A 283,374-nucleotide genomic window follows, 5' to 3' on the forward strand; every position below is an offset into this window, starting at 1 on the left:
TTGGATGATAATATGTCAGAGTAGGTTCATCGATTGTAAGAAATGTACCACTGGGGCTTCCCTGGTGGCGCAGTGGTTGAGAGTCTGCCTGCCGATGCAGGGGACACAGGTTCGTGCCCCGGTCCGGGAGGATCCCACATGCCGCGGAGCAGCTAGGCCCGTGAGCCATGGTCGCTGATTCTGCGCGTCTGGAGCCTGTGCTCTGCAACGGGAGAGGCACACGTACCACAAAAAAAAAAAAAAAAAAAGAAGTGTACCACTGTGGTGCAGAAAATCCATAGTGGGAAGAGGTTGTATGTGTGTGGTGACAGGACATACTCTCTGTATTTTCTGCTCAATTTTGTTATGAATTTAAAACTGCTGTAAAAAATAAGGTGTGTTCATTTAAAAATAAATAAGATAAAAGTGAGGCACATATGAAAAAATAATGATAATGAAACTGACTTTACCTAAAAAATGCACTTGCTTTGTGTGCTCTACCCGGTAAAGGTCAAAAAACCACCTCGGTGGTACAGTGCTCCATGGCAGAACTTCCTTTCGTTGACGAAGGTGCTAAATGTATTACAGTCTTCTGACCTGATATCTTCATTCATTCTGGTATCTTTAAGGTCTTTATGAATCACCTGGGGATCTTGTTAGACCTGCACGTTCTGACTCAGTAGTTTTGGAATTGGGCCTGAGAGTCTGCATTTCTGACAAGCTCCAAAGTGAGGCCTGGAGAATTTAGAGGACATTGGGCAAACATGCATCCTCTTCCTTGCCTAGACTACTGCCTTTGCTGCATGCTTTTGCTGCATGCCCAGAGATTCACCATTAAAGAAGAGTTGTTTTAGATCTTGAACTCATTTCTCTGTTCAGTATGTTTCTCCTTTCTCTAAATCTCATTAGTGCTTTGCTTGAGGTTCTGATGGAACTTACCTCATGCGGGATCTTCCGTTGCAGCGTGCAAGCTCTTCCTTGTGGCACAGGCTTCAGGGCGCGTGGGCTCTGTAGCTGTGGAGCACGGGTTCCAGAGCACGTGGGCTCTGTAGTTTGCAACATGCAGGCTCTCTAGTTGAGGCACGCAAGCTCAGTAGTTTTAGTGCGTGGTCTTAGTTGCCAGACCAGCTATCGAACCCGCGTCCCCTACATTGTAAGGCGGATTCTTTACCACTGGACCACCAGGGAAGTCCCTCAGTATATATGTCTTATTCCCCCACCCTGCCCCTCTCCACATATACCATCCCTAACCCTAGATTAGGACCCTCTATAAAACGTTCTCATAGATTCCTGTGCTTTTCATTAATAACCCATATAAAAACTAATTAAATATTTATGTAATTGTTTTCATGGGTATCTTCCCTACTAAACCAAAAGCTCCATGAGGCCAGGTACTGTGTCTATATTGTACAACACTGTATCCCCGTCATTGCCACAGTATCTGCCACATAGTAGGTTCTCAATAAATATTTAGTGAATAAATGAACGAATTGTAAGGTTCATGGAAAGAGAAACTTTGTATCCCCTGAGGAAGACAGCATAGAGCCCTACACATTATGATTTAGTAAATAATTGTTGACTTAGTGACAATAATCTTAGAAATGTTCAAGAACCATTTTCTCATTCACTCACTTCATTCAACAGCAATCTATTGAATAGCTACTATATGCCAAGCCTGATTGTCATCAAAGATCTAACAGTATTCAGAGAACACAAAGGTAAAAACGATTCACTTCTTCAAGATGGATTTCTCTATCCTTGATTTAAGATCCATTGTTTTTCAGACCAACAGGTTCCCAAAGCCATAGGTTATGCCTCTATGAAGGGTTTTAGGTAAGGAAGAGACATGTTCCAACCTACACTTTAAAGTGTCATATTATTAACACAGGGTGGAGGGAAGATGTGGGGAAGGAAAACTAAAAGCAAAGGAGGATCATTGCAGCCATACAGTTGAGAGATGGTGGTCTAAACTAGACTAGTGGCAGTGGAGAAGAAGACACTTGAGCACATCTGGGAGATATTTAGGGGATAAAACGAATAGGACAGCAACAACAACAAAAAATAGACAAATGGGACTATATCAAACTTTAAAACTTCTGTGTATCAAAGGACACAATCAACAGAGTGAAAAGACAACATACAGACTGGGAGAAAATGTTTGCAAATCATATATCTGGTAAGGGGTTAATATCCAGAATATATAGAGAACTTCAACAACTTAAAAAAATCAGATAACCTGATTCAGAATGGACAAAGGACTTGAATGGACATTTCTCCAAAGATGATATACAAATGGCCAACAAGTGTATTAGAAGATGTTCCATATCACTAACCATCAGAGCATCAGAGAAATGCAAATCAAAACCACAATGCGGTACTTTCTCACACCCATTAGGATGATACTATCAGAAAAAAAACAAAACAAAATAACTAGTGTTGATGAGGATGCAGAGAAATTGGAACCCTTCTGCATTGTTTGTGACATGGTAAAATGGTACAGTCCTATGAAAAAGAGTATAAAGGTTCCTCAAAAAGTTAAAACCATCGTGTGATCCAGTAATCCCATTTCTAGGTATATACCCAAAAGAATTGAAAACAAGATCTTGAAGAGGTATTTACATACTCATGTTCATAGCAGCACTGTTTACGATAGCTGGGAGGTAGAAGTGGACACCCAAGTGTCCATCAACAGATGAATGAATAAACAAAATGTGGTAAATACATACAGTGGAATATTATTCAGCTTTAAAAATCCTGTCACATGCTCCAACATGATGAACCTTGATGACATTATGCTAAGTGAAATAAGCCAATCACAAAAAGACAAATACTGTATGATTCCACTTATACGAGGTACCTGGAGTAGCCAAATTCCGAGAGACAGAAATAGAATAGTGGCTGCCAGGGGTTAGGGAAGGGAGGAATGAGGAGTAGTTGCTTAATGGGTATAGAGTTTCAGTTCTACAAAATGAAAAAGCTGTGGTCTATTTCACAACAATGTGAATATACGTAACACTACTGAACTGTACAGTTTAAAACAGTAAATTTTATGTGTTTTTATTTTTAACACAGTTTAAAAAATGAACAAGACACTGTGAGAGTTATATCAAGGAAGCCCAGGGATGGGGGTGTTTCAAGGTGGGGTGTCAAGTGCCTGGTAAGGAGCACAGCAATGTAATGACACTGGTAAACTGTATAGAGAAAACTGTACATCATCAGTGACCTTGAAGAGGCTGGTTCAGAAGAAGGTAGTGGGTGTCAGGATATCACGGTGGGTAAATTCTCAGAGTCTGTAGGTAAGTGAAGGCCAGAGCATTCACAATCACACACACCTGTCTAACAGAATTCCCCTTTGTGAAAAGTTATATTTGTGACCATCTTGTGTACTAAAGGATGCTTGAAGATTATTTAGAAAACGTCCCATTAAAACACACACACACACACACACACACACACACACACACACACACACACACACACACACACACACACACACACTAGGGGATTCCCTGGCGGTCCAGTGGTTGGGACTGGGCACTTTCACTTCCGAGGGCCAGGGTTCAATCCCTGATTGGGAACTAGGATCCCGCAAGCCGTCTGGCGCGGCCAAATAAAAAAAGTGTAGTGGAGCTACTAGGGGAAAAACAAGTCCCATTTGAAACATCTAGCCTTCAAAGCATTAAAGTTTTTTCCCATGTATTGGAACCTTTACTTTAAACAGATTTCATGTTAGTTCATTGGTAAAGTAACTATATTCAAACTGGAAGCTCTCTTCCATGCATAAAAGGTCTTGAGTCTTGTTTGTCAAAGGAATGTCAGCAGACTATATCACCATCTCTTATCCCTTTAGGCTTAAAGAAACATTAATAATTTGCTGATAGGTGACATTTTTTCTAAAAATAAAGAGAGATTTTGTTTCATCAAAGTATAAACCAAGAAATTTGAAAAACTAAATGGATTGGAGAGATTTTTAAAGCACATACAGGGAAACTCCGGTGCCCCAAGCATTGCCCTGGCCCTGTTTCCACACTATACTTCTGCAAGCAGCTCAATGCAGGAAACAAGGATCTACCCCTAGGGAAAAGAAAAACAAAACAAAACAAAAACCAAAAAAAACCTGGATACACATGAAGGGAGAGTCTGGGAGTGAACCTAGAGAGGCCCCAGTCAGGATCCCAGGGCACAGGGCTCAGGGGGCATATCCTCATGTCCTGAGGATACAAAATTGATGTTAATTGATAGTATACTTAATGTATTAGATTAACAGCAACAACAAAAAGTTTCCTTGTATGAGGCAGAGAATTTGGAGATAAATTAGTTAGATAAATATAAAATTAAACAAAAAGTAAGATGATTATAAATCCTGAGCAAAGCAGGAAATTGTGCAAGAGATGAAATGCACACATAGTGTATTGCCTAGCACAATTGTGAAAAGTCATAATAAGGTATACACTGAATATTTTTCTAACCCAAAATGCTGATATAAGCATATTGGCAGGATATGGGGAGGGGAGGATAGGGAGGGAGTGTAATTGAACTAAATCTTCAGGAAGTAAATAGATAACACCCATTTGAAACCCAAAACTGCACTTACAGAAAGGTATATCCAAAAGAAACATAAAAGGGATTGTTTCTGGGGAGCAGGAAGAGGGGTGGGACAGGAGACTGCTGATTTTATAATAAGCCTTGTAGAACTATTTGATTTTCAATACCATGTACTTGTGCAACTTTGATTTTTTAATTTTATAAAAATTCTTATAATAATCTGGAAGGTAGTAGACAATGTGTGTGTCTCCTATTTCGGAGCTTTTTCCCCCATATAACCTGAGTCTCTGATACAATCTGTTTTATAGTCCCAGATTCTTGGCACTCTTGTGAATGTAAAACACCGCAGGATCTACAGTCAAATAATAATAAAAATCCCATCCTGACCTCTCCCTGCACATTCTAACTTTTGAGTTTTGGGGATCTCGCATTCGTTTTCTCCAAAGCAACTAGTGAAACTGCAGTGCTTGGCTCTGAAAATTACAGACCTGGGTGGGGAAAAAAAAAATCAGCAAGATAAGCAGATAATGTCTTCCCGTCCCTTAAGAGCTGCAAAAAAAGCAGATAACACTCAGCTTGGGAAAGCTCTTCTGACAAAGGAGAATTGTATAATTCTGACAAAGGAGAATTGTATAAACACCTGGAATTGAGAGACTGTTGGTGTGTCCTATGAAAGTGATCACTAACTGCTAAAAAGTCTGTTATCCTGATGGGTTAACTAAATGATCTACAGCTCTGATAACATTTAAATTGACACCTTGGGGGCTTCCCTGGTGGCACAGTGGTTAAGAATCTGCCTGCCAATGTAGGGGACACAGGTTCGAGCCCTGGCCCAGGAAGATACCACAAGCTGTGGAGCAACTAAGCCCATGTGCCACAACTACTGAGCCTGAGCTCTAGAGCCCGCGAGCTACAACTACTGAGCCCACGTGCCTAGAGCCCGTGCTCCGCAACAAGAGAAGCCACGACAATGAGAAACCTGCACACCGCAACGAAGAGTAGCCCCCGCTCACTGCAACTAGAGGAAGCCTGCACCCAGCAACAAAGACCCAACACAGCCATAAACAAATATTTTTAAAATAATAAATAAATAGATAAATTGACACCTTTTTCCTGGAAGGGATGGATATACACTTATCCATCCATTTGTGCTCGAAAAGCACAAATTTGCTTTTTCGAGCCAGAAGGAAGAAGAGTTCTTTCCTGTCTCCCACATGCATGGAGATAATAAAACTTATGCTTCTGCTCAATTTCTTAAGAGTTTGAGAGTTATGTTTCATTTAAATGAACATTTCTTACCCAGGAAGCGCTGGTGACCTACCCTACTGGTGTGACACCCAGAACTCACCCATCCCCAAGAAACTATGGGGACTCAGTTCCCCTTGTGCCAGCCAGCATGCACCCTGCACTGCCACCTGCAGGTGACAGCAGTAGCTCCTTCATTCTTTCCCATGACCTCTATTACCTTTTTTTTTTAAAGAGTATGTTTACAAAACTTCTTTTTTGTGCAGAAAGCAGAATGGGGTTACAACCTCAGTGTAACTCGTAACCACGGATAGTTATGAGTCATCCATCAGTCACAGCTATTCACACTACAGCAAGACTCTTGCATGAAAACCTGACAACCCTTACAGTTTCGCTGGGGTGAAGTCCCCAAGCTTAGTGGTGGATTTCCAAGAGGGACTAAATGGAAGAAAGCAGAGTGTCATGGGAACTATGCTTTTTGGGTGGGTGGGTAGGTGTTCTGGGGTTTGTATCATAGGCACTTTTTAAAAAAGCAACTACCAACTCCGTAGGAGCAGTCCAATAAATCCTGAACTGAGTCCTAACACTTTACCTTCCCAGACCCCAGGGAACATCCTCAGCTCACCTTTCAGCACCCCCTGGCTCCCTGGCTCAGGCTCTGTCTTAGAGCAGGGGTCCCCAACCCGGTCCAGGGCCTGTTAGGAACCTGGCCGCAGGACTGGAAGTGAGCAGCGGGCTAGCCAGAAAAGGAATTCATCTGCCGCTCCCCATCGCTCGCATTACTGCCTGAACCATTCCCCACCCCCGCCCCCTCCCCCCATCTTTGGAAAAATTGTCTTCCAAGAAACCGGTCCCTGGTGCCAAAAAGGTTGGGGGCCACTGCCCTAGAGGATTCATTTTCTAGCCCCCAAACCCACCATAAGCAGATGGGAGAAGAAATCTCCACCTTCCCACCCCATCCAAAGCTGGTATCTACAAAGACTTCAAAGACAGCAACTCACAGGCAATCATTTGGAACACAACCCATGGTAAAATGATCTCAGGGACCTAGTCATACCCAAGACCCAAAACTCACCTGCCTAGCTTGGGTCCCAGAACCTTGGTTCATGGTGTGGCTGTTTCCTTGAAAATCTTTCATGTTTTGTGAAAATCTTTCATAAAATGTTTTATGAAAGATTTTATGAACCACGAGGAAGTCTGTTACCTTGGTGTTTCGATGGATTGGGTTTTCAACTTCAACACTAAGAGGGAAACCCGCAGACCCCAGAACCTCAAAGGTCAGTGCCAAAGTGTCATTTTGGCAGAACCAAATAGAAGGAGGTGACAAATGTATCCCCCTGCCGGTGGCACTTGGTATTTTACTGTATTGAGGTCATTTTCATTATCCCTTTCCTCCTTACAGATTATGAAATCCTACCTGAAGGTACGGTGTAAATTGTCCGTACATCTATAGCGCAGCAAGTGCCTCTGCAGCTCCTATTACCCGCCTATGCTTACTCTCAGAACCTGGAGCAGGAGGGACGTCCAGGAACTTGGGAGATCTGCGCCTGACTGAGGGCCCTTGGACCTGTCTGTCCAAAGTGCTCTTTGCTTCTCCCGCCAGGCTGCCGCAGCCCCACCTCCATCACTCAGATGCCCCTCCTTTCTGAGTATTCAGTGCTTCCCGGTGCAGGCAAGTGGTGACATCTGATCTGGATCCCTCCGGTCGGGTCCCAACCCGTCCTCTGCCCGGGTCGCCCCGCCCTTAGAGCCGCCACGCTGGCCTTTCTGGGAAAGTCTCTGCGGAGTCTGGAGCTAGGAAGCGGCCACGCGAAGGGCAGGAGAGGGGCGAGCGGGGCAGCGCCCGACGCACCCCGTCCACGTCCTCCTAGATCTGGGGTGGATGAGACCTCGGAGGTCTGGGGAGAGGCGAGTCTTTGAGGACTTAGGAGGTGGCAGAGCCTTCCTACCAGCTCCGCGCGTCCTCCATGCGGGTGTCTTGGTAGAGGCACCAGCGCGCTCCAGCCTCCCGCCCGTGTCTGCTCCGTGTGTCCGGCTGGGGGACGCCGCCCGGCCGCGTCGCCACGGAGGTGGGGGCATCGAGCGACAGCAGCAACTACTCAGCCCGGGGACCCACGCCCAGAAGGACGACAGCGATGGTTCTCGCGGGTGGACCCCGATGCCTCCCCACATCCCCGCACCCTCCCACCTCCGGCTTTTGCGCCCACGGGACGACACCTCAATCCTTGCGCTGTCCGGGGGGCGGGGTGCTTCCAGCCGGTGGATGCCTGTTTGATTTGCCAGATGCGCCCAGGTTCCCCGCCGGGAGAAGGAGGTGAGTGTGAGCGATGGGGCGAGAAGGAGGTAGGAAATCGAGCCTCCGCTTCTGCAAAGTACACTTTTCCGCTCTTTTTTTTTTTAATTTATTTTATTTATTTTTGGTTGCATGTGGTCTTTGTTGCTGCCCAGGGGCTTTCTCTTTCTCTAGTTGCGACGAGCAGGGACTACTCTTCGTTTCAGGGCGCGGGCTTCTCTTTGGGGTGGCTTCCCTTGTTGCGGAGCACGGGCTCGAGACGCGCGGGCTTCAGTAGTTGTGGCTCGCGGGCTCTAGAGCGCAGGCTCAGGAGTGGTGCCACAGGAGCTTAGTTGCTCCCCGGCATATGGAATTTTCCAGGAACAGGGATCGAACCCGCGTCCACTGCATCGGCAGGCAGATTCTTAAAGACCACGCCCTTCCCTTCCTTCCTTCCTAATTCCTTCCTTCCTCCCTCCCTGCCTCCCTCCCTTCCTTCTCTCCTTTCTTATTGATGAAATTCTTAAAGCGTATGTGTTGTCTAAGGCAGACTTTCTTAGCTCCCCCAAGGCGCTGGAATTTGACTGCAGATGGTGACAGGTGCAGGTGTTTTTGCGGTTCAGAGGAAACAAAATTAAGCACTATTTTCTGGGCGCTGGCGATGTGCCAGACTCACGCGCCACGGCCCGGCCCAGACACTCCAACAGGCCCAAGAAGGCGAAGAGAGAGGGAAGCATGCTGCAAAGAGAGGTAATGGGGAGACTTACTTGGCGGTCCAGTCGTTAAGACTCTGCTCTTCCAGTGCAGGGAACGAGGATTCCACCCCTGGCTGGGGAACTAAGAGAGATGTAATGGGAGCCCACACTTCCCTGGGAGAGTAAGCAGCACCGTGGGGGCTCCTGGGTGGTTTAGTACAATCCCAGCTCCAACCTGGGCTCTCACCTGGCGCCCTGCGGCCACTCTGTCTTGGAATCTCGGAGAACAGATGTTATTGCATTTCATCACTGCGAGCTCCCGTCCAAGAACCCTTGTTTCCTAAACACACTGAGGCCAGGTGTCCGCCATTCCTTGGGTGAATTTGCAAATGTTAACTGGCTTACTCACCAGTCCCCTGTTCCCCTAAGTGACCTGTTGAAGTACAGATCCATCAGTTGGGACAGGGAATATTAATCAGATGAAAGGAAAGGAACTAATTGATTATTCATATGCTACGAACCAGGTACTTAAGATCCATTCTTTTATGTAATCCTCATACTCTTAAGAGAAAAACATTTACTTTCTATATTAAGTCTCTAAAAATGAAACATACAGAAAAGTGCATAAATCGTAAGTTTGATGAAAGTGAACACATCCAGACCAAAAATTAGATGCTCTCTTAGGGTCCCTCCTCATCACTATCCACTCCCTTCTCCCTACAAGTACTATAAATAGTATCCCGACTCTGAATACCATAGGCAAGTTTGCCTGGTTTTGAACCTATACAAATGGAATCATTCACTATACAGTACATGGTGTTAGGTCCAGCTCCTTTCACTGAATGTTATGTAAGTTGCCTCCATATTGTTGTATGTAGCAGTAGTTTATTCACTTTCATTGGTGTATCATCATCTCCTGTATGAGGATGGAACAATTTATCCAGTTTCTATGGACATTGGGGTTATTTGTACTTGGGAGCTGTGATTGAAAATGTTTTCTTTCATTGTATAGTACATGGGTTTTGGCACACATAAGTATGTATTTCTGTTGACTCTGTACCTAGGAGTTGCTGGCTATTTTAGTGGGTACTGCTTAACACTTTTAGGGATACTGCCAAATACATTTTCTTAGGTGGTTGTAGTAATTTACATTCCCATCTGCAATGTATAAGAGTTCCAGGGCTTCCCTGGTGGCGCAGTGGTTGAGAGTCCGCCTGCCGATGCAGGGGACATGGGTTCGTGCCCCGGACCGGGAAGATCCCACATGCCACGGAGCGGCTGGGCCCGTGAGCCATGACCACTGAGCCTGCGTGTCCAGAGCCTGTGCTCCGCAATGGGAGAGGCCACAACAGTGAGAGGCCCGCGTACCGCAAAAAAAAAAAAAAAAAAGAGTTCCAGTTACTCCACATTCTCACCAACACTTGATTTTTGTCAGTGTTTTTAATATTAGCCATTCTAATGTCTATAGTGGCATCTCATAATACTTTTATTTTCCATTTTCCTGATGACTAGTGAGGTTGAGCATCTTTTCATGTACTTATTGGCCTCTTTTATGACATGCCTGTTCAAGTAGTTTGCTCAGGTATTCTGGATTATTTGCATTTTCATATACACTTTAGAAATAACTTATCAGTCTGTCCCCCAAAAGGCTCAGGTTTGATTAGCATTTCATGGAACCTATATGGCAGTTTGGAGAGAATGTACATCCCCAATTTAATATTGAGTCATCCAATCCATGACATGGTAATATCTCTCATTTATGTAGGTTTTCTTTTATTCCTCTCAATAATATTTTATAGTTTTCTATGTAGAATCCTTCAATATCTTTCACATGATTTGTTCCTAAGTATTTGATGTAGTTTTTGTTATTGTAAACGGCATCATCTTTTACATTTTAATTTCCTAATTGTTACAGGTATACAGAAATACAATTAATTTTTGTAAATTGACCTTGTATCTAAATTCACTTATTATTTCTAAGAGTTTATCTGTAAATGTTTTCTGTACACATGTACATGTATACGTGTACAGTACTGTTGTGTGAATAATTTGAAAGTTTTATTTCTTGATTTTCAATCTTTCTGCTTTTCATTTCCTTTTCTTGCCTTATTGTACTAGCTTGAACCTCTAGTACAAAACCAAATAGAATTGGTAATAGCAAGTATTGTTTTACTGTTTTTTTTTTTTTTTGGCTGTGCTGGGTCTTTGTTGCTGCATGCAGGCTTTCTCTAGTTGGGGGCTACTCTTCGTTGTGGTGCACGGGCTTCTCATTGAGGTGGCTTCTCTTGTTGTGGAGCACGGGCTCTAGGCGCGCGGGCTTCAGTAGTTGTGGGACACAGGCTCAGTAGTTGTGGCTCACGGGCTCTAGAGCACAGGCTCAGTAGTTGTAGTGCACGGGCTTAGTTGCTCCATGGTATGTGGGATCTTCCTGGACCAGGGATTGAACCTGTGTCCCCTGCATTGGCAGGAGGATTCTTAACCACTGCGCCACCAGGGACGTCCCGTGTCTCATTCTTAATCTCAGGGGGATCATTAGATATCATTTAGGCTGTAGCCTTTATGTAGATAATCTTTATCAGACTAATGAAGTCTCCTAATTTTAGTTTACTGGAATTTTTTATCATGAGTTGTTTAATTTTATCAAATGTCTTCCCTGCATCTATTGAAATAATCATATTATTTTTCTTCTTCATGCTGTTGATGTGATATATGGAAATGTGATACAAGCTACACATATCAGAGTTATCTCTGGGAATTTTGATGGGTTATTAAGAATGGTCCTCTCTCTTCTCTTCCATGATTATGAGCTATAACAACTATGTGGGAATTCCCTGGCGGTCCAGTGGTTAGGACACCTTACTTTCACTGCTGAGGGCCAGGGTTCGATCCCTGGTCGGGGAACTAAAATCCCACAAACCACGGGCAAAAAAACAAACAAACATGGAAGTCTGGAGCTTCTGGGCACTATCTTTCCCACCACATGAAAAGAGCTTGCCAGAAATTAAGCCCAGCCCAGAGGAAATTAAAACCAAGATATGACACGGGGGATGACAGAGAGATAAAAGTCCTCACACGGAAAAGAATATTGATGACAACATTTGAGCCCTGGTTCTAACAATGTCAGACCTTTCCCTGCATTGACAAGATATATGAACCAATGAATTCTTTTTTTTTTTGCTTAAAGTACTATGAGTCAATCTTATTTATATTCATCACATACATCTTGCTTAGAAGATTGCCCCAAGCAGATTGCAAAAATCATGTCATACTCTTGAACATAAACTGTACTTCCAGTGATGGGAATGGACATGGGGCTGGGACAGGGCACTACAGCTGAAACATGCAGTTCTAGGCAGCCTTATTCAAACAGCATGGGAGAGACGATATAAAAAACAGCACAGATCAGCATCCAGATACACCAGCACTAACGTTTATATTCACACACCTGTTAGTTCCTACTTTACCACACAATCCATTTTCCAAAACATAAAGAACTTCAGCCCATTATCCTGGACTTTGGAATGGGTACAGAGAGAATTATCCAACCTGTCTTCCTAATCACAGATGAAAATTATTCTAGGAATTTTGGGAACATGACAGATGTAAGGAACAAGAGAGCTAATGAAACATGCAAACTTTCCTAGAGCAAAGGGGGAGATTCACAACTCAGGGGACAATCAAGTCCTTCTTTTATATGGAGACTTCGTTGTCGCTGCTATGATCCCTAGCTGAACTGACACCCCAGGAGTGAGTTCTTAGCTCAGAACTCTGCACAGAACAGGAGCAGCCCCAGCATCCCTCTGGGCCCTGTCTAAGACACTGGTTTAATGAAGCCATAATCCATGCATTTGATGAGACATTCCCGAGCTGTCTGAACCACTGCTGCCCTCTTCTCATCCGGCTCTTGTTTGCCCACCACAGTCAGGATCTCCAGCAACTCACTCTCCACCAGCTTCTTGGCCAGCTCAGCATCAGCCGCCAGCAGGTTGTAGGCAATGACCAGGCCCCGGTGTTGAACTGACAGCCGGTCGTGCAAGCAAAGCCGCTGTAGTATCTCCAACCACTGAGTCGTCTGAAGGTGGGGAAGAGGATAAGGAAGGATTGGAGGAATCAGTGGGGGGGACGGAGAAAGTAGATTTTGGACAAGATAAAAAGAAGGCCTTGGCCAGGCCCAGATTCTGAGCTCTGAAAGGGGAAGCACACATCTGGTTATCTGTATGGGGCTCAGCATATGCCCACTTGAACCCCTTGGGACTAGCTGGGTGATGCCCATCTCCTTACCAGGACCAGGGCAGGAATTGAAGAACTAGAAGGAACTTGATATAATCCAATCCTTTTCATTTTATAAGTGGAGGAATTGGGGTTCAGGGAGAGGAAGTAACTTAGCTATAGTCACACATCTGGAAATAGTAGAGAATAAACATCCACACATCCATTTAAATTTTAAGCATCTTGAGAAGCAAAGGGACCTGCCCACTGCATGCCTGAGTGGAGTGGGAATGGAGGATGTTCAGAAAGGAGGATTCTAACCCTGGACGCATGCACAACGCCTGCTTCTGCCAACCCAGGTGCCCTTAGAGACATGCTCTAGGCATGCACTCCACCAGCCCTGACTTCAACTGGAATTAACACTGGAGTCTGGAGTGTATCCTCTCCTCCACCCCTCCTCCATCTCTCTCCTCCATTTCCAGATGTGAAGCAGCCCAACTACTGTACATGGGGGAGACAGGACTCTAGACCACTCTGATCACCCCCAGGAGACAGAAATGGAGCTGAGAATAGAACCAGGAGGCTTGACACTTACAACATTCAACAGACACAGAATAGAATAGTCATCAGTATGGGTTTTGGAGTCAGAGAGACTAGTGTTCAGGTCCCAACTCAGCCACTTACCAACTGTATGACCTTAGCTAAATTATTTAACCTCTCCAAGCCTCAGGAGCCTCATCTGTTATCTTACCTCATAATATTGTGATGATCTAATGATATGACACATGAAAAGAGCTTAGCATGATGGCTAGAGCATAGTAAGAGCCCATCACATAGAAGTGGACAGGAATGATGATTTTAGGCACTAATCCAACGATTTCCCCTTTGCTTCCTCAGACCTATTACCTTCCACTAGTTAGCAGAGATACCTTTCTACATACATTGCTATCAGATGGGGCGACAGATACAGAGAGGAAGAAAAGGCAAATTATTCTTCTGAGCTTCTCAGCAGACTTTTGTAAACTCTGCACTGTATCCTACCACAAGGAAAGGAAAGGAAAGTTCAGCTAGCTGTGGTAGGGTTCAGGGAAAGATTTTATGCTGATGCGTAATTGATCATGGGTCTAGTGCCTATCACTCCCTGGGACAGGAATGCAGCCAGGATTTCTGAGCCCCTTGGGAAGATGGAAGAAGTGGCCAGGAGTGGGTTGCAATCCTGAAGGATCCCAGTCCCCTCCTATCTAACTGGCTATGTGGTGTTGGGCTATTACTTTTCTGAGCTCGGTTTCACCATTGGTGAGTGAGGATAATAATAACCATGCCCACTGCACAGGGTTGTTGGGAGGATGGAATGACATAATAGGTGCAAGCACTTAGAGCAGCGCCTGGAGCACAGTAAGTGGAGGAGTCACAGAGCACCCTGCGGGGCCTGGTGACAGAAATGTGTGACCAGTAACTTCAGCAGAAGCTGCTCTAGGATAGCAGCCTGTGGTCCCCAGGCCGGAGGCACCCCACCTCCGATCTACTCAGTCAGAATATCTGGGGAAAGTGTTTTAACCAGCCCTCCGTGTGACTCTTACACACCTTACAATTTTGAAAAACTTGCGTTAGGGAAAGTGCTGAAGGCCAGGGACCAAGCAGGATGAGCTACATCTAGGAGAGAGACCCCTCCCCTGGTGCCAGGACAGCATAAGCCCCCATGGAATTTAGAGAACACACACACACACACACACACACACCCCTGCCTTAAGCTGGCTATCTAAAAGAGCCTGCCTGTAAAGCAGACTTGCTTTAATACATTTGAATTGAGATGTTTACATTTTTTTTGAGATGTTTACATTTTTCACCATCAGTGAATATGATGCCCACAAACTAAGTTCAGTTTGGTGAAATAAGGAAAATTTCATTTTGCATCCCCTTGTTTGCGGCTATGTCAATATCACTCTCATTACACCTGCTGAGATGGCCACAGTCCCACAAAGGGTCTGGTCACCACGTGAACTTAAGAGAATCTGCTGCCTCTTCGTCAAACTGTGGATGGTAACCCAACCACATCCATTCTTCTCTTGGGGAGCTCAGGGGCTCCACAGCAATAGTTAGTGCTATTGTTATTATTGTCATTATTCTTAAGTAATGACTTATAAGCACCACCAAAGTGAGTTAGCACACTTAAGGAGTCCAAATAGTGAGTGTAGGGGGTCGAATCATATAGATTCTCCTCTCTTTAGGTGGTAGGAACAGATACAGGGGCTGGCCTCCCCCAAGAAGATCATACAGGGCAGTGTGGTCTGGGGGTGGGGGGACTCCCCAGAGTCCCTAGGGCCCACTCTCACCACTTGAGTCATCTTGAAGCACAGTTTCTTATGTGCTGCTGTCAGCATGGCCAGGGCCCCCGCAGCCGCATTCTGCACCTTGTCATCATCCTCTCCGCAGAGCAGCACCACCAGCTTCAGCCGGTCATTCCCATCAGCCAGGAACCTCTCCTGTACCTATGGGAGGCGGGTACACGGCTCAGAGAAAAATGCCCCCATCTGCCCAGCCTGGAGAGGGAAAGATGCATCTGGAGCCAAATTCTCTGACCCAAGATCCCTCAGAGCTTTTCTTTGAGCATCTCACCCATGACACCTCCTCCTCCAGGAAGTCTTCTCTGACTAGTTAGATGAAAGTGCTACAGACTCCTCCAGCTAAAAGGTTAAAGAGAATAAGGGGTTCCTTGTATAGCATTCGCTGTTGCCTCTGTTTGCGTTCAGCTCTCCACCCCTGGGGAAAGGGCAGGCACAGACTCCTGAAGGGTAGATGTTGCCTGAAGAGCCATGTTTCACTTCCCTTTGGGGAAGCCTGGACTGTTTCTTCCACAACAGATGGGCCTTCAGGGTCTGCCATTAAATGACTTTGCAGTCCCTGAAGGCACAGAGGCTTGGCAAGAGCAGCAGACAGTTGGGTAGTTTACATGGTACTCAGGAGCTGCTGTACCATTCACCAGGTGAGGGATGAGGCTTCCCAAGCACCCAAAAGCCAGGAGAAGAGCCTCCTGGGGCCCAGGGCCCTGACATGCCTGAAAGCACACTGACCCCCCCCTTCCCCCCGCACCCCTCTGCTCTATAGTAAAATCTGACTGATTAAATTTAAGGGCATTTTGTTGGGTGAGGTGTCCTAGAAGGGGAACGCCAAGAGGGGTCAAAGGTCACAGCTGCCCAGGTTATAAACCTCTACCTACAACTCCCTGAAGCTGGAGCAGTGGTCCTCAGAGGTAAGAGTATAGTGATAGCGCAGTCCCCTCATGGGGCACAGGTGTGACTGGAAAGCAGCTGCCCCAAAAGGACTGCATTCCCCACCTCTTGCACTAAATATGGCCATGACCTCATTCTCATTACAGAACATGAATGGATGTAGTGTGTGTCACTTCCAGGCCACCATGGCGGAGCGCTACAGGGGTCTCTCCTGTGGTCTGTCTCCCCATTCCCCATCTGAATGGAGACCACTCTCAAGGTGGCAGAGGGAGAGACAGTTCTTTTTTTTGGGGGGGGGGTATAGTTATTGATGATTGAAGATGCCTGCATCCCTAAGTCATTGCTTGGAAATGAGCCACCTGATCCTAATGTGAGCAAGAAATGATGTGAGCGAGAAATGAACTTCTGTCCTGTTGGGACCACTGTTCATTTTGATTCGGGTTGTTGTGGCCGCTGGTGCTCCCCATCCCCTCCACTGTCTTTGGATACACTCTCTTCTCCCACGTGGCTGCCAGGCCCCCAGCCCAGCCTCAGGCCAGCTCCCTGGTGGACTGTGGTAGCTTTATTTCTTTTGATTTTAAAAGACTTTCATGGATCAGGTTTTCCTGCTATAACAGTGAGAACATCCAAGACTTGAGTTAAGAACTGAGGGGCAACGGAGTGGGTCTCACACTCGGCCACTAGCCCTGGTTGTCATGTTAACAAAGGGCCTCAGATTTCAACCCTGTTGTTACCTCTGATGAGGTTCTACCTACAGGCACAGCAGTGCTCTGCCAGGATGGAAAGAAGGAAACATTCATTCATCATATGGTGATAATTTATCCCAGTACCAGACCATGAAGCCATTGATGTGTTCTGAATTCATTTTATTTTTACAAATCCTATAATTATTCTGTGATGAACACAGTTATAGTGCATTGCGGTTTCTGTGGAAACAGCGATCGTTCATTAAATGTTAACATTTAACATATTCTAAAATCGTTTGTAACTGTTTTTGCATTTCTTCATTTTTTTATATATGTGGAGCTTCAACAGATGCAAGTGGTCTAGCCTCTCTTGACCTCTAAGAGGCCCTGGCCTCCTATATTTTTTGCTATGAGATTATTTAGTAAATAACTTGGGGAAATGGGACTTCTACACCATCCAGCCCAAGCTTTGGGGTCAAAGCCACAGCTAGGGATGATATTACTTTGTGTATTCTCCTTTGTCTCCTTTGTGCATTATATTCCTCTCGGGGTCCTTATAGGGAGGGAGGCTGTCATCTAGGAAAGATTGAGGGATTCCTGGGTTCTTTGACAAAATGTTGCCTTAAGGGCTTCCCTGGTGGCGCAGTGGTTGAGAGTCTGCCTGCCGATGCGGGCGACATGGGTTCGTGCCCTGGACCGGGAAGATCCCACATGCCACGGAGCAGCTGGGCCCGTGAGCCATGGCCGCTGAGCCTGTGCGTCCAGAGCCTGTGCTCCGCAACGGGAGAGGCCACAACAGTGAGAGGCCCGCGTACCGCAAAAAAAAAAAAAATGTTGCCTTAATACCACTGTAACAGCCCCCAATCTAGCGCCAGGCCCTGACCTGTGGCCCGACTCTCCATGCCTTGATCACTCCCATCCGGAGCCCCCTCACCTCCTTGTTCACCACCATGTTGCACATGCACTCTGTGGCTGCCTGCCGCAGCTGGTCATGGTTCTCAAACATGTAGTTCTCAATATCTGGCAAGGCCTTCTCCTTAAAGATCTTCTGCCTAGGGTTTGAGGGGTGGAAGAAGAGAGGCTGCTGAGTCCTCTGTAATGAGCATTTGGGGTTTTGGCCACCCAAGGGCCATTCCACATCCTCAGCCAGCATGGTTTAGATGGCAGTAATCCCACCCCCGGCTCCAGGAGGGGTATCCAATGACATAGCACAGCATCCTGGCCATAGAAACAGGGTCTGGGATGAACATGTCACCCAGCCAGAGATTCTCTTGTATTATTGCTGGGGAATGTCTTTCTCTCTCCTGCTGGAGATGAAGCCAAGAAGATGTGAAGTCTGGAGCAACCCTCATGTGATCATGAGAGAGGGAAGAGCCCGTCTGAAAATTAAGACAATACAGACAGAAGAGGTGGAGAGGTGTAGGATCTAGGACAGCTTTGTAACGCCTGCATCAAGCCGCACCTGAATCTGGTTTATCCCAGATGAGTCATTAATGACCTGAGTCATTAAATTCCCTTTATGCTTAAACCAATTGGAGTTGAGTTTTCTGCCACTTGCAATCAAAAGAATTTCAACCCAATCCCACCATCCCCCTGCTTCTGGGGATGTGTGGGGACACTTTATCCCCACCCATCCACCTGATATCTTTTCTACTACTTCAGAAGGAAATGCCTTTCCAGTCTCCTTTGGCTTTGCACATTCACTGTAGTCTTTCCAAGTGCTAGTTCAAATCTTTCCCACGGTCGTTTCTACCCACTGCCTTCGAGCCTGTCCTCAGAGAAGAGCACACACGGTACCTGTGACATTTCCACCAACACTTCATGGGACACCTCTCTCCACCCCTGCTCCCTCTACGCCCCACTCACCGGAGTTTGTCACTCCGCTCAGACAGGTTGGTGAGGCCTAGGAGAGCCTCATAGTTCTGGAGCCCATCCCTCTGTGTGTTGAGGAGACTCACAAGGGGCCGCACTACTTCGTACACCTGTGGAGGGAGGCGTCAAGGAGTGGTCAGGTGGAGACCATGTCCCCCCAGTCATTTACAGGTGCCCAGCTCTAGAATTTCCAATGCACGTGCCCACCCATTGTCTGATTCAATCTTCACAATGATCCTGAGGGGCGGGATTATTTCCTTTACTTCGTAGGTGAGATAACTGAGTTTCCAAGGGGACGGCCTTATTCGTCAGAGGTAGAGCCAGACCTGGGATCCACGCACCTCCAATTCATGGCCCTCTTTGTGACAGCACCACGCCCTCTCCCAGGCCAGGGGTAGGGTGGCAAGGGGAAAGGCCCCTGGGAGCAGACTCCTCCCATCACTGCCACCCTACTGCCCCCATCACCCACCCGCTCCCCAGGGAAGGCGATGTCCGGATTGGAGACTGCAGCGATCTTCGCTAGAGCATGGGCTGCCTTCACCTTGCCCACGTCTGTGCCCTCCAAAGCCAGGGGAATCAGGGCCTGCAAGAAAGGGCACAGTCACCCCTCGGTCACAAATATACAGAGGCCTCTCTCCCTAGCGTCCCTCTCCAACTGCTGTCCCATCAGAAGTTCAGGAAGACTGTAATAGAGTCAACTCTTGAGCATCATGGAAAACAGTTAAATTCTTAATCACGGATTCACTCCCCTTGGTTCCCAGCACACATGGAGATCTTCGCCCGCCCTCTTCCCCACCCATCCATACGTTCATGTGGCTTTTGGAAAAATAAATCAATCATTTTTTACTTTCTGACTGAGTCAAACCTAATCATAATAGCAGCCATTCACTGAGCACCTCCTATGAGCCAACACTTAAGTGTATTTTCTCTAATCCTTGTGACATTCTGCAAAGTGAGTGTGTGATGTTCTCCCTTGTTTTACAGACGAGGAAACTGTGACTCAGGGAGATTAAGTAATTTGCCTGAAGTTGCACAGCTAAAAAGGGGACAAGCAAGGACTCGATGACAAGCCTTCTATAGCAAAGCCCAAGGTCTCTATCTGCACCAGGGTTCCTTCCAGTAACAAGGAGGATAAATGGGATCCCACAGTAAATCCCATGACACTTCATAGACTTAGGCACTGACAGCACAGATACCTTAATGACTGTATTCCAGAGGTCGGGTTGGGGCAGGGGGTGCATTATTCTTGGGCCAGGCAAAGAACGTGCACACACAAATACATACAAAGAGACACACACATACACAAATGAAGAGACACAGAGACACACACAGACACACAATTACACACAGACACACATAGACACATATACACATACATACACACAGAGAGATACACACACAGACCTACACACACGTACACAAGTGTGCTTCACCCTGGTGAAGCACCTTCTAGGATGGCAAGGACCCCTTAGCCCGCTCAATGTACCTTGCCACCACCTTGAGCCACGATGGTACCTCGGTCCTTTGGGTTGTCACACAGTGCCAGGAATACCCTGGAGAGCAAGGATAAAGGACATTCAGTGCATGAGCACACGCTTCCCAGGCATCAGCAGGCCCAGTGAAACTCTGGGAAGTGCTGCCAGTGAGCACGTGCCCCAGAACTAACCTTGGGAAGATACTGCCATGGACATAAGTGGCTGAGGAGGAAGTGAGGCCAGATGTAGCTGCAAACAGCGGCCCCATCCCTGTTTAGGGAGATACCAAATGGCTCCCTGCTGCCCACCATCCAGGAGAAACTCTTCCACATGGAAGCACCCCAGGACCACCATGTTCTGGCCCTTGCCGTCCTCTCTGGTCTTATCTAGCACCACTCTCTACTGTGCACTCCATGCTCCAGACATATCCCTGGAGAACCCCGTCCTCATTCACTCATTCTCCCTCCATCCTCAGGGTCTTTGCATACGCTGTTCCCTCTGCCGGGAACCCTTCCTTCTGCTGCATTTGAGTGGCTCCTTTTTTTCCTTCAGGGTTCCCCTGAGTTGTGACATCTTCCAGGAGGCCTTTCTAGCTGCCTACCCACCTACCCTCCAGTCTGGCCAGTTGGGTGCCACTGCTCGTGCTCCAGCCAGCCCTCTGTATGTCCCCCATCGTGGCATCTGCCGTGTCGTGTGGTAACTGAGCCTGTGTGCCTCCCGTCAGGCTGCACAGAAACTGTGCCTTTCATCTTTGGCATTTCAGGGCCTGGGAACCAGGTCACCAGAATGGACAGTTACCTCTTTCCTCACAATGCAAAGTTGCCCCTGTGATGACCTGCCCGCCATGTCACTTTTCGGTGTTGATCCCCATCAGCCTCCTCTTCAGGCCCCTAATGGCTCATTCCCTCACTTACTCCCCACCCCCACCATCTCTATCTCCCCACCCAGCCTCCTGCCTCCAGGCCCCTCAGACCCCAGCCCTGAACTGCTGCAGCCGTACCTGGCCAGCAACTCTTTGGTCTGGTCAGTGAGGATGGCATTGTCGGCTTTCACCATGCAGGCCAGCACTGAGATGACACCGGCCTTCAGAAGCCGCTTCACCCGCATGTCCACAAAGTCCTTCTTGTCCTGGGGAGATGAAAAGATGGCAAGGAAATCAATCCCAAAAGAGAAGGAAGATCATCCAAAACCCTAGATGACCTAGGTGTTACTTTCTTGCAGAAGGCTGGCTTTCCATTAGGCTATGCATGGGGGTGGGGTGGGTAAACAGAGGTGGGAGGGGAGAGAGAACAGATAAAGCTGACCTAACAGTGGATTGGGTCAGCCCCAGGGTTGAATAGTCTCTACAGATAATCCTCAGGGTGGCTGGGAAGAGGCAATCTCTAGAAGCCACATTAGAACTTCATGGCGGCAGAACATGCTCTACACCCTTGCCTGCGTGAAATCCTATGCAGCTTTAAAAAATGATTCAGAGAACGACATAGCAGTGTGGAAAACATCTAAAGTATTTTCCCCAAATTGGGTACAAAATAATAACTACATTCTGATTATAACTATTTTTATTATTTTTTCTTTTTTAAGTAATTATTTATTTATTTGGCTGCGCTGGGTCTTAGTTGAGCCACGTAGGATCTCTAGTTTTGACATGCGAACTCTTAGTTGCAACATGTGGGATCTAGTTCCAGGACCAGGGGTCGGACCCGGGTCCCCTGCATTGGGAGCACAGAGTCTTAGCCACTGGACCACCAGGGAGGTTCCCTGATTATAACTATTTTTTTTAAAACGCACAGAAATAAAGAGTCTCTGGTAGGTGATATAATACACCAAAATAGTTCTCAGAGGGAGATGATGTAATTGCAAGTAGCTGTTTTCTTTTCTCTACTGTCACATTTGTGTTTGTTTTGCAACATGGTTATATTACTTTGGTCATTTTTTTAAAAATCTAAATGTTTTATTGGCTGGAAATACAATGCATATATATTCATATACAAACCACATACAAAGTATGCCGTTGCGTGCAGTGAATCATTGTGGGAAGGGTCCCAAGGGGATTTGTGACACCTGGGCTGCCCCTGATCCCCCGTTCCTCCGCTTCTCATTATTCGTACTTAGCACCCATATCCCCAAATCCAGATATCCCAGAAAATAAAATTTGTATAAATGTGGAAGACATGAAATACAACTAACTGTCAGATGTCCATGAAATCAACAACATAAATTGGAAGACGTTCATCCTGGCTCCATTTGGTTTCTCCGACTTTAAATCGTCGATTCCTCCTCCCCCTCCACAGAACATTAACACTAAGAAAAACACAAGTGCCACCTAGTGGGAGAAACTGACCATGATCCTTTTCAATTTCTCTGCCTCTTCCACCGAATCCTCCCAGACACACAGGCACGGCGCCTGAACATCATTAACTGTCCTTCCCACCTCTCTGGCGGTCCGGTGGTACAGCTCCCCTCCAGGCCATCCCCTTCCCCACCTTGGGGTGCTCCTCGGGCACGTGCTGCTTGGAGAACTTGGCCAGCTGCACCAGCTCTGGGATGACCTCATTGACGTCGTAGCTGTTGGTACAGTTCACCAGGGTGGTGGCCACCGAGTACAGGATGGTCTTGTCAGGGGTCTGGAGACAGGAGGTGGGGGATAGGAGGGGACAGGCAGCAAGGAAACCTGAGAACAAACCACTGCCTCCAAGAGGCTCCCTCACAGGCAGACTGGTTTGGGAGGAGCGTGGCTGGCGTGGCCCCGAGGGAGAGGAACCAGCTCTGCTCACACAGGCTCTGCTCCCCTCAGCAGCACCTCAGAGCACCAACGGGAGTCCTCTCAGTGCACTTTTTGCTTTGTGCCCCTTTCAAAAGCCCAGCCCCATAGGCTTTCCATCAGACTGCGGTGGGATAGGGTGGGAGCTGGACACCCTTTGGTGGAAACTCCCTCCCACACTTTCACCCTTTAGTGGCGGCAAAGAGCGGGGGAAGGGGGGCGCGGGGGGAGGTGGCCCAGCAGAGGAGGAAGGACATCTGGGAGGGACTGGGAAGGAGGGAGGGGCCCAGAAGAGGCCAGGTACTGCCCCTCGGTCCCTCAAAAACCTCAACTCCCTGGGGGGGGAGGGGGGATCTCAGGAAAAAAATACCCTCATCTTATTCATCCTCCCACTGCCTGGAAGGCATGAAGAGTTGTGAGCCCATATTACAGTCATGAAAGATGAGGGCCAGACAGAGGGAAATGACCAACCCAGGTTTACAGGAAGAGTAGGGGGTAGAGTCAGGATGAGGACTGTGTGTCTAATTTCCCACGCTCAGCGGACAGCCCCGTGAGCCTGAATCCAGCAGATCCTGAGGCCAGAGGCCAGGGCCACACTCGCCTTGGCCAGCTCCAACATGGCCTGCAGGGCAGGGATGTCCTGAACAAAGTCATCCTTCACGTCGGCGTCCAGCGTGAGGTAGGCCAGGCCCTCCGCTGCCCATCGCCGGGTCCGGGTATCTGTGGACGTGTTGCACAGCCACCTGGGGGAGGGGAGGCAAGGGTGCTGGGACTGGGGCAAGAGTGAAACAATTCAGGGCAGCAGGTGGGCGGCTTTTTAGGATCTGGCATCCACTAGGGCACATCCCTGAGAGGAGATGGTGGGCTTGAGGAAATAGGACCCCCTTACTTGCGGCACTGTTTGGCCAGCTTCTCTGTCGACCCTTCTGCAAACTGCCTGAGACCATAGTCTGTGCCGCCAGCAGAGCCAAGTTTACAGAGTCCCTGGGGAGAAGGGGAGATGTGTAGGATCAGAGACACCAAGGCCTGGGGACGAGGCCTTGCTCACACAGGTCCCTGTGGCTGGAACACTTTGCCCCTTTTCTTTGCCTGGATAAACCTGTCTGCATCCTACAGAACTAAGGGCAGGCGTCACCTTTCTGAGATGCCTTCCCTGAGGCTTCCAGGTTAGGGTAGATGCCCACAAAGCTGGAGGTTTTCAACTTACCCTTTTCCCCCACCATTTTGCCCACGTAGATGTTTTGTGTTTGTCATTTTGAAAAATCAGCACAGGATAATACTAACCATATCTGTAACCACAACGATAAAACTTATGGCACAAAAACTGGCTGTGAAATCATATTTTTGTTGGGGGGCAGATTCAGCTGTGCAGATTTTTACCCAGGAAAAATTGGACTCTGCAGAAGCTAAAATTAGTTTTTTTTTAATTGATATGAACCAAAAAAAAAACCCCACAAACAAACAGATCAGTGACTCAAATCTTCACTGTAATTGCTGTCAAGAAAAAGGAAGTTACTTCTATAAAATGAAAATGGAAACAAGGTGCTATATAGAAACCGATTAAGGAAACAAACTGAGTTTTTGGAGTTTGCACTGAAACTACTTGGTGGACAAAAGCTCATCAGTGTTTGTCGTTCAAAAGCATCGAGGAGATCATTGTTAGGGTTACATGGCAGGGTCCCGCATCCTGAATCCACGTTCTCACAGCCTCCTGCTTATCACCCCGATCTGCAGAGGCCTGTGGGTGGATCTGGGTGCTTAGGGCGTGGTCTCCTCAAGGACAGGGACCACGTCTCATTCATTCTGGTGTCCCTGATGCCCGGCACAGTGTCTGGTACCCAGCGCACTCACCACCAGTGTGCGGATCTTGATCTTCTCGTTTTTGGTGGTCTTGTAGATCTCTTTGAGCAGTGACACGCCGTTGGTGATGATGAATGTGGCACGGCTGAGCTTGGTGGAGGCATGGATGAGGGCCTCCACGGCCACCAGCTGGTCTGCTTCACGCTCTGAGCCGCACAGAGCCACCATCATCTCCATAACTCCTTTCAGTCCCAGCAGCTGATTGCCCAGGTCAAAGGGGCCCTGCAGGATCCCTGACACCGTCTGGATGGCAATCACATTCTTGTCCATGTCCTGGGGGTCAAACTTGCCCCTAAAACAGAGGGCCAGCGTGGTCAAGAGAACTGGCCAAGGGGAATGGGAGGAGTGTGAGATTTGGGGACAGACAGATTTGTTTTTGCATCCTAGATACACCACTCATGTGCTGTGTAACCTGGGGCAATTCACTGAACCTCTCTGAGCCTCAGCTTCTTGATCTGGAAACTGAGGATAGCACTACTACTTCTCAGAGTTACGATGGGGATAAATGAAGTAATAGATGTGTTCCTCAAGAAGCACACTCAGATGGGGACTGACACTCGGGAAGTTTATTTGGGAGAGCTCTTGGGATCAACACCTGTTGGGAAAGGGAAGAAATCAGGCCTGGATGGAGGGAGGCACTGGACTGAGATGCGGTTGTGACAAAGCCTCAGCTTGCAAAGAGTTCCAGAGCCAAGACACCCTTCAAAGTTGTTCCAAGTTGGGGTGAGGGACAAGTCATTGGATGCTGGCTTCCCTGAGAAGGGTGAACAGCTGTCCTCAGCCAAGGCAAGTCCCCAAAAAGAGGTGACAGGTGAGAGCTGTCAGCCAACAGGCTTCCCAGAAGCTGGGGTGTCTGGTGGGACAGGACAGCAGCCACCACAGCACAATAGGGCTACCAGGATGCCTGCCGCACGACCTGACTCTGCCATGTAGCTGAGTCATCATGTAGCCTGAGCCAGTCAATCCCCTGTCTGGTCCAGTCCCTTCCCCTAACGAGTCGGGGGTGAGGGGTAGACTAGAAGAGCCAGAAGTTTCTGCCTTCCTTTCAAAGTCTACTATCATCTACTCTACAGAAGGATCTCTGTATGAGGACGTCAGAGGTGACACACCTTCTGCTCCTTCCGTGATCTGCCCAGGTTGATTTGATGTGGGGAATCAGGGCAGATGTGCACAGTGCAAATGCAGATGTGTATAAATGAAAGAAGAGAGCAGGGCTTCCCTGGTGGTGCAGTGGTTACAAATCCGCCTGCCAGTGCAGGGGACAGGGGTTCGAGCCCTGGCCCGAGAAGATCCCACATGCCGCAGAGCAATTAAGCCCGTGCATCACAGCTGCTGAGCCTGTGCTCTAGAGCCCACGAGCCACAGCTACTGAGCCCGCGTGCCACAACTACTGCAGCCCGCGTGCCTAGAGCCCAACTACTGAAGCCCGCGTGCCTAGAGCCCGTGCTCCGCAACAAGAGAAGCCACCACAATGAGAAGCCCACACACTGCAACACACTGCCCGCACACCGCAATGAGAAGCCCGCACACTGCTCGCCTCAACTAGAGAAAGCCCATGTGCAGCAACGAAGACCCAATGCAGCCAAAAATAAAATAAATTTAAAAAAAAAAAGCTAAGGAAAATATCATAAAAAAAAAAAAAGAAAGAAGAGAGCATGGAGCAAGAGTCAGAGACCTGGGCTCTGGTCCCACATCTGCCTCTGGCTGGGTAACTGGGCAAGTCCCTCTGGGGGAGAGGGATCAGCCTTGGGAGCTCCGGGCACCCCTCCAGCTCTGAGAATCCGTGTCCTGTGCCTCATCGTCTTCCCACTCGGTGCCGGGGAACCAGCCTTGCATAATTAGTTGGGGTCTGCCCTTTAAACTGGTTCCTTATGCCAGCTGGTGCCTGAACCTCCACCCAGCCCCTGGCCCCTAATGAAGCACCTCCCTGGAGGGGGGAGGGGAGTGGCAGCCTCAGGCACCATTTGTTGAAGGCGGTGACCCTACCCACTCAGTGTCAGGTGACCTCAGAGGCAGCATGTACAGGCTGACCAGGAGGGGGCCTCGTTCAAACGGGGACTGGCTGGGAGATAGTTACCGGATGCTGAAGCTGAGGTCGAAAAAAACTGGAGAAGCCCTGAGGAGCTTTAAGTGACACAAAGTCGGGATCAGGAGAAGCTACAGGATGGAGCCAACTTCGCTGGGACCCAAATCCAGGAAGCTGAGAACAGTTTTTACATTTTAAAGGTTTTTAAAAAAAAAAAATTGTGATAGAGACCTACGTGTCCCACAAAACCTAAACGTACTCTCTGGCCCTTTACAGGAAAAGTTTGCCAACCCGTGGAATAGAGAAAGGAAAGCAGAGTGAAGGCAGGGTCTTCACCTTCCCAAGACTCACCTGGTGATTTTTAAACATGCAGCTTCCTGAGCCACAGCCCAGACTACTGGGTCATGGGGTGGGGTGGGGGCGGTCCCAGAAATCTGAATAGTTTCCAAGTATGAGGATCATTGGAATAAAGGAGGGGGAAAGCCAGCTACCATGAGGAGAGATCCACATGGGGAGGAACCGTGGCCTCCCACCAAGAGCCAGCACCAACGTGCCAGCCACTTGAGCACGCCATCTTGGAAGCAGATCTTCCAGCCCCAGTCCAGCCTTTGGATGACGGCAGCCCAGGCCAACATGCGACTGTCATTTGTAAGCCCCAAAGCCAGAACTACCCAGCTGACTCTCGGCCACACTGCTGTCCTATTGTGAGATAACACATGATACTTCTTGTTTTAAGCTGCTAAATTTGGGGGTAATGTGTTACACAGCCATCAATGACTAATACAGAGCCCGACGGAAACGGAGCAGGACCCTATGGTCCTTCCCCCACCATGTCTTCCGCCTGCCTTTTGTCTGTGGAAAACGTTTAGCCAAACAAGTTTAATCAGAGAAGTGAGAAAAGGCAGAAACAGAGGAAAGCAGTCAAAGGAGACCAAATAAAAATAGTCATTAGGCAAAGTCCAGGGCCTTTGGTTCCCCTCAAGGGCTATAGATAATATTCTGAGCCGTATCCTGTTAGCTGTCTTATAGAGACTGAAACCTTCACCAGGTGGAAGAAGTTAACTACATGATGACCAGGCTGTAGCCGTGACATACGCTGCCACAGTTCTGAGAACGGGCCTCAAAGAAATGGGAACAAACTGACCCTGGAACTAAAGACTAACTGTACCTAAAACAATCAAGATGACACTGATCCGACCACTGCATGACTAATTTCAGGATGACTGTCAGAGCTGACTGTGCTGTTTCTGCCTGTAGCCCCTCCCTCTGTCTATGAAAGTTCTTGCCCCCTGATTGTCTGGTGGGGCGGTGGGGGGAGTCAGCCTTTGGACAGGCGTATGCCCTCCTCCCACCCCCAGGTTTCCAGCCTCCGAAATAAAGCAAACTTTTCCTTTCCACCAGCCTTGCCTCTTTACCGGCTTTAGAGCAACCAGTCCTACACTTGCAGTTACTCGACCCTCCAGGAAACTCACGTGATGTACTCCTCGCAGATCTTGCGGAAGTGATCACGCTCCGGGTCACAGCGCAGATCGTCATAGAGCTTGTTGATGAGGATAGAGGCCAGCATTCGGGTGTTGTCAGTCAGGGGCAAGCAGGACGGCAGATCTGGAACCTGCCCCACTACCTTCAGGATCTTCCTCAGGCCTGCAAGACAGACAGCAGCAAGTGTAAGATGCTTGCCGGGCTCTGTCCTCACAAACGCTCCTTCTCGCTCAGTCCTGTTTTATCACCAGAGCTCTTTAGGCAGCATGTAGCTTATCCAACGTGAAGGGCACTGGGATGGGGCCAAGAGAGCCAGGTTCTACCCCTGACTCTGCCCCTACCTGAGCAATTAGCCTCCTGCTATGGGCTTCTGTTTTCAGCATTTACAAAGTCAGGACTATTTGATCTCAGAGGACTCTACCAGTGCTAACATTCTGTGGGTTGATGTATAATCTTCCTCAAATGCTATTTTATGCTCTCTTTTCCCCAGACTTCAGTTTCTTTTTTGGTAAAATGGGAACAATACTGCCTTCCTCATAGAGTTTGAGGATTCAGTGAGATAATGTATGGAAACTGCCTAGTGCCATTCCAGGCACATCATGACACTCAATAAATATTTATTATTTGTTTAGTAAATATAACATTTACTATTTATGGTTATTATCCCTTCTCTTCTCTTCTGTTGAAGAAACCTCAGTGGCTTCCTATTACCCACCAGGCTAATTCGACCATTAAGTATTTGTTGAATAAATGAATGAATAAGTGAACGAATAAACAACCACCTTTTAGGTACTGGCTACCAAAATAAAAGACAATCCTGACATCAAAAAGCTCACAATACAGGGAAGGGAAGACAGATGTATAAAGATTACAACAAGGTGTAAATAAGGACAGAACAGTGACACCGCAAATGGTGTGATTCACTCCAACAAGGCAAGAGTTTCAAGTTATTTGGAGCACTTACTATGTGCCAAGAGCTTTCTATACATTATCTCATTTAATCCTAACATTGACCCTACTGGTTAGTATGAATCATTATCGCCATCGATCAGAGCAGAAAACCAAGACATGGAGAAGCCAAGTAACTTGCCCAGGATCACATAACTGGCAAGTGACATAGCAGCAACCCTCTCCCAGCAATGTCTGATTTCAAAGCCCACGATGTTAACTGTTACACTACACTGCTGTGGGGACAATAGCTTGATTTCAGAGCCAGGTTGTAGAGGTTGGCTAGGAGCTGGTCAGACCTTGGGTGGGACAGGTAAACGGGAGGGGAAACATCCTAGGTAAACATTGGGAGGCATGAAACTCTGGATGTAGCAGGGAATCAAAAGTGCTTGGCATGTATATGCATAGCCGATTCATTTTGCTGTACAGAAACTAACACAACATTGTAAAGCAACTATATTCCAATAAAAATTAATTTTAAAAATGTAAAGATCGGGCTTCCCCGGTGGCGAAGTGGTTGAGAGTCCGCCTGCCGATGCAGGGGACACGGGTTCGTGCCCCAGTCCAGGAAGATCCCACACGCCGCGGAGCAGCTGGGCCCGTAAGCCATGGCCGCTGGGCCTGCGCGTCCAGAGCCTGTGCTCCGCAACGGAAGAGGCCACAACAGTGAGAGACCCGTGTACCGCAAAAAAACAACAACAAAAAAAAAAAAACTAAAGATCGAAAATAAAAGTGCCTGGCAGTAAATTTTGTGCTGTGTATTTTAACACACACACAAAAGCACTGGGAGGGCTGGAGAGTCATTGGAAGGGGCCTGATGAACAACGCAAAGCCCCCAGCCTGGCTGTCAAAGGCCTTCATCAAATGCACCTGCTTTACCTCCCCAGCCTCACCCCCTACCCTTCCCTTCCACTCTGCCCTTGCCTTGAGCATCTCATCCTCTTTTGCTAGAACACTCTGGACCTCCTCCTTGTCCATGTCTGCCCCTCCCTGAACCCAAAAACTTACTTCAGGCTTGACATCCTGGTGGTTCCCCTACCCTGCCTGGTGGCTCCCCTACCCAAGTCTTCAGCCCAGTTTTCAGATACTGCTCCCCATCCCACCCCCATCCTATAAACCATGTGGTTGGGCCTAAATCCTAGCGCAGAGAAAAGTCAATTGTCAATGCCCAGGCTTTGTAATACATGAGAGAAGACCAAACTGGGATGGGGGGGAGGGTGTTGAGAGGGGGAGGGTTAAAGCACTAGAGTAATTTGTTCAAGTCTAAGCACTTACACGTGAACTTTGCTGAGATCTGTGAAAACCAAACAGGGGAAGTGCTGTATCAAAAGAGAATAAAGGTAAAGCTGCTATAAGCTGACTTGAACCTTTTAGAACAAGGTCTGGTCTATATGTCATTATACCTGTGGGAGAATTTATCACAGCAGATCATAAAGCCACAGGTATGATTCTTGAACAGTTGAACAAGGTGATTTAGGAGAGGGGTGATGCCCTGGAGCTGACAAATTTAGTGACTATCTCCTGGCACATTGTTACTGGACTTTGTATAACGTACACAGGTGCCATTTCTCCCTCTGGAAGGCCTGTATTTTGCCATCCTGAGACTTCAGGAACGTTACCCCTTGTTGGTGGAGTCTTGTTTGGGTTTTTTTGGCACTTGCCTCGCTTGTCAGGAAACTCCACCCAGATGTTTTTGAGTGTGTTCTGGGTGTGTTCAGGTCCTGAATTCAGAGCCTGGACCTATGCCTTCACCAGCCCACTGGTGGATCCTAATATGCTAATGACTTTTCCTGGCTTTTCAGTTGGAAATGAAGACTTCTCCCAGACAAGAGCTGCACCCCTTCCACCTTCTGCTGGTTGCCTGGTACCCTGGTGCCCACTGGAAAGGCTGGCATGAGCCCCAGACCCTCCCACCTCCTCACCGTTATCCACCACATAGATGGTACGTGAGTTGTCGTGAATGGCGAGGTCCTTCCTGGGGACGTTCTTATTGAGCAGGTTCAGGGCCTGATCCCTGCCCTGGCCAGACACCTTCTTACTGACCAGCATGTCAAGCAGGTGGTTGGTGATCTGCTTCAGGTCCTTCTTAGTGTCTGAGGAAGGAGAGGACAGGGGTAAATAGAGAGGACCAGGGTGTCTCAGGTATATAGGACCAGGGATGGCAGAGGCTTCTGGAAGGACTCTGGAAATATTGAATCCACTGCTTCCCAGATTTTGGAATTTCCTAGGAGAGTATAGTATCTCACTCCAAAAAAGGGGGGGAGATCTCTAGACAACACCCCCAAGGGGTCCTCCAGCCGCTCTGAACACCGACTTCTATGGCAGCCCATTCCATTCTTGAACAGTCTGGTTCTTAGAAAGTTCTTCACTCCCAGGCAACGATGGGCAGGGATCCAAAGGTGCTTCGTGCAGTTTTTAATACACTGATTTAATAAACTGTTTTCCAGAAAGGAAATTGACACTCCTTTATAGACATTTTACTCCCCGCAGATTCAGACATGCTGGGAGCCTGAAATTCAAGCATTTGCCTGGGATGCCAGGTCTTCCCTGCCCACTGGGGATCTTAAAGGCAAATGCCTCCTCCTGCTTTTGCGGTCTGAACTCTCTGGAACTTGGAGATTTTTATCCTCATTCTAGATTGTAGCCCAAAGGCAAGCAGGCAGGCAAGTAGAAAAGGAAAGATCTCCAAGCCATGTCATATAAATAAATGATGAAGGAATGGGGCTATCTAACTGGTGAAGGAAAGCCACAAATGTACATGATAGCTTGTCTTCAGATAAAAGTATGTGAGATAACAGACTTATTCTGTGAGGTTCCACAGGGCAGAACAGGGACCAGAAGTGAGTGGGATTACAAGGGGACAGATTTGAAATCAATATATGGAAGAATTATTCAGCAGAGATGTCCAACAGCTCACTCCCTCCGGAGGAAGTCATGGCCCCCAATGAACCACACCTCTCAGTATTCATTCTCTTGGGGAGTCCCCTCCCACACTGGCCCTGGATTGCTCATGTGACCTTACGGCACACTCAGAGGCTTAAAAAGCACTTACACATTGGGGCTTGTCCATTCAAAATGCAGCCACCATGTTACATAGACACCCAAGCTGCCCACCAGAGAGGCTACAAGGAGTAAAACCAAGATACCCTGGCCAGCATCTCCAGTTAACCACCAGCCATCCGAGTGAAGCCATGTTGGACCCTCCAATAATTCTAGTGCAGAAAAGGATCCTTACCATAGTAAGTCAGAACCACATCAAGAATTCAAGACTCCAAGCGGGTTAATTACTAATACACAAAGAGCTCTTAGGAATCAATAAGAAAAACACTGATACTCCAACAGAGGAAATAGATAACAACATGAACAAACCATTTGAAGACAAAGAAATCCAAATGGCTAATAAGGATAAGGAAAACTAATGTCTAATTCGTAAATTTTAAAAATTCAAACAGATAATTATTACCTACTGAATAGGAAAATATCTTTAAGAATGATAGTATTTGAATCTGGTGAGAATGATTTGAGGCTGGAACTCTTATCATCACTTGGTGAGAGTAAAAACTGATGCACCCTCTCAAAAGGAGTTCGAAAGTAAGGTAGTGAAAGACCTTTAGTTATGTTCATAGCATTTAACTTAGTACTCCCATTTCTAGGAATTTGTTCCAAGAAAATAATTACAAATGTAAATATAGGTTTATGTTAAGAATAGCTACCGAAGTGTTTTTTATAAGTATGAAATTAAAGGCAATCTAAATCTCCAACAATATAGAGCTGATTGATGAGTTATGATATATCCATACAATGGCATGTAATGAAATTATTTAAGATCAAGCTTTCTATGAGTGAACCTGCCTCTGTGACCTTCCCAGCCAGAACAGGAAGTTGTAAAATGATGTCTAGGACCTGGATATACAGGAAGAAGCCTGAGTTTGTATGTGCATATATGCAGGAATGAGACAAATGTTAAATTAATAATTATTCAAGTAAAAAGGAATCCTCTTTAAGAATATTAAACGGTATGCAATAGTAATATAATGCTCAGAAAGGAGAAAAACACAAAAATATCCATAGCTGAATCCCAACTTTGTTAAATAGATATTTATATGGAGGGATAGAAGAAAGACTGGAAGGGGGACTTCCCTGGTGGCGCAGTGGTTAAGAATCTGCCTGCCAATACAGGGCATGCGGGTTCGATCCCTGGTCCGGGCAGATCCCACATGCCGCGGAGCAACCAAGCCCGTGCACCACAACTATTGAGCCTGTGCTCTAGAGCCCGTGAAACACAACTACTGAAGCCCGCGCGCCTAGAGCCCGTGCTCCGCAACAAGAGAAGCCACCGCACTGAGAAGCCCACGCACCGCAATGAAGAGTAGCCCCCGCTCGCAGCAACTAGAGAAAGCCCTTGCGCAGCAATGAAGACCCAATGCAGGCCCAGAAAATAATTAATTAATTTAAAAATAAATAAAATACTTTATAGAAAAAAGACTGGAAGGATACACATGGCAGTGATAGTAGTGGTTATCTGGAGGGGTGATTACAGGTTGTTGGGATTTTTTTCATCTTTACATATTTCTAAAATTTTCCACATTTCTCCATAAGCCCCTGTTACTTATAAAAATTGTTGTAAAACATGCATAAAATAAAATTTACCATTTTAACTGTTTTAAAGTATGCAGTTCAGTGGCATTAAGCACATAAACACCGTTGTGCAACCAGCACCACAATCCATCCACAGAACTTTTTTCACCTTGCAAAACTGAAACTCTATCCCATCAAACAATTCCTTATTTCCTCCTCCCCCGCCCCTGGCAACCATCATTCTACTTTCTGTTTCTATGAGTTTGACTGTTTTCGAAATCACATATACATGGAATCATACAGTATTTGTCTTGTTGTGACCAGCTTATTTCACTTAACATAGTGTCCTCGAGGTTTCTCCATGTTGTAGCATGTGTCAGAATTTCCTGCCTTTTTAAGGCCAAACAATACTCCACTGTATAGATGGACACCACATTTTGTTTCTCCATTCATCCGTCGATAGACACTTGGGATGCTTCCACCTTTTAGCTGTTGTAAATTATGCGGCTGTGCCTCTGTTACTTTTATCATCAGAAAATAAATGTAAAAATATAACCAGGCCACCTCCACATGCACGGAACGCCCAGTCTAAGGTGGTAACTGACACTTCCTTACCTCCACCCCCTTGAACCAAGGCTGAAAACTGTTTCCTACCCAGAACCAGGGCCTCTTCCTTCCCTCGATGCTCTCGCTTGTCCTCCCCTGACAGAGCGTCGATGATGGCCTGGAGCAGGTTGCAGACGGTCAGAGGCAGCTCTTCATTCTCCACGGCCATGAGGCTGCAGATTCGGTCTATCCGGACTGCATGGAGAATCGCTGTGGCCTAGACGCCCCCAGCAAGGAGCACAGTCAGCTGTCTGCCCTCCCCTTCCAGCTGCCATGCAGGTTAGGGAGTGGGTGATAGCTGCCCTGTGCAGGAGGGACAGAAGATCAGGCAGCCAATGCCTCATGGGACCCGTGGCCTGGGAAGGCCCTTGACACAAGCCATGCCCCTTTCCAGAGGTGTAGAGCTGCTCCATCCAATACAGTAGCCACTCGCCACAGGGGAGGCATTGAACACGTGTAATGCAGCGAGTTCACATTGAGATGTGCTTGTGAGGTAAAATGCACACTGGATTTTGAAGAGTTAATATGAAAAACTGTAAACTATCATAACCTTTGCATTCAGCTCTTCCGCATAAACCACTTTCAAGAAACTTATCTTTGTTTAGTCAGACCCATTCCCAGCTCAAAGAAAAAATAAAAGGATCAATCTCTGTTGAATCTGGGGCCATACAACCAAGGTTGAGGGGAGACACTTTAGACGTTGTATCAGGGTCTATCCATGCCAGCCACGCCCTGCCCACAGGTCAATGCCAGGTCCTCAGACTGGCAGCCCTCCATGCCATGAACCCTGGCCCTGCCCTCACCCTAGCTCGGTGGCCACTACACATGCCCGACAGGGTCCGTACTGCAGCCAACATCAGCTCAGGCCTCTTAGTGTCCAAAAGCTGCCGCAACAGGGCCACACCGTTGTTCTGGAAGATCCTCTCGGCCCCTGCTTCCTCACGGCTGAGAACAATGAGGTTGTTGGCCGCCTGAAGGAGGGAAGAAACAATGAAGGTCATGAGGGAAGTCTGGCTGCAGAGGCCTTGGCCATGAGCCAAGTGCAGGGGCTGGTGCAAGGACTAGGTCTTCAAAACATCTTTATATTCTTTTGCCCTATAATCCTACTCATGGGAACATAGCCCAAGAATATAATTCAAAACAAGAAACAGAGTAACTTGCAATAAAGACCAACTGCATGAAATATATTGCAGCCATTAAAGTCATGAATGAAAAGACTCAGAAGAAGCTTGGAAAAAACATTGGTAAGCAGAAACAGAATCACAGGTTCACTCTGATTGCACTTATGGTGAAATAAACCTGTGTATATATGCTTGTGGATAAGGACTTTAAAAAGGTAGGGAAATGTTAAATTAATTAAACAAGGAGGTGGCTTCAATGCCTAAGCAACTAAGTAAGCAAACCCAAACCACAATTGGCTGTACAGCAGAAATTAACACATTGCAAATCAACTATAATTCAATTTAAAAAAACACAAAACAAAGCAAAACCTAACCCTGTATTGCCTCAAGTTTAAGAAATCGAACCTTGAGGATGACCAGTCACAAACAGCTAACGAGCCTTTCCCAAATAATGCAACTGCTTCAGCTATAGCCAGTCAAATAATTCCCTTGTTTTGCTTCCACCTGTTTTCTATAAACGTCTTTTTCCTAGCTCCTGTCGGTGGAGTACCCCCACCACTTCTGTTTTCGCGCTGCCCAATTCAAACAGATTTTGCTCAAATAAATTCTTAGAATTTTTATATGTCTCAGTTTATCTTCTAACAGAAGTGAAGTGATTTCACATGGGAAATTATTTTTCCATGAAAAATGTTCTTCGGGGCTTCCCTGGTGGCGCAGTGGTTGAGAATCCGCCTGCCAATGCAGGGGACACGGGTTCATGCCCCAGCCCAGGAGGATCCCACATGCTGCGAGAGGCCACAGCAGTGAGAGGCCCGCGTACTGAAAAAAAAAAAAAAAAAAAATGTTCTTCGAATATGGTTTTGGCATTGTTTGTTCGTTTATCTGTTTAGGGAGATCTGAAGTTGCAGGGGGTTCTCAGGAAGGTTGAAGGTTGTGGGCAGACAGAGCACAAGATGGGATTTGAAAGCCCTGGGTTTGAGTGCTGATTCTGCCACATGCTAGCTGTGTGACCTTGGGCTAGTCATAGCACCTCTCTGGGCCCCAGATTCCTGTCTGTAAAAATAGACAGTTGAGCTGGGTTTTCAAGTGTCTTCCTACCCTAAAGCCTTCCTCCTTGAGGATGTATATACAGTCATCCCTCAGTATCCGCAGGGGATTTTTTCCAGGACCCCCACGGATAACAAAATCCACGTATGCTCAAGTCCCTTATATAAAATGGCATAGTACATTCGGCCCTCCTTAACCACAGGCAACCAACTGAGGATCGAAATTCCTTAAAAGGCCCCAGATCTAGAGAGGAGGCCTTGAACAGGCCCTGAGACCCTGGGGTTGGGCAAAGAACTCATGAGGCAGGAAAAGGAGGAGGTAGACAAATAGGTAGGGAGGCTGATTAGAGAATCCCAGGCAAGCATGAGCTGAACCATCATCGCTCTGTCAGTCAAGGACTTTGTACTTCTCGAACTACTTTCATCTATAACAACTTAAGTCCTCATAAGAGTTTGCTATAAAAGATAGCTGCATATTATATGGACTTATTGACCATTAAACTAACAAAAATTCCCCAGGCGTTGTCTGCCAAGTTCTTATACATATTCAGATATTCTTTTTTTTTTTCTCTGAAGGACTAGAAACGTTTTATTTTTTAAAATTTATTTAATTAATTAATTTATTTGGTTGCACCGGGTCTTAGTTGAGGCACATGGGCTCCTTAGTTGTGGCATGCGAACTCTTTTAGTTGTGGCACGCATGTGGGATCTAGTTCCCTGTCCAGGGATTGAACCCGGGCACCTTGCATTGGGAGCACAGTCTTAACTACTGGACCACTAGGGAAGTCCCTAGGAACATTTTAAAAATGCAGCAAATTTGGCTAAGAGGATGGTATTCTGAATAAAGATCTTCATATTTCAGAATGACTTGTTGCAATGATTTGAAATGGAATAAAACATTATTTTAATGTGTCATTGTTTCTCAGGGCCAAAAGTAGGGTGAGGCAAGAAAGACACCTTGGGTGCAAAATTTACGGGGCACCAAAAACCTCTGTAATCAAGATAAATGCAATGCATTTAATAAATTTGTATGTAATATGTAAATAAGTTTAATAAATTTGTAAATGCAATGCATTTAATAAATTTGTATTTAATGCAATGTTTTAAAATATCAAAATCAATTTTGTTTAGTTTTTCCAAGGAGCCTCCTCCCTGGCCTGCAACCTGTCGGCGATGTTACCGCCCAGACACAGGAGCAGAGTCTGCAGTGGAAGTGCAGTTACCTGGCAGGTCCCAAGACCACCCGCTGCCGGCCCAGCACCCACCTTCTCCAGCTTATCAGCTTTACTGTTTCCATCCAGGAGAATCTCAAACATCTTCTGTACCCTCGAGTCTGTGGAGAACTGCACACGGAGCTGAGGAGAGAGGAGGGAGTGGGGAAGAAGGCAGGCAGGGGTCCCCGTCATTCCAGTTGGCTCCACATAAAGTTCATCTCAATTAATAGCTTCCTGTCTCCCTCCATCATTCATTCATTCAACAAACATTTACTGAACAACTACTATGAGTCAGACACTGTATAGAATGGAGAACAAAGTCAAGTCCTTGCCCCACAAAGCTGACAGTCTGGTTATATTCGCCATCCCATTTGGTCTTCACAAGTCTTGGAAGGCAAAGGGTCATCACCCAGTTTTGAAGTCTAGTAAACAATTAGCTATTAGACATTTTAATATGGGCTAAAGGGCTTCCCTGGTGGCGCAATGGTTGAGAATCTGCCTGCCAATGCAGGGGACACGGGGGTCAAGCCCTGGTCCGGGAAGATCCCACATGGCGCGGATCAACTAAGCCCGTGCGCCACAACTACTGAGCCTGCGCTCTAGAGCCCGTGAGCCACAACTGCTGAAGCCCGTGCACCTAGAGCCCATGCTCCGCAACAAGAGAAGCCACCGCAGTGAGAAGCCTGCGCACTGCAATGAAGAATAGCCCCTGCTCACCGCAACAAGAGAAAGCCCGCGTGCAGCAACAAAGACCCAACGCAGCCAAAAATAAATAAATAAAATAAAATTTTAAAAATATATACGGGCTAAAACAGAAATATATCTCCAGGATCGGAAACCTGAAGCCGTTTCTAAGTACCTTTTCAAGCAAATTAAAACCATTATTTTTGAATGTCTCATCCCTCACTCTCCCAACCCCAGTGCTCTGAAGCTTTCATAAAGCGACCTAACAGATCCATCATCCCCCATCTTGCCAGCTCCATCTGCACCTCCCACTGCTTTTTTCTGCTGGTCTACAGTGCCACCTATTTCCATCACTCCTTAGTCTGTATTTTCTCAGCCCTTGAGTCTGCACTCTGGACAGTACGACATGGTCCCACCATGGGACTGCCCCAGGCACAAAGAAGTTACTGTGTCTTGGAGCAAGGAGCTGCGTGATCAGTTACCTTCCCGCTCTTACAGTGGGGAAAGCAACACCCCAAGGGGTCCCTCAGAAAATCGGTAGCTAAGCCAGTATTAGGGTGCAGGATTCCTCATCTCTGGTCCAAGTTCTCCCGACCCCACTCCACTTTCCTAGAAAAGATTCCCTGTTCCTACTGGTTCCTGGCTGTCCTCCATTCCCCAGCAATGCCCTTCCCCCAGGTCCTAGGTTTCTCCTGGCTGCCTTTGTCCCCCCAGAGAGGAAGATCATGGTGCAGACATACTGAGTTGCAGTTTTTTAAAAAGCCTCCATCTGGAATTTAAAAGACTGATGTTCTAGTCCTGGCTGGCTTGCACCCTCGAACAAGCATCACAGCATCTCTGATCACTCATCCAAGGATGTGGAGGTAGGCCAGCCCTGCCTGATGTCCCGCTCCCCTAACTGGTCCCTACTAGGAATGGGGAGAGGCAGCCAAGGATTATGCGCAGGGGTCCGGCTCACCTTCTCCTGGATGCTGGTGTTGAGCCTCCTCAGCGTCTCCTGGAAGTTTTGGTTCCGTGGCTCCAGGGTGGCACAGCATTGCACATCCTTGAAGGCCTGGGCCAACTTCCCCAGGTGCTCCAGTGCCTGGCATCGCCGATACAGAGCCTTGATGTCCGAGGAGTTGATGTCGATGGCTAGCAAGGGGGACAGGCAAGGCCTCAGGGGGCCGGGCTACAGACCACCTTCCCCTCCCCCACCGCTGCCCCCAACTGCAGGGCTTCTGTGCCTTCCTTGGAGAGTATGCATCCATGTAGACTATCTGGTCCAAGCCTCCCCTTTGTTAGGGAGGCAGTAAGAATTACAGTCTCAGGGTTGGGAGGGAGCTTAAGGGTCATCTTGTCTAATTCCTGACTCTCCAGTCTCGGCTCAGTGATCCCTGCCAAAGGCTCATCCAGCTGGTGCTTGCATACCTCCAGCAGTCCGGGAGCTCCTTCCTTCTCAAAGCAGACAGCTCCTTCGGAGAGCCCTTCCCTCCTCCCACCTGAAACATATCTTCCTGTAACTTTGCCCTTTTGTCTTGAGTCTAGCCCTGGAACACGTGAGATGAAATCCAATCCTTCTTCCGTGTGACAGCCTTTTAGGTATTTGAAGGCAGCTCCCTGTCCTACCTGGGAGTTCCTTCTCTGAGCTAAATATTGCCACTTCCCTGCTCTTCACAGGACGTGTTTCCATTCCCCTTTCCAGCTGGGTCCCTCCCTTCTGAACTCACTCAGACTATCTCTGTTTCTCCTAAAAAAAAGTGACCAAATCAAACCCCAACACGGACCTATGCAGAGGAGAATCCCCTTCATTCTGCATATTATAGCCCTAAAAATGCAGCCAGGAGAAGTGTTCCCATTTTGATCGTGCTCTTAAGCCTAAGTTCTCTCAGAAGTTGAGGCACTCCATGGCCAGCGTTGACGTATGTTTATTCCTCCTAGTGTCTGTGGAATGAAATAGTGCCTCCGTCTTCCCCTCAGGAAGCCCGGTCCCCACAGAGTGGACCAGGCTGATGCCCTGGTTATGGGAACCAGCCCTCTCCCCCCGCCATCCCATATGAACATATCCAAACTTCCAACAAACTGGCTGTGTCCTTACCGTGACAAAAGGATTTCTGGAAGCAACCTTCTAAGCAAAGAAGCTGCCCCAGCATATTTAACATGTAAAAACGTGACTTAGGGATGGCTTTTCTGGAGCTCTCCTTTCACATAAGGATGGTACATCTGAAGCCCCACCTACAATGCCCAGGATGGCGTTTATACAATTGGTCATCCCTGCGAGTGTCGAGAGCATCTTAGACTAAACAGGGATGCAGAAGGGGAGGGAAGGAGGGCAAGGCCCGAGTGAGGGGGGCTCACCTCTTGAGGCATCTGAAGCCGCCTGAACATAGCTCTCCTGAGAAACGGGGAAGGAGGAAACTTGGTTAATGTGGGCCCGACACAGTGACAGCCAGAGAGGGTCCCCGAGGCGAGAAGAGAGGGCTCGCTGGCAGCTGCCACTGTCAGAGGCCAGGGGAGCGCCCCTCACTGGGTATGGAAAAGTGGACGAGCTTTGGCATCAGGCAAACTCGGGTTTGAACCCAGCTCTGCTACTAACTACCTGGAGATCTTGGGGAAGTTACTGAGCCCTCCTCTGAGTCTTGAGTTTGTTATCTGTGATATGGGCATGGAAGCAGCAGCGACCTCATGGTCTGCAGTTGAAATGCCACGAAATAACCTATGAAAGGCCCCTGTCATGATGCCACTTCCCATGAGGCTGCTTCCCGCGGGATGAGAACTATCTCCATGGATGAATTTCTGTCTTCCAGAGGACTGGGTCAGGCAATGGGTACCAGAAAGCAGTGGGAGGCACCCTTCTCCAACCTGAGGGGTCCAGTGAGAGGGCTGGGTTGATAGGCGTGCCCGTCAGGATGAGGGGGCTGCCTCCATACCCCTGCATCCTAGCCCTGGCCCTCAGCTCCCTGCCCCTCTTCATCCCAGACCGTTTTCAGGCCACAGGCTGCCCGGTTCCGATAGAGCGTGGCCAGGAGGGCCTTATCCTTGGTCAGCTTCAGGGCTTGGCTATAGCTCTTTGCTGCGGCCTTGTAGTCCTGGCGCTGGAAATGCCGGTTGCCCTCCTCCTTCAGCTGCACTGCTTCTGCCTCGGCCATCTGCGGGGACAGGATGAGCTCCGTCTGGCCATCCCCTCCCTCCAGACCCGGGGCTGGGCTCCTGGCCTGAGGTCTGGAGCACCAGGTGCCCCATCGACCAGGATGGGAGGTGAGGATGCTGCCTGCAACAGACCCACCCGGAGCACCCGCGAATCCTTTGCCCAGAAGGACATCACAGCATTTGCTCGGAGTGTGGCCCGAGTTGAGAGGGGTCTCAGAGACCCTGTTCCTAGGGAACTCTGCTCAATATTATGTAACAACCTAAATGGGAAAAGAATCTGAAAAAGAATAGATACATGTATATGCAGAACTGAATCACTTTGCTGTACACCTGAAGCTAAGGCAACATTGTTAACCAACTCTACTCCAATATAAAATTAAAAAAAAAAATCCCTGCTCCCCCCTCTCTCTCCCTCCCAGCTAGACACACCAAGGGCCTGAATTCTCACTGCAGGCCTTAAAATTTCTGGGTCCCCCTTCTCCCTCCCCAGTCCAAGGAACCCTCCAGGCCAGCTCACTTTCTCACAAGGACAGTGTTCTCGGTCTGGCCTCCCCAGGGTGCTGCTCTGGTGCGTGTGAACCCCCAGCCAGCGTCAGTCTGCCCCTCCTAGCCCCCACCCAGGAGACTTTATCAGCCCTGCTAGTGGCTCCAGACCATATTTGGCCACAGGGGCAGGTGCCCCTGGAGTCTGTCACTGATACTCAGGGCCCTCCCCCTCCCCAGACTGGACAGTCATTACCACGTGGAGGGTCTGACTAACCTCTGCCCCAGCACCCCACTCAGGGGCAGTCCTGGGGGCACAGGCACTCATACCCCAAAGAGTGAGAGAAAGATCCAGAGGGACGGGAACCCCCCCAGCACACCCTCCCTCCCTCGGCATGGCTCTAATGCCGCTTACCCACCTCCATCTCAGATAAACAACCTCCTCTCCCCTCCCCCCCACCACTGCTATTTTGGGAGCAGAGTGACAGCTGAGGGGCTGGCAGACTTGGACACACAGAGCAGCTGCCCAGGTCCCAGACCAACTGGAGACATCCAGAAATGCCCTTCTGGAGGGAGGAGGGAAGAAGAAGGAGGAATGTTCCTTCCCCTCTTCCCCTTGGCCACAACTCCCCTACCCCTTCCATCTGTTGAAAATGTCCTTGCTTTACAGAAAGACCCATGGACTTGCTATCTCACTTTGGTGGAAGTGGATTGTTTCTTTGTTCCACTCTGCACATATTCTGTGGTTCCTCCCCGTCTGTATGGAGTGGCTATATTCAGCCTCTCTCTCCCATCAGACTGGGAGCTCCCAGAGGACGGGCTCTGTTCATCCCCCACCAGACTGAAATCTTCTCCCACAGCAAGAGCTGGGGCAACCTGGGAATTCCCTGAAACCAAGAACTGTGCCCCCTAACTGACTGGGACTTGCGGAGTCCCCCTCAGCAGAAGGGGGTCTTCCTGGGACAAAAGCTATGTATTCACTAAAAACTGAATCAGGGACTTCCCTGGCAGTCCAGTGGTTAAGACCCCATGCTCCCACTGCAGGGGTCATGGGTTTGATCCTTGTTCGGGGAACTAAGGTCCTGCATGTTGCTCCACGCGGCCAAAAAACAAAAACAAAAACAAAAACCCAAAACTGTGAATCACTATGTCGTGCACCTGAAACTTATGTAATATTGTAAATCAACTATACCTCAATGTTAACATTTTAATTAAATTAAAATTTTTTAATTAAAAAAAGAACAACAATGTATTCATCACCAGAAAGGGTCTCCCCTGGGGCAGGAATTGTTTCTCCTCATCCAACTGAGGGTTCCTAAGAGAAATTTATGAGGTTGTCCCTACTTGGATTTAGAATTCTCCCGCATTTCTGTGTCTCTGAGCCTGGGCTGTGGGCACCCTCCCAGAGGGCAAGGATAGCATCTCATGCAGTTTGTTTTCCCCTGGCACAGAGCCTGGAAGAATGAGTGCCCAATGCATGTTCCTAAATGGATGAATGCATGAAGTCTTTGTGCTGATGCTTTGCTTCACTTCCTCATTCTGTCAACTTCTCCCCTATACTTTCAAACTGAGAAAGATACTGCAGGAAAAAAAGCATAGGTGGGATCACTCACACTAGATTCTGCTCTTAGCTCTGTGACCTTGAAAACACAGCTCTGTGACTTTGGACAAGTTCTACTGCTCTGCTGGACACAAGATCCAGCCCTGATATATGTTTGTTGACTGAATAAATGAATGAATGGATGGGTGAATTCCCTGCCTTCATGGTGTCCCCAACCCCGGGTCCCTTTGTGGGCGGCTCTCTGTAGCAGTGACATAATATGGTAAAGGATCCTGCCATTGGCAGAGAGAGATCCAAGAGACCCTAGATTCAAATCCTGATTCAGTAATTCATTCCACAAGTTGCTTTTTTTTTTTTTTTTTTTTGTACGCGGGCCTCTCACCGCTGTGGCCTCTCCTGTTGTGGAGCACAGGCTCCGGATGCACAAGCTCAGCGGCCATGGCTCACGGGCCCAGCCGCTCCGCGGTATGTGGGATCCTCCCAGACTGGGGCACAAATCCGTGTCCCCTGCATCGGCAGGCGGAGTCTCAACCACTGCGCCACCAGGGAAGCCCCCCACAAGCATTTCTTAAGCATTTGCTATGTGCCAGAAACTGTGAATGATTATGGAAGCAGAGAACATTCATGGGGATAAGGATTTGTGTCTATTTTGTTCACTTACATATCCCAAGGGTCTGCAACAGTGCATGGTATGTAATAGGTGCTCAATAATATTTGTTGAATGAATGGATGAAAGACTTCCATGGATCTGTGATTTCTGAAGAATACCAAGGTGTTTTGAAATCAGGAAACATGACATTGTTTCAGAGGTTTCCCTGAGTAAATGATTGAATGAGTTACTGTACATAGAGCTCCTAGAACAGTGTCTGACAAAGACCTTTGTTAAATGATTGAATGGATATTTAAAGCAAGACCTGAAGAATGAGGAACTGTTCCTGTATGTATTCATCAGCTCAGGCTGCCATAGCAAAATACCACAACTTGGTGGCTTAAACAACAAAAAATTTTTATTCTCACAGTGCTGGAGGCTAGAAGCCTCAAGGTGTCATCATTAGGGTTGGTTTCTGGTGAAACTTCACTTCCTGGCTTGTAGACAGCCACCTTCTGCGGTGTATTCACACAGCCTGCTCTCTGTGTGAGAGCAAAGAGAGGTGTGGGGCAGCGGAGGGAGAGCACGCGAGAGCTGTTGTTTCTCCTCTTCTTCTTATAAGGACACCAGTCCTATCAAATTTGGATGCCATCTTTTTGACCTCACGTAACCTTTATTACATCCTCATAGAGTCTATCTCCAAATACAGTCACACTAGGGGTTAGGGCTTCAACATATGAATTGGGGCGGGGGGGTGTGCACAGGTCTGTACCAGTTCCAGAAAACAGCATGGGCAAAAGCACTTGGAAGAACTAAGAAATAGCCAGGAAGATTTGATCTTAAAGTGAGAGGAGTGGCTGGAGAGGTAAGGCTGAGTGCACCATTATAAGGAGTCTGATTTTTTCCTGCCTGTAATGGGAGCCATTGTAGGGTTTTAGGACAGAAAGTAACAGACCAGAGTTTTGGTTTGAAACGTCACTCTGGTTGCTGTGTGGAGAACGCACAGGAGGAGGCAGGGTAGAGACAGGGAGGAAAGTGAAGAGGCTATTGTAGGGACCACGGTTGACTCAGAGCAGAGTGTGGCAGTGGAGATGGAGAGAACAGATTCTAGATAGGTTCATGAGGCAGCATTGGCAGAGCTTGAGACTCCCTGGATGCAGGGGGGAGAGACAGCGAGAAAGAGAGAGAGAGAGAGATAAGAGAGAGAGAGGAACTGACAGGAAGATCCCCGGTTTCCGGTAAGAGCGCTCCTGGTCCGACTCTGCTTTAGTTCCTCATCTGTAACATGGGGTGAAAAGAGTTGTGAGAATTAAATGAGTTACATATGTAAAGCACTTAGAACAATGCCTGATACATTGCTCTACACTGTTGAAAACTGTAGGAATTTTTTGCTTCTGTACGCATCAAGTTGTTTTTTTTGTTTGTTTTTTGTTTTTTTTGCGGTACGCGGGCCTCTCACTCTTGTGGTCTCTCCCGTTGCGGAGCACAGGTTCCAGACGCACAGGCTCAGCGGCCATTGGCTCACGAGCCCAACCGCTCCGCGGCATGTGGGATCTACCTGGACCGAGACACGAACCCGTGTCCCCTGCCTCGGCAGGCGGACTCTCAACCACTGCGCCACCAGGGAAACCTCGCATCAAGTATGATTAATTTATTTGATCCATTTATTTGAGGCCAGGCGCGGAGCGACACTTCCCCTCCTCAACACCAGAGGGCGATGTGGCGGATTGCAGCACCGCTGGACCACGGGGGCGGCGCTCCGTCCCGCCGGAGTTTTCCCTTCCACGTGGGGACACAGGATGGCGGCGGTGGTGGCGGTGGGTGGGCCTGACTGGGGGCGGGGGCGCCGCGGCTGGGCGCTCGGGCCGGGGTCCCCGAGGCCGGAGGGAGGCGGAAGTTAGGGCCCTTCGGTCCGGGCGGCGTGCATGACGCCCGCCGCGCTTGTCCACACAGGACGAGGCGGCGACGCGCGACGTGCAGCGACTGCTAGTGCAGTTCCAGGATGAGGGCGGGCAGCTGCTGGGCTCCCCATTCGACGTGCCCGTGGACATCACCCCGGACAAGCTGCAGCTCGTGTGCAACGCGCTGCTGGCCCAGGTGAGCGGCGGGCCCGGCGGAGGGCGGGCGGCGCTGCCCTGGTCGGGGACGCAGGGAATCAGGAGACCGAAGGTCTCGGGTACATCCCCACTACTCTCCCACAGGGGTGATAACAACCCGGCGGTGCCGTCTGCCTTGGGGAGGGTCGGAAGATGTGATCAGTGTGAGAGCGCTTTACGCGCCCACCATCGCGAGTTCACCCGCGGAGAGAGACCGCGTTTTGAACGCATTGGGTGCATCGTAACAGTGATTCCTTGTCACAGCTCCTCATTATATTCCCATTGTCATTAATATCCCCATTTTACAGTGCTGCCTGAGTCCATTCAGTTATTTGTCTGGCACTGCGCAGTAGGTGGTAGATTGGGAGTTGGAAGCCAAGTGTCAGATTTAAAACTCATGCTCTCCTAAGCCGGTGTTGATCAGAATGCTGCCCTCTATTGAGGGGTGGGAGGCTGTTTAAAAATGCAATACCTGGACCCCACCCAAGACTTACTACACAGACTCTGGGGTGAAGCAGAGGGTCTACCTTTTTCAGTCAGCTTTTTGGATACTTCTTACACATTATGCAGCATGGTCTGGTGGTTTAGAAAACGCTGCATAATGCTATATACTAACCCTAATCCTGGACTTTAGTTTTCTTTCTGAAGAACCTGAATTAGGCATTAGCAATAGAACGTTGCGTTAATCACTTAGTTGCTCTGAGCCTCAGTTTTTTTCATCTATCAATATTAATGCCTCCTTCCCAGGGTGGTTGTGAGATTCAGATACAGGATTTTGAAGTGGTGTGTGTCTTGCAGTCGCTCTTCAAGGATTAAAAAGGTCTTGCTGAATGGGGAATGATGGGGGTAACCCAAGCAGGGTGGCTTGAAAAGTAGGAAGCGTTGCCTGCCCACAGCTCACAGAGGGTGGGGGTCCCTGGTGGAGATGGCCTTGCCCATCCTTTGATGGGGGGGTTCTCTTTTCTGTTGTCCTCCAGGAGGATCCCCTGCCACTGGCTTTCTATGTCCATGATGCCGAGATCATCTCGTCTCTGGGGAGGACACTGGAGTCACAGGCGGTGGAGACAGAGAAGGTCCTTGACATCGTCTACCAGCCACAGGCTATCTTCAGGGTTCGTGCTGTGACCCGCTGCACCAGCTCCTTGGAGGGTCACAGCGAGGCAGTCATTTCTGTGGCCTTCAGCCCTACAGGAAAGTAAGGACAGCTGCAGAGTCATGGAGGAGAGTGTGGGTGCAGCTGCTGGCGGGGGTGGGGGGACCCCCAAGTTATGCTCAATGGGGCCTCCGGCTGCCCACCATAGACCCAAGCTTTGGGCTCAGGTTGCAAGTAAGGGACTTCCCCGGTGGAGTTTGGTCCCCAAAGGTCAAGGATGCCTGCCTTGGAAGAGCCCTTCCTGGACTTGACCTCAGGAGATCTGAGCTGCAAGCTCACCTCTGTCCCTTCCTAGCCATGTGACCTGGTCAAGTCATTTAACCTCTCTCTGAGTTAGTTGTTCACCTGAGAAATAGGGTTTATTTGCTTCTCACAATCCTATGAGGATAGTAAGAAGCTTTAAATCTGGTTTTGACTGTGGCCATTCCATTTAGGAAGGACAAGGAGAGAAATGGCTTCCTGGGGTCTTCTCCCAGATGGCACCCGTGTTATATTTGTCCTTCTCATAAGAGAAAATTCCAGTCCCAGATTCTGTTCCCAGAAGATGATTTACTGGGCAGCAGGAATGTACATGTGCAGTGTTTCCGGTGTGCCCCACCCCTTGTCCTCACTGCAGAGGTCAGGTGGCCTCTCTTCTTCCCCAGGTACCTGGCCAGTGGCTCTGGAGACACTACTGTGCGCTTCTGGGATATCAGCACTGAGACACCACATTTCACATGCCAGGGTCAGTACCCAGTTACCCACTTACGGGGTTTTAACGCAGTGGCGGGTGGCTGATTCACTCAGCTCTTTAGTTCCTGAGGAGGAGAGGAGGCCCAGAGCACATTCCAGCCCCTTGACATCCAGTTAGTGGCTGCCTGTTCCTAGGTAGAGACCTTACCCTTGAGCCCTGCCAGCCACTTACAAACAAGCAGAGACTGGACGGAAGAGTCAGCGTGGGGTTGTGGGCAGGGGCTAACTGCCTGGTAGCAAGGAGAACCAGGCTTAAATCCAGTCTCTGCCATAGTGGTTCTCAAACTAGAACGTGCATCAGAATCACCTGGAGGGCTTGTTAAAATATAGATTTCTGGGTCCCACCCCCAGAATTTTGTCTCCTTAGGTCTGGGGTGTGACCTGAAATTTGCGTTTCAAGTTCCCAGGCATTGCTGATGCTGCTGGCCTGGGGACCTCACACTAGCTGGGTGATCTTGTAGGTAGGCCTTGCTTCCTTTGTAAGCTTTAGTTTTCTCATCTGGAGAATGGGGTGATACTTCTTGCTTTGCCCCATACTCTAGAGCTGTCATGAGAATTGTAGGACTGATGTGTGTGGAAGAACTTTATATCACGTAGCACATAAGGAACTACTAGAAAGTGGCAGTGTTATCTGTGCGGCGATGCATGGCCCTAGCACTTGGGAAGGATTCTCCCTTTGCCTAGGAAGCCTCATCTCTTCTGTTCGATCGTTCAATTATTCAGCAGCTAGCTAAGGAGTTTCTGCAGGGTGCCAGGCGTTGCTAGGCAACAGGGATAAAGAAAGGTGTGGTCCCCCTTTCTCCCCCACTGCTTTCTTAGGACACAGACACTGGGTCCTTAGCATATCCTGGTCCCCAGACGGCAAGAAGCTGGCTTCAGGCTGCAAGAATGGCCAGGTAGATGGTCAGGGTAATTAGGCAGGGATTCTGGGGCTCCCTTCCTGCGAGATGGGTCAGAATCAGGTTCTGGGGTCTTCGGGGAGGGGTGAGCAGGGGCGATGGGCGGGGGACCCTTGGTGGGACCAGGGGAAGGGTGGGGAGGGTTATTTTCAATGAGCTGCTGTCCTTCAGATTCTCCTGTGGGACCCAAGCACAGGGAAGCAAGTGGGCAGGACCCTTGCCGGCCACAGCAAGTGGATCACAGCCCTGAGCTGGGAGCCCCTCCATGCGTGAGTGACACTGACAGCTGGGTGATTGAGGAGCCAGGGCTTCAAAGCCGTAGCTCTCCCCTGCTTGGTGCAGAGGAGTCTTATGTGAGGGGACAGGGTAGGCAGTCTGACTGGCAGTGACAGCGTGGCAGGCAGTGGGGAAGGTCTTCTGCACCTGTGTTGCGCGGGCGGGGCGGGGGGAGGGCGGTGGTGCTCATCACGGGGCCTGAGAGCCACCTTGCAGCGCAGCCAGATCTTGGGGTCAGGAAGCTGTCGAGACATTATCCCTGGTCTTCACGCTGGGGATCGGGAGGCAGTGTTGGAAGACAGACGTTGCCAGGTCAGAAGTGAGGGCATGTCCCCCTTTCTTTCCAGCAACCCCGAGTGCCGCTACGTGGCCAGCAGCTCCAAGGACGGCAGCGTGCGGGTCTGGGACACGGCTGCGGGCCGCTGTGAGCGCATCCTCACTGGGCACACACAGTCAGTCACCTGTCTCCGGTGGGGAGGGGACGGGCTTCTCTACTCCGCCTCCCAGGACCGCACCATCAAAGTCTGGAGGGCTCATGATGTAAGAGCTGGGAGAGGCCCGAAACCAGCCTGGGGAAATCTTGGGCCAGGGAGGTTGACCACTGTTTCCTGGGTGGTTGGGGAAGTGCTTCGGGAACGGGGGTCCTATGGTTTGGTGCTGCATTATAGCGGAGGTTCCAGGACCCCTTAGCATGGCCAGGCTCTGGAAATTTCCTGCTGTAGGAAGCCTATTTAGGTTTATCGAACCTGCCGTATCCCAAACTTATTTGACTAGATCCCTTTTTTGTGACATTTCCCTTCTGTGAAACATATTTCCAGAAACAGTGCTCTGGGCTGGTACCCTTATTTTACAAATGAGGAGAGACTTGAGCCTAGAGGGGTGATTTGATTCAGATCACAGTGAATGAGGACCCTGCTTCTGAGTCCCACAGTGCCCATCTTCTGGGGCTGATCTGGGGGTGCATGTTCCCAGGGGTGGAGACTGCTCTGTGTGTGTCTGACCTGTCTCCCTTCGCCCTAGGGCGTGCTGTGCCGGACTCTGCAAGGCCATGGCCACTGGGTGAACACCATGGCCCTCAGCACCGACTACGCCCTGCGCACGGGGGCCTTTGACCCAGCCGAGGCCTCAGTTAATGCCCAAGACCTCCGAGGGTCCTGTGAGTGAGTGGGAGGTGGGGCGGGGGGAAGGAGCCAATTCTCAAGCTTAACATGCGAGAGGCGGACCTAGGCTGGGGGGGCGGGTACTTGCACTTTGTGTTGGATTTTCTCATCAGCCTTGTTCCTTCTCTCCTTCGATACCTGGACACAGTGCAGGAGTTAAAGGAGAGAGCTCTGAGCCGCTACAGCCTCGTGCGGGTGAGTATCTGCCAGCGCCGCCAGCTCTATGCGCTTCTTCTCCTCGTCCCCAAAACACTGCAGACACTCAGGCCCTTCTCCCTTCTAGCCCCAGCTCAGAACGTACCTTTTCCGGAAAGTTGTTCTGATAATCCTAGTTTACAATCCTAAAAACCATAATGTGCTGGGGATCATTTTATTTCATTTTGTTTTGTTTGCTTATCTGTTTATTTGCAATCCTCAGGTACCTCTCTTTTTTATTTTATTTAGTTTCAGTAACACATTCACATGGTCTAAGGTTCAAGGAAAACAAAAAGGAGAATTCCCTGGTGGTCCAGTGGTTAGGACTCGGCGCTCTCACTGCCAAGGGCCCGGGATTCGATCCCTGGTCGGGAACTAAGATCCTGCATGCTGCACGGCATGGCCAAAAGAAAAAAAGAAATTTTTTTAAATGCAGAGAACACAAAGCAGTAGGGGCCATTTTAGATGGTGGAAAGTCTCTCATCTCTGTTGCACCTTCATCCGTGCCTTCTGGAAGCATCCAGTGCTACCAGTGTCTTGTGTCTCCTGCCAGAGACGTCATGTATATACATACACATATATGTGTACACTACACACAGTACAGATACACACGCGTATACAAGCCCACATGTAAAATCCTTCCCTTTTTTTTTTTTTTTTTGCGGTACGCGGGCCTCTCACTGTTGTGGCCTCTTCCGTTGCGCAGCACAGGCTCCGGACACAGGCTCAGTGGCCATGGCTCACGGGCCCAGCCGCTCCATGGCATGTGGGATCTTCCCGGACCGGGGCACGAACCCGTGTCCCCTGCATTGGCAGGCGGACTCTCAACCACTGCGCCACCAGGGAAGCCCTCCTTCCCCTTTTTAACACACCACTCTGTACCTTGCTTCTTCTTGTAATTATACGTCATAGAAATGGTCCTGTCCCATGTTCATGAAGTCTCCCTTTGGGGGGAGTAACCAGCCTCCTTTCTGCAGTCCTGGACTCCGTGCTGGTATTGAGCAGTCAGTGGTGTGTTCGCTGCCGAGGTCGGGCTGTCCTCTCTGAGACCATGTGCGCTTTGTGCCTCCCCAGGGCCGGGGCCCAGAGAGGCTGGTATCTGGCTCAGATGACTTCACCCTGTTCCTGTGGTCCCCAGCGGAGAACAAGAAGCCCCTGGCACGGATGACGGGGCACCAGGCCCTCATCAACCAGGTGCTCTTCTCCGCGGACTCACGCGTCATCGCCAGCGCCTCCTTTGACAAGTCTATCAAGCTGTGGGATGGCAGGACGGGCAAGTGAGTGGCGGGTGTGGGGAGGGTAGGAGCGACGCTCTTCCTCCGGAAGGGCTTGGCTCTGCCGCTTCCTAGCTGTGTGGCCCTGGCAAGTGTTTGGGTTTTCTGAGCCTCTTGTTTCCTCTTCTGAATGTGCAGACCCCCTACCTCTCTGTTTTGTTACAAGGATTAAATGAAGTGGTCTGTTTAGCATCATCACTAAGTGGGCGCTGAAAATGCTAGTTTCTTTCATATCTAGGGAGAGAAATGATGTTAAAGCTGGCCAAGGGAATTGCCTGGCGGTCCAGTGGTTAGGAGTCTGTGCTCTCACTGCCAGGGATGCGATCCCTGGTCGGGGAGCTAAGATCCTGGAAGCCGCACAGCATGGCCAAAAAAAAAAAAAAAGCTGGCCAAGGGCTGAGGATGCAACACAAGTGTAGGTTTGTGGTCCAGTCTTTATCTGGCCCTCCTCAAAGTGAGCCAGTGCATCACCTGGGAGCTTGATGGAAATGCAGAACCTTGGGCCCCATCCCAGACCTTGGGGATCAGATGACCTGCATTTTAAGGTCACCTTTCAAGTCTGAGAAGCACTGCTATGACGAGGCACAGTGCCCTTGCAGTTAGTTAGGAGGAGAGGCAGAGGCATGGGCGAGAAAAGGAGCAAGGAAACCGTTGTTGAGGCCGAAGGGGCACCTATGTGTCAGTCTCCGTGTATTTTCACAACACAGCCCTGTGAAATAGATCATTCAGTTTCTTTTGTTTCTTTTTTTTTTTTTTTTTTTTTTTTTGGCTGCGTTGGGTCTTCGTTGCTGCATGTGGGCTTTCTCTAGTTGTGGCGAGTGGGGGCTACTCTTGGTTGCGGTGCGCGGGCTTCTCGTGTTGCGGAGCATGGGCTCTAGGCGCGCGGGCTTCAGTAGTTGTGGCTCGCAGGCTGTAGAGCGCAGTCTCAGTAGTTGTGGCGCACGAGCTTAGTTGCTCCGCAGCATGTGGGATCTTCCCGGACCAGGGCTCAAACCTGTGTCCCCTGCATTGGCAGGTGGATTCTTAACCACTGCACCACCAGGGAAGCCCTGGTTTCTTTTTAGGATAAGGAAACTGAGTCTCAGAGAGGCCCAACGACTTGCACCAGCAGACACAGCCAGTTTGTCCCGACCAGGTTCCAGGTGGGCCTGGCCCACTGTTTCTCCATGCCACCTGTCAGCAGGCACCTGTCATGGTGGTTGGGGGAGGGTGGTGTCGTGCAGATGGGCTAAGCAGACGGCTGCATTGGATTCTGAGGCTTGCAAAGTTGAGCAGGTATGGAGGCCCGGCAAGAAGCATTCCAGAAGCAACTCATTTGGAGAAGTTTTACAGCATCGTAATGACCGATAAAGATTAAATTGGTCTGGGGTGGGGACCAGACAGTGAGATTTTGTAAAAGTTCCCAGGTAAACCTGACACACAGCCAAGGTTGAGAACCACCGCTGTGGGCATAGAGGACCCTTCAGGCGTGTTTGAAGATCTCATATCCATCCTCATCTTCCTTCCCCTGGCCCAGGTACCTGGCCTCCCTGCGTGGCCATGTGGCTGCCGTGTACCAGATTGCATGGTCGGCCGACAGCCGGCTCTTGGTCAGTGGCAGCAGTGACAGCACACTGAAGGTGTGGGATGTGAAGGCCCAGAAGCTGGCCACAGACCTGCCAGGCCATGCGGATGAGGTGCGGCCGACCCTCGTGGGCAAGTGGTTGAGAGGGAATTGAAGCCTGGCCCTCCTCCCCACCCTCCTCACTGTGCCACCGTCCCCCTCCCCCTCCTCCCTTCAGGTATACGCTGTCGACTGGAGTCCAGATGGCCAGAGAGTGGCAAGTGGTGGAAAGGACAAATGCCTCCGGATGTGAGTTTGGGGGAGGTGGCGGCTCTCCTGCCCTTTGTGACCGTCCCCTGTGGTGTAGAGTTCCAAGGGCTCTCCAGGTGCCCACACTGTCCCGAGACAGTAGCCTCCAGCGTGAGACGGTAGTTCTTAGCACACTGGATTTTGGAGTCCTGTGACCTAGGTCAAATCCTTGTTCTGCCTTTCAGTGTGCAGTCGTGGAGAGCTTGGTCCACGTGTCTCCTGGGACTTACCAGGAGACAGGAGGATCAAAGATAGGTGAATACACTTTGGAACCTGAGGGTTGTGTACTTGTAAAGGATTGCCACTGTTTGTCATTGGACAGCCTTGGTGGGCATCGCAGGGGCCAGGCCCCTGGATGAGGTCCTGGCCGAGGCAGTGGTGGGCGCCTGGCCTAAGTTCGGGTGGCTGGAGCAGGGACAGTAGCCGGGGCAGGGGGAGTAGACCGAGGGGGGACCACAAGCTCTCCCCTTAGTGGGCTTCTGGGATTGTATGGTGCCTCCCTTTCCCGAGGTGGCATCCCCATCCTGTTCCGTCCCTCTCTCCACAGATGGAGGAGATGAGAAATCCCAAGGATCCCCACCTGGACTCAGCCTCTGCCAGCTGTCTGCCCTGATGGAGACCAAAGGCCGGGGTGATGACCTTGAGAATGAGCGTGGCCTGCCGTCCTTGGACAGACCCCAGTAGCGTCCCTCCCCAGAGCAGGAGGTCGAAGGTCGTGGGAGGTTCTCACTGAGCTCAGCCCTTGGCCATCACTTGATAGCTCGCTGATGCCAGCACAGGGGAGGCCGAGCGATGACTGGCCCTTACTGCTGCCCCTGCCTCCTTTCCTAAATGCCGTCTATTTAGGGTCAGACCCCAGATTCTGTGACCAAATAAATAACTTATAGTTTGTGTGTTTGGGTTATGATTTCTTGTCCCAGGTTCTCAGGGCTTTACTGAGGACTATGCTAAGTCAGCTTGTCTAGCCCCTCCCTCTGGGCTGCACCAAAACCATGCTGATCAGGAAGTCGCCTTTCCCTTCTTCCCACCGTGCCTACAAGGGAGAGGCCAGCTGAGGCTGGGGAGATGGGCTGAAGCCAGTATGTTAGTGGCCAGAGGATGATGTAAGGCTGTGTTGTCCATTCTGCTGGCACCAGCCACATGAAGATGTTTGCATTAACTAGAATTCGGTCCAGTTAGAAATGCAGTTGTCACACTAGCTCAGGGCTACTTACTGATTTGGACAGCACAGATAGAGGACACTTTGACCATCACAAGGACTTGTGCTGGTCAGTGCTGCTCTGGGGTGCTTTCCTTGGCCTCAGACAGCCCTGCTGGGCTCTCGCAGCACAGAGAGGAAGGCAGCGGCTGTCCCGGAGGGTTCCCTCTAACAGGCCGTGCAGTGGTGGGAGCTCTGGAGGAAGTGGGGGTGGTGTAATGGGGAGGATGGTTCTCTGCCCCGTGAAGACTCACATAGTGAAGGGAATCCCCACCAGGACATCCTCAAACCTTTGGTGGAGATCTTGCCCTCCGTGCGTCTTGCGTCCACTTCCTCTCCCAATACCAAGGTGCATCTACTCAGGTTGGCTTCCAAACCATCCTTGTATGGACCGCTCGGGGCCACAGCACTTCTGACATCTTGCTTCTTCTCACCCTCCCCCGCCCCATCTGTGTTGTTAAATCGTTGCCTGGCTGTGGTTCTTGGCTTCCACCTGGCCGGTCTCTGCAGGGGGGCTGCGTGAGGGGCTGAGGGAGACAGTGGGTTCTGAGGTCCTACTCGGTGCCAGGCACTGTTCTGTGCTCTCACGTGACCCTCACAGTAACCCTGCAGCCGAACCTGGAAGGGTCAGACCACGTCCCCATGTTTTTGATGAGGAAATTGAGCCCAAGAAGCTTAAGTGGTTTGCCTGTACCCTCACATCCAGGAAGAGACAGAATTAAGTCAGACCCTCCCCCCAAAGCTTGTGCACTTTGCATCATGTCCCCCAGAGCTCAAGTCTGAGGCTGACAGTGTGCGGGCTGTCGCTACCTCTGTCCAACATTGCTCTTTTTCCTGGTGTGTGTTTTAATCTTTGAGGACCATCTCCTCCTCCCATGGGGAAAGGGTGATGTCATCTCATTGCCCCATCCCCTGATCCACCTGGACTCTTGGTCCTGGCAGAAGCCAGGAGGGTGGGTGGCAGCAGCCCAACTGAGGCTGTTGGTGACATGAAACAGAATTCCAAGGTGCTGGGTGACCTGCAGGTTTTAATGAGGGACCTGGACCGGCCCAGATCTGGGGAAGGAAGCCTAGCAGCTATGGGCAGTGGAGGCTGATCTGACCTGGCCTGGCCTGTGGTGTCTCCAGGTGAATGGAGCTCCCACTTGGCCTCAGCCCCAGGCCCGGGACCAGCAGGGTGGTCAGCGGTTCCCTGGCTTGATGCTGCTGGTACATTCCATGGTTCCGGTTCCTAAGGGCCCTGGGCCGAAGCTGAAAGTAGTTAAGGGGCTTCCTGGGGTCCTCCCCCTTAGTAGGGAAAGAGGTATTCCAGATCTTCTAGCCTCCGCATGTCCTCCAACCCCATGGATATGGTTTTCCGCTGGGGTTTCTTGCGCTGCACGGTGATCTGGATAGGATTGTTCTCGGGGAAGCTGGTCAAGTCTGTATCAACGGTTGCAAACTGAAATAAACCAAAGTCCTCAGAACTCCTGACCCTGAGCTCACCTCTTCGACTCTGCCACCCCCTCGTTTGTCTGCTAAATGGGGTGTCCGACAGCCTTACCAACCTATTCATTGACACCAGGAACAGGAAGAGGCATGATTCAAACCTGTGCCTTGCCAGTTGTGTGCTGTCTTTACTGGGGCCTTTCCTGCCCACCCCCAGGCTGTTCCTTCTTTGTCCCGCTTTAGACTCTTCCCTCTCTTACCCTCAATGCCCTTGACTTCCTGACCCACTCACAATTATTGATACTAAGTTGAAGAATCCAGAAACCAATGGCTTTGGGAGACTTTCGTTAGAGATGAATGAAAAGATCAATTTGCATTCCCAGTGGACCCCAAAGTGGCTGAACCCTGAACCCTCCCAGAGGAGAGTGGCCTGGAATTGAGGCTTATTTGCCCAGGGAGAAGAAGAGCCAGCAGGAGGACGAGTCGTGGGGGTATAGGGGTGTTTCCAACCTCCAAAACCCCTGGTCCACACCCCTCGGGCCTGCCTTCTCCCAGGGCTCACTTTGTAGGGCTTGCACCACTTCCCCACCCCAGCGGTGTTGGCTGCGCGAACAGTCAGGCAGTAACTCGTGTTAGTCTTCAGATTCATCAGCTTGACGGTGGTGCTCATGATCTTATCGAAGATCCATGGGTGATTCTTTGCCTTGGGCATCTCACTATCATTTTTCCTGACCATCTCCTGCAACAGGACCTGGTAGAAATTGACCCGCTGCTTGCCTGGGGCGTAGGTCCAGGAAATCTAGGGGAAGAGAACCCCCGAGGCTTCCTCAGACCTGGCCTGGCCTGGCCTCCCCTCACCACCCCGCCATCCCTCACAATGTGGGTCAGAAGACCCCACTCCCATCCCTGCTCCTGCTGGAGCTGAGGTAGAGCTGATGGAAAGTGTTAGGCACTCCCAACACTAAATATGGCCCCACCAGCCCAAAGCATGAGCAACTCTCCCTGGGCAACCTCACCAACCTCAGAGTGTACCCTCACTCCATATTCTAGACTGTGTGTCAGTTGAAAGGGACCTTAGCCATCATCTCATCCACCTCACTCATTGCAGATGGGATTACAGGTTCAGAGAGAGCAAGTAGCTGGCCCATGTTCACACAGCAGTTAAGTGGCAGAGCCAAGGTTCAAACCAATAGCTCCAGAGTCCATACACTTTGTACTACAACAGTGGTTGCCAAGCCAGGATCTCAGAGAGTTTTTATAACACTGCAGATTCCTGGCCCTACTGTCACCTGTCTTTTCTCCCATTTCCAGTTTCTCCTCTAACTAGGCTAGTGGTTCTCAAACTCTGGTGTGCATCAGAATACCCCGGAGGACCTGTTCAAACAAAGACCGCTGGGGACTCCCCTGGTGGCACAGTGGTTAAGAATCCGCCTGCCAATGCAGGGGACACGGGTTCGATCCTTGATCTGGGAAGATCCCACATGCTGCAGAGCAACTAAGCCCGTGCGCCACAACTACTGAAACTCACGCTCTGCAACAAGAGAAGCCACCACAATGAGAAGCCCGTGCACCACAATGAAGAGTAGCCCCCGCTCGCTGCAACTAGAGAATGCCTGCGCACAGCAACGAAGACCCAACGCAGCCAAAAATAAAATAAATAAATAAATTTATAAAAAAAAAAGAAACAAAAACACAGACCGCTGGCCCCTGCCCCCAGTTTCCGATTCAGGAGGCCCAAGTGGGGGGTAGGGAAAGCGAGAATTTAAATTTCTAATAAGTTGCCATATGATGCTGATGCTACTGGCGGTCTAGGGACCACACTGAGAAACACTGCTCTAGGCCATCCAACAATGGGACTTCCAGATTCATCTTCCAAAATATAGCTCAAATTGCATCTATCACCTGATATAAAGCTTTGCAAAAAGCTAATCGTTACTGCTTACTGAAAAATCTATAACGTAGTGTAATGTTAAAGGACCTCTGGAAAGTGACCCCAGACTAACTCCTGCTCTCTTCCCTCCCTGTATCTAGAACAGTGCTACTCGACATGTGGTCCATGGGCCATCAACACCACCTGGGAATGTTAGCAGTGCAGAGTCTCAGGCCCCACCCTAGACCTACTGAATCAGAACCTCTAGGGTTGAAGCCCAGGAATCTTATCGGTTTGATGATCAGATCCGCAGGCACAGGAAAGTATGAGAAGCCCTGGATTGGACCTAGGTGTTTCCTTCCATACTTTCTCACCTGTGAGCCTCTGCTAGTGTCAGCCCTCCACGGAATGCCTTTCCCCATGTCTAGATGTTTAAATCCGACCTCTGTGTCCCAGCTCAAATGTTACTAAATGCCACCAAAGCTTATTTCTGCACCTGGAAATAATATTTCTTTCCCTCTGAATCCCTATTGGCACTTGATCTGAACTTTTCCTACAGCATTGAGCCCTCTCTAGCTTGTGCTGGAGTTCTTGAGGTCGGGATGCAGGCATCTTCACACTCAGTGAGCTCAGCTCAGTGCCTGGCACATTGGGGGCAGCCATTAAGCCTTTACCAAATGCACAAGGAGGGGAAAACGCACCACAGCCATGGAATCGCTGACCGTGTGTTCATAGATGAAGGGCGCCTCCGGCACATCCAGGACCACAGAGGACTCTGAGGGCGTTGAGGAGGTGTCTGTGTCCACCTCAGGGTTGTCAAGGTCCAGCAGGCCACAAGGGGCTATTTGGGACTTAGACTGGGGGCAGAGGGCCAGGTCCCCCTTTTCTATACTCTTGTCCATTGAGGAGAAGCTGAGTTTGTTCAGCTCGCCCTCCAGCATCCCTGCAAAGAAGCTGCTACTGGGCTGGGTCACGGCCAATTTGATGGGATTCAACAAAGTGGATGACATGGGGGAGATGCTGGTGTCATCAGAGCTGCATTCAGAATCCTCCATTGGCATCTGCTTCCTGGAGTGGGAGGGGAGACAGGTGAGACAGACGAAGGAGGCCACCCCGGCCCCTGCTGCCTGGAAGCTCCTGGCGGGCAGGCCTTGGGCACAACTTACCCAGCGCCCCCAGGTGCTTCTGAGCAGCTCAGAACATTCTTGCTCTGCAGCAGTGCATCAAACTTACGAGGACACTTACTAGTGAAAAATGCATATTCCTGGTCCCTGGTCCCCAGATGGAATGGGACTGGGGAAGCTGCTAAAGCATCTTTAATAAGATCCTCAGATGATTCTGATGCAAGCGTTCTGAGAACCACATTTTTAGAAACACTGCTGAAACTTTAAGTCCTTCCTCCAAAGTGGGGTGCAAACACCCCAGGGAATGACCATAATGATCTACCGGGATATGGAAAAATATCTAAAAGTATCTAAAAGAAAAATAATAAATTAAGTTTTATTAATATTTATTCACTATTGTTTATTATGTAATTACTAATTTATTTACTTAGGTTTTATAACATTTAACAATATGTATTAATATATAGCATGTAAAAATTAACAGTACAGATAAATATATATATATTGGGATGAATTCTCAAAAACTTTTTTCTTCCATTCTAAATTTTTTAAATTATGAAAGCTTTCAGACACACTCCAAGATATCAAGAGTAATATATTAATGGGGATGTAATGTACAAAATGGTGGCTATAATTAACAATATTGTATTGTATATTTGAAAGTTGCTAAGAGATTAGATCTTAAGAGTTCTCATCACACACACAAAAAATTTGTAACTGTGGTGATGGATGTTAACTAGGCTTACTAAGGTAATGATTTAACAATATATACAATTATCAAATCATGTTGTACACCTTAAACTAATGCATTGTTAAAATTCAATTGTGTCTCAATAAAACTGGAAATGAACATACTATAATATATTAAACTTCCATTTAGCCACCATCCAGCCCAGGTCAGAACTAAATCTTTTTTTTTTTTTTTGCGGTCCTCAGGCCTCTCACTGTTGTGGCCTCTCCCGTTGCAGAGCACAGGCTCCAGACACGCAGGCTCAGCGGCCATGAGCTCACGGGCCCAGCCGCTCTGCGGCATGTGGGATCCTCCTGGACCAGGGCACGAACCCGTATCCCCAGCATTGGCAGGCAGACTCTCAACTGCTGCGCCACCAGGGAAGCCCAGAACTAAATCTTTATCAGTGCAGTTAAAGGCCCCTGTATACTTCACTCCTCCACCTCTCTCCTCATCCTCCCACTCAGAGGTAGCTTGTGCAGTAAATTTAAAATTTTGTATTTATTATTCCCCATGTGTTTTTATAGGTTTGTTACATTCATATGTTATTAGTTTGCATATTTTTAAACTTTATATAAATAAATGTTATCATTCAGTACATACCCATTTGTAGCTTGCTGTTTTTTACTTAAAACATTGTATATTTTAGATTAATCTGCTCTGGTTCAATCATTTTAACTGCTGTATGTTTTCTATTACATGGATATGTGTATTCTAACCAATTCTTTGCTATTACAAAGAAAAACCTTGTACATATTTCCCTGCTCTTTAAAAGGTTTTGCTGTTGAAGTACAGAATCCAAAACATTTGGCTTTCAAATCTTTTTTTTCTCTTAAGCCAAAGTAGGAAATACATATTTCTTGGCAAGCTAGTATACTCATACATACACATGTAACTAAAATGTTTCACAAACCAATCCTTACTCTATGTGTGATGTGCTTTGAAATTTTCAATTCTATTTTATTTCATTTTTGTAATACTGGTCTCCACCAACCAGAATGAGTTCCTGACCCACTCATGGGTCACAACTCTCAGTCTGAAGAACCCTGTCTGGAGAGAGTGGTCACAAGGCCTTTGGGGACCAAGCACCTTGACCAAGGTCACACGATAAGTCCATGGCAGAGCTGGAACCAGAACCCAGATCTCCTGGGCCCCACGCTACACAGCTCCCATCTGCCCCGTGTGCTTTCTGGCTCCCCTCCACTGCTTCGTCCCCCTTCTCCCCGGGCTGCTCTAGCCAGATCCAGCAACCTACACACACCCTTACATCCCTTATGCCAGGACAGCCCCCAGCTTCATGATTGGTTGATCAAGGCCAAATTTTTCCTCCTTGAGTTCCAGCCCCATCAACCTCGCCCTGAGAAATCCTGATCAGCCCAAACCTCCTATGTTAGCCCTCGGTGGATGCTTGGAATAGATGATTCCCCCACCAAGGCCCTTTATAGGCTGAAGAGTCTGGGTATGGATGTCAGTTTTACTATAGATTGTCTTAACGCATCTCTATTTTAGACTTACTGACTGGAAACACCAGTGCTGAAGGGGCGTGGAAGGCAGCCTTAGTGATCTTCACAGTAGCCCTGCTGGATGGTGTTTGCCCCATTTTACAAATGAGGGACCGAGGGTCCCTGATCTTATTTAACTTGTCTATGGCCCTATATCTAAATGGTAGAACTTGGATTTAAACTTGGGCTCCTAGCCCAAGACTTTCACCCCATACCAGGAAGTTTCCTACAAGCATCCATCACTTTAGCCATATCTGCTTACTTACAGGTCCCTTAGGGAGTGGACACCATATCCCTTTCATATAATCAGGACCCCTTCTTCAGAAACTATTAAGAATTTCAGGACAGTGACATCTGAGCATTAAACTAAGCACAGGGCACTTCTAAGTGTCGGGCTGTGTGTGACTGCCCAGGTCACACACCCATGAAACTTCCCGGCAGACAGTTCCCTCAGTCCACATCAACCCACACCACCATCCCTCCACTGGCTAATTCCTTCCCTTCCTATGAGAGTCACCTCCTCCATGAAGCCTCCCTTAACTTCACCTCCTCCCAAGCTAAACTAAGCCTCCTCTGGTTCCTCCAGTTGTCCCGTCATAGCGCAGACCATGCTGTAATATTCTCAGTTCTTGCCTGATAGCCCCCCAACACACAAACACATGCACACACACATACACGCACACACACACACACCCCAGGCTGGGAGCTCCTTGAAGGCAGAGACTGTGCTTTCTGGCTCTGCATTCTCAGAACTTAACCTTGGGCCAGATACCTTGTAAGTGCTCAAAGAGTTTTGTGAAATGAAGTAAAAGAAACCCAGAATCACTGAGGAGGAACAGCAAACCTCAATCTGAAGGCAGGCAGGCTACTGGGGGCACATAACCAGGCAGGTGAAGGTACAATAGGGAGGATGAGGCAAAGGAGCCGTGGGGAGTGGAGGGGGCAGGGGGTCTGTGTGGGGGTGATGAGGACAAAGCAGGATGACAAGGACAAAGCAGGATGACAAGCACCGCCAGGAAATCTCTGACTAATCCTGAAAGGCCTCCCAGAGGCGGAGGACGGCATGCCTCCAAGAACCTGATCAGAGGTCAGGACTCCATAGGCAACCTGCACACATGCTCTTCCCTGGGAGTCGTGACTGTGATAAGTCAAGGAAGTACTGCCTCTTCAAGCCCCTCTTCCCACCCCCACCCCCCAGGTCTGGTTTTAGAAAGGAGAAAAGGACCAGACTTGTGTCTTACAGTAGATGGATGGCACCTTCCTCCAAGAAGTTAACCAAACTGCCCCCTGAGGAAAATGGGAGTCCTTTGGTAGTGACGGTCCTGTTCATAGACTTGGGGTTTGGAAAGGGCTTCAACATTTGATTGAGTGCGTTCAAAATGTTGAGGGTTTCCTTCTTCAGTGTGGTCTCCTCCCCATCTCCCAGTTTATAGAGTGTCTCTGATGCCATCTACCTTGTTTGGGACCACAGCCGTCACCATGCAGGACTACCAAGCTGACAGGAAGCAGAGAGAAACTGGAGGCAGAGGACACACCCTTAGTTTGGGTGGGATGGGAGTGCAATGAGCTGACTTCATAATCGTCAGAGAGTGTAACAATTAGGGGCCAGCCTCCCCCTTGATCTGAGGCTGCTGCTGCCCAGGGCCAATGTCAGGAGTGGATAGAGTCAAGGAAGAGACTACAACACCCCTTGGGCTAAGGCTCTGTGGTTACAGCAGCCCTGCCCTTCTCTGAAAATCTCAGAATGCTCACCACCGGTGCCCTTCGGACCTGCCCTAGGAAGGAGGAGATTGATGGTGATACAAAGGCACCTGGGCATGGAGGGAGGCAGGCAGTACTGGACTGGGCCTCTGGGAGTGGGGAACTTTGTCTATAGAATCCTGAGACTCTATACCCAGAAATCCTAGGCAGCAAACCCACTTCGTCCAGTTGTGTAGGCACAGGGAAATCCCAGATGGTTCATGAGGTTCATAGCTCACATACACCCAGGTTTTACTGCTGGAATTCTAAATTCTGCCACACCCTCACCCCAAGCGTCATCATGTGTTGAGTGACAACGGTGGGTGCTGCAGAGTCATACAGAAATGGGCCAGACGTTGTGTTGTTTCTTTTTCTCAAGGAAACCATGTCACAGTAGGGGGACTTCCCTGGTGGTCCAGTGGCTAAGACTCTATGTTCCCAATGCAGGGGGCCCAGGTTCAATCCCTGATCAGGGAACTAGATCCCACATGCCTCAATGAAGATCCTGCGTGCAGCAACTAAGACCCGGTGCAGCCTAAATATAAAATAAATAAATAAATAATTTAAAAAAATTTTAAAAAAACATGTCATAGTAGGAAAAGCTGTTAAAACAGCACTAGCTTTGACCTACATGTGGTTTTGTCTACTCTAAGTCCAGCTCTGCCCTTACAGGCTGTGAAACCTTTGGCAAATGACTTCACCTCTTTGCACCTCAGTTTCCTCATCTGTAAAACAGGAATAAACATAGCACCTACCTTACTGGATTGTGAGGAGATAACCCTGTAAAGTTGTTTTCTTTCTTCCAGAGGATGAGGTCAAGCAAAGGACATTTAAAAATACCAAATTGTGTGTGTGTGTGTGTGTGTGTGTGTGTGTGTGTGTTCTATATACTCAGGGTTTTTGTTGTCTTTCATTTACAAATTCTTTTATTTGGAAAATAGAGAAGCAGATGCCCTCTCTGTACTCTGCTGCTTTTTAGCACCCATCAAATGATCGGTAATTATCTGATTTATTTGATTTCCTCTTTCCTGTCTTCCCTAACAAGTACGTCCCTGAGCGTAGGGATGGTCCGTCCGATCGAACGTTCTGGCCCAGTGTTCAGAACAGAAGGCTGCACCTGGGAGGTCTGCAGGGAGGCGAGATCGGGTAGAAGGCAGAGACGCATGCGGGCGCAGGGTGGCAGATCTGGGCGCGGTGGCCTCGGCGCAGGGGAGCCAGCTCCGTGCCGCCCGCGCAGTCTCCGCCCCAACCGCCCGGCTCGCGCATCCGGCCCGTGGCCAGCAGGTGGCGCCGCAGGCCGGGCCCTGGAGCCTGGAAGCCGGAAGCTGCGGCGCGGTCCGAGCGAGAGGACTGTGGGTGCCGGCGTCCCCGCAGGCTCCGCACCCTCCGCGCCGCCTCCGCCTCCCGCCTCTTTCTCGCCTCCCGCGCTGGTCCAGAAAGGGCCCCACGGATGTCCCCGGGACGAGCGGCCCCGGGCCCCCAGGGAACATGGGCCTGCTCCGGGCCGGACTGTGCCCGGGTCTCACCCAGGACATGGTCCAGCTTCTGCGGAGCCGCGGGATCAAGACAGGTGATCGCAGGCGTGCGCCAGTGCGGGCCACGCGGCCGGGCCCAGCGCGGAGGCCGGCCCCGGCCCTGGCACCCCCGGGAGTGGGGGGCCCCTCCCCCCCTCCTCTGCCCACAGCCTCCTTGAGAGCCCGGGAAGGTGGGAGCGAGCTAGCCACGCCCCAGGAAGGGTAGAACCCCCACTGTGTGCCAGGCACCACGCCAGGTCCTGCGGCTCAGCTAGTCGACGTAGGCGAGGAAAAGTCAAGTGAGCGACGCCCCCGAGCCTCCTTCCTGCCCACCAACCCCACGTGTTTTGTTTTCAGTGGTGGACCTGGTTTCAGCAGACCTGGAGGAAGTAGCCCAGAAATGTGGCTTGTCTTATAAGGTGAGCTGACAATCTCCGCTCCAAACCTGGATGTCTCTAAATGCCCATCCCTGAGCAGAGGGTTCCCAGAGATTGATAAGGGGGCCGTATGAGACCCTGGGGGCCTCCTCCGTTGGCGGGTCACTGCCGAGTACTCTGGGCTGCTTCGGGTCGGAGCGCCCCGGCCCTCTCCTGAGTTTCCCCGCCCCTTCCGCAGGCCCTGGTTGCCCTGAGGCGGGTGCTGCTGGCTCAGTTCTCAGCTTTCCCCTTCAATGGCGCTGATCTCTACGAGGAGCTGAAGACCTCCACTGCCATCCTGTCCACCGGCATTGCAAGGTTTGTGTGGGTACTTGGGGGAAAAGGTGAGAGGCGGGCTTTTGATACTTGTGTCTAGGGAGAGCAGGCTTTTTCAAACAGTGGTGAGGATGTTCAGGACTTCGAGTTCTCTTAAGCTATAACAGGGTTTCTCCAACTCTTAACTTTTGGGAATGCAGAATTATTTGGGGGGGGGCTGTCTTGCACTTACAGCAGGATGTTTGGCAGCATCCCTGGCCTCTAGCCACTAGAAGCCGGGTAGCACCTCCCTTCCCATGTCTGACAATCAAAAATGTCTCCAGCTGTGACCAAATGACCCCCCCCACCCCAGGGTGGCAAAATTACCGCTGGTTGAGAACCACTGTCCTATAACACAAGATGTCAGTATTTCATTATTATTTAGCAGATCAGAGCAACTCTTCTCTGCCCCTACCCCCTCTTTCCCTTATGGATGGGGCAAGAGAGAGCATGGCAGGACTAACATTGACTGAGTGCCTACTACATACCAGCCACTGACACATAGTAGGTTATATAATAGGTTGTATAATCTCTTCAGTGACCCTGTGAGTTAGTGATTTTTTTTTTCTTTTTTTAAAATTTATTTATTTTTGGCTGTGTTGGGCCTTCGTTGCTGGGCGTGGGCTTTCTCTAGTTGTGGAGAGTGGGCGCTACTCTTTGTTACGGTGCGCGGGCTTCTCATTGCGGTGGCTTCTCTTGTTGCAGAGCACGGGCTCTAGGCGCGCGGGCTTCAGTAATTGTGGCACGTGGGCTCAGTAGTTGTGGCTCGTGGGTTGTAGAGCGCAGGCTCAGTAGTTGTGGCACATGGGCTTAGTTGCTGCATGGCATGTGGGATCTTCCTGGACCAGGGCTCAAACCTGTGTCCCCTGCATTGGCAGGCGGAATCTTAACCACTGTGCCACCAGGGAAGCCCGAGTTAGTGATTATTAACCCCACTTGAGTTTAGCCCAAGAGGAGTAAGGGGCAGAGGTGGGGCTCCAGCCCTGGGGCACTTGATCCAGAACTTGGTTCATTCCCCGTACTCTGCAGCAGGAGGGAATGAGAGTAGTTATCTTCTGCCATGTTGTGTGGAGAGAGAAAGAGTTGGAAGAAAACAGGCGGCTTCTGGACAAGGAAGTCTGACCTCATTCTTGGCCTGTTTGTGCAGAATTTGATAAAGAACTCTGCCACCACAAAGGTCTTTGGATTGGTTTGGCCCTCCCTGTTTCCATAACACATTCTCTTGGCAAGGTTCATAGAACACAGTGCTTGTTTTCCCCAGGTTGGGGGTTCAGTTCTGTCATTCATCAAGAACTGGCCGAGTGCCTACGGGTTCCAGGTAAGTGCAGATGATACGGGTACGGGTGAGGCGAGGCACTTAAGAACCCATTGGGTAGAGAAGGCAGGTAAACACAAGAGAGAGGTGTGAGCATGCGGGGAGGCAGCATAAGGAGGGGGTGATTGGAAATTCCCTGGCTCTCACTGCCAGGGGCCCGGGTTTGATCCCTGGTTGGGGAGCTAAGATCCCGCAAGCTGCATGGTGTGGCAAAAAAAAAAAAAAGAAAAAAGAAAAATGAGGGGGTGATTAACAAGGAGCAGCCTTGGCCTTTGGGAGCTTATAAAACCAGCATTATACAGAGGAAGCAGTCAGGTGATAAACTGGCAAGATGGCAGCCACGGTGAGTCACTGCAGGGGAGATCAGAGAGATTCAGGAAGGCTCTATGCAGGAGGCGGGCCTTGGGCAGTGAGGAACGGATGGGCCTTCTCTGAGTATTCCGGCACCGTTACTCCAGGTATGTCGTTTCATTTATCTTCACAATCACAATGAGTGCGTTGCAATGAAAATCATCATCCTGTAGATGAAGAAACTGGGACTCAGGTTAAGTGACTTGCTCAAGATCCCACAGCTAGGGAATTCCCTGGGGGTCCAGTGGTTAGGACTCTGCACTTCCACTGCAGGGGGCACAGGTTTGATCCCTGGTTAGGGAACCAAGATCCTGCAAGTTGTATGGCGAGGCCCCAAAAAAAAAAGATACCTCAGCTAGTAAGTGGCAGACCAGACCCTTGACGTCACACCTGTCAGGCTCCTAAGCATAAGAACCCACCTCTAACGCATCTGCCCTATTGCCTCCTCCAGGCAGGAGGCTGTATTGTGAAAGTAGAGTTACAGGCATAGGGTGGAGGTGGGCAGGGTGGATGGGGCTGGGGAGCCTGGCAGGAGAGAGGCCCAGGAGGATATGGCAGGGGAGGGTGTGTGAGCCAATGTAGGGCAGGGGATGGCAGGAGGCACGCTGAAGAAATGTGATAAGCCTTCCTGCCAGGGGGAATATAGATGTGAAGAATCAAAGACGACCCAGTAGGTTTCTAGCCATCCTCACAGTGTTCTTTGGACCCTTGATGGATGTAACTCTAACACGGGAGGGGAGGGGAGTTCTGTAGTCAACAACTCGGGAAATGCTGGTTAACCCAAATGAAGCAGGTTTCCCTGCTGTAGGCTTTCTCACAGCTTGTAATGCTGGCGGACACCGTGGATCTTTACGAGGGCAAGAAAGCATGTAGCGTGCCTTGGAAGAAGCCATACTATCTGGGGAGATGGGTGGTTCCCTGAAGGCCAGAGCTGTGTCTTGTTCATCTCTGCCTCTTCCTCGTTTTAGAAAAAGGCCTTCAGGAAATGTGACACATACAGGCGATGTTTGAATGAATGGCTGAAAGAATGACTAAAAGCCAGTTCAGAGGGAAAGGTGGAGGATAAATCCCAGAAATCATTTGTGTTCAAAACATGTGGTAAGACCCAGTTGTACTTCTGCTCCACAAGGCAGGCGGAGGAAGAGGGGTGGTCTGTCCATGTTGATGAGCAGAGATGATTGGTAGGGAGGTCCATCAGGAGACATGGAATGGAAACAGGTGAGAAGTCTGCTGGGAGGTGGATCTGGGAATTCCTTATGGAGACTGATCCTCACAGCCAAGAATGAGGTTGATTCTTTTTTTTTTTTTTTTTATAAATTTATTTATTTATTTATTTGTGGCTGCATTGGGTCTTCGTTGCTGCGCATGGGCTTTCTCTAGTAGCGGCGAGCAGGGGCTACTCTTCATTGCAGTGTGCAGGCTTCTCATTGCGGTGGCTTCTCTTGTTGCAAAGCACAGGCTCTAGGCGCGCAGGCTTCAGTAGTTGTGGCACGTGGGCTCAGTAGTTGTGGCTCGCAGGCTCTAGAGCACAGGCTCAGTAGTTGTGGTACACAGGCTTGGTTGCTCCGCGGCATGTAGGATCTTCCCGGACCAGGGCTCGAACCCGTGTCCCCTGCATTGGCAGGCGGATTCTCAACCACTGCACCACCAGGGAAGTCCCAGGGTTGATTCTTGACTGGAGAGTTAAGACCAGTGGTTTCACCCAGGCTGCATGTTAGAATCATTTGGGAAGCTTAAGAAATATTCATGCCTGGGTCTCACCTTTAGAAATTCTGACTTCATTGCTCTAGGCCAGTGGTTCCCAAACTTTTCTGCCCGGTAGAATTACCTGGGAATTTTTTTTTTAATTCCAAAGCCCTATTCTGCGCCCCTAAACACACACACCAATTGAATCACATTCTCCGGGGCTGGAACACAAGCATCAGTGTTTTTTGAAGTTCCCAGGTGACTCCAGTGTGCAGACAAGTTTGGGAATCACTGATACAGGTCTCTTTTTTTAAAACTCCTGTGGTTATTTTAACATGCAGGCAGGACTGGGAAACACTAGTCCAGCCTAATGGTGTTCAGATTTCAACATGTATCCTTGTTGAGACTCAGATGTGGTCCTCGCCCTAAGAGTTTCTGATTCAGTAGGTCTGGGGTGGGGCCTGAGAATTTGCATTTCTAATCAATTCCCAGGTGATGCTGATGCTGCAGGTCTGGGGACCACTCTGGGAGAACCACTGCTATAATGGGACTGGGGGTTCTCTGATCTCAGTGGGAGGAACGGGATCCAGCAGTGGCAGAGGCTGGATGCTCTTTAACAAGGTGCTTATTACACAGAGACAAGGTGAGCACAGTTATCCCAAGAAGCTGCAGGGCCGGAATGGTAACCAGAGCGTTTTGACCAGCAGGGCCCTGTGGTTATAATCATGGGAGCCTTGGAATTGAAAGAGATGGGGTGCTTAAGTGCTGCTTGGCGTATACAGAGGGGTCATGGGAGGTCTTCAAGGACCATCACAAAGGGCTGGAGCCCATGGGTGATTACAGGGTTGGGACAGGGTTGCACGTGGCCGGGACATGGAGGTGTTAGTGTAGGCTGTGATGAGAAGGAGGTGAAATTTCAGCCCATAGGTTGGGCAGGATATGTTGTTTTTCCCTTGCTGCTTTCAATAATTTTTCTTTGTCTTTAATTTTTGCCAATTTGATTACGATATGTCTCAGCGTGTTTCTCCTTGGGTTTATCCTGTATGGGACTCGCTGCGCTTCCTGGACTTGGGTGGCTATTTCCTTTCCCATGTTAGGAAAGTTTTCGACTATAATCTCTTCAGATATTTTCTCGGGTCCTTTCTCTCTCTCTTCTCCTTCTGGGACCCCTATAATGCGAATGTTGTTGCGTTTAATGTTTTCCCAGATGTCTCTTAGGCTGTCTTCATTTCTTTTCATTCTTTTTTCTTTAGTCTGTTCCGCAGCAGTGAATTCCACCATTCTGTCTTTCAGGTCACTTATCTGTTCTTCTGCCTCAGTTATTCTGCTATTGATTCCTTCTAGTGTAGTTTTCATTTCAGTTATTGTATTGTTCATCTGTTTGTTTGTTCTTTAATTCTTCTAGGTCTTTGTTAAACATTTCTTGCATCTTCTCGATCTTTGCCTCCATTCTTTTTCCGAGGTCCTGGATCATCTTCACTGTCATTATTCTGAATTCTTTTTCTGGAAGGTTGCCTATCTCCACTTCATTTAATTGTTTTTCTGAGGTTTTATCTTGTTTCTTCATCTGGTACATAGCCCTCTGCCTTTTCATCTTGTCTATCTTTCTGTGAATGTGGTTTTTGTTCCACAGGCTGCAGGATTGTAGTTCTTCTTGCTTCTGCTGTCTGCTCTCTCGGTTGGGCAGGATATGGGGTGTGGGTAGTGACCTGTTTCCTGGTGGTTTAGGGACAGAAACTGGATTAGGATTGGCCATGACTTGAATTTATCTCAAGGCTTCCACAGCCAGAGTGTTGATAACATAGAAACCTTCTATCACTCATTTCTCTGGAAACATTTATTGTGCATCTCCTGTGTTTCAGCCACTGTGCCAGTTCTGGGGTGAACAAGGCCCAGTCCTTGCCCCAGGGTGCTCTGGGCCAAAAACTTTTGCTCTGCAAGAGGATGAAAAGACAAGCGATAGAATGGGGAAAATAGGGCTTCCCTGATGGTGCAGTGGTTGAGAGTCCGCCTGCCGATGCAGGGTACACAGTATCGTGCCCCAGTCCGGGAAGATCCCACATGCCGCGAAGCGGCTGGGCCTGTGAGCCATGGCCTCTGAGCCTGCGCGTCCGGAGCCTGTGCTCCGCAACGGGAGAGGCCACAACAGTGAGAGGCCCGCGTACCACACACACACAAAAAAAGAATGGTGATAACTCCAAATGCTAGTAGGGTGTGGAGAAACTGGATTACCTCATACATTGCTGGTGGGAAAGTAAAATAGCATAGGCACTCTGGAAAACAAGTTAGTAGTTTCTTGTGAAATTAATATGCACTTACTGTACAACCCAACAGTTGTATTCTGGGGCATCTATTCCAGAGAAATAAAAACTTAGGTTTACAGAAAAACCTGTTTTCAAATGTTCATAGCCGTTTTATTTATAATTTCCTCCAACTGGAAACAGCTAAAATGTCCTTCAATAGGTGAATGGTTAAACAAACTTGGTCCATCCATACCATGGAATACTACTCTGCAGTAAAAAAGAACAAACTATCAACACATGTGACAACTTGGATCTCAAGGGAATGATGCTGAGTGAGAAAAGCCAATCACAAAGGTTACATATTGTGTGATTCTGTGTACATAATATTCTTGAAATAACATAACAATAGAGATGGAGAACAGATTAATCGGTTGCCAGGGGCTAGGGATTAGGGTTGGATGGAAGGGGAGTGGCTATAAAAGGGTGGCACAAGGGAGCCTTGCAGCAATGGAAATGTTCTGTATCTTGATTGTGGTGGTTACATAAACCCATGCATGTGATGAAATGGCATAGACTTATACACACAGACACACACGGAAATAATGGTGGTGAATCTGAATAAGCTCTGTGGATTGCACCAGTGTCAATTTGCAATGTTATAGTGTAGTACAATACATCTTATAGTGAAAGATGCTACCATTAGGGGAAACTAGGTAAAGGGTACATGGGACCTCCCTGTACATTGTTTTTTGCAACTTCCTGTGAATCTATAATTATTTCAAAGTTTTAGAAAATGACAAATTATGGGAAATGCTATCAAGGAAACCCAGAAGGGGCTGAGATGGAGAATGAGAGGACCATTGGATGGGGTGGCAAAGAGACCTCTGTGGAGAAGTGATCACCCAGAGTGATCTATAAGCTGAGAGTGAAAGGATGAGGGGCCAGAGGAGGAACATTTAGCCGTGCCAGCTTTCCCCAAAGGAAACTACCAGGAGAAGCCTCCTGGCCAGAGATGTTAGAGTGTCTCTGGACAGAACAGTGCCTGGAAGGGATGTCTTGCTTTTTTTCCTGGTTCCTACTCCCCTCCCTTCCCTCGAATCCCCTCAGTTGATTCTCTTGCCTCCTCTTCTGCCATCAGCCTGGACAAACTGCTGGACGCTGGTCTCTATACTGGAGAAGTGACTGAAATCGTAGGAGGCCCAGGTAGCGGCAAAACCCAGGTACACGTGCGTCCAGCAGCCAGGACGGTTGGGGGAGGTGGGTGCATAGCCCAGGATCCCTGAGGAAGTTTCTGCCAGTGTGCTTGTGATTCAGAGATTAGAAGAGAGAAGATAGGTGGTGAGGAGTGGGGCTTGGACTGGGCCCATTTGTGTCTCTGGGATCTGGACAAGATTTGGTGGGAGCACCCATGCTGGGCCCTCCTTGAGGGCTCAAGTTCACCCAGTGCCCCATCTCTACTCAGGTATGTCTTCGTGTGGCTGCAAACGTGGCCCATGGCCTGCAGCAGAACGTCCTATACATCGATTCCACTGGAGGGCTCACAGCTTCCCGCATTCTCCAGCTACTTCAGGCCAGAACCCCAGAGGAGGAGGAGCAGGTAAAGAGCAGGAGGGTTGGGTTCCTTTGAGGTTCCGACACTGTAAGTAAGACCCCGTTATCCAATGTGGCAAGAATTTTGGTCATTTGTGTGAATAGATACTTCTGGCTTTGAAACTTGCTGTTCTACTAATACTTTCTGTTCTGCAAGCCTCCCCATTATGACATCATCCCACCCCTGCCATACCCTAACTCAGGGCTGCCATACACCCAGTATCTGTGTTTCTCTCCCATTTCTTGCCCACAGAAGACACACTAATCAGTCCTATCCCTCCTTCCCACGGAGCTCTGACTTGGCTTTGCAGCTCAGCACCAGGCAGCCACCTTGGTGAGAACTGGCCCATCATACAAAGCCCATTTGCCATCCTGGACCTGAGTCCTTCTGTCTAAGTGCCTCTTCCTGCTCAGCCTCAAAATCCCTCTTCATCTTGTGCGACCCCCTGCTCCTCTTCTCCAAAGCTCTCCCTTCTATCTCCTACCTCTTCAGGCGGGAGCTCTCCAGAGGATCCAGGTGGTGCGTGCGTTTGACATCTTCCAGATGTTGGATGTGCTGCAGGACCTGCGAGGCGCTGTGTCCCAGCAGGTGAGCCTGCTCTTCCGTCCCTCCCTGCTCCCCCCAGCTGGCCAGTGCTGTCTGCATGTGGGCAGGTGTCCTACTACGGACTCTGCTTGGAAACGCAGATGTGCAATCTGGTGACTCTAGCTGTGTCTGCCGCTCCCAGGATGGGATTTCTGGATGCTTAGTTCATTCCTGAGTGCCTCCTCGTTTACATGCCCATCTTCCCCAGTAAACCGTAAGCCCCTTCCTTGAGTGCAAGGATCATGTCATATTCATCTCTGCATTCCAACGCCGGATCCGTTAAGATTACTTTCAGAGGCAAGTAGTAGAATCTATCTGACAGACACTTGAACCTTGAGGACTTTTAATTATCTCACATGAGTCTGGAGGTTGGCAAGTCCATAATGTCAGGGCTGTAGGTTGGTGTGCCTGGTTCTCTTGCTCTTCCCCCTCATGATTGCAAAGTGGCTGCTATGGCTCAAAGCATCATGTCTTCACACATCCATATTACATCCATATTCAGGTCAGTGAGAGATAGATGCCTCTTTTCTGTACCTCTTCCCTTTTATAAGGGAAGAGAAATCTTCCTCTGGAACCCCCCAGTATGCTTCCCTGTTCCCATTACATCTAATTGACCAAAACTGAGCTATGTGTTTGTCCTAGACCAGGGGTTGGGCCCACCTTCCCTGATGTCAGGAGATTTCTTCCCAGTACTTGAACACATTCAGAGTCCTGTTAACAAGGAAGAGGGGTTTGGAATGGCATTCGGGTTGGTACCCTGCTACACCTGATAGGTGCTTAGACAGGATTTGGTGCACTGATTTATACACTCTTAGATTTGGGAGACACCTTACAGAGGATAGTTTAATTCATCTTAAACTTTATCTCTCACCCCAAAGCATAACATGTTCCCATGGGCATACCCAGGGTTGTATATAAAGTAAAGCATTTTTACAAACTTTAGAACATACAATAGTTGAACAAATACTTGTCATAGGAATCGTAGCAGGCTATGACACCCCCATGTGTTGAGACATGAAGTCATGTAGTTCTGACCTAATCCAACCCTCTTGTTTCTAGAGATGAGGAGAGTGACGGCCAGAGACATTCAGTCAGTTGCCCAAAGTCACTGCATATTTAGGATAAGAACAAAGCTTATAACCCAAATCTCTCAATTCTCAGGTCAAAAGACGATATTTTTTACTGTAGGGCCATTAGCTGGTATATATTTCTATTATTGCACAGCAAGTTACTACAAACTTAGTGACTTAAAACAACACATATTTATTGCCTCACAGTTTCTGTAGGTCAGGAGTCTGGGCACAGCTTAGCCTGGTCCCCTACTTAGGGTCTCTTTAGGCCGTGATCAAGGTGGCAGCTGGGCTGTGTTCTTATCTGGAGGCTCAACTGGGGAAGAACCACTTACAAGTTCATTCAGGTTTTTGGCAGAATTCATTTCCTAGAAGCTTCAGTTCCTTGCTGGCAGCTGGTTGCTGGCAGAAGCCACAAGAGTAAGAGCAAAACGCAACATGCCATCTTACATAACATAATGTAATCATGGGGTGGCAGCCCATTCCCTTTGCCGTATAATGTAGCCTAATCAAGAGAGTGACATCCAGGGAATTCCCTGACGGTCCAGTGGTTAGGACTTTGCACTTTCACTTCCAAGGGCCTGGGTTCAATCCCTGGTCGGGGACTAAGATCCCACAAGCCACGCAGTGCGGCCAAAAAAAGAGTGACATCCTAACACCTTTGACATTTGACTAGTAAGAAAGCAAGTCATGGGACTCCCCCAGGGTCAAGGGGAAGGGATCATAGAGGACTCAAACACCTAGAGGTGGGGATCGTGAGGTCTGTCTGCCACAGATACCTGATAGCCCCATTGTTAAAAGCGGCAAACGGCTTATTGTCCCATTTTGGCCAGAGATTTCAACCTGCTCTCCCAGAGAGTAAGGAAGGGCTAAGCTGATCTCTCTCTTTTCTGCCAGCGTCCCTTAGACAGCCAGTGACTGGCCAAGAGTCAATAACTGGGATGTGAAGGGGGAGACATGCAAAAGACAGACAAGATAAGCTGAATATCCAGGACTTGGCCAACATGAGATGAAAAAAACCAGTTATGGAAACAGAATTGGCAAATGGGTTCGATATAAGGAATAAGGGAGAAGAGAAGGGAAGCTTCAAGGACAAGAAACATTTTAGGTCCAAGAAACTAGGAGGATGTTTCCTAGTTTCCTGGTTTTAGCAGGTGGCTGTCTATATAGTCTATATTTGGAAACTTTTTTTTTTTTTGGCTGTGTTGGGTCTTTGTTTCTGTGCATGGGCTTTCTCTAGTTGTGGTGAGAGGGGGCTACTCTTCATGTGCATTCAGGTGCACAGGCTTCTCATTGCGGTGGCTTCTCTTGTCATGGAGAACGGGCTCTAGGCACGTGGGCTTCAGTAGTTGTGGCACGTGGTCTCAGTAGTTGTGGCTCGCAGGCTCAGTAGTTGTGGCACACGGGCTTATTTGCTCTGCGGCATGTGGGATTTTTCCGGACCAGGGCTCAAACCCATGTCCCCTGCATCAGCAGGCAGATTCCTAACCCCTGCGCCGTGAAGGAAGCCCCAGGAACCTTTTTAGATATGGAAGATTAGGCCCTAGAGGCACAATCTGGAAAGAGACTGAAGTAAAGAGAAGGCTGACCTCTTCAGCAAAGGAAGTTAGGAACTTGGGGCGTAAGCAGGAGAAGGAAAAGAGAGCCTGACAAGATGATGGGGGACTGGCCACAAGGAGAAAGATTCTACTAAGAAAATTCCTGACCAGGGGACCACAGGATCTGAGCAGGGATTTCTCAAATTTAATTATTTTAGGGTATCTGTGATGTGCTGTGATTTAAACTCTCTCTTTCCACCCAATTCTTCAGTAAAATCTGTTATACATACAAATGGGGGTGGGAAAAAAAAGACATTTCTGAAATTCCATCATACATGCCCAGCTGTATTTGGGGTGGGGGAGGTTATTTCTTACCAGTTTCTGGAAGAGGAGCAGACTTATCTGGTAGTGGTCGCCCCCTAGAGGCCACCTGGTTCATGGCGCCTCCTTCCCATCAACCCCACAGGTGAGCAGTTCTTCAGGGACTCTGAAGGTGGTGGTTGTGGACTCGGTCACTGCGGTGGTCGCCCCACTTCTGGGTGGTCAGCAGAGGGAAGGTGAGTGGTGTGGCAGAGCCCAGGGTTGGGGTCTTGATCTTGCCTCCCGGTTCTGGAGTCCTGTCTCCGGCCAGCCTGGTCCCCGATGCCCTGCTGCCCACCCTCTCTGCTTTTTCTTCCCCAGGCTTGGCCTTGATGATGCAGCTGGCCCGAGAGCTGAAGACTCTGGCCCGGGACCTCAGCGTGGCACTGGTGGTGAGGAAGTGGACTTGGCTAGCCATCCTTGCCTTACCTCTGGTCCCTGGGCTTCACCAAGTGGGGAGATATTCTTTCTAGTTACAGTTCTTTATTTCCCTTAAAGAGCAGCTTCTGAACCCCCAAAGTGGCCCTTTGGGAAAGGACCATAGCCCAACTTCCCTGGGTCATCTAGAGCACCAGACTGGGAGGGGATCGGACCTTAAATAGCCAAGGGATCAGGGACAGTCTTGTTTTTCTTTTTACTTTCTTTAAGTCAGTTTTATTGAGGTATAATTCATACAGAGTAACCTTCTCCTTGTTTGAAGTTTGATACAGTCATCTCCAGCCTTGTTACCCCACCGCAATCAAGATACAGAATATTTCTGTCACCCCAGAAAGATCCTCCGGCCCCAGACAACCACTGATCTGGTTTCTGTCCCAATAGTTTTGCCTTTTCCAGAGCTTCATAGAAAGGGATCTTTTGGCTTTTAAAGTAACTTTTTCTGCTTATGGAGTAGGTTTTTAAAAGTCTGCATGCTTCTCATGAAAGAGGGTAAAAAATAGTTAAATATGAGTCAAATTTGTAATCGATCTCCACATCCACAGAAACCATATTAATATTTTTATATACCTCCGTAGAATCTTTTTTCTCTGCATATATATACATATACTTTTAACCAACTTTCCAACTAAACTGTAATCTTGTTAAAAAAAAAAAACACACACACCACCATTTCCCATGTCTTTTAATAGATTCTTTAAGAATGCCAGTTTTAGCAGCTATGTATTATTTTGTTTAATACCTATGTTACAGGGGTGAGGAAACCTTTCCTCTAAAGGACCAGGCAGTAAATACAGTTTGCCTTCCCTATCCGTGGGTTCTGCATCCGTGGATTCAACCAACTGTGGATTTGAGCTGTAGTTGGTTGAATCTGTGGATGCAGAACCCGCAGATACAAAGGGCCAACTATACTACACCATCTTATTTTATTTATTTATTTATTGGGCTGTGCTTCGAGGCATGTGGGATCTTAGTTCCTTGACCAGGAATCGAACCTGTACCCCCTGTAGTGGAAGGGCAGAGTCTTAACCACTGGACCACCAAGAAGTCCCTACTCTATTTTAACTAAAACTACAGTGAACCTGGAATGGAGAGAAATATCCTTGAAATGATCACTCCTCCTGAAGTAGTCACCTTGCTATGAGTTAGGCAGATTAAATTCAGTTGAAATTTTGAAATCTAAAACAAAAAAAACAGAAAAAACACTACAGTGAACATCCTTATACCTAAATCGCTTTACATATCTCATATTTCCTCAGACTCCTAAAAGTATAATCAGTGAGTCAGGGACAAACATATTTTTAAATGTCTACATATGACATTGCCAAGTTGCCGGGAAGGTTATAGTTTTTGTGCACCTACCAGCAGCATAAGGGGCTTTGTTCTTCTATTCTTTTGTTCTTTTTTTTTTGGCTGTGTTGGGTCTTGGTTCCTGCACATGAGCTTTCTCTAGTTGCAGCAAGCAGGGGCTGCTCTTTTATGTGGTGTGTGGGCTTCTCTTGCTGTGGAGCATGGGCTCTAGGCACGTGGGCTTCAGTAGTTGCAGCACGCAGGCTCAGTAGTTGTGGCCTATGGGCCCTAGAGCGCAGGCTCAGTAGTTGTGGCGCTTGGGCTTAGTTGCTCCACGGCATGTGGGATCTTCCCGGACCAGGGAGTGAACCCATGTCCCCCTGCATTGGCAGGCGGATTCCTAACCGCTGCGCCGCCAGGGAAGTCCCTTCTTCTGTTCTTATACTGCGTCCCAAGGCCTCCCTCTCCAGACTGTAGGATGTATGTGAGCACCTGCTGTGTGCCAGGCTCTGGCTTAGGCAGCAGGGATTCAATGATGAACAAGCCACACCTCTGCCCAGGGGTGGGGTGGGGAGCAGGGGTTAACGTCAAGAGGATGCACTGAGGTTGGCGTTGCTTACCTGAGACTAGCCTGGGCAGAGTAGAGCTGACCGGCCTTCCAAAACCCCTCCCACGTATACACACAGATGCACACCCTGACACAAAGGGGTGGGTGCACGTGGTCTCAGGATGCCCGATTGCTGCGTTGGGGTTGTAGTGGGCCTAAGCGGACAGCACTGCTTTTCCCAGACACATGCCCCGTTACCTTTTATTGGAATCAAGCCTGGAACGTTGTGGTTTAGTGGCAAGAGCTCTGCACAAGTCAGGAGTCCAGGGTTCTGATTCCAGACCGTTGATAAATTATGGAAGCTTGGGGAAGTTGTTTCCTTGTACTAGGCCTCAGCTTTCCCATCTATAAAATGAAGCCATAGGAGCAGATGTCGTCTGTACCAGCATTACAGATCTATAAGCCTTTGATTCTTTTTGCCGCAGGTGACCAATCACATGACCCGAGACAGGGACAGCGGGCAGCTCAAACCTGCCCTGGGACGCTCCTGGAGCTTTGTGCCCAGCACCCGGCTTCTCCTGGACACCGGCCAAGGTGCAGGAGCATCAGGCAGCTGGCGCATGGCATGTCTGACCAAATCTCCCCGTCTGGTGAGCCAACCCCAGGGGAAAGCCAGGAATCTGGGCCCTTGAGGGTGGCTTCTGTGCCCACAGATAGTTCCTCATCGAGGAACTTCTGGATACTGAGACCCAGCAGCCAAAGAGGCTACCCACTTGGGCTGCTCAACTGAAAAACTCACCTTCCCCTCCTGTCTTGTTCCAGCCAACAGGTTTCCAGGAGATGGTGGACATTGGGACCTGGGGGACTCCAGTGCAGAGCCCAACATTACAGGGAGATCACATGTGACTTGCTGTTGATTGGGACAAACCCTCCCACCATGGGAAATGGTGGCTGCATAGAAGCTCTTGGGCTGGGCAGACATCTTAGTCCTTAGCTCCTCTCTCTGGAAACACAGTGTTACTGGCTAGAGAGGATGCTACTGTGGAAGGACCCAGAAATTCATGCCGGTACCAGGTTTTCCTCCCTTGTGTCTACCACGTATGTTTCCAGCAGGTGTCGAGTTCAGTGTCTTGGGCATCTCTGAAGAGGCATGCTGGTGCCTGGACAGATAACCCTGTGCATCGCCGTACTGCACTCCATCCTAACACAGTGACCGAGTCTGAGGCCTCTAGCTTGACTTTGCTTCCCTTCTTCTTCTTTTTGTTTTTCCATCTGTAAGATGGGGCTCCCTTTCTTTTAACTCTCTCTTTGAGTTACCGGGTGGAATTAACCTTGTAAGTGCAAAACTCTTCTTTATCTAGGTCCTGATATTAAAAACATACAAAGGAAATTCTCTGAGCCCCAGAGCCATCCATTTTCCCCCCAGAAGGTGGTTTTTCAGTTTCCCCTAGTGAGGCCTCAAAGAATGGTTATTCCTCTTTCCCTCTTGCCCATTTGGTTTCACAAACCTGCATGCATCACCATGACCAGGTGAGACCGGGAGCTCACTGCAGTCCCAGGAATATAATTTAACAGGAAGGGAAGATGTGACCTGGTCCCCGTGAATCCAGCCACTTGTTTAACGTGCGTGGTGCCCTGTGGGGCCCCTCCATAGTGTCGAGTAACCAGAGGTGCTGAACCATGGCCTTGCCCATAAACAGACAGAGGAGAATTTGCACAGTAAGTAGAGCCAGCTGGGAAAATTGATGCTGGCATAAATAATACATGGTAAATCTAGTCCTTTATGTAGAAATTCATTGCCAGTGGCTCCAACATGCAATATAATTACCCCTCTCTTCCTGCCAGCTGTACCACAGCCTAGTGCCCTAGTGTATGAAATAACCCCCCTGTCTGTTATGGGCACTGTGGCCATCCCTCTTCAAGCTATAACTCTGGCTGGGCGGGGAGGAGGACACCAGGGAAGAGGAAATAAAAGACAAAGGAGAGAAATGATCAGGATTGTTCACTGACCACAATTTTTTTTTTTTTTTTTTTGCGGTACGTGGGCCTCTCACTGTTGTGGCCTCTCCCGTTGCAGAGCACAGGCTCGGGACGCGCAGGCTCAGTGGCCATGGCTCACAGGCCTAGCCTCTCTGCGGCATGTGGGATCTTCCCAGACCAGGGCACAAACCCGTGTCCCCGGCATCGGCAGGCGGACTCTGAACCACTGCGCCACCAGGGAAGCCCCACTGACCACAATTTTTAAAGGAAGGTTGCCTTTCTCAGTTTGAGAGCCTGTCATGTAATTAATTAGTTGCTTGGCTGCAGGAAGAGAGGTCAGAGTTACAGGCCGAAGACAAGACATTTAGAGGTGATGAACACAGCAGGGATAAAAGCAAGAAGCCTGGAGGACTGGGAACAAGTGGCAGCCCAGCCCGAGGGTATCTGCCTGAGTAAGGACAGGCTTGGTAAGCTGCAGACTGGAGGAGGAACCCTGGCGCTGCTGCTTTCACAGGCTCCCAGGAGAAACGAATCTTCAGCATCCTTACACCAGGAGCGTTTGGCGCATAATTGCAACCGTAGTAGGAAACAAAACGTTAAGCTGGGACTGGCACCTCCCTGTCACTTGTACCATTTGGGCATCCTGAGCCCACGCAGACATCACCAATCAATCAAGCATTCTTTTTGGCAGAGCTCAGAGTCCTTTGCAGTTTTAGTTTTTCTCCACACAGCACTCCAGGTATCCACAAGCAGTCAGTTGGAACTGGCGTTCAAGGTGGAGGCTGGTTACCACCTCTGCCCCAGGCAGATCTTCCATATGTCCCATATATGGTGTTGCGTGCTTGGTCCTTGACTCAGGACCCTACAATAGTGTGGTTTGAGAGGGCTGTAAAGATCATAGGCCCCATCTTGTCATTTAACAGAGAAGGAAACTGAGGCCCAAAGAGGAGAAATGACAGTCCCAGTGGCAGAACAGGGGCTGGAACCCAGGACTCTCGATTCCTCAGCCAGGACTCTGTGTCCATGTTGCCTTTAGTTTCCAATCGGCACAGTTCTGTCCTCAGTGGGGACTTCTTCCAGCCACAGAGCCTCACCGAGGTAGCCTCTCTGGCCACAGGAAGGCGCTCCATTCATTGCTGCTGCAGACCACCCCGTGACATTTCTGCAGGACTTTGCCCCTCACAGCTCGCTTCCTCCTTGGCCTTGCTCTCAGACGGGGGCTTCACCTCATCCTCACGCTGAGCCCACACACTCCGCTCCAGGCCAGCCACCCTGCGAGGCTCCCCTAACAGGCCTGGGGCCAGGCTGGCCCTCCTGCCCATGTGCCTTTTGCTCCCTTTGCTTACGTGTCTGCCTCCGCCCAGCCCTGACTGCGTCGGTGTACACCCACCCAGACATCCTCCCTTTTTTATGCCTCAGCTGGGGTCTAGATAGACATCACAATCCTCCTGTACCACTCAGACTTGTCTTATTGTCTGCCCATGAGCCCAAGATCCCCTTGAAGGGCTCCCACGTTCATTTTTCTTTTGCTCTTTCCACAGTATGGGAGCTCGGTAATTGTTAGATATACAAATGGGTGGGGTTTAAAGCATTTTAAAGATGGCAGAGGAGAAACGCAGGAATGTTTTTCATATGATCTAGTCATTGAGGTCCCCCCAGAGTGTCTTTTTACATATCCTTCTACAGAGGACTGTTGAATGTCGTTGGTCTGATATTACACAACGTTGATGTTGAGTCCCTACTATGTATGTGCTAGCACTTCATGGCTTTTGTTAGGCACGTGAACTCCCAAAGACTCTCAGGCTCAAGGTCCATGTATCACTGTGGCTGCTGTCCACTGCAAGTAATGAAACCTGGCTGAAAGAGGCTTAAACAATAACATTTGTTATCTCTAGTAACACGACGTCCAAGGTTGGCTCATTTGGCAGCTCATCAAGTGGCGTAGGCCCTTTCCATATTTCTGCTCTGCTCTCCTTTTGTGTTGGTTTTGTCTTTAAGCTCGTTCTCATCAAAGCAGTCATTCTGGGCTTCCCTGATGACACAGTGGTTAAGAATCCGCCTGCCAATGCAGGGGACACGGGTTCAAGCCCTGGTCCGGGAAGATCCCACATGCCGCTGAGCAACAAAGCCTGTGCACCACAACGACTGAGCCTGTGCTCTAGGGCCCACGAGCCACAACTACTGAGCCTGTGCGCCTAGAGCCCGTGCTCCGTGACAAGAGAAGCCACCGCAGTGAGAAGCCTGCTCACCGCAACGAAGAGTAGCCCCTGCTTGCTGCAGCTAGAGAAAGCCTGCGCACAGCAATGAAGACCCAACGCAGCCAAAAATAAAAATGAATAAATTTATTTAAAAAAAAAAAGAAAATGGGGATGCTACTAGAAAGGAGGGAGTGTGTGTGGAGGAGTTGGACGTTGGGTGGGCAACCACTAGTATCTGCCAAAGTCCAGGAGGCAAGTGTATCAAGGCTCACATGTGCTTAGGCCCTTTGTCCCCATCTCGTTTAGACCTTCAGAAAGCCTTCCATCTTCCAGACAGTAAATGGGAGTTCAGTGAGGTTATGGACATAAAGCTAATAAGTGAGCAGCACCAGAATGCAAACTTGAATCTGTCTGATTCCAAACCCTACTTCTTTCCATCCTTATGCTGCCTTCGGCTGTGACTATGTGAATGTTTCAATTAAATTTCTCTTTGTATTTTGCCCCGATAGCAACCAAGGCTACCCATCCCAACCTCTTTTTATCTTTGTTCACCGTAAAAGCTGGATCAGAGATCTACTTTCTCAGCTCTTTCCGATTTCCCGTAGGGAAGTTAGGAGAGAATGACAAACACTCAAAGAAGGGAGATATTGTTGGTAATAAGGTGAACCGAGGTTTGGGGGAAAATAAAGCTGAATCAAAAACAACAGGGTCTATGTGTGCCTGAGATGGGAGCCAGCAGGAGGTAAGTGATTTATTTTATTTTATTTTTTGGCACGGCATGCAACATCTTAGTTCCCCGACCAGGGATCAAACCTGCGTCCCCCTGCAGGGGAAGTGCGGAGTCTTAACCACTGGACCGGGGTGGGGTGGGGGGGATGTCCCAGGAGGTAAGGGATTTAGATGCACATCCCAACTAGGTTTTACTGTGCTCTGGCATGGAGTTGCACTGGGGAGAGTTAAAACTGTCCAGTTGCTGGGGATGGGCATTGGAGAAGGCTCTGTGATGCTTGGAGCTTAAATTAGAGCTAGGTAGATTATTCATCCAAGCTTACCCTCAAAAAGATGTTTCTCTCATGTTTTCCTCTCTTATTTCACTGGCTAGAGTAACTTCCGGTGCTAAGTTGAATAGAAGCAACAATAGCCATCCTCCTTGTCTTGTTCCTGATTTTAGTGAGCTGTTTCCAGTATATATATATATATATATATATATATATATATTTTTATTTTTTTTTTTTTTTTTTTTTTGCGGTACGCGGGCCTCTCACTGCTGCGGCCTCTCCCGTTGCGGAGCACAGGCTCCGGACGCGCAGGCTCAGCGGCCATGGTTCACGGGCCCAGCTGCTCTGCGGCATGTGGGATCTTCCCGGACCGGGACACGAACCCGTGCCCCCTGTATCGGCAGGCGGACTCTCAACCACTGTGCCACCAGGGAAGCCCTGTTTCCAGTATTTTATCATTAAGTAAGATGCTGTAGGTTCCCTGTAGTTACCTTTTATGAAGGTAAGGACCTCAGTGTGTTTCCTATCTATCCTGGAGAGGGAGGCCAGGTACTGGCCATTCCATTTGACATGTGTAGAATTCTCTCTCCCAGCCAGTGGAAGGTCCATGCATCCCAGAGCTGTACAAGTGCACTTCAGCTGCTGCACAAGCTTGAATCCATGAGTAGGCTTTCAATCCTAGCTCTTTGCTGCCTCTTTAGTTTCTGGCTGTAATAGTCTCAATATGAGCCTGGGTTTTTCCAGAAGACAATGGGCGTATGCTGAAAAGTGTACAAAGTCAAGGAGCAAGATTTTCATCTCATCTAACTTGGTCTTAGCTCTGACACTTACTGTATGTCATTGGATGAATTAGCTTCTTTAAGCCTTAGTTTCAGCCACTGGGAAATGGGGAAAATAATACCTATTGCATAGAATTGCTTTAGGGTCATATAGCTTATGTAAAACACCAAATACTTCCCCAGCCATGTATTGAAACACCCTACCACTGATTTCTTAGGGAATAATTCCCTCAGAGAATAACCTCCGATAGAAAAATTGGGGTTAGCACCCTGTGTCCGTTTATCACTTCCTGTTCCATTCTGGGTTAACCTATACAACCTCTCTCCGAAAGGAATACTTTATATTTTGCAAAATTTATTAGGTCCGGAGAATTTAAGAGCTGGTGAAGTAGAATGATGATTTGGGATTTTGGAATCGGGAAAATCTAGGTTCAAAGCCCTGATGGGTCCTTTCTGGCTGAATTACTTGGACAAGGTAATGTCTTTGTCTTGTTGGTAAAATGTATGTTGCAGGGGAATTACCTTTTCCTTATTGGTAAAATATATGCCTCAGGGGAATTAAACAGATAATTTATGTAAAGTGCCTTTCACAGAGTCTGACACATAGTAGGTACTCAGTCACCATTAATTTTTCATGCTCTTGCCAAAAGTAACAAAAATCAGGGCTCTAGGACTTACAAGCCACGCTGCTACTAATAAAAGAAATAATATGATTTATTTTTTCACTGCTGTTTGGGGAAAGGCATGTGCTTCATAAATATGTATTGGAAAGTACTTAGCAAATGAGTAGAAATAATAAAAATACATCAACGTAAACAGCTCCTATAAATACGTCACTTGGTAGACAAACTAGTGTTTTATTAGTACTAAATACTATTGCTTGTGGAAAAGGATTTCAGATTACTTGCACAATGGGTACATTATTGAGTGCCTCTGTGGAAGGGCACGATAAAGGTGAAAAACAGTGATCGTGATAATACTAAAGGTGGAGAAAGGAGGAGTGTGGGTAAATGCAGCTCTGAGCCCTCCTCGCTTTAGCGACATGCACATTATTTAGCAGCGTTCCAATGATTTAGCTGTAATATATACCAGAGGGCCCAGAAAAAATCCACAAGGATATCATGAATTCTGACACCAATTATTAGGCCAATCAGTGGCTTAAGTGCACTCCCTTTCAGAACTGAGCACTCAGCTTAAGAACTAAGCTTACAAAAAGACATCTCTGGGCCTCCCCCCATCCCTTGCTCTGGACCTATTAACTTTCTATGATAATAATTAACATCAAGAGAAGAAGAGACTGGGTGGGGAATGATGTGCCTTGATCACAGGTCACAAAGACCTTTCAGAAATAAGATACACAGCTAGCTGAAAGGTACACAGCTAGCTGATGAATGGCTGGGTGGGCTCCTCCACACAATCATCTTCATTCTACCAGGGCCTTCCTCTTAGCAGTTTCCTCACTTTCTTAAGGTGAAACTAGCTAACTCTGGGGGCTTAGACTGGGAAATGCTGGAGAGGGAGGTGCCATTGAGTGAATGGGACAAACGTGGGTTTTGATGTCCTCCAGATCTGGCTTCTAATACTTTCTAACTATGGGACTTTGAATAAGCTAGTGAACTCTGGTGGGCCTGGGCTTCTTTCATGGTAATTTTGGGGACCATCACCTGCTGAGAGCCACTGTTGTGAGGAACAATGGGATATGAAAGTGAGGCAACTTTTAAACTTTTATTTTGAAACGAGTTCTGAGATGTTATGGGACTCGCTCAGTGTCACCAATCTGCACCACGGATCTGGACCCTTCAGCACCTCGTGCAGAGTTCGGTAACCAAGGCAACGAGGAGCCGCGGACGCCCTCACACCAGGGTACCGACGCCTGGCCCGGTCTCAGACTCGGAGGTCTCCGCCTCCCGCGGCTGGGCTCCGCCAGGGGACGCGCGCGGCGGCCGCGCTCTAGCCCGCCGCGCGGCTCCCCCGTCTCTATGGTGGCTCGGGAGCGGCAGGAGCGGAGGCGCGCTCCCGAGGGGGGGCGGGGCCGCGCCGGGAGCGGGGCCGCGCGAGGGGCGGGAGCGACCGGGCCGGGAGGCCGGGGATGGGTAGGGGGGGCCTACTTCCTGGGGCCGGCTGTGAGGATGTCGCGACCGCCCCCGGGTGCCCCTCAGCCCCGGAGACGCCGGCGCGGCTCAGCCCGCAGCCCCCCTGCCTGAGGCGTCCGCGGCCCGGATCCGGCCCCTCCCCACCCCTCCCCTCTCAGGTGCGGGCGGGGCAGGCGGCCGCGGCAGGTGAGGAGGAGGCGGCGGCGGCGGCGCTTGGCTCCGCGAGCGCCGGGCCTGGGGTGGGGTCCCGGGGGAGGCCGGAGTCGGGGGCGCTGCTCGGCCTCGGGTCTCGCCAGGCTGTTGTCCGGGGGCGCCTCCTCTGTGCGGGGCGCGGCCTGAGACTCTCCCTGCCTACAGGGGATGGGGGACGCCCTGCCTCGCTGGAAGTCTGCGCATTCAAGGTAGCTCGCACCTGTCCCATTAAAAGTCCCCTCAAAGGAAGCATTTCACCTGTGGGGGCAGTAACGGGAGACGTGTGTTCTCAAATATTTCCAAACGCCCTACAGATCGGCACGTTCAGTTGGCTCGTGGGGGGAAAGATACCGCTTTACAGCATAGGAAACCGAGTCAGGTACGCGGCGGCCTGCGTCTGCATTTTAAGGAACTAGCTTGACCCAGCTTCCTAGTGCAGGAGCCCTGCGGGCGTGCTGGAGGAAGGTGGAGGCTGGAGTTTGGAGGCTTGATGGAGAAGTTTGGGGATGTGGTTTTCCTTTCCCCCCCACCTCCGCCCCGCCCAGGGTCCACTGTTCTCTCTTTTGGGAGTTGTCCTCTGTTCATTTGAGGTGATGTGTGTGAGGTCGCCAGTGGCTAAGACGGAGAGGGACATGGGGCCTCTGTGCAGCTGGCTGCCCATGAAACATTTGACTAGGCTTGGGGAAGTATGCTAGACCTGGGGAACCAGAGCGTCGCAGCCGTCTGCTCAGAGCTTGATTTCAGGCTGGCAGAAGATAGAAACAGCAGCATATTTTCTCCTTTTTTGTTGGTCTGTCATTTGTTCTAGGAGAAAAAGCTGCTTGTGTAATCAAGGAAGAGTGTACCATGCTCCTCCCTGTCTACCCCAGGGAAGAATTATTGTTAGCTTGGAAATAGGGCTTTACCCACAACTGCCACTTTGCACCCTGGCTAAAGGCCACTGTTAACGTAATGAACAAACATCCCCAGGTGCATGTGGCCTTCTCAGAAAGTAAGTTCCTTGCCCATCCCTGTTACAGGTGGTTTGGAGGACAGAGACTTCCTGTCACCCCTGTTGGTGCAACTGTTTGGGGAGCAGTTGTGGTTTTCCTGGTAACAGTTCAAGTTACTGAAGTGTGGCCAAGGCTGCCACTTATTGGAACCTTTTTCTAGGAATGGGAGTAGGCAGGGGACATGGTGCTGGGCTGAGTTTGTGTACAGAATTCTAGGGTTGGGAGCTAGTTCACGGGATTTCAGGTTTGACAACGTCTTTATCGTTTTTTCCTGATTGCATTCTTTTTCACGTTCAAGGAAATAGATGATGGCAAGCATTTCTGAAACATCATGGCATATTTCCTAATAATTCTGGACTTCAGAGTACAAGTCATAAATTACAGTTTATTTAGAAGTGTTATTTTCTTAAGTTTGAAAATTGTATATGACAGTTGCAGCTTGATGTGGCAGGGCTAACAGATAACTTGATTGTGCATGAAGCAAATTTCCATGTAATCTAGGACACACACACACATTTTAATGTCTATTTAGTTTGGAAGATCAGCCCACTAAAAACTTTCATATTGATCAGGAAGACAGCTGTTATCCCAACTGTTTACATTGGGATCGGGGATTGTAAATCTTCTAAATTGACTTAATTTAACCAATTGCTAAAATGACCTGCATTAAAAGAGAGCTGTTCTCAAAGAGGTTAGAAATTAATTTGTTTTCAAAACTTTCTCATGGCCAAGCCAGTTGATAATAACTCTGCTTAGCACCCTCTAATAAGAATGCCTCTTTAAGGCCTCTTAAAATAGCAGTGGGAAAAGCATATTCAGTAACCAGCATTTTAAAAGACAAAACAAATGGCAACAATAACAGAAAAGGGCACAGTTTCTTCCCTAATTACATGTCCATTGTGATGTTTAATACAGTCACACCCATCTGTAAGAGTGTTGTGCCTAGAACTTTCTGAAAACACCTACATAAACCTAAGGAGTGTTAACGGGACTAATTCCACCTTAATTTTTTATTCTTAAAATAGTTTTTTATTCTTTATTACTGCTGTTGTTTTAAAGGTAGATTAGAGACTTTTATATTAAACTTGTACTGGCTATAGTGTTTATGTTTTGGGAGGAAAGATTTAACGTCTGCACCTTGAATCTCATAACCCTTGCAATACAGAGCTGAGTTATAATTTAGAGTTTAATGAGAATGCATAGTTTAAATTGCTGCTGCTGAGGTCTCACGGGGCGAGCTGCCTCATCATTATTGTGTGGTAATGTTACTGGTTATTATTTTTGTTTGGTTACTGTTTATTGGTAGTAGTGACTGATGTTTATGTAAGAAAGATTCTGGCTATTTGAAGGGCAGTCTTTTCATATCCAAACACACAACTTCCCATTGCTTCAATAGGGAGGTGGTGTGGTCACTTTCTTGTTTTGTGACTATATTATTTGGAGTTTTAAAATCCTAAAACTAGTTGGGCTCTTAATAGGATATCCTGTTATATCTCACATGAAAGCCATCCTAGATAGGTAGGAATCATCGGCCTTATGTGTTGAAAGACCTCAGCTCTCCCAGTTTCCAGGATTTATCAGTTGCCATGGTCAGGACAGTGGTTTTATCTAATCCTATGATGCCATTCTTAGCTTAAACCCATTATCCTCATTTATCTTCGTTAAGACTGTCATGAAGTTTCTCTGCTTTATGTAGTTCAGGTTGAATATTCCACATTTTTGACACATTGGGGCCTGTTAACGTTCTGAATTGGAGCAGTTAAGAGAATCTGCCTGTTTTTAAACATTTTCCTTTTTCGAGGCAAGCATAAAATCTGAGTTTCTTCTGGGGGAAACCAGCTCTTTAAAAATCTGATAGGAAAACAAAAGCTGGTTTTTCCAGCTTTTTACCAATATGAAGTCTTCTTAACCTTTCCTTCCTTTCTGGTTTTGCCAGTACAGTGATTAGTGACTAGTAGTGAATGATGAACCAGAGGCATTGGGAGATCCTGAAGTCTCCTGAATCATAAAAAGAAGGTCACATTGTATTCAGTGCAGCTTTAGTCTTTTTAGTGAGTTTTATTGCAAGGAGTTCTCCAAAGCCAGCCACTCCTTAAAAGATTAGGTACCTAGCAGTTTCCAACTGAGTCACTGAGGTTCTTTAAAAATACAGATTTCCCAGTTCCACCTCCTGGAGATTTTTTTTTTTTTTGAGTGGGTAAGTGATGACTGAGAATCCACATTTTATTTTATTTTAGTTAATTAATTTATTTTTGGCTGCATTGGGTCTTCGTTGCTGCGTGCGGGCTTTCTCTAGTTGCGGTAAGCGGGGGCTACTCTTCGTCGCGGTGCACGGTCTTCTCATTTCGGTGGCTTCTCTTGTTGCCGAGCACGGGCTCTAGGCATGCGGGCGCAGTAGTTGTGGCTTGCGGGCCCTAGAGCACAGGCTCAGTAGTTGCGGCTCACGGGCTTAGTTGCTGCACGGCATGTGGGGTCTTCCCGGACCAGGGATCGAACCCATGTTCCCTGCATTGGCAGGCGGATTCTTAACCACTTGGCCACCAGGGAAATGCCGAGAATCTACATTTTAAAAACCACTCTGGGCATCTACTTCCAAAAAGCTCCCCAAGTGATTTTGATCAGCAGCCAGGTTTAGGAGCCACTGTTGCATTGCTTTGAAATTATTTATAAATTGGTAGTCCCTTTAAAAGCATCATTATGTTATTCAGGATGTTTGATTTGCTAGAATAGCCCATTTCCTAGTCATGACAGATAGCAAAGAGCTTTTATAACTTTTATGTAAATTACTTTACAGAGAGGCCCCCTCTGCTGTATTATCTGCCTGGAGTCATGAGGGAGGGTTGGCGAAAGTAGCTTCCTTTATTTCCTGAGTGGACAAATGAATGATAATGTGGAAACCACTGGAGGTCTGAATGGGTAGTCAAGTCTAGTTCGGATCAGTGTTGGATAGGAGAGCTGCCTGGGAATTCTCTGTATGTAGGATTTTAAAATAAAGCCAACCTGCCAGATGTTTCATTTCTACACAGCTGAAACGCTTATTGGAAATAATGGATGCTTAATAGGCAATAAAATTTAGTCACAGGTCTTTTGCTGAGTTCATGGATGGAAAAAAATTGCTGAAATACAGAACCCTCTGAGTTAAAGCAGAATCAGGGCATTGAATATGTTAGTTAACGAATTAAACTTGGGAAAAGTGTAACAATTTAGGAAATAGACAAACCTGGTTTTGAGTCCCAGCTCCTCCACCACCTGGCTGTGCTACTTTAGACATGTTACTTAACCTCTGTGGGCTTCATTTTCTTCATCTGCAAGATGAAAATCATACCTGGTAGCATTGTTCTGTGGACGAAAAGAGAGAAAATCTCTTCTTTGTACATTGTACGGAACTCAGTGAACGTTCTCTTCTCCCACTTTCTCATAGGATTTTTATTCTGTAGGCTTAAGATGTCTTTCTAAATCTGGCCTTCTCTCTATCTCTTTCCAGGAATATCTACTCGGTCAGCTCTTTTAGAAAATGCATGAAAGAGTGAGGACTGAAGTTAAGAACTAGAGAATATGGGAAAGAGGAATGAGTCATAGACACTGGAAAAAATATTTTTTTAGAATGAGTGGAGTGTAGGCATATATCCAGAATTACTGTCTGCGGGAATAATGACATTATCCAAATTCTGCCTCAAGTATCTGCGCGGTAGCCTGGGAGCTCAGCTCAGGCTACCAGGCTTGGAGGGTGGCCCCACTAAGTAGCACCTGACGGCCCTTTCTTTCCTCATCTTCCTTTCCCCCCTCTCGGGCTCTTTTGTTTCTCTTTCCCTCTCTCCTCCCTTTCCCTCTTTTAAACTGCCCTTCCTTTCGACTTGCCAATCAGGACCGTAGTAATTTGCAGACCAGGCCCCTGGAACTCGAGGCTAAAAGAGGTTGCTGGTTGCTAACACCTGTCTCCCAGCTAAATGAATAGGCTCTTTTGTGGGCAGGATGCTAAAAAAGCTGATTAGTACAATACTGGCTTAAAGGACCTATTAATGATCCAACATATGTAAATCATGGAGTGATTTAAAGCCATTTTAGAGATTTGTTTCTTATACTATGCGTTAATTTTTTATATTGAATTAGGATGTTGGCTGAATTTTTCCATGTAAACCGTGAATCTGTTTATTGCCCAAATGGACTAATTTTTGTCATATTGATTGGGAATCATTTATATTCTAAAGAAGTTTCTACCCTTAAGGGCCTTTGTATTGTTCTGCAAATGTCTAGTGTGAAATACAATTAAAGTTTTGTTCACTGTGCTGCTGACATAATTAGTTTAATTTCTGCTCCTTATATATTTCTCTTGGAAGCTGGGAAATTAAAATACTAGATTTTGCATAAAACTGCTTTTTTGAGGGGGTGATTTTACTGTCAGTTGAACAGACTTAGGCCCAAGGGTACATTTTTTAACATGTCTTACTTAACTTTCCTGTAATAGTCTCTTTCTCTCTATAGAATCAATGTATAATTGGCTGTTGAAGCATTCAGAAGAGACAGTGTTTGGCCTTTACCCTGTGATTATATTTTTTCCTATATCTCTTTTGAGGAAATGTGTGTAATTTTTGGAAACTCCTAAGTATATTACCATTACGAGAGCATGAGAACTTTTGCAAAGGCTAGAGAATGGAGTGGTTTTCTGAAATAAGCTGTATTATTTAATTCCCTCCCCAAATCACTGCTGTGTTCTTCTTTAGATCATAGTGCTTGCAGACCTTGATGTGAAAGTGGAAAGGCTGTGATGCCTGGCAAATCCTCTTCACAATTTTTCTATGATGCGTTTCACAGAAATGGCTCTAGTCTTCAGGAACAGAAGTCACTCTCAAGGAGACTTTACACTTAATTACTCTAATCCACACTTAATTTCTTACAGGATTCTTGGAGAGATTCTCACCAGGCTGCTGATTTCATGGAGTTATGACCTATGAAGGTTTTTTTTTTTTATCTCCGTTAAGCCTGCTAACCTTTTTTTTTTTTTTTTTTAAGGGAAAGTGACCTTGGTCTGGTAATTTCTCCATTGTCCTCTCCTGTAAAAAGATAAGCAAAACCTTCTGGCTCTCTCAGCAGCCTTTTTCAGCAGCTACCACCCATGTGCTGAATTTGAACTTTACACAATTTTTGTTGAGCTAGTGTCACTTGACTTTTGAAAGCTGCCCCCTCCAATGCTATAGGTTTAGCCTGCATCTCCTAGTTTAACATTCACACGCCTTTTCTAGAATTGCATATAATTATTATATGCAATTATATTATAATTATTATATGCAATTTTAATGTTTCATTATCTCTGGGTTGTGGAGTGGTCAGGTCTCCTAGGGACAGCCGATCCAATCAGACTGCTTGGAGCCAGAGTCTGATTTGCTGAAACATTTTAACTGCCTTGATCCACTTTGAAGAAATGCTGCCTAGTCATCCTGAAATTTACAGGAAGTTAGGCCAACTGGAGCCTCTGCTGGCCTCTGAGTGGTAATGTAATTCGTTAGTAATCAGCACCATTGTTTATTTGAAACTGCTGGGTTATGTTAAAAGACTTGGAAAAAAAGCTTTTCTTAAGTAAATAGAGCAGCCTCCTCTCCCACCCCGCCCCTTCTTGTTTTACCCTTTTCATTTACTTGGAAAAATCTTTCCACTCTTATTTCTGATCACATGCATGGAATGTGATGGAATCAATATCTTTTATGCTATAGGAAAGCTTGTTTTCCCTCCAGCAATTTCTGTGAATTCCCCCTACCCCCTTTCAACTTTCATAATGATTAAGATATCTGCTTGAGAAATAACCATGCCTCATCTTCTTCTGTTGACTTTACAACCTTTTCCTAAGTCTTGAGTCAGTGGGTCCATAGCCAATGAATTATACCTCCTCTTGATCATGCTCAATTATTATCTTCATGGCGTGGAAGAAGATCCACTAGAGCATGAGCCTTTATTCCAAAATCCTAGACAAAAGGAGCGTTCTGATTTGGGGAAAGAGGGTGGAGTGTTTTCCAGGACTTTAGAGGGAGTGGGTCAGCCGAAGTTCAGCCGGTTTGAGGAATCCTTAGTAAAGGATGGTTCTCAGGAAGAGGGCGGAATTGTCTTGGAATTGATTTTGCAGACCAGTAGCCATGGTTTGGGCAATTTGGATTTTATGGAGGTGAAGAGGAGCAGTTTGGTGTTAAAGTTTTGTGCCAGGGTGTGGGGTAGGAAGGAATAGCTGCAGGGCCTAGGACTTGCCCAGTCCGCAGTGGAAAATTCTTAGGCCTTCCGGTTCTCTCACTTCTGTCTACCTCTCTTTTTACCTTTTGGGCATGACTAGATTCAGGTGCCATTCTTGGTCATTTGTCATATGCTGATGGAAGTACCTGCATAGTCATTCTGTGTCAGAGCTGAAGTTTACCTTAGCCAGTGTTTGCTGCAGAGCTGGTGGGGAAAGGGGTCAAATGTTCCCAGAGAGCTTGACAGAGGGCACTCCACCTTCCCTACCACCCTCACCATATGGTTGGACGCAGCACTCCAGGTGATTCTGAGTCATCACCCCCACGCCCATTGATCTAGTTCAGTGTTTCCCAACTGTTTGGACTGTTGACATAGTTGCAGACCGGCTGCTTGAGGAATAGTGACAGTGAACCAACCAATTAATGGGGGACATACATATGATAGTTTTGCAGTTTCACCTCCAGATGATCTTCGTCAGATTCCTAAATTTTATTTATTTGATTAACCTTTTTAATGTAGCATATCACCATGTCTTCTGTACTACCAAAACTAATATTAAAAGTGAAAATATGTTGACAGTTACATCTAATTTGGTGTTTGAGATATTGGCTATCCACACCTGCACTGTTATTTGTGGAAACGCTCACAAATAGCCGCTTGAAATCTTTCTCCTCAACTCTTTTCAGAAACAGTACAAACATAAAAATAAGCCACTAGTTTTCTTTGGGAGGGACTGGTACAAAATTCAAGAGTTCTGAATATCATGTCAAGAAAGCAGTTCTTGGACTTCCCTGGTGGCGCAGTGGTTAAGAATCCGCCTGTCAATGCAGGGGACATGGGTTCAAGCCCTGGTCCAGGAAGATCCCACATGCTGCAAAGCAACAAAGCCCGTGCACCGCAACTACTGAGCCTGCGATCTAGAGCCCGCGAGCCCCAACTACTGAGCCTGTGTGCCACAACTACTGAAGCCCACGTGCCTAGAGCCGGTGCTCCGCAACAAGAGAAGCCACCGCAATGAGAAGCCCGTGCACTGCAACAAAGAGTAGCCCCCGCTGGCCGCAACTAGGGAAAGCCCACGCGCAGCAATGAAAACCCAATGCAGCCAAAAATAAATAAAGTAATTAAAAAAAAAAAAAAAGCAGTTCTTGATGCCATAGCATGTAAATGTTTACATGTATTTTAATACACATTTGGTCTTCCCAACCAAACATCATTTTTTTAAATGGGGAAAATTGAAATTTGTTGTTACATATTACTAATATTATAAAAGCATATTGAAATGTTTTCTTTAAGTTTTAATATACTGATTTAATATACTGATTTAAAAATACTGATTTAAAAATACTAAGTATTTTAAAAATACTTTAAAAAATTTAAAAATGTGACTTTTTACCTAAAATAATTTCTTTATTGGGGTTTACACACAAATTGTGACCTTTTCTTTAATCCCTAGAGGCATTACTAAGATTATTATTGCAGTAGATCTCAAATTTTCATGTGTATCAGAGTCTCCCGGGTGCTTGTAAAAAACTGCAGTTTCCTGGTTGCTAGCCCAGACCTATAGAATCTGGGTGTTTGGGAATGAAGCTGGGGATTCTGATGTAGCTTATCTGCAGACCACACTTGGAGAAAGTAATACTGTCAGAAGGAACCACACATTAAAAAAAAATGATAATATTGAGAAATGCTGATGTTAGGGGGCTGCTTTTATTCTGCAGAGGAGGAATTCAAGGCACAGGGAAGTAAAAAGTCTCCAGTTCACCCAGCGTCTCCAAGATAGTTGGATCTTGCAGACCAGCAGTGAGGTCTTTTGAGTCTAATTGGGTACTCTTTCCATGAGGTTACACCGTGGTGTACCTCCTTATTGGTTTCTCTGATTGCCCTCAAATCAGAAGCTGTAGGATAGGGCAAGGGTGCTTTGATTCCTTCAGAACAATAAGTGACACAATTGGCATTCAACTGTACAAAAAGTTAGTGTTTCTGAAACTGGTGAAGGACCAGCTTTGTAAAGTGCTTTTTCAGTCTATTGCCAACTAATATTTTTGTAAAGTACAAGAAAAATGAATTACCAGGAAGTCATGCACTTGGATGCACAGTTCATACCTACTATGAATTTTTTTTTACCTTGACATGGATGTCCATGGAGGGTGTGCGACTGCACACTTTGAATAGCATTGTTCTATTATAGGTGGTTCTGAGGACGTCTTAGGAACTTGATATCAAAGGTCCTTGATTTTCTTCCTTAGGCTACCTGTAATTGAGGCAACCAACTGAGAACTCCCTACTTGGAGAGAGAAGTTCTGTCAGTTGGTGATTTGCTAGATCAGAACCACGATTTTAATACTTGAGGATGAGGTGAGGATACTTACCTTTAATATATTTAAGAATATATTGATAGACCTTGCATTTTGTGCCTGTATCAGGAGGGTATTTACCTCCTTTGACTAAATATTAGAAGGGAGTTTCCAACTACTTGGTCTGTAACTTTACTTACAGTTAATAAAGATGCTTAAAGGTGGGAGACAAAATAAAATTTGACGGTGTGCCGTTTCTTTGAGACACTTCAGCGTGTTTGGTTTTTAGAAGCCTTTTGTAAGTAATCTAGGAACAAGCATTACTAGTTTGTGTGGCTATAATGTCAAAATGAGTGTTGATTTGGAGCAGGGGAAAACAAATCTCTCCATGCATGCATTGTGTCCTGGTTTAATTGCTTGGTTGGATGAAATGTCAAACTTGATAGATTATTGGAGCTGTTATTTTTATTTTGGTGGTTAAACAATAATGAAACTGTTTGGATGTTTGCGGGGAACACTGCTTCCTGTGTCTGGACTTTGCTCTGGAGAAAGTTTCAATTGTTCAGAAGCAATACTAGTTAGAAAATGCAGCTTCTATGGCTCCTAGCACAGCTGTCTAAACTATTAGCTGTATTGGGGCCTTTGGACAAGCATTGTTTAACACTTTTGGACACAATTTATGTTTCTGATTCCAAAATGTCTATGGTTGTTGCTGAATAGTTGGGAAACCTAGAAATGGGAGAGAGGTGTCTAGGTAAAGTCAAGCCTTTTTTCTTTAAGCATCTCTAGAACAAACTCCATCTTTCTTTCTTTCTTTTTTTTTTTTTAAAATTAATTATTTATTTATGGCTGCGTTGGGTGTTTGTTGCTGCATGTGGGCCCTCTCTAGTTGAGGCGAGCAGGGGCTACTCTTCGTTGCGGTGCGCGGGCTTCCTATTGCGGTGGCCTCTCTCGCCGCGGAGCACGGGCTTCAGTAGTTGTGGCTCGCGGCTCCAGAGCACAGGCTCAGTAGTTGTGGTGCACAGGCCCAGTTGCTCCGCGGGCATGCGGGATCCTCCCAGACCAGGGAAGCCCCCAAACTCCATCTGTCTAACTGGGGTAGGGAGGGGTGGGGAGGCTGTGTGATGAGACTGGGCCTTGCTTTCTTAGGTACTGTTCAGTAGAATAGCATGTGTGCCAGGCTACAGAGGACTTTGGTCATTATAACCTTATGGTACTTCTCTTTATACCCTATTTTACCTGTATAAAAATTATCAGTAGTTATTGTGTGCTTTTTGTGTGCCAAGGATTTTGTTATATGAACTCATTTAACCCCTCCCAACAATTCTGCGAAATGTAGGCACCAGTATCTGTGTTCCGCAGATCAGGAAATGCGGCACAGAGAAGTTGAAAATGTGCCTAAGGCCACACAGTGTTTGAACCCAAGTAGTCTGGCTGGAAAGACCCGCTCCCAACCACCAGACCCCAGCTGCCTCTCACTCCATCAGCTCATCTAATTATGATTACTTATCAGAGTAAGTCTTTAGAAATAGGTTCTATTTCATAGAACGTGGGCTTAAAATTATCCTTTTATACATGGGCCTCCTTGTGTGGAAGGTGATTTTAGAATGTTATTAGCAGTCTTTGTTATTCCTTTACTAGTTTTAATTCCATTAGCACTGAAGGATTTTTTTTTTTTTTTGTCTTTTAAATTTTTGGCTGCATTAGGTCTTTGTTGCTGCGTGTGGGCTTTCTCTAGTTGTGGCAAGGGGGGTCTACTCTTCCTTACAGTGCGCGGGCTTCTCATTGTGGTGGCTTCTCTTGTTGCGGAGTATGGGCTGTAGGTGCATGGGCTCAGTAGTTGCAGCACACGGGCTTAGCTGCTTCGCAGCATATGGGATCTTCCCAGACCAGGGATGGAACCTGTGTCCCCTGCCTTGGCAGGCGGATTCTTAACCACTGCGCCACCAGGGAAGTCCTGAAGGATTGTATTATAGTTTATTCCATGTTTTAAAATTGTAATTGTGTTTGATATATCAACCAGTCACCCTCAAAAGCACATTTGGCTAAACAGCTGAAGCATTGGGTTAGAGGAGAATTTATTGGTGGGTTTTCTGTTAAAAAAAAAATTTTTTTTTTCGAGTGTCTTTCTGTTTTTCAATAGGCCTTACCAGTAAATTGACCCTTGTGTAGGATACTGTAGATGTTGGTGGCCCGAGGGTCCTCGTGTTGTAAGTGATACTGGAATAAATGGTGGTAGACCACTTTCAGTAAGAAGCCCGGATGAGTATAGAAACTAAAACTTTGTGCCTGAGACATGTGACCTGCTTTCAGTACATGTGAGCCCTGGCTGGGAGAATCACAGAGGAAGCATCATTTAAATTTTTTCCACTAACCTTTCCCTCACATTTGGAGACTGCTACTGAGACTTTTGTAGGAAAAACTGTTTGTAGTAGGAAACCTGTCACATGTGAGGTGCCCCACGCCAGTAACCACATCTTTCACAATTTATGTGTCTGATCGCTGCAGTTTTCAGATGCTTTTGATTTCAAGCAGGACACTTTGGGCTGAATGCTGAGCTTAAATTGCAGTGAGAGTTCACTCTGCATGGGTTACTTCTGCTGCCTCCTGGCTCATTGCTCGCAGCCCTGGGGAAGCTCAGATAAAAACACCGGTAGAGATGGGGCACAGGTAATGCCTGAAATGTATTTTAGGTGGTTGAGCCAGCAACGGACTCATGCTTAAACAATCTTTTTTTTTTTTTTCTGGCATAGTAGGGATGGCAGAATAATATGAAATGTGCTTTGCCTTACAAACAATTCACCTTCCTTAATTCTCCATAGTGGTTGGACAGTTGAATGAGTAATTGTAATTGCACATTTATTGTCACATACATCCCTTTCCCCCCAACCAATCCTTGTCAACCAGTAATCTGTTCTCTATCTGTATAATTTTGTCCTTTTTGAAATGTTATGGAAATAGAATCATAACAACATGTGGCCTTCTGAGGTTGGCATTTTTCACTTAGCATGATGCCCTCCATCCAAGATGTATTTAGTAATGTATTTAATAATGCTTTTTATTACTAAATAGAATAAATAGTATGGATGGATGTATCACAGTTGTTTTTTTAATTGAAGTATAGTTGATTTACAATGTTGTATTAGTTCCTAGTGTACAGTAAAGTGATTCGTATATATACTTTTTCATAGTCTTTTCCATTATTGTTCATGGCAAGATATTGAATATAGTTTCTTTTTTTCAAAATTAATTAATTAATTAATTTTTGGCTGCATTGGGTGTTCATTGCTGCGGGCAGGCTTTCTCTAGTTGCAGCAAGCAGGGGCTACTCTTCGTTGCGGTGCGCAGGCTTCTCATTGCAGTGGCTTCTCTTGTTGCAAAGCACGGGCTCTAGGTGCGTGGGCTTCAGTAGTTGTGGCACGCGGGCTCAGTAGTTGTGGCTCGAGGGCTCTAGAGCACAGGCTCAGTAGTTGTGGCACACGCGCTTAGTTGCTCCACGGCATGTGGGATCTTCCCGGACCAGGGCTTGAACCTGTGCCCCCTGCATTGGCAGGCGGATTCTTAACCACTATGCCACCAAGGAAGTCTTTAGTATAGTTTCTTGTACTATACAGTAGGACCTGTTGTTTATCTATTTTATATTTTGTAGTTTGTATCTGCTAATCCCGAACTCCTAATTTATCTCTCCCCCATCCCCTTTCCCCTTTGTTAACTATAAGTTTGTTTTCTATGCCTTGGATGTATCACAGGTTTTTAAATTTAATTAATTATTTAATTTATTAATTAGGTTGTGCTGGGTCTTTGTTGAGACAGGCAGGCTCCTTAGTTGCAGCTCACGGGCTCCTTAGTTGTGGCATGCAAACTCTTAGTTGTTGCATGCATGTGGGATCTAGTTCCCTGACCAGGGATCGAACCCAGGCCCCCTGCATTGGTAGTGCAGAGTCTTAACCACTGTGGCACCAGGGAAGTGTCTGTATCACAGTTTTTTAACCATTTACCTATTGTAGGGCATTTTGGTTGTTTTCAGTTTGGGGCTGTTACAGATAAAGCCATTATGAACATTTATGTACAGGTATTTGTGTAGATACAAGTTTTAATTTCTCTGGGTTAAGTGCCCAGGAATGCAATTGCTCAGTCTTACAGTATGTGTATCTTTAGTTTCTTAAAGAAACCACCAAACTATTTTCCCAAGCCCTGTACCATTTTACAGTCTGTCCCACCAGCAGTGTATGAGATCCAGTTTCTCTGCATCCTCATCAGCATTTGGTATTGTCCCCCTTTTTTAACTTTTCTAATAAGTAGCATATCTGTTTTTTAAGTTCATCAGACTACTTGTAAAACTGACTTGACTGACAAAGAGCAAGATTTTTGAGTCGTGGTTAGCCCTTCATGTGGCTCTTTCTCTCTACAGTGTTCAGTGGTCTGTTGACCTGCTTTTTAATCCCCTGCCCTGGTGTCCCTGAGAGAGAGAAGACTAACCAGGACTAACCAGGGGGAAGTGAGGACATGAGCACGAGACTCAGTCTCCCCCTAACCTGGCAGGACATAGCACAGTACCGCTTCTGGCTCAGAATGACGAAAAACGAACCAACAATGCTGTCCCAACACTGAATTCTGGTTGATTCTTATGTTTGCCTCAGTGAATATAGCCTTAAATATGCTGAAAATTTGGCTCAGAATGGCCCTAAGAACTTGTTCAAATTGTTCTGTTTCATTTTCTTTGTCAGGTGATCTTAGGTACTTTATTTCTGGTAATGTTAATTAGCTTATACTCCTCATTTAAATACTAAAATAGCACAAAGGTGTATATATAAAGCAGAAAGTAAACCTCCACCCGTACCAAAAGTAACACTGTTAAGTGGTTCTAGACTTTTTGACTGTATGTTTTGTATCTCTCTCTCTGTATATATACATATGTATGTATATGTTCTGTGTGTGCTATGTGTGTGTGTGTGTGTGTGTGTGTGTTCTCCACCTGCTATTCTGTATTCTCCACCTGCTGTTCTGTACTGCTTTTTTTTTTTTTTTAATGGATAATATATTGTGGGCATTTTTCCCTGTGATTCTTTTTTAAGTGTTTAATGCCTGCAACAAAACTTTGGGTTCGTTTCTCTAACCCTTTTTTGTTCTATTGTAAAAGGGATGAGAGAGATACCATTGAAAGACCCAAACAATATGTATTTTATTCCTAGTTACATGCGTTTGGGTTGAAATAAGGTTATGCCTTTATTTGCAGGTAAATCCTTAGAATTCTGGGTGTTGGGATCTATCTATCCACTCTATTATGAATAATGCAAGTCTAACTTTATGATGTGATCTCTTGCAAGCCTTGAGGGAAGCAAGAACTGTGAGCACAGTAATCTTTAGAGAATGTATAGTCCTTTGGGTATTTGTCTACTCATTGGCTGCTTAGTCAGATGGAGTGTTTTCTTAAGTGCTCCTTAAATGCACAGCGCAGTTTTTATTTTGATATCTCTCCTTCTGTCTTCTCTGCCTCTTCCACTACTTTGATTACCTTGATGGGACATTCAAGCTGTGCAGTCTTACCCTTTTATTTCCATAGCCTACAAAAGCCAGTTTGAAGATTAACTGTAGGTGAAAAGGTAATTTATCTGCATGGCTAGAAATCACCCATCAAGATGAAACGTGTGTCAACAAAGGCCCCCTAGACTTGGGGACCTGAAGGAAGGTAACTTAATCTTGTGGCATTTTTAGTGGAAACCAGGGTGAAAATTTAGGAAGTTTGACTTATTGGAGGCAGAGCATGAGTATGAGGGTGGAGAGACAGAGAAAGAGAAGGGGGCAGGGAGGGGGGAGAGAGAGGGAGAGAGAGAGAATGTGTGTGTATATTTGGGGAAGAGAAAAATCTAGAGCTATAGAGTAAATAAGAATTATGAATTAAGGTAATCTTCAAAGTTGAATTACAGAATCTTTGTTCTGAGAGGGTGGCTACTGGGGAATAGAACATGAGCTTACCAGTTACTTCATTATGAAGCTCTTGGAGTTGTTTAGGTGATGGAGTTTGATGACAAGGGCCTTTTCCCTGCCCTTCTTCTGTATTAGCAGCACAGGGGGAAAAATGAAGAAATAGTTTTGTATAGAAAATCACACCCGTCGAATGGTTCCAAGATTTCCGTTGCCAGGTTTCTAAAGTGAACTGCCCAAGATAGCAGTTTAGTCACGTCGCTGACTTCTTTTCTCCCAATCTTGTCATCAGGTCATCAGGCTGTGTCCTGTCAGCTTTGGAGTCTTCCTTTTCCTTCAAAGTGGGCTTGTTACTTTTTCAGTTCCTGACATTTACTAATCTAGTATTTCATTGTGCCTGAGGTAGGCAGTACCCTTGATGTTGGCTACCTTTCTTCTTTTTTTTTGGTTTGTTTTTGTTTTGTTTTTTTAATTAATTTTATTTTTTATTTTTTGGCTGCTTTGGGTCTTCGTTGCTGCACGCGGGATTTCTCTAGTTGCAGCGAGCGGGGGCTACTCTTCGTTGCAGTACGTGGGCTTCTCACTGCGGTGGCTTCTCTTGTTGCGGAGCATGGGCTCTAGGCGCGTGGGCTTCAGTAGTTGCAGCACGCGGACTCTAGAGCGCAGGCTCAGTAGTTGTGGCGCACGGGCTTAGTTGCTCCGCGGCATGTGGGATCTTCCCGGACCAGGGCTCAAACCCAAGTCCCCTGCATTGGCAGGCGGATTCTTAACCATCTGCACCACCAGGGAAGTCCGCTATTGGATACCTTTGTGCACTATGAAGTATTATGCCACAGTGGATAATAAAGTGCCCAAATTATATTATAGAACAGATTCTGGTAACTGCAGCTCCGGGGACCGGCTTGGCTGGTGTGCCCTCCTGCAGCTCGGGGGTGGTTTTGCCACAAAGTGCTGTGAAGCAGGTTGAGCTTCATTCAGTGCCGGTTCCTATATCTGAACACTAAAGTGGCTCGTTAAAGATTAAAGGGACTGCTGGGTTCTTCTGGCCCCAAGATGGAATGATCCCCGCCATGGCAACAGCCGCTGTCTCCCAGGAGAGGCCATCTTATCCAGCAGGGTTGTGCTTCCAAATGTTACAGTAAGCCTGCGGTGGATGATGCTGTGGTGATAAGTTGCCATTTAGGCACTCTTGACATATGAGCTATATAGCATCCCATGGTTTGAATTTCTGGGCAAAACTGCCTCATCAGGAAGTCAGAAGCCTCTACTTTCAAGCTGTGCCTTTGCGGAGGTTTTCTCCTTTGTTCTATTTGACTGTTCTGTTGAGTCAAATGAACTTCAATTTTCACAGTCATAAAAATTCTGTTAAGCCCGTTCTACTGCATCCCAGGTGTGAAAATGTCTCAGTCTAACAGGACTGTGGGTGGCAGCGAAAATCCTTAAGATAAGTAGTTAGGATAATTGCCTCTGGAGGCTTGAAGAAAATAATGGTCCAGTCAACAGAATAAATATAGTTCAATTGTTATATTCTTGATGGTTCTTGTGGGTGAGGGGACTAATGTCTAACACCTGCTCTGTGAGACTACTGTTCAGTTTGATGGTCTTCGGGGAAAAAAACCCCAACTTTTCATTTTGGACTTCCCTGGTGGCACAGTGATTAAGAATCCACCTACCAATTCAGGGGACACGGGTTTGATCCCTGGTCTGGGAAGATCCCACATGCCGCGGAGCAACTAAGCCCCCGCCACAACTACTGAGCCTGCGCTCTAGAGCCCGCAAGCCACAAGTACTGAGCCCATGCACTACAACTACTAAAGCCCGCGTGCCTAGAGCCCGTGCTCTGCAACAAGAGAAGCCACCACAATGAGAAGCCCGCGCACCGCAACGAAGAGTAGCCCCCACTTGACCCAACTAGAGAAACTCCGCCCGCAGCAACACAGACCCAACACAGCCAAAAAACAAACAAACAAAAACTTTTCATTTTACAGTGCTTAGAGATCAGAGCTATGACCTGTCTCCCAAAACATGATCCAAGGCCTCTCTGTATCAGAATCACTTGGGAGAGGGAGATGCTTATTAAAAATTCCGATTCTAGGGGCTTCCCTGGTTGCGCAGTGGTTGAGAGTCCGCCTGACGATGCAGGGGACATGGGTTACTGCCCTGGTCCGGGAAGATCCCACATGCCGCGGAGCGGCTGGGCCAGTGAGCCACGGCCGCTGAGCCTGCGCGTCTGGAGCCTGTGCTCTGCAACGGGAGAGGCCACAGCAGTGAGAGGCCCGCGTACGGCAAAAAAAAAAAATTTCCAATTCTGGGGGCTCCTTCCACTTCTGCTAATTCAGAGTGTCTGAGAGACTGGGTTGGGAAGTGATCCTTTTCAATAAGCACCACTGTTGATTCTTAAGTACCTCTAGAGTTGATTCTCGAGTATCCTAAAGTTCACTTCATTTTTCATGCCTAATTTCTGTGATTTATTAGGTGATAGCTACTTGGTTGACATTCATTGTCTTTTTTGAAGAGTAGGTACTCTAGTTTAAAAAAAAAAAAATTATAAGATCCCTGAACATCCAAGATTAGAATTTAGCAGTGTCTCTAATTATCAACAAAGTGAGAAAGCCACTGGTTCTTGGAAATTTGGATTTATCAGTTCACTGTCTTCTCAATCATAAAAAGGACGTGGGGGGAAAGAAAAAGGATATGGACATAAGTAAGATTAATTTTGTTAAAAAGAGGAAATGTGCAGTATTATTTAGGTTGCTAGGAATGGGGAAGCAGGTAAAAGGAGGCTGTTGAGAGGAAAGAGTGAGATGGGGAAAAGGTTAAAGTAGTTTATAAACAGTAGAACATTTAAAACTTTAACTGAATTTTAAATTACCAAGTAATATTTGAATATATGCTTGTTGTAAAATGTATTCAAATACTGGTAAAGCTAAAATACCTCCTTGATCTGCTCCCATTGTGCTTCCCTCCCATATCTTTTTCTATGGATTTGGTAATTTTCTATGGATTTGGAAGACTACAGAATCCTAAGAAATGACTATTTTAATTTCTTTTGACACCTGCTTGTTGTTTAAAATGTTAAGAAATATCAGAAAACAAACCAAATATGGGCTATAAACGGCATTGCATATTTCTGTGCAAGTAAAACAGTGGGTATGGTGTTTGCAAGATGTGTGTGTATATATACATACACACATACATACTCGTACACAAAAGCATACATGCACACATACACATGTTAAATATCTCTTGTGACCACACATAAAAAGTAAGTCTATATAGCTATGGGTGTGAATTAACTTTGTCTGAGTTTTAAAATAATATATTAAAAAATATATATATTGAAGGAACTTAAGCACAAAGCCACAATTATTTTGTTTATTTCTCATACAGTCTCATATTCTTGGAGTTTTCATATAACCTTATAAAAGCTCAAGTGCCTGAAGCCATTAGTTCAAGTTTAGCATCTTTTTAGAGCTCTACACGTGTAATCCTCAGCCTTTCCTGGCTAAAAGAAGGAACTCAGATGGAGTATGGTTATATTCAGGGGAAACTGATCGGAACTGTACAGAATCCCACAGAGGGAGACGATAATCTGAGCCTGCCCTCCTCACCTGCTGAGTGGTGCTTGTCTTAGCAGAATTAGGAAGTTCTGACGCTTCTGTTGCGCTTTGCATCATTTACATTTACTTCCTGGGCACAGTACCATCTGGATTTTCTCTTCCTCATTTAAAGTTTACTAATATAGAATGAGTCAGAAGCTTTTAACAGTATTCTATTTTTGTTTCCGTATTTGTCTCTACTGTATGTACCTTGAGAGTTGCTCTATATTAGGATGTTTGTGACTTATCATCAACTACAGAAATATTTTTTAAAGTGTGGTCTGTGAGATAATGGTTATCAACTGCTTTAAAGATGCTTTTATCATTTGAAAAAGACTAATTAACACATACTGTAGGAAAACTTCTTTAAACACAGCTATTTTCTGGAAAGGAAAACACTGAAGGGGAGGAAGTAAAAGAGGGAACATTTTATAAAACCTTCTAAAAGGCCAGTGTGGTTATCCTGTTGGAATAATGTAATTAAGGGGCATTGAATTGGATAAAATAACTTTTTTTTTAAACTAGCCCCGTGAAAAGGAATAGAATTAAATAGCATAGTTTTTAAACCCGCATTCTGACAATCTGCATGTACATTTTAACGAATCCTAACATTTATTGAATGACAGGCTGGATTGGCAGCTACATCCAGAGTTGATGCCTTGAGAGACCTACCTGACAGGATGAACAAGGCTAGGTGTGGTGGCCTTGAATGCCCATGCTAAGGAATAGCTGATAACCATGGGAAATTTTGAGCAGGGAACAGAAGGATCTGATATGAACTGTAGTTTCATTCTTGTAGAATGAAAACACGGAGGAAGCAAGGACTTAATCTTTTGTTTTCTTTGTCTAGCACCATTGTCAGTTCTAGCCTGTCAGGGCAAATTCAATAATAATTAATAGCTGTTGATGAGCCAGTCATTCTAGAATCGATTTTTTTTTTTTAAAGACACCAATTGTACTTGAACATTTGTTACTTTTTTTAAAAAATTAATTCTTTTTTTTTTTTTGGCTGTGTTGGGTCTTCGTTTCTGTGCGAGGGCTTTCTCCAGTTGCGGCAAGCGGGGGCCACTCTTCATCGCGGTGCGCGGGCCTCTCACTATTGTGGCCTCTCTTGTTGCGGAGCACAGGCTCCAGACACGCAGGCTCAGGAGTTGTGGCCCACGGGCCTAGTTGCTCCGCGGCATGTGGGATCTTCCCAGACCAGGGCTCGAACCCGTGTCCCCTGCATTAGCAGGCAGATTCTCAACCACTGCGCCACCAGGGAAGCCCTAGAATCAATTTTTTAATAAGCTGGCCAATAAATGAGAATTGACATAAATTTAAGGATTTTTCAAAAGTAAGTGTTAATGTGATTTTCACAGACTCCTATGTTCCTTAAACATCTAGTAGGTGTGATGGTGGATAACTTAGCTTTAGCATAGAGAATGTGGCAGCTGATTAAACAAAGAAAACCCTCCTATGTATCTGTGTTAATTAGAGAGCATGAGTTGTCTAAGGAAACAGAAAGGTCAGAGAAAGCCTGGTGGGGAAAAAGAACAGTGAGCCTGGTCAGAGCTGACAGAATTCACCCTAATGATTTGACCAGCTAGCCATGACTGGGCAGGTCCCCCCATGACTGGGCATCCTCTCACCCAGATGTTCTAATTTGTAAATGCAAAGTGACTTCTTTATCAGCCTCTTGGGGAAATCTCCAGAGCTCGTGGACCTGCTACCTTCAGTAATCGTGCTGTCCTGAGCCCCAGGCTGTTTTCAGGTGATATTTCAGAAGGTGACTGACCACTGGAACTTTTCTGGGTGACCAGCAGCCGGGGAACGAGGTTCACCTGCCCCCAGTAATCAGCTTTCCATTTGAAAGAAAAATCAGTGGGGTGCCTCTTGTTTTCTAGGTTGCAGTTGATTGCGGTTGGCTCAGGCTGAGTTGTTTGGGAAATGAGTTTTGCCTGGCGTGAGTCAGCACTGCCCTGGGTAAACCGCCTGCTCTGTTGCAATCTTGCTTACCAAAGATACGTCCCCAGGCAGCACCATTCACTGCCTGAAAGCCGCTGCTGTTGGTTCCTGAGATGATCTCATCTGAACCCGGCTCCAAGGACCTCAGCAGCGGCAGGAACCGGAGGCAGCTTGCTTTCTGCCCTGGCCATGTTTTGAAACAGGCAAAATCAGGTAACCCCAGACTGTTTTTTCTTAGTGTCTTGAGCTAGACTGAGCTGATGCAGAAACTGGGAAGAGCCTTAGTCTTTAGAAGTGAGTCAACGTGTTATCACGTTGGGTATCTGAAAGTCCTTCAACTCTTTGGAGGGGATGTTAGGGGAAAAGTTTCATTTCCTTTGGGATCTGGATGTGGTTTTGGACCTAATAAGACCGTTTATTATATAAACCTTAGAGAAATCAAACAGGTTTACAGCTTTATCCATCTTTTGCTGTTGTAGTCTCTATTCTTTCTGTGTCTTGTGAGAAATGGTTTAGTCATACTAAACCATTGTTAAAGGAAGAGAGAGGGGCAAACATATTTGCTTTTCTGCTTAATAATTTTGACTCCTGAATTGTAGAAAGCACTGTCTTACCAGTGAGTTTCTGAGGTGTTAATGAAGACCCTCCCCTCATTCTGTTCAGACTGCCGCCCTATCTCCTTCCTGCTCTTCACTTCTAAACTTCTGAAATCTTCAGCCTCAGCACCAGGCAGTAACCCTCTTTAAAGTTTGCTCTTTCCTGTGCCTTACAATTACCCCCAGGTGGTCCATGTTCACTCTACTTCAGGCCTTTGCGCAGGCAAGCCTTCTCTGAGACACCCTGCCCCAGCTTAACCTGGCCAACTGGCTTAACTGGCTGGAGTCTGAAAATCACTTCTTCCATGAAATCTCTTCTTACTCACCAAGACTGGATGAGTACTCAGGAGCATCCTGTGTCTCCTCGATCGTGGACTAGATTGAGAAGCAGCACCTGTTTTGTTAGAATTATATCCATGGTACTTGGCACATAGTAGGTCCTTAGTAAGAGTAGAATGAGCACGAGCCTCCACTGTACTTCCTCAACTCGGATCCTCTTAGCAGCTCTTTGTTATTTTGGCTTCTACCCCCATTACCCTATTCTTGTTTTCCTGAAGATTACAAGTAAACTCCTGATTTCCAGGCCCAGTATTCTGGTCCTGATTTCAGCCTCCATCTTACTTAATCTCTGCCTAGCATTTGGCAGTATTGAACCATTCTTTTTTTTTTCCCCTGCAGCCTTCTCTCTGTGGCTTTGTGGCCACCTTGTCTCTTCTGAGTTTCCAGAGTATCCTTCCATTATTTATTCTCATTTTCTTTTGATTATCCCATAAGTGTCGAGGTGCTCCAGGGCTTTGTCTTGGGTTTCTTTTCACTCTTTTCCCAGCCCTTTCCTCTAAGGATCTCAAATATGTCCATGAATTCAGCCATCCTCAGTATGTTTTGCCAGCCCAGCTGTCTCTCCCAAACTTCAGATCCTTATTTCCAACTTGACAAATCTTGACAAGCTTTGTCCAACTTCACAAACCTACCAGGTTTGTCTTAAGTTCAACACGTACATAACAAGTCATTATCTCCCCTACCCAGTATCTGTTATCTGCTTGTATTGCTGTATGTTTGAACTCTGTTAATTATATCTACCAAATCTTCCTCTTCATTCTTTTTATGCCACACATCTCTAAATATGATAAATCTGTGGTTGCTAAACACTCTTGATTATATTGGCGTACTGTTTGATGTGTGTCTTTTCTTCATTCCCACTGTATTGCTTTAATTTATCATAGGTCAAAAACTATTTTGTTTAACCAGCCCAATGGCTTAAAATTTTATGTGTGAAGACTTCTGGGCGGGGCCTGCATTCTTCCAAGATCACAGATAATCACCATTCTCCCAGATGTTACACAACGAAGATGTCACTTTTGACCTACTTTGCCTCCAGGAATTTGAGTTTGTAACTTCTGATTCAAAGCCTTATCAAATCTTGATTGTGCTTTTGTCACTGCACCATAGATCCTTCTCTGCTCCAACCTCTCATTCTTGTTGCCAAAGTTATGTTCCTAAAGGCCAAATCTAATCTTTTCATTCGCAACGTTTCAGAGTGCCATTTGTTCTCTGTTTCCTACTTAGCTAGATTGGGAAAGTCCTTCATAATTTGACCTTATCCTACCTGTTACTCATTTTATCTCCCTCTCCTTTTCCCAGCCATTTCTCTCCTCTCCAACCTCCCTGAACTCTTCATTTTTCCAGTCCCTGGTTATACCACATCCTTTTAGGACACTGTACCGTTTCCTGGTGGTTCCCCCTCCTCTCTGACAGGCAAAGTGCTCATCCCCAGGAGACTTAGTTCATATGTGAATCCTTCCCTGACTTCCTCCGGTAGTTATTCTTCCTTATTTGGACTTCCACAGCAGTGTCTGTCTCTTCCACTAGACTGTTGAATTCCTTCACTGGACCTGGTCCTTGACCTAGAGCTCAGCACCATTAGACAGTGGCTAAAGTGGGTCTCCAGGGTCAAACCACTAGTCAGAACATCTTTATTAGTCTTGGCAGTATTAGCAAACCCATAAGCTTTCTAGTTAGATGGCATGTTTTTGTTCTTGTTTGATGAACTTGAGCCCATGGTGCCTATTCTGTATATGTCACCTGAAACCATCAAGTAACCATCCAAAGTTAATTTGAAGATTTATAGGACTTCCTGAAACCTAGTTCTAGACCATCACCTAACGTAGTATAGTACCTTACAAAATTATTCCCTTGTATCATTTTATTTGATACCTACAGTACCCTGTGTTGGGTAGGTTTTGTTATCCCTATTTTATCGGTGATTGTAAAGCTACTTCTGACATTGAAGCATACATTCTGGTAAGACTCAGAGGGAAAACATGTTTTTACACTGCTGTAAGCACCTGGTTTGTCTCTTTGTAGATAAATATACCTTGTTGGGTTCTACAGAAAAGGTGCCTTTGCTCAGTAGGTGGGTGCTAAAGGTCTTGTCTTTTGCAAGGCCACTTTATCTTCGAGGTGGAAGGAGGAGGTACTCAGAGCCTACTTGGCCTTGGAGAGGCCTTGACCGTGGTTGGAGACCTTGATTGACATGAATGGTATGCCCACTCCAGCCTCTCAAGCTTTTCTGTTGTGCTTCAGATACCTAGAATTTGTTAAAATCTACCTCAATAGTGGAGCGTCAAACCAGGTTGATGAGTGAAGGGAGTCATCACAAAATGGAATAAGGTGAGCGTTAAAAGAAGAAGGGGTTTCACATTAATTCTAATAAGTGATTAAGTTTGTAGGGTAATTCACAACTTTTGGGGGGCTAACATGCCATATTGGGGACTGTGGAATTTGATTATAGAAAGGTGAACCAGGGAATTCCTTTGGCGGTCCAGTGGTTAGGACTCTGTGCTTCCACTGCTGGGGGCATGGGTTCGATTCCTGGTTGGGGAACTAAGATCCCGCATGCTGTGCTATGTGGCAAAAATAAATAAATAACTAAATAAAAGTAAAATAAGAAAGATGAACCATAAGGGCTGGGACATAACATCCGTTAGATACTGGCATGTGGAATCCAATATTGGTCCGCCCATACTTAAGAGAGGAATAAAGATGATTAAAAAGTTAAAAAAAATTCCTTATCGTTATACGTTTAAAAAAAAATAGAAAGATTTTAGCCTAGAGAAGGAAAAGCTAAGGGATGGCTTGATTACCATCTTTGAGTACAAGAATAGTTTTTGCTTGGGGATTTTGATTAATTGGTCTTCCTATATTTCAAAGATTTAAGAGGAAATGGGCTTAAATTGAGGGAGGAGTGATTTTAATGAATATGAGGAAGAGTTTCTTTTTTTTAATTTTTAAAGTTTTTTTGGCTGCGTTGGGTCTTTGTTGCTGCAGGTGGGCTTTCTCTAGTTGTGGCGAGCGGGGGCTACTCTTCATTGCGGTGCGCGGGCTTCTCATTGTGGTGGCTTCTCTTGTTGTGGAGCACAGGCTCTAGGCGTGCGGGCTTCAGTAGTTGCAGCACGTGGGTTCAGTATATGTGGTTCACGGGCTCTAGAGCGCAGGCTCAGTAGTTGTGGCTCACGGGCTTAGTTGCTCCGTGGCATGTGGGATCTTCCCAGACCAGGGCACGAACCCGTGTCCCCTGCATTGGCAGGTGGATTCTTAACCACTGTGCCACCAGGGAAGTCCTGAATTCAGTTTTAATGGATGATCAGAATTTTGGGCAGGTGGAGCAAACGAATGGGAAATTCATACTTCTGAAGCAGAAAGTGTGTGTTATATTGCTCATATAATTTCAGAAGATTGGAGGAAACTAGTTTGGGGAAAGATGAAGGGTTTGGTTTTGAGTGTCTTTGGTATGCTAGATTTAAAGTCTGGATATCTAGCAGGAATTTGGAAATGACTACTAAAACTGAAGCCTGAGATTGATTCCAAAGACTGAGGAATCTATTCATTCAATGGATACTTACTGAGCTTCCACTGTGTGCCAGACAACTGCACTGTAGGGAAGGTGAGCCGAAGTCTGATGGATAAGGAGCTGGCTTTGTGAAGAGCTGTGGAGGATGTTCCTGGCAGGAAAGGAACCACAAGTGTGCAGGCCTTGGGGGCAATAAATGATTTTTTTTTTTTGAGGAAGTCAAAATAAAAGGAGACCACCAAGGGCCTCGAGTGAGGTGAATGGGGGGTGGAGGGTGATGGGGGTGTGTGGCATGAGGTAAAGCAGAAGAGGTAGGCAGGGCCCACATCACATGGGGCCTTTGTGGGCCGTAGTGAGTCTCGGCTTTACAAAAGGGCATGGTAGGAAACCACTGAAGGCTTTAAAGCAGGAGAGTAACAAGTGTGCGTGTGTGTGTGTGTGTGTGTGTGTATTTTTTTTGGCCACGCCACGTGGCTTGCGTGATCTCAGTTCCCCCACCAAGTATTGAACCCAGGCCACAGCAGTGAAAGCCTGGAATCCTAACCACTGGACCATCGGGGAACTCAGGCAGAGTATAGTTTTTAAAAGAGAAGTTTACCCTGACTACTATGTGGAGAAAAGAGAGTGGCAAAGAGGAGGCCAGTAAGGAGGTGTTTGCTCTAGTTTTTGAGAAAGATAATGGCATATAAGTCAGGGTGTGGCCATGGACATAGGAGGGATGTTTGCAGGATATATTTAAAAAGTAAAACCAATAGAATTCACTAGAGAAGGAAAGGAAGAATGGTTAGTCCAGGGCCCTAGAAGATATTTAAGGGGCAAAAGGAGGAGCCAGGGAAGGACAGGGAGGAAAATATGTCTTTAAAGGAGAGTCAAGCTATTGCACTTTCAGTGGGAATCAAAGGGAAGAAGATAGGTAGGTCATCGGCATATGGGAGGTCGTCAAAGTTTGATGTAGGAAAAAGCCGTGCATTTAGCCATCACAAGATCATTGGTGACCTTGGAGAAAGGGCTTTCAGTAGATTGAAGCACAGTTCATGAACACGTGTGTGACATGGAAGTGAAGTAGAGCACCAGCTATTCTATGGGGGAATTGAAGAGAAAGGGAGACTGAGCTGAGAGCTCACTTTGTGCAAACTTGTAAGGGACGTATGTGTGTAGAGGCAGGTTTTCTAAAAACTGTAATGGACCAATGTTCACTGAGCATCTTCTCTGTGCCAGTCACTGTGCTAGGAGCTATACCAACTCTATTCTATTTATCTTTGTCTTGAACCAATTTCCATAAAAGTGTAGTGACCTCCAAAATGAATTTCCAAATTTTAGGGACATATGGAACCTTTCTTTGGGGTATGGGAAGGAATTATTAGAGCTAAGTTTTTCTGTATTTTTATCTTACCCTTTGAGATTTCTTCTTAGTGTTCTGCTTTATATAGAACACAGTATATTTGTGTAGTAGTACTTGTCTAATTTGCTGTTAAATATAGATACATTGGAGATGTACTAATTTTTTTTTTAACTAATGGTCAAAAATGGTGGATTCTACTGGCCCTGTGAATAAAGGGGAGGTTTTGAGAGGAAAGAAAAGAAGAGGTAGAGAGAAGGGTGGGAAATTAACATGCCAGTTAGTCTGCACATTGTTTTAAACCTGTTAAGAACCCTGTGAAGTTATTTTCCCCCATTTTACAGATAAGAAACTGAGGTCTGGAGAAATTAACTTGTCTGAGGTCGCACAACCAGTTAAGTGATGGAACTGGAATTTGAAACTGGGTCTGTTTTACTTGAAAGCCTTATCACCTCGCTTATTCTTCCCCTTCTTCTTCTGCTTACTGCTCTTTCATATTTTTCCATTTAATTCTCACAGTGATTCTACAAGGAACAGATTAGAATACCTGTTTTGCAATTGAGGACTCTGAGGCACAAATGAAACAATCAGCGCATGGTCACATATCTGGTCTGTGGCACCAGCTGGACTCCTGACCCCAGTGTTCCCCACTGCACCACCATTGCCTCTCAAGTGGACAGGGCCCATTTGAATTGTTTTGGTAAAGTAGGAGAGGAGGTTTCTAGTTATCTGACAAAGAAGGAGTGGAAGAGGGGATAGGGTTTGGAAGATTACTTAAGAGTAACAGTTCCAATTTTTTTGAGCTGTTACTCTGTTGTTAATTACCTCAGTTAGGTACTTCATTGTACAGATTTGGAAGATGAAGTTTAAGGAAGTTAAGTACCTCACGTACCTCAACTGAGATCACACAGGAAGAATTTGAGTTGTGTCTAACTCCAGGCCCTATGTCCTAAATCCTGCACAACACTGCTCTTTGGAAAGTTGCTATGAGACATCAACTAGAGATGAATAAAAGATTTCTGAGCCCATTGATGGCTTGGTCCCAGTTGTATGAATTTGTTGGGAACCCAGTAAATAAAGTCTTCTGACTTTTCTGTAATACTTGGTAGCTCAGGTATGGAGAGATTGAGGAAAGGAGGGGAAGAAAAGTGTAGAATAAGAATTCAGTAAATCAGAAGAGGGCCTCAGGGTGCAGCAATGGCAGATCGCAATGGATTGTGTTGTTAAGAAAAGTCATGTTTGAAATTCATTCTTATGATAAATATTTATGGTGGTTCTGTTTGATGCACAGTATTTTGGGATGTGGCCAAAAAAGAATGCAAAGATGGACAAGATGGCATCTTTGACCTCTAGAAGGTTAGAGAGGGAGAATAAGTGTTTCACCACAGTGCATGATTGGAGGGTATGAGAGAGGTGGAAAGTAAGGAGAAGTATGGAAAAGTATCATCCAGGTTGACTTATTGTAGATTGAGGGTGGCATCAGGTAGGACTGGTCAGCTGGGTGCCATCTAACTTCTCAGGAAGACCTCTGAGGATTTTGGTCACTATGTTTCAGGTCTGATTCTTCTTAATGGATTTTGCTTTGTACCTGGAAATGATCAGTCTTTTGGAGACAGGATTTTGTTCAGACTTGAGTGACTGTGCTCAGAGTGGAACGCCAATTTTTATTTTAGAGTGGATTCCTTTCCTGTTGTCTGGATCCTGGATTTTGCTAGGACATTGCTGTTAAATATCAAGAGATCTGAAAAATGAAATTTAATAATATCAAGCTTGCGTTCGTGAGCATGGAATAATGTGACAGGATAGTTGGTAGGAGAGAACACAGTTACAAAAAGGCTAAGATTATTATTTTTTATTTTTGCGGTACGCGGGCCTCTCACCGCCGTGGCCTCTCCCGTTGCGGAGCACAGGCTTCCGGACGCACAGGCTCAGCGGCCATGGCTCACGGGCCCAGCCGCTCCGCGGCATGTGGGATCCTCTTGGACCGGGGCACGAACCCGTGTCCCCTGCATCGGCAGGCAGACTCTTAACCACTGCGCCACCAGGGAAGCCCAAGGCTAAGATTATTTATTGCTCGCTGTATGCCAGGTATTGCACTAAGTGCTTTGCATACAGTAGGACATTTAATTCTCCCAGTGGTCCTCCTGCAAAGTAGGCACAATTATCCTCAGTTTTCAAATGAGGAAACCAAGGCTCTGTCCAAGCTAGTAGGAGGCTGAACTGAGATTGGAACCAAGTCCCTCTGACTCCAAGAACCCATATACCCCTAACTGCTACTATATGCTGTTTCCGTTTAAGCTTCATGAAGGAACCTTGTCCCATCACAGAGAAGATGGCTTGTCGCCTCTCTGCAGTGTTTCTCTGCCTTGGGTGATTCTGGAGTCAATGTGGCCCCCTCTATTTTTTCTACATTTTTCTAAGTTTCTTTGTTGACCACACTTTGATGTGGTCACATTCTTTGTTTAAATATATTAATGCCATCATCCAAGCCTTTTTGTCCGCTTCTCTTCTTGCTTTTGGTTTGGAAGACATTGTATCTCTTTGGAGGGACTCTGTGTATCTTCACACATTGATTTTGTGTTGATTTTATTACCTTAATTTTATGGGTTAAGTTATGAGATTCCTCCAGCTCCTAACTTGTCAACCTCCCTCCCCACCGCCCCGCTCCCCTTCCTTCCCCACTGGATTTAAGTTCAAATTCTGAGTCTGATTTTGGAATACTCAGTCTGGCTCCAATCCAGCTATCCAATTTAGCCATGGCTCTCTGGATCGTTACCTATTATTGTTACCATCTCTCCCTTCATACCCACTTATGTCTCAAATTAAATCTAGTTACTTACTGAAACGGTATGTCCTTGATTTCCTACTTGTGTACCCTTGTTTCTGTTGTGTTTTTGGCTTGAAATGTCATTCTTCCTATGAAGCCTTCTCTGATCCCTCACTGGGAGTAATCATTTCCTCCTTTGAGTCTCACAGTGGAGGATTCTTTTATGTCTCCTTTATGGCACAGCACACTTTCTGCCATATTTTTCAACTGTTTGTGTACATGCCTTTATCTCTCCTACTAGACCATAAACTCATTGAGCAGAGCTATCTGGTTGACCTTTGTATCTCCTCTAGAGTCTAGTTCCATTCCCTGCACATAGTAGACATTGGATAGCTATTGGATGAATGGATAACAGAATTTCAGATTTAAGTTTCTACTCACTGGTTTAGATATTTTTCCCTCTTGTTTGCTTCCCTCCTTCCTTTTCTTTTCTTATTTCTTTTTTTGCACTGACTCATCGAACTTGTCTTCGCCACTCCCTTTTCTTACCCAGATTTGCCTCATTCTTTCCCCATTAGCAGTCACTGTGTGGGAGGGAGTACCACATGTTGCTGGTCAATTTTCTCCATCCTTTGTGGGTCTATTCACTCCAGGAATCATATGACCAGCATGGGAACCAAGTGGTGGATTACATTACCATCTTAATAACAAGACCACGTGTAAAGAAGAGTCTTCAAGGTTTGTTAATATATTGCTTTCAAGTGGGAAACTTTCTGATCCACATTTCAAGGGAAAGGGGAAAAAAATCCTTGGGTGCTTGGGAAGCAGATCAAGGTAGATTCACACTGCGGGATGTGGGATGTTAGAGGCATCTTATTTGATTGAAGGAAAGCAGGAAGCCATAGCATCTTCTGCTAACTGTTATTGTTGGATTCCTGCATTTCTTCTACAGCTGGAAGAAACATTAGAGATTAGGGTAGTGCAACCCTCCTATTTTCCAGATGAGAAAGCAGACCCAAAGAGGCTAAATAACTTGTGCATAAAAACTGGGATATTCGTTGCCCAGTGTTTATTCCCAGCACTGAATGTGGCTTGGAAGAACCACTACCTCTTTGAAAACAGTGGAAGTTTGGCTTGAAGTGGAGGCTTCAGGTCTCTCAACTGAAGGCTTTTGCAGTGCTGAAAAGTAGACTGAGGTTGGTAGCAGGTTGGATTGGGGACAGTGTTCACCAGAAGGGCCCTGTTAACTGCTGTGATTGCTTTGCGTGGTTCCCTTCTGGGGATCTGCTCACTGGGGACTGGCTGACAGAGATCTGTTCCTTCTACATTTGAAAGGAGGCCAACATTTAATAATAAAAACATTTCCAATTTTTCTTGCTCTTTTTCCCAGCCCTCATATTCCAAATTTTGTTCCAGGCTTAATTTTCTTATCTCAGCACTATTTGTATTAAGTTTTTATTGTTTACTGTAGGTCAGATGTCAGTATGAAGCCTGGGAAATCCAGAAAGTGTCTTAGAGGCTCATGACTGCTTTTTGGTCCTTTTTAGGTGCATCTTTTACCTGACTCGTGGAACTATGTATTTTGTTGTCACTGAAATACTGTCCAGTGAACCAGTGGTTGACAGATGTGAAAGGTTACTTATTTGTGGCTAGGGAGCAGCCCTCTAAAGAGATCAGACAGCCCAGAACAGGAAGTCAAGTGCAAACAGGATGTGCTTGTCTTTACTGTAACTTGTATGCCTGTGTTTTGAAACTTGGTGTGCTTAATAAGTCAAGACTTCTAATACTTGAGCTTGGCTGAAGAAGTGTCTGCTTCTGGTTTGAAAAGGAGATAATGCAACAAGACCTTTACTGCCCTTGCCTTTATACAGGTGCAGATCTTTCTTCTGGGGATCAGGTCATTCTTTCTTCCTGGTGCGTGGTGGTTTTTCCTAGTTTACACCATGTTGCATCCGTGTATTTTATAAAATGAAACCCCTGAATTGACTGCTAGTCTGTTACCTTTGGTAGATGCGGGATTCAAGCTGTGCTTGCTTATTTATTTTTTAATAACGATAGGAAATTTTAGCCTCTAATTCACTAGCCTTTTAAATTACAGTTTCCTTTTATTGAATTCCAGGATTTCTAGCCCAACTTTTGAGTGTTTCCTGAGCAAGGTAGTTCACAAGTGACCCTGGGGTCTTTTTAGCCTTTGAAAGTTTCCTCCGTCGTGGAGGCTGGATCTAATGGCAACTGCTGAACTGTTTTGTACCTAGGCGAGTTTCTGGAGAAGAGATTAAGTAATTTGCTTGGGGTGGGGTGGTACCCAGCCGGTAAACAATCTTCGGAACCCCTGTTTTCTGGACCCCACCCCTACCCCCCCACCATTCTTTCTTGCTTGCCACTGTGAAATCTGCTTTATTATTGTCTGTTAGGGAGTAATCTTGGGGTCTTTGTGGATTATTATAACTGCTTGAGTTATTTCAGAACAATGATGGTCTCAAACCATAAACTAATGAGTACGGGGCAGGTAAAGGTTTGGGTAATGTTTTTTTGTGCATCTTGTGTCCCTGCCCCATTGCAAAGAAGACTATTCTGCCACTTTATAATTCCAGGAGCAAATGGGTGAAGTAGCAGCACATCACAACATCCCTGAAAACAGCAGTTCTTCCGGGTATCAGCACAGGTGGCTTTTTTTCTTGGATCTGTCAAGGAGTGGTGAATATGAGGCAGTTTGCACTGTGTTGTGGGATATATAGGCAAAGAATAAAACCTGAAGACCTGGTAAGCACAGGTGTTCTTCACGAGGAGATAATATCGTGTGAATACAAAGGTTTTCTTTGTGGTACTGGGTGAACTAGAAATTTCCATTTCTGCTTCTTGGGATAGATACTGGGCATATCATATCCTGGCAAGAGCAGAAAACTTTTCAGAAAGTCAGCATAATTTTCAGATTGAGGTCAAACATCAAACCAAGCCCAAAGGTCTTTGGGAGGAAGGGGTTAGTCTGGATTCATCCTGGATTTATCCCCAAATCCCATCTGACTTCAGTGCAGTGCAAATAGTTACAGAGCACCAGGTAGGGCCTAGAATGTTCCATTCTCTGAATTTGGTGAACAAGAGGGGTTGAGGAGCTAAGGGACAGTCTAAGCTGTCTGGGCTACAGGAAAAGTGACAAATTTATTAGCAATGGAGTAGAATTGGAAAGAAACAGCCTAGGGCTGCATTGTGGAGAAACCACTTCTGACCACCTCACAGAAAAGTTCTTCAGACATTATAAAATTAAGAGCTAGTGGGAGGGGCCTGGAGTCTTTAGTTCTTGGAGGGTCTTTGGAAAACTAGATGGAGCCTGGTTAAAGGTATCAGCCTTTTTTGTTTGTTTTTTTAAGTAGAGGATAGAGCAGATAAATTGTCACATTAAAGAACCTTAAAAAATATTTTCTTAAAATTATTTATAACCAACTTTTACTGAGCACCTATTATGTGCTAAGCTCTAGAAATGCTTGTTATTTTAATTCTTTCAATTACCAGTTTCAGTGAAGCAGGCAGGTTCTATTGTTTTTGAGGAAATTAAAGGGATTAAATAGCACCAAAATCTAGAGTCTTTGTTCCTTCCACACCCAGTACATTTGGCTACGTAAAGAACATCATTTTGATCCTAGGCAGACTCCCCGTCCTGAAGCACTGCCTTTTCCTAGGGTAAGGAGTAACACAAACCCTCTTACCTAGTTCCTGTCTCCTTGAACGTTTTTTTTTTTATCATGGTTACCCATTAGTCAGTCACTGTCATAGTGTCTACTGAAAGCAGCTTCTTCAATCAGAAGGTCCAGACAAGCTTATCTGGTAAATCCTGTTCCCTGTAGAAGAGTACAAGGAGGATCAGAGTCTTTTTATTCTTGATGGGCTTTGTCATCAGTTTTGATGGAAGAAGGATCTCGGGGTAATTAAACTGCAGGTCCGTTTATTTTGTTTTCAGTGTTGTTAGAAGACTTCACTCTGCACTGCTTTCTTCCCTGATTGACTTGCCCTTTGGGGCAGAATGCCTGGACTGCAATTAAATGTGTAGGTTTCTCTGCTGCACTGTTCAATCTGTCATCTCTCCTAAACGCCACACAAAGAAGCAGCCATTTAATTGGTCAGACCCCAAGGGTGATACTTTGGCACACCCCCATTGGTTAGAATTACTTTCCCCTGAACTTCAGAGCAGATGCTGAGGTCCCTCTGCAGATATTTGTCATGGACTAGTTGGAAGCAGGGAGTTTCCAGGAACATTTATAATTTGTGATTATTAAGTATGTTTTTCAGTTGTTTACAACAGTTACCACTGCAGGAAAAAAGAGCTCATTTGTTACTCGTGCAAAGTAGAGATCTCTCTCCTTTTCCCCTTCTTCATGTTGTCTTTGTAACACTCTATGCCCTGAGACCCTCTGCTGTTCTGATTCTCACAGCCTTTGTCCTGTTTCTCTCCCACCTGGCTTGGGGCTGTGCGCCTAGTAGCCATAGGCAAAGCTCTGCTTGGACCTGGCTGTCTGGTTGAGGTCTGTCTATTTGATTTCCAGCATTTCTTTTCTCTGTTCTCTTGCTTCTCCGTTTGCTGTTTTCATCTTTATTTGTATTCTTTGCAGTTTCATCGCAGCACCATTTCAAACCACAGCCTCCAGGAGGGCCCTGATGCCTTCTGTGCCATTTGATGCAGGGGAGGGATGGAAGTGACTGACGATCTTGTACATCTTTGAGGCTCTCCCTTTCTGGCTTTTTAATGCCGTAAGAACTGACAATCGTAACATTTTTCTATTACTTTTAGCAGATCAGTCTGTTCCTGTTCCTGTTCCTTCCTTCTTTTTCAAGCAATCTTAGCAGACGCTTAAATTATTTTCAGCATGTGTGAGGTAGGCAGCGTTACTATGACATCTTTCCTTAAAAGGATTGCTGTGGTTCTGTGGGTTTACCCGTAATTTGCTCATCACCCTGGAATCACGGTTGTGGAATTTTCAAGAATGAATCTCTGTCCCTCCCCCCAGTTTTTAAAGCTCTAATGCCGTTATCATTAGTAAGATTTCAACAAATACCTGGTGATCACGTTCGCCTGGCACTGAGGTTGGAAATAAAGCTGTAAAGTGACTTGCTCTTGTTTTCTGTTTCACCTTCTGCTCCCTAATCACTGGAGAAGAATACTTTAGAAAGAATCATACGAATTGTTAAATGGTTGCTTAAATGCGGTCCTGCCAGAACACTCATCCCCTTAGAATGCACTCGCCATGCCACGTTGCGCGAGGACCCTGCCTGGTTTTGTTCCTTTTGGAATCGCCAGTGGCGGGAAGAGGGCTGAGCAGATGAATGAATGACAGTTGTCCAGAGGTGTTCAAGATGCTATGAGAGCACAGACGGGGCCCAGAAGGTTTTGCTGAGGAAGTAGGTGCCACATGAGGGAGGTGGGGTGGGAGCAGGGGTTGAGGCTGAGAGAGGAACTGGAGGGAGGTTCCTGAGGCCACAGTAAGCTTGGCAATTGGGGACTGAAAGCATAGCAGGGTAGCTGGAGCCGAGAGCAAGGAGGGTGGGGCCCTGGGCTCTGATGATTGACTTTCATTATTATTATTTTTATATCTTCATTGGAGTATAATTGCTTTACGGTGGTGTGTCCGTTTCTGTGCACAACAAAGTGAATCAGCTAATAAGTCTACGTATATCCCCATATCCCCTCCCTCTTGAGCCTCCCTCCCACCCTCCCTATCCCACCCCTCTAGGTGGTCACAAAGCACGGAGCTAATCTCCCTGTGGTATGCGGCTGCTTCCCACTAGCTATCTATTTTACATTTGGTAGTGTATATATGTCCATGCCACTCTCTCACTTCGTCTCAGCTTCCCCTTCCCCCCGTGTGTCCTCAAGTCCCTTCTCTACATTTGCGTCTTTATTCCTGTCCTGCCACTAGGTTCATCAGTACCATTTTTTTAGATTCCATATATGTGCGTTAGCATACAGTATTTGTTTTTCTGACTTACTTCACTCTGTATGACAGACTCTAGGGCCATCCACCTCATTACAAATAACTCAATTTCATTCCTTTTTATGGCTGAGTAACATTCCATTGTGTATATGTGCCACATCTTCTTTATCCATTCATCTGTCGATGGACATTTAGGATTTTCATTATTATTTAATGGTTACCAGTGAAAAGACTTCTTAAAAGGGGGCTAATAGAGCATTAGTTGTACTTGAGACAATTAAGTCAGAAACGCCTCTCTCCTCCACTGGACCAACACAGGTGGGCAAGAATAGAAACTGAAACAGATCCCAAATATCGAGGAAGGGCTTTACCTTTAGGAAGTGGGCATCTGTCTGGAGCACTGGTGCCCTGAGGTTGTAGGAAGTAGGAAATGCAGATGCCTTTCTGGATGTGTAAACTAAAATTCTGGATTCCCAGGAATGGCTTTTCTATCTATGGTGCCTTTCACAAGGTCCTCAAGTGTTGAAGGTTGGCTTGGCGGGTAAGTACCCCTTTGGGCGTCCCTAGAAGGGAGCGGGAACCAGTGCGAAGCACTCCCCACTGCTGGCCGCTTCAGGCGCTTTCCCTGGTCTTCTCCCAGTCGGTCCGTTAACCTCGCTCTCCCAGCGCACAGGCCCTTGAAGCACTGGTTCTGAGGGTGGGGCATGTGGATGCTGAAAGCAGCCGCCTCTTTCTGGAGGACCACAAATGACTTGAAGAACCTGGACTTACATCCCATCGCCCTCTAGTTGTGTGACCCTGCTGTGGTTACCCAACCCTCTTGAGGTCCAGCCTCTTCATTTACAAAATAACCATTTAAATTCTGAGTTTGGGGGCAGCATTACTGTATTAAACGAGACAGTAGATGGACATGTAACAACTCACTTGGCACATGTTAGGTGTTTTGTAGTGTTTTTGCTTTTTCCTTAAAAAATAAAAATTTCTAGGATCATCTGAGAAAGGGCTTCAGGACCCCGGAGTCTGAATAACTCCCCCAGTTTTCCCCTTGCCTGTGCCTGAAATACCAGCACAGGAGATCCTCTCTCTCACCTGAAGCTTTGAACATTTGTACAGAAGTGTAACACAGGGATGGGATGAGAGAGGAGCCAGGCCCCGGTGTCTCTGAAGTCTTCCCACACGTCTCAGTGTGGAGAGGCTCTGGAGAGAGGCAAACACTCGATCCTCATTGGTCCCGTGCCTTAGTCTAGTGCCTACTGTTTACTGAACGTCTAGTACTGCCTTCCACCCCTTATGTAAAACTGGAAAGCCCAGTAAGGCCTGCTCTCTCCATACTGAGCGCCAACTCTGTGTCCAGCCTGGGGGACGCAGGTAAGTGTCTTCCTGTTACAGTGAAGCTCAGAGAGGCAACTTTCTTAAGCTCCTTCAGTGACTCACTGTTAGGGCCAGGATTTAAGGACAAGTCTGACGGAATCGAAAACCAAAGTAAAACATATTTGGGAACTTTATTTTTTTAATATATATTTTTTTACTGTTCCATTTTCTAAAAATTTAGCCCTAAAAGAAAATTCTTATCTAGGAACGATACATTATCCATTACCCACATCTAAAGGACTGCCTTGGAGGATGGAAAACATCCATTAGGCTTTAAAGCCTTTGGGAATGCTCCAGCCTTGAGAAAGCTCCCCTGTTTATGTCCAGCCTGTACACTACCCCAGCAGGGCTGTTGTTCTAATTCAGACCTTGGGGTTCTAAAGTTTTCTAAAGTTCCACAATATACTTGTCTCCTCTGTGACTTAGGTGTTCTGAGTTCTTCATTCTAAAATAAATATCTCAGAAATAATCTCAGTACCACAGAGAACATGCTTCCTTGTCCCACACCTGGCAAGGGAGACCCGTCTGTAGTATGGTTGACTCTGGCAGTTGCCTTACTTACAAATGCTACAGTCACCCTATTTTATGCTCATTGTGTTGTCACCAGCATTTTAAATCTTCCCCCTCTGAGGTGGACCCCTCAGGCAGCTTTCCTGGAAAATTCCAGTTGCGACTCTGAGATTCTGTTTTACATTAAAGAGTTTTGAGGGAGTTTGAGTTTCTTTCCAGACTAACTTCTTTTAAAAAATAAGCAACCTTCCAAGTTGAGAGATGATTTTAAACTTCAGGTGAGTTCTTCAGATAATGACTGTGTCTTTATTGTGTGGGTGATGTGATCAGCTGTGTCATAGTCCCCATCCAGCCCCGTCCCTTGGGTGGTAGGAAACTCGGGCTCTGCGCGACCAGAGGGAGAGAGGGACATTGGGCTTGCCAGTCAATAGTTGCTATTGAACAGCTGAGCTGTTGCCATTTTAGACTTGTAACATATAGTTTAATGATAGTTTATTTTGGTTTGCTATTTATGGAGCATTTACTGTAGGTTAGGCACTTTGTTAGGTTAGGCACTTCTCATCCCTACAGTAACCTTCCAACAGGGGAGGTGTTACCTTCTTATACAGGTGAGGAAACGGACTCAGAAAGCTTAAGTAGCCTGCCCAAGGTTAGCTACCTTTGTTTTTTAAATTTTATTTATTTATTTATGACTGCTTCAGATCTTTGCTGCTGCAGCGGGGTGTGGGGGGGCTACTCTTTGTTGCGGTGTGCGGGCTTCTCATTGCGGTGGCTTCTCTTGTTGCGGAGCACGGGCTCTAGGTGTGCTGGCTTCAGTAGTTGTGGCACGCAGGCTCAGTAGTTGTGGCTTATGGGCTTAGTTGCTCCACGGCATGGGGGATCTTCCCGAACCAGGGCTTGAACCTCTGTCCCCTGCATTGGCAGGCGGATTCTTAACCACTGGACCACCAGGGAAGTCCCACTACCTTTGTTTTAGATAAAGAACTTTTTCGTAGTCACTTTATGTCACTGTAAATATTGGCAAAATGCTTTGGGCCCTAAGCAGAGATAACTAGTACTTGCCTCATGGGCTGTATTGATAAAATATGGACTGTTTCTCTGACCTCGACTTGTTCATTCCACAAATTATTTGGGTGCCTGCTATGAAGTGGCACTGTGCTAGATGATGTGGATAGAAAAGTGAAGACAGATGAGGTTCCTGCCCTTGGAGTTTATACTGTAAACAGACAGATATAATTACAGATTATGATCATTTTCCCAAAGGAAACTGAAAGGGCAATGAGCGAGTGTGTGACTGGGGAGGACTCCTCTAAACAGGTGACGCTTGAGCAGAGGCCTGAGGATGAGAATGAGCAGTAGCGGCAGGGAGCAAGTGCAGGGACCCCGCGGCGGGAGGGAGCCTGGTGTCCTTGAAGAGCTGAAAGCTCACAAGGCGTGAAGCTTAGTAAGTGGTCGGGAAAGTAGCAGGACATGAATTGGGGAAGTGGGCCGGGGCTGGCAGCATACGTGGGGTCTTTTAACCGTGTAAGGAGTGGGAATTTTTTTTTTAACATCTTTATTGGAGTATAATTGCTTTACGATGTTGTGTTAGTTTCTGCTTTATAACAAAGTGAATCAGCTCTACATATATATATATATATCCCCGTCTCTCCTCCCTCTTGTGTCTCCCTCCCACTCTCCCTATCCCACCCCTCTAGGTGGTCACAAGGCACCGAGCTGATGTCCCTGTGCTATGCGGCTGCTTCCCACTAGGTATCTATTTTACGTTTGGTAGTGTATATATGTCCATGCTGCTCTCTCACTTCGTCCCAGCTTACCCTTCCCCCTCCCCAAGGAGTGGGAATTTTTAATTCTCAAATGTAATGGGAGTCCATGAAAGAGCTTTAAGTGTTTTTGTCAGGGAAGGAAGAAAGAATTGTGGAGGAAGAACTGGAGAGAGGCAAGAACTGAAGCTGGGAAACTAGTTAGGAAGCAGTTCTCTGGTCCAAGAAGCTATGAGAGACCCTGGAAATGCAATAGTACACAGAGTCCCTGCCCTTATGGATTTTTAAATTCTAGTTAGGGAAGGCAGTTAACAAGTAAGCAAGTAACACCAGCTAGTACTAAGTGTTAGGCATGAGATTAGAAAGTGACAATTTAAAGTGAAGGTGAATGACAAGAAGGAGCCAAGCATGTGATATTCTGGGGAGAAGAGTCCAGGCGGAAGGAACAAACAGCAAATTCAAAGGGCCTAAGGAGGGAAATGTGAGTAATAGATGAGAGATGCGATCTAGACCACTGTCGGGGGCAAGGGAGATGGAGATGGGCACTGCCGAATCTTCAGCTTGAGAATGGTGTTTTTTTTGTTTTTTTTTTTTTGCGGTACGCGGGCCTCTCACTGTTGTGGCCTCTCCCATTGCAGAGCACAGGCTCCAGACGCGCAAGCTCAGCGGCCATGGCTCACGGGCCCAGCCGCTCTGCAGCATGTGGGATCCTCCCAGACGGGGGCACGAACTCGTGTCCCCTGCATCGGCAGGCGGACTCTCAACCACTGCGCCACCAGAGAAGCCCAAGAATGGTGTTTAAAGCCACCTGACTGGGGTCTCCTCGAGAGAGAGAGAGTGTGGATGGAGAGGACGTGGAAGACAGCCTAGGTACTGTCAAAACTTAAGAACAGAGGGAGGGGGGCAGCACGGAAGCTTTGAGGCAGGAGGAAAACCAAGGGTGCAGAGTTCTGGAAGCTAAGAGATGCCTAGAGGGGAGAGCTTTTCCAGGAGGAAGGATGGGTTGCCTGTGTCCAGCCCTGCTGGGAGGTTGAGGAAGATGAAGCTAGAGAGTGTCACTCGGACCTGGCCACTTGGAAGTCCTGGTGACCTTACAAAGAAGAGATTAGGCAGAGTGATTGAGTCAGGCTAGGCTGGAAAAGGCTGAAGAGTGAATTAGAGGTTGAGGAAGTGCAGTCGAATATTTGGAGAAATTTTGATGTAGAGAGCAGAGAAAAGGACCTTTACTGAGGAGTGGCGGGTGTGGAGTCAACATGTTGTGGGGGTTTTTGTTATTTTTTATTTTATTTTATTTTTTACAAATTACAAATATTTTATTAGATGCTTTAAAAACTCTTTTTATAAACTTTAAAATGTAACTAGAGAGAGACTTCCCTGGTGGTGCAGTGGTTAGGAATCCGCCTGCCAATGCAGGGGACACAGGTTCGAGACCCGGTCCGGGAAGATCCCACATGCTGCAGAGCAACTAAACCCATGAGCCACAACTACTGAAGCCCACGCGCCTAGAGCCCGTGCTCGGCAACAAGAGAAGCCACTGCAATGAGAAGCCCGCACACCTCAACGAAGAGTAGCCCCCGCTCGCCTCAACTAGAGAAAGCCCGCGTGCAGCAACAAAGACCAATGCAGCAAAAAAAAGAAATATATATATATATATATAAAACTAGAGAAGTGTACAAATTCTAAGTGTACAGTTTGATGAATTTTCACAAAGTTAACATCTATATAACCAGCACTCATATTAAGCAACAGAACATTACCAGAAGCCCCCTTGTGCCCCCTTCCATCTACTGTCAGAGGATAACCCCTGTGCGATTTCGAGCACCATATAGTAATCTTCTTGTGTTGGAATTTTATATAAATGGAATCATTTAGTATGCGTTCTTTTGTGCCTATCTTCTTTCACTCAGCATTATAAGATTCATCTTTACCGTTGCATGGAGCAGTAGTTTGTTTATTCTCATTGCTGTATGAATATACCTTTATTTCTCCATTCTACTGTGGATCGACATTTGGATCTTTTCCACCTTGGGGCTATTACAATAGAACTGCTGCAAACATTCTTGTATACTTCTTTTGGTAAACATGTTTCTGTTGGGTATGTACCTGGAAGTGGAATTGCAAAGCCCTGGGGTGTGTGTGTGTGTGTTTACAAAGTGGTTGTGCCAGTTCATATTTTTTGCCAGCAGAAAATCCTGTCAACACTTGCTAGTATCTGTCTTTTCCATTTTAGCCATTCCAGTGGGTGTTTGGTGGAAACACATTGTGATTGTAATTTGTACTTGCATTATGACAAGGAAGAGTTTTTTAAGTCTGGGAGGTCCTGGAAAGTGTCTCTGTGCTGATGGGAAAGCTCCAGTAGAGGTGGAAAGCAGATGCTCAGAGGGTAATAGGCTGCAGGGCAGACAGACTGATTTTTTTTTTTGTGGAATCGGGAACACTTCTCTTGTGGCCTACGGAGTGTAGGCTTCAGGGTCTAAGCGACTTAGATTCAAATTCTGGCTTTACTGCCCTCTAGCCATGACCTTTAGTGAGTTACTTAACTTCTCTGCACCTTGGTTTTCTTACCTGAAAATGGGAAGAACTAATCTGCCTTGCCAGATCGTTGTGAGAATCACATGAGATAACACTAGGTAGTACCTAGCTCAGTGCCTGGCAGATAAGCATTCTTCCAGCAGAGTATGGCTACTTTCTTCTTTACTTCTCAGAATATGTAATTATTGTACAATTATTTCAAAGAGGCATGGCTAAGCCATATTGATAGGTTTTTCATAGCATTTCCTTTCAAAGCCATTGCATTGCAGTTCCTTTCAAAGTCATCCTTTAATTGCTTCTTAAGGATGATATACAAGATGAAGCAAAGCCCATTCTGTATTAATGTTCCAGAACGTGGGACACTTTCCTTTCTGCTCTTAACAGCATAGATGCTTTTGATAATTCCAGCAATACAGTAGTGATAGTAGGCAAACCACCCTCAATAAACTGGAGATGATTCTGTAAGGCTTGCAACTAGCCATTTTCTGATTCGTCATGTCATAAAGGTACTTCTTTGAGGATTGGGGGCATTTTAATTAGGTTTTTTCCAAAGGATTTTTGTAATGTCTTATACGGTAGGTTCACCATAAGTATGTTAATTCCAAGATGTTGCTGTCTCTGCAACCGGGTGAAGCCTGTAGCTTGGCACACAGAACAGTTAACTAAAATCAGAACAGATTGGATGAGAATCTTGGGGGCCTCAACTTTAGTGCCTTAGATGTTGGTGGTTAGCAAGGTGGTTTTGGAGTTGCATTGCAAACTCAGAGATTTTACTAAGATGCTGACGTTCTGACCTTTTTACTCCGTGGGTCCATTCTGACCCTTCTTCTGTCTTCCATGGGAAAGTCCGTGACAACCACTGATCCACTTAAAATCATTTGTCTTGAGCAGGTGGACAGGTAGAGAAGTGATTGTTTTAAAATTACTTAGTATTCTAGGACTTAATAGGGAGAAATCACAGTATCTGCCCTCTTGCCTCTAACTATGGCTGTACTCAGCCTACCTGGAATAGGTCACTTATCTTATCCTGTTCTTAGCACTGTAATTTTCCTGTTCAACAGGGTTCAGTCTCCCAAGAAATACCAGCTTACTTATCAAGCTGACAAAACCCCATGTGTGAGCTAACCGTCCTTGCCTCATACCACTGGGTCCTTCCACAGGGAATAGTACATTTTCTTGTTCACCCCAGCCCTACATCTCCCATCTTCTTTACCCTTTAGGCAAATTGGAAGAGGAGAGCCTGGCAGGTTTCAAACAAACGCAGTAGGAGAGCAGTCAGACTGTATTTGAAAATTAGATCGCCAAGTCCCATCTTTTCTGAAGAGGGTGAGAATTGGCGAAGGAATTTTCAAGCCCTTGGCGAAGGAATTTTCAAGCCCTTGGCGAAGATTTGATGATAGTTTTCTTTGCAGATCAGAAAGAGGTTTGCAGATCAGAGAGGGAAGTTTTTCACAGTTGTCAACCTAGGGAGAATTCTTTATACATCCCACAATTGGTTCCACTTTCAGTCCTTAAGTAATAGATGCCACATGTGTGTCTCTGTTTAGGGCTGACGGATGCGACGTACTCCCCAAAGAAGAGTGTTATTTGTACGGCAGTGTTAAAATGACAGACTCTTTGCTTTCACTCCCTGAAATAACCCTGAATGTAGTTCTCATTTAGGCTTAGGGCTTTCCAGTTTGGCAAGACCACATTAAGAAATGTGTCTTTTGGTAGTTAAATATATGTCACAAAGAGTAGAAGCCTAGTTTGCTGACTTCAGTGGCCCTGTTCTGTTAGGGTGAGCAGGTCTAAGGTATTTTTAGCACTGGAGACTCTTCCCCAGTGACCCCTGCCCACACACCCACATCCCCAGGATGAGGCTGCATTCTCCACCCATACATGGGGCTGGTGGAATAACCAAGGGGCAAATTTCAAGTCTTCCCACACAGCCAAGTCCTTGTAAGAGTAGCCAGATACTCCAACAGACTGACGGTGTTTCTTTCAGAGCTGTTCTGAGGAGGCAGGCAGTTAAGTTTAGAACCAAAGTTAGAGGATGGAAATAGTGCTGAGGAAGACAGGTCGTCTTGATTCCCAGCTAAGGAAAAGCTTTCTTAGCTTCTGTACCAGGAGGGCTGAGTTGAGCTGTATATATCGTGCCTGACTGGGCCCAGAGTCCCCGGGGGCAAGGACCTTGTGGAATTCACTTTTGGTCTCCCCGGTGCCCAGCACATCTGGTGCTTCCCAAGTGCTTGCAAAAGCACATGAAATGAAACAAGGTACAGCTGGCCGGCTTTCCAGAGTTCCCGACTGATGGTGCCTTACCGAGTGGGTCTACCCATTCCGTGACAAAGTCCTTACCTCTTAGGGAAAAAAATTGCAACATGTGGATTCCCCTTGTGTGGAAGAGAAGTCTGTTTTTTTCTTGTGGTTAAGTATTTCATTCTTCCATCTCTCTCTGCTAATGCCGTCAGCCTATCTTTGGTTCCATCTGTCTTCACCTCTGTTCCACCCTCTGGTGAAGGAGGTTGTAGTCCATCCCCACGTCTCATCACTTGGTCACTTTTCTTCCCACTCCTGGTCGTCGCTCCCATCATTCATTTCCAGCTTCCCTTCTTCTTTCAGCTCTTAGTCTTGGGGGCTTTCCTCTGTGGTCTATGAATACGTCTACATTTCTCTTATCTCATGACCTCTGCTGCCTTCTCTTTTCCCTTCGCTGTCAAAAGTTTCTAGAAGGAATGATTTATCCTTAAAGTCTGGCAAGTCCTCCCTTCTCATTCACTTCCCAACCTGTGGTTACCGGTCAGCTTGTCTCTTCCTAAACTGCTCGGGCATGGAGCACACTCACAGTTTCCTAAAACTGGGTCCATCTCATTCTTCTGTGTGTTCTCCTCTCTGGGTCATTAAACAACGTTGAAAATTTCTTTTTGAAATTCAAGACACTGTTCCTGTTCTCCCACCTCTGAGCATGCTTCGTTCCTTCCTCTGTGCTGGTTGGTTCTCCTCTGCTTGCTCTTCGGATCACACGTTCCTGAGGGCTCTCCCAGGCTGGCTTCTCTTCTGACCCGGACTGTCTACCCAGCCTTCTGGCCCTCTCTGACTGTACATACTTTCCAGTAGGCGAGGATCCACAAACCTTTATCTTCAGCCGACACGGTGCTGTGCATACACCAGCAGATCCCACAAGTCAGGTACAAAACTCAACTCAATCTTAACCTGCCCCCACTCCCCATTTCACACACAGACACATGCTCTTCCCGAGGGCTTTATCCCAGTCAACCATTCCACTCTCTCTCCTGTTGTGTAACTCAGAGAGCCAGCGTCTTCTCTCCCCTCCCCCCACCTCTTCTGTTCATTGCCACATCCTGCTAAATTTGTCACAGATCTAGCTGTCTCTTTCTCTTTTGCCCATATCCTCATATCTTTCTTCCAACCTGCCCCTCTCAGATTTGTCCTCCACACCGCTTACTGCTGTAAGTGGCCACGCTAAAATGCAAATAAGATCGCAAAACCTGGTTGCCTGAACCGTTCATTGTGTCCCACTACCTATAGGATGAAGTCCAGACTCCTTACCATGGAATACAAGGTTTTTCTTTTAAATGGCTGCTTGTTTACTTGCTGTGCTCTCAGCCACCCCTACCCTTACCTTTGACCCAACCAAGGATTTTGTAGTTTCTTTAATGCCCTGGTGCAGTTCTTGGTTGTTTCTTGAAAAGTCTTTTTGCTCTTAACTTTCTGGTCCGTAATAGTGTTACTGACCAGGGTTCTCGGCCTTCTTTATCAATAGAAATTGGTAAGAGGCCAGATGAGAAATTCAGGCAAGGCTTTCCTGGGGCCCCTGCTGCAGCAGGGGGAGCGAGAACAAGCGGCAGGTTCCCTTGCTCACTCGCTTGCTGAGCAGGGGTGCGAGCTGTTTCCTTATATGGGTTGAGGATAGGAGCAGGTCCAGGGGTCGGACTTGAGGGCTGGCTGGGGTGTTCTGCCCACCCCTCTGGCGGTGGTGTGTGCAGGGGGCATGCACAGTGCCCTGCTTTTGCTCCCTGCCTTTGCTCCTGGCTCTTTAGAAGTGGCAGTTGGGTTTTTGGTCTTTTTGTATCTTGTTGTCCATAATTTGCCCCAGTGCATGCACGTAGTTATTTTTAGTACCTTATAGTTTATTTGTATTTTGTTGCTCCAGGAGACGTTTGTCTGGGTGAAGCATTGCCGCAAAGGGTCCCAGGGTCCCAGCCTGTCTCAATAGGATATATCTTCCCTGGTCACTCCTCCATCCCTGAGGAGCTGATCGTTGTTCCCATCTTTGTAACCCCCCTTACACTGCACAAACCTCCGTTAAAGCACTGATCACCCTGAAATTTCAATTTTTGGTTTTACATTTCTAGTTCCCCTACTAGACCATGAACTTAGGTAATCGACCATACTCACCTAGCACTGGAGACACAGCAAGGCATTGGCTCCTCTAAGGGCTGCATGCATGAATGAGTGGAGGATTTGACAGGTTAGTGAACCACCCACAGCTTTGTCTCAAGGCTGCTCTGCTGTTCCCCTTCCCCTGACCTCATTCAGTTAATTGATGCATCCTGCTGATTCTGTCAAAGATCTATCTGTCCATGTTTGGGACAAGCCCAGGAAGCCAAATGGTAGTTGTGAAATCTTTAGGTTTACTTTTTACCTGTGCTGTCTCAGAGAAATTGCAGTGAAAGCATTGTTATAATGCTAGTAGCAACAACTAAGGTTTATTTAGTGCTCTACAGCCTGGAGAATCTCAGATGAGAAAAATGAAGTACAGAAAGGCTATGACTTGTTAGAGGTAGGTAACAGCCCAGGTCTTCAGATTCCAGATCCTCTTGTATTATTACACACTGTTTCAGATGCTTCCATCAACAGGTGATTTAAAGAGTTACAATCTTCCTCTTTCGGAGGGCTACTACTCTGCTGTTGCCTGCAGTCTCTTGCCAACAAATAACTCAGTTATTTTACTGCTCTGGGCTTCATTATTCCTTGTGAATTCGTAAGGCAGATTAAGTCCCTGTTTTCTGGGAATTGAGAATCTTCAGACAAGTCATAGTGAGTCAGAGAGAAATGTTTTTGATGTGAAGGAAATGGAACGAATGTGTGGTTAGTTAATCTTTAAATATTGTATGTGATTCATTCATTCAGTAGTACTTGTTGAGCCACCCATCTGCTGGGCACTGTATGACTGTCATGGTCCCTGCTCTCATGGGGGTCATAGGCCACCGGGTGAGACAGGTATTAATCGGACATGCCTGCAAAAGTGAATGCATGTATTATTGGAGGCGGTGTTGGGAAGCCGGAAAGGCCCTGGAGTAATCACGAGGCCAAAGGTTATAGCTGGGTGAACCAGGAAGTTCCTTCCTCCTGCTGGGCCTCTTTCTTTTCCTCTAAAAAATAACCAAGGTGGAACCCGTTGGTGTCTTAGTTCCTTCCAGCTTACTACGTCTTTGAACTCTTATCTAACAAAGGCACATTCAGTGAGTCAGAAGGCAGAGCAGAAAGTACGATTCTTTTGTGTGAACTGATTGTTAAAACATGACATGTTTCATTCGTTATCTCTGTAAGCAGAGTTCAGGCTTACAGTTTCCATCCTGACTACCTTGGTCTACAGAGAAAAGCACATTTTACTTTATTAAAGCAGCGCTTGGCATTTTAGTGGACCCCCTTGCAATGTTTAGTTTATTCTGACATTTGAGAGATTGGATCCTCTTTGTTCTGTGATCTCAAAAAATCATCAACCCCCCAGCCCCTAATTCCTGTATTTGATATGTAAAATGGAAGTAATAACCCAAAACTTCTTAATAAGCCCGCAGAGGCACTGATTCAGCAAGGAAGCAAACATTTGTGGAGCATCTGCTGTGTGCACGACACTGCTGAGTACAGAACAGACACGAATAAGAAGTGGTCCCTGCCCTCAAGGAATGTATGGTTTAGTGGTAGAAAAAAAGCATAACTATCACAGGTGCCGTGGTAGACGTTGATGTAGGGTCGGACGTACAAATGTAAGAGCTGTACGTAAGTTCTGCTGGCTGGTGGGAGGGGAAACCAGGGGGCAACGTAGTATAGGGAAGAGAATGTTAGGTTTAGAGTCAGAAGAGCCGGGTTTTCGGAATCTCTGTTCTGTATATATTAGTTGTGTGACCTTGATTCCTTTGAGCCTGGGTCGCCTCATCTAAATAAAGGAAGTAATGATCCTTCTGCCCCGTGGTCAATGTGAGTGTGGAACTGTACACGTGTGTATGATAGAGCTCTATCTGTCTGAGCTCTAGGGGCAAGGTCATGTTCCTGAATAAAATGGCTGTTAGGCCACTTGTAATTGCTAAGACAAAAGATTTTTTTTTTTATATATTTATATATTTATTTATTTATTTATTGTGTGGTACATGGGCCTCTCATTGTTGTGGCCTCTCCCGCTGCGGAGCACAGGCTCGGGACGCACAGGCTCAGCGGCCATGGCTCACAGGCCCAGCCACTCCGCGGCATGCGGGATCCTCCCGGATCGGGGCACGAACCCGTGATCCCTGTATCGGCAGGCGGACTCTCAACCACTGTGCCACCGGGGAAGCCCCAGACAAAAGATTTTATTTGAAGTAAAGCTCTCGGATTAAACCCAAACAGGCATCAGCAACCTTTCAAAGGTAGCGTGCCAGCTCTGCTGCCTTTGCCGGCCTGTCCTGCAGATCAGGCGTCTGTGCGCACCTTTCCTGTAACGGCAGTGGGTGTGGTGCAGGAGGCAGTAGGAAGTCCGGTGGCCCCCGAAAGCCCATCCTCACCTTGACTGTGATGGGAGGTGTGGACTGATGTTACTGCTCACCTGTGCCCTCAGGAATGGGGACGCCGTCAAGCTGTGTCTTAACTCTGACCTTTACCCCCTTCTCCCTCGTGCCAGATTTTATCATGTGGGCAACCTGCTGCAACTGGTTCTGCCTGGATGGACAGCCTGAGGAGGCCCCACCACCCCAGGGAGCCAGGACGCAGGCCTATTCCAACCCTGGGTACAGCTCCTTCCCTTCCCCCACGGGCTCGGAACCAAACTGCAAGGCCTGCGGGGCCCACTTCGCAAGCATGACCAGGAAGGTGAGTGTCGACCTCTCGGCCTGCTCGGTCGCTGTAGCCTCAGGCCTTCAGGCAAGTCTGCTGACCCTTCCATGGTGCCTGCCCCTGGCCTTTGCCTGTGCAAAGCTGGCAACCCAGACCTGTCCTTTCACAAAGGTATTAAAACTAACCAAGCAAAAGCAACACATCTTGGCGTAGATTTGGAGCCAGCTAGATCTGAATTCTGATAGCAGCTAGGCAACTTCCTAGCTGTATGACTTAACCTGTCTTGAGATTCATCTTCTCCGTCTATGAAGTAGGGATATAATAATTGTACCCAAGTCAACATCTCGCAACGTTGTGGGAATAAAATGCGCTAAGCTGCGAAGGGTGCCCGGTGCGATGCTTGGGGTGCAGCAGGCACTTGCTGTTATTTCCTTCATTAGCTGCCGTCATAAAAAGCCTGGCTGCAGGTGAACTTGTTCTTTTTATTGAAAACAGTGTCAAGGACATCTCAGGTACGTCAGGACCCTAACAAGATGAAGACTGGAGCTTATTTACTGTTGCCATTTCATTTGAAATGCATGGTAGCCGTGTTTTCCAGATTAGTGAGCAGGAGGTAAAATCACTGGCTGGGCCATGGTGTACGGGTGAGGGCCATCCCTCTGTCTGTGGTAAGCACGCCTGGGGCCGAAGGTGAGCCCTGATCCAGAGAACTGCTGCATCTGTCTTCTTCTACAGAATGAGAGGTTTGCAGCCTAGAATGTGACGTTTAAATGATGATAATGAGAAATTTGAGAGGAAAAAATACTTTCTAAACCACCTTCTGTATGCCAGGGACTATTTTAAGCAATTTATAGAGTTTTTGTTTCATTTAATCCTCACAGTAACTCTATGATGTAGGTTTTAGGGTCCCTACACTCCCACTTTACATATGAGAAACTAAGGCTTAAAGTTTAACAGGTAAAAAGGAAACTGTCAAGTTCCTGATAGCATTGGAGACATTAAAATACTCATTCTTTCCCCTCTACTTAAGTAGTGCCCCAAGATCACCTGGTTATTAAATGGCAGAGCCAGGATTCAAACATAGGTCTTTGACTCTCAAGCTTTCTCCCAGAAGACAGTCAGCATGTCAGAATTTCTGCAGCTCAAAGTGTTGACCAGCCACCCCTTTGTAACTGTAAGACGATGGAGAATTGGCATTTTGCCTTGTAGGTTGTATTTTGCCTACACCTCAGTGCAGTGCTGGGAAGGTGGGCACGTAGCCAAGCTTTGTTGTGGTTTGCTTGGCTACCCCAGTCACTGCGAACTCAACCAGAGAGGCTCCTGCAGGCCAGGGGACTGTGGCTCGGTGGGCAGGGGTGCCTCTCCTTTTATACGTAGGCTGAAAGGTTCAGTCCATGATGGAGACTGAAGTGGCGAGTAGGAGGAACTCGGGGCCACGTGGCCTCAGTGCTGTCGGTGGTGGAGACGGTGGGGTGGAGTTAGGGCCTGAGATGAGATGGAAGGAGGGCTGTCGGGTCCTGGTCATGTGCCTGGCACTGAGCCTGGCATTTCAGATGCGTTGTCTCACTGAAACCTTACAGCAGCCTATGATGCGTGTATTACTATCATTTGTTCCCATTTTACAGATGAAGAAATTGTTCCCTTTATCTAAGGTAGTAGTTTCAGGGACTCCTCAAGTACATCAAGAGTCTGTTGGATGTCAAAGCTCGTGCTGTTTTCATTGTTACATTGTGAGAAATGCTAGGAACAACCAGCTGAAGTGGCAGAGTAATTGGCAAGAAAGGAATAGGGAAAACCCTCGTTTAAATGAGGCAGCATGGGGAATTCCCTGGTGGTCCAGGCGTCACTTTCACTGCCGAGGCTGTGGGTTCAATCCCTGGTCAGGGAACTAAGATCCCGCAAGCCGTGTGGAGCGGCCCCCCCCCCCCCAAATAACTAAAAAAAAAAAAAATAAAAGAAGCAGCATGAATTTGCAATAGGTTTGTTTGAAACCACCCTCCCCCCTTTTTTTTTAAAGTCAGTTATCCTCTGGAGTGGAAATGGAGAGAAAGCGCAGAGAGGACGATGGTGGTGATCCAGGCTCAGGATAAGCATGTCGAGCACATTGGAAACTTGAGAGAACCAGGGGATCTAGCGAGTTCTTGACATTGCTCAGCCTGAAGAGAGAACGTGAATGAACAAAGAAACCGCCCCAAGAGAAAAGAGAATGATGGTTGGGTCAGGGTGGGAAGATACTTTATTTTCCTTATAGTGGTTATCACCACCCAACATACATGTGTTTGTGGATTGCCTGTCTTCTCAGATGGTACATAGGATAAGGGATTTTGTCAATTTTGTTCACAACTTTTCCCCAGTATCTAGAACAGTGACTGACACGTGGTAGGTAGGCAATAAAATTTTAGAAATAAATGAATGAATGAACGAATGACTGCTGAGTTGAGAGCAGTTTGAAAAAGAGGAAGTAGACCAGAGAATTTCTATTTTCATCACTTTATGGCTGACATTTCCATGCTGAAGATTTTCACTGAGGGCCGATTCTGTCCCAGCAGCATGCTAGTAGCTGGAGCTTACAGTTTTGTGGAGAGAATACTAAGACATAGGTCTTTCCCTTAGGGAGCTTACTGTCTGGTCGAGGAGGCCCACATTTACAAAGAACTAATAATAGTCAGTTGCATAAGTTAAGTACTAGGGCATCAGGCATTGTTGGTAAATTGATAATTCTAGCCGGATGAAGGAAAGTTTGTTGATTTGCAAAGCAGTGGCTGAGGTAAAAGCACCAGATGTGGAGCAAGTTCAAGGTGGACTTGGGAACTGTGAGTGGCCTGTTTGGCCAGAGTGCCTGTTTGGCCAGGGAAGTTAGGGCAGCAGGGTTGGGATCAGGTGGTAAAGGGCCATGACTGCCATGGTAAGGAGTCTATCGCCACCAGACAACAAGGAAGCATCAGAGGAGTTTGAACAAAGCAGCAACCTGATTGATCCCATTTCAGGGAGCAGACGTGGCTTCGTGAGGAGGGTAATTCGATGGAGCCATAGGAGTAGCACTTAGGAAGCTCTTGCACACCTGGCGGGAAGTTCCCAGAGCCTGGTGTAGGGTGGAGGCCGAGATTGATCGAGGTAGCTTCCATTTAGTGAGCAGCTCTTTGTGCCAGACCTTGTGAAGAAGTGGTTGTTAACCCATTTTACAGATGAAAAATTTGAGACTCAGATACAACAGGTACTTTAGCTACTAAGACACAAGGGCACACAGCTGTTGAAGACAGATGAAACGGAGGAGGAGGTCAAACTAAAGAAGGCAGAGAATCGGTCTGGGTGCCTAGGAGCCTGACAGTGATTAAAATAAGGATTTTTTTTTTTTATTCAGTGGTTCAGTGGAAAATATATTATTCAGTATCTACTGTGTGTCAGACATTGCGTGGGCTAGGCAGGCAGAGATGAAGAATGTCAGCCCTCCTTAGTAGGGAGCTTGTAGTCTGACAGGAAGATGGGGGCAAATACACAGCCACACAAGGAGACAAAAAGAAAGCTTCTGTAGCAAGAAGAGCTTTTGTGGGGGGAAAGAAAGTTCCAGTCTGGAAGGTAAAAGATGGTTATTGGTACAATGTTTTCTTGCCACAAAGGGATGGATTAATTTTGTGAATATTAAGGATGTTTTCTCCTATGAGAACTTTGCACTTGTAATTTCATGCTTAAGTGGATCAGCATCTTATCTTAAGGGTTTGGCATTTAACAGCTGCAAGCTTTTAAAATGTCTTTTCTAGAAGTGTTTGAATTGACGTGATTACATGGATCCTACTGTCTCTTTTTCCTTTCTTCATCGAGGTCAGTATTTTCCGACTGCTCATTGGGTACAAAGTCCAGAGAGCACTAAGGACTTTGTAGAGAGGACGTAGTAAGAAAGATGGAGCCCTGCCTTCCCAGAGTTTCCAGTCTCAGAGAGAAATGGCAGGCTGGGATTTGCCACAAGCCTCATATCCCATCTGTATTGGTAACACCTACATATGGTCTAGCAGCAGCCCTGCCTATTTTGGAGGGAGTTTGGCGCCCAGCCTCTTGAGCTGACCAGGTTGAGCAGGAGGCTGGGGAGGTGGTCTGGCAGGGAGGTTGTACTTGGGAACGTGGAAGAGAAACTCAAATCTCAGAGTAGAAAGGGGGTGGCTCCTAGGTACTGGCCCACGTCGGAGATGAGGCACGGGGGAAAGGGAAAAGGAGGTGACGGTGTTACCTTTAAGTGCGTTGCGCACCCGCCGCACGCTGAGGTTTGCTGTGCCTTAGCTCACGTAGTACTTGAGTAGTCCTTGGAGGTAGGCTGAGCTTCCGACTTTACAGGTGAGAATCTGACGCTCTGGGAGGTTATCTGTTTTGCACAAGTTCCCTTAGCTGGGACGTGACCAGCTAGGACTTAATCCTAGTGTGTCACGCCTCGGGCTGCCCCTTTCCTCCCGGTGGGCTGCAGGAGGGGATGCTTATGGGCAGGATGGCTAGGAGGAGGGGCTGGTGGGCTGAGAAAGTGGGCCCGCCCTGTGCCAGGGAACGAGGCTGGGGAGAGGGTAGAACAAGGAAGGGTGGATTGGCAAAGGCGGGTGCCCCTGCCAGCCTCCCAATGCTGGTGTTTGCCTGTGTTCCTGGCATTTGTGCAGGCTCGTCGGCTCCCCTAGGTCATCTTTCATGCGACCTCATGAGTCAGTTTGCACCATTTGCTAGAATTTATACATATGTGTTTCCCTTGCTTGTTCTGCCCACATTTGTTGACAGCTGCTTTTCCCTTCTCCTTTGTTCTCTTCTGCCTCTGCAAACTGAGGTTTTAGCCTCAAGAGAGCGCTGTCTTACTCTTTCCCCTAGGGTGTGTTTCAGATGCCAATGCCGGGACTTGAGAATCCCTGGCGAGCTGCGGGTTACGGAGAAGCTGGGTTGGTTGCTGCCTTTGCATTCTGATCTTGCATCCATTACGCCGCACACCTTTGAAGAAGAGAGGTGTTTAGATCTGGCTGATTGAGCAACTTGGGGCTTTTTAATTGTGTCAAGCTAGGTCTTATCAAACTGCATTGACTTAAATAATGTTCCACGTCAGGACCTACAGCTTTACTACACGGAAGCCTCGTCATTTCACTCTGTCATCCTAAGCACATCTCATTGCCCAACAGAAAAGCTTTAGATATGACTGAACCCCCAATACCCAAAAACATTCAGTTTCTACCTGAGTGGCTACTGGTCCCAGAACCCTTATGAAGTGAGTGCAGCCATGCGTCCTTTCCAGTCAGTTGCTGAACATTTTATTGTCTGGTTATAACTGTGTAGAGAATAAGGGAGCTTGATATGTGTCCTTCCCCAGCTTCTAAGTATCACTAGTCAAAACGATGGTAAGCATTATGCTTGTTTTCCTTTACTGCACGAATGACACTTAGAGAAAACGAACTATAACGACGTCAGCTATGCAGACTTTTACTTCAGTGCCACACAAGAGTATCTGTGATTTTGACTCTGGGAATCTCAGTCTCCTGGGCATTCTTGTTAGCTTGAATAACTTTCTATACTTAGAAAAGAGGGAGCGGAAATCTTTAGGTTAATACTTAAGTCACCACAGGATGAAAAGTTTTAAATTTCTCTAAAGGATGAGTGAGGGCGCCCTCCGGGACCAGCCCCGTGGGCCCAGGGATTACCTGTCTGGTGGCATGTGGCCTGCTGGTGGCTGGAACAGGCCTCAGTCAGATGTCACCGTGCTCGGTCAGCCTGCGGGGCGAGAGGCCGAGGATTTGCTTCCTGTGAGCTGAGCAAGCCTTCATGAGTTGTGTTGTCTGCAATCCTGGGAGGAGCTGCTGCCAGGCGGTACCAGCTTGCCTTCCAGGCACTCTCGTCGCCCATCTGAGACACCCTGTACTTTCACAGATGAGAGCTCCCTAATCACGCCCAGAGGGCCTCCTGGAGCTGACTAAATATTTGTCCTGGGTAGGCTCTCAGGCACCACTGAGTTCCCAGCACTCTGAGTGGGCCTTCCTGGGGTGGGGGTGGGCCTGGGCCTCAGCCTCTGCAGACGGGGCACGGGGCTGGCAGTTGGGAGATGGAGAGCCAGGCCCTTGACTCAGCCCAGCTGTAGGCTCGCCTGGGGCTGAGTTAGGCAATGTGAGCATGACTGTGGGCACCAAACTCAGACCTCGAGTGAGAATCCCAGCTCTACTCTTTACTGCCTGTCCTTTAGGATGGGATTTAATCTCTCTAGGCCTCAGATGCTTGGTCTGTAAAACAGGGAAGTACGCGGATACCTACTTTGCGGGGTTGCTTTGAGAATTAAATGACAAGCCAAATCTAGCTCTAGCACATAGTGGCCCCTCAATAATTTAATGAATAACATTAATAGTAACAACAGTCACCACCATAACCTTTATGCATTTGCTTTCTTATCTCAGCAATAAAGTAGAAAGAATCATAGTTCAGGATTTGAATCTTGACTCTTATCATTGGCTTGTATTTCCTAGCAAGAATAATTAAAACACTGAACTTATTGAAGACTCATGTGTCAGATATACTAAATGCATTATCTCTTAACTTTACAACAATCATATGAGGCAGTTGCTGTTATCGCCTTGCTTTACAGATGAGGAAACTGAGGCCCAGAGAGGCTGAGTTAGACCCCCAAGGTGACGCCACAAGAAATGGAGGAGGGAGACAATGAAAATGCGGGGTTTTTTTATCCTGAAGCTGGTAGTCTTAATTAATAGCCTCCATTTCTCTACCAGTAAAATGAATAAAGTAAGCCTCCGACGGAACACTCCACGTAGTGTCCTGTATGTGGATACATGATGCCTACAGGGGCTGCGCCACCTCCAAGTGGCTCTTACCCTGAAATCTGCAAGGTAGCCTGTACGCGCAGGGGGAGGAGGAGCTCAGTAAAAGTAAGAGTGATGGGGGAGTCTCGCCCAGCTCCCATCGCACTGTCTTGTTCTCACTGTCTGACGTGGTTTCCTCTGCCTCTTGCTCTAAGCAGCAGACCTGCTTGGACTGTAAGAAGAATTTCTGCGTGGCCTGTTCGAGCCAAGTGGGGAGCGGGCCCCGCCTCTGCCTTCTCTGCCAGCGTTTCCGAGCCACAGCCTTTCAGCGGGAGGAGCTCATGAAGATGAAGGTGAAGGACCTGAGGGACTATCTCAGCCTCCATGACATCTCTACCGACATGTGCCGGGAGAAAGAGGAGCTGGTGTTCTTGGTGCTTGGCCAGCAGCCTGTAATCTCCCAGGAGGGCAGGACTCATGCCCCCAGCCTGTCCCCGGACTCCCCCGAGCAGCAGGCCTTCCTGACCCAGCCTCACACCAGCACGATACCTCCTACCTCACCCGGCCTCCCTTCTTCACCCCCAGCCCAGGCTCGGGACCGGCAGCAGGTACGGGCCCATTTGCAGCCACACCATCTCTGCCAGTTGGAGGGCTCGTTTTCCTCTCCCGCCTGTACCGTGGGAGTGGGGCAAGGTTAAGTGTCCGGATTATGTGATGCCTTTCTGCTTACTGATGAGGGATGATGTTTTCTGGACATCCAACTCACGTTTTGGCTTTTTTCAGGGATATTGATGCACGATACTGGGTGTTTGTGTTTTTTGTTTGTTTGTTTTAATTTTTTATTTTATTTTATTTATTCATTTTTTTTTTGGCTGCGTTGGGTCTTCGTTGCTGCGTGCAGGCTTTCTCTAGTTGAGGCGAGCGGGGGCTGCTTACTCTTCACCGCAGTGCGCGGGCCTCTCACTGCAGTGGCCTCTCCCGTCACGGAGCACAGGCTCCAGGCATGTGGGCCTCAGTAGTTGTGGCGTGTGGGCTCAGCAGCTGTGGCTTGCGGGCTCTAGAGAGTGCAGGCTTAGTGGCCATGGCTCACGGGCCCAGCTGCTCCGTGGCATGTGGGATCCTCCTGGACCAGGGCTCGAACCTGTGTGCCCTGCACTGGCAGGTGGACTCTCAACCACTGTGCCACCAGGGAAGGCCTTTTGTTTGTTTTTAATATATACATATCCCAGTTAGAGAGTTTTTAAAAATTCATTTTTCCAGAAATATTTTGAGAAAACTCACTGGTATTCTTTGTGTTTAGTTCTGTTCAAATTGCCCTCCTACTTACTCACCTTTGTTGTGGTCTTCCTTGGCCGGATGGGGAACTCCGTTCCTCAGTGACCGTCACAAGGCACAAAGGAAGAAAAGGAACATGTAGAGGGAAGGGAGAGTGGGGAAACACTGTGACTAGGACAAGGGCGCTGCTTCTCTTGCCAGCCTCTGTCTGGGTGGGGCAGTGGTTGGTGGGCTGTTGAACAGTAAGCAGCCTTACCAGCATCCTAGTGGGGCCTGGGAATGGTAAGCTCAGAGCAGCACATCGACTGAAACATGAACCAGGCATGAAAAGTACAGAAATGAATAACACATTGCTTCTGTGCTGAGAAAGCCCCTCTAAGGGGGAAGGTAGATGCAGAAACCAACTATTGGATTAGAGTGATGCAGGTGGACCTCACCGTTGTGTAAGGCATGATGGCGTCCCGTAGACATACGTAGGTGCCTTAGTGAGCCTTTTACTTACATGGCTTGGGCAATAGTGGGAGGATTAGGACCTAAGAAATCCGTTTTCCACATCCAGTTTGTCACTGACTCTTGGGTCAGTTTGGGTGAGGTTTGAGCCTATAACAATGAAATGGGGTTAGTAATCCAGACCACTTTTGCTCTTGCCAGGATGTTGGGAGGACAGACTAGCGTGATCTCACGTCTAAAGGGCTTTGAGCCGCCTAGAGCAGGCACGTGCCAGTGTTGTCAGTTCCCACACAGGATGTGGATGGCTGCTACCTCTTGTTTATGATCACCTCCTTTGCCAGGATGGGGCCCCCTGATTCAGCTCTGACGAGCACTGAGGCATAAAGGCCACTGTGATAGCATGCTTTACCTTCAGGAAACTCAGCAGCTCCCTTGTTGGCTTGAGCCTGCTTTCTCCCCAGTGCACTCTGGAGTTTAACTCTTCCCTCAGCTCTGGCTCTGTCTGCTGGACAGGTTTGGGCTCCTGCTTTGACTTCCTCCCTTTGCTTAACTAAGTGTTTTCGCTGTGTTTATGGGGAGCCAGGAGAGTGCCTTGAGGGATTTTTTTTTTCCCTCAAGAACCTTCAGGTGGCTTTTCCAATGAAAGGAGTCGGTTTTAAGCTTCCTTTCATTAATCAGAAGTTTCCAGACTGCACCCACAGGAGACACTGTGTACCGGATCTCATTGGGTACTTCTCTGATGTTTTCAGAGGGCCTTCAGGTCAGCTCACATCCCCTGTTCTGGTGAGGTCTGCATTTTGTCAGCCAGAAAAACAGGGGAAGCAAAGTAACTTGTGCGTGGCTGCCCAACGATTCTACAGCGAACTGCACCCAGGATGCAAATCTGCTTATACCATTCACCCTACCAGGGCCCTTTCCTGTACCTTTAATGTCCTGGCAGTAGTTGCTGGTGAAGAAAGTGTGTGGAATAAGCACAACTGTGCACACATATTCATTGTAGATTTTGGTTTAGCCAGTGGGCAAACTGAAAAGACAGGAGCATACTTTGCAGCATGAGATCTAATTTCTCTTTCCTGGAAAAGAAAGGACATACAAGAAGCTGTCTACTTAGGATGAGGTTAGGCTCTGAAAGACTTTTTGTAACTCCAAGGTGACACCAGGAGGCCAGTGTGTACTACACCGACGTAAATCTAAGAGAAAACTAGACGTTGTTTTGGATGCATCTCCGTACATGTGTACTATATGTGGGGTTGTATCGTCCCTTGGCATTTTTGGTGGTGATGGTTATTTCTACTCTTCATTGCCACTGTAGTTGCTTGCCTGTTCTTTTTTTTTTTTTTTTTTTTTTTTGCAGTATGCGGGCCTCTCACTGTTGTGGCCTCTCCCGTTGTGGAGCACAGGCTCCGGACACGCAGGCCCAGTGGCCATGGCTCACGGGCCCAGCCGCTCTGCGGCATGTGGGATCTTCCCGGACCGGGGCACGAACCCATGTCCCCTGCATCGGCAGGCGGACTCTCAACCACTGCGCCTCCAGGGAAGCCCGCTTGCCTGTTATTAATTAGCTCCGTATTATGCATCCTAATCTGAGATGAGCGGCTAGAGGCAGTGAGTGACTGGTTTCTTTTACTGAGACCAGTGGAAAAGGCCTGTGAGCTCAGACACCTCTTTGCTCTGGGCTCACGCCAGGCCCTTTGCCTGTTGGGAACAGTGGGTGAAGAGGATCTAGTTAAGGGATTTGTGGCTTCAGTGGTGATGGGATTAGGAGGCTCACAGTTCTGACTACTCTGTGGCAAAACCTGAAGGAGTATCTAGGAGGAACCTTTTGAGAAGTTAGAATTCTAAGCAGAATGAAACTTCTTAAGCACAGGCGTTTGTCTTAAATAGTCTCAGGCTAATAATAATTTTTGACCAGGTTTCAAGACAGCTCTCAGTAATAGTGTGCCCTGCTGGTTGGAGCATATTTCTAGAATGTGAGAGCAGCAACTAGCCAGAAGAGAGGGGTAGGGTGGTGAGGGTCTGGAAACTTTGTCTCATCCAAGCCAGATGAGGAAGTGGGGGAGATTTTGTGTGGAGGAAGGGAAGCTGTGATATGAACAGCTGGGAAGAAAATAGTTGGCATTGGTCTGGGGGCAGAACCAGGGACGGTGGGCAGAAGTTGTCGGGAGGGTAGTTTGGGGTCAGTATCGGGAAAAAACTTGACAGCGGTCCCTCACAGGAGTGGACGTGTTATCTTCCTTTCACTCGGAGTGTTCAAACAGACTAAATTGACGGTGAGTGGCGGTTAATGCCGTCCTGGTGGTGGGCAGAATTAATGCATCTTGTTCTAGAGTTGAAATTTATTTCTATTGCTTCCCTGCCTGACAAAGTCAGTGTTAAAGAGCAGGCTTTTGTAGTGCTGTTATGTGAGACTCCAGATTTCCGGGGGAGATGGGAATGCGTTTTGGATATGGTGTGAGCTGGCAAGAGGCCCATGCTATCCCTGGGACATCTCTGTGGATGTGATGGCACCTTTTTCTTCCCACAGGCCAATGGCCATGTGTCTCAGGACCAAGAGGAACCCGTCTACCTGGAGAGCACAGCCAGAGCACCTGCTGAGGATGAGACGCAGGTGGGGCCCCTGCTTGGGTCTGTGCCTTTGCCTTTGCTCTTTCACTGGCGTTCTTAGGATGTTATTAGGAACCTCTTGGCAGACTCAAAGTGGAGAGAGGAGAATCAGTGTGTGATGATAGTCCTTCTGAAATTCTGTTTTCAGGGGTGGAGTTTAGTGTTAGCATTCCAGATTAACCTTTGTGGCTGTCAGTGTGTTCGTGTGGAGTTGTGAGTCACAGTGGAGACTGGGGAGCCACATGGCCCATTAGTTTCCAGTCTCTTGACTTTCTAAGAGCTGCCAGAGGGCAGGCTCCCGGTGCCGCTGTGCAAATCTTGTTCTTTTCTTCTGTTTCTAGCACACAGTAGCCATTGTTAGGGGAAGGAAGTCAGATAGTCAGGAGGAAAGATGGGAGGGAGTTCAGGCCTCAGCCGTGGCGGGCCCAGTGCACAGGGGGGCACAGCCATCGGGGCCGTGGAGCTATTGTCACGGGTGCATAGAGAGGATGCTTGACCAGGAGGTGGGCTCCTTCGTGGGAAAGCAGAACTGTCTCTGGGGGAGAAGGACCAACACCATTCTCAGTAGTTTCTGCTGCTGCGTTTAGTCATCACAGCAACCCTGTGGGGCAGGTCTGCTGCCTCTTCTTCATGGAGGGGCAGTTGGGCTCCGAGAGGTGAGCCACTTGCCTGATACTATTCAGTACTAATCAGCGGAGGAATCAGATTCAAAGCCAGGGCCACCTGCCTCAGACTGCAGCTCCTTCTACCGGGTCATGCTGCTGGGCGGGTCGGGCCGGCTGCGCCTGAGCACAGGGCTCGGGTTGGGAAGACACCGCGGTCTCTCTTGCGATGCAGGGCACCATGCCAGCTACTACTCCTGTTCCTACTCCTCTTGAGGCCAGTCACCAAAAGCACGGGGTGATGAGTGCTCTGGGGTCCTGGGAGGGAGAGCCTGGGTTGGGGGAGCTGAGCCCACCGATCTCATCTTTGCCTTTGCAGTCTGTTGACTCAGAGGACAGCTTCATCCCAGGCCGGAGGGCCTCTCTGTCTGACCTGACCGACCTGGAGGACATTGAAGGTCTAACCGTGCGGCAGCTCAAAGAGATCCTGGCTCGCAACTTCGTCAACTACAAGGGCTGCTGTGAGAAGTGGGAGCTGATGGAGAGGGTGACGCGGCTGTACAAGGATCAGAAGGGGCTACAGCACCTGGGTGAGGGGCCGCCTGGGTGACAGCTGCACGGAGTTCCAGAGTGTTTGCTGTCTCTCTTGAGAGTCGACATCGACCTGACTAAATTTCCCTGCTTTTAGCCCAGGAAGGAGTCACCTTACACATCTGCAGCCTCTAATAATAGCTGTCCTTTGGAGTTGAGGGCTGGGATTGGGTATTTACTCCTCAGGGCAGCCTGTGAAATAGGCGTTATTAGTGTCTTCCTTTTATTGTAGAGCCCAGATTTGAACTGAGGATTTCCTGGTCCAAGTCCGTGGCCTTTCCCCACACACGTCACCCCTGCCATACTGACTACTGCCTTTACCAGTACTCCTTCTTTGCACACATGGTGCAAGAACACTGTGTCCTGCCTGCACTTGGGCTGTTCATTTCCCAAAGCATGGTATCATTTTCAGCGATGCCCAGTAAAATATCAAGGTCTGTGCTCAGATGAGTTTGGAAAAAAAAAAAAAAGAAACTTTATGTCCCTGCTGCTGATTCATGGTGGATGAATAATGGAACAGTAAAGGCAGAGAAGTCCTGCAGAAGAGAGAGGAGTTGAGCCGTGTGGAACTCTGCATTTCCTGAAGTGACTTCACCCAGAACCTACCCCCGCCCCCTGCCCCCCAACAACCCCTCCCCCGCTGATTTGGTCCTGCAGGTCGTTTTGACTCCTTGCCTGCTAACAGTGGTTGAAGTCGGATTTGGGGCTCTCCTCTCCCAGAAGCTCAGATTCGTCAGAGTTAGGGGACATCTGACTGGTCACCTGATCACAGACTCTCCCCTTTGGGATCGTCCCCAGAACTTCCCTAGAGTGGCGAGGACCTGGGACTAGGAGATGGCTCCGCCGGGGGGCTGCATCCCGACTCCCTGGCTGACTGGATCAGACTGTTCCTCCTTTCTTGACTTAGTGCTGGCTTCAGAAGCATCAGAAAAGGACACTGTGCTTATGCAGTATCCTTCCTGCTTGGCAGTTTTGTTCATGGCAAAGCAGTGGAATCTCTCTTTCTAAGACTAGACCAGACACCCCGGCAGGAGCTGTGTGTGAGTCCTCCGCATGTAGGGGGAGTGAGGAGGGCGGGTGTTCTGTCTGGGCTCTTGGCCGGCCTGGTTCCCAGCAGGTGAGCAGTCAGAGTTCGGAAGTGAAGGCAGGGTGGCTGGAGACTTTCCTCGTGCCGTCACATATTCAGACGCCTTCTTTCTCTTTCCTTTCCAGCGTGTGGTGCTGAAGACCAAAACGGTATGTAGTTGTTCCTGTTTGGGAACAGGCTTAGGCTCTTAGCTCTTCTGTCCTTCCCCTCCTTCAGCCGTGATTCCTGTTATCAGTCTAAGAATTCATGTCAGCGTCCAGAGAGGGTGTGGGGGAATTCACTGGGAACCAAGGCTTTTCAGCATCTCTGGAAATTCTCATCCCTGTCCCCGTGAAGGGACAAGAGTGGCAGGACACCTAGGGGCAGCCTGATCTGCATGCCTCTGGATTGTCAGAGCTCAGAAGCCAGCATTTGTAAAATATTCAGCAAAGCAAGTGGTGGCATGTGGCACATCCGGTGCATTTCCCACACTCCTGGGGCTAAGGCACTCCCTCCCCTATAGTTTTCACTCCATTTTGGTCTGAGTGGGAAGGGTTTCTGTGTACACCTTCAGGGAAATCACTTGGGATGTTTCTCAGCTTCTGGTACCAACTAAAAAGAAAGAGTGGTGGGAACTTCCCTGGTGGTCCAGTGGTTAGGACTCTGAGCTTCCACTGCAGGGGGTGCAGGTTCGATCCCGGGTCGGGAACGAAGATCCCACATGCCTCGCGGTGTGGCCAAAAAAAAAAAAAAAAAAGGGTGGTGACCTGACAGCCTTGTTTGTACAGGGCTGGGTAGTGGTTAGAACTGCTCTGGGGATAGATCGGCGCTCAGCTGCCACAAACTCACCCATGTGTTAAAGACCACCACTGGGCCTTTGGGCACCTCCAGAACACACTGCAGGAATCTTGACTGCAGATCCAAATCATTCTAAAACATGCTAGACCTTTTTGAAAGCCTAAAGGCTACATGGCTGTTTTACTAAATAACAAATTTGGAGAGTCTTCTGAAAAAGTTTTAAAGTGCTTTGCAGGTCCCTGCACTACTCTGAGAACATCCTTTCTTGGGGAAGAGCTCACAATCATACAGTTCAGAATGGGGCACAGTCTTCTGGCTGATAAATTCTCAAGAGTTGAACTCCCCCAAATCATTTGGAGTTCTAAACTGACTCCCTCATCTGATACCAAGATCTGGCCAATCCACTTGGTGTCTTTCTTTTTCTGATTCCTTGGAAGAATGCTGGCAACTGAGTTGATGAATTTGTTAATCCTGATAGAAATAATCAGTAATGAAATTCTATAAATTACTCCAGCTCATCTTAGGTATTTATATAGTTCAGTTGTTTCCAAACCTTCCCTGTTAGGGCCAACAGCTCCTCAAAGGGGTAAATAGATTTCACTACCTCTTACAGCCAGCCTTCCTCAAGTGCTTCTTGACTTTTTGAATAGTCCAGGGAACAGGAAAAGAAAGTGCAGAGGCAATGGAGTGTGAGAGAATTCCCTGTGGAACCGTAGAGGTGGCTGGTATGGGGCCAGTTGCCTGTTTATAGCTACCTGGTTCAGGCTACCATTTAAAACATGCTGGGGATGGTTGGCTTTGGGGAAGTGAAGGTTCTTCTGTTCCTGCAGCTAACCTAGGATGCTGGTCATGCCCACTGTATCTTACCACTTGCACAAGCCAGTTAGCCTTGTCGAGAACTGTGCACTGAGCAGTTAATACTCTATTGGCAGTCCCTGCCCTCAGGCCCCTTGCCCAGAAGTCCGCCTGCCTGGATTTGAACCCTTGGGCAAGCCACTTAACCCTTTGGTCTCAGTTGCCTCATCTATAAAATGAGTAACAAGAGTACCTGCTTCATAGTTTTTGTGAGGATCCAATGAGTTAAAACATGCAAAGCATTTAGGACCCTGCTAGCACCTGTAAGCTTGCAATAAATGTGGGCTGTTATCATTCCCTTGGGAGATGTTCATTTGTCAGACATTTAGAGAGCACCTACCATGTGACTGGTTGCAGGGGTTCAAAGATGAAAATCAGACCTCAGAGCACATAGCAGATGCTTAGTACATTATTATAGAAATTGATTGCATTTGTTGAATTTAGGGGCCCATAGTGTAGTAGGGAGACAAATAGGCAAACTGAAAAATTCTCATGCAGTGTGATGAGCAGTCATGAGAGTATGAATAAAGCTGTGTGTGGGGAGCAGAGAAGAGGGATCCATAATCTCTGCCGGGTTCTTGCACCACGACATCTCCTCAGAGGAAGCCTGGGGGTCGTCTGTGGCATGGCCCAGGGGCTCCTGTGATCCTTGGCTTTATTAAATTGGGGATATGTTTACATGTAAGCCTCATGATCCTTAGTGAGCCATTCATTACAGCTCCATTTATATCTAAACTTTTCTGAACCAGTTTTATCTTTTCATCATGTTCTGCCTCAGAGTATTAAGTCCCTAAGTGCCACTCACTGGCTGTATTACAGCCTCAGTTGTCTGAAAATTATTTCTTTTAAGCTTTGAGGACTTTGCCTTATTTAGTTCTCATGTTCTGGGGACGTCTTTGGTCTACAAGTACTTGACTCTTCAAATCTATAGCCTGACCTATAGAGGTGCAGATTAAACAAAGAAGTGAAATTAACTACTGGGGAAAAGTTTTCTTGGAGTTCAGTTTGAGTGAAGTATGTGGATTTGGGGGGGCTTTTCCCAGTGTGCCTGTTCTCCCCCTGTCCCCCAACCCCGTACACTTAGACAGTCTTCTTACTTTCCTCTATACCCCCTTTCTGCTGTGTGTGTCCAGGGGGAGCAGTGCCATCCAGCCTGGAGGAGAACCTGTGTCGGATCTGCATGGACTCGCCCATCGACTGTGTTCTGCTGGAGTGCGGCCACATGGTCACCTGTACCAAGTGTGGCAAGCGCATGAACGAGTGTCCCATCTGCCGGCAGTACGTGATCCGAGCCGTGCACGTCTTCCGATCCTGAGGGCTTGTACCAGCTTCTTCAGTGCCTTACAGGGACATAGCTCGAGGTGTCTGGGCCCACAGTTGGCCAGCTTGCAGGGGGGCAGCCTAACAAGAAAATCTGCAGTGTTCCCAAGACCAGGGCAAGCAAGATGCTGTGTCACCTCTGGGCATGCACAGATCGCACAGGCAAGTCCCTGTTTCAGCGATCTTGGGGTGATGATGGTAACTAATGAAGAGAGGACTTTCTGGAATTTGGACCGTATCTTCCTCCCTTCCTCTGAGAACCTAAACAGTTTCACCCTTCCTCCTGTAGCCCACCCATCCCCCTGAACTGCGTGTCTCTGTTCCACCCATCGGAAGTCCTGGTAGAAATGGCTCTCTTCTTCCCCAGCACATCTGGATTCATTTCTGGTCCCTCTGGCTTTCTGTGCTTTAACCGACCTTTGCTAAAGTCTCTTGCTACATTACCTAAAACCCATGTGTTTCTTCAGACCAAAAAGATGTTAGCTTCCCAGACCAATAGTGATCCTCCTTAGGACAGAATTTGGCCCAGTAAACTCATTTCTGGCGAGAAATGAAACACAAATGCTATGGAAAAAATTTGAAGTCATTAAGAGTTGCTTCCTTAAGTGCTGGGATTGGAAGCTATCAGTCTCTTGACCTGACCTTGGCAGTCAACAAAGCATCTGGCTTTCAAACTGCTGGGAAATTCCAGTCTCTGTGCGCGAGATGGTGCGTGGATCATCTCTGCTGCTTCTCTTGGGGCCTGACTTTGTGCCATCCTTAATTTTAGTTTATGAGAAAAGGGAAAGCATTGGGTGGAAGCAATGGCTTTCTGCTTGGCTTTGCCTTGTCCAGCAGCCAGCCTTAAACCACTTTCCCCTGAGCGTGAGATCCCTCTTTCCCATGGAGGTTTTAAACATGGTCTCACTGAAGGAACAGAGAGAGAGAGCCTCACGCTTCTCTAGCTAGACTTCTCATGAAGCTCCCAGAGACTGAGCATGTAAGACAGAGCACCTAAGAGGTATCAGAAGGTACTGAACGAGGCTGGATTCAGCCCTTGAGCAGACAGCTGGAAGTCTTAGTTCCCCAGGTTGGTGGGGACTCCCTACTCCCATTTCCTTTCTCAACCTGCTGATTTAGGGGCAGGTCAGGAAGAAGCATTCTCTAGGCCCTTTAGGAAGGGCCGTGCAACGAACAGGTGATGTTCTCGAGCCCTCTTAGTGTCTTTTCACCACTGGAAGAGCTTAAGTTTGCCGGAGAAGCTTAACCAAGCACAAACGTACGTACTGTGTACTATCAGAAGAGCGGTGTGTGCTGCCGTCACTACTGGGTGAGCTATGCAAACGCTTGAACACCCGAAGGCCTTGGCAGTCCCCCCACCCCCACCCCATGCAGCCAAGATCTCTCAGACTGGAAGAACCAGTCATGACTTTGAAAGCAGTGGGAAACCTCTAAGAGGACCTGTTTATTGGTACAGACATGTTTAATGCTTTCTGTCAACCACTAATCTCTTTTGGGGGAGTGAAATAATTTTAAAGTGGTTGTCAGCTGAACACTGGACCACTTACCTTGATATTATACTGGGTGATTTGATTCTGAGCTACAGCCTTTGTAGGAACTGGGGGAGTCAAGAAATTTCCCTATAAAGACATCGTCTTTCATCTTTCTGCTGGACAGTAAATACTACAGTTTACAGTGCCTACCAGTTTAACAAAGGATTCAGCTACTCCTCAATTCCACTGTGAAACAGGTCTACATGTATGCAGCTCAGTTACAACCTAGCAATAACTTCAGGGCAGAAGCTGGCTGTCTCCCTACTTAAAACTTGCTTTCTCTGCTGAGGCCTTACCTCTCCCTACCTCCCAACTTCCCTCTTAGACATGAGTTAATAATATCCTGATGGTTGGTCTGTAACCTCAGTAAGAATTAGAACTGATGTCATTTACTCATTTTGGAGAAAGAACTTGCCTTGAAGTCTTCTAACCTCTTTTGGTGGTTTCCATTTACGAAAAAAAGGTGGCAAACACCTCCCCCCACTTTTTTTGTATCTTCTTTATTCCTACACCAAGTAAAAGTTGGGAATTCTAAGATCCCATTTCAGTTACTATCTAACCTAGGTAGAAAACTTGACTTTTATCCTTGAATATTCTCTCCTGCTCCTCATAGGTCCTTGGTCTTAATTATCATGGAAACATCTAATTCTTCCATTATTCCATGGCTTTTGCTGTGACTGTTCTGAGGTTTCAGTTGAGACTTGTTTTAAAAGACATGGACAGCTGACTGGTTCATAATACATTGGAATAGCTGGATCCAAACTAGTAAGAATAAGCTGTACAGGAATTAGTGCTCAATATAAAATGTATAAATTTGTTGAAATCTTTTGGATGTGAATGTGTTATTTCAAGTGGCTTATGTTAAGATTTTCTCAGACTTACTTGGGTGTTAAGAGCAAACCCAAATGTGTATTTTTTGTTACAGACCTCTGCTTTATAACTTTGTAATAAAGTTTCAGTATAGATGCCTGTCTGATCTGGTGTGAGGATACCAGAGGTCTGACAGTTAAGACTGACATGAGCTGACAAACCACAGGCTAATCCCAGGCACACAGGCATGCTCTTGAGAGACTGCATTATTTTTGGAGATGCTTGGGCCATGTGGCCTTGGTCATGGAAGAGCCTAGAAGAGGATGGGACCTGGGTAGGAAAAAGGACCAATCCTAAGTCCAAATAGGAAAACGTGAGTTCAGGCATGGGACACTGATTTGGTAGAGGCAGACCTTAAGTGGGTAGAAAGGAATCTAAGGACAGCCAGGGTGCCTAGTTAAGTCTTCAGGTGACCCTGGGAGATGGACAGTAGCTTGTGGATACAGCTGTGGTGGCTGGAGTGTGGCTCAGAGGTTGGCCCAGCATCGAGGGCAGAGTGCCCTGTCTGTGCAGGTCTGTACGCCTGCCTGACCAGGTGTCCAGGGGAGGGGACCCCTGAGTAGGCCGCCTTTGGGAGAGCTGGATTAGTGCAGATCTGCCCTGTGACTGAGGAAAGAAGAAATCTTGCCAGAAGGGCATAAAGCCTCGAGGCTGAGCCATAGCACTTTGTCCTCATTGTTCTGGGCAGCTGACCTGTTCAGCACCCTGGATGACCTCTTGTCTGCTGCCAACCAGCAGCAAGTAAACAAAGGCTCAGAGGAGGGCAGGCCTCCAGCACTCTGCTGGGGAGGTCTAAGATGATGTTGTTTACGGTCTGTGGAAATACATGGATACAAAATCACATCTAACCTCAGCAGCAAAGAAAAATTGTGTCGGAAAGACTGGAAGGAAATAAACACCTTGTACAGTGAACCGAAGACAACACACCCAGCGAGGCAGGGAGGGGCTGAGGGGCTGAGCTCATGACTGAGACTCCCCACTCTGCTGTGCGGCACACCCTGAGTGAGAGACCAGCCAGGCAAAAGGGCAGTGTCTGTGTCCGTTGGCAAAATCCTGAGGGGAGAGCCCTGTTCTGCTGCTCTGTCCAGTTGCTTGGCCTGAGGAGGCTGGAGACGGGATGAAAATTTATGTAGGTCAGTGCTCAGAGGAGCAGCTTTTGTTTCCACAGAGGACAGAATAAAGTGTCATCTTCTCAACAGTGAAGCCAGACTGAATGGTGCCTATTCAGAAACAACAAACGTCCTGGCCTAGAGTCAGGGCACCACCCCCTCCTGCCCTTCCTCCCAACACATTTTCAGCAGCAGCTGGAAATCCCGGTCAATCAGGTTGGAGTTGGCCTCCCAGCAGAGTGTGACCTCAGCTGAGCACACTGGAGGAGGGCCGGGGCAAGGTGGTGGCCCAGACTCAGACTCATGCTCGGGTATGCTCCAGAGACTGAGTCACATTAACCTCACTCACAAGGGCTGGACAAACAAGCCTGCCAATCTGTTGATAAGAAAAAACAGAATGGACCCTCAGAAGTCATCAGAACTAGTTGGAAGTCAGTTTAAAACCAGATGGTGACATGATGAGCCTGCACTCAGACCAGAGTGGGCTGTACCGCACAGGTGCGAGGCTGTGGAGGTGGTCTGACAGGGTTCTGAAGTCAGAGGCCAGGCCCCAGTCTCCTGGGCAGGGTCTGGACATGCACACCAGTGCTGATCTTCCCAACTCTAGATCACTACGTGCCAGGCTCTGTGCTAAGTGCTTTACCTAAGGCCTCCTGAGGTCACTTACTCTTCACAGCAACCCTGTGATTTAGGTGCAGTTCCTGTCCCCATTCCTGGAGGGTTAGGGCTATTAAGTTTCAGGGCTTGATTCAAACTATGTCTGTCTACACCTGCACTGCCCAAGGTGGTAGTCACTAGCACTAGCCTCACGTTGACTACTTGAACGAAAATGAAAAGTTCCCTTCCTCAGTTTTGTTAGCACATTTCACATGCTCAGAATATGGCTGATTCATGTTGGCCAATGGAGATTTACAGGGTGCTTCCAATGCCATAAAAAGTTCTATTGAACGGCACTCGTCCATGCTAAATTGTTTCCCTTTTATTCAAATAAATCAGCCTCAGGCGGTGCAGGAGCCATTCTTTCTAAGCAGGCTGTGTAGATTTGTCCTCAGGTGGGTCTTTAAAGAGCAGTCTTTTTTTTGTTTTTGCGGTACGCGGGCCTCTCACTGTCGTGGCCTCTCCCGTTGCCGAGCACAGGCTCTGGACGCGCAGGCTCAGCGGCCATGGCTCACGGGCCCAGCCGCTCCACTTGTTTCCAGATTTGGGGGAGGCAGATCCTCCTGGAGCCCTTTATCCCCCCGAGGAGTAGCCCAAACAACCTCCCTTTCCTTCCTACCTGATCATGGTTCCCTCCCTTCACACAGGGGCCCACACACTGTAATAGGAGAGCACAAAGACAAAGCCCATTTTGTTTTCTTTCAAGTGAGACTTCATTCCTGGCGGCCAGGCTGAATACAAGTTTTGCCAATTATAAGCATTTCTGGGGACAGTCTTTCTTTTAAATACAACTTTAAAATGAGCCTGGAAGTAGAAGGGGCAGGTAAGGGAGAAAAGACTGCCGCCAGGATGGGCTCTGTGGACAGAGCTTCAACAGCCGGCCTTCCCTTCACTCCTTAATCACTAGGAGAATTATTGGGGGTGTCGGGGGAAGGACATACATAACTCCAAGATAGTTCCTGGCTTTTTTGTTTTTGTTTTTTTAAAAGCTGCTTTTTAAAGAAAAAAAAAAGAGGTCAAAACCAGCACCCAGATCTGAAAGACCTATGTAAACCAGCAGGAGAAACTGACTTCACTGGTGGTACCCACAGCAACTAACCAGTCTGGAAGAGACCATGCATGGTTGGTGGGTTCTGGAAGATGCACAGCTTGGAGAAGAAAGCCTGTTCCCCCAGGTTCTGTCCTGTGCCTGCCTGCCCTGTCCAGGAGTAGTGCAGTGGGGAGAGCACAGCCAGAGGGCGAGGGCAGGCAGCAGTCCTAGCAGGGAGCTACCAGTCTCCGTTTCCGGATACAGGCCCAGATCCACTCCGGGGACACCTGCTGGGCCTCAGGGTTCTTGTCCCTACTACCCAGCACATGTGTGGCTGAGGCCACGTCAAATTCCTGCGCCAGGTCCCCATCGAATGCCACAAAGTAGCGTCGGAGACGGCTGAAGTCTGGCGTGGAGGGCGGCAGGTAGAGCCGCACCCCGGTGAAGATGTCCAGCAGCACCTGCAAATGCACTGTGGTCAGGGCAGGCCCGGAGCAGGGCTGGACTGTGCTGGGGCAGATGGCTCTCTGCCCAGGGAGCGGAGACCAGCGAGGAGGGAGGTTAGAACAAAAGCCAGAGACAGGGAGCCTAGCGGTCAGGACACGAGGGGAAAGAGTTTACTGGAGGAAAGGTAAAGGCATCAAAACCCCGATCCTCCAGCCACTCCAGATTACATAGGACTGACATGCCCTTCCATCCTTGCCTAGAGGAAGAGAAGGGCGAGGAGATGGGTCCCTACACTGGGGACTTGGAAAGTACGCATCTCCAAGAACCATCCAGGGGCTGGTGGGCAGGGCCAGTGGCGCTCAGACGCAGCGATGCTGCTTGATCAAGCAGTCCACTGTGTGTGCACTAGCTGACCAAGGGACCAGGAGCCCGGCTTGTGACTGCATGCGGACTCCAGGCTTCAGGCAGGGAAAAGACGGAAAGGTCGTATAGGTGCTCTGGGGACTGGGTTCAGGGCCTGAGTTCCCAGACCTCTGTGCTGACTCCTGGGCTGGGGTGGCACAATCACCGTGTAGTGACCAGATGTCGAGTTCTTTATCTGCCCTTTGGGGCATCAGCTCCCCCAGGGCTGAACCGAGTCACTGGCCTCAGTAGACGCTCAACAGCTGCTGTCAAACCAAAGACTAACAAGGGAGTACGAGAGGGAAGAAGACGGTCACCAAGCCAGTGCCCTCTCCCGCTCCTCGCTGGCTGGCCCTGTTCACAAACTCACACTACTGCACTCCCACACCCAGACTGGGCTTTCTCCCCTTTAATGTCAATTGTGACTTGGGGCCGGCAGCCGGCTGGGTCCCTGCAGCCTCTCGGCTGGGCTGGCTGCTCTATCGCCTGCCTGCTGGCACAGCGCTCCTTCCTCTCTGCTTGCTGGCCGGCCGCCTCTGCAAGGCAACAAGAGGGCACAGGGTGGAGCCGCAGCACTGCCAGCCCAGCCCGCGGCCAGGAGCAGATGCAGGAGGGCAGGGGTTGGCAGTTAGTCCTGATAACACCTTCGCTTGTCTCTCAGAGTCCAAGTGCAGAGGGTTGGGCACACAAGGCTCCCCACCCCCTGGAGAGCACTGCTCTTCTTACCCTCACCTTTGCTTGGCATGGGGTCTCATCAGGAGCCTTCCGCTTCTCTCCCACTTTCACAGGGGAAGGCTTTGCAGCCAGCTTGTTGCCTGCAGGAGAGAGCTCAGGATGAGAACCAAGAAGAGGGCAGGGGAGCGGATAATGGTCCCTGAAGTCAGGGGGGTACAGAGAAGGGCTGGGCCCTTCCTCTGCTGTGACCGTGGGTGAGACAGGAAGTAAGGGCTGTACGCTGAGCCTTTAGCTCAGAGGTGGCTTATCCCCGGCTCTGAGGGGCTCTCCCGGGGTCCTGTCATTCATATTTACAGAGCAGGAGGATGCCCAGCAGAACAATTTCTGGCCCATGGGTGGACACACAGCAGGAATGCAGCCAACGTCAGCTGCAGTGGACAGAGAATCCATGACCTCAGGGCTGGAGTGTGAGACTGGGTCCTTGTCCTTGGTCTCTGCCCTCGTGTCCATTCTTCATCACCCCAGCCCCTACCCTTCTCCTTACCGCCTTTGCTGTTGAAGCTACTCAGCTTCCCTCCTGCCTTCTTGGCACTGGCGGAGGGCTGCTTGGGGGAGGTTCTCGGGGCCTCGTGAGACACAGCTGGCCCTGAGATGCCCTCGTTCTCTCCGCTGCTGCCCCCTGTAGTGGAGTTCCCCTCATCTCCAGCCACTATGGTGAAAGCCGCCCGCTCCTTGGAGAGCTGGTACAGTTCCTGAGGAGGGGAGAGAATGTTGGTGTATCACTCCCTTCCCAGCCACTGGCCTCAGGCAGTCTGTGTGGTACGTTTTAGGTGACTGAGGAACAATGAGGGGAAACAGACACATAACAGGGAAAAGTGGCTGGCTTCCTTGGTACTTTTCTAGCTCTGGCCCTGTTTCTGGAGTAATCAGCACAGATCACTGTTCTGTTCCCCAGTTCTTTTCCGCAACGTAGAGACTGCAGCCTGGGGCCAGGTCCTCCACAGGAAGCCGTGAGCCAGGAGCTCTCCTTCACCGGGACCCAGGGCTGCCCACGGGGCCCGGTGAAGGTAGGGCTCTCTAGCGGGAGATGTGGGTGGAGGCCCAGTGCTGCTGCTCCTGGCCCTGCCACGGCTTGGTCTCCCTTTCTGATAACTGCCTTCCTTGCCCATCTCAGTGCAGCGGGGAAAGGAGAAGACAGAGGACGCAGGAGGCCAGGTGCCCTCGGTTCCAAGGCTGGGACAGTGGGGTACAGGACACACACACAGCCCAGGAGGTGGCACCTTGAGTTGGGGGAGGTTAGTGGCAGACTTCCAGTCCTTATCATCACGGATTCGGGTGCAGCGAGGGAAACGGATGGAGATCCCATCAGCTGTGTGTGCCTCAGATTTCGAGAATTCAGCCCCTGTGATCTCCCACACCGCAGCTTTCTGTCAGGAGTAAGTCAGGTCACTCCCTGGTTAAGTAGAAAACACCTCCCAACCAGTTAAAAGCAATACAGAACAAGTTAAAGTCAAAAAAGCAGTGGCTAACAGGAAGGAGATGAATTCAAGTCCCACTGTTGCTGCTGATGCTGTGTGACCTTAGGGTAGTCTCGTTTCTTCTCTGGGCCTCAGTTTCTCTGTCAGTGCAGGAAGGGGTGGGCCCAGGTCACTTCTAGAGCAGACCCTCTGTGCCTAGAGGATGGGCAGTCCCTTTCTCTATTGAGGATGACTCCTCAGCGTTGACTGGTCATCCCTGTGCCTGTCACTTGGCTAAACAGTCTAGAGCCCCACCCTGGGTGGACTGTCAGTGAGGCCGAGGTGACGTCTCTGGGGCACTAGAGAATGTACAGGCTCAGTTTTGGGGCTGGAGGACCCCAGGCCCTGGACTAATACCTTAGGGTCTGGAACGATGAAGTCAGGATAGTAGATCTTATTGACTTTCAGCCAACTGGGTATCTTGCTGGGATCCTAGAGGAGAAAAGGTACAGTCCTGGGCTGTTGCCAAAATGAGACTTAAACCCCTTCTTGGTCACGGGCTTGTGAGAACAGGTGACTTATCACAAAAGGCTGACCCTCACCCCTTGGGATCCTCCCTGCCCAGAGATGGTGTGGCCTGGAGGGCATGCAGGCCAGTTTCCACAAGGTAGGTACTCAAAGAACTTAAGGGCCTAATACTGCTCCTATGGCCAAGCAGCAGCTCTCTTTTCTGTGGAAACAGATAAATGATACCTGCAGCCCCCATAACACTGCCTGTCTCAGGAATGATTGCCAGTCCAGAGGCCAGGGCCCCCAGGTCCCCTCCTCACCTTGCTGATCTTCACCATGTCCAGTTCCTTCTGTAGGCGGGCGAGCGTCGCGTCATCGTGGCCTCCTGCACACTTGGTGACTGTGCACCACTTCTGGCTACTCGGGTCATAGCAGCCCATGAGGAAGATGGACATCATGCCACCTGTGCGGAGGAGGGACTAAATAAACTCGGGGGGGGGGCATGTCTGCCACCCCCTCGTGCCCTGTGAGGGGCAGCCTGCTGGAGGAAAGGGCCCAGGCCTTGGCATCAGAGTGCCAGAGATCACCTCCTGGATCTACCCCTTACTAGCTGTGTAAGTTTAACCTTTTTGAGTCTCAATTTGCTCTTCAGTGAATTAGGGATAATTACACCTAATGTTGGGCTCTGGTGGAGTAAAAGGAATTGAATAGAGCCTGGCACACAGAAAGATGCCTACCAGTACTAGTTCTTCAGACCCCAGCTTCCTCTCCAGTCAGGAAATGGAGATTTTCCCTGAGGAGAAAGCTGCCAGTCCCTGAAGAAATAGTTGGTGGTGAGCTTCTTTGTGCCAGGCTAGCACAGGGTACTCTTGCCTGATCTTTCCCTTACCAGGTCCGCAGCTCTCAATGTCCCTGCCTGACGTAGCATGGGTGAGGTTGGGGCCCCTAATCCCAGAGCTTTGGAAATCATGACTGGCCACGGTAGCAGACCAAGCCAGCAAAAAGGCCTGCCTATTCCTTGAGTGGTACCTTTCAAAGAAGTACCATCCCAGGGGCCAGAGGCCACCCTGACCTTTGCTCCCTTGCCCATAGAAGGCCCCAAGCACCACCAGGTCAGCTGTGTCAGCCATGGCCCCCTCGTTCAAATAGTCCTTCTTCACTTTCAGCCAATGACGCTTTCCAGGCTCATATGTACCCTGAGGGGAAGCAAGAGAGACCACAAACTAGAATGGACATTCTATGAGGGTGGGCTTTTTACCTCTTTAAGCGACATACTGGATCTGTCACAGTGCCCAGCCTGCTCTGCTCCAGGCACTAAGGGAGACATACATAAACCCATCCTCTAGGATCCAGAACTCTGGAAAGACGCCCCCCAGCACTCACCCCCAAACACCTCAGACCACCACCGCCACCTCCTGGCCAGGACTGGAAAGGCTCAGGGGAGGGCTCTGCAGGAGAAAGCAAAGGATGTGACCGTCTTACCTTCATGTCCTTCAGCACCAGCCCTTCCAACCCCTCTTGGATCACCCGGTTGATCATGTCAGCCAAGTCAGAAGCTTTCTGAGGGATAACAGGAGAGACGCTGAGGTTGGTATGAGAACAGAGAAGGGCTCTGGGAGTGAGGAAGAGGGGAGTTCCTTTTCACACACTAGCAAAGCGTCTGCTGGAAACACCCTGACTTGAATAGAAGGAACAAAAGCGCTAGCAGAGTAGCGACCAACCAGAGAGCTGCTGCAGCTCAGAGATACTGGGAGCCCACCTGGGAAGGATGCTTCATGCCCTGCCCTCCCAGGTGGAGATTGGTAGACAAATACAGGCAGACCTTGTCTTCCTGTGCTTTGCTTTGTTGCACTCTGCAGATACTGTGTTTTTTACAAACTGAAGGTTGTGGCAACCCTGTGTTGTCAGATGATGGTGAGCATTTTTTAGTATTTTTAATTAAGGTACGCACATTGTTTTTTTAGACATAATGCTATTACACACTTAATAGACTATAGTATTAACATAATGTTTCTATGCACTGGGAAACCAAAAAATTCATATGACTTATTTTATTGTGATACTGCTTTATTGTCTAGAACCAAACCCACAATATCTCCAAGGTATGCCTGTATACTCATCAGCTTCCCTCATAAGAAAATAAGACTCATTCTCCCAGTCACATCTGACCCAAGGGGCTCTCTGCCCTGCTTTCAAACCACTAGGACACTGCCTAGGGTGGGATTCACTCACTGCGACTTGCTTCATTTCTGAGAACATGATCCGGTTGGGAATTTCAACCATGTTATCGTGAAGAAACTTCCGCCGCTCAAACAGAGGCCTGAGGGGGACAGGAGAACTGAGGTCAGGCCAGGATCCTCCCACCCCCTTGAGGAGTTCCGAGGAGGGAAGGGGCACAACAATGAACTTCAGCTTCAGGGTTTGCCATGGCTTAGGGCCCTCATGTCTAACAGTTCTGCCTGCCCAGGGTGACAAGGGCTCCACTGGGACCAAAGACAGACAGTTATAGGCCATGGCACAGAGCCACTTAATTGTTGTAGTTCCTGTCTCTACCTCATCATCCCACACAGACTGTATAACTCCTGGTCCCATTTGAAAAATAACTCCGACTCTCATTTTCTGCACCCTGCTTCACCCCAGGCCCCAGGTGGGCTGGTGCTTGGGTGAGCAAGCTGACAGGCCTCAGGACCTGAAGCCCAAACCCCAACTCCTACCCCCGCAATTCTTTCTCCCTTCTGTCTCCTTCCCCTTCCACGCTCAAGGCTGGTGTGGAGGGTGGGGGCTGGGATGCCTCTCTAAGGGAGGAAGGGGCCAAAACGGTTTCTCAGGGTCAAGAACTGGATGCAGCTAAGTCAAGACTGCTAGTTATCCCTAAGAAGGCCCCAGCCACAGAACACCGACAATCACAAGCTTCCTGTTGTCGGGCTCTTCCAAAAACAAAACCTCTGAGCTGAAAACTATCTGCCTCATGTACCCGTAGGTGCTGCTGAAGATAAACTGAAACCCTACTGTGCTCATAGTCTGTATCTCATCAACAATCCATTTTGCTGTGGGTGGTTGAGTTTCCTCTGTGACTTAAGCATTCAGAGCCGAGACCTGGTCAACACATCAGCTCTTCGTAACATTGAATGTGGAGCTGTGTAGCAACTGTGCTGGCTCTCAGCTCCCTCCCGCTGCAGCTCCTGGGCACAAAGAGGCAACAGCTCCAGCCACTTCTCCTCCCTCCTGTCCAATCTGAAGCCCTCACCTCCCCACCCAGGAATCAAAAATAGATTCCTCACCTATCCATCAAGCTGACATCATTGAAGTAGATACAATCAAAAACAAACAGGCAGACATTAGCATCCTGGAAGGCAGCTTTCTGTAAGGGAAAATGAGGTAGTAGGTACATAAGGGACAAAAATAAGAGGGCATGAAAAATGGGGAGTACCAGTCCACTTCCAGAGACCCTCTGAAGCATCTGATACAAAAGGCCTATTTGTGCTGTGAAGTCCCTGGGCCATAAGGGCACTTGACAGATGGTCCTGAATAGAGACTGACCCAATTATAAGTTAGTTGCCACTACTAGCTCTTTTTTTATGCAAAACACAAAAACACATTTAAACTCAGGGCTAAATTCAGAACCAGTTCAGAGATGAAGATAAGCTTGATCCTAAGTAAGTGATACATTCCTCTCCATTCAGACTGACAGCACACACATGTGCACACACTCACTCTTGCACATCTGGCCCTGAGCCAGTACCTTGTGCACTCCCAGAGTCCCAAAGGGCAGTGGTTTGCCTTTCTTGTTGTCGATCAGGAGCACCTCAGAGTCCAAGATCATGCTGTGGCCCCCGGGGAAAGCCTGGGGGATGTAGTCCTTAAAGTGGGCCACCTGGAGGCAGAAGGGGAGGGAGTCAGGGAGGGAGTCAGGCCCCAGAAGGAACACAGAACACCAACATGTGCAAGTCGAGCTAATGTGCAGAATAGACCTAGGCCTCGGCAGCCACCTAGACAAGAAGAATCAGCTATGTTTCGGGACCTCTGCCCAGACCCAGGAAGAGGTCAGCCCATGTTGAGGTCATTTTCTATTGGCTGCAGAGGAGAATTTGCAGGAAAAAGGAAGAAACTGAGAGTGAAAATGAGGGTGGGGGGCAGACAAACATGGAATGGAGGGAGGGAAGGTGGGCAGGCAGAGATTTGTGCAGGAGAACGGACCAGTTGGAAAAAAGATGGAAGGGAAGAAATGAATCCCCTCAGGAGGAGCAATGAAATGTGAGGAGCTGCTTCTCTGAGTGGGAGCTCTGAACCCATAGCCATCTTCAGAATGAGGAAGAAAAGGATGTTTGGAATTGGATTTTTTTCCTATGAAAGGCAGAGCCTTAGTGTTTACAGTCCTACAGGAAGAGGTCCCACTGTAACCCATGGTGGCCCTTGCCGAGTAAGGCCACGAAGGCAATCCAGGGAGCATTACTGTGGTCCAGTCCTCCCCTGGGCAGGGCACTTAGGCCATCACTGCCTCAGAAGCTTGGAGGGGGTACAGGAAAGGCCTGCACATCCATCCCACTCTGCTTCCATCCGGGATCCAGCCCTTCATGAACCAAAGCAAAAGGGAGAGAGGGATGAATGAAACTCTGGTAAGGGAGAGCAGAGAAACGGCTCCCAGTCTGGAAAGCTGTGCTCAAATGCCTTCCTAAGAAGCAGGAGGTGTCCCTAGAACAAGCTCACCAGGAGCTGTTCCTCAGCAGTTTGACTGTGAGCCCTCCCTACGGAGCAAGTGAGCCCACACTAATGCTCACGGGGAGGTTGTGCTCAGCTTTCCAGAACACCCAAACCAAACGGTCTGATTGCCCAGTGCTCTAGCAGGCGGGGGAGGCTGAGGTAAAGATGAGAGCCCCATACCACGTCTCCTCTCCTGGGGCTCTGAGAAGCGAAGTCTGAGCTAAGACTTCAGAAGGGGTAACAAGAACAAGAGGTTTACCTACCCTCCAGCTACTGGAGCCAGATGTTTCCACTGCTTTTCCCTGGACACCCCCAAAAGCTCCCAGAGGCCCCGGGAGCTAAGAAGGGCTGAGGGGTGAGGTTCTCAATGCCCTCTGATTGAGGGCAGGATTCTGGGCTCCCAGAAATCCTTGTGGGATTATGTTTACATCTGAACGTAAGCTTCTGGAGGGCCAGAACTTCCACTCTTTTTTTTTTTTTTTAAATGCTGGATGCCCACTACCTAAACAGCAACCAGAATATACTAAACACTTGATAAATATTTGTTGAACAAATTAATGAATGACAGCCCATTGGCCCTTTGTACCTGAGCCATGACTTAGCTAGGGGGGAGCACACAGGACCCAGAAACGCAGAAGACAAGCACTGCACGTGGCTCACCAGCTGAGCTCGCTGTCCCGGAATCACAGCTGGCATCATTGCCCACAGGCTCTGTGCTGACTGACCCGCCTGCGCTCTTTGGCTGTCCCTACTGAGCAGCCCCTCATTATTGGAAGAGTCCAAAACGGAATACATGCATTCATTCTTTCATTCAACAAATACAAAATAGACCCTATTTTACACCAGAGCTGGAATGGCTATGGAACATTGGCTTAGAGATTCTTAGAGGCAGGAAGTGAAAGAGTCCCAGTGGAAAGGAAGGGACCTGTACCTTGTGCGGCAGGACTGGCTTGAGACTGCGGCTGAAGTAGCTGAAGTGGTCCCCGTTCTTATGCACCTGGACTCGCTCCCCATCATACTTGATCTCAGAGAACATGCCATTCGGACACTTCTTCATCGCATACTCGATGGACTTGCAGGCCTCGGCCTTGAGGTAGGGAAAGAAAAGCCTGGAGACTTACAGGTGCTCTTCCAAGAGGGGCTGCTCAGCAAGGACAGCCCAGAGCCCAGGTCCCAGGGACCAACAGCCAGAGCATACCCCTAGGGCAGGCTGCCGAAGAGGTGATGGGAATGGAAAAGGCTGGGCAGTGTCATATTCCAACAATAAAAGCACCACCGAAATTGACACAGGAGCTTGCATTTTGAGGAATATATGAATGCAATCCATTGTAGAGCAAATACAATTCCACTGAAACAGCATTTGATTTTTTTCTCAATAATAATTTAGGGTCTTGTAGGGCCTCTGGCTTATTACTGAACACACAGTTATCTCAGCACAGGGGGTACGCAGAGGTAAGATTAAAGTATGCAGGTGACAGTGAGGCTGGCAGGATGGCAGTGATCAGGAATCCCTAGGACAGGACATGACACAGGAGTGCTTATTGACATACCTGTGCTGTCCTGACTCAAACAACAATGACTATCATCTTGGAGGTATTTCTATGTGTCAGATCATACATAAAATTTCATTTCATCCTCAATGTTGTATCTTATGCCATAAATATTGTTGTTTTCGCTCTTTGAATGAAAAAGCTGAAGTTCACAGAGGTTAAATGCCCATTTTTGGTTACATAGCTAGTAAAGGGCAGAAATGAGATGTGAATCTAGGCCCAACTCCAAAGCCTGGGTGGTTAACCAGTAAGCTGTATAACCCATGCCACTCTTCAAATGACAGGCTGTAGAAGAGACTCCAGATAGAATTCTTACAAAAGTCAGAAAGGCCATAATGGAGGGGACCGGTCCCTCAAGTGGAGATTTCACTATTTTGGTGCTGGCTGTCCCACAGAATACTTCCCTGTCCCAAACACAGAACCCTAGACCAAGACTTCAGTAAAACACACAAGACGGTTTCATACAAAGCAGCGCACCCCACTGAAACAATGCAAAGGCTCTCACAGCAGGCATGGCAGCAGATGTGGACAGTCCTGATGCATAAGAAAACCCATGCCAGAAAGGAAATCTCATTTCTCATGAAATGAGCAGAGGCCCAAGAAGAGCTGGTCTTCATTCCTTAAGCTTCCTCTCTTTCCAGAAAAAAAGGAGACCCAAGTTACCCTGGCATAGGAAGCCTGGCTCTGTCACCAATTCTCAGAGCTACTCTGAGGCAGGTCACAGAAACAGGAGTTACTTCATACATCCACCTGACTTCAGGAAAGATGACAGGTGAACTGCTCTAGGTAGACGCTTCAGACTTCATTCCCATAAGAAAACTAAGGACCAAGAGAGGCTAAGGAACTCACCTAAGATTCTACAGCTTGCTGATGGCCGAGCCGGGCCTAGATCTCAGGCCTTTCCACCAGGTCACGCCGTCTCCTCCTCTGCCTTTACTCTTCCATGAGAAACAACCTCTGCATCTCTACTCTTCCTCCCCCAAACTCCTCCAGCCAACTTGCACAGGCTGTCAACATCGTACCCTACCTATCAGATCTCACGGGTAAGGACAGTAACCTTGGATAGGAGTAGAAAGCAGGGCCAGAGCAGCGTCCTTACCAGCATGGGCTGCACCGGGGTCATCAGTGAGGCCTGGACACTCAGAGCTCGTTTCCGGCCTGGCTCCTTCTTCACCTCCTGCTCGTTGCGGAGGACCCGCTCCACCACATCGTGCAGGTTGCGCGAGGCTTTGAAGGCTTCATAGGCATTAGGGTCTAGGGCATCTAACCTGCCAAGGCCAACAGGAGCAAGGAAACAAAAACCACTGCCTTTGACCTTAATGCTTTGGATAGCAGTCTGTCCTCAGAGAGAGGAGGGCTCCCAATATATGGGGAAGGAGTTATGTTCTATTGCCTAAAGACTTTCACAGGAGAAAAAGCTCTTGGAAAACTCAGCTCTTTTGAGATACTGTGCTACATGGATGCTGCCAGCAAAGAGGGGGCTGGAATGGGCAAGCAACTCATACCATAATTATTGAACATATTCCATATGTTTGATTGTAATAACTCTGTGAAAAGGTACTGTTATCTCCATTTAACGTATGAGAAAATGGAGGCTGAGCTAGGTCAAGTGATGGGTCCCACAGGAAGGAAGAAGGGAGAATCAGGATTCAAAACCAAATCAGGGCTCCAAAGTCCTGACACCAGCTGACAACAAAGAAAGTGGGCAGCTTCAACTATCAGAGCACCCGGTACTTACACATGTTTTGCACCTGAGTTCATCTTCAGATCATGTTTGATCAACCTGATGATGCACTTAAGGTCATTGGCTGTACACCTAGAGGGACGAGGCACATTCAACTTGGTCTTTGAAAAGCTCTGCACTCCCAAACCTTCCTTCCCTAGTGATTCCATCCCCCAGGCCCATCCCCACCTGGAGGCGATGTCCTGCAGGGCCTGTTGCTGCTCGTCCTCCTTGGTGAGCTTGGAGAGCCGCAGGAGGAATTCATCCACCTCCTGGATGGTAAGAAGGCTCTTGGCAGCTGGGGGGAAAGACTTGCTCTGCTCAAAGAAGACTCTGATTGTCTCTGACACGTCACCCTGTCTCCAAAAACCAAAATGCCACTGCAGCAACCCCAGAGTGGCCAAGTGTAACCCCTGAGTCCCCAGGACTAAAGGGTGAATCAGAGATTTCAATCACCGCTCCTATCCCCAACTCACACATATTGACCTCACTTCTTAAGAATCTGTCCCACCCACAGCTCATGGAAAGGGTACCTCCATCCACCACAGGATCTGGCCACCTGCCTTAGCTGAGAAGTGATGCAGGAACTAATCCAGGGCCAAGCCAATTTCAGGCCTGTTAGAATCTGAACTAAGAGACAGATATGGTCATCAGATAATGGGGATGTTTGGATAGAAACTTTCCACTGTGCCACAGCTGGAGTCATGAACAAACCAAAACTGAATGGTAAGCCCAAGTTATAGGGGAAAAAAAGCCAGAAAAAGCCAGGGTCTAGAATAAGAGCCCCTGGAGAGATAGTGGGAAGTCTCAGATCCAGCCCCTCGAGGTCTAGGCCTCTCGGGTGCAGCAGCAGTATAAGTTCAGTCCTCAGAACCTTGTGAAACTAACAGCTGTAGCCTCCCATTCAGCTCCTCGCATAATGAAAGCTTGCTCAAGTGGGTTTCAGTTTCCTAAAACAGTATGTGCTCCGCCAGAAAAAAGAGGGTATGGGTGCTTGGCTAGGCAGAACCCCACCTGGAATCCACCTACCCTCCCCTTCCTCTGACCTGCTCTAGGTCTCGTGCCATATCATCTGAGTTGCAGTTAAAAATGCGGCTGAAAAGCTTCACAATCTGCTTATCATTCAAGTTGTAAACACTCTTAATAACACCCGGCAGCAGCAGCTTCACTGTTAGGTACACGTCACCGTGGAAACCATCTGTAGGAGACAGAAGAAAGAAACCCTTCTTGAGAAATGGAGCTTAAACAAATAAATACATAACCTCAAGGAACCAAAAGAGATGTCTACATTGCTGCCCTTGCCGTGACGGGACCACAGGGTAGGGTGTGCATTTCACTATGGCAGCAAAGGCCGTGGCGTTGGGTGGCTGGTGGTGTGCCTCCCTTCTAGCCCCTGGATGAACTCCTGCATGGCAGAGCCATGTCTTTCACTGTAGTGTCCCCAGTGATGAGCACATTACAGAAGCTCAATGATCATTTGTTAGATGAATGAAAGAAACAGTTGGAAGATTCTATCCCCAAGCTGTGCAAGTGGTTCATAAAAACCTAATCAAACATGCAGGATAGTGAATTTTCCTCTTGGTCAAATGGGATAGGTTCTTCTGGCCTCCTGGGGGGCAGAATAAGGGAGGAAGAAAGATGCCACATGTTTGGAGCAGCACTGGCTACACACTTCGTGGGGCCCAGTACAAAATGAAAATGTGGGCTCTTTGTTCAAAAGTGTTAAGAATTTCAAGATGGCAATAGCAGAGCATTAAACCAAGCGTGAGGCCCCGTGCAACTGTACAGTTCACATGTCCATGAAGCGGCCACGACTCTGAGCTCTTTAGAGAAGAAGCCCATCCAGGATGCTCGAGGCCCCACCTCCTGCTGAGCCTTTCTGAAGGAAGTCCTGGATGATCTGGGTCTTCGTGTTGTAGCTAGGATTTTCAGCCACCATGGCACACAACTTCCGAAACTCACGTAGCAGACAATCCTTGTGCTTAGGGTCACATTTGCTTGAGGACAGACTTGTCTTAGGGGTAGGTATTGAGTGGGCTTCCCCAGAGTTGTTGGGCTTCGCTGTTGGGAAGAGGAAAAGAGAAGACAGACAGCATAGATGTTTCATTTTGCCTTGCTGAGAAGGAAGAAAGGGAAACTAATAGACACTCTGCTGGTGCTCTATACATATGTAGCTTCACTTAATCCCCCAAAATGAGCCCTTTGGGCGTAGATATTATACCCATTTTATGGGTAAAAAAGGAGAGGTCAAGTGATCTCCCCAAATCTCACAGCTGTTAATAGTAAAGAAACGACAGCCTCACACTGAAGCAGAAGACTCGCTGATGTGCATCCCTTTATATGATTGCTTCACAGAAGAATAAGGGCCGTTTTCATGCCAAGAGTGGTCAGGATGATCTCAGAGCACTTGCAAAGCTGAACCCAGAAAAGTTGGGATCAGAAAGGGGGAAGAAATCAGGGAACTCGTTAGTCAATCTGAAACCATTGCTACTGCAGATTGTCAGAACTGGAAGAAGACTTAAAAATTATCTAGTTTAATCTCTTCTTATTGATGAGGAGACCAAGGCCAGAGGAGAGAAGACATTCCCAGCTCCTTGCCACTCCCACCCAACCCCACACCACTTTCTTTTCTTTCTTATCATAAAAACAAAAAGTAGGTCTTTCCTCCAGACACCCCAAATAACTGTACAACTCTTTTGAGTTGATCCTCTTTTACCTCCTTGTGACCATTTACAAAGTAAATTTCATTCTGCAAGCTTGCAGCAAAGCCATTAGCAAGCTGTCTGCTGATATAAGTGTCTTCTTGCCTGGGCTCTGTAAATTATAAATCTATCCTCATCTCTAACCCGGAGTCTAAAGAGGATTTTAGGGGACAAAATCTCCAAAATGTCACTGTTCAGCAGCTTGTAAGAACTAGAACACCTCATTTCTCCCAAATTCGCCCCCTAGAACCAGGGCCCTTCCAGAAACACACTGCCCTTACTGTCACCTGGACTCTTCCATATTTCTATCTTTGGCCTACCACTAGACAAAAACCAAGCAAACCTCGGAGTTTTAAAATAATAAAACATCCCAGAGTCAGACACTGTTTTTGCAATTTTATCTCCTTTATTCCTTGTGAGACACTGTGGGATCAAGGCAGGTGTTGCCATTCCCACTTCACAGATGACGCCACAGAGGCTCAGACCAGGACCCAGGTCTTCTGACCTCAAGTCCCGGCTTCTTTCACTCATTATAGAAGCAACCTCCTCAAACAACTTCTGAGCCCATGTGTTTTGACTTTATTTTCTTTAGCTGAGGCAGTCACAAGAATGTCTCCATATAAAAGAAGTAACAGGTTGTAGGGTAAAAGACCACAGGTGCTGGAGTTAAACAGACTTCAGTGTAAATACTAACTCCATAACGATGCGGAGCATTGGCTTTCTCATTCATAAAATGGGCCTAATACAAGTACTTCCCAAAGTTTAATGAAAAACAAATGAAACCGTGTATGTAAAAGCCCCCAGCCCAACGCTATCTGCTACACAAGGCCATGCAGGACATCTCCCATCTTCTCTACTTTCATCTCCAGTTTGGGCAAGTTTACGCATGCAATTTCTCAAGATTCTTCCATTATCAAAAAAAAAGGAAGTAAAGGGCAGGTTATGTCTGATCCAGGTAAACTACTTCAAGGGGAAAAAGTCTTGACAAAACAAACATCTTTTTGCTGCAACAGAGATTAAAATATACAAAGAAATGCTATACAAGTGGGGCAATGAGCATTAGCCATTACCTCTCTGCTCAGATGGAAGCAAATTACCCTTCAACAACACAGATTTGAACTGCATGGGTCTACTTACACACAGATTTTTTTCAACAGCAAATAAGTACTATACAATCTGCAGTTGATTGAATCCATGGATGCAAACTGAGGGTATGGTAGAACAATGGATATGGAGAAACATGGGATAAGGAGGGTAGACTATAAATTTTCAACTGTGTAGAGAGGGTTTGGAGCCCCTAATGCCCATGTTGTTCAAGGGTCACCGTATTAAGGAGGCTAGATAGCACAGAATGTTCACTCTTTTTTTTTTTTTGCGGTATGCGGGCCTCTCACTGTTGTGGCCTCTCCCGTTGTGGAGCACAGGCTCGACACACAGGCCCAGCGGCCATGGCTCACAGGCTCAGCCGCTCCGCGGCATGTGGGATCTTCCCAGACCAGGGCACGAACCCGTGTCCCCTGCATCGGCAGGCGGACTCTCAACCACTGCGCCACCAGGGAAGCCCCCAGAATGTTCACTCTTAACCAGAGTCCCAAATAGGATACCAAATTAAAAGGAGGACTGTAACAGCTCAGGTAACACTGATCTATCTTACCTGAAAAGCCAGAAAATTTCCGGGGATTGGTATTGGTGACAAATGAGGCACCTTTCACTGGAGATGTCACCTGGCCAGTGGCTGTCAACTTAGCCTGGACAACAGCTTTCTTCTTTGGTGTGTTTGCTGCCTTGGAAGACAGATCTGTAGGACCCCAAAAGAAGGGAAAATATCCTTCAGTGAAAGATCCCTGAGAAAGCTTCTAAAGAATCTATCAACTGCTCTTACAGCCTGGCTAGGTAAGTTACTACCATGGTATTAACCCAATGCTGACTACTGGCTGGCTGGTCTTCTAAAGTGGAGGTAGTGAGTAATAGGTTATTAGGGAGAGGGTGTCCTGGGGACAAAAGACTCAGTTACTCTTTATTTTCATTAGTAACTTAAATTTTCATCGACACTGTCCACCCCTTATCCCACATATAATAATCTCCAGATTATTTGGAGGAAATCAGAAATCACGTCTCAACAGATAAAATGTGGCGACCTCAGCTTATGGAATTAGCCCCAATTTATAGATAACCAAGAAAGCAAAATGAAGATGGATAAACAGAGCATGTTGATTTGGTATAAGTAGGAAAAACCTTCCAGCTGCTGAGTTATTTGAGCTGACAGTTTACTTCTACCTCATGTTTTTCTTCCTCTGAATGAGATGGGTCAAAGGCTGAGGCCAATGGCTAAGGCCAGGCAGGGCAGGAGGGGAGCTTGAGAAAAAAATGTATGAGTAGTTTTCTCTCCCAGAAATCTCTTTTCCTCTCAAAGAACAAAGATAGATGCCCATTTTAGAGTACTCCTACAGTGACCAGAACTAAACTTAATTGAAGATATGAATATTACTTTATAGATGAAGACACTGAAGGTCAGGAAGTACAAATTGGATTTGTAAGTATCAGTATAAGATTTCTAAAATATGCATACATGTGAATATGCACGTATGTGCACATATATATCTGTATATATGTTTTTGCGTACATACGAACATATATTTTCTAGTTCTGTCTGCTGAAAGGGCTTAAAAGCAAGGACACCTCATGGCACCCAGGACATGGAACATCTAGATTTTGGTCTCTTATGCCATTTCCCCACTAACAGGAATAAGGACTCCAGAGAAATGGCTGATTCCAGGGATAAGATAGGATACATACAAGGTAAGCCTAAGAGCAAGCATACTGTTATGCCAGAGAATAAGGAAGTACTTTAAAACGTTTTTAAAAATGTGATTTGGGCATTGAGGACAGAAACTAGCTTAAAGGGGCTCTCAACTGGCCAAATATGGGACAATTTAGCACCAAATTAATACAGTACAATTATAAGCCACCAGGAAAAAGTAGTAATCTATGAGTTCATACAGATAATAAGTTGATGGATAAAAAGGTGTAGTGGTAGGTACTCTATTCTTCAAAAATGTCAATGTCATAAAAGAAAAAGACCATGGCAATGTTCCAGATTAAAGGAGGCCAGAAATGACAACTAAATGAAATACCCGATCTTAGATTAGGATTCCATACTGAAGGGAGAGAAAAGCTGTAAATTATCTGATCAACTGACAAAACTAGAATACAGATGGTGGATTAAAGTATTATATCATGATAAATTTACTGGTTGATAGGTGTAGTATGGTCAAGATATCCTTATTCTTAAGATATACACATTGAAGTATTTAAAAGCAAAGAGCCATAACGTATGCTCAAATGGTTCAGGAAAAAAAAAGTGTGTGTGGAAGGTGAGAGTAAGAGAGAGTGTGAGAGCGCACACACGTGAGAGCAAAATGTTAACAATAGGTAAATCTGAGGGAATTCCCCAGTGGTCCAGCGGTTAGGATTCTGCGCTCTCACTGCTGAGGACCCGGGTTCAATCTGTGGTTGGGGAACTAAGATCCCACAAGCCACGTGGTGTGGCCAAAAAAAAAAAAAAAAAAAGGTGAATATGAGCATTCTTTGTATTATTTTTATTCTTGCAACTCTTCTGTGAGTTTGAAGTAATTTCTGAACCAAAAATTAAAACAAAGACAGAAAGACAAACAGGAAGAAAGAAATTGGGCTCTACTCTCATCCCTTTTCTTCTCAGCACCAATAAGATGAGAAAGCAGTATTCTCCATCCCACCTGCAATGTGCTGGATTATCTGTTCTTTCTCATTATCTTCCAGCTCTTCCCAGCCTTCCAGCTCTGTGAGGTCCTCAATTTTTTTTGTGGTGGCCCGGGCCCGCTCCAGTTTCTCAAACATGCACTTAATGTGGTACCACTCTTTCATATCGCCCCCTGACTCTGAAAAGGGATTGGGCACCACTTTGCCGATTCGGCACACCCCCTTTACAATCTTTTCCTTGCATTTTTTGCAGCCGGCTGTGCCACGCTTGGCATAGTCCACACAGAACCGTTGCTCTGCCATCTCACAGGGGCCACTGCAGACTCCCACATGCGACCCTGGCAAGAAAACAAGGCAGGTGGCACGTGGTCTTAGATTGCTTTCCTGGAATGACACAACAGGCTTTCTTCTCTGGAGGAGGTGGTGTCCATGAAGAACTGTTTCCGACCACCGGCTGAACTGTCTTATGTCAGGCCAGTGATGTTGTTCTCGGAATAGGCACAGTTCTTTTTGGCTGAGCGCACGGAGAGTTGGTGGTAAGAGGATCTTAAAAGCCAAAGTCATACAGCTGCATGAAAGGGTGAGAGGCAGAAAAGTGAGTTATAAACGAGGAGGTAGGCTTCTAATTCCCTCAAAGGCAGACATCCTAACACAATCCATGCTGACCAATCAAACATTTCCCAAAGTATGAAAGATTTTTTTTTTTCTTCCGGCTGTGCAGCACAGCACGTGGGATCTTAGTTCCCCCACCCAGGATCGGACCTGCACCCCCTAAAGTGGAAGCTCAGAGTCTTAACCACTGGACCACCAGGGAAGACCAGGTATGAAAGATTTATTGCCTACTTGATTCAGAGTTCCAATACAGGAAAATTCAGTTTGCAAAAGGATGTTCAATTATCTAATGTATACATGTGTATCTAGTAAATCACAATCAAGAGACTCCAAATAACACAAAACCTTCTCTCAGGCCACCAGCAGCCCCTAATCCTTAAAATGGATGGTGAGCCTTAAGAATAATAAGACCCTAAAGTTTCTTTTTAATCATCAAGAAAAATTACATTGAGAGTTCCCTGGTGGTCTAGTGGTTAGGACTCTGCACTTTTACTGCAGTGGCCAGGGTTCAAACCCTGGCTGAGGAACTGAGATCCCACAAGTTGTGTGGTGCAGCAAACAAAACAAAACAAAACCCACTACATTATGTTCATAAAGTTTTTAATGTGAAATATAAAATATATGCCGTCCTCAGAAAATAATTAAGCCACTATATAGATGTGCGATTTAATCAGAAGCCCTATTTTGAGAGGCAATTAAATGGAGCCTAAAACCAGACTGCCTGGTTTCAAATCCTAGCTCATTGGCTGTATGACCTTGGTAGGTTACTTAACCTCTCAGTTCCTCAATTTCCTCAACTGTAAAATGTGGATAATAATAGTACCTGACTCAAAGAGTTGTCACAAGAATAAAGCCCTCAAAATCAATGAAGCAGTTATCCTTTAAGCTGAAGCTCCCTATGTGAAACTAGCCTGGTTATAATTCAGCAGCTTGAATTGGGAAATGCTGAAGTAGCTGAAACAGCAAGAATCAGAGGAACTGATCAATCAACCCGAATGGAAACAGGTATCATATCCACATGGCATCCCCCACCTTCTTATATCCATATTTTCTGAAGTATCCTCGCAGTTCCAACTTTAAACAGACTGGACATTGTTTTCAGCCTGCACCCACCTTTGTAGTGAAATTGCTATTGGGTGATAATGGAAAGCAGGCTTTACTTACTGTACTGCAACATGATGCAGAGGACAGCAGGTAACTGGGAATCGAGACGGGAGCACAAGTGTGACCATACAGTTCAAGGACTATGTTATCTTTGAGAATTTCCTTTAATTCCCCTGAGTCTGTTTTCTTATTTCTAAGACAGAGAAAATAATACCTACCTCACGGGATGGCTGGGAAAATTAAAATAAGTCCATGGGGGGGAGGCTCTGAACTCCCTGAAAATGTATACAAAAAGGTGCACATTCAGCATTGTACATTTTGTGGGGGGACAGACAGTCATGATTTTCAGGAAACTCACAAAGGTCTCTATAACCCCCAGAAGTTGAGGAACCACAAAGGTGAGGTACGGGAAAGCACGGTAGGCCTGTAAGAGGCGCTCAGAACAAGGTTCACCACCTTCCTTGGAGGGCGAGTAACGAAGCCCTCCCCTCCCGCCCCTCCCCCCGCCCCCCCGCCGGGACCACAGGAGCCGACAAGAGAGGACCTCCCTCGCAGCGCCCGACCCTCCGCAGGGCCCAGGAGGCGCTGGGCCACAAGGCACAAAGCCGCTGTGAGGAACCCCGCCTGGCTCACAGTCCCCAGAGCCGCCGCTCAGCATTTCATCAAAGGGAACCGAAAAGGAAACCACTGAGGCCTGAACGCAACCGGGCCGGGAAGTGAAAGCCCCGCGACAGCTTTTGCCGGAGGGCCTCCCCGCGACGCTTTCGGGAGTGGGCACGGGCTACTACTGCCCGGGGCGAACAGCGGGGACACCGGGAGGGGACGGGGAAGCGAATCCCTCGATTCGGGCAGGAGGAGCCTCCAGGACACAGCCCGGACGCGGCGGGAAGAGAAAGGCTCCCGAGGTCCCTCCGAAGCCCATCGACTTCAGCGCGGCGGATGGGCAGATCCAGCCAGAGCAGTCCTGCGGCAGCCGGGGGCACCCTGCCTCGGCGCAGGCCGGTGGAGCTCCCCGGGGGCCGCCACGTCACGGAGGGTGTGCCCTGGGGCTCCCCGGGCGGGCGGAGGAGGTCAGGAGGCTGGCTCCCAGCCGCCCCAGCCTCGGAGCCCGGGCTGCCTTTCTCCCCCCTGCCCAGCCCGGCCGCGCCGTCCTTCACCTGCCTTCCCGGCTCCGGCTCCACCTCAGGCCTAGGGCCAGGCACCCACAGGCCGCGCGCAGCCACCAAGGTTGTAACGTCTGTCTCTTTAAATCCGGGTCCTTGCGCTGGCCGCAGCGCGCAGGCGCAGAGGTCCTGGCTCCAGAGGCGCCTCAAGTCCCCGCCCCGCGCCTGCCACGTGGGCGGTAGTCAGGTTCCCCGGGAGAGGCCTAAGACTCTGTATTGGGGCGTGGCGGAGGTGTTTACCCATCAGGAGAAAGCCCAGATGCTGGGATGAGGCGGCGCCTGAAGGAACGGTGGGGACACCCTGATTTGCTCTTTGTTTTTTAAATTTATTATTTTTGGCCGTGTTGGGTTGTTGCTGCACGTGGGCGTTCTCTAGTTGCGGTGAGTGGGGACTACTCTTAGTTGCCGTGCTTGGGCTTCTCATTGCGGTGGCTTCTCTTGTTGCGGAGCATGGGTTCTAGGCGCATGGGCTTCAGTAGTTGTGGCACTCGGGCTCAGTTGTGGCTCACAGGCTCTAGAGCGCAGGTTCAGTAGTTGTGGTGCACAGGCTTAGTTGCTCGCCGGCATGTGGGATCTTCCCGGACGAGGGCTTGAACCCGTGTCCCCTGCATTGGCAGGCGGATTCTTAACCACTGCGCCACCAGGGAAGTGCCCCTGTGATTTGCTCTTAACTTTAGAGATTATCTAGTTATTAAAGGTACTGGTTGAGAAACTATGTTGTGATGAGCTTGGGTAAGGCAAAGGTCGCGTTATTCAATCTATTTTTCTGTATTTCCATTGTCTTGTGTCCCGCAAAGTGCCTAGCACATAGTAAGTATTCAATAAATGTTATTTAATTGGAAAGGGGCACTAGATAGATATATAAAGGAGTAATGGGTACAGAGAACCCTTGATTGTGTATTGTTTAAAGTATATTTCTTTTAAACCTCAGGTCAACTTTTTGAGAGATTAGGATGGCTGTTTTTACACCTGGCGATCCAGTGGTTAGGACTGGGCGCTTTCAGTGGTGGGGCCGGTTCAGTCCCTGATGGGGGAATTAAGATCCCCCAAGCCTTGGGACCCGGCCAAAAAAACCAACCAACCAACCAACCAAAGTACAAAAGAATTGCAGGCTCAGAGGAGGCGAGAGAACTTGTTCAGGGTCTAGGAAAGGTAAACAGCTGGGCATTGTTAGAGAAGCAAAGCTCACATCCTGGAGGGAATTCTTTGCTATGTGAAAAAGATCATGGGCTTTGTTATGTAGGGGATGGAGAGCTTTGAAGGGCCTTATGAAATAGTAAGGGAACCAATTAAAAGGTTTTCATTGCTGGCTTGGGCAAAACTTTAACTAAAATGGACCCATACAGAGATTAGCATGGCTCTCCTGCACAAGAATGACATGCAAATTCGTGAAGAGGTTCATGTTTTTAAGGAAATTTTTTCTTTTTTGCTTCTTATTTTATCTGTATCAAACCATTATGCCATACACCTTAAACTTACACGGTGCTGAATGTCAATTATATCTCAATAAAACTGGGTAAGAAAAAGGTTCTTGTGACAACCCATGTGAGAGATGAAAGTGGCCTGAGCAAGCTTGGTTAGTTGGGGTGGAGAGGAAGGTGCATTTTTGGATAAGCATTTAGATTTTTTTATAAGCTTATTTTATTTTTAAAATTTATTTATTTATTTATTTTTGGCTGCTTTGGGTCTTTGTTGCTGCGCGTGGGCTTTCTCTAGTTGTGGCGAGCGGGTGGCTTCTCGTTGCAGAGCACGGGCTTTAGGTGCCCTGGCTCAGTAGTTGTGGTGCATGGGCTTAGTTGCTCTGTGGCATGTGGGATCTTCCCGGACCAGGGCTCGAACCCTTGTCCCCTGCACTGGCAGGCGGATTCTTAACCACTGCGCCACCAGGGAAGTCCCAGCATTTAGATTTTAAATTATCTTCTAGAGAAAGTAACCTTTTGTCTAAAGATGTAATGAAGATGACTTGAATGAACAGATAGATAATGGTGCCATCAGCTGAAATAGAAAATGAGAGAGCAGGAGGAGGTATTTGAGGTATGAGGATGAATTTTATTTTGGATATATTAAGTTTGGTTGGTTGAGGCCAGCAATGAGGCCACTGCTTGAAGTGGGCAGTGTCTTTGATGTGCGGCAGCATGAACAGGTCTGGGGTTGGAAGGTCACTGGAGGCTCAAATCCGAACTCCCTCGGTTGAGTGATCCTGAACAAAATCTCTGTCACTGCATTTACTATGGTGTTTTGAAAGTCACCTTGACTGCATCTGTCTTTTCCCCCAGCCCTGTGCTGTCAGTTGCTGTCATTTAGCCACATGTGGCTATTGAGCTCTTGAAATGTGGCCAGTCCAAATTGAGATGTGCTCGGGGGAGGGATAAATTAGGAGTTTGGGGTTAACATATACACTACTATATATAAAGTAGATAAGCAAGAAGGACCTACTGTATAGCACAGGGAACTCTATTCAATATCTCGTAATAACCTATAATGGAAAAGAACATGAAAAAAAGGATATATGGGGCTTCCCTGGTGGCACAGTGGTTGAGAGTCCGCCTGCCGATGCAGGGGACACGGGTTCGTGCCCCGGTCCGGGAAGATCCCACATGCCGCGGAGCGGCTAGGCCTGTGAGCCATGGCTGCTGAGCCTGCGCGTCCGGAGCCTGTGCTCCGCAACTGGAGAGGCCACAACAGTGAGAGGCCCGCGTACCGAAAAAAAAAAAAAAAAAAAAGGATATATGCTCATGTATAACTGAATCACTTTGCTGTACACCTAAAACTAACACAATGTTGTAAATCAACTACACTTCAATTTAAAAAAATACCCAAATTAAGATGTGCTGTAAGTGTAAAGTACAAACTGATTTTGAAGATGTTATCAAACAAAAAAAGACTGTAAGATATCTCTTTAATAATATTTTTATGTTGATTGCATGTTGAAGCGATATTTTGGATATGTTGGGTTCAATAAAAATATTCTAATAAATTTTAACTGTTTACTTTTTGAAAATGTGGTGACAGGAGAATATACAACTGCAAATGGCCCGTGTTATACTTCTGTTGGACAGCACCACCTGAGACTTCAAACCTGTTGGTGAAGGGTGACATCTGTGCCTCGTGCATCTTTTTATCCTCAGTGCCTAGAACAGTAGCAGGTGCATAGTAGGCACTAGGCAAGTATTTATGAATACATGAATGAAACCTATGAGTGAATGGAATGAATGACTCTCTAAAAGTAATAAACTTCCCTCAGCAGGATGTTCATTACATTGTATCTTTGACAATGTTGGATGTAAATGTGCAAAAAGGCTCAGGCTGTAAGTGTTTTGCTTGATTAGAGCTCCAACGAACCCCTAATGATCTTTGACTCAGACCCTAGCTGTAAAGTGGAAGGAGGTGTGAAGCTGGCAGTTGCAGTTCCTTAGGGAAGTGGGAACTGCCACCAAGAGGAAGGAGGTGATGTGTGGTGGGAATAGCAGGGCTTTGGAGTCACACAGACTTAGGTTTGAATTATGTTCCACCACTGGCTGTGTAACCTCTCTTTATTTTCTTAATTTCTCTGGGGCTTAGTTTGCATGGTGAAATGGGGATAAAAATACCTCTTAGGATTGTGTGTGACAATTAAACGAGATGACACATATTAACTTGCATACCTCTTAGGATTGTGTATGACAATTAAATGAGATGACATATATTAACTTGTAAACTGCTTGTCCCTTGGAGGTATTTCAGTAAATGTACATTCCCGCCTGTTCCCAGCCTGGACACATTCGTGGCACTGCAGAGTTTAAGCTAGTCATCAATCAGTCAAGTGTTCATTGAGTGCCTGCTCTGGGTTAGACACTATTCCAGGAACTGGAGTACAGCCGTGAGGCAAAACAGACGGAAATCCCTGCCCTCCTGCAGCTAACAGGTTAGCATGGGAGAAAGATAATAAACAGTAAGGAAAATGCATACTGTGTGAAATGATGATGGGTGTTATGGAGAAAAAGAAAGGAGGACAGGAGGTGTCAGGGAGGGCAGAATGGGGGTTGCAGTTTTAAATACAGTGGTTAGGAAGGCCTCGCTGACAAAGTGACGGTTGAGTACACTTGAAGGAATGAAGGAGAGAGCCAGTTGGAGAGGGGACAGCAAGAAAAGGCTGCACAGCACAGAGCAGCAGGTGTCTGTCCTGTTGAGGGATCACAAGGAGATGGGTGTGTCTAGAGCAGCAGGAGTTAAGGCTGAGTAGAACTGGAGATGAGCTCAGCAGGGGATCTGGAGATAGATCATGTCTTGTAAACCACTGTAAAGATGTTGGGTTTTATTGCAGGTGAAATGGGAAGCTAGTGGGTTATATTGAGCAGAGAAGTAACACGATCTGATTAGGTTTTAACAGGATTGCTGTCACTCTGCCTGCTGTGTAGAGGGAGTGGGAGATGAGTTAGTTGGCTACTGTAAGAAGGAGAGAAATGAGGGCAGCTTGAGTGGTAACAGTGAAAGTAGTAATAACTGAAGGCTTATGGACCCCTAGGAGATCTGTGGATAGGCTCAGGGGTGTCCTTGAACCCCCTGAAATTTTATATAAATATTTGTGTGTAAGTGCATTTTTGGAGGGAGGGCTTCTACTGGAGTCTCAAAGCAGTTCCATGATCCAAATCAAGAAGGACCTTGGTAGCAAATATGCAGGATACCTCCTGGCTCTTCGAAGTCCCATGATTAAGTCCTTCCCTCAGACCTTGATCCTAAATCTTCTAGGGCACCGATCCTGTTTGAGAGTCAGAGCTTCTGCCACCCCCTTTAGGACTGTAGCATCCCTGACATCCGGTTTTCACTCATCAGGATTGTTAAGAAGAAAAAAAAAAAATCACAGGGAAATGGGTAGATTCTGTTCTTTTTTTACGCTACACACTGTGGAAGCTTGGAAGCCACAGGCAGTAATAGTGAAAAGCCTTCACACCTGCCTAGAGATGGTGTGGGGCACTCATGAGGCTAGTTTGCACTTGTTGGATTTCTTTTTAATAAGCTCTGGTCTATGAATCACATAAATTTCAGCACTGAGAGCTGATTTTACGGTTTGGTTTGCTTAATAGTCACACAATTAAAATAAGTTGTAAAATACAGTGGTGGTGTTTGCCAAGATAAATATTTAAAAGGAAACAGCTGTAGGAAGATGTAATAATTCATATCAGCCCATGGCTCTTCATTCTCAATAAAGGCTATGGAGGTTGGCTTTTTTTTTTTTTTTTTTTTTTGGCTGCGCTGTGCGGCATGGGGGATCTTAGTTCTCCACCAGAGGTCAGACCCATGCCCCCTGCAGTGGAAGGGTGGAGTCTTAACCAGTGAACCACTATGGAAGTCCCTGGAGGTTGGTTCTTAACCAGAGGGTTTTTTTTTTTGCCTCTCCTTTGAACATCTTTGTGCTGCAGCTGCCAGGTTGAAGTAGGACAGCTGAGAGGAGTCAGGTGTGCCTTTGGGAGTAGTTAATCCATGGCACAGAGATGGGGCTTCTGGGGCAGGGTTGAGGTCACAGATACAGAGTGAGGATGACTCAAAGTTACTACCATCCTCCTTGAACTTTTGGTTGGGTTTTCTAGTGTGAAGTCCTGGTGGTCATGTTTTTTAGGAGGTAAGTTAATAATTTTCAAAGGGAAAATTAATTTTACCAAGAGAGCCTATTTGGGGAGCAAACTTAAGTTTTGTGTCCTTAAACTTAAGTTTTGTGCCCTCCACGGGACTGATGACCGCTGGTTTTCCAGCTCTGGTGTGCAGCAGAGGTTGAAAACTGGGTTGAACGCTCCTCTCTTGTTCCTCGTGCCATTTCCTTTATACCAGGAGAGCCCCGAGCCCTCTTCTCTCCTTTTCTGGGAGGTTCTACTTCCTACTGAAGCCTTCTGACCAACAGCCCACTATAGTTTCCCTCTCCTGCCTTCAGCTCCTGTCTCGGTCTTGGTGATTGTAAAGGAAAAAACTCTACTGTTTCCGTTTACATTATACACAATACTCTCTGAATATTACTTAACTCTGACACCAGACATATGGGTTTTCCAAACACCAAGCAATTCTGTGACACCAGCTGGGTGTCCTGCCATTTAATTCAATTCTGACGCTATCTACCTGGAGCTAGTGTCAGACCCCATCGGTTAAGTACTCAGTCCAATGAGACTGCCCCCTCCCACCACTTCGGATGCCAGTCACAAATCCAGGTTGTTATCTGCGCTTCTGACTGACTGTAGATCAGAATTTCCCACCACCCCATCCTCAGGTTTCAATTAATTTGCTAGAGCAGCTGATAGAACTCAGGAAAACAATTCACTTACTGGATTCCTGGTTTATCATGAAAGAATATAACTCAGGAACAGACAGAAGAGATACATAGGGCAAGGTATGTGGGAAGGGGTGCAGAGCTTCCATGCTCTCTGGGCACACCACCCTCCAAGCACCTCCCTGTGTTCCCCAGCCTGAAAGCTCTCTAATGCCATCCTTTTTTGTTTGTTTTTTTTTTTTTTTTGGTACGCGGGCCTCTCACCGCTGCGGCCTCTCCCGTTGCGGAGCACAGGCCCCGGACGCGCAGGCCCAGTGGCCACGGCTCACGGGCTCAGCCGCTCCGCGGCACACGGGATCTTCCCGGACCGGGGCACGAACCCGTGTCCCCTGCATCGGCAGGCGGACTCTCAACCACTGCACCACCAGGGAAGCCCCCCTCTTTGGTTTTGATAGAGGCTTCATCACATAGGCATGATCGATTAAATCATGGTCCATTGATGATTGAACTCAGTCTCCAGTTCCCTCCCCTCCCTGGAGGTCTGGAGGTGAGGCTGAAAGTTCTAACCCTCTAATCAGTGGTTGGTTTCCCTTGTAAACAGCACCCATTCTTAGCGGCTTTCCGAAAATTACCTCATTAACATAAACTCAGGTGTGGTTGAAAGGGGCTTGTTTTGAATAACAAATGACGCCATTATCACTCTTCTGTCTCTAATCACTTAGTAAATTCCAAGGGTTTTAGGAGCTCTGTGCCAGAAACGGGGACAAAGGCCAAAATATATATTTCTTATTATAAATCACAATATCACAGTGACAGAGGTGAGAGGGTTCTTAGGGAATACCCAGACAGCACAATACCCAGAGAAGGCTGGAGGAGTAAACTGACTAGGTAGATACCACATAGCTAGTAAGTGGGAGAAATCTGACCCTAGACTTTTGATCAAGGTCCTACCCAATTTTTCTTTTTTTTTTAAATTTTTATTGGAGTTTAGTTGATTTAAAATGTTGTGTTAGTTTCTGCTGTATAGCAAAGTGAACGAGTCATACATATATTATACATATATCCACTCTTCTTTAGATTCTTTTCCCATATAGGCCATTACAGAATATTGAGTAGAGTTCCGTGTGCTATACAGTAGGTCCTTATTAGTTATCTATTTTATATATATAGTAGTGTGTATATGTCAATCCCAATCTCCCAATTTATCCCTCCCCTCGCCCCTATTGGTAACCATAAATTATGTTTTTAAATTGGAGTATAATTGCTTTAAAATGTTGTGTTAGTTTCTGCTGTAGAACAGAGAATCAGCTATATGTATACATATATCCCCTCCCTGTTGAGCCTCCCTCCCCTCTCCCCATCCCACCCCTCTAGGTCATCACAGAGCACTGAGCTGATCTCCCTGTGCCATATACAGCATCTTCCCACTAGCTACCTATTTTACACATGGTAGTGTATATATGTCAATGCTACTCTCTCAATTTGTCCCGCCCTCCCCTTCCCCCCCGCCCCCCCCCCACTGTGTCCACAGATCTGTTCTCTATGTCTACATCTCTTTTCCTGCCCTGCAAATAGGTTCATCTGTACCATTTTTCTAGATGCCATATATATGCATTAATATATATTTATTTTTCTTTCGGACTTCACTCTGTATGACAGACTCTAGGTTCATTCACATCACTACAAATGCATAAGTTTGTTTTTTACATCTGTCATTTGTACCATTTATTTATTTTTATTTTTTTAAACCCCACATTTATTTATTTATTTTTGGCTGTGTTGGGTCTTTGTTTCTGTGCGAGGGCTTTCTCTAGTTGTGGCAAGTGGGGGCCACTCTTCATCACGGTGCACGGGCCTCTCACTATCGCAGCCTTTCTTGTTGCGGAGCACAGGCTCCAAACGCGCAGGCTCAGTAGTTGTGGCTCACGGGCCTAGTTGCTCCGTGGCATGTAGGATCTTCCCAGACCCCACGGGCTCGAACCCGTGTCCCCTGCATTAGCAGGCAGATTCTCAACCATTGTGCCACCAGGGAAGCCCCCCATTTATTTATTTTTAAAATTTATTAATTCATTTATTTTTGGCTGCGTTGTGTCTTCGCTGCTGTGTGCGGGCTTTCTCTAGTTGTGGCGAGTGGGGGCTACTCTTCGTTGTGGTGCGCGGGCTTCTCATTGCAGTGGCTTCTCTTGTTGCGGAGCACGGGCTCTAGGCGTGCGGGCTTCAGTAGTTGTGGCATGTGGGCTCAGTAGTTGTGGCACACGGGCTTAGTTGTCTGCAGCATGTGGGATCTTCCTGGACCAGGGCTTGAACCCGTGTCCCCTGCGTTGGCAGGCACATTCTTAACCACTGCGCCACCAGAGAAGTCCCATGTACATTTTTTTTAGATTCCACAATAACTGCTGGATTTCTTATACTGTTTACAATAAAACCAGATTGCAGTTTTCTTGAAGGTAAGGGCCATGTGTTCAGTTATTCAACTAATCCTTTCAGTAGTCCCAGAAAATAGAAACTGTTATTCCCCCTGTTTTGTAGTTGGGGAAAGTAAGGGTGAAGTAACTTAATCCAAGGTCACTTGGTTAAAAAGTGGTGGACCACTGGGAATGGTGTATCTGTTGTTTCCCAGTTGGAGTATCTGGGAACTGAAGTCATCCTTCTTGCTCTGACCAGAGACCACTAAGGAGTAAAATTTATTGCTGGTGAAATGGGGTTAAGGCAGGGCGGTGTGGAGAGAATGTGATAACAAACTTCAAAATATTTGATTTCCCAGCCCAGCCAAGGTCTTTGAACAGCACCAAGTTCCCTTAACCTCGATGGTAAACTTCCCTAATCTCAATTCTTGCTATTTTCGGGGATCCTCTCCCATTTCCCATATTTCATTATTAAATAGAGAACATTGGACTGGGAATCAAGTTACACCTACTCTTACTTCAGCAATTAACTTGCTGAGTGACCTTGGACAAATCATTTTACATCTAAAATGGAGGTGACAATAGTTGGGGGGTGTTGAGACTTGAAGAAAACTGATCTGAAGGTTGGTGAGTAAATAATACTCTCACTATGCAAATATAAGGCAATGTTAAATAATAATGATGCAGGGTAATAGTAGGGACTTTGTGGGAAAGTTCCTTCACTTCTGAGCATCAGTTTCACATCTGTAAAATGAAGATAGTATATACCGTACAGGGTTGTTGGAAGGATTAGAGATGGGTATGTCAAGCCCTAGCAAAATGCCAGATACATGGTAGGAATCCAGTGAATGGTAACTACTATTAATAATAACCTGACAACCTGGTTTGATACTCTCTTATAACCACATTTGGCAGGACAACAAGCAAACAATACTTACACACAATGAAAACAATAACCACCACCACTAACCACCCAACCAGCATGGTCCTCTGAACTCCCCTAAAGGTGACTGCTGGCTCCCCAGTGTGTTTGAAGCCCCCCAAATGCTGTAGCAAAATGGAGGTGGAGCCAGGTGGAACTCCATTCCTCCTCTGAGACTGGGAGTGCTTTCAACGAAGGATGATGGCTGAGTGCAAAGACTCACTCAGAAATAGCTTTGACTGCCAAGGGACAGGAGTGAGCCGAATGAGACGGTGATGGCAGAGAAGGGGGCTGAGAGCTGAGAGCAGCTGGGAAGCAATGTGTACTTGCTGACTCTTTGATCTTACTCTGCTATTGAATCACTTTATTCCTCCTTTTCTCCACTTGAGAGGCCTCTAGGCAATCAGGGCTCCCCATCAGCTCCCACTGACATATGGACATCCCTCTTGCTTGCTTGGTGCCAGGAAGAATTCGTATTAGCTGCTAAATGCGGAGGTGGCCCATTACACTATAGAGGCTATTGTGTATACCTCCTTGCGCTGCTACTCTCAGCATAGATAAGGGCTTCATGTGCCAGAGAAGAGAGACACAAGGCAGATTTCTTATCCCTTCCTTTAAGCTGCTGAACCGACTTCTGTTTTGGTTCCAATTTCCATGAGTCAGTTTGGTCTTTTGATAACTTTGCCAAGGAACTTGCTGCCTTGTGGGTATTATTCATTCAGTAGATATTTATCGAGCCCTATTATGTGTCTGGCATTATTTTATTTTTTTTGATCCAGGATCCAGTCCAGGATTATGCTTTTTTTTTTTTTTTAAGTATTTATTTATTTGGTTGCGCCGGATCTTAGTTGCGGCTCACAGGCTCCTTAGTTGTGGCATGCAAACTCTTAGTTGTGGCATCCATGTGGGATCTAGTTCCCTGACCAGGGATTGAATCCAGGCCCCCTGCATTGGGAGCGTGGAGTCTTACCCACTGCACCACCAGGGAAGTCCCCCCTGGCATTATTTTAGGTTGTGAACAAGACAGATGAGCTCCCTGCCCTTGTGGAGTTTACATTCTGATGTGGAGACACAAAATTTATGTACCAATAAACAAGCTAACTTAAGATAGTGGTAAGTTTACTGAATTCACAGGAAAAATGTGATATAATGACAGGAGGTGGGGGGATGGCTGTTTATGTAATCTGAGAAAGGGACATTAGGGCTGAGAACTGAATGATGAGACGACTACCATGCTATTTGAGGTCAGGTCCCAAGCAGAGGGAACTGCAAGGCACAGGTCCTGAAATGGCATGCTTGAGGAATAGGAGGCTAGCCGGTGAGACCTGGGACATAGAGAATAAAAGGGGAGAGTGTAGCACATGACGTTAGAAAGTAGTTCACAAAGTGGGGTCCCCTGGATCACATTTAGCTCACATGGTGTTTCTGAGATTTCACTAAAAACATAAATGACCCTGACTTGCAATTTCTCTTGAAAATTAAAAAAACTTGGCCAGGCCAGGCCACTACTCCTGAATGATAACATTTGATTTCAACATACAGCAGTTATGCTCACCTGTCCCCTCCCATCCTCCTTTAATGGGGCTCATGGTCAGCAGTTCATAAATAGTAGATATTTGAATTAGTAACCACAGAGCATCAGGTAGGCTTGATAGGGACTGGATTCTTTTTTTCCCTAAGTGTGATGGAAGCATATAATGAAGGGTTTTAAGTGACAGAGTGACCTGATATACATTTTTAAAAGATAACTGTGATTACTTCGTGGCTGGGATGGGGACAGGCAACAATTAATGCAGAGAATGTTGGTGGTTAGGACCAGTAGAGACAGAAAGAAGTAGACAGATTCTGGGCATATTTTAGAGGTAGAGTTGCCAGGACTTAACTAATGCATTAGATTTGCATAAGAAAAGGGAATGAAGGATGCCTCCTGGGAGAAAGGTTAAGGCTGGGGATATAAATCAGGAGTTATCAGTATGTGGGTGATATTAATTTTATTAAAAAAATTTTATTGGAGTATAGTTTTTAAAATATTTATTTATTATTTATTTATTTATGCTGCACTGGGTCTTAGTTGCGGCACATGGGATCTTCGTTGAGGCATGCGGACTCCTAGTTGCGGCCTGCATGCAGGATCTAGTTCGCTGACAAGGGATCGAACCCAGGCCCCCTGCATTGGGAGTGTGAAGTCTTACCCACTAGATCACCAGGGAAGTCCCTTATTGGAGTACAGTCGATTCACAATGTTGTGTTAGTTTCTGCTGTACAGCAAAGTGAATCAGTTATACATATACACCTATCCACTCCTTTTTAGATTCTTTTCCCATATAGGTCATTGCAGAGTATTGAGTAGAGTTCCCTGTGCTATACAGTTAGATAACTTATTAGTTATCTAATTTATAGATAGTAGTGTGTCTTTGTCAATCCCAATCTCCCGATTTATCCCTTCCCCCCCCCCCGCTCCCCCCCATAAACATGTTTGTTTTCTACATCTGTGGCTCTATTTGTTTTGTAAATAAGTTCATTTGTATTATTTTTTAAGATTCCACATATAAGCGATATCATGATATTTGTCTTTCTATCTGACTTACTTCACTTAGTATGATAATATTTGTCCTTCTCTGTCTGACTTACTTCACTTAGTATGATAATCTCTAGGTCCATTCATTTGCTGCAGTATGGGTGATATTTAAGCCCATGGGAATGAATGAGGTCGCTGAGGGAGGAAATGCAGATAGAAAATAGAACACAGGGTTACAGGAATTTTTTTTTCCTGTTCAAATTTAAAGCATCTAAATTCCTGGTATTGTACAGGCTACTAGACTCTCAGTATTAAAAAGCAACCTAAGGGGGGACTTCCCTGGTGGTGCAGAGGTTAAGAATCTGCCTGCCAATGCAGGACACACGGGTTCGAGCCCTGGTCCGGGAAGATCCCACATGCTGCGGAGCCTGTGCTCTAGAGCCTGCGAGCCACAACTACTGAACCCGCTCACCGAGAGCCCGTGCTCTGCAACAAGAGAAGCCACAGCAGTGAGAAGCCCGTGCGCAGCAACGAAGACCCAACACAGCAAAAAAAAAAAAAAAAAAAAAAGACAACAAACCAACCTAAGGTCATCTATCTGGCCATAATTCCTACCCACATATGTATTGACTCAAATCCCCTAACACAACATCCAGCCAAGTAGCTAGCCAATGGGTGCATCATTAACAGGAAACATACTATTTCCATTAAGACCTTCCATTCATTAGAAGTGGTTTTTCCTCATATCAAACTTTTAGGTAGGTGAGTATATACCTATATATGTATCTGCAAAAAGGAACAGTGTTGAGAGTGAAACGGGACACCATTCATAATTAAACCAAGACAACTGGGACTATCCTGGGCAAATCGTGCAAGTAAAAGTAACAATACTTTGGCCATCTCTGTCTCCAGATAGTCAACTGAATGACTTTTAAAATCTTTAAAAGGTGAGACGCCACTTGTCTCATGGCAAAATTATTTGGAGTTAAAAGAAATCTCAAAAAAAAAAAAGAAAAATCATCTGCTCTAATTCCCTCATTCTAAAGATGGAATTAAGGGGCATTAAATTATTAGCCTAAGATCAAGCTAGCAAGTTAGTAGTAGCATGGGGCAGAGTTAGACCAGATTCCACTAGCAGAAACACTTTTATTGCTTTATTTATAAACTTCAGTTTATAAACCCCTTTCACATGCATGTATTATTAGACTCTCACTACACCCTGTGGGGTATCATCATCATTTTATAGTAGAGCAAACTTAAGTTTCAGAGAGGCCGCTTGCCCAAGATCACTAGACATTAAAAAGTAGAGTAGGGGGAACTATATTAAATATCCTGTGATAAACCATAATGGAAAATAATATGAAAAAGTATATAACTGAATCACTTTGCTGTACAGCAGAAATTAACACAATATTGTAAATCAACTATACTTCATTAAAAAAAAAAGTAGAGTGGGAACTTGAACCTGTCTTTTCTCGTGCCAATTCCCTTGTTCTTTCCATTACTCCATACTAATCTAGTGAGTGTTACATTAAAAGTGTTAAGTCTAAGTTATACTCTTTTCCCTGCAATTTTAATTCCATAGCATCTTATTCTGTTCCCTGGTGTGTAAAAAGTAGTCATTACTTCCATCATTAAATGAGATCTATGTGAAAGCATTTTGTAAATTGTAAGGCACTGGACAAATGAACATCTGAAGGCTAGTTATGAGATCAGCAATTTTTTTTTTCCTCCAAGTTAGGGGAACTGTATTTGGGTGAGAGGTAGTATTTACATAATTACTTTTTGTAGTATTTACAATAATTCTAACACATAGGCATACCTCATTTTATTGCACTTCATAGTGCTACATTTGTTTTTACAAACTGAAGGTTTGTGGCAACGCTGTGTTGAGCTACTCTATTGGTGCCATTTTTCCAACAGCATTTGCTCACTTCGTGTCTCTGTCACATTTTGATAATTCTCACAATATTTCAAACTTTCCCCCTATTATCATATTTGTTATGGTCATCTATGATCAGTGATCTTTGATGTTACTACTATGATCACTGAAGGCTCAGATGATGGTAAGCATTTTCTATACAAGAATTTTTAAATTAAGGTATGTACTTTTTTCAAGACATAATGCTATTACACACTTAATAGACTAAAATATAGTGTAAACATAAGTTTTTTATGCACTGGGAAACCAAAAAATTTGTGTGGCTTGCTTTATTGCAATATTCACTTTATTGTGGTGGTCTGGAATGGAACCTGCAATATCTTTGAGGTATGCCTGTAAATGTTGGCTGAATTGTGGGGGGGGGGGTTCTCTAAAAACAGAACAAGTGACAGGAAGAAATCCCTGGGACCAATTCTTACAATTTGGAAACACTGGTGGTACTTGCAGTCTAATGCCGAAACCTATTTCCCACAGCTCTAAGAGGTACAAAGGAGCTCTCTAAGGCATGGAGGAACAAGAAGGATTCAACAGCCTGTGTAGCTATCTACATCAATCTCAGATACAACAAGGATTCACTTGATTTTGATCAGGGACCCATCACTCATGCTCTGGGATACAGAGCATTGGGAGATTTTGAGAGCTTTTGGGTCCTCCTAAAAACCCACTGGGGGTTTATATGCCTGGCATTCCTTAAGCTCATCCTTTAACTGTGTTACAGTAAAGGACTCAACAACCTCAAGGATACTCAACTCTCAGTGAAAGTTCCGACTCCTTAGAGCATGGCATTCAAGGCCCTCCACAACGGTTCGTAACCTACCTTTTCAGTGATAACTCCCACTGTTGTCAGGAATAAACACTCTGCTCCAGTTAAACTGGGCTGCTCACTACCTCCTGATCATGTATTTTTCCACTTGGATACCTTTCTCTTTATTTTTTTGGCTGTGTCGTGCCGCATGTGGGATTTTAGTTCCTCGACCAGGGATCGAACCCATGCCCCCTGCATTGGGAGCGTTGAGTCTTAACCACTGGACCACGAGGGAAGTTCCAGTACCTTTCTCTTTAAACCTGAGATGTCCTTTATGGTAGCCGTTAGTCACATATGGCTAGTGAGTACTTGAAATACGGCCAGTCCAAATTGAGATGTATTAGATACACCCAGATTTCAAAATACATTTCTACAGGAACCCCCAAAATGTAAAATATTTCATTAATAATACTTAAATATTGATTACATATTGAAATTTAATGGAATATTTTGGATATATTGGATTAAATAAAATAAAACTAATGTCACATTCTTTTTACTTTTTCATGTGGCTACTAGACAATTTAATACACGTATGTGGCTTGAATTATATTTTTAATATTCAGTGCTCCTCTAGATCATTAGCCTAGCCTCTTAGGCCCATGTAGAAGTTGGCACACCATTCAAGACCCCCCTTGTACTTTCTCACATCCTGAAATAGTAAGATGATAAACTTATTATTATCAAACTGAAGTTGCTATCACAGATCCACTGGACAGCTCAGGAAAGCAAAGCCTTTCTGCCAAAGGCCGCAGGACAATTAATATGCTCCATAAGTGTTAGATAACTTCTTTTAGGCACCCACACTAGAAAAACCCAACACCCCTGAATTCCATCTATATATCTCCTGTTTTTCTTCACTTCTAGTCAATGTTAGCCCTTCTTGTGAAATTCTTTCAATACTATTACTTTTCTTTCAATACATACCTAATTACAGTCTTAGTTGCCTTGCTTTTAAAATCTAGTTTCCAAGTATTCTCCCAGCTTCCTACCCCCTACCCATGTTCATTCCGTTCTATATACTGCAACTGAAATTATCTTCCATAATATTTCTTGCAGATATGACTCTCTGCTCAAAAACTTCCATTTTGCCCACATTGCCTACAGGAAGAATTCTTTTGTTTAACACTCAAGGCTTTTTTATACCTTATCCCCGGGCTTAAAACCTGGGCTTTAGGGAAACTAGATTGAGTTTATGTAAAACACTTAGAACTCTGCCTGGCTTATAAGAAAGTCTTAGGTATTATTATTACTACTCACTTTTATTTGAATGTGCTGTATGCATTTCTATCCCTGGAACACTGCTAATTCCTTTTTCCTATTTGAATACCTCTATCTCCAAAGGGAGAAGGACTGATTTAAACTATTGATGATCAGCACAGGCTAATTGTTACCGCTAGAGAAACAACTTATACCTCCTTCCTACAACTGATAGACCCTGTTAACTCTGACCCCTAATTTATAATATGTAACAATAAAATTTAAGATTAGATGGGATATAAATAAAAGGTAGCATTTCTTTTACGCAGTAGACAGTAAACTTACGGAATGTGTCATTTAAAGAAAAAACAAAGCCTGGAAAATTATAAATAGGTTCTGGATTTAGGGCAGTGGTGCTCCAATTTTGGCCTTACTAGAATAACCTGGGAAGCTTTCTTTTTTTGGCCGTGCCTCGCGGCTTGCGGGAATCTTAGTTCGACCAGGTGTAGAACCCGCGCCACCTGCAGTGGAAGCGCGGAGTCCCAACCACTGAACCACCAGCGCATTCCCACAGAATAACCTGGGAAGCCATCAAAACTAATACAGGTGTCTGAGCCTCACTCCAGATTTACTGAATCTCTCCAATGGTAGGGCACAAGCACATGAATTTTTTAAAAAGCTTCCTAGATGATCCACATACACTTTTGAAAAATCTTTGTATGAGATCTTCCTGTGCACCCACCTCCGAGAATCACTGGTTTAATCAAGAGAAACTTTGGATTAAGGAGGTTGGTCATACTTGGCATATATTTTTCACCATACTCTCCTGGAACACGGTTTTGAAACAGAGATCTGATTAGCCCTGAATGACTTATATGAGTAGTGTTCTTAAAAACAACAACAAAACAACCCCCCTCCCGGCGACAACCCTCTTGAGTTTGATTTAGGAGTCAGAAAAGAAAAAGCCATATACATTCTAAATGCCACACTTGGTTTTCATCTAAAAGCTTGTCTGTTGGTCTGACTTCTATTAACTTATAACTTTCAAAACAGAATTTTTAAGTAAATATATATTTAATATGTACAATATTTACAGCTTACAGCTTTTACAACCCAAACTTTGGATCTATAAGTGTGTGAAAAAGTGGGCATTTGAGTGTAATACTTCGAAAACTTCAAAAACACCTTTACCTCAAAAATATTTTACACCAATTTTCCAAAGCGGTATCTTCACAGGCTCATTGTATCTCGACAACCCAGTCAAGTTACCAAATCTCTAGGCATGGAGTAAACGATATCGTATTGAGAGGTGGAACTTTTTATACAGTCGTAGAGGATGTAGAACTCTTGGGTCTTTGAAACCCTATAACAAAGTTCCTTTCACCCTCCAATCCTGAGACAACAAATCCTGTAGTTCTACCTCATCATCGCTGTCAACATTCTCCTCTTCCTTTTTCTGCAGTTCTTTTATGGTCAGAACCTCTTTAAGCTTATTTTTTATCTCATCCTGGCGATTCCGCAGCTTTTCCACCCGACGGTAACACTCTATCTGCTCATCGATCTCCCCAATCTGCCGGTCCAAGCGTCCCTCCTCATCCTCTTCGGCAACTATGGCTTCGGAAATAGTGTTGACCTGTCTCATGGCTTTTTGAAATTCGTCCCATTCTTTGTCCATCTGATCCTTTGGGGCATCAACCTTTCGTACCCTCGCATCTATCTCAGGGTCGTCAAAAAACCCTTCCGGTAATGCTTCCGCGGTGTTTTCTCTCCTTTCCACCACTTTTTCATGTATTTCTGCTTTCTCAATTGACCCTGAATGAGGAATTAAAGGGGCCTTGGGAGGATTTGTGTCCGAGAAATCGCTTGGCAGCCTACTACCGGTTGCCTCCCGCGCGGAGGAAAGTGAGTGTTCCTTGCCCTGTGCGTTGGCCGGATGCTTACAGACATCCCCTCTTTTCCCTTCTCCTCCTCCTCCCTCCTCTTTCTCCTCCTCCTCTTCCTCATCTTCATAATCAGGGAGTAAACCGAGTCCCGAAGCCTTACTGAGGGTCGCCCTAGTGGACTCCTTTCCGGCTTTGTCAAAGTTGGTGGGCAAAGCGGAAGTGGAGGGCTGTACTTGAGACACCAGGGAGGCCTTCGCTCTTTTGGCATCTTGGCTCTCTGCGTCCGGCGCCTTCCTCTTGGCGGACTGAGGCACTGTGCTGGCGGACTGAGGCACTGCGCTGGCGGACGGTCCCTGGGCGGCTTCCTTCGCGCCTTTCAGCTCGGCCACTTTCTCTCGGTGCTGCTTTCCCAGGACGTGAGTCTGCCACAGGAGCTCGCTCTTAACCGGGGTGTTACACAGGGCACAACTCAGCTGCCCCAAGCGGTTGTACTTCGCGAATGGAGATTCTATCCGTTTACGGTTGGTGCTCAAACGCTGCTTCTCCTTCATCAACCGCCGCAGTTCGTCCTGATTAACCACTCGTTTCCCCGCCTCAGGCCGAGCGGAGGCAGAAGACGCCATCTTTGCGACCCGACCCGAGGCGATTCTGGCTTCCGTCCCGCCGACGCCTGATGACGTTACTTCCTGTCCGGGCGCGGATTGGCTGAGGCTCAGGAGCGTGAGCCGTAGCGCCAGGATTTCCCTCAGAATAGCAGCTGAGGCCGCCTTACGGGGCGGGGACTCTTCCTACCGTCTGGCCAGGGCTGAGGTAAAAGGCATAAACTCCAAGGCTGAGGTGGCGCAGGCCCAGGCGGCCTTGGCAGTCAATATATGCGCCGCCCGAGGGCTGCAGGATGTGCTGCGGACCAACTTGGGTCCTAAGGGAACCATGAAAATGTGAGACGGCGGTTGGAGCGGCGGTTAGGGCGTCGGGGTTTGTTGGGTGTCCGGGCGCGCTGTGAGGCAGACGTTCCACAAAGAGTTGGGAGCGATGTGGACGCACTTGTGGGCCTGCTTTCCCTCGTTCTCATTCCTGCCCTGAGCTCATTTCTAGTCTGGTGGGAGAGGAGGAGAAATGCTACCCGAAAAAAGGGCTCACTGTGACTCCTCCCTGCCCTCCAACTTCTCGGTAAGGTTCATATGCAAGTAGAAAGTCAGTTCATTTAGTGTCATATATGAAACATAAACCATCTAGCTCCCCTGCTGTTGAAGAGTTTGGGTTTTGCTGGGCAGTGTGTTGTGGAGACGGCACGGGCTTTGGAACCTGGCAGGCTTGGGTTCAAATTCAAGGACCGCTTTAGCTATGCGTCCCTAGGCAAGTTGAACGCTCTTTCAGCATATATTTACTAAGGACTATTATTTTCTTTAGAAGAGAGGGAAGGAGACTAGTGAGGGCAAAGAGGTGTAAGAGGAGAGAGATACAGTCTCAGAGGAATGAGCAAAGTAATTAATATTAACAGTAAAAGAGGGCACTGAGTATGTACTGACTGGGATGCTGGGAACACAGAGATGACTGAGATACAGTTTCTATTCTTAAGGAGTTCTGGTAGAGATGAATGTGCTAATTATATATATACCATTATACTGAGGAAAGGGACTAATAACTGATGGCAGAAGGGAGAAGGGAAAGCTTCTCAATAACAGAGGATTTTTCATCAGTCTTGAAAAACGAATCAGAGTTCTCCAGTTGGAGAAGGGAGTAAAGGACTTCTAGATAGGGTAACTTCAGGAACAAGAGAAGCTCAATGGTGTAAATCCAACCGAAACGAAAGCAAACATGATGTAGTAAGGGAACCCCAAGGTTTGCCCACAAGATCTCATTTGATAGAAGAGGTAGAAGAAATAGACATTACCCAGATTGGGAAAGGTAACTTACGTCATTGCTATATAGTTTGGATATTATCATGAAGGTGATGGAGAACATGAAAATCATGGAAGGATTTTTGGTGAGGGAACTGACTGAATCACATTGCCTTTTAGAAAGATAAATGCAGTGTGGAGGGTAAATTCAAATTCAGACATATCAAGATGCTAAGTAGTCCAGACTAGAGATGATGATGACAGTGGAGATGGAGAGGAGTGGGTAGATTTAAGAGACATTTAGGTTGTAGAATTGACAGAACTTGATCTAATAAACATGAGGGGTGAGGGAAAACATTAGTTGAGTGAATGAATGGTAACATTTCACAAAAAAAGAAACCTGCAGAAAGTTCACAAACTTGTGGTTTGTAGACTTCCAAGTACTCTTCCAGGTACCAAGCCACTGTTCATAACTCATGGACTGCTCTTGTCCTTAAACTTGTAAATGTGCTGTTTGGAATGAAATCACCATAGCAGTCCATCTGGGGAGAAGTGATTCTGTGGTAGTTACTGTGGTATCCCCCATGGTATAATGGAAGTTTTCCACACCCAGTTACTTATATTAAGGATAGTGGAGTGGCTAACACTGGGAGTGTCTTGTTTGGCTCTTGCTGTATGAAGTTTATAACCACTGTTTTCTGAACAGGCTTGTTTCTGGTGCAGGAGACATAAAACTCACCAAAGATGGCAATGTACTGCTCCATGAGATGGTGAGCTGATGTTGCTGACTTAATAAACCTTAATTAGCCTTAGCTGAGAACATAGTACAATTTGTATATCCTTAAACCAAGGCCGTCAGCTAAATACTGCAGTCATGAGATATGCTTGTTTGTTTAAACCTTAGGAAAAAAAAAAGTCTATTGGCTGTTTTCAGATCTTTGTGTAGTGCAAATAATAACTTAGGGATACTTCCAAATTAGTTACATTTTTTAAAGTCAATGCACTTACGTTCTTTGTAATCATGGGAAAAAAATCCTTTGCAAGTTTAGTACATACATTCATCTTCAAGATTGAAGGATTTAATCTTATTTTGGAAATGTCGTTGCATTCGAAGCAGAGACTCTTTTATAAAATGTTCAAACCTCATTAGTTCTCAGGTTTTAACTTTTCGTTTTGACATTTATTATGTATGATAATATAAAACTTGTGAACTTATAGAATGAAGCTTATTTCATTTCTTAATTTTACTGTTGACCCTTAGGTTATCTTGTTTTTGGTGGACTATTTCTTTATCTCATTCTCTCTCTTTTTTAATCTTTTGCTTGCTTTTTTCAACAAATTCAACACCCAACAGCTTCCTTGATAGCAAAAGTAGCAACAGCCCAGGATGACATTACAGGAGATGGTACTACTTCAAATGTCCTAATTATCGGAGAGTTACTAAAACAAGCTGATCTTTACATTTCTGAGGTATTAGAATTTCATAGAACGCACATTCATGTGGTACTTTATTTTGAATAAAAAGTTATTTGTTTTTTTGCTAGTAAAATGGTTTAATTTTAGAGGGAAAAAGTTAATTTTCATCAAGATGTTTTTGGACAATTATAAATGGAAATAATAATGAAATTTTTAGTTAAAATAATGCCTTTTATTGAAATTATATACCTTTTTAAAAAATGAAATATTTGAAATATATATAAAAGTTAAAAAATTAGCCATGTACCCATGACTAATGGCCTAAGAAAGAAAACATCACTGAGAAAGTTGAAACCAAATTATGCACCTTTTAAAAAATAACTAGAGAAAAATTAATGAAGGTTTTCCACATTGTGAATTTACCTACTTTTCTAGTTTTATTTCCCTTTATAAACAGTCTCCTCTAGCCAGACTCCGTCATTCACTGGCCTCTGAAATCATTACATACATTTCTACCTCCATGCTTTTGTTCAATTTGTAGTGTTTTCTTTGCGTTACTTATCTGTCTTTTCTAATTAAGCAGTTGGATTTTTGCTCTTTCAAGGACCATTTTAGCAAAGCATAACCTGTCCTTTCGAAGTGCTAAAAGGATCACTTTGTGTTTCATTTAGTATTGGGATCTGTCTATTAATTCAGTACCTGCAACTTATCTCAAGATGCTTTTAGCTGTAAGCAGTGGAAACTTGACTAAAAGTCACTTAAACAACAAAAAAATTATCTCCCGTAACAGGAAATATAGCAAGAAAACAGGCTTCTAGGGTTAGTTGATTAAAAAATTCATTCAGTCATCAAGTACCCAGATCCTTTCTGTCTCTTAGCTCTTCCACTTGTAATGCTGTTTCATCATAGGCTTATTCCCATCCTGGATGAAAGACTGTCAGAAGAAATCAGGGCTGCCTCTTCTCCTTACTAACACTCAGCAGGAGAGGGCAAGAGAAAACCATTCACCCAGCCATAGAATAAAAGTCCTTCCTTTATATGATTGGGCCGACATTGGTTTTATTCCATCCCAAACCAGTGACAGTTTTTTGGGAAATTGACTTAATCTAATTAGGATCCGCCCCTTGAGCTAGGGATGGGGTCAGCTTCCTCTGAAGCACTGAGGAAGAGAGATACCTAAACAAAATTAGGGTTGGGCTAGGAAGGAAGAAATTAGGGGAGGGGAGATGCCGACAGACACTGACATAGTTATGAAACTCTGTGACAGTGCAGTGACAGAGCTAGGCACAGGATGGGATAGAAACACTGAGGATGGAGGGGTATCCTAAACTAGCCTGAGGTAGTCAGGAAGCACTTTCTGGAGGAAATAGGCCTGGGCTGAATCTTTAGGATTAGAAGGAGTGAGCCTGATGAAAGAGTGAGGGGTGAGGAGTGAACCTGATGAAAGAGTGAGGGGTGTGGAGAATAGCATTCCAGGCAGAAGGAAAAGCATGAGCAAAGGCACAGAGAAAAGAAGCAAACTGGTGTGTGTGCAGAGCTACAAGCAGTCTGGTGTTGGTGGAGTTTAAAGTGATGCGGACAGTAGTGAATAGGCATGTAATATACTAACCAAGAAGAATGTTCATACTGACATATGAATGAGTGATATGGTCAGATTGGCATTTTAAATATTTGGGGGACAGTTTTAAGGGAGTCAAGACTGAAGGTTTTCCTAGTAGTCTAGGTGAGAAGTTGTGAGGTCCTAGGCTGAGGAAATGTTTTGAAGATGGTTAATAACACAGGCTCTGGCGTCAGGCCTTTTGGGTTTAAATCCTGGCTCTGGCTCTTATTAGCCTGGTGATCTAAGCCTTTAAGCCTAAATTTCCTCATCTGTGAAACAGGAATGATAAAAACACCCACTTCATAGTGTTGAAAGGACTAAAATAATACATGTAAATCTTTTAGAATAGTGCCTGGTACAAATGCTCAATAAATGTCAACTTTTGAAAGTTATTATAGGACTGACATAAAGGAATGGAGGAAGGGAATAAATTAGAACTAGTTCCAGCTTTCAATAAGTTTATGTATTATTTTTCAGAATAAACAATAGCGTTTTTTCAAAAAAAATTTTGTTATAATGTCAGACCTACAGAAAAGTTGCAAGAATATTCCAAAGAATAACATTTCTCTCTCTTTCATGAATATATATATATATATGGAATGTGTATATATATAGTAATATACATATTTTTTTCTAATGGTATAAGAATAAGTTGCAGACGTGATGATCTAAATATTTCAGTGTATGTTTCTTAAACCAGGGAATTCTCATATATAACCACAGTATAGTGATCGAAACAGGAAATTAGTATTAGCACATTGATAAGTACTTTTATCTAATTTGCAGGTTTTATTCAAATTTCGTCACTTGTCCCATTCAGTTGTCATACCCCTTTAGTCTTCTTTAAGCTGGAATAGTTCTCGAGCCATCTTTTGTGTTTCATGACATTGCTGACATTGCTACTTTTAGAGAATAGGCTGTTTTTTTTTTAAGAAAGTCCCTCAGTTTGGATGTGTCTGTTTCCTCATTATCAGACTCAGGTTATGAACTTTTGGCAGGAGTGCCATGGAAATGCTGTATTGGTCTTAATGCAGCATATCTGGAGGCACATGGTGTGTGTTTGTCCCGTTCTATGATGTTAACTTTGAACATTTGGTGAAGGTGCTGCCTATCTGTCGTTTTTCTCCAAACAATGCTGGTTCTTTTCCTCTACATTACAGGGAGTCTTCTCTTCTGTGCCCATTCAGAAGAGCACTACACAACAGTGTGTTACAGTTTTCAGACATAAAAAGAACTTTTGTAGTTTTTTTCTACTGTTGTAAATTGTAAACAGTTTTTCTGTAAGTTTGAGATTGTTTGAAATATGAAGCGCTGAAAGATTACAAATTACATACATACACTTATATTTAGTGGCATTGATATAGGTAATTAATTTTTTTGGACATACCTATTAGTAGGAAAGGATAGTTACTTTTACTTTGGATAACTTACTTTATAATTTATAGTTTTATGTTGATGTATTAGGGCCTGCACCCTAGAATAATAGCTGAAGGATTTGAAGTTGCAAAAATAAAGGCACTTGAAGTTTTGGAACAAGTTAAAATTAAAAAAGAGATGAAAAGAGAAATCCTCTTAGATGTGGCTAGAACATCTCTACAAACTAAAGTTCATCCTCAGCTGGCTTATGTGTTAACAGAGGTATGTGGTTAAACTTTTGCAGAATGAGTACAGCCTAACACATGGTGGTATTTTTCTTTTTCCTATAAGATAATCAGCTAGCTATGGCATGTGGTTCTTTTGAACATACAACAAAATATAGAAGACAGATATTTATAGGCTTATTTACAGAGTAGATTTGATTGGTCAGAACAGTATGTGTAATTTTTCAAAAGTGTCATATTAAGCCTTCTTTTAAGTTAACTTGAAAGTTGGGAGGGACTTGGCTGCCTATGGATCACCCCCTGTGGAAGCTGTTGGGGTGATGCACACTGGTCTCCTAAACCTAGAGGTCCATATTTATTATTTATTTATTATTTATATTTAATATAAAATAATAATAATAAATATATTTATTTATTATTATGTGAGGTTGGGGACGTTGTTTTGGCAGTGTGTCTTGTAGTTAAGGTTACCTTTTTTTTTTTTTTTGCGGTACGCAGGCCTCTCACTGTTGTGGCCTCTCGCATTGCGGAGCACAGGCTCCGGACGCGCAGGCTCAGCGGCCATGGCTCACGGGCCCAGCCGCTCGGCGGCGTGTGGGATCCTCCCAGACCGGGGCACAAACCCATATCCCCTGCGTCGGCAGGCGGGCTCTCAACCACTGCGCCACCAGGGAAGCCCAAGGTTACCACTTTAATGAGCATGACTGATCTGATAGATAATATTCACATCTGGGAAGTGTATACTTGTTTACTTCTAAAGGTAGAATATATATATATATAATATCAGGACAAAGTTGGGTATTTTGGGAAGGCTTTTATCAGGTAGCTGTAGTTTGATGATATCATCATTGTTCCTCAGCTTTGCATTTTTTGAAACTTGAGTATATTAGTTTATCAGGAATGATGAGTTCATAACAACCAAATTCACAAGACATTGACATAGAAATCAGAATTCTGTCTTACTAATTTACCTTGAGAAATATAAATACTGAAACACCTGAGTTGTTTCTGGTCAATTCTTACCGATAGGAAAACCTACTTGGGAAATCAGATTAAGATTAAGAAATTAAGACATTTTCTTGCTGAGCAGTCTAAATAAAGACTCTGCTGTGTTTTCTGCTGTTAAAGTACATATATCACGTGGCCCAGAATCTTCAAGCTATCTGATTAGGGCCTCCATTCCCTTTTGGAGTTATAGAAACACTAATGCTCTCATTTTCCAATGGTTTGTCATTATTCCCCATTAGTCATCAAAACCAAAAATCATGTTACCTCAGTAAACTTTTCTAAGATATAGATTTTTTTGCTTCTATTTTATTTGAGGATGATTATACTATAACACTTAATTTCTTTGGTCAGTTGTTTTCATATTACTTTCTGAGCTAAGCAATAGGCTGTGTGGTGCTGTGCTTCTCAAATTGCATATCCCTGGGGATATTTGGCAGAATAAATGAGACATGTCTTTCTGGAGTGTCAATTTTACTTTACTATGGAGGAAAAGCATTATTTTCACTTTGAAACAAACATGTATAACTAACAGAACACTGTAAATCAACTGTACCCCAATGAAAATTAAAAAACAACAAAAAACAAACATGTATATATTATGGCATGATGTAGAAAAGTTTCATGGTAAAACATAAGACTTAAAAATTTCATGTTGTTAGAGCCAGCAAATTTGAACTCTTTCCTTAGATTTCATTTCCTTCTTTTCCATTAAGGTGTCCTTTGGTGGAAAAGTTTGAGTAGTGTTTGTATAGTAGGCTTGGCAGTTAAAGAGACTTGATTTCTAGTCCTGACTCTGCTACTACCTGTTAGATCTTGTTTTAAGACCATAACTTCTTAAAGTCTCACCTTAGTTTCCTTCTCTGTAAAATAAGGGGATTGGACCTGATAACCTCTGAAGTCCCTGTAGGCTCTAAACTATCCATTGGCACTGGTTATCATTTGTATCCATGACAGAGTGACACTTTCTGACCTTGCCTTGTGTTTTGGAGCCTGAAACACTTTATCTGCTTAGTCTGGTGATAGATTACTAGGGCCAGTGGTTTCTTTTAGTAGACCAAATAATTTACTGTTCTCATTCATTTCTCTTCCAGGCTGTGGTGGATTCTGTTTTGGCTATTAGAAGACCGGGTTATCCTATTGATCTCCTCATGGTAGAAATCATGGAGATGAAGCATAAATCAGAAACAGATACAAAGTAAATGATGTAAACTTTAACAGTACATAGATTCTAGAATACTTGGTTATCTTCAGATATTCTTTCACTGATTTCATTAGTTACTTCTATTCATCATCAGTCTATTTATTCAGCATATATTAATTGGATACTTACCAGGAGCCATTCACTGTTTTAGGTGTTAGGAATGAAGAGTAAACAAAACAGAATTTCTTTTTTTAAGAATCTTACATTTCTAGTTGAAAGAGATGGTGGACAAATAATGCTAATAAGTGCTGTGAAGAGGCTAGAGCAGCTGTATATGTGAGCATGTGCATGATTTTAGGGTAGTAAGGGAAGATCATCGTGATGAGAAAGTAAACTAGAGAGCTAAATGGGTCTCTAGTGCTAGCCATGTGCATATCTGGAAGAAGAGTGTTCTAAGCAGAGGGAATAAGGGTGGAAGAAGCCCCGAGGCAGAAGTGTGCTGGGGTGTTCCAGTGTGCCTGGAGCAGAGGAAGAGGAAAAAGTAGTAGAAGGTGAGATCAGAGAGGTAAGACAATTATAACATTGTCTGAGTATGTATGTCCTGAGAGTGAGTAGCACCTTGTTGACTTTGGACTTAACTCATTTTAAACATTCTATTATGGAAAACTCTAACCATATATAAGAGTAGAATAGAATAGTGAATGAACTCTCACATATCTGCCACTCATCTTTATCAATTTTCAGTATATGGCCAGTCTTATATCCCCCGTATATACTCCTCTTTCCTTCCCCCTGCCCAAATCTGGATTATTTTGAAGCCAATTCAGATGTTATATTTCATCTGTAAATACTTTATTTTTAATATATGTGTGTGTGTATGTATAGGTGTCTTTACTTATTTTTAGAAGTTCTTAAATCTGCCTTGTCACTTTTTATGGTTTCCTGTTCCCTCTGCAGGAGGGAACTCTTTTCAAACTTACCTTTCATTTCCTTAAACATATAGTTCAGTTTGATAATTACAATATTTAAAGTTTTGTCTTGTCTACTTCTGGTGTTTATTTTATTTATTTTTAAAATTAATTTATTTTTGGCTGTGTTGGATCTTTGTTGCTGTGTGCAGGCTTTCTCTAGTTGGGGCGAGCGGGGGCTACTCTTCATTGCGGTGCATGGGCTTCTCGTGGTGGCTTCTCTTGTTGTGGAGCACGGGCTCTAGGCACACGGACTTCAGTTGTTGTGGCACACGGGATCAGTAGTTGTGGCTCATGGGCTCTAGAGCACAGGCTTGGTAGTTGGGGCGCACGGGCTTAGTTGCTCTGCGGCATGTGGGATCTTCCCGGGCCAGGGCTCAAACCCGTGTGTCCTGCATTGGCAGGCAGATTCTTAACCACTGTGCCACCAGGGAAGCCCTGCCCAGGGACAACTTTAAACTAAATCCACAGCTTGAGGTTTTTTTTGAATAACCAGTTGTGAATTCTAACTGCAAGTGCATGTGAGGGCTGCTGGTTTGTACCCTGAGTATGTAGCCTTTGAGGTTCTAGTTTAATGTGAAGAGGGTCTTACTGTTTTACTCTCTACTTTGGATGAGGCTTGAGCTTTTTAAATTCTGTCCCCCTCTCATTATGAGGTCAAAATTCAGATTTGTCTGAATTGTCAGATGACTTTAGGGTGAGTGGTTACAGTTATCTACTTACCTCTTGGAGTTCCTGTTTTGTTTTCAGTTTTGGAAAGAAAACTTTTGTAGCTCTTTACTGTTTTATGGCTCTGCAGAGTTTTTAAGGGTTTTTTTTTTTTTTTCTTTTTTTGCGATACGAGGGCCTCTCACTGTTGTGGCCTCTCCCGTTGTGGAGCACAGGCTCCGGATGCGCAGGCTTACAGGCCATAGCTTACGGGCCCAGCCGCTCCGCGGCACGTGGGATCTTCCCGGACCGGGGCACGAACCCGTGTCCCCTGCATCAGCAGGTGGACTCTCAACCACTGCGCCACCAGGGAAGCCCTGTTTTGTTTTTAATCCAGCATTTTTAGTTGCTTTTGGTAGTAGGGTTGGTCCAAATTACCTTACCATTGCTGAGGGCAACAAGTACTTGGTTTATATTTCAGAAGGATCTCCGTGGTTGTTGTGTGGGGAGTACACTGCGGAGCAGGGTGGGAGGTGCAAGGACAGAAGCAGGAGACTGGTTAGGAATCTGTTGTAATATAGGTGAGAAAAGAAAAAAGATTTGGATCAGGGTATACTTAGAAAGAAGGAGCAGTAGGATTTGTTGATGTTCCACATAGAATGTGACAGAAACAGATGATTCAAGGATGTCTCTTGGGTTTTTGCATGAGCAGCTGGAAAAGCAGAGATGCCATTTCTTGGGATGGAGAAGACTGGGAAGAGCAGGTTTGGGGAAATAAATCAAGAGTTTAGCTTGGGGAATGTTATGTTTTCGATGCCGATTAGATGTCCATGTGGACATGTTGTGTAAGAATTTGGAGAGGTGTCAGGAGTTCAGGATCGAGGTCTGGACTGGAAATATTTATTTGGGAGTCATCAGTGTGTGGATGACTTAAAGCTATGAGAGTTTTTAATTTATTTTTAAATTTTTTTTGGCTGCGCCGTGCTGCATGTGGGATCTTAGTTCCCTGACCAGGGATTGAACCCGTGCCCCCTGCACTAGGAGCACAGAGTCTTAACCACTGGATTTCCAGGGAAGTCCCTATGAGAGTTAATAAGATCATCTGGGAAGTGATATAGATAGAAGAGGAAGTTTAAAGACTGAGCCCTGAAAACTCCAGTGTTTAGAAATTGGGAAGATAGGGAGGACTGAGCAGAGAAGACTGAAAAGGGGTGGTCAGTGAGGTAGGAGGAAAGCCAAAGGAGAATAGTGTCCCAGAAGGTAAGAGAAGAAAGTGTTTCAAGAAAGAGAGAATAATCTGCTATGTCTTATGCAGTTGACAGTTTGATGAGCAAGTTGTGAACTGAGAATTGACCATTAGATTTGGAGAACGTTTAGTTTTTTGGTGGCTTTAATGAAAGTTGATTCAATAAAGGGATGAGTGTGAAAGTCAGATTGAAGGTGGGCTCAAGAGAGAATGGTTAGGGAAGAAGTGAGGATGCAAATGTAGACAATTCAGAGGAGTTTAGCTCTAAAGGGGAGCAGGTAAGTGGGGCAGTAGCTAGAAGGGAATATGGGAATGGGGTTGAAGGAGAATTTTTTGTTTTAAAGATGGGCATTACTATGACAAGTTTGTTCCCTGATGAGGATGCTCCTGTAGGCAGGAACAGTTGATGTGAGGGAAGAGGGGACAGTTGCAGGAGCAGAGACGGGAAATGGGATACAGTACACAAGCAGAGGGGTTAACCTTAGCGAGGAGCATGGGCAATTCATTCCTAGTCATAGGAGATTCAGGTTCAAGTGCAGGTAGATTGGTAGAGGTAGTGATGGGACAGTGTTTTTATTTTCTCAAAGAAGCAAGATCATTTGCTGAGAGTGAGAAGAAGGGGAAGAGTGAAGAAGACTGGAAGAGTGAAGAATATTGAACATATAGTTTGTTTTTTTCTTCCTAAATAAAGTATCTTCACATTCAGTTAGGAGTTGGAGTAATCTAGTTAGATGAAAATTTTGAAAAATTCCCTATAATTATGCTTAACTATTTTAAAAATTATTTCTTTACATGAATGTGTAACAAATATTGGTTATAAAAGATTCATAAGTAGAAATGCATTTCCTAATTGGGTGTAAATGAATTTTTAAAAGTTATAAAAATATTTTCTCTTGAAAGATCACTTGGAAAATAGGAACCCCCCCCCCCACCACCCAAGCATAACCCTACTCTTAGTTTCCTTCCATTTTTCCTTTTCAATGCCAAGGTGCTTTTTAAAAATAATTGATTAATTAATTTTTGGCTGCATTGGGTCTTCGTTGCTGTGCGCAGGATTTCTCTAGTTGCGGCGAGTACTCTTTGTTGCAGTGGGCGGGCTTCTCATTGAGGTGGCTTCTCTTGTTGCAGAGCACAGGCTCTAGGTGTGCAGGCTTCAGTAGTTGTGGCATGCAGGCTCAGTAGCTGTGGCTCGTGGGCTCTAGAGCACAGGCTCAGTAGTTGTGGCACACAGGCTTAGTTGCTCCACAGCATGTGGGCTCTTCCTGGGCCAGGGATCAAACCCATGTTCCCTGCATTGGCAGGCATATTCTTAACCACTGCGCCACCAGGGAAGTCCCCCAAGGTGCTTATTTTTTAACAGAATAGTTATAATCGTGCTTCATATGTAATTTGTCATTCTCTGCTTCTTAGCTACCCCGTAAATATTTTTCCATGTTATTACATGGTTTTCATGACTAACACATAGTTGAGTCATTATCTGTTGAACAGTGCCCTATTGTTGGACATTTAGGTTAACAATTTTTAGTTGTTCCATGTAATTATTTTGAACAACTGTTCCTAAGAAACTCATTGTGTGCCTACCTTTCATTACTTGATCAGCTGTGTCACATGTTTGAGCCACATAATTTATCCTTGTTTTTTTTTTTTTTTTTGCTGTACTCAGGCCTCTCACTGTTGTGGCCTCTCCCGTTGAGGAGCACAGGCTCCAGATTCGCAGGCTCAGCAGCCATGGCTCACGGGCCCAGCCGCTCCGTGGCATGTGGGATCTTCCCGGACCGGGGCACGAACCCATGTCCCCTGCATCGGCAGGCGGACTCTCAACCACTGCACCATCAGGGAAGCCCTGAAAAGTATACTTTAAAAGGCTGAATTTTATGGTATGTGAATTGTATCTCAAAAAATAGAGTAATAAACTCTATAATAAACAATACCTCAGATTTGTCTGATAAGCAAAAATGTAGATGTGAAATAATGGTAAAATAGAAGCTGAAATGGAAAATTAGAACCTAGGAAAAAAGAATATGAATATAGCAAATGTAATAGTATAATATTTAAACTGCCAGAACATAAAGAGATACAGTTAGCTATATAGGTTTCATTATTGAAAAGGAGAAAACAGAGCAGTTTCTAAATTGAAAAAATATGGGGCTTGATATAAGACCCTCCTTCTTGTAGTCACTTTTGATAAAAGCTAGTAACATTTTTTTCAAGAAGATAAACGTATATGATTCAGGCATGAAGCCGTTGGTAGTTCAACCTGATTCTTAGAATTTAGGATACAAAGAAAAAGGGACTATTTTTTAAATCACTTTAACCTCTTAGTTTTTTAAGAAATAATTTATCAAGGTAAAATTGACACATAATGAACTACTACACACATTTAAAGCCATGAAACTATCCCCTCATTAAAGATAATGAACATATTTATCACCCCAAAAAGTTACCTCATTCCCCCATGGTAATCCTTCCTGCCTCCTCTCACTGTGTCACCCTACCTTCAGGCAACCTTCAGTCAGCTTTCTGTTGCTATAGATTAGTTTGCATTTTCTAGAATCTTATATGAATGGAATAATACAATATGTAGTTTTTTTTGTTTGGCTTCTTTTACTCACCATAATTATTTTTAAGTTAATTGATGTTATTAATCAGTAGTTCATTCATTTTATTGCTAGATAGTATTCCATTATATGAATATACTGCAATTTATTTAATCAGATTCACCTATTGATGCACATTTGGTTGTTTACAGTTCTTGGCTATTGCAAATAAAGTTGCAATGAACATTCGTGTACAATTCTTCGTATGGATCTATGCTTTCATTTCTCTTGGGTAGATGCTTAGGAATGCAGTACTATGGAAGGTACATGTTTAACTTTTTAGAAGCTGCTGAACTGTTTTGCCATGTACCATTTTACATTCCTACCAGCCATTTATGAACATTCCAGTTGTTCTGCATCCTCACTAACACTGGATATGGTCATTCATGTTAATTTTAGCCATTCTAAAATTTAAAAAACCAAATTGTGACTTTAATTTGGATTTTCTTAATGATCATTGATATTGAGCATCTTTTCACGTGCTTATTTGCTATCTACATATCTTTGGTGAAGTTTCTGTTCAAATCTTTTGCACTTTTTTTTTTTTTTTTTGCTGTACTCGGGCCTCTCACTGTTGTGGTCTCTCCCGTTGCGGAGCACAGGCTCCGGACGCGCAGGCTCGGTGGTCATGGCTCACGGGCTCAGCCGCTCCGCGGCATGTGGGATCTTCCCAGACCAGGGCACGAACCCACGTCCCCTGCATCGGCAGGCGGACTCTCAACCACTGCGCCACCAGGGAAGCCCATGCACTTTTAAAAATTGGGTTGTTTTCTTATTGTTGAGTTTGAGAGTTCTTTGTATATTCTGGATACAAATACCTTTTCAGATGTATGATTTGCAGACATTTTCTGCTACTCTGTAGTTTGTTCTGTTATTCTCATAACAGTGCCTTTCAAAGAAGAATTCTTAATTTCAATGAAGTATAATTTATCAATTTTTTCTTTCATGGATTATGCTTTTGGGTGGTATCTAAAAAAATCTTTACCTAACCCAGGGTCACAAAATTTTTCTTTTATGTTTTCTTTTAGAAGTGCTATAGTCTTAGGTTTTATATTTAGGTCTGTGATTCATTTTAAGTTAATTTTTGTATATGCTGCAAAGTATGGATCTAAGTTTGTTTTTTCGTGTATAGGTATCAAATTGTTTCAGCTCTATTTGATGAAAAGACTATCCTTTTACTTAGTTGCCTTTGCATTTTTGTTGAAAATCAGTTAGTTGTCCACATTTGTGTGGTTCTGTTTCTGGGTTCTATATTTCATCAATCTGTTTATCTCAGTGTTAATGTCATTCTACCTTGTTTATAGTAACTTTATAATAAGTCTTGAAATCTGTAGTGTTAATCCTCCCATTTTGTTCTTTTCCAAGTTGTTTTGATTATTTTAAATGTTTTGCATTTCATATCAATTTTAGAATCAGCTTGTCAATTCCTACCAAAAAACTGCTGGGATTTTGGCTGGAATTTCACTGAATCTATGGATAAGTTTGGGAATAATTGATATTTTAACAATATTGAGTCATGGTACATCTTTCTGTTTATTTGGGCCTTCTTGAATTATCTCAGCAATATTTTATACTTTTTAGTATGTGAGTATACTAAGTATTTCACAACTTTTTTTTCAGATTTATCCTTATGTGTTTCATGTATTTTGATCCTACTGTACATAGTATTTTTAAGATTTCAATTTCTGATTGTTAGTTAATATATAAAAATACAGTTGATTTTTGTATATTGATCTTGAACTCTGCAACCTTGCTAAACTCACTTATTTTAGTAGCTTTCTTATAGATTTCATTGAATTTTCTATATAAATGATAATGTTGTCTTGTTAATGGAGACAGTTTTACTTCTTTCTTTCCAATATGGATATATTTTATTTCTTTTTACCCCTTATTTCATGGGCTAAAACCTTCAATACAATGTTGAATAGAAATGGTGAGAGTAGGCATCCTTTCCTTTTTCCTGATCTTAGGGAGAAAACATTCAGTCTTTTTCCACTATGTGTGATACTAGTTGTAGGTTTTTCATAGACATCTGCTATCAAATTGAGGAAGTTCTCTTTTATTGCTGAGAATCTTTATCAAGAATAGGTGTTGGCCAATCCAAAAATGGGCAGAAGACCTAAATAGACATTTCTTTAAAGAAGATATACAGATTGCCAACAAACACATGAAAGGATGCTGAACATCACTAATCATTAGAGAAATGTGAATCAAAACTACAATGAGGGGGCTTCCCTGGTGGCGCAGTAGTTGGCAGTCCGCCTGCCGATGCAGGGGACGCGGGTTCGCGCCCCTGTCCAGGAGAATCCCACATACCGCGGAACGGCTGGGCCCGTGGGCCATGGCCACTGGGCCTGCGCGTCTGGAGCCTGTGCTCCGTGGCGGGAGAGGCCACAACAGTGAGAGGCCCGCATACCACAAAAAAAACCCCACAAAAAAACCAAAAAAAAACTACAATGAGGTATCACCTCACACCGGTCAGAATGGCCATCATCAAAAAATCTAGAAACATAAATGCTGGAGAGGGTGTGGAGAAAAGGGCACCCTCTTGCACTGTTGGTGGGAAAGTAAATTGATACAGCCACTATGGAGAACAGTATGGAGGTTCCTTAAAAAACTAAAACTAGAACTACCATGTGACCCAGCAATCCCACTACTGGGCATATACCCAGAGAAAACCATAATTCAAAAAGAGTAATTGTACCCCAATGTTCATGGCAGCTCTATTTACAATAGCCAGGACATGGAAGCAACCTAAGTGTCCATCGACAGATGAATGGATAAAGAAGATGTGGCTCATATATACAATGGAATATTACTCAGGCATAAAAAGAAAGGAAATTAAGTTATTTGTAGTGAGGTGGATGGACCTAGAGACTATCATACAGAGTGAAGTAAGTCAGAAAGAGAAAACCAAATACCATATTCTAACATACATATATGGAATCTTAAAAAAAAAAAATGGTTCTGAAGAACCTAGGGGCAGGACAGGAATAAACACGCAGAAGTAGAGAATGGCCTTGAGGACACGGGGAGGGGGAAGGGTAAGCTGGGATGAGGTAAGAGAGTGGCATGAACATATATACACTACCAAATGTAAAATAGATAGCTAGTTGGAAGCAGCTGCATAGCACAGGGAGATCAGCTTGGTGCTTTGTGTCCACCTAGAGGGGTGGGTTAGGGAGGATGGGAGGGAGATGCAAGAGGGAGGAGATATGGGGATATATGTTTATGTATAGCTGATTCACTTTGTTATACAGCAGAAACTACACACCATTGTAAAGGAATTATACTCCAATAAAGATGTTTAAGAAAAAAAAAAGAATAGGTGTTGGATTTTGTCAAATGCTTTTTCTGCATCTATTGAGGTGATCATATGGTTTTTCTTTTAGTTTCTTAATGTACTAAATTACATTGATTTTCAAATCATTCTTGGATAAACCTTACTTAGTTATGATGTATTATCTTTTTAAAAATGGATTAAAGTTTTAGAAATAATTAAATGTTTTTTTTTAATTTTGGATTTTTTTTGTCATTTAAACCATTACGTGTACAGTTCAGTGGCCATAAGTACATTCACATTGTGCAACCTTCACCACCATCCATCACAAACATTTTTCATCTTGAAAAACTGAAACTCTATACCCATTAAACAATAGCTCTCCATTCTCTTCTCCCCCCAGCCCCTGGAAACCACCATTCTACATTCTGTCTTTACGAATCTGACTATTCTATGTACTTTATAGGAATGAATCATACAATATTTGTCCTTTTATGACTGGCTTATTTCACTTAGCATAATGTCTTCAGGGTTCATCCATGTTGTAGCATGTTACAGAATTTCCTTCCTTTTTAAGGCTGAATAATATTCCGTTGTATATATGTACCACATTTTATTTATCCGTTCATCTGTTGATGGAAACTTGGGTTTCTTCACCTTTTGACTATTTGAATAATGTGGCTTGCTGTGTCTTTTTTTTTTTTTTTACCATATTGTTGGATTTAATTTGCTATAATTCTGTTAAGAATTGTTGCATCTACATTCATATGGGATGTTGGTCTGTATATATATATTTTTGTAATGCCTTTATCTTTTTTGCTTTTAGAGTAATGCTGGCCTCAGAAAGTATTCTTTCCTCTTTAATTTTCTGAAAGTGTTGAATTCTTATATAGAAATGGTGTTAGTTTTTCCTTAAATGTTTGGTGGAATTCACCAGTAAAGCTTTCTATACCTGGAGTTTTCTTCATGGGAAGATTTTAAACTACAAATTTAATCTCTTTCATAGATACAGGATCATTCAGGTTGTTTATTTTTCTTGAGTGAGCTTTAGTACTTTGTGTCTTTCAAGAAATTTTTCTACTTCATCTAAGTTAAGATCATACTGCCCATGAGCTAAATCTGGTTTGCTGCCTATTTTTGGTAAATAAAGTTATATTGGAACACAGTTACTCCCATTTGTTATGTATTGTCTGTGACTTTGTGCTATGCTAGCATAATTGGATAGTTGCAAAAGAGATGGTATGGTCCACAGAGCCTAAAATATTTATTTTCTGGCCTTTTACAGAAAGTTTGCCAATCCCTGATCTTAGTTTTCAAATTTATTGGCATAAAATTGTTCATAATATTCCCCTATTATCCTTTAATATCTGTAGAATCTGTAGTGACAGATTCTACACCGTTTTCATTTCTGACATTGGTCATTTTTATTTCATTGATTTCTACTCCGATCTTAACTGTCTTCTTTATTCTGCTTACGTTAAATTTCATTTGCTCTTCCTTTTCTAGTTTCTTAAGATGGAGGCTGAGGTCATTGGTTTGAGACCTTTCTGCTTTTCTAGTATGGGTGTTTAGTGATATAAATTTCTCTTCAGGTACTGCTTTAGTAGTATCCCACACATTTTGGTATGTTCTGTTTTCACAGGAGAACGGGATCAGGGAAGTTTTCAAAGCTACTGGTAATTTTCTGTTTCTTAAGCTGGGTGGTAGGTACATGGGTACATTTATTTGTACATTCTTTATATCTTATACATGTAAATATTCTTTTGTATGTATTCAGTATTTAACAAGGAATTTTTAAAAAGTGTGAATGGGAGGTGAGGATGTAATTACCTTGTGGGTAGACATAACTCTCTTGAGCAGTTATATTGTACAGTGAAGCCGAGAAAGGGGGTAGTAATTTAAAAATGATGTGGAATAAAAGGAGAGACTCTTTTTGTGTTGTTTTGTTTTAAAGATGAGTGATTCCAAACCAAGTTTACTGATTCAAAGTTTGCAAATTCAAAAACTTTATAGAGCCATACCAGCAGGTATAAGAGTCATATCCTGATGTGAAAATTGACGTGTTTAACTAGAGGTTTTGCCTTAGAATAATAAGAACACCAAAATTTTTTTTTTTTCTCAGAAAGTTTGGTTTCTGCTTCAGTACAGAAAGCAAATACTTCCTTGAGTCCTGAGAATTTCATACCAAAAACTATGGCCAAATTATGTTGGCCTAACATTTTTTTCAAATCAGATGTTATAATTAGTTACCTGCCACCATAAATTATAAATAACTACCTTTTAAATATAGTCATAAAGGAGAAGGATGATGGTGGAAGAAATGTCTACTCTGTAAACAATGAAATAAACTGTAGCCAGCTCTTGTCTGTACTATGTTAATTGTTTAATGGTGTATAACTTCAGGATGCTTCATAAGACATCTGAGTGATCACTGAGCTATGCAACTTATTTTATTTCTGTATATATTTAAATACGTTTTAGAGGCCGGCAAGATAATAGAACATGAATAGCTAGTTGCTTTTTTCTGTTTCTTCTGTGTGGTATGTCTTGCCAATCCTTTTTTTCCCTCCAATAGGTTGTGTGGTTCCAGGAGCGGGTGCAGTTGAAGTGGCAATAGCTGAAGCTCTAGTTACATACAAGCACAGTATAAAAGGAAGAGCTCGTCTTGGAGTCCAAGCTTTTGCTGATGCTTTACTCATTATCCCTAAGGTAGAACTATCCTAATGGCCAAAGAACAACTGTTTAGACAAAAGGTGTCTAATTAATTTTAAATTGCCCATTTTATGTATAACAGTAGAGTAGAAAGATAGGTATTTGTATTTCCCTACACAGTTTTGTTTAAGATATTATATAGCTAAAGCAGGGAAGTTTTTAGGATAACAGCTCTGAATTCTTGTAGGAGTTTCATGAAATGGCTCAATTATCACTTTGCTTCCATCTCTGAGCTCCAAAAGTTGAAGTAACTCCAAAAATTTCCTTCAAAAATGGTTCACGATTAATCATAATGAAGAAGTGTAGAACGTAAAATTTAATTAGATTTTGAGTAGACCTTTATTATGTTGGTGGTATCCAAAGTATTAGCACTTTAAATTATGGGAAGTGAGAACTTCAGGCTTGCATTTGTCATTGTCATTATAATTCCTAGAAAAGGAGAGAAACCAGTTTTTTTCCATGTACCAACAGAAGGACAGAGAACTACCATTTTTTTCCTTTGCCTTAATCTGATTGTGAACTACTTGGAAACACAGAGAACTCTTTCAAATATACTATTACCATGAATTAAAACATTACTAACAATGCTAGCAAAGTCTCTGATAATTGCTTTAAAATTATTAATAATTTGTTGAATCTTTGTGCATTAGATATCCATTTTTTTCTTCCCCTGAAGAGGCAAAGTCATTAACGATCCTATAGTTAACAAATATTGGTAAATCTGGTAGACATTTGGTGGTACCTTTTCACTCATCAGCTGTTGGTTTAGGACCACTTGGAAATAAACCTCGCTTGGAGTGCAGGTATCTCCATCCCTGTTGCCACAGGTCATAACTCTCCTCATGTGAATGAGGGGCACAGATATAATGCAGATAGGCAGGTTTAACAAGTGCCCAGGAAAAACCAGAAAACATGTGGCTAGAGGGACTAAACAAACAAGAATACCATTCTACTTCCTTCCGTTTAAAAAAAAAATCTTTTGCAAGGAGGTGTTAACCGAGAGGGACCCCTTCGGGGACCCTTGTCTAACACTCGGAAATGAATTGTCCGAGGAGACACACATACTGATAAAGCAAAAGACTTGGGTGCTCGAGCAGAGAACAGCAGGGTAAGGGAACCCAGGAGAGCTGCTCTGCCTCGTGGCTTGCAGTCTCAGGTTTTATGGTGCTGGAGTTGGTTTCCAGGTTGTCTCTGGCCAATCATCTTGCTTGTGCCATATTTGGCCCGACTCAAGAACCTTCCTGGTGGGCGTGCACATCTCTCAGTCAAGATGGATTCCAGCATGAGGATTTCTGGGAGGTTGTCAGGACATATTATGGGCTGGTGTCTCCTCCCTCTTTTTGGCCCCTCCCAAATTCTTCTGGTTGGTTTTGGAGGCACCTTGTCAGTTCAGTGTTCCTTATCAGGACCTCCTGTTGTGAGACAACTTATGCAAACGGTGGTTTCAGTCCACAGTTCCCTAACAGAGGGAAATTAATGTAGCAGGGTGGGGTGGGGAAACTCTAATTAGTCTTCGTCAGAATTTAGTGTGATGTACGTAGGGAAAATGTTTAAATATAAAAGTTACTAGGTACATGAAATAATTTGATTTAGATTAAGAATGGAATTCTTCAAAAGGAGATGATTACTATATTATGGATGTGTTTTCATAAGACTGGAGAGAGCAGTGCCTTATTTTTTATATCTGATATTTAAATATATATGAAGGAATTCCATACATATATTTATTATTATTTTTTATTCCTAAAGGTTCTTGCTCAGAATTCTGGATATGACCTGCAGGAAACACTAGTGAAAGTTCAGGTTGAGCATTCAGAATCAAAACAACCTGTTGGCATAGATTTGAATACAGGTAAGAAAGTAAAGAAAAATCAGCTGCTTAATAAAAAAAGAGGTTATACTACAGTGACCCAGAACTTAAGTAAGGGGGTGGAGGTTTGGATGGCTTTTTTTTTTTTTTGGCGGTATGCGGACCTCTCACTGTTGTGGCCTCTCCCGTTGCGGAGCACAGTCTCGGGACGCGCAGGCTCAGCGGCCATGGCTCAGGGGCCCAGCCGCTCCACGGCACGCGGGACCTTCCCGGACCGGGACACGAACCCGCGTCCCCTGCATCGGCAGGCGGACTCTCAACCACTGCGCCACCAGGGAAGCCCTGGATGACTTTTATATTTAAATTTTGGGTGCCTTTGTTTTACGTTTGAACTTCTTAGAAGCAAGTATTCATTCACTTAAGAAATAGTTACTGAGTGCTTGTTATTTGACTCGGGATTCACACAGAACAAAACAAAGACCCTTCCCTTGTGAGCTTATGTTGTAGCAGGGAAAGATAGGCAGTAAATAATAACCTTAATAAATAAGTTCCTTTAACATTTTTAAAGGTAATAAATTCTGTGAAAAAAATAAAGGGACAGTGTAAGGATGATTGTGAATGCTAGCACAGGAGTGTGGGGAGGGGGTTTCAATGGGAAGAGGGTGGTCAGGATAGGCCTCATTGAGAATATCTGTTGAACAAAATCAACGAAAGTTAGGAAGTTCCACGTGGGAACTAGGGAAAGAATGTCCTAGGCAGAGGGAACAGCTAGTGGAAAAGCCACTGTCTGGTGTTCTCGAGGAGGAGGGAGATGAGAGAGGTAATAGAAGGTCAGATCACGCGAGGGCGTGTGGGCCAGTGTACAGAGTTTGACTTTTTCTGTGGTGGAATAGGGAGCAATTTTGAACAGAGGTGTGACATGGTCTAAATATGTTTAAAAGGATCACTCTTGCTACTCTGTGGAGAGTAGTCAACTGAACAACTGGAAGGAATTGCCATTAAGTGCATTGGAGAAGACTGTGGGTAGAGCATGTTGTGGTAGCCGGAGGTCAGCATTGAGTTTTGGCAAAGTTAAGTTTGAAGTATCTGGAGACTTTAAAATAGACAGTTGGATGTACAAGTCTGAAGCTCAGGAAAGTGGTCCGGCTTGGAGATAAAAACTTGAGAGTTGTCAGAGTGTATATGCTTTAAATCTAGAAGATTGGGTGAGATCATCTAGGGAGTGAGCGTAGAGAGAGAAGAATGCAGGACTGAGCCTTTGGGTACTCTAACATTAAGAGCTCAGGAGGAAGAGGAAGAACCAGCAAAGTAGACAGAAAAGGAACCACTAGTGCAGAAGAAAAAAAACAGGCAAGTGTGATGTCCTGGAAGACAAGTGAAGAAAGAGTGGTTGGGAGGGTGTGATCAGCTGTGTTAGTTAAGTGCTGCTGATAGATGAGGTCTGAGAATTGACCTTTGGATTTGACACCATGGAGGTCATTGGTGACCTTGATAATAGTAATTTTGGTGGTATATTAAATATTGTTAGAATATACAGCCAATATTAACAGAATATATCAAGATTGTAGTATTGAAATAGTTTGTTTTTCCTTTGCAGGTGAGCCAATGGTAGCAGCAGATGCAGGAGTTTGGGATAATTATTTTGTGAAAAACCAACTTCTTCACTCTTGGTAAGTTTGTATTAGTAAAAAGAGAAAGACTTTTAAGGACATAATTGATAACATTAAGATTTTTCTATTATTTTTGCCTGCTACAGTGGAAAATGGCTAAGTGTATGAAAAGGCATGGTATCCAGTTATTAAGACTAGCTTCTGTCATTTTACAGTCCCTTTTAGATTTTAGTTCTATCAGTGTAAGTTATGGGAAATGTTAATCTTACTGTTTATTTGAGGGAGAAGGGAAAGAAGGACATTTACTGAAATAGTACCACATGCATAGTGGGAAAAAGATCAAATGATGTGCTAAAAATGAGCTCAGTTTTGCTGGAATATAAAATTAGGCTTCTACTTTATCAGCAAATGAGTTGAAATTATAATGCAAGGGGTGATGTTTGTATTTATAATAGCTATGTCTTATCTCACACCAACATCATTGCAGAACAAAGTGTCATTAGTAGCTGAAGATTTCTGAGGGGGAAAGATAAGAGTGGATTAGTAAGCTTTACTCACCCTGTCATCTTTTCCCTCAGCACAGTGATTGCCACCAACATTCTCCTGGTTGATGAAATTATGCGAGCTGGTATGTCTTCTCTCAAAGGGTGATTGAGTTCAAAATCAACTCTTCTAGAAGCTGAGACTTAGCACATCTTACATCCAACTACCATTATAGAGCCTGAGCCATTCTTAATTTTTACACAATAAATGCAATTTGTATTTGGTGGTCTTATAAGTCTCAAAAGTATTTCATCAAGGTATAAAGAACACAAGAAATACTTTCACAGCAAATAATATTAATGAAAGTATTTTTCCCTCGAAGTTCTAACTCCCTACCCTTTATTGTATGTGTGATATTATGATATAATAAGAAATATATATTTGGCCTATTTTATTTTATTTTATTATTTTTGGCTGCGTTGGGTCTTTGTTACTGCTCGCGCACTTTCTCTAGTTGCGGCAAGTGGGGACTACTCTTCGTTTCGGTGCACAGGCTTCTCATTGTGGTGGCTTCTCTTGTTGCGGAGCATGGGCTCTAGGACGCACAGGCTTCAGTAATTATGGTGCGTGGGCGCAGTAGTTGTGGCACATGGGCTCAGTTGCTCCATGGCATGGGGGATATTCCTGGACCAGGGATCTAATCTGTGTCCCCTGCACTGGCAGGTGGACTCTTAACCTCTGTGCCACTAGGAAAGTCCTATATTTGGTCTTTATCCCCAGTTCCTGGCACAAGATCTGCTAAAACCTTTGTAATTTCCTGAGCAATAGGGGTGACAGGAACATTTTTTATTATAATATTTAGTCTTGGTCCTGGTTCCTGACATACGATCTTTTAAGACCCTTGAAATCTCTGGAATTAATGAGTATCTTTTTGTATGCTAATGAGGTAACTCTTGATGGGCCACTAGATAGCTTCAGGTTGGGGGCTAGTCTCCAGAGGAACCAACCATGTGATTAGAGGGTTAGAACTTTAAGCCTCCCCGCCCTGGGAGGGAAGGAAAAGGGTATGGAGACTGAGTTACTGATCAGTTATACCTACATGATGAAGCCTCCATAAAAAAATCCCTAAACTATGGGGTTTGGAGAGCCTCCAGGTTGGGGAACATATATCCATATGCCAGGAGGGTGGTGGACTCCAACTCCATGGAGACCGAAACTCCTATATTCAGGACTCTTATCGCCCTATATACCTCTGCATCTGGCTGTTTATTTATATTCTTTATAATATCCTTTATAATAAACTGGTAAATGTAAGTAAGTGTTTCCCCGAGTTCTGTGAGCTGGTATAGCAAATTATCAAACATGAGGAGGGGGGTCATGGGAACAGAAGTTGGACAGAAGTGTGGGTAACATGGGGACCCACCACTTGTTCATTGATGTCTGAAGTGGAGGACAGTCTTGTGGAACTGAGCCTGTGGGGCTCAGTTCTGTGGGGTCTATGCTAACTCCCAATAGTTAGTGTCAGAATTGAATTGTAGGACACCCAGTTGTGTCTGGAGAGTTGTAGAATTGGTTGGTGTGGGAAAATCCCCACACATTTGATATCAAAAGATTGTGAGTAGAGGAAACAATTTTCCTTTAGTATGCTATTGCAGTTTTCATAAAATAGAATCTGTTGTGATTCTTAGATGTTTTTGGGCAACTTTTTAAAAAAATATATTTACTTATTTATTTGGTTGCCCCGGGTCTTAGCTGTGGCTTGTGGGCTCCTTAGTTGTGGCACGCGAACCCTTAGTTGCAGCTTGCATGTGGGATCTAGTTCCCTGACTAGGGATCGAACCCAGGCCCCCTGCATTGGGAGCTCAGAGTCTTAACCACTGTGCCGCCAGGGAAGTCCCTTGGGCAACTTTTAATGAACAAAATACGGAGCACAGGTTTTAGAGTACCCAAGTCAATTTCCAATTTGTCAGTGGGTATAAATGTAACAGGGCAAAATGTTTTATTCTCTCAAAATTCCTTTAGTAACTTCTTGCTGCCACTCTTTTCTCTAATAAATATGGCATCACTTTGTTAGTATAGCTTTGTTTCACTGATACCTGACAGTTTATTTTGAATATAGTTTATTATATTTTACCTGGCTCTTTCTTATACATGATTAGCAATTTACACTACTGTGCTAACTCTGGTAGTTCTCTGACTGGATGATTAGATAGAACAGACCTCATCTGGAAAGGCTGGGATTATTGGCACCAACACTGAGAAATAATTTTTTTTGGCTTTGAATGCTGCTATTCTATATCAGTATTATAGCAATATCTTTCTTATTCAAAACACTAGAGTTAATCTATTGTACTTTTTATTATTATTAAGCTCCTTGTAGTTAACTTCTGTCCATGGACGCAAGTTGATGAGATTAAAACATGGCAAGTGCATTAATGGAACCTTGGCCTGCTGGTGCATGTGGGGCAAAGTTCATTTAACCATTTAATGCCTTAGTTGAAAGCCTATAGATTTTTTTTTTTTTTTTTTTGCGGTATGCGGGCCTTTCACTGTTGTGGCCTCTCCCGCTGCGGAGCACAGGCTCCGGACACGCAGGCTCAGCGGCCATGGCCCCCGGGCCCAGCCGCTCCGGGGCATGTGGGATCCTCCCGGACCGGGGCACGAACCCGCGTCCCCCGCATCGGCAGGCGGACTCTCAACCACTGCACCACTAGGGAAGCCCAAAAGCCTATAGTTTCATAGTTTGGTTTTTTTTTTTTCCCATTTAATGTGTTGTCACCATCTTTCCAAGTTAATAACTACACTTCTGAACTATAATTTTTTCGTGGTTATGTGACATTTCATTGTGTGGCTGTTCTGCAATTTGTTTAGCTAATTCTGTTTTCAGTTTTTCCCCATTATAAACAAACATCTTTTTTAGACTCTATCCTTATTTTATAGGATAGGGCTTTAAAAATGGGTATATCATGCATATTCCCAGACCTTTTCTATGTAAAGTGTTTAAATTGTGAAATACTTAAAATATACTGAAAGGACAGAAAAAATATAATAAACACCTTTGTACCCTCCACCTAGCTTTAAAAAATAGTAAAGTTTTGTCATGTTTGCTTCAGATTTTCTGTAAAGAAATAAGAAAGTATGGATGTTGTTAAATTGCCACTGTCCCCTACCTCCTCATCAGATGCTTTTCCCACCCTTTCTCCTTAGAAAAAGGACTACCTAGAGATATTCTTTGATTTTTTTTTAAATAAATTTATTTATTTACGTATTTATGGATTTATTTTTGGCTGCGTTGGGTCTTCGTTGCTGCGCGTGGGCTTTCTCTAGTTGCAGAGAGCGGGGGCTACTCTTCATTGCGGTGCGTGGGCTTCCCATTGCAACGGCTTCTCTTATTGGAGAGCATGGGCTCTAGGTGTGCGGGCTTCAGTAGTTGTGGCATGTGGGTTCAGTAGTTGTGGCTCGCGGGCTCTTGAGCACAGGCTCAGTAGTTGTGGTGCACAGCCTCAGTTGGCTCCGCGGCACGTGGGATCTTCCCGGACCAGGGATTGAACCCGTGTCCCCTGCACTGGCAGGTGGATTCTTAATCACTGTGCCACCAGGGAAGTCCCTGAATTTTCTTTACTTGGGTTTGTTTCTGGTTTAAATATTTTGTTCTGTTGCACTGATAATTGTTACTATATCAATACACATTGTTTTAGTTCTTAAAACTTTATATAAAGTCTTGATGCATGGTAGGTTGAGTTCCCCGACCCCTTCTTTATTTTCTTCAAAATTGTTTTGGCTATTCCGAGATCTCTCTTCCCTCTTTCAGGATCAGCTTGTTGAGTTATATGTTTTGATTAGAATTTCAATGACTTTATAGATTATTTCTGGTAGAAATAGATATATATATTTCTTCCACTCATAAATATTTTATATATCACTTTATTGATATCTTAGTGCTTCAGTTTTTTTTTTACTAAGTGTTTTCAATGAAGTTTTAAGTGTTTTCTATAAAAATACATTACATGTTTGATTAAATTTATTCCTGTGTTTTTTTAGAAGCTATTATAAATACCATCTTTTATAAAAATTATATTTTTAATTGTTCATTGCTGTACTATAGGCCCTCTATGGGCTTTAATATATTGGCTTTTATATTTCATAACCTTGCTGAACTCTCTTATTAGTGCAATAGTTTGTAGTTTATTTTGGATTATCTGGGTTGATAATAACAGGTTAGCTCTTCTTTTCCACTCCTTGTACTATCTCTAGTATTTTCCTGTTTTATTGAGCTGCCTAAGACCTTTTTAATTAATTAATTAATTAATTTATGGCTGTGTTGGATCTCCGTTGCTGCGCGTGGGCTTTCTTTAGTTGTGGCGAGCAGGGGCTACTCTTCGTTGCGGTGCTCGAGCCTCTCATTGTGGTGGCTTCTCTTGTTGGTGGAGCATGGGCTCTAGGCGCGCGGGCTTCAGTAACTGTGGCTCACAGGCTCTAGAGCGCAGGCTCAGTAGTTGTGGCGCATGGGCCCAGTTGCTCTGCGGCATGTGGGATCTTCCCAGACCACTGCGCCACCAGGGAAGCCCCTGCCTAAGACCTTTTGTAGAATATTGGATAGAAGCAATGATAGTCACGTTTATTCCTGTTCTTGCCTTTAAAGAGGATGTTTTTAGCATTTTACCATTTTTTTGTTTGTTTTTACTGTGGAATCTTGGCAGGTAGTCAGCTGTATACTGTTAAGTCTGTTCCTTTGTATTTCTGTTTTGCTAAGAGGTTTTTAAAAAAATTTATGATTGTTGAATTTTATCAAATGCTTTTCTGCATGCTTTGAGTTTTTTTCTTTAATGTGTTAATGTGGTTACCTACTTTAATACGTTTTCTGATGTTAAACTATTCTCGTATTCCTGAAATAAATCTTCTTTGATTGTGAAATACCATGTTTGTTGATTCTGAGGTGCAGATTTTTTACATTTTCACATTTCTGTAAGTAGAATATGTTTTACAGTCAATGGCATCTTCTAATTGCTCTTGCTTGAACTTGGTTACCTGTGATACCTTAGCGTTTTAGTTAACAGCCATTTAAGGACCCTTTGAGGAAGAAATAGGAGTCTTGATTGTTGCTGAAAACTTTCTGTTGTTAACTTCTGGTAAAGTAAGAACATTTCAGCAGCAAAACTTTCCGATTATGTGTCAGTGGCTTAGAAGAAAATGCCAGAGAGAATGGTAGAAACTATTTTTTGAAATGTTACATACTACCACCTCTTGATGGCAAGAATAAATATCAAAGACTCTGAATTGTAAGGTGATTTAGAAGAGTTGGACTCCAATATGAAGATCTTAACGTTATTTATTTTGCTTATATTTTCCTCATTTTGAACGTATAAGAATGATAAATGATAAAAATAAGTGTAACTAAGTCTGAAAACTCCTTCAGTGGGTATAAAATAAAATGTGTGAGTGATAAGAAAGCATTATGCTCTGGCTGAAATGACAGGATTTTTGTTTCTTAGTATAAAAATAATGGTGTGTCTTACAATCAGTGACATTTTTGATTTGATGAAATATTGTATTAACTCTTTTTGCTGGACTTGAGGCTAATATTTATTTAGGTTTTTGTAAGTATTCATAAGCAGGATTGGTCCATAATTTTACTTGTTCACTATCCAGTTTTGGTATCAATGACATACTAGGCTCATAAAATGAGTTGGGGAATTCTTCTTCTTTTTCTTTTCTTTGGAACAATTTGAGTCAGTAAGATGGAGGGTTATCTTTCTTTTTTTTTTTTTGCGTACACGGGCCTCTCACTGTTGTGGCCTCTCCCATTGCGGAGCACAGGCTCCGGACGCGCAGGCTTAGTGGCCATGGATTACGGGCCTAGCCGCTCCGCGGCATGTGGGATCTTCCCGGACCAGGGCACGAACCCGTATCCCCTGCATCGGCAGGCGGACTCTCAACCACTGCGCCACCAGGGAAGCCCGAGGGTTATCTCTTTCTTGACAGCTTGGTCTTGGCCTAGTAGTTTTTTAAAAGGGAGGGATGGATTTTCGATTACTGATAAAATTTTCTTCATTGATTTATGTCTTGAGTTTTCTATTTCCTTTTGAGTCTGTTTTCATAATTTATATTTTTATGGAAACCTATAAAATGTTGCTTTTACCCTTAGAGCCTTATTTTGTTGTGTATTATTCTAGAGATGCTGTCTCTTTTTGGTATGGTGGGGCTGGGTGGGTGGGGGTTGAGAGAGGATAATATTTTTCTAGTATCCATTTATTTTCTTTGCTTTTATTTATTTAAAAATATATTTATTAAGAATATATTTATTAATTGACATATAGTTGATTTTTTTAAAAAAATTATTTATTTTAATTGAAGTACCTTCTTTGTTTTTAGAAGTATGTCTCTAAAAATAGCCTACAGCTAGATTTTTATTATTTTAAAAAATTCAGTCTGACATTTCTTTTAACTGGCAAGTTAATATTTTATGATTACTGATACATTAGATTTACTTCTACCATATAATTTTGATACTTCCTGTTTATCCTTTTTTATGCTTTTTCTCCTTTACTACCTTCTATTGGATTGATGTAATTTTTAAATTTAGTTTATCACCCCTCTTTTCCCTCTGCTAGTTTGGAAATGATACATCTTATTTATTACTTTAAAAATTTTAACTTGCTTACTTAATATAGTTAATAACTCTGCTCCCCCACAACAATACAAAGTCCTTAAAACATTTTAAATATAGTCATCCCCTCTTGTTTTTTTTTAAATTTATTTTATTTTACTTATTTTTAATTTTTGGCTGCGTTGGGTCTCCGTTGCTGCACATGGGGTTTTCTCTGGTTGCAGCGAGCGGGGGCTACTCTTCGTTGTGGTGTGCAGGCTTCTCATTGTGGTGGCTTCTCTTTTTGGGAGCACGGGCTCTAGGCATGCAGGTTTCAGTAGTTGTGGCACAGGGGCTCAGTAGTTGTGGCTCGCGGGCTCTAGAGTGCAGGCTCAGTAGTTGTGGCGCATGGGCTAGTTGTTCCATGGCATGTGGGATCTTCCCGGACCGGGGCTCAAACCCATGTCTCCTGCATTGGCAGGCGGATTCTTAACCAGTGCGCCACCAGGGAAGTCTGCCTCTTGTTTTATATGTGTTCTTATTCAATATTTTAATTCCATTTTGTCTTTTAAATCCCCTAAATTAGTCATAATAATAATTATTATTATTGTTTTATACAACAGTAAAATAGTTCCTGTTTGTGTTTTTCATTCTTTGTTTTAAAAACTATTTATTTAGTTAGTTATTTGGCTGTGCCAGGTCTTAGTTGCAGCATGCAGGATCTTCATTGTGGCATGCAGGTTCTTAGTTGTGGTGTGCTGGATCTAGTTCCCTGACCAGGGATCAAACCTGGGCCCCTGCATTGGGAGTGCAGAGTCTTAACCAATGGACCACCAGGGAAGTCCCTCCATTCATTTTTTTTTAAAAAACATAATTTTTATTTATTTATTTATTTGGTTGCACCGGGTCTTTGGTTGCAGTGGGTCTTAGTTGCAGGCTCCTTAGTTGCTGCTCGCCGGCTCCTTAGTTGTACCACGTGAACTCTTAGTTGCCGCATGCATGTGGGATCTAGTTCCCTGACCAGGGCTTGAACCCGAGCCCCCTGCATTGGGAGTGCGTAGTCTTAACCACTGTGCCACCAGCGAAGTCTCACTCCATTAATTTTTTTTTTAATAAATGTAATTATTTTCCTCTCTTTTTTAAATTTATTTTTATTTTTTTAGATGTTGGGGGTAGGAGTTTATTAATTTATTTATTTTTGCTGTGTTGGGTCTTCGTTTCTGTGTGAGGGCTTTCTCTAGTTGTGGCAAGCGGGGGCCACTCTTCATCGCGGTGCGCGGACCTCTCACTATCGCGGCCTCTCTTGTTGCGGAGCACAGGCTCTAGACACGCAGGCTCAGTAGTTGTGGCTCACGGGCCTAGCCGCTCTGCAGCATGTGGGATCCTCCCAGACCAGGGCTCAAACCTGTGTCCCCTGCATTAGCAGGCAGATTCTCAACCACTGCGCCACCAGGGAAGCCCTCCATTCATTTTTAACTCATTGCTTTGTTTACCATTCTTCCTTGCAACTGTACTCTTCCAACTGGCTTCACTTTCTTTCTTTCTGTTGTATATCCTAGTCCTAGTGCAAGTCTGGTAGTAATACTCTCCGTTTTGCTTCCCTCTAAAGGTCTTCATTGCCCTCTGCTATTGAGTGGTAATTTACATATAGTATAAGCCTTTGGTGTCTGGCTTATTTCACTTAGCATAATGACTTCAAGATTCATCCTATTGTGGGAAGTGTTAGAATTTCCCTATTTTTTAATACTTAATAATATTCCATTGTGTGTATATACCACATTTTGTTTATCTAAGTTAACCACTATTTCTCTCAGCATTTTGAAAATATTATGCTATTGTTTTCTACTTTGTATGTGCATTATATATGCTTTATAATTTCAACAGTATTGGCAAATTCCCCGCCTAGGGGTTATACTAATTTGCACTACTGTCAGCAATTTATAGAGCACGGGACCTGTTTTTACCTTTTTTTTTTCACTTAGGTAATATAGATTCTTCATTTGCTCCTGAGCATGGTACAGACTTTGGGCTTTAATATCTTATAGGAGCCCTGAACAGAGCAAGTTTCTTTACTGCTTCACTTGGCAGGTGGGTAGAGTTTGTCTAGCATCAAGGTTCCTGTTTCATTTAGGGCCCTAGTGTCAACTCCTCCTTCAAGGAGGAGTGGCCCTCTTTCTGTGTGGGCATTAAAAGCTTGACACCTAGACCAGATCTTGTGTTTTTCCCAGGCTTCTACAGTTCACCTTCAGAATTTATCACTCTGTTTTGGTTTCCTCTTGAGGAAAATCTCCCTTTCTCTCTTTTAAGTTCAGCCATACAGTTTTTTTTTTCTATTTATTTTAATTGTGTAAAATATTCATGACATAAAATGTATCATTTTAACCATTTAAAGTGTACAGTTCTGTGGCATTAAGTACATTCACATTGTTGTGCAACCATCACCACCACTCATCTCCAGAACTTTATTCTTTCAAAACTGAAACTTTTAACCTATTAAACAATAATTTCCCATTCTTCTCTCCCCCCAGCCTCTGGCAACCACCATCCTACTTTCTATTTCTATGAGTTTGACTACTCTAAGTACCTCATATGAGTAGAACCATATAGTATTTATCCTTTTGTGTCTGGCTTATTTCTCTTAGCACAATGACTTCAAGGTTCATCATGTTATAGTTTCTTTATTTTGTGGCAAGTGTTACAATTTCCTTATTTTTTAAGGCCAAATAATATTCCATTGTATGTGTATACCACATTTCATTTATCTAGTCATCTGTTGATGGGCACTTGTGTTGCTTCTACCTTTTGATTATTGTGAATTATGCTTCTATAAACATGTGTATGTAAGTATCTCTTTGTGCCCCTCCTTTCATTTTTTTTGATGTATACCTAGAAGTGAAATTTTTGGGTAATATTGTAATCTGTGTTTAACTTTTTGAGGAACCTCCATAAATTTTACATACCTACCAGCAGTGTACAATGGTTTCAATTTTTCTACATCTTCACCAACACTTATCATTTTCTGTTTGTGTTTTTTAAATAATAGCCATCCTAATGAGTGTGAAGTGGTCTCTCATATTGAGTATGTAGTTTTAAATATGCTTCATTTTATCTGGCAATTTTCTGTGTTTGTGAATTGAGGGTGAGGTGGAGGGTCGTTTACATTGGCTATATCTGCTAATTGCTACAACTGCCAGACCTACTTTTTTTTTTTTTTTTTTTTTGCTGTACGCAGGCCTCTCACTGTTGTGGCCTCTCCCGTTGCGGAGCACAGGCTCCGGACCCGCAGACTCAGCGGCCATGGCTCACGGGCCCAGCCGCTCCGCGGCATGTGGGATCTTCCCGGACCGGGGCACAAACCCGTGTCTCCTGCATCGGCAGGCGGACTCTCAACCATTGCGCCACCAGGGAAGCCCAAGACCTATGTATTTTTAATGCAAGTTGTTTAACTAATTTTCTCTTTTGGAGAGTAGCCAACTTTTGAGTACATAAAAAATTCATGACACTTCCATTAAAAATAAAAAAGACTTTATCGTAAGTTTGTTTCATAAATCTCTGTTTCACTTGAAGAATCATGAGCCAAGAACTGTTATCCCCCATCTGCCTTTCTCCTCCTAACAGTTTGTTTCCTACCCATATTTTTTTTACAGTCCTTTCCATGACAATAACTGTTTCTTTGAGATTACTTTACTTGGTGCCATCAGTATTGCTTATGTTTTGATCCTGTCTGATAGTCATACATTACTGCCTTCCCAGCCTCCCACAACACCACTGTCATTCCAGGGTTCTTGCTCTTGAACATAATTCAGTTTAATATCACTAAGTATTAAGGCCTTGTAACAATCCATTCACTCTTCCTTTACAGCTGCCCATATAATTGTCAATGAGATCTAGGGGAACAAGGGTATAATCATTAAGGATATCCCCAGCGACTCTGTAAATAGCCTTGCTTTCCTTATCCTATGCTAAATTGAGGTCTTTAAGCTTATCAACTAGGAAATCAAGTGTCTCATGAATTAGATTTAATCTTCAGTCATACTTTGCCTGGCCAGATGTTTAGGCTATATAGGAGAGGGACAGAGATGAGAAACTAGAAGATCAGTGTTTTAGTATTTAGAAGATCACTGATTTAGTGCTTTTAGTGAAAAACAAACATATGCTGCTAAGCTATCTTTACAGGTTGCCTTGCAACACAGACTTGATTGTGGATTCTTGACTATGCTGCTCTTTAGTTATTTCATGAATATTAGCCTTTCTTTGTAAAGGAGACTTTGGGACTTGAGTTGGAGGGGCATTTACTTTACTGAGGGGCATTATGTTTGAGGACAGAGAGAGAAGGGAAGTAGCAGGGTGCTGGTATTTCCCCAGAGCCCACAGATGGTAAGAATTGTTTTCCCATGACCTGACTTGCCACCTTCTCCATACTCAGCAGAGTCCTTGACAGTACAGAACAGAGCTGATGATAGTCACAATGAGCAATGACTGCAGTCTCCTTCCTTCTGAGACTTTCTCAACATTCTCAATTGCTTAGTCCAAGAATCAGCTGGCATAGCCCTGTGTCTGCTCATCGCCTGGGCCAGGATGGAGCCAAATGTCTTGGACAAATAGCCTGTGGGCCTGAATCTGGCTCCTGTCCATACCTTGGAGATAAATCTTGATGTGGAGCTTGAGGAACAGGTTTGGTCCATATGCTTGCCTGGCAGGTGCTTCACAAAAGCTCAAGATGCATAAGGTAAGGCTTCAAAAGCAATGAGCTTCAAAGGATCTTCCCCATTGCCTGTTTCTTCTGTCGCCCTGGAGCTGTATACGAGGGCCAGTTGGTTGCATCATGTTTGTTAGTGGGAGTGCTGTTGACATCTGGGAGGCACCGATTATTGTGTTGACTGTTCTATCCACTGTAGAATGTTTCACATTCCTAGCACCTGGCCACTAATGGCTGGTACACCCCCATTCCTTGTGACAGCCAAGAATGCCCCTGCATTTCCAGGTGTCCTCTGGAAGCTGGTACCGCTGAAGGAAACTTTAACTGTTCATGATCCACCCACTTGCGTATCATTGTATTCTTTGTCTTCACTAAACTTCAGCCTCAGTTAGTACTCTTTCTACCTCACCCCCAATCCAGGTCAGAGAATCTGATGGGCTATCCTGGCGGGGAGGACAGTGTTGGAAACCCCCTGGGTCATGGTGTTGTCTTGGTGAAGCAGGGTTGTGCTGGCAGCTAAGAATGCTGGCTTGGGAGCCAGAGTGCGTGGGATCGTATTCCATCTCTGCCATCTATCAGCTGTGTGACCTGAGGCCAGTTACCTAACCTCAGTTTTCTCATCTTTAAAAGGGGGATAATATTTTACCTATCTTACAGGATTGTTGTGGGGATAAGTTTGTGCAAATTCCTTCACACAGTGCTTGATTCATACTTTGTGCTTAACAACTGCTTAGCTATTTTTTTTGATTACCATCAGTGGTATGCATCAGAGAAGGGTTAGGGGTGAGTTTGTGACATACACAGAGTAAAATCAGCTAGTGCAGAATAACCCTGTAAGTGTCGGACTGTAGCCAGTGGAACTCAGTGTCAACATTGCTTTGTCTGTAAGACCAGGATTTTGCTGCCTGGAGGCAGGTTGGGTCTTGAGAGTGTGCCAGGGGGATGCCAAACGAGTGTTTGCTCTCCTGTTTCCCCTTAGGCTCACCTCAGTCTCTACCCTAGACTGACTGAAGAAACTTGGGCATTTTTGGCCGGGGTTGGGGGCTCACGTTGCTGAAAGGCCAGAAGGCCTATAAAGCCATTTTCCCTACAGTGCTGGGCCTGAGCAGTGCATAGCGTGAACTGAGAGGCCTTTTCTGTCAGTCCAGATGGAGCTTTCTAGAGACACAGGCTTGACCTTCCGCATCCATGTGGGTAAGCTGAAAGAGTGTGGTTTCAAGGCACCAAGAACATCCTGATACTCAATCCTCCCTACCTCCTGTGGCTAAAATGCCAACATTAGCATTGAATTCCTTTGTATTAAGCAATACCTGCTTTCTGGGTTTTTAAAAAATTATTTATTTATTTATTTAAAGATGTTGGGGGTAGGAGTTTAGTAATTTATTTATTTATTTTTGCTGTGTTAGGTCTTCGTTTCTGTGCAAGGGCTTTCTCTAGTTGTGGCAAGCGGGGGCCACTCTTCATCGCGGTGCATGGGCCTCTCACTATCGCGGCCTCTCTTGTTGCGGAGCACAGGCTCCAGACGCGCAGGCTCAGTAGTTGTGGCTCACGGGCCTAGTTGCTCCGCGGCACGTGGGATCCTCCCAGACCAGGACTCGAACCCGTGTCCCCTGCATTAGCAGGCAGATTCTCAACCACTGCGCCACCAGGGAAGCCCCGGGGTTTTTGTTTTAAATGCAAGTGTGCAAAAAAGGGTTAACATGGCAGGTCTGACTCCTGTCCTTTGAAAGGCCTGCTTCCGCAGTTGGTCCTTGTTGGCATCTGGTAACTCAGATTTCAGGAGTATTCCCACTGCCCTAACCTCAAAGAGTGGCTCACTGTGCCTAAACTGTCAACAATACGGCTTATGCTGAACATTTGCTTTCCTTTGGGAGTCTGGAATTTGGGTACATGTCAGGCACAGGGTGCCCGTGTGACCAGTCTCTCAGAAAAACCCTGGGTACTGAGTCCCTAATGAGCTTCCCTGGTTGGCAACATTTCACACATGTTGTCACAATTTCTTGCTGGGGGAATTAAGAGCTTCCGGTCTGACTCCACTGAGAGGGTCCTTGAAAACTTGCCCTTGGCTTTTTCTGGACATAATCCTGTGCACCTTTTACTTTGCTGATTTTGCTTTGTATCCTCTTTCTGTAATAAATTATAGCCATGAGTATGACTATGCTGAGTCCTTTGAGTTTTCCTAGTGAATCATCAAACCTGGGGATGCTCTTGGTGACCTCCAACACAACAATATTCCTGCTATCCAAGAAAACCACAGAGCCATATCTGAGCAAAAATCCTCAATAAAATATTAGCAAGCCAAATCCAACATCATATAAAAAAGATTATACACCATGACCAAGTGGGATTTATCCCAGGAATGAAAGGTTGTTTTAATATCCCCAAATCAGTTAATGTAAGGACAAAACCCACACAGTCATCTCAGTATGCACACAAAAAATCATTTGCAAAATTCACAATACAATTCAGTAAACCTAGAGTAGAAGGAAACCTCCTTAACCTGATAAAGGACATCTATAAAAAAACCCACAGGAAACAACATACTTAATGCTGAAAGCCTGAATGCTTTCCACCTGAGATCAGGAACAAAGCAAAGCAAGGATGTCCAGTTTCACCTCTTTGATACAACATAGTACTAGAGGTTTAGCTAGTGCATGTAGACAAGAAAAGGAAATAAAAGGCATCCAGATTGGAAAGGAAGAAGTAGAACTATGTTTATTCACAGACAACATTATCTGGTATCTAGGAAATTCTAAGGAATTAATATACACAAGTTGTACTTAGAGTAGAGCACATTGTCAAGTTTGCACGAGGGTAAGTTTAGGGGACTTTCTTCCAGGAGTCCTGAAAAGGCCTGGCAACTTGGATCTTGGAGGCAGAGGAGATGTTAGATGGGAAATAAAAGATGTGCCTGCTGTCTGGTATATAGTTAATTGATCTACTAGAGTGCATAGGTAGGGAGGAAGACAGTGTGCTCTGATGTGCATCCTTAAGGCCAGAGCAGGGGACGTAGAGGTTGTTGCCTGTTTAATACTTTACTGCCATGCCCATGCCTTCTCATGAATTACTCAGAGTGAACGAGGCTCTCACCAAAGGGATGGGAGTATGGCTTTTGGAACCAGGCAAATTCAAGTTTGAAACTTGCTTCTTTCCCTTGCCTAGCTGTGGGATTTGGGGCAAACTGCCAACCTCCGTTTCCAGATGGGATGATGGTAGTGACTACTGTATCTGTTACAAAGACATGCTCTTGACTTCCAGCAACTGAGATAAGTAACTTAAGTAATATAGAAGTTTATTTCTCAGAAGCAGGGAGATCAGGGCTTGTTCCTCAGTATCATCTGGGATCCAGGACCCTAATCTTTTTTGTTCCACTATTGTGTGTGCATGATTTCCATTCTTAAAGTTGCCTTTATGATCCACGATATCTGTTGGAACTTCACCCATCATAACCGAGTTCCGGGCAGGAAACAGGAGAAAAGGAGAAAGGGTACAAAGGGCCCATCTCAGGAGTCTGTCTTTGTTTTAAGGAGACTTTTCAGAAGTCCCACACAGTGATCTCCTCTATATTTTGTTAGTCACGGCTTAGTCTTTTGGCTACACCTAGTTGCAATAGAGGCTTTAAAATGTAGTATTTAGTTAGGCACATCGTCACTCTAGATAAGACCAGGGTTCTCATGCTGCAGAGGTAGGTAAGCATGACACTGGACAGGCAAAGTGGTTCCAGCCACATCTTACCCTGCTGAGCTGATGGAGGGGCTCAGTGATGTAATCCCTGAAAATACCAAGCACAGAGCAGGAGCTCATGAGTGTTCTTTCCCTCCCTCCCCCTGGCTCTCGAGTGCTTTAGCCAGGAGTAAGATTAATTGTTCTTTATGAGGCTGAGTATAGAGCATAGGAGACAGGGTCACTAACCAAGGGATCCTACCAAGGGCAGCGTCTTTCCCATGTCTGAATACTTGGTTCAGTGCCTTATAATGCTCGTAAGTGCTTTTTGGATGAATGAAAGAGCGTGGGATTTGGAGTCAGGCAAACCTTGTATTTGAATTTTGTCTTTACCACTTCCTAGTAAGGTTACTTAACCTCTTGAGTCTTAGTGTCCTTATCTATAAATTGGGGATGATGATAGAACCTACTTCACAGTCATTTTGGATCAAATAGGAGAGCACTTTGTAAACTTCCCAAGTACTGAATGGATAGCATTGAATTTTATGGGGAAAAAGTAGTATGGGAGGCAAAATTTGTCCCTTGAGGTTCCCTCCCCCTTGCTCAGCCTGCTTCTCTTCAAGCCACCTTTGTCCAGTTCCTGTCTGGAGCATCCTACATAGCTATGAGCATGGACTCTGAAGCCAGCATGCCTGGGTTAAGTCTGAGCTCTGTCACTTGACTGGTTGACTCTCAGTAGGTTACTTAACTGCTCTGTGCCTCAGTTTCCTCATCTCTAAAATGGGAATTATAAAATAGTACCTAATAGGGTTGTTTGGAAGGTGAAAAGACTATGAAGTTTTAAGAACACAGTGGCACTTGGCACCTTACATCATACTCTTGGCACATGACGTTAGCTACTGTTATTATCTGGCATTCTCTTTCTCTCTGCCTACTTTGTCTACATTTTATGTTTTTTTTCTTTCCCCACTGAAATTCACATCCTCTATCTCTCGTGAAAGATGAAGCACCTCTTCCTCAGTCCTTGTAGCTGTCCAGTCAGCCCTCCCTCACCATCCCGCTTCTCTCTGGCGATGCCCCAGTGGATGACAAAGAGTTTGCCACCTCCTTGTCCTCGCAGAACCCTAAGCAGCAGCAGAGTGTGAACTTGGGAGCTGGTTGGGGGCGGGCGGGGGGGACTGCTGTGTTGGGAATGGGAGGAAGGCTCCTGTCTGGGAGGGTTACCTGAGTGCCCAGCCCCCACCAGTCATCACCGTGGCCTAAGCGGCCTTACATGACACCACCCCACCTCCCTCTCCTGCCTCATCTCTCACCCTCCCTGCTCCCTTCACTTCTTTCCAGCCACACTGGCCTCCTTGCTGCTCCTCCTGTCAAGCTCGTTTCTGTCTTGGGGACTTTGCTTTTTCTCAGCCTAGAACATGCCTCCCCCATACCCTTGCCTGGCTTATTCCCTCACTTAATTATTACACTTCCTTTTTTAAGAAGTACCCTGCCTCCTGCCATGTTCTGTATTGTCTACTTTATTTTTCTTCAGACTACTACTCATCACCTGAGATTTAAATAAAATGCTTATTGGTTAATTTTTTACTTCCCCTGCACCAGAATGGAAGATGGTTTCTGTCCTCAGCTGAATCCTCAGTGCCTAGAACAGTCCTTGGCACATAGTAGGGGCTCCAGGAGCTTTTGTTGATCTAGTGATGGCTAGTTAATGCTGACCTAAGCACACTTTCTCTGACCGTTTTTCCCTTGTTGAGCCCAAGAGGCAGGGGTCTCTGGGGTGGGATAGGGTGGGGGGCTAGTTACCACCTGGTGGGTTTCCGTAGCAAGGCTTGGGATGCTGTTCTGGGACCTTGTCTTGGCTGACCCCTACTTTCTTCTCTTCTGGCCCTAGATCATCTGTTCCCATAATTAAAGACAGTTACAATCATTTTACCCAGCAACTTCATACGCCTTGTTTCCTTAATTTTCCACAACGCTCATACTTAACTCAGGGAGGCAGGTCCACCGTACTTTAAGGTAGACTTTTCTATCAGAGCTGACTGCAGAGAAAAGTGGCTTCTGTGTGGCTCTTGGAGGAAGTGAGGCCTCAGCCTTGGAGACCAGGCCACCTCTTGGTGGGAGAGATTTTGTAGGTATTCAGGCCCTGGTGGTGGAATAGTATGGACTTTATGATCCTTTCAAGCCTGCAGATTTATGATTCTCCAATCCTTTTCTTCCCCATGAGAATATTAAGGCTCAGAGCCATTAAAAGCCTTGCTCAAGGTGTAGATCTGGGGAGAGGGGGCATTCAGATGAGAGAGGCATAAAATATCCTAAAGCAAGGTGTGCAGAGGCCCTTCAGGCCCATCTGATTTGTACAGAGCAGCTTGCCCTTCCACATGCCTTCCTTTCCCACCTGCTAGTGCGGAGCATAGAACCCACAGTGCAAGGCTTTCTCATCCTCAGGGCTGGCCAGGGCTGGCCTGGGTGCTGCGTGCAGGGCTGGCCATGGAGAGACAGGACTAAGGGCAGGTCTCCCTTCTCCAGCCTGGACAGCAAACCCTGGCTCAGAGGCTGCTCAGGGCCAGCTCTGCTCCACTCCTCCCCAGCCTCTACGTTTTGCTGCAGGCTATTAAGTGTCCGCATCTGCACATCTCTCATTAATTAGAAATGCTACAAACCATTTGTTCGGAGAGGAAGCCTCAGAGAGGGGCTGCTTGCCCAAGGCAGCATTCTCTCATACCTCTCAACTTTAATTGAAAACTTATTTTTAGAATAAACCCAGGCATATAAACCCTTCTTGCTGCTGATGGCAGTGATGATGGAGGGGCTAGGGACATGGAGAGCCCTTAGGTGCCAGAGGCTCTGGAGTCAGGGGCGCTGGTGTTGGGCAGAATTTAGGACACTTGACACTTGGCGTTAGCCAGCTTGTCAGAGAGGGCGAAGACACTGAGGCTGTGGTACATAGGGGGAGTGAGGGGCAAAGAAGGAAGCTGGAAGCTAGAGGGACAAGGGCAGAGATACAGGGGAGGCCCAGCTTAGAGGAATACCACTTGGGCATGGGGAGAGCCAGGAGGCCCAAGTTGTCTCCTAACTGTCCCAACTGAGTGTGGGCCAGGGCCACTTCCCCAAGTCAGTTACTTCCCCTCGCTGGGATACTGGAGTTGGGATGGGTCCTTGCTTTCTGCAGTGGGGTGGTTTAGAGATGGGGATACACTTGAGGATCCAGTTCCACCACTAGGGACCACCCATGGGGACTAGGGCAGATCCCTGGTCTTCATCCTTGTTCTGACTCTGCTTCCCTCTACCCCCGCTCCATTTTCCCATTGTCCCTGCCCTGCGTGTCTCCCTGGGAATATTTTAAAAGCTTTGCAGTCACAGTCACTCATGAGATGGGGACAGGGGGTGGTAGAGATTTCAGCCAAGGCCTGGCCCCCTGGATACTCTGCCCCATGGCTGGATTTCTTGGAAATGGGTGGGGCAGCTCCCTGGCAACTGAATAATCCTTCTCCCCCATCCACACACAAAAGGCACTTGGGTTCACTAATGACCTTCTTTTCAACCACCCCCTAGCAAGACAGAACAGGAATTATCATCTGTGTTTCCACATGTTCCAGAGAAGGAAACTTTATTTTTAAATATTTTATTATTTATTTATTGGCTGCATTGGGTCTTCATTGCTGCGCGCAGGCTTTCTCTAGTTGCAGCGAGCAGGGCCTACTCTTTGTTGCGGTGCGCGGGCTTCCCATTGCAATGGGCTCTCTTGTTGCGGAGCATGGGCTCTAGGTGCGCGGGCTTCAGTAGTTGTGGCACGCGGGCTCAGTAGTTGTGGCTCGCGGGCTCTAGAGCTCAGGCTCAATAGTTGTAGCACACAGGCTCAGTTGCTCCGTGGCATGTGGGATCTTCCTGGACCAGGGATCGAACCCATGTCCCCTGCACTGACAGGCGGATTCTTAACCACTGTGCCACCAGGGAAGTCCCGAGAAGGGAACTTTAGAAATAGGAAGTGACTTGCCCAAAGTCACAGAGCATTTAGAGCCAGAGCTGGTTCCAGAACCCAGGTCCCTGGCACCAAGGCCAATTCTCTTTCCACCCCATCTCATTGCCTCTTCTGGTCACCTCCCTTCTCTGAATCTTGGAGCACAGGGGATGATGGTGACAGGGCCAATGTACTCTGAACCTGAGGCCAACCCAGTCCATGATGAGCACCACTTGCCTTTTGGCTTTCCTGAGGGTGACTATGCGAGCCCGAAGCAGCCAGTTCATACCTGTGTCCCCAGTGTCTACAGCAGAGCCTCATATGGTCCTCAGTCATTTGTACCGAGTGAAGAGGTGAGTGTATGAATGATGGTCGAGGGAAAGAAGGAGGGAAGGAAGCTCGTCCGCTCTAAGCTTCTGCGACTCAGAAATGAGAGCCATTCAAGCCAGGAGAATCATCGGTGAACCTAGACTAGACCAACCTGCTCATTTTAAAGAAGAGGTTCAGACAAGAAGTGACAGGGCCTAGGCCACAGTTCCACTGTGGGAGAGCCAGGCCTGGAACCCAGGTTTCCTGATGCCTACTCTTTCCCCTTGTCCTGGGCAGGGATCAAGGACAGGAGGATATGAGCTGCTTAGAATGGGCTTCACATCAAGTCACGCCAGCCTATCTTCACCTAATCTCCCCAAATCAATTTGCAAAACTTCCATTAATACTGTCAGGAAATCTGCAAGCTGTTTAAAGCCAGGGCACTGCAGTTACTGCTGGCATAACAGCCACCTGGGGGGAGACACACATTAACGGCATAATTAAAGATTAGCGTGGCCTTGGGCAGTTCAACAAAATTTACCTTTCTCTGCAGATGGTGGCAGAACTTCTTTGAGTGGTGGAAGACCCTCACAGTTGCTAAGGGCTGGGCCAGGTGGCTTTGCATCCCTCCTATTAACACTGTGCTTGCCCTCAGGAGACAGGGGTTTTCTGGGGAAAGGGAGAGTGGAGCAGCAACTTCTTTTGCCAGGTAGAGCAAGGCTGATCCAAAGTAATACTGTAGATCTAGGCTTCTCAAACTCTGATGGGCAACCATATCACCGGGACATCCTGTGAATGCAGGTTATTCAGAAAGGTTGGGGTGGGGCCTGAGACACTGAATTTCTAACAAGCTCCCAGGTGATGCCCAGGCTGCTAGTTCTTAGAATACACAGTGAGAAGGAAAGCTGCACGCGGGCTTTCTCTAGTTGTGCTGAGCGGGGGCTACTCTTCGTTGCGGTGCACGGGCTTCCCATTGCAACGGCTTCTCTTGTTGCGGAGCACGGGCTCTAGGCACGCGGGCTTCAGTCCAGAGATGAGGATGGGAGCTGTGGCTCAAACACTAATGGACGCAGAAAGAAGAGGCCAGCCATCAGGCTGTTCAATGGTGTTTCCAAGCCAGCCCCAAGAGGGGGTTCTTTCTTTACACAGGAACTTGTGACACAGGGATTAAGATAGATGGCTCTGAAATTCCAACTACCCCAGTTCAGAATCCTGGCTCCCACCTTCAGTGCCCAGAGATGGAGATAACAATAGTAGCTACTTTATAGAGCTGTTGTAAGGACTAAATGAGATCATTCATTTAAAGCGTTAGCTCTGAGCATGTAGGAAGTACTTGATATCAATGTGAGATTTCTTTCAGTCCTCAAAGACAGTTTGTATGTATGCACAGGAAAAATATCCAGAAGATACTTTGGGTTTTGAAAGGAATATTTAATCTATTAAAGTTATAAATGTCATAAAAATCTAGTTCTTAAGTTTTAAGATTTAGCTTATAATTTTTCTTTTTCTGTTTATAAGTCTATCAAAATTTAGCAGTCTTTTTAAGGGGCTTTTGGATGATGTTTGTTTCATTTACCAACTTAATCAAACTCCTTCAAATATGTAAAATGTTATTTGATAAATTTAAAGTACTATGTTTTATTACCTGACTGATAAACCTTCCCAGGTAATTTTAAGTAATTCTTATAAATCTAAGAGAATATTAAATTATTTTAAATGTTCCAACACTGTATATGAATTTAATGATTTTTTTCAACTTAAAAATCACATATCTAACTCAATTATTAAATTACATTTTAGATTGGAATTAAAGACTGACTTGCTACTCAAATAGGCCAAATTCTCCAACATTACAAATACTTAATGGTACCAATATGTACAGACCCTTTAACATCTAAAAATATTCATCCTGTGTGTTTGAGTTTCTCAAACACTTCTGTCTTTGAGACTGAAAGATCTTTACGCACTAAGGAGATAATTATGCATTCCAAAGTAGTTTTGGGGGTCACCTTCTCAGATGACAGGCTGTATAATAGTTACTGGCCACAATGCTGACTGGATTCTTATCAGTGGCATTGATGGAACCCACTAAGCTCCAGTCTAGATGCTGTGTCAGAGACTCCATGAATTAAAGAAGGTGGTCATGCACTCCACGACCCAGGCAGGCTTCGAGTCCCTTCATTACTCAGTTCTTCAGTCCACTGCAGAAGCGGGCAGCCCCCTCCTGGGCTACCTCCACATGTGATCGGACTTTGCATTTGTTGGCCTCTTGAGATATCGAAATCTCCTCCTGTCTCCAGGCTCCAGAAACTTTGACCTTGAGGAGATTCTGTAGTTCTGTTTTTATTATTTCTATTTTTTAGGGTCACACTTTCCTTGATGTTAAAATGGCATCCTTTGGAATTCTGGTTCTCTCCCATGGTTTGGTTTAACTTTGTGGTCACACTGCCAGGGTCATGCTCTGATGAATCAATGTTAGCACTAAATTATTATTATTGACACTGATTGTCTTAAAATGAAGACAAGGGACTTTCTGCAGACCCCTGGAACATTCAGGAGGATGCTGCAGAGTGATGCTCAGGCTACCTGGGTCCTGATGACCCCTGGTTGCTCCTTTTCTGGGCATTTATGGTACTAAGGAATGAGTGGCCCAGGGGTTGGGTCAGAGGCCTTGGGCAAGTAGCTTCACTTCTCTGAGACTTAGTTTCTTCATCTGTATAATGGGGATTGTAGTATTTCCCTTCATGGGGTTTTCAGGGGAGCCAATGAGATGGACAATTTAGCATACATAGCACCTGGTACATTGTAAGTGCTACAAAAAGTTGTGTCCTTGTTCCTTGCCCTTCAGTCCATTTTCGAAATAGCAGCTGATTCCATGTATTTATATATAGAGAGCCATAATTACAAGGCAAGAGCAAATGTAAGCCAACAGACCAGACATCCTTTTCTACAAAACACTAACCATACCCACTGTCACAGTGGCTGCCTGGCTGAGTGAGAATGTCACTCCGAGGGCAGGGGCTCTCTCAGCTCAGACCTAGCAGTGTGTGTGGATTGGCCTGGGGATGTAGCTGACCGGTTTCAGGGAGCCCATGGCTATTTGTCCACAGCCCTCCTTAACCCTACCTTGACCCCACTCTACTTTTGCTGCCTCCCCTGCAGCATCCTTCTCCTGGGGAGCAAACTGGCATCAGTAGGTTGTAGAAAGAGCACAGGTTTTATTATTATTATTTTTTAAAAGTATTAAAAATATTTATTTGGCTATGTCAGGTCTTAGTTGCGGCATGTGGGCTCTTTGTTGCAACACGCAGGAACTTTCATTGCAGTGTGTGGGGCTAGTTGCGGCACGTGGGGTCTTTGTTGCAACACGCGGGAACTTTCATTGCAGCGTGTGGGGCTCTTTGTTGTGGTGCACGGACTCTTCATTGTGGCGCACAGACTTGTCTCTCTAGTTGTGAGGTGCGGGCACAGTAGTTGCGGCACACGGACTCAAGAGCATGTAGGCTTAGTTGTCCCGTGGCATGTGGGATCTTAGTTCCCCGACCAGGGATCGAACCTGCGTCCCCTGCATTGGAAGGTGGATTCTTAACCACTGGACCACCAGCGAAGTCCTGAAAGAGCACGGGTTTTAGAGTCAGATAACCTGAGCTTGAATTCCAGCTCTGTTACTGACTGACAGTGGAGACCCAGGCAAGCCATTTCTCCTGTTTTCTCCTCTGCAGAATGAGTGTGATAGGATAATCCCTGCTTCATAGGCATGGCATGAGATTAAATGAGATGATGGGTGCAATAGCACTTTGCAAACTGTAAAGCCCTGTACACATGTTCACTGTAAGGACCACTGCAGTACTAAATGCCATTATTAAAATGACATTTTCCCTCTCCAGGTCATCTGCCTGGTGAATTTCTGAGAGGCAGCACAAATACCCCATCCACTGCAAAACCTCCTGTAGCCAGAGTGAAGCCTTCCCTTGTCCTTGCTCCCTCAAAGCCTATCAGAGTTCATGGAATACTGTAATCTAGTTAGTGGCTTATAGGTCAGTGTCTCCCATTACACAGTGAATCCTGGACTGTGTCTTTCTCTTCTTTGTCTGTCCAACATACAACAGGGCCTGTGTCAATGGATACTAGTTGAGTGAAAGAATGATTAACTCACTAAGGGCGTAGTAGAGCAAGCTGCATCCTATCCCCCTAAGAATTTCATTTTGAGCCGTCTTCCCCTCTGAGTCTTTTCCTGGACTCGGCTGCCCTGACACTGCCCCTCCCCAGCCTTCTCCCTCCCTCCTCATTACCTGCGTAGATGCATAGCTCCTTTTCCCTGCCTGAAGGATTAAATGCAGTGATGAGAAATATGTTTTCTTATTGTTTTAGGGGGTGAGGGAGGAAGAAATTGAATCAGAGGCAACAGTTTATCTTGTGCTAAAGGGATTGTGAGGACTCCGGGAAGCTGTGTTCTTACTGCACACCTTCCCCCAGTGTTGACCCCTCCTTTATTGGGAAGGTATTATAATTAGTGGGAACAGCTGGTGGCCACATATGTGTGAGGGAATGGGGCTCCATGGCCTTGAATGGAATTCTGGTTCTGCTCAGGGGCCACTTGTCATTGTAGGAGCATGTGGGGGACTGCATTTCACCCTGCCTGCCAGCACAGCCTTTGCCTGGGCTTCTTAGGCATTGAGGTGCTACGGAGAGCTGCAGTAAGTAGGAACGAGGGCGACCTGGTTCTGACATTGCTGGGTGTGCCACCTTGAGACCGTTTCTCTGTCTGAAAATAGGGATCAGGACAGAAATGCATGTCTCACATGGGCTGGATGGGTCCCATGACCTGGCCCATGCCTCCTACGCTCTAAACCCCAATTTTGTTCTTGGGCTCAGAGAGGTCCTGCCTTTGGGGCTGATTCATACTGACAGACACATAGAAGAAGCAGATGCACACAAGCCAAGATGCTACCCTGTGGTTTATACAGAGAAATACAATGAAATGCCCTCCTGGACAAGGCTGATGCAACAGAGATCCAGGCCCAAATGTGGACTCTGCCACTTACCTGCTGTGTGAATATCTCCAAGTTGCAGCCTCAGTTTCCTTTTCTATAAAATGGGAAGAATAATAAAAACCTACCAGATAGAGTGGTATGAGGAATAATGAATTATTGTATGTTAAATGCTTAGCTCTGTGTGGCATTTAGAAAACACACCACAAAATGTTAGCTGTTACTGTTATTATTAGTTGGCCTTAAGTAAGCAAGTCTTTCACCCATCACTGGGGTAGGTTTTCCAAGAAAGGAGGAATGGTTCAGTCTGCTTAGCCAAAATGCTTTCTTCCAGGACAAGAGCAGGGATGGGCATTGTCAAGGTTTGCGTCTAGGAAAACCATTTTTCCTGTTTATGTTGCTGACCAGGCTGCTGTAATACAAAGGCCATAATACAAAAACTGGATTTCTACTTACTCAGTCACAGTTGCAATCTCACTTTGCCTTCCTGAGATTCCTCCTTAAAGGAAGATGATGGGTGGCTCCCAAACTCCTCACTCCTACCATCAGAGCCAGTCTGTATGTTGGGTTCCACTGGTGACATTATAATAATGATATGAACGGTAATATTTGCTGAGCACTTACTACACCCCAGGCAATTCTTCGAGGGACTTTATGTACATATTTGACAACAATCTCTGAGGCAACTTCCATTATTATCCCCATTTTACGATGAGGAACCTAAGGCCCAGAGAGGTTAAGTAACATTGCCCAAGGTCCCACATTTGGTTAGTTATCCCCACTGGTGTGGATTTATTATACAATGATACCCTTATACATAAGTCATTTTGCATACGTGGAAAGAAATCTTTAGGGTGAATTCCTCGAAATAGAAGTGCTGGGTCAAATTTTGCCAAATTGCCTTCCATATACATTTTGTCAATTCACACCAGCAAAGTGAGACTTCCTGTTTCTCCAAAAGACTATTATCAAACTTTAAAATTAAAAAAAAATTCCAGCTTTATTGAAGTATAATTGACAGTTTTAAAAAAATGACAAATGAAAAGCCATAGATATCCTGCTCCAGGTTTCGTGTGTTTTCTTGTTAATGAAGTTGAGGATCTTATCATATGTCTGAGAGCTATTTTTGTTTTTTTCTGTGAATTGTCTCATCATGTTCTTTACCCATTTTTTAAACTAGGTCTTTGGTATTTTCTCATTCATTTCCAGTTCTTTAAGAAATTAATCATTTTTCTGAAATATGTTTTAAAGTGTATTTTCCTTGACCTTATCATTTGTCTTTTAATTTTGTTTATAATTTTTTTCACGTAAAATAAGCAATTTTATGTAGTTGAATTTATTCATCTTTTCTTTTATGGTTTCTGGGTTTTGTGTCCTACTTATACAGGTGTTTTGCCCACTTTAAGATTCTTTTTTCTTTTTTTTAGTACATTTATGGTTTCATTGTTTATGTTTAAATCTGAGATCTGAGATCCATCTGGAATTTATTTTGGTGTGTGACCCCTCTAACTTAAAAAATTTCCCAGATAGCTAGTTCCTCAAATACAAAAAAACAGAGGTCCTTCATATTTGAAATCAAACCCAGACAAATCAGAGGCTGTGATTTGTTTGAATTTGTTTGAGTTGGACCCAAACCAATCAGAGGTTGTGATTTGTTTGGATTCTCACAGATCATAGGATCCACAATAATCCTGGGTCATTCTGACAATTGAGAGTCTGCAGTAATGTAACATGTCCCCAAAATGACCTCCCAGGGCCTAGTGAAGGCACAGGCACTTGCTACAAGAATTTTCCTGGGGGCAGGCAAGTGATGACTCTGATTAAACATCCCTAGAATGTAACATAGTTAACACTTAACTGAGTGCTGAGGGCCAGGCCCTCTTCTGGGTGTGTTACAGAAATTTACTCATTTAATCCTCACAACACCACTAGGAACTAGTATTGTTCTTCCCATGTTACAGACAGGTTTGGAGTGAAGTGACTTGCCTGGAGTCCCCCTGAAGAGGGGCACCCCTAAGGCTCCACTGCCTCTCTTCGGGTGTGAGCAATGGTAGCACCAAAGAGACTGAGCCCAGAGCTCCCCAACCCAGTGCAGTGGGTGAGCCATGGAGACCCCGGTCTTCCCGCAGGTGCACATAGGAATCTCCTGGGAGCAGGGAGGAGTTAACACATGAAAAAGCAAATTCAGGGTTATGATCTTTGAAAATGAATCTTTTTTTTTTTTTTGCGGTACGCGGGCCTCTCACTGCTGTGGCCTCTCCCGCTGTGGAGCACAGGCTCCGGACGCGCAGGCTCAGTGGCCATGGCTCACGGCCCCAGCCGCTCCGCGGCATGTGGGATCTTCCCGGACCGGGGCACAAACCTGTGTACCCTGCATCGGCAGGCGGACTCTCAACCACTGCACCACCAGGGAAGCCCAAAAATGAATCTTTTCTTTGGAAAACAGAATATTGTTTTGGAAAACAAACAAACCAAAAAACCCTCTATGTTTTTCATAATAGAGATCACAGAAAGGGTATGAGATTTTGATGTTGCTTAAACAAGGACATAATTTTAAAAAGTATTTTAAGAAACAGTGGTTCAAACTAATTTGCAGAAGGGAAAAACTAAGTTGAAAGAGGTGTCCAAGGTCACGGGATGGTGGTTGGGAAGAATGCCAGCTTTGGAGTCAGGGAGGTGAGAGGTCCAACATCATATCCTACTAACTGCATGGCTTTGGGCCAGCCCACAAAGTCCTTGCCTGTAAAATGGGAAGGAAGGAGACCACTCAACTCTCGGGGTGGGGGGGAGTAAATGAGATTTTGTAAGTGAAGTGGGTGGTCCAGCTCTCAGTGCATGGTGGGCTCTGTTATTGCTGTCATTGTTTATTGGAGGCAGAGCTTTAACAAGCAGACTCATCTCAGGGATCATTGTTGGGTGTTCTGTCTGGCCTTGGCGGGACAGGTGTGGCTGAGTGAACCTCGAAGGACCTGTCACCTGCTTCCCTCCTCTGCCTTCTGCCCTTGCTCTGACCCTTCCCCGCTGCAGCATCCTTATCCCTAGAGTGAAGATGCAGGGTGCTCCTCCTCTGCAGGGGTGGAGGGACAGGGGGCGCTGTGCCTATGAGGAGTTGGTCAGTGGGGGCAGGGAGCCTGCCTTGGAGCTGCTCAAGAGCTGCAGCTCCTGTTTGGAAATACAAACTGCAGCAGATTTGTCATCTCTGGAGAGAAATTGCGTTTGGTAATTTCAATGTTTTTCACGCTTTGATGCTCTGTCTATTTAAGGGGAGGGCAGAAGGTGCGGAGGGAATCTAACTGGGCCTCAGTGAGTGGGAAATGGAGGCTGAAAAGTGAGCAGGAAGAACAACCGAGGGTCTGTGGTGGCCATGATGTTTTGAAAAAGGCTCTTCCCTGATCCTGGCGAGGTGGGTCTGGACTCTGGGGCTGAGATCTATTGTGTGGGCCATCCTCTAGTCTGGTAGTGGCTGGGTGGCAGCCTGGGCACACCTCCACTGCGTTTACAGAAGCATCACCAGACCTCAGCCAGGGGCCAACTGGCATAAATCCAGGCCTGTCGCCCGCCCTTGTTGGTGGTCTTGTCTACAGGTGGGGGCTTGGGCAGATGATATAGTAAAATAATGCATCAGGCTGGAAAGGCCTCAAGTCTAGTGGTTAATGTTCTCTCAATTGGTAGATAAGAATAGTTACAAACACCTTGATAATAGCACTTTGTGCCTGGTCCTACTCTAAGGCCTTAGATATGTTAACTCATTAATCCTCACAGCAACTCTATGAGGAGAGTACTATTATTTCCTTCACTGTGTAGATGGGTAACCTGAGACCCAGAGAGGTTAAATGGCCCAGGCTCACGCAGGAAGTTGGTGGCACGAACTCAGGTCTCTTGACTCTAGTCCTGGACTTGTTGCTGACTGTCACCTGTGAGGTCAGTCCAGCATGGACCCTCCAAGACCAGGTGTGGGGTAAAGTGGTGGGAAAGTAACCAGGGTATTCTAAATCAAGGAGAATTGTTGGGGGTCCACCTGGTTAACCATGGGGGCTTCCTGGAGCAGGAGAGATTTGTGGAGCAGTCAGAATGATCTGAGAGGTTTACCTAGGTTGGTGTGGTGGGCACCCCAGACATGTGACCCTGTGTAGGCAACGGATGGGCAGCTGGAATGCGATGATTAAGCAAAGGGGACTTCAGGCAGCTTAGCAATCCGGGAGGCTTGTCTGAACAAGAAGGGGAATAGACATTGGTGAGCAGAGCATTAGCACCTGTGTTTGTTCATCCATCCATCCATCTATCCATCCATCCATCCATCCATCCATCCATCCATCCATCATACATTTCTGAAGCCTCTTCTTCATAGCAGGCCCTGTGCTGGGGATATAACAATGAACAAGACCTAGTCCTGGCCCTGGAGTTGATTGCAGTCTTTGCAAGACAGGCTTGTAATAAAGTCAATTATAATGTTATGTGATAAGGCTGTTGATAGTTGGAGGTATCAGGGGACCTGGGAGCTCAGAGGAGGGACATCCAGCCCAGGCTGGGGGTGGAGGGATGGTCAGGGAAAGCTTCCCAGAAGAGTTGACTTCTGAGCTGAGGTCTGATAAAAAGTAGCAGTTCCTCAGGTTGGCACAGTAGAATCCCCTGGCAAGCTTTTAAAAAATGCTGATGCCCAGACCCTATACAGACCTACTGAATCAGAATCTCCCCTGGTGATTCTAATGTGCAGCCAACAGTGAGGGCCGCTGAATTACAGGAAGAAAGGAGGAGCTGATGGGGAAGGGGATAACAGGGTGAGATAGGGATGGCATGAAGGTGGGAGAGAGGGTGGCATGTTCAGGGGGCTGCAAAGCAGTGGACAGAAGGATGAATGCAGGGAGAGCTGTAAGGGCTGCAGATGGGGGAGAGTGGGCACACACCCCACACCCCAGGTCCTGGGCAGGAGTCTCCCTGCTGCAAGCCCACCCCATGCCCAGTACCCGTCCTGAGGGTGCTGGCTGCCTTGGTGAGGGGCAGACATTCAGCTAATACTTCTGTTTTTATCACCACCTCTCCATGAAGCCACCAGCCATCCTGCCAGCTGTGTGCAGAGCCTACCTCTCGGAACGGTGCTGGATCAGTAATAAAGAGCCCTGGACTCTTAGAGGCAGCTCAGGACTGCTGGGAGGGCTTGGAGGTCTCAGGGGGTGGATGGCCATTGCCTGTTAGAGACCCTGGAACTTGGGGAAACCCTTGGAGGGGGCTGATGACCCACCATGGCAGCCCAGAGCCCAGGGCTACTGGGAAGTGGAGGGCATGGCCCCTGGAGAGGGGAGGAGGGAAAGGGCTCACTGACTGACTTATGTCCTGGTTCAGGCAGGTGTTTTCATGTGGCAGTGGCCCTGTGCATACTGGGCACTCTGTGAAGCCCTGTCTTTGATCAGGTTCTATCTCACAGACTCCTGGCACTAGCCCTGAAATTCCAGTGCCTTGAGGTCAGACAGATGTGAGTTCTGACCCCAGGGCTGCCGCACATCTGCTGCTCTCTGACCAAGGGCAAGGGACCTCTCTCTTTGAGGCCTCTGCTGCTTTATTGGTAAAGTGAGGTTTGAGGTCCTAATCTTGCAAGGTTTTTGGATTGAGACTTTGCGCACACGTGTGTGTGTGTGTGTGTGTGTGTGTGTGTGTGTGTGTGTAAAATGCTCGGCACACAGTACAAGCTCAAATGCTTCCTCTCACTTATTTTCCCTGTTCCAATCTGGCTTTCCCCAAACATTGATCCCAGATATTAAATAGCTCTGGGTTTTCACAGCTGTGCCTTCTGAAATGAGATATCAGGTGGCTCTGGATCCTGTCCTTTCTCCTTTCTCAGGGTAGGGCTGTGGGCCCCCTCCTGGGCCCTGATCCTGACCATCTCAGACTGGTTTCCCCTCCCCGCCACATGGAACACCCAGATATTTGTGCCCCACCCTTAGCACCTTGCCATCGATGTCTCTTCCTACAGTTCTCCTGGCCCTGGGAGGTGGGCCTGGAGGACATGTGAGGTGTGGATTTACAGGTGAGGGCAGTTCATACCTGGAGGAAGAGTGAGGGGAAGTTGTGGAGGGCATTGCTGAGCAGAAGACTCTCAGCGATTTAGGAAGGATTCTGAAGAGATGCTTGTTGCTAGGTGACCAGCAGGGGCTGGGGGAGAGGCAAGGAGGACTGCCTCTCCCCTGTCCCTTTTACTGTTAGCTTCTGGGTGAATCCCTGCCGCCTCTCAGGTCCTGTCCTCCTGCCTCCTCTTCTCCTTCTCCCCTGTCTCTCCCTATCTAGTGCCATTAAAAGCAAATGTGTGCAGGGATGGGACAAAGTCCCTGTTAGTTGGCTTGAGGTTTTTCTTTTCTTCCCTTTTATCCAGTATTAATATTTGTAGTATATGCTGTGTGTATATATGTTTGAGTGGGCATATTTGTGCATCTGGGGTGTACATGCACATGTGTATGTGTGACAGACAATAAGAAGGCAGTTTACAGAGGGGTGGCCGTGGCAACTGCTTCCCCATATTGTATTCTCATCATGTACTAGGCACCTGCTACATCCCTGTACCGAACTCGTCTCCCTGAATCCTCATAGCCATCCTGGGAAGTAAGCAATTATGACCTCATTTTATAGATAAAAAACAGAGGCTCAGAGATCTTAAGTGGGTTTGTTCCCACCAGAAAGTAGAAGAGCCAGGATTTGAATTCAGATCTCCGTGTGCACTCCAGCACTGAGTGACATTCCATAGCGACAGGGCTCCCCAGCTCAGTGAAGCCATTCCTAGTCTCAGGAGAAAGGCCGGTGCAGGGGCAGTACCCTGGCCCAGGACTCAGCAGGCCTGAGGTCTTCTCTCAAGTTTGTCACTGATGACTCATTGTCCTAACCTGTGAGTGGCCCTGTCGAGTTGGTGCCCATGGCTCTCTCCTTGGAAGTGGTCAGGTCCCCAGCCATGACCTGACTCCTGTAGGTCTGGGGGCTCTGAAGGATCCCCTTAGTCCAAGAGCAGGCCAGCTCTGTGGGATTCCTAGGACAGACCCCTGAACAGAGCCAGACAGAAGCTCGCCCCTCCTGTCCTCCTGGTGGTTCCTGGGCTGAAACAGACAGATGTAGAGTACAGTTGATGCAAGGGGTCTCAGAGCTGGAGCTTGGGATGAGCCCAGCACTGTGCGAGCGGTCTGAGATGCAGCCAGGGAGCTGACTTGTCCACATGACACTGGGGGATCCAATGGTAACCATCACCAGTCCACAGGCATAGCTTGCTTCTTCCCTGATGAGGCGTCAGGGGTTCTGACCCTGGAATCCAGGGCCCTGAAACATGATGAATGTGACTGTTTGGATGAGGGAAACTCAAAATTGGAGGGACCATCAGGAAACCCCTCATCTGGCTTCAGAATTCCCTCTGAAGTGTCAGGCAGGGTTCCCTGCTCTGGTGAAAGATTGGTTGATGGCATCTGGTAACCAATAATCCTGACTCAGCACAGGCCTACTATGTGCCAGGGGCTCTTACACATGCTGCCTTATTTAAGTGTAATTGCAGCCTTGTGGTGGGTATTGTTAATCCCTGCTCTTACAGATGAGGAGTGTGAGGCACAGAGAGCGTTAAGTAATTTACCCAAGAATCATTGGATTAGCTGGCAGAGATGGTTTGGAACCCAGTCGGACCATCCCTAGAAGAACTTGCTCTTGAATGTGAGTGGAGCACTGAGCATGTCCCCGGCTTTGCATTGAAACCTTCAGAAGCGATACCACATTGAAATCCTTTCAGACACCAAATAAGGCAAGAATTATTCCTCCTCCTTAACAGATGAAGAAACTGTGACTCAGAGGAAGTGGTAGATCTGGGATTGGGACCAGGCCATGCCAGGAAGAAGCAGCTGCGTTAAGGCCCTGTCCTGGCCAGTGGGGTGGGCACAGGCTAGCCACTGCTCACACCAGCTTTTATGGGCTGCTTAGCGGTAGTTCCTGTTGGCGTGGGCAGGTGCTCCCTGCCAATTAGGCAAAAGAGCAGTAAGGATAATTTCTTTATGCAAATAGAGCTTTGAGCTGAAGGCAGTGGAGACGTTTGTCTTAAGGAGATGCTCTGCTTTCTGCTTTGCTGCCCTTGGTCTGAAGATTTCCCCTGGGGCTCCCCCCACACCACTGGCTCCCTTCCAAAACTTGCTATGCCCCCTTTTCCACTCCAGGCAGCCCTGAGGGTGTGATGCTGTGACCACTCACTCATCTCCCCTACCCTGACCAATCAGGACCAGAGCATTTGGACCTGGGCTTCAGTTGTAGCAGGAGGGATTCTGGTTAGATCCCAGGAAGCACTCAGACAATTAGGGGTTGTGGCATGGTGCATGTAGGACGGGAGCTTTTAAGACCTAGAGTCAGCAGTACGGACAGTGAAAGGGATGGGGGTAAGGGGTGACCCATGACCTCTGACCCTGTGCTGGGGGTCGGGCTCTGACTCAGGGGTTGTATGCTGGACTTGGAACCCCTCTGCCCACATCCCCGCTCTGAACCTGCTCCTAATATCCTTTAAATGGATTCCTCCCAGCTTCAGGGTTTAGGGGTGAGTTTCAAGATCCCAGAGACAATCCCACCGAGAGATTCTGACACCTCCCCGCCCTACCCACTTGCTTACAAAGAGATTTCAGGTTTTCTGAGCAAAGCAACCTCCTTCCCTGGCTGCCTGTGGGGGGCAGCCTTACCCCACACACCCTCTGCAGAGCCCTGTGGAGCCTAGCTGCTCTAAGGGTGAGGTGAGGGCTCCTGGAGGAAGAGGCAGAAGAGCTGGGCTCCTTCTTCCTGTTCCTGTGGACGGGAGAGGAGGGAAAATCATGGCCTGAGAGTAGCCAGGGTACAGCTGGATATGTGGGTGGGGCACCTGGGGATCCTGGGGGCCAGGCTGGTTCAGGGGGGCAGGTCCTCACCTACATTCCAAAGCTCTCCAGGGCCAGGCTGTGGCCATGCTAGACCCCACTCTGCAGGACCCTAATGGGTGCCCTGGATAGGCAGTTTGGATATGGCGATGGGGAGAGGAGGTGGGAGTCGGGCAAGCTGGTCATGGGCAGGGAGAGATGGGGGCCCTGTGGCAGGGCGTGTAAGGCAGGGTGTGGCCTGTGTCCAGCCTCTGGTCACCTCACTGCCCATCCCCCAGGGTGTTCAGTCCCTGGAACCCAGAAATGCAGGGGGTGGCAGAGACTTTGGGCTCAGGAAGACAAGGCTGGTATGGGCTGGAAGTAACAGGGAAGGGAAATGAAAAGACACTGTTCAAGACACTGTTCAAGTCCCTACCAACCAAGAGACCTTGGGCTTTCTGGCCCTCAGTCTCCTGGTGCGCCGATGGGGCCGAGGATGCCGGCCCCCCACTCCTATCCCCTGCCGCCCGGGCTGCTGAATTAAGTGAGAGGTGAGGAAAGTGCTTGACACATAGCAGGTGCTCCCCCAGGGGCAGCTCCCTCTGGCCATCTTGTTCAGAGAGGCCGACTCCCTGACCTCCTTTTTTCTACCCCTCAAACCACAGCTCTAGAGAGGCAGTGTGGCCTCATGGTTAGAGCAGGGTCTAGTGCCCGACTGTCCTGCTTCACAAACCCGCACAGGCACACACTAGCTAGGGGTCCTCGGGTAACTTATTTAACTTCCCTGGGTCTCACTTTTCTCATCTGTAAAATGGGATAATCGTTCCCACTTCAGAGGGTTGCTCTGAGGATAAAATGAGTTAATATGCCTAAAGGCACTTAGAATAGGGCCTGCCCCAAGTCAGCCCTCTCTAAGGGTGTGTACCATTTTCACTATTAACTGTTACAGTCCCATACATCTGCATGACCCTCAGGTTCTTGCAAAGCTTTCCCCCAAATGTGCTGCTTGAATTCCCCACAGCAGCCTCTGAGACAGGCCTGCCGGGAGTCCCACCCATTTTATAGGTGAGCACACAGAGGCTCAGAAGATGAAGTGACTTTCTCATGATCCCACACCATCCCCTTCTTTTAGAAGTGACTCTTAAGCTCTTTTTAGTGTGTGTGTGGCCCTGAGTACCCTCCAGCTCACCTGCAGCCTGGGACCCCCGGCCACGCAGGCCTCAAGTCCTGGGACAGTGAGGATGGCTCCTCTTCCTCTGGGTTGCCAAGGGCCATCAATGCCTGCGGGTTTGGTGCAACAGGCAGGCAGGTTCAAGGCTCCTGGTTCAGGATTGGGACCGGGGTTTAGGTGGCTGGAGCCGAGGGAAGGCAGGGCGAGGTGCACCTGTGGGGCCCGGTTAGGGATTTCAGCTGCCTCTGAGGCCTGGGCTTCCCTTGAATTATCATTTGCAGGTGGCTAGGTGCCCGGGGTAAGATTTTCATCTGACAGGTGAGGCTTATCTCCCAGAGCTGGAGAATTGACTCTACAATTGACCAGGATGTTTTACCTTTGATGGTGTCCCCTGGCAGTCTGAGTCCCGGCTCAGGGGGCAGGGGTGGCATTGTTGCTCCCAGCCAAGCCTCTGGTCCTTTTAGTCATGAACTCACATGGAGCCTCAAACCCAAACAACAAGGGGAACACTGTGCAGTGGGGCTGGGGAGCAGGCGACTCCAGAGTCAGACCTGATTTGAGTATCGACTCTGCCACTGAGCAGCTGTGTCTCCCTGACCAGCCTAATTAACCCCTCTGATCTTCCATTTCCCCATCTGAAAATGGGCCTAACGGTATCCATGTGACATAGTTATTGTGAAGAGTAAATAGGATAATGGGTGTAAAGTGCTTAGCGCAGCACCCAGCACCCTTGTAAGTGCCCAGTTAAATGCTGTCTTTACTCATAGTCTATGAATGTGATGCTCTGAGTGCCTACGCACTGCCTGGCATCAGGAGGATTCTGCCCTTGTCCCTGTTGCTGTGCTAGATCTACAAAGGCTTGAGGACCACACTTCCTGAGGGCTCCCACCCCAGGGAAAGGGCAAACTGCTCTGCCACCCAACCTTTACTGAGCTCCTACTAGGTGCTGGCACTGTGCGTGCCAGTAAGACCCTGCCCTGCTGCCAAGGAACTCAGGTTCCTGGGTCCATGGTTACGTCACAGGTTGATGGGGATGGTAAAAGGGGGTGCGTTGCAGAGGGCACTGAGTGGGGGAAAATGAACTTCGGGGTGATTGTGGGTGGCTTCACAGACAGGTGAAACCATCCTCATTTGTACTGTGCATTAAAGCACAAGAAAGATTTGGGGGCAGGGTGGGTGGTAGTTTTCCCGAAGACAAAATAGCGTTCACAAAGGCCTGGAGGTAGAGAGTTTAGGCAGCTCCTCCACTTTTCCATGAACACTCAGAACAGCTCCAACTCCAGCAGAGGGACACATTTCAGGCTGGGGGACACAGAGCTGGGCAAGCTGTTCAGAGAAGGCCCCTTCTCTCGAAAGAGGCAGTGGGAGACCAGGTTTGACAAGACTGGCCACAGGATCAGGGAGCTCGGGAGGTGGCCCTTCTGCCTGGCAGAAGGAGGCTTATTTAAACAAAACAAAAATAGGAGGGTGAGGGTAGAGGAGGAAAGCAAGACCAGTCTGTGCTCTCGCTCTCCTGTGCTGGGTCAGAGGGTGAGGGTTAAGGGGGTGTACCTGGCCCCTCACTTCTGGTAGGGGCAGCAGCCTGGGATGAGGGTGCACGACGCTGAAGAGACACACTCAGCCCACGTGGCAGAGGGGCCCAGGAGCCCAGTGTTGAGAGGAGTAAAGGACCTGCTCTTCGAGCTTGGAGGGCTTCTTAATCAGTTTTACAAGAGGCCTCCATCTCCACATGTCTCTCCTCATCAAGATTCCCTGGGGAGGGAAGAGGAGAGGGGTGCCGCCGTTCAGAGAGTTTCCCCAGATCCTCATGCCTGTGGCGTTTGCCTGGGCCCTGCTTGCCTCTTGTCTTCCCAGAACCGGAGCTGTGGAAGGGGTGGGGTGCCTGCCTGCCAACTGTGGATGCTGGATATCTGTGTAGTGGGGGTGCTGGGTGGCAAGAAGCATGAGGAAGGGTTGCCATACACTTCCTAGTTTTTCCACTTACTAGCTGGGTGGTAAAGCATGTCCTTTAAGCCTCCAAGCCTCATTATTGGTATCTACAAAATGGGGCAGTAATGCTCACCATCTGTAGTCATTCTGACGATGAAATAAGATCTAGAGGAGAAATCTAGCACAGGCCTGGCAGGTCCAGTCTTCAGCTTTGACACACACTGGCCTAGATGATGTCTCAGAGAAGTGTCAGGTGAGGGGTCGGCCTTGGTGAGGTCTGTTAGCAGGTGGGTGGGTTACTAGATGAGGCCATCCATCAACCTTTGGGGATGATCTCATCATGCCTCTGCTTATAAATCCATAAAATGGGGTTAATAATAGTACTTACCTCACAAGGTTATGTGAAGATTAAATGAATTCTAAGTAACTGTGTTTGACTCTGTTAATAAATAGTGCTTAATAAATATTAGTCATTATTACTGCTTTTGTTATTCAGTTAGTTAGCTATTGAGGCAAAGTCTCAAGCCCAAGGATTTGGTTGCAGATATCAAAACAGGGGTCTAGAATGGGACTTGGCCTCAAGAGGGAGGCAGAAGACCACAGAAACCAGGGTCTAGGTGAAAGTTGGAACCTCTAGGTCATGCCAAGGCCTGGATAGGTTATCAAGTCTGGGTTGTGTGTGTAGGGGACTGCTCTGTGGCTCGTTGTAACCTGCTCCCACCCCTTCAGAACTCTCCCAACACATTTCCTGCTCGCCTTGGGTTCCATCCAGAAGGGCCAGATTAAGGTGGCGTGCTGGGGACACCTGCATCCCAGGCACCTCCCCACTGGGCTCCCACATGGTCAGGCTCAGAAAGGAGCAAGCACAGCCCTGCGGGGAGAGGTGATGTCAGAGAAGTGGAACTTCCGTTCACCTACGGCTTCAGTGGCTCGAAGCTCCTCCCTTTCTCAAGAGGGGCTGTGCTGGGAGAGGCCTTGGGGGCTTCCAGCCAGGACTGGGGCGGGAGACAGCAGCCTCCAGGCTGGCTGAGGCTCTCATCTAGCTGGCATGTGTGGTAATGACCCTTCTTACCGCAAGCATCTGTTTGCATCCATTGATGCATGGAAGAATAAGACTTTGTTGGGTCGGGGGGACCCAGACCTTTAACTCTGTCCACAATTGGGGTTATATATTCAGAGTTGTGTCTGTTGGACCAGTGGAAGGGGCAGTAGAAGCCAGGATGCTGGGGGACAGAAGGGTCCCTGAGAGAGAATTCATCACAAAGGGCTGAAGAGGTCTGGTCTTGAGGTCTGGCTGCTGTAGCATGCCTGAGGGCTGGAGGGGTAGGGGTTCTGAGAACAGGTGTGTGGCTGGTCACCAAACCCCTTGGGGGAATTCCCTGGTGGTCCAGTGGTTAGGACTCCTTGCTTTCACTACCAAGGGCCCGGGTTCAATCCATGGTCGGGGAATTAAGATCCCACAAGCCATGGAGTGTGGCCAAAGGAAAAAAAATGTACATGTTTAAAAAAAGAAAAAACTCTAAAAAAAAAAAAAAAAAAAAAAAGAAAAAACTCTTGGAACCCAGTGACATTGGTAGCCTGAGTGTCCCCGGAGGGAAAAAAAGTTTGTGTGTGTTGACTGAAAGGGTCATTTCATTTAGTCCCTAACCCTTTGGGACCAAAGCAACACTGCTGTGGAACCCCTCCTGCCTGCATCTGAACCTAACGCTGATTGAGCGAAAGTTCTTCCCACCCTGCAGGAGAATGCTGAGTACTTAGCACAGTGCCTGCTTCAAAGTAGGTGCTCCAAAATACTTGGGTAAAGTAATAATAAGATTAAAAAAGAAAAAAAACCCACCTCATTTAGTGGAGGGTTTTGTCATAGCAAATTTGCAGAGCAGTCAAGAGAGTGAAAACGCAGATCTATTCATGGGTGAGCTACTTCCTGGGGCTCTCAGATGCCGGGAGAGAGTTTGCAAAGGATTGAATCCCCCAGTTGGCAGATATTCCAGTCTGATATTGCTAGGAGCTTGGAGCTAGCGATATTTGGGTGTTGTTAGTGCCATTCACACCCACAGGCTGGTGAAGAAAGGGCTCTCTCAGTGTTTTCTGATGAAGGAAGGGTGGTTTGCCAACTGGAGAGATAGATGGAATCTAAGCAGGGGAAATGGAAGTCATTTGGCTGCACTGCTAAAGCATCACACGTTCACTGCTCACGGGGTTATTCACTTTTCCTTTCTCTTTCCTGCTAAGCTTACTGATGCACTGGCCCAAACCTGTTCATGTGGCTCTTGCTGTCTGGTCGCCCAGTGAGGAAGGATCAGCGGGCCTGCCAGCATCCAGACTATGGGAATTGTCTCTGAGGAGACTTGACAGTCCAGATAGGACACAAGGGGTTATTTCCTCTCCTCCTTTCCCATCTCCTGGTTCCCAATGCCCTCATGGTCTTCTCTCTCGCCTTCTCCTCAGCAATATAAGATCAAAGACTGTAAATTATTCATTCACAGTTGAATGGAGCACATTTCAAAGTCAGGGCTGCTGGGCATCTTGGTCTCAGAGTTGCCAAGGGTGAAGGCCCACATGTTTGGGTCCAGCAGCTCTGTCAAGTCCCGGCCCTGACATCTGGAGCCAGCCCTGCCTGATCCCTGCCCTTCCCACCTGTCTGATTTCCTCCCTGACTTTTCCCTGTCCAGAGTTCCCTGCCCCACCTTACCCCAGAGGAAACCCAGTATCAGTGTTACTGCCTCCTGCCGTGCGGGTGTGTCTGTGGCCTCCAGGGCTACTGTTCCCCGGGACTCCCAGGCTGTCCCTTCAGATGGGAGCAGGGAGCCTGCATGTTTGAGAGGAGTGCTAAGATGAGCCAAGCACCGGACCAGTAGTCGTGCTAACAACCACTACAGCAAACATTTGATGTGTGTGCCACGCGTGTCAGGCACTCCTTTTAGCACTTTTTAATGTAACATCCCTATCTCACCCATAACAACCCTAGGCGGTATATACTGTTTCTAGCCTGGTGTAACAGACAAGGAGACTGAAGCTCACAGAGGTCAAATGACTTGCCCAAGGTCACACAACCTGCAAGTAGCCAAGCTGAGATATGAATCCAAGCATCTGATACCAAAGTCCAACAATGTACCACTCTGCTAAAGCATATGCTAGTTCATTTATCCTTACACTGACCTCATGTACAGATGGGGAAACTAAGGTCTTAAGAAGATAAGTGACTCATTCTAGGTCATGTAGCTAGTGAGTGGCTGAGCCAAGATTTGTTTTCTTGTTTTTTTGGAATCTCAGTCTTTATTGGCTGCAAGGCTTCACACGCTCAGGCCAATGCCAGGGCTCAGATCTTGTTGAAAGCAGCAGTGTCAACGCTCTGCACATGCTCCTCGAACTTGGTGATCTCCTCTTCCAGCAGGTCCGTGCCCACCTTGTCGTCCTCCACCACACACTGGATCTGCAGCTTGTGGGTGCCGTAGCCCACGGGCCCCAGCTTGGAGGCCCCCCACCCCAGGTCAGCCCATCCAGCTGGATGGAGCACATGCAGGCCTCCAGCTGGGCCATGTCCGTCTCGTCATCCCAAGGCTTGATGTCCAGGAGAATGGAGGACTTGGCCACCAGGGCAGGCTTCTTGACCTTCTTCTCAGCGTACTGCTGCAGCCTTTCCTCCCGCAGCCAGGCAGCCTCCTGGTCCTCCTCCTCATCGCTGCCGAGCAGGTCAATGTCATCGTCCTCGTCCTCTGTGACGGTGACCGCCTTCCGGGTGGGGCGCTCCACTTGGCGCACGGGAGACACGTGCTGGGTCTGCGGAGCTGTGGCCGGGTGGGTGGGCGAGCTTTTCTCTAGTGCACTCAGCCAGGCCTCCAGCTTGCAGACAGCCTGCTGCAGATCCTGCACCACCCCTCGCAGGCTCTGGTTCTCCACTTCCAGGCTGGCGATCCGGATGACAAGCTCACTGTGGTCTCCACCGGGCCCACTGGAGGCCGCAGGGCCTGAGCTTCCAGCCAGGGACTTATGGATGTTTTCTCTGGCTCTTGTGACGTCACGGAGGATCACGCTGGCGCCATTCTCCTGGTGTGAGGAGCCAGCCATGGACCCGTTCATCTGCTCATAGAATTTCCTTTCTGCATCATCATATTTGAACTTGTCAAACCAGATCTTCTCGTGCACTAGAAAGTTTGTGGCCATTTTCACACCAGCCAAGGACACAGCGACCAACGAGGAGGGCTCGGCGTACGCAACGGCAGAGGAAAGAGCCTGAGCCAAGATTTGAATCCAAGACATTCTAATTCAGAATCGATGTCCTTTGTACCACCTTCCCTGAGACTGATGGGTGAGCTGACATTCTAGACACCCTTATGAAGGGAGGGATGAAAGAGACCCACTTGCAGACCCAAGGAGACTCAACCTGTGTGCTGGGTGGGGTGGGGGCCCCAGGGAGCCCTGGATGATGATGGATCCAGGGTCTGGAATTTCTTGAGCATGAATGTCAGCATATGTGTCCGTGATATGGATTCAATCTAATGCCACCTTCATTCAGAGATTCAGAAGAACTGACAAAGGAGAGAAACAGAAGCACTTCCTCTCTGAGCTGTTGCTTACCAATGAGCTTTTATCTCCAAGTAGCAGAATAATCATAACCCATAGCTCCTGCGTGTGGCTGATTAGCTTTGCTGCAAGTTTCATTTGATTACAACACGAAAGTCTGTCCCTGGCTTTGGTTGCAGCTATATGGCTGCTTGCTTACAACTGAAAAAGAGAGGTAGAGGGACCAGTAGGATCCAGGAGCATCAGATAATGAGGTTGGTGCTTTAAGAGCATGTTCATCAACAAAGACCATTTGTGTGGCCCCATCCAGTGTGCAGAGCCACTCTGTATGTCATCTTAATGGGTCATCACAGCAACCTGGGGCTTTCTTCCCATGGGGTAGTGGCCAATAGTTTCAGCCATTCACAAGGGTGGGGAGGAAGGGGAATAGGATGGAGACAGTGTTTGGTTTATATAAAAACTGCGAATGTGTGGATTGCAGGGTGTGATTTCATTTTTAAGACAAATTAAAAACCTAATCTTGTCTTGTGCTTGAACCTGAATAGTACTAATCTTATTTATGTTATTTTTGAGTGCTTGCTATGTGCTGGGCACCATGCCATGTGTTTACTCAACAGAGCAACTTTATCCAGTGGGGAAAAATACTAACCTCATTTTACCGGTGAGGAAAGGGAGGCTGGGACAGGTGGAGTGAACTGCCCCGGAGGTACAGCTGGTAAGGGAAGGAGCTAGGATGTGAAGTCAGGGAGTGTGATTCCAGAGCCTGTACCTTTCTTGCTGGGCTGTTCTGCAGGAGAGTGTCTCTCAGGGACCCTGACTTCCCACAAAGAGCCCGGTGGGCAGTGGGAATGCAGGGTCCTCTGGCAGGAGGGTCCTCTGACCCTCTAACCTGCACCTTCCTCATCTCTAAAGGAACGTTTCGTGATCCATCTCACAGGTGATTGTGGGGTAACTCCTTGCTAGCTATGAAGCACTGTTTACCTGTTCGTGGATAGGAGGCAGTGGTGAGCAGGGCAGAGGGAAATCCTTCCAAGAAGAGACAGATTTGGACAAGAGGGTACAGGTGGCCTGAGACCTGTGGCCCAGGTTTGGGACCTTAGCATATGCTTTTCCCTCTGCTGGGAATGCCCTCCCCTCCCCCCTCTTCTCATGACTGGGTTTTTAAAACTTTCAGCTGTCAGCTTAAATGTCCTCTTTTCAGAGAGATGTTCTCCCTTCCCACCCCTGGTAGACTGGCCTGAGTCCCTACCTTGGCCAGCCCTGGGAGCTTTCCCTGACTCCTCCACTTCATCCCAAACCTCCCTACAATATCCAGCCCTACCTGTGTATGAATTATTCAGGGAGAAGCTGAGGACTCATTATGGGGACAAATATTCCAGCAAAAGCCATCTGGCTGGAGAAGAGAGAGAGTGGGATGGCATTTATTGTCAGGAAGCAATGTCTCATGGTAATTAAATTCTCACACGTGTGTGTGTGTGTGTGTGTGTGTGTGTGTGTGTTGTGTGTGTGTGTGTGTGTGTGTGTGTTGGGGAGATGTGTTTAATCACTGTCCCCCTCCCAGGGTCTAATCTAGCCTGTGTCATACCAAAGTCCTGGGTCTAAATAGCACCACCCTTCCCCTGACTTGGGGGAGGAGGGGTGGTGTCGGTTCATGTTTTTGATTAAAGAAAAAAAAAAGAATCAGAGCCTCAGTGAGGTTTCATGAGAAATGGTGGGAGCAGCAGGGTCGAGGGGAGCTGATTATGTAGATGTGTTTAAGCTCTCACCCAGGGATGGATGGCTTCCATAATCCCACCGGGGGCTGAGACCCCGGCCGTGTTTGCTGGCTCAGATGCAGCTGGGGCCATTTCTCAAGTTCATGGAGGAAGGGGATGAGCAGGTGCACAGGAGGAGGGGCTGCCTGTCAGGTGAGGGTCCTGAGGGGTGGGGAAGAGTTGTGGAGGAGCCCTTTCTCTTCTGCAGCACGTACTCAGCCTCTGTCCCCACAGGTGTGTCTGCCTCTGGGCGACACTTTGTTGCACAAATGCTAACCCGGCCTCTGCTACAGACGTGCTGTGTAGCCCTGAGCTAGTCCTCTGGTCTTTCTGCTCTTGTGTTTTCAGTCTGTAAAATCGGGTGAAGCTTTGGAGATAGATGGTGGTGATAGTTGTACAGTAATGCAAATGTATGTTATGTATATTTTAACACACACACACAAATTCTAAAAGAAAAATCAGGTGAATCTGTAGTTTCCTTCTGGTCTTAATGTTCTCTGGATTGATGATCCTGGATTCAAAGAAATGTCAAAGGGCTTATCATTATTCCAAGAACAGGCTGTGTGACCTCAGCTAAGTCTGTTTCCCTCTCTGATTCCACTTCCTTTGGTGGTGGCAGAATCGCTTCTCCAGACCTGGCCAGTTGCTTCCCCTCACTCCTTAAGTTTCCTGCCATGTCTCTGAAGTTTGCCCCCTCTCCAGAGCCTGGACACCCCCTGTCTTTGGATCTCCCAGCATCACTCGTCTCAGCCTCTGGTGGCTTTTTGTAGAGGCTGAGGGGGACCTCTGCTTGGCTATTGAATGAGCCATTGAGAATTTCATGGATAATTCAGGAACACAAGTCAAACAGGAGGCTGGAAGCTCTGGATTTATGAAGAAAAATGAGTCAAACTTGGCAATATATGAGCAGCTCAGAATAGCAGCATGGTGGTGGGTGGGGAAGGCTGGAGGACTGCTCTGAAGGGTTGGGGGCACAGTTGGGGGAGGCAGATGTGCTAGTGGGGCTGGAGAGAGCATAGGGAGCCTGGGCCTTAGCACCCAGACCACTAGCTTTGTGGGAAGTTGTCTGTGCCCTGGACAAATGGACAAGTGTTGTCCAGTGAGGGGGCAGGGACTCCTCAGGCATCAGAGGGAGGGTCCAGGCCACAAATCCTAATTTGGTCTCCCTGTGGCCTGGCCTTGGCTGGGTACCCAAGAGAAGAGAGGTGAAGGCAGAGAGGGGGCACATTCTCCAGCCTTGGGGGGTACATGGCCAGAATGGAGAGGCTTAGCTGGCCTTCAAGGGGGAGAGAGAGGGAGAGAGAGAGAGACCCTCACTTGTCCAAGAGGCTTCTTTTTGAGGTTTTTCCAGTCTTCCAGGTGGGCCCCACAGTCTGAAGGTGGTGAGATACTTCACATAAATCCAATCCTAGCAGCCCAGAGGGTCATCCCAAAGGCCACCCCAAGGTCAAAGCCCCTGAAATTTTTTGGGTCCCAGTAGAGGTGGGGTGGGGTGGGAATCTGACTGGTTTTGCTCCCATGGCTGACAAGTAATGTCTTGTCCCTGTCACCTCCCCAGCATGGTTCCTCCTGGATAGTTCCACCTTCTATCCAGTTTCCTCCACTTGGGATGGACTCCAAGCATTGCATTCACAGGTACAAGGTCTAATAAAAATGGCTTATGTCTGAGGATCAGGGATGGAGAGAGTAGGGATGAGCCCCAAGTAGACACGGCTTGTCTGGGTGTCATGGAAAAAGTTCACATCACCCGTTAGGGCTCAATTGCCTCATCTGAAAAATGGGAATGGCTTTCCCTTCCATCAACCCCTCTCATATACTTACTCATACAGCTCATAAACTGTGATATGACTGAAATAAAATTATGAATGAATATGTGTTTGTAATCCTCTAAGGTGTTGTATTGAGGTGGTAGATTCTTTTATTAATTTTCCATGGGAATCAACCTCAATCACCTCTCCTTCTTGGGCTTTAGATTCCCCATGTCTGAAATGAAGAGATTAGACCAAGTCAACTCTCAGTCTCTTCCAACTTGAACAACATCTAATCCTATAACTATCTTGGTATCTCAGTTCCTGATCAACACATTCCTAGTTGAGGGTGGGGATTTAGGGTCCAGAGCTTGGAGGAGGCAGGGTTTTGTTCAAACAACCACTTAATAAAATGATTTCTAGGTAGGGGGCCTTACTGCTTTCTCTTAATCTCTTCCAAGGCCCTACTGAAGATATGACTAGATGTGTGCATTCTTCTGACTTAGATGGGTGGGACTGTCCCTTAGAATGTATTAGAAAAATTTCCCCAGAACTCAGGTTATACAATGTGGAACATTCCCATTTTAAGAACCAAAGGACGTGGAATGTAAAGGGGCTTAAAGGCTCCTGAGGTAAGGGTGAAGATGCACCGTTGACTTGGGAATCATTATTTAGGGTCAACAAATAGTTATTGAGCTCATACTGTGTACCAAATGCTGTTCCAGGTGCTTTCATATTCATTTTTCTATTTGGTTCCATAATAATCATGGGAGGAAGGCAGTGTTATTGTCTTTTGGTAGATGAGGAAGCTGAAGCTCAGAGAAGTAGAGGAGCTGTCCAAGGTCACAGAGCTGGGAGTGGTGGAGCTGGGACACAAGTCCAGGTCTATCTGATCTCAGAGTCAGAGCTTCCCCTGGAAAGTGACTTCTTATTCCAGGGTCACTTTTATGTCCATTAAAGCCACAATGTCATCTCACCATTGGTCTGTACTGATTTCTCTTTGATTGTGGTGATATTTTCCTGTTTCTTCATATGTCTAGTACTTTTGGATTATATCCTAGACATTGTGAATGATATATTGGAGAGGCTTTGGATTCTACTATATTCCTCTAAAGAGTGCTGATTTTTTGTTTTTAATTTGGCTGAACTCACACTTCAAACTTTTATCTCCTCTCTGGTGGGCAGCAGCTGAAATCTCACTTCAGTTCTGGTAATCTTAGCTGGGCTTTTTGGAGTGAAATCTCACTTCAGTTCTGGTAATCTTAGCTGGGCTTTTTGGAGTCTTCCCTGTGCATATATGTTGAAGGATCAGCCAGAGATTTGGGTAGAGTTTATATATAGATGTTAGAGCTTAATCTCTGTGGCTCTCTCCTTTCTGGAATTTCTGCCATCACTTTCAGCTGCTGTGTTCATCCACACTTTCTCTCTGATTCTTCAAGCCACTAAGGCTGCAGGTTTCCTAAAAATTGAACTATCCTGTAGGACACTGACTGTGGTCTTCCCTCAGGAGGAATCCTTTAAAAACATGAAATACACCCATTGTCCTTCTTCCAAGTGTCAATTACTCTCTGATTTCTGCCTGCTTTTTGTTTTACCAGTGTCTTTAGGTAGTTTTAAAATATTTTATCCAGAGTTTATAGGTTTTTTTAAAAAAATATTTATTTACTTGGATGCACTGGGTCTTAGTTGCAGCAGGTGGGCTCCTTAGTCGTGGCATGCAAACTCTCAGCTGCAGCACCAGGGAAGTCCTCTGAGTTTATAGTTGTTATGTGTGGGAGGACAGGTCTGACAGGAGCCACTTGACCATCACTGGAAGTTTTGTTCTCCTTTTGAGCACGAGGTTCCTCTTACGGCTCTTACTAGACAGGGTCTGTTCTTAAAGCTGTGCCAGGCCTAGTAGTTTCTAGGAATCTGGTATTTAACTCACAGTAGTAAGTATTTATGTGTTGTCACTGGCTTTTGGAAATGTGCAGCTGTGTTCATGACAGACTTCTGGGTGGCTTTGCATCACGTGTGTGTTCCCTTCAATATCACCTCTCTTGGGAAGGATCACTTCTAGACTGCAAAGGGCATCCAACCTCAGGTCTCCCTTCCAGGTGCCATCATGCAGGGAGGTGGAGGGGCAGGCTTTGTCCTTCTCAGAAGCACCCTTTTGGCAGTCTCCACTGGGAGGACAAGAGGGGTCAGGAGGGAGAAGGAGACAGACTCTCCAACTCACCAATGTCATCCAAGTATGTATCTCTTTAAACTCTGCCTTAGGGAGTTTGTCAGATGGCCACCACCTGTCCAGGCTCCTCCAGACACCTTCTGGAGCTGCAGGTGTGTGCCAAGGGCTGGAGAAAATTGGCTCTTTCCCTAAGTTCCTTTTCTCTTTTGTTGGCGATATCAGAAAGGCCAGAGCATCATGGCAAAATCCATGTTTTTTTAAATTTTTATTTATTTATTTGTTTTTGGCTGTGTTAGGTCTTCGTATCTGTGTGTGGGCTTTCTCTAGTTGCGGCGAGCAGGGGCCACTCACTATCGCGGCCTCTCTTGTTGCGGAGCACAGGCTCCAGACGTGCAGGCTCAGTAGTTGTGGCTCACGGGCCTCGTTGCTCTGCGGCATGTGGGATCTTCCCAGACCAGGGCTCAAGCCCGTGTTCCCTGCATTGGCAGGCAGATTCTCAACCACTGAGCCACCAGGGAAGCCCCCCATGTGTTTTAAAAAATGTTCCTTCTTTGTAGAGGGGTTGTTTTTCTCTCCCTTTTCATCTTAAAAAAATCTTGTGTGTTAGAGAGGTGAAGCCAGAAAGAGAATGTCCCTCTGATGGCTGAGAATTATTGTTTTAAAGGTTTTATTTAAGCCGCTCTTAACAAAACTCAAACATCTGGCTTGTGGTGCCTGAGTGCCAACTTTCAGCTTGAACGGAATGCATGAAGATGGCAGGCACCCAGGATGGAGGGAAGGAGGGCAAAGCCCGCTGTGGCGTTCTTGGCTGTCGTTGTTGTCATGGCCATCATGGCCACTGTCTGTGCTGTGCCTTCTCCCTGGGGCAGGGACAGGGGCAGGGGCAGCAAACCACTTTCTCGAGTATGTCTTTATGCTAGAGACATTTTGCTAAGGGGAATGTATCCATGTCCAGCTTTCAGGGCTTAAAATCTAAAAAAGAATAAGGCCTTAAGCCTAAGAGAAGCAGGGCTGGCGGGAAAGGGAAGGAAGGTTGTATTATATTTATCCAACACATGTTCTGTGCCAGGTATTTCATATCCATTGTCACGTTCAGTTCTTGTAACAACTCCATGAGGTAGGTGTTGATGGCCTTTCATTCCAGGTAAGAAAACTGAGGTCATAACTCGCTGAAGTTTACTCCATTGGCAAGTGGCAGAGTCAGGAGTCAATCTCAGGGCTGGTGCCTCTAGAGTCTAGGTTTCTTCCATCATCTCCAAACTTCATCAGGTCCAGCTTTCACATTTTACAAGCAGGTAGACTGAGGCCAGAGCAGGAAAGGGCCTTGGCCAAGGTTCCTTAGGTAAGAGGCAGAGCTGGCACTTGGCCTCTGTGCTTCAGCTGGGTGGTGGAGGATGAGTGTAGAATGGCACAGCCTGAGGGCACCAGGGCTGTAGCCCCTTGGAAACTGCACAGCTCCCGGGGCCTGGTGGCCCTTACCCGAAGCGTAGGGGTGGGATGATAAAGAATGCTGGAGTGGTTCCTGCTGATGCACCGCTGATCTGTCTGTCAGCAATCTGTTCGCCTGCTCTCTGATCACTGTGTGGGCGGAATCTTCCCATTAGTATTTCACTCCCAGGGTCTCAGAACAGCCAGGCAGTTAGGATGCCCAAGATTGGAATCTCTTGCAGCTGCCTCTAAATGTAGTCAGGAAAGCTTTCTTCTCTATTCTTGAGCCTCAGTGTTTCCAGCTGTAAGATGGAGGCAAGGGACCTGCCTTGGAGGATAGGAGCGATGGAGAAATTCCTAAATGATGTTTTGGAGGCCCTAGAAGTTAAATCAGATGAATATAGGACATCCCTATCATGAGTTGGTCATTTGATCTTTTTCTCCCTACTCTCCTTGCTCTTCCCTTCCCTCCTTTCTTCCTTTTTCCTTTCATGACATTTGTTGAGCATCTGAATGGCCAGGAATAGTGGCAGAAGGAAGGACTGGGAGGTGGGACTGGGCAATGGAATTATGTAGGAAAGGGTGAGTATGTTTGGAGAACTTCTTGAGACTCTCAGGAACTGGGGGAGGCATAGGAAAGAAGGAAAAGAAACTTCAGTAAGGGTAAAGGTGGCCATCAGACCAGAGACAAGCCCCAGGAGAGGCCAGAGGAGGCGAATTTAGGGGGATATCGGGTCTTCACGTATTGAGAACCAGGCTAAGCCTGAAGAGACCCCAGCCAGGGTGGGGAATTCTGTGTCCTTTTCTATCAAAACCACACCTCGGAGTTCTTTTGTCCAAGATTACCCCAAGGAACTCAAGGAACCAGGCAGGGGCTGCTGTAGGTCCTGCTGGCTGGGATCCTCTCTGGAAGTTGCAGGGTCTGTGTCCCGAGTCTGGGGGAGGGGACCTGTTCTGTTGACATTTGGCAGGAGGTCTTTTTGTGGTCTAGATTCTAAGACAGTATGTCCTAGTGCGGCTGCCCATGGGATCCTCCAGTGCTTGGTCCATTCTGCCCTTGGCACTCTGTTCCCACCAGTGAATTGGATGGGGGAGCTGTTTCTCTTTGAGGATTGCAGTGTCTCAGAGACAGGGACTCTGTCATGTTCACCTGGGTATCCCCAGCCCCTAGCCTACCTGTGGCTGATCAAAGTCAAGGCTGAGGCAGTATGGAAGAGCAGAAAGAATAGGGATGTTCAGGTTGATCAAGTCTGAGTTAGCATTCAAGTTCTGCCACCTTTGAGCTGTGTGACCATCAAAGGTCAGATTCCCCTAGTAACATATTCAGTGACCTAAATTTGTGTGTGGGAGGTTTATAGGGGTGTGTGCTCGAGAAGAATACCTATACAGGGGCGAGAGAAGCAGGATGGGGCAGAGGGAGAAGTCGCGTCGTGGTGCAGTTGCAACAGAGGCCTCAGCTGATGCCATGGGGAGTCCTGGGGCTGGAGCGGTCCTTGAGAGTTGTCCAAGATTGAGACAAAGGAGCCAGACCTTTGTACCCCCATTGTCCAGTCATTGCATGTGGGCTCCCAGGGAAGGGGTGGCAGCTTTGACAAGGCAGCTTTCAGCTGAGGGCAAATGCCTGAAGCAGGACTCAGCTGTGAACCTCAGTAGTTAACAGTGCTGGCAGCTGGGGTAGTGAGGGCCTCAGCCCTGGAGGGATAGCATCCATCACAGGGATTTTGAGTAAGCTGCTTAGCTTGACTGAGCCTCAGTTTCCACAATTGTGAAAGGGAGACAATTGATTTATTTGTTCGGCACCTCTTTCAGGTGCTGGGAAACATGGCAGCAAACAAGACAGACAAAGTCCCCACCCTCAGGGAGCTTACATTCTAGGTGGAAAGAGAGATGACTAGAGTTAGAGGGTGCTAAGTTCCGGGGAGAAACCTAAGACAGAAAGGAGACAGACTGCTGAGTTGGGTAGTTCTCTATTTTATATATGGAAGGCAGAGCAGCAACCTGAAGGAAATGAGGGAGGGTGCCATGACACCATCTAGGTCAAGGTTTCTCAACGTCGGCACTGCTGACATTTTGGATGGGATAATTCTTTGTTGTGGGGTTCTGTCCTGTGCATTGTTTGATGTTTAGCAGCATCCCTGGCCTCTACCCACTAGATGCCAGTAGTTCCCTCTCTCCTGTTGTAACAGCCAAAAATGTCTCCAGATATTGTCCCCTGGGAAGTGGAATTGTCCCCTGGTTGAGGACTTCTGGTCTAGAGGAAGAGAATCCCAGGCAGAGGGAACAAGAGCAAAGGCCGAGAGGTGAGCGTGCTTGGTACGTCCATGGAACAGCGAGGAGACCGGTGTGGCTGGAACGGAGTGAACTGGGGAGAGTGGGGGCAGAGGGGATGGAGAGATGGCGGGTCATGAAGGACCTTGTAGGTCATTGTCAGGATTTTGGCTTTGACTCTACATGAGAAGGAAGCCCTTGGAGAGTTTTGCACAGAGAAATGATAATGATCTGGCTTATATTTAAAATGAATTCCTCTGACTGCTCCTTCACAGTGGTGATGGAAGATTAAACATGAGGTTTCTGACACACAACAGGGGCTCAATAAATGTGCCTGTCATCCTTAAGAACAGGTGGAGTGCACCCTTGGTTTGCATTTGAGGTCATTGTGCAACTTGGCTACCATCCCATCCTAGGAATATATAGTTAGTTTTTGTGACTCAGGCCTAAATGAGGACCCAAGAATTTTAAGAGCTGGAAGGGGCTTTCAGGTGAGCGGAGCCTAAACCACTTATTTGAGAGAAAAATACTGAGCCTAGGGAGGTGAAGTAACCTGAGCAAAGTCTCCTCCTGCATCAGTGGCAGTGCTAGGGTTAATCTCTGTAGGACTACTCTTTGTGAAGGGAAGTCTTTGATGGTGACCTAGTTTGTGCTGCTGCCTTATGTGTGTGGGTTTTTTTTTTTAATTAAAAAGAGAGATAAAATTCAAAGACAAGAAGAAAGTGCCCAAGCTGGATGGGCTTTTGCACAAATAAAGGATTTGACTGGAAAATTAGTCGTAAAATAATAAGCATCAAAAGATGGAAGCTGGGAAGCCAGATTGCCAAGTCAGCACCATAGTAGATCCTTTCTGAAGTAGTGGAGCTACCATGTTGTTTCTGCAGAAGGGGCAGAAGGAATGGTTACTGTGAGACCCACTTACAGCCGGCTTTGTGTTCTTGGGTTTGAGTGATATTTTTCTAATGGGTGAGTCCCATTCTTAGATGGGAAACGAAGGCAGAGATAACCTTGAATTTGACCCCACTGACTGATGATGTTCATTGTGGTGTAGACAGAGCCTGGATGTAGGGCCCCGGGATCTGGGCTTTATTGGGTCACCACTGTCTGGTTTTGTCACCTTGGTCAAGTTATGAAAAGTTCTGATACTTCCATTTCTTCACTTCTAGACCAGGGTCAGTAGTTCCTCCATTTTCCCAGGGTGATCCAAAGAGAAAAACACTTTATCTCCCAGTTTCTTGGCTCAGTGCTTTGCATTGAATAGGTGCCTGATGTACATTTGTTGAAGGAATGAATATTTATAGAGAAAAATGAGGTGACGTATGGGAAACATTAAAGTAGAGCATGAAGGATTTTGTAAGAATCTCTGAATATTGGTGGGTGAACTCCTGGTCTCTGGTGTGTTGGTGGGTCCTAGATTGAGAGGTTCCTTTTGTCCATCCACCTGCCACAGGCCACACTGTATGGAAACTTTCCAAGTGGGAGAGTTTCTCTTCTATGCCTTGTGAGACTTGCAGAGGGGTAGTTCAGGTATCCGCATCTGGGGCACATTTCATTGCCAGGGCCTGATACTGGGGCCTTTCCTGACTCCCATGGGCAGAGGTAGGAGTAAGCATTCTCCCAGGGCTTGGGGACCTGCCCCAGTTCAGGCAGGACCACAGAAGACACAGTCCCTGCTCAGGGTGACTTCTCAGGCCCTCAAAGGAAGCTTTGAAGTCTGTAGACCTGGGATTGAATCTTGGCTCTGTCAGTTGCTATTATGTGTTCTCGGGCAAGTTGCTAAAAACCTGCCTCAGCTTTTTTCATATGTAAAGTGGGATTATTATAAGCAACAAAATAAAAAATAGATAAATTGGACTTCATAAAAATTAAAAACTTTTGTGGATACTATCAAGAAAGTGAAAAGACAGCCTACAGAATGGGAGAAAATATTTTCAAATCATGTATCTGATAAAGAACTTGTATTTAGAATACATAAAGAACTCTTACAACTCAATAATAAAAAGGCAAGTAACCCAATTAAAAATGTGCAAAGGATCTGAATAGGCATTTCTCCAAAGAAGATGTACAAATGGCCAATAAGTACATGAAAAGATGCTTAACATCATTAACTATTAGGGCAATGCCAAGCAAAACCACAATGATATACCACGTTATAATGGTAGGATGACCATAATCGAAAAAGACAAGTGTTGGTGAGGATGTGGAGAAATTGGAACCCTCATACACAGATATTGAGAATGTAAAATTGTGCAGCCACTTTGGAAAAACAGTTTGGCAGTTCCTTAAAAAGTTAAACATGAGTTACCGTATGATTCTGCAATTCCACTCTTATGTATACACAAGAGAAATGAAAACGTGTCCACACAAAAGCTTATACACAGATGTTCATAGCAGCATTATTCTTTCTTTCTTTCTTTATTTGCGGTACGCGGGCCTCTCACTGTTGTGGCTTCTCCTGTTGCGGAGCACAGGTTCCGGACACGCAGGCTCAGTGGCCATGGCTCACGGGCCTAGCCGCTCCGTGGCATGTGGGATCTTCCCAGACCGGGGCACGAACCCGCATCCCCTGCATCGGCAGGCAGACTTTCAACCACTGCACCACCAGGGAAGCCCCACAGCATTATTCTTAATAGCCAAAAGGTGGAAACAAACCAAATGGCCATCAACTGATGACTGGATAAACAAAATGTGGTATGTTTATGCAATGAAGTATTATTCAGCAATAAAATGAATGAAGTACTGATACATGCTGTAGCATGGTGAACCTTGAAAACATCATGCTAGGTTAAAGAAGCTAGTCACAAAAGATCACATATTGTATGCGTCCATTTATATGAAACATCCAGAATAGGCAAATGTATAGAGATAGGAAGTAGATAAGTGGTTGTCTCCAGGGGAATGGAAGGGTGGGTGGAGTGAAAACTAAAAGGTGTGGGGTTTTTTGGGAGAGGTAATGAAAACATTCTAAAATTGGTAGTGGTGACGGTTGCACAACTCTGAGAATATACTAAAAACCATTGAATTGTGTACTTTAACGGGTCAGTCGTAAAGTACGTGAATTGTATCTCAACAAAGCTGTTAACCAAAGAAAAATGGAGTTATTAATAGGTCTACCTCTCAGTTTCCTTGTGAGGGTCAGTGAGATAATGCACAGCATCTGGTATGTAATGAGCTTCCAGAATATGCTAATTATTTTATTATTAACATTATATAGGAGGGAATTCCCTGGCGGTTCAGTGGTTAGGGCTCTGCACTTTCACTGCAGGGGGCACGGGTTCGACCCCTGGTCGGGGAACTAAGATCCCACAAGCCACACGGCTCAGCCAAGAAAAGAAAAATTATATAGGAGATAAGGGACAAAGTAGCTAGCACAGTTCTTGACAAAGAGCTGGTGGCTGCAGTGTTAGCGCCCATCCTGTTCTTTGTACAGGCAAATCTGAGAGGTGCAGAGAGACTCCCACTGAATCCAGGTCTCTGGTCAGCACATGCCTTTAGATCTTTACACCTCCAGTTTGGAGACCTCTCGTGTTAAGCAGCCAGGGGAAAGATTGGTTTGGGCCCCATTACAGGGTTATTAAAACCACAGACCTTTACGTTTCTCTGGAGAAACTCAAAGGGACATTTGTGGGCTAGGGACCAGTCTGTCAACCTGTCCCTGTTTCACCTCCTCTTGTCCCCGTTCCTCACTCAGTCAGGGACTCAGCAATTTCTTTTCTTTTTCTGGGATTACTCAGTAAGGAGCTGAATTATTGTTTTTATTAATGGGATTCCCTGAGCATTTTCAATTTGAATCCTTCCCTGTAGCCTAAGTCTCCCCGCCCCAATTTCTCTTTGTAATGCGGATTAGCTACTTGGAAGGATATTTTACATTATTTTGCTCCCAGGAGGGATGGAGAAGACAGGGCTGATATGGGGGTTGTGTGGGAGGCTTGTACAAAGGTGCTAGTTTTAGTGATTTTAATTCTATCCCCCACCTCTGGTCCAGGACAGAGCCGTCATTCGCCCTCCTTCTCCTCCAGCCTCTCTCCCCTCTGTCCCACACACCCCATGTTGGTGTGGTAAGAGGGAGTTATGGGGCTGAGGGGGAAATGCACCATGTGGATTCCTTTATTTCCCCACTGTAAGGTCTAGTACACACAGGGAGTTTCAGGGTCCCGGTTTCACATGGGACATGTGTGAAGGAGAGGGAGAGAGATTGAGTCTAGTGGATGCTGGTTGTTCTCTGGGGTAGCTTCAGCCACAAATGAGCTGCCTCACCCACAGCCTTACCCCTCCCAGGGGTGGTCTGCATCCAACGACTGCTCACTGTTGGGAGGGAGGTATAAGGACTCGGCCCCTTCCTCAGAGCGGGACAAATCTGAAGGGCCATCTTAGCTCCATCACTCGCTGTGGGATCTGCTGAGGCCTTTGCTATGACTATATCATAGTTCAATTCCTCCCTCCACCCAATCCTGCTTCCCTCACTCCTGAGATAGACACAAGCAGCCTCTGACATCCAGGAGCTGGCCTTACACTTAACCTAGGCCCGTTAGACATAAACCCTCTTACAGAACACTGGACGAGGCCAGTCAGTGACCATGATCAAAGGAGGCACAAAACAAGACCACTCTGTAATCTCGTCTAAGCAAAGACAAAAGCATGATCACTGTGCAAACCACAAAAATAACAAACATCCTCCTTTACTGACTAATGTGAGTGATGCTGCTTCTTTTCCCAACTACGGCTTTAGCCTCACTTTGGTCTCTCTCCTTCTAGATTAGATTTATTAAGCCATCTGAACATCGAATATAATCACAGATGCGTATGAAGCATAGAAGAACCCTTGTTTCCTAATAGCAGCCAATTCAGAGCAAAATTGAACCATCTCCTAAATCACCTAAAATGAGTCCAAATCCTTTAGGTCCTTTTTAACATCCCCTTACTGAGATGTCCTACAAGTCCTCATGATGTTCCTCACTCCAGCAAGCAGTAACGCCAACTTGCTCACCTGTGGAGGTGTTCCTTGGGGTCTTTGGCTGGAGGCATTGATGCTCTTCCATGGGTGTCGACCCCCAGGAAACTCCTAGGAAACTTTCTGAACATGAACCTCTGTCTACCTAAATCCACCTGAGAAAGTTAGTGCCAGGAGTGGCCCAAGAGGCAGCACCTAAAATGATCTTGGAACTGAAGGGCAGAAAAATCTGAATATCAAGGCCAGTTTGCTTCTCCAAGATCATAACCATGACTGGGAAGGAGTGGGATCCCCAAACTTGCGATGGGAACATCTGGGTCAGTGCACCTGAATATCATCAATCTTCAGATCCCTCTGGTCCTTTGGGCCTGCAGATGGCCTGATCTTCCCTATTAAAGGCCACTCACCTCCTCTGCTCTGCCCTTGCTGGAGGATGATGCAGAGGCCTTGGACAACATACACTGCCCTTAGACTCCAGCCCCACCTCTCCTCTGGTCGTCAGACAATTACTGGGGTAAAGTCAACACATAACTTGGCTGGAGGAAGTGCTGGGTCTACTATAAAAGGGAAGGGACTTTATACCCTAGTTGTTGCAGGACCCAGACAGTGTGTTCCAGCAGGAGTGAGTGAATATGTACAGGATCCCTTACAGTGCAAGAGGGATAGGAGGCACTCATTCTCCCAGCTGCTGGGAGTGTTGGCAGCTGATAGCTCTCAGCTGAGTCCTCCAACAGTTTCCCTCAGCTGGAGAGAGCTACTAAGACCAAGATTACACCTCCTTCCCAACATAGGCTTCATTCAACAACTGACAATGGTCTGGGGAGGATAAAATTCCGGCCCTCTCTCCTCAAAGTGGGATGACTGGAGGGCCATTCCAACTCCAGAGCTGTCTTTGGGAATCAGATGAAGCCTTTGTTGCAACTGCATTGCAATTCATCTCCTCTGCCCATTTCTTCACCCTCTCCTCAGGGTTGATCCTGGAGGCACTCCCATAAATTTCCGGTGTGTAAATTTCTGTTTTATTTCCCCAGATAACCCAATCTTAGACAATGAGAAAGAGAATGAGAAGAAAGAAGATGTGAAAAGAAGGAAAAATGGAGGAAAGGGGATGAACCCTCTGAAGATATGGGTCCCTCTCTGGAACTCCAACTGAGGCTAGATGTTTCAGCCCTCATTTCAGTGCAGAAGGCTCTGCAGGGGGTGAGAATGGCCCATTAAAGTGACATAAAAGGGCAGTTCTCCATTAACAACTAGAAGTGGGGTGGAGCTGTGGAACAAGAACAATGGGAAAACAAGATAGGTTAGTTGGACATGAAAAATAGTACTGTTGAGATAAAACTCAATATAAGGTTTGAAAGGTAAAGTTGAAGAAAATTCTCAGAAAGTAAAAAAAGAAAAGGACAAGAAAAATAAGAGAAAAAAAGAAGAGACCAAGAGGAGCAATCCAGGAGGTCTAACATCTAAGTGATGGGTGCTGCAAAGCAGACAGAGGGCTGAAAATTATCAAGAAATAATGCAAGATAATATCCTAAAGCTGGAAGACCTGAATCTACATATTGAAAGGACCTGTGAATACTAGACCAGTTGGATAGCCATATGAAAAAGAAATGAACATTAATCCTGGTCACATACCATATACAAAAATTAATTCAGGATGGATCATAGACCTAAATGTGAAAGATAAAACAGTATAGTTTCTAGAAAACAAAAAAACCCCAGAAGAATAGCTTCATGTCTTTGGGATGGGCAAAGATTTCTTAAATAGAATACAAAAACCACTAATTATAAAAGAAAAATCACTAAATTTAGGCCCTATTAAAATTAAGAACTTCTCTTCAGTAGAGATGACATTAAGAGAGTGAAAATACAAGCCAAAGACTTGGAGAAGTATTTGTAATACATAAACCCAGCACAGAATGTATATCTAGACTGTATATAGAAATCCCACAAACTCATAAAGAAACTGTAAAAATGAGCAAAAGATTTACAAAATAAGTCAATAAAATAAAATGTCAATAAAGAAGTACAAAATGGTCAATAAACACACTCAAAGATGCGCAATATTATTGTCATCAGGAAATGCTAATTAAAACCACAATAAAATACCACTATACTCCTACTTGAATGGCAAAAATAAAAGGTCTGAAAGTACTGATGAGAATGTGGAGCAACTGGAACTCTCAGACATAGCTGCTGGTAGTTTAAATTTGTACAACCACCTTGAAAAACTGTTTGGCAGCATCTACAAAAGCTAAATTATATGCCTACCCTGTGATCCAACAATTCTACTTCTAAATGTAGACTGAAGGGATGTGAATACTTATTTCCACTAAAAAAACATACACGAGAATGTTACAGAAACATTGTTCATAGTAGCTTAAAACTGGGGACGGTTCCAAAGGTCCATTGCCATTTGTATAAATAAATTGTGGTATACGCAAATGGAATATTATGCAGCAGTGAAAAAGAACCAATAAACTCTACATGGAACAACATGGGTGAATGTCAAAGACATAATGTTAAGCAAAATAAGCTAGGCACAGAAGGATACATACTGTAAAAGTTCATTCATATGAAGCTGGTGAAACTAGTCCATGGTGATAGAGGAGAGAATAGGGGCTACTTTTGGAAAGCTGTCAAGCAGGAGGAGGCATGAATGAATTCATTAGATACTGGAAATGTTTGTATCTTGATATATATTTCTGTAGTTTACAATATATAAGTTACAAAACTACATGTAAATTCCAACTTAAATAAGAAACGGCCCACTGAGTGCCCAACACAATAAATGAAAAAAGTCCACACCAATTTTGCACATCATTGTGAGTCAGAAGAACGACAGGAGAAAGGAATATTCTAAAGATTGCCAAGAGGGAAATCAGGTCACTTACAAAGCAGCAAGAATCAGACTGGCTTCAAACTCTCATCAGCAACATCGGATACTTTATAATTCTGAAAGAAATGATTTTCAATCCAGGATTTCTGTATCCAGCCAACCCATCACGCAAGTTGCAAGGACTCATAAAATTTATCTCCTGTAAATCCTTTTTAAGAAAGCGACTTGAGGATGTATTACAATAAATGAGGGAGTAATCCAGGAAAAGGGGAAAATTGGGAAGACAAGAAGCTGTAGTAGATAGAATTCAGAAGAGCAGGGATGAGTTCCAGGGTAAGAGCTGTGCACAGGCCTGGAAAGCAACAATTCCAGATTGAAGCAAGAGGACCAAAGGTTCCAGCAGGCAGGGGTGGCGGTAATGGTGGTAGTCCCTAATGAAAAGGGGCACTAGATAGAATACGCTTTATTAAGACTTCTAGGACAAAAGAATAAAGAAAGACAACTTGAAACTTATAAGCGCGCACACACACACACACAGAGCTATATCTGAAAGAGAACTGTAATTATAGTACACTACTTGGCTCTGCAATGAGTAGTCTTTACCTATGCACAATAATGTGCCTAGTGATTTTTTAGCAATTTTCATTTCTTAGAATTAATCCAAAAGGCTTATTATGGTTATAGAATAAATGTAAATATTATCAACTTTACCAACATAAAAGTATAAGTATGGATGACAGAAGTTAGGAGGAAGAAGTGGGAGAAGTGAGGTGAAGGGAAGGATAGGAGTATTAATACCCTCTTTTTACAAAGTGCAGATTCTCTTTTTGCAAAGTGCAACCCTAGAGGGTAGAAGATCACAGAGGTAACCAATGGAAGAACTAAAAATAGAGATATGGCAGGAGGGGGTGGAGGTGGTGCAAGAGAGGTAAATCCTTGTCTGTTACAGTAGTAAGTCAACAGATTGTGTCTAAAACTGATGCATGAAGAAATATCAGGAGAAGCATATTATTTAGAAAGATGAAGGTAAATGTAAGAAGAGACGTTTTAAAAAGTTAGACGTGGCTGCCTAGGGGGAACAGATCTGGGAGTAGGAAGTAGTTTAGCAGGATACTGTATTTAACCTTGTGCATATATTATTTTGGATAAAACAGTTTTTTGGCGTTTTTTTTTGTTTTGTTTTGTGTTGAGGAAGATAGACATGGATCAGATCAAAGAGGAGATTATAAAAGCCTTTCTCTTTTTCTAAGGATCATCATGGTACCAAGGAACCCTGTGACAGACCCCACCTGGGAAAGGACTTGAAGTCATGCTTTGACATCTGGGGACTGGACTCATTCAGTTTTTATAGGGGCAGGGATTTGAGGACATTGAAATGTTACTAATTTTCTTGCCAAGGCTTCTCTGTGATAAACTTCATCCCCCTCTTCTTCTCCCTCAAAAATACAATTTTCAATAAATAGGAAGCTCATAAATAATACGGGGCACCGCAGGTCCTAATGAAACAGTGACAAATGTTATATCTTCATGGGATCAGGAGAAATAACAAAGGGGAGCATGGGGAGGGGCCTGGAGCCCCCTGAGCTTGTGAGATTTTATTAAAAATCCTTTAAGTTTCATGCAGCCCATTGAAGCAGTTCTTTTGCAAGATAATTAAACATCATTCAGAGATGTCACTGCATTATTAGGACGCAGAGTCTAAGCTTCTGCAGGTGAAGGGTGGGCTTTGAATCTGGCCAAGAGAAAACGGGCTGGCCTGGGTCCTCATCTTGGTCCCCTGCTGGATAACTGTATGGCCTGGGGGAGTTCCTGTTACCACCTGGGCCTCAGTCTCTTTATCTGTAAAATGGGAGAGTCGGACTGGGTCTGTGTTCCTAATCTGTTTGGGATGGTAGACAGATTTTTCTGCCTCCACAAAATGCACAGCCACACATACAATTTTGTAAATAATTTCAGAGGGCTCATGGCTCCCTGATGCCCATCTGTGATCCTCTAAAGTCATTTCAGCGTGGGTACTCCAGGATTCTATTCTTTTTCTTCTCTATGGGTTACAGCCTAGAGCAACTGGCTATGGTTTTCATCAGACAGTTGTTTTAACAGCGTGAAGCAGAGCTCTTCAAGAAAGTCCTTGCTCTCCATAGGTACCACCTTTCACTAAGCACTGGCTGATGTTACGTGCAAGCTCCCCTGACTTGCAAACATCTGATTTGGGAAGGTCCTATATGATCAGCCAGCTGGCCAGTGCTGTACTCAGTACTGGTTCCCTTCAGATCCTCTTAGAGGAGACCAGCTCCTTGGGACTCCAAATCCCAGAGGTTCTAGCCTGCCTCCTGAAGCCATGATGTGAAGGGGAGCTCTGTGTGGCTCACTCTCAAGGTTCCTAGTTCAACATCTGCAGGTTGCCCCAAACTCTCCCTGTTACACTGCTGCTGGAAGCCAATTTAGCAAATGATTTCCTCTACTTCGCAAGCAAATCTTCCCTCCCCCGCCCAGACTGGGAAGGCCCATGTACCTTGTCTGCTGTCCCTGCCTGGTGTCCAGGTCCACCTATTTTCCTGTGTGTGCCTGGCGGCTCATCAGCCTGACATGCCTCTCCTGGCCCCCCAGTCTAACAATAGCAATTAGAAGAGTAATAACTACCATTTCTCGAGCACCTTCTATGTGCTTGATACCAAGCATAGTATCCCCAGAGGAGAAAACTGACACTCAGAGAGGTTAAGGAATGTGGCCAAGGACACACAGCTAGCAATGGCTATGGTAGGCAGACTTATAAGATGGCCTTCAGTGATCTTTACTTCCTGGTATTCACACCCTTGTGTAATCTTCTCCCCTTTAGTGTGGGCTGGAACAAGTGACTTGAGTCTAATAAAGAGAATGTGGCAAAGGTAATAGGATGTCACTTTTATGATTAGGTTACCAAAGTTTGTGACTTCCTTCTTGCTAGCAGACTCCATTTATTGCCCTCTGGCTTGTATGCTTTGGTGAAGCAAGATGCCAGGTGGGAGAAGCCGATGAAGCAAGGAACTTAGGCCCTCATTGCAATAGGCTGCAAGAAACTCAGTCCTACCACGTGAGTGAGCTTGGAAGTGAATTCTTCCCCAATCAAACCATCAGATGAGACTGCAGGCCCTCCTGGACTGACACCTTGATTGTAGCCTTGTGAGAAACCATGGTTTGCAGAGGACCCAGCTAATCTGTACTCAGACTTCTGACTTGGAGAAGACGTGATACAATGAATAAGCGCTGTTTTAAGCTGCTAAGTTTTAGGGTAATTGTTGCACAGCAATAGATAACTAACATGATGATCAAGCTAGGATTTGAAGCCAGGTCTGTTTGTTAACATTCTGGGTTGATTCTGCTGCACCAGGCTGCCTTTCTCTACCTCTGCCCTCTAGCCCCGGTGTGGAGGAGCTACTGGCAATTTGTGGGCCCTGTAGCACCTCAGCGTCCAGCTCCAGGGCTCACATATGCAGTGGGGGTTGCAGGGGACAGCTACATAGCTCAGCCTGGAGGCTGGTGAGAGAGCATTGGACCAGGAGACAGGCTATCCATTTCTCACCTGAGCTTTAGCCTAATGAGGCTTATGACTCTTCAGGCCTCCATTTCTCTGTGTCAGCAAGGTTGTTGGATGAGAACATCATTAAGGTTCATTCCCACTGGCTCTTCTGAGTTAAAGTTGGATCCTCAGGCTACAGGAGGCCCTTCTAGGCAGGCCCAGCTCCAGGATGAGTGTGACATCGCCTGGAGGGGCTTGAGATTTGGACAGAGGTTGTGGGAAGCTGCCCTGCTTGTTTCTGGGGAGGGCAGTTGTGCTTGAGCCCCTGGTGGGGTCCTGCCTTGGTCCCTGAAATTCCTATCTAACCACCATTTCCTGGAGGTCTTTCAGTGACCTTTGGGTTGGGGGAAGCCCACCAGAGTGGAGGCTTTGTTCCCAGAGGAAAGGGCAGGGGCAGTGGGACTGTGAGTGTGTGTTGAGAAGGGTGCTAACTCACTGGGCTTCAATAGGGAGCATTTATTATGTGCAGGGGGATGTGATAAATGGGGGCCCATCCTCCCTCTGTCTTAGTTCATTTCCCTGGCCCTGGGGTGATTTATGCAGTTGCATTTATTGTCCTGCAAGGCTAAAACAGAAAAGTTATCCAACTTCTTTCTTCCTCTTCTTCCCTTGCCCTTTTCCGTTTCTAGGCAGGGGCAGGGGTGAGAGGAGGTTTTTACCCTCTTCTATAAATTATAGCTGTGGACATGAAAAGATGCTCAACATCACTAATTATTAGAGAAATGTAAATCAAAACTACAACGAGGGACTTCCCTGGTGGCGCGGTGGTTGAGAGTCCGCCTGCCGATGCAGGGGACGCGGGTTCGTGCCCCGGTCCGGGAAGATCCCACATGCCGCGGAGCGGCTGGGCCCGTGAGCTATGGCCGCTGAGCCTGCACGTCCGGAGCCTGTGATCCGCAACGGGAGAGGCCGCAGCAGTGAGAGGCCTGCGTACCGCAAAAAAAAAAAAACCAAAAACAAAAAAACAAACTACAATGAGGTATCATCTCACACCGGTCAGAATGGCCATTATCCAAAAATCTAGAAACAATAAATGCTGGAAAGCATGTGGTGAAAAGGGAACCCTCCTGCACTGTTGGTGGGAAAGTAGATTGATACAACCACTATGGAAAACAGTATGGAGGTTCCTTAAAAAACTAAAAATAGGACTACCATATGACCCAGCAATCCCACTACTGGGCATATACCCTGAGAAAACCATAATTCAAAAAGAGTCATGTACCACAATGTTCACTGCAGCACTATTTACAATAGCCAGGACATGGAAGCAACCTAAATGCCCATTGACAGATGAATGGATAAAGAAGATATGGCACATATATACAATGGAATATTACTCAGCCGTAAAAACAAATGAAATTGAGTTATTTGTAGTGAGGTAGATGGACCTAGAGTCTGTCATACAGAGTGAAGTAAGTCAGAAAGAGAAAAACAAATGCCGTATGCTAACGCATATATATGGAATCTAAAAAAAAATTGGTACTGATGAATCTAGTTGCAGGGCAGGAATAAAGAGGTAGACATAGAAAATGGACTTGAGGACATGGGGTGGGAGGGCGAAGCTGGGATGAAGTGAGAGTGGCATCGACATATATACACTACTGAATGTAAAATAGTTGGCTGGTGGGAAGCAGCAGCATAGCACAGGGAGATCAGCTCCGTGCTTTGCGATGACCTAGAGGGGTGGGATAGGGAGGGTGGGAGGGAGGCTCAAGAAGGAGGGGATATGGGGACACGTGTATGCATATGGCTGATTCGCTTTGTTGTGCAACAGAAACTAACACAGTATTATGAAGCAATTATATTCCAATAAAGATCCATTAAAAACAAAAATTATAGCTGTGGATACTCACACAGTCTTCTCTGCTTTCTTTGAACTGCATAGAGTCCCTGGGGTTCAGAGAGACCTCCTTTAATGCTCCAAGGAGGCAGAAAAGCAGAGGGCTTAAGAGTGTAGGCTTGGAGGCAGACCACTGTGTTTGAATCCTGGCTCCACCACTTACTAGCTGTGTGACCTCAGGGAAATTCCTTAACCTCTCTGAACCTCAGTTCTGTAGAATGAGGACAATAGTACCTTATCTCACAGAGTCGTTGTTAGTACTGAATGTGACAGAGTATGTAAAGGGCTCAGCATAGTGCTGGCACATAGTAGGCA

General features: G+C 46.2%; 9 protein-coding genes and 2 non-coding genes across 36 annotated transcripts; 6 read left to right on the plus strand and 5 right to left on the minus strand.

The window, feature by feature from the left end:
- Positions 1-11,140: 11,140 nt before the first annotated feature.
- UNC45B (unc-45 myosin chaperone B) lies at positions 11,141-41,771 on the minus strand. Its single transcript, XM_027099742.1, has 19 exons — positions 41,495-41,771; positions 40,872-40,908; positions 39,493-39,668; positions 37,902-37,991; positions 35,273-35,440; positions 34,518-34,686; positions 31,208-31,378; positions 28,328-28,499; positions 24,821-25,121; positions 23,859-23,953; positions 23,565-23,712; positions 22,692-22,832; positions 21,209-21,336; positions 20,220-20,286; positions 19,203-19,316; positions 18,728-18,843; positions 17,796-17,913; positions 15,279-15,434; positions 11,141-12,808 (listed from the first exon to the last, which is right to left on the minus strand). The coding sequence occupies exons 1-19, from the start codon at positions 41,660-41,662 to the stop codon at positions 12,548-12,550; spliced, it is 2,796 nt and encodes a 931-aa protein (XP_026955543.1). The 5' UTR covers positions 41,663-41,771; the 3' UTR covers positions 11,141-12,547.
- Positions 41,772-45,983: 4,212 nt separating this feature from the next.
- NLE1 (notchless homolog 1) lies at positions 45,984-54,826 on the plus strand. 9 transcript variants are annotated; one of them, XM_027099743.1, is made up of 14 exons: positions 45,984-46,113; positions 46,250-46,393; positions 47,370-47,587; positions 48,169-48,269; positions 49,097-49,173; positions 49,348-49,445; positions 49,800-49,992; positions 50,473-50,608; positions 50,761-50,807; positions 51,882-52,084; positions 53,598-53,757; positions 53,863-53,933; positions 54,119-54,188; positions 54,481-54,598. In XM_027099743.1, the coding sequence occupies exons 1-13, from the start codon at positions 46,096-46,098 to the stop codon at positions 54,186-54,188; spliced, it is 1,536 nt and encodes a 511-aa protein (XP_026955544.1). In that variant the 5' UTR covers positions 45,984-46,095; the 3' UTR covers positions 54,481-54,598. The 9 variants fall into 9 exon arrangements, with proteins under 9 accessions (XP_026955544.1, XP_026955549.1, XP_026955550.1 ...); XM_027099744.1 differs by having other exon boundaries at positions 45,985-46,113; positions 48,190-48,269; XM_027099748.1 differs by lacking the exon at positions 53,598-53,757 and having other exon boundaries at positions 54,481-54,597.
- Positions 54,827-56,145: 1,319 nt separating this feature from the next.
- On the minus strand, positions 56,146-63,527 carry FNDC8 (fibronectin type III domain containing 8). The gene is made up of 4 exons (XM_027099755.1): positions 63,027-63,527; positions 59,131-59,497; positions 57,122-57,358; positions 56,146-56,572 (listed from the first exon to the last, which is right to left on the minus strand). Exons 1-4 carry the CDS (start codon positions 63,233-63,235, stop codon positions 56,420-56,422), a joined length of 966 nt encoding a protein of 321 aa, XP_026955556.1. The 5' UTR covers positions 63,236-63,527; the 3' UTR covers positions 56,146-56,419.
- A 1,338-nt stretch (positions 63,528-64,865) lies between these two features.
- On the plus strand, positions 64,866-80,171 carry RAD51D (RAD51 paralog D). Of its 2 annotated transcripts, XM_027099752.1 has the most exons (10): positions 64,867-65,095; positions 65,397-65,458; positions 65,655-65,773; positions 72,504-72,585; positions 72,828-72,962; positions 73,449-73,544; positions 76,616-76,706; positions 76,831-76,901; positions 79,267-79,431; positions 79,604-80,171. In XM_027099752.1, the coding sequence occupies exons 1-10, from the start codon at positions 65,014-65,016 to the stop codon at positions 79,685-79,687; spliced, it is 987 nt and encodes a 328-aa protein (XP_026955553.1). In that variant the 5' UTR covers positions 64,867-65,013; the 3' UTR covers positions 79,688-80,171. The 2 variants fall into 2 exon arrangements, with proteins under 2 accessions (XP_026955554.1, XP_026955553.1); XM_027099753.1 differs by lacking the exons at positions 76,616-76,706; positions 76,831-76,901 and having other exon boundaries at positions 64,866-65,095.
- Positions 80,172-86,818: 6,647 nt separating this feature from the next.
- On the plus strand, positions 86,819-154,359 carry RFFL (ring finger and FYVE like domain containing E3 ubiquitin protein ligase). Of its 9 annotated transcripts, none has more exons than XM_027099765.1 (7): positions 86,824-87,015; positions 135,527-135,714; positions 142,658-143,047; positions 146,689-146,772; positions 147,750-147,960; positions 149,174-149,197; positions 151,814-154,359. In XM_027099765.1, the coding sequence occupies exons 1-7, from the start codon at positions 86,826-86,828 to the stop codon at positions 151,993-151,995; spliced, it is 1,269 nt and encodes a 422-aa protein (XP_026955566.1). In that variant the 5' UTR covers positions 86,824-86,825; the 3' UTR covers positions 151,996-154,359. The 9 variants fall into 9 exon arrangements, with proteins under 9 accessions (XP_026955572.1, XP_026955567.1, XP_026955569.1 ...); XM_027099774.1 differs by having other exon boundaries at positions 86,886-86,987; XM_027099773.1 differs by lacking the exon at positions 86,824-87,015 and adding an exon at positions 87,060-87,230.
- A 2,109-nt stretch (positions 154,360-156,468) lies between these two features.
- LIG3 (DNA ligase 3) lies at positions 156,469-178,093 on the minus strand. 9 transcript variants are annotated; one of them, XM_027099761.1, is made up of 21 exons: positions 177,977-178,093; positions 177,038-177,094; positions 175,121-175,671; positions 173,020-173,163; positions 170,527-170,724; positions 169,710-169,861; positions 168,853-169,019; positions 168,679-168,756; positions 168,040-168,208; positions 166,322-166,477; positions 164,432-164,563; positions 163,971-164,050; positions 162,922-163,009; positions 162,172-162,249; positions 161,762-161,885; positions 161,010-161,152; positions 160,597-160,671; positions 160,003-160,149; positions 159,267-159,474; positions 158,774-158,862; positions 156,469-157,659 (listed from the first exon to the last, which is right to left on the minus strand). In XM_027099761.1, the coding sequence occupies exons 3-21, from the start codon at positions 175,665-175,667 to the stop codon at positions 157,426-157,428; spliced, it is 3,009 nt and encodes a 1,002-aa protein (XP_026955562.1). In that variant the 5' UTR covers positions 175,668-175,671; positions 177,038-177,094; positions 177,977-178,093; the 3' UTR covers positions 156,469-157,425. The 9 variants fall into 9 exon arrangements, with proteins under 9 accessions (XP_026955562.1, XP_026955565.1, XP_026955563.1 ...); XM_027099764.1 differs by having other exon boundaries at positions 177,981-178,090; XM_027099762.1 differs by lacking the exon at positions 177,977-178,093 and adding an exon at positions 177,364-177,478.
- On the plus strand, positions 176,171-176,242 carry TRNAK-UUU (transfer RNA lysine (anticodon UUU)). The gene has a single exon. It is a non-coding gene; the product is annotated as a tRNA-Lys (tRNA).
- A 1,185-nt stretch (positions 178,094-179,278) lies between the features above and the next one.
- Positions 179,279-179,390, plus strand: LOC113616449 (U6 spliceosomal RNA). The gene has a single exon (XR_003431304.1). It is a non-coding gene; the product is annotated as a U6 spliceosomal RNA (small nuclear RNA).
- Positions 179,391-194,742: 15,352 nt separating this feature from the next.
- ZNF830 (zinc finger protein 830) lies at positions 194,743-196,546 on the minus strand. The gene has a single exon (XM_027099775.1). It carries the CDS (start codon positions 196,513-196,515, stop codon positions 195,373-195,375), a length of 1,143 nt encoding a protein of 380 aa, XP_026955576.1. The 5' UTR covers positions 196,516-196,546; the 3' UTR covers positions 194,743-195,372.
- Positions 196,547-196,713: 167 nt separating this feature from the next.
- On the plus strand, positions 196,714-220,145 carry CCT6B (chaperonin containing TCP1 subunit 6B). The gene is given in 9 exon segments (XM_027099776.1): positions 196,714-196,830; positions 198,440-198,503; positions 202,214-202,387; positions 214,881-214,914; positions 215,814-215,947; positions 217,700-217,802; positions 219,358-219,430; positions 219,949-220,006; positions 220,009-220,145. Coding segments are annotated over 9 exon segments (693 nt in total). The 5' UTR covers positions 196,714-196,822; the 3' UTR covers positions 220,054-220,145.
- Positions 220,146-259,243: 39,098 nt separating this feature from the next.
- LOC113616432 (elongation factor 1-delta-like) lies at positions 259,244-260,630 on the minus strand. The gene is given in 2 exon segments (XM_027099737.1): positions 259,244-259,471; positions 259,474-260,630. Coding segments are annotated over 2 exon segments (939 nt in total). The 5' UTR covers positions 260,248-260,630; the 3' UTR covers positions 259,244-259,306.
- Positions 260,631-283,374: the final 22,744 nt, after the last annotated feature.

This window comes from Aethalodelphis obliquidens, unplaced genomic scaffold, assembly GCF_003676395.1.
Source record: "Aethalodelphis obliquidens isolate GAN/ISIS:26980383/991018 unplaced genomic scaffold, ASM367639v1 scaffold139, whole genome shotgun sequence".
Classification (NCBI taxonomy): domain Eukaryota; kingdom Metazoa; phylum Chordata; class Mammalia; order Artiodactyla; family Delphinidae; genus Aethalodelphis; species Aethalodelphis obliquidens.

What these genes read in the sequence shown, in the direction of transcription:
- UNC45B (XM_027099742.1), bottom strand. Translation starts at nt 41,662, where the DNA reads ATGGCCGAGGCAGAAGCAGTGCAGCTGAAGGAGGAGGGCAACCGGCAT. An exon ending in CATCTATGTGGTGGATAACG is followed by an intron (nt 28,500 to 31,207) that starts GTGAGGAGGTGG and finishes TCTGTCTTGCAG; the next exon opens with GCCTGAGGAAGATCCTGAAG. An exon ending in ACATGGTGGTGAACAAGGAG is followed by an intron (nt 15,435 to 17,795) that starts GTGAGGGGGCTC and finishes CGCCTCCCATAG; the next exon opens with GTACAGGAGAGGTTCCTGGC.
- NLE1 (XM_027099743.1), top strand. An exon ending in GCCTTCAGCCCTACAGGAAA is followed by an intron (nt 47,588 to 48,168) that starts GTAAGGACAGCT and finishes TGCAGAGGTCAG; the next exon opens with GTGGCCTCTCTTCTTCCCCA. An exon ending in AGCTGGGAGCCCCTCCATGC is followed by an intron (nt 49,446 to 49,799) that starts GTGAGTGACACT and finishes CTTTCTTTCCAG; the next exon opens with CAACCCCGAGTGCCGCTACG.
- FNDC8 (XM_027099755.1), bottom strand. Translation starts at nt 63,235, where the DNA reads ATGGCATCAGAGACACTCTATAAACTGGGAGATGGGGAGGAGACCACA. An exon ending in GAAGGTGCCATCCATCTACT is followed by an intron (nt 59,498 to 63,026) that starts GTAAGACACAAG and finishes CTCCCACTCCAG; the next exon opens with GAAGCAGATGCCAATGGAGG. An exon ending in AGTGGTGCAAGCCCTACAAA is followed by an intron (nt 56,573 to 57,121) that starts GTGAGCCCTGGG and finishes GGTTTATTTCAG; the next exon opens with TTTGCAACCGTTGATACAGA.
- RAD51D (XM_027099752.1), top strand. Translation starts at nt 65,014, where the DNA reads ATGGGCCTGCTCCGGGCCGGACTGTGCCCGGGTCTCACCCAGGACATG. An exon ending in GAGCCGCGGGATCAAGACAG is followed by an intron (nt 65,096 to 65,396) that starts GTGATCGCAGGC and finishes TTTTGTTTTCAG; the next exon opens with TGGTGGACCTGGTTTCAGCA. An exon ending in GAGGCGCTGTGTCCCAGCAG is followed by an intron (nt 73,545 to 76,615) that starts GTGAGCCTGCTC and finishes TCAACCCCACAG; the next exon opens with GTGAGCAGTTCTTCAGGGAC.
- RFFL (XM_027099765.1), top strand. Translation starts at nt 86,826, where the DNA reads ATGGGTAGGGGGGGCCTACTTCCTGGGGCCGGCTGTGAGGATGTCGCG. An exon ending in TCGCAAGCATGACCAGGAAG is followed by an intron (nt 135,715 to 142,657) that starts GTGAGTGTCGAC and finishes TGCTCTAAGCAG; the next exon opens with CAGACCTGCTTGGACTGTAA. An exon ending in CTGCTGAGGATGAGACGCAG is followed by an intron (nt 146,773 to 147,749) that starts GTGGGGCCCCTG and finishes TTGCCTTTGCAG; the next exon opens with TCTGTTGACTCAGAGGACAG.
- LIG3 (XM_027099756.1), bottom strand. Translation starts at nt 177,159, where the DNA reads ATGACTGTCTGTCCCCCCACAAAATGTACAATGCTGAATGTGCACCTT. An exon ending in TGGCACGAGACCTAGAGCAG is followed by an intron (nt 169,020 to 169,709) that starts GTCAGAGGAAGG and finishes TTTTGGAGACAG; the next exon opens with GGTGACGTGTCAGAGACAAT. An exon ending in TCATCGTTCCAGACCCTAAG is followed by an intron (nt 160,150 to 160,596) that starts GTATTAGTCCAG and finishes TACTCCTGACAG; the next exon opens with AAAGCTGCGGTGTGGGAGAT.
- ZNF830 (XM_027099775.1), bottom strand. Translation starts at nt 196,515, where the DNA reads ATGGCGTCTTCTGCCTCCGCTCGGCCTGAGGCGGGGAAACGAGTGGTT.